This window comes from Salmo salar, chromosome 13 (assembly GCF_965601325.2).
Source record: "Salmo salar chromosome 13, fSalSal1, whole genome shotgun sequence".
Taxonomy (NCBI): Eukaryota; Metazoa; Chordata; class Actinopteri; order Salmoniformes; family Salmonidae; genus Salmo; species Salmo salar.
Window position 1 is genome coordinate 1,768,997 of NC_138303.1, and position 288,358 is coordinate 2,057,354.

Below are 288,358 nucleotides of genomic sequence, written 5' to 3' on the forward strand. Positions count from 1 at the left end.
GAGTCAGTCTGGTGTTACGAACCCCTTTGGCCCTGCAGTCTAGGGGGGGGGCCAAAGATCTGTAGATCTCATTTCAAACACACGGTAATGGGGGGGGGGGGGCTGAGCTGGACCCAAGGAAAGGACTAATAAACACAAGCTAGTCTTACCTGCTTCAAGAACAGTTAGCTAACTAACCAATAAAATACAGTGGCTGGTCCGCCCAGTTCTAACTAGGGTACTTAGACAAAGTTTTCCTAAGGGTAATGTATGCCCATGGGCGACTTGGCTTGGTATCCCCTTTTCCCACCAACAAACAAACAGTCATACACCACAGCAATACATACTCACAAGATAACGGACAAAGTGAGATGAGGGAGAGAGGTGTGTCTTCAGTGGCGACTGACTGCCATCTGTGATTAGGGCAGAAGGAGAGAAAACAAATACACACAGGATACCTGTATCCGTAAGTTGGCAGCAGGCTCTCTGTGTTAGTGATGGCTGTTTAACCTCTAGGGGACCCCTTCCCGTTCTTATCCTGTTAACGGGATTGATTTTGACAACAGCCAGTGGAAAATCAGAGCACCAAATTCAAAACAGCTAAATCTCATAATTCCATTTTCTCAAACAATCAACTATTTTACACCATTTTAACACTCTGATGGCCTTGAGATGCAAGCTGTTTTTCAGTCTCTCGGTCCCCGCTTTGATGCACCTGTACTGACCTCGCCTTCTGGATGATAGTGGGGTGAACAGGCAGTGGCTCGGGTGGTTGCTGTCCTTGATGATCTTTTTGGCCTTCCTGTGACATCGGGTGGTGTAGGTGTCCTGGAGGGCAGGTAGTTTTCCCCCGGTGATGTGTTGTGCAGACCTCACTACCCTCTGGAGAGCCTTACGGTTATGGGCGGAGCAGTTGTCGTACCAGGCAGTGATACAGCCCGACAGGATGCTCTCGATTGTGAATCTGTAAAAGTTTGAGTGTTTTTGGTGACAAACCAAATTTCTTCAGCCTCCTGAGGTTGAAGAGGCACTGCTGCGCCTTCTTCACTACGCTGTCTGTGTGGACCATTTCAGTTTGTCTGTGATGTGTACGCCGATGAACTCAAACTTCCCACCTTCTCCACTACGGTCCCGTCGATGTGGATAGGGGGGCTGCTCCCTCTGCTCTTTCCTGAAGTCCACGATCATCTCCTTTGTTTTGTTGACATTGAGTGTGAGGTTAATTTCCTGACACCACACTCCGAGGGCCCTCACCTCCTCCCTGTAGGCCGTCTCAGCGTTGTGGAGGACTAGGGTTGGGAAACACTGTTCTAGATTATACTGGAGGACCAGGGTTGGGAATCAATCAATCACATGTATTTATAAAGCCCTTCTTACATCAGCTGATGTCAAAGTGCTGTACAGAAATCCAGCCTAAAACCCCAAACAGCAAGCAATGCAGGTGTAGAAGCACAGTGGCTAGGAAAAACTTCCTAGAAAGGCCAAAACCTAGGAAGAAACCTAGAGATGAACCAGGCTATGAGGGGTGGCCAGTCCTCTTCTGGCTGTGCTGGGTGGAGATTATAACAGTACATAGCCAAGATGTTCATAGATGACCAACAGGGTCTAATAATAATAATAATAATAATAATAATAATAATAATCACAGTGGTTGTAGAGGGTGCAACAGGTCAGCACCTCAGGAGTAAATGTCAGTTGGCTTTTCATAGCCGACCATTCAGAGTATCTCTACCACTCCTGCTGTCTCCAGAGAGTTGAAAATAGCAGGTCTGGGACAGGTAGCACGTCCGGTGAATAGGTCAGGGTTCCATAGCCGCAGGCAGAATAGTTGAAACGGGAGCAGCAGCATGACCAGGTGGACTGGGAACAGCAAGGAGTCATCAGGCCAGGTAGTCCTGAGCCATGGTCCCAGGGCTCAGGTCCTCCGAGAGGGAGAATTAGAGAGAGCATACTTAAATTCACACAGGAAAAATACTCCTGACCCTAGCCCCCCGACACAAACTACTGCAGCATAAATACTGGAGGCTGAGACAGGAGGCTGAGACAGGAGGGATTGAAGCACTGATGTAGATTATACTGGAGGACCAGGGTTGGGCTGTTGGGAGTACTGGAGGACCAGGGTTGGGCTGTTGGGAGTACTGGAGGACCAGGGTTGGGCTGTTGGGGGTACTGGAGGACCAGGGTTGGGTTGGGGGGGGGGGGGGGGTACTGGAGGACCAGGGTTGGGGGGTGTACTGGAGGACCAGGGTTGGGGGGGGGGGGGTACTGGAGGACCAGGGTTGGGCTGTTGGGGGGGTACTGGAGGACCAGGGTTGGGGGGGGTACTGGAGGACCAGGGTTGGGGGGGGGGGTACTGGAGGACCACGGTTGGGCTGTTGGGGGGGTACTGGAGGGCCAGGGTTGGGCTGTTGGGGGGGTACTGGAGGACCACGGCTGGGCTGTTGGGGGGGTACTGGAGGGCCAGGGTTGGGCTGTTGGGGGGGTACTGGAGGACCAGGGTTGGGGGGGGTACTGGAGGACCAGGGTTGGGGGGGGGGGGGGTACTGGAGGACCACGGTTGGGCTGTTTGGGGGGGTACTGGAGGGCCAGGGTTGGGCTGTTGGGGGGGTACTGGAGGACCAGGGTTGGGCTGTTGGGGGGGTACTGGAGGACCAGGGTTGGGCTGGTACTGGAGGACCAGGGTTGGGCTGGTACTGGAGGACCAGGGTTGGGCTGTTGGGGGGGGTACTGGAGGACCAGGGTTGGGGGGGTACTGGAGGACCAGGGTTGGGGGTGTACTGGAGGACCAGGGTTGGGGGGGTACTGGAGGACCAGGGTTGGGCCGTTGGGGGTACTGGAGGACCAGGGTTGGGAAACACTCATCTAGATCATACTGTAGTCAGACAGCTGTGCAGCGTCCTAAATGACTCCTTATTCTATATAGTGCACTCCTTTTGACCACTCCTTTTGACCAGGTACAGGTAGCCACTGTAGTTCTTTTCCCCCAAGTTGTGATGACGTTAGAGGTCCCCTTGTCCGTCCCCACTGTTGTGATGACGTTAGAGGTCCTCCTCTTGTCCGTCCCCCCCTGTTGTGATGACATTAGAGGTCCTCCTCTTGTCCCCCCTGTTGTGATGTTAGAGTTGAGCAGCTCCCGCTGGTCTAATGGTGCGTTTTGAATCGTGTTGGTTGGGAAACAGCATCCGGACGCACCATGAGATCTGATTTCATCAGAGGAAGCTGTGGCTACATGGCTGAGACCATGTTCCAGATGGCTCAATGGTGTGTGTTGTCATGTCAGTTTGAGTAGTGATTCCTGTATAAGTTCTTTAATCTGGTCCCCAGACTGCGTAAAGCTCAGAAGGATCCATTTTGTGGTGTTGATTCTTCCTGGTCAGGACACAGACCGGAGACTCCAGACCTCTAAAACTGTTCCTACACTCAGCCCAGTGTTAGGACTGTTAGACGAGACTGAGAAGAGAGGAAACCTTGTTTAGTCTAATAGTGGATCAGATGGAGAAGAGAGGAAACCTTGTTTAGTCTAATAGTGGGTCAGATGGAGAAGAGAGGAAACCTTGTTTAGTCTAATAGTGGGTCAGATGGAGAAGAGAGAACCTTGTTTAGTCTAATAGTGGATCAGATGGAGAAGAGAACCTTGTTTAATCTAATAGTGGGTCAGACGGAGAAGAGAGGAAACCTTGTTTAATCTTTAGAATCAACCTAAACTACTATCAACCCAACATTATTATTTCACCACATAGAGAGACCCAGTCCAGACCCGGTCTAGTGCCCTGCAGTTCACAAGTCCAGACCCGGTCTAGTGCCCTGCAGTTACGAGTCCAGACCCGGTCTGGTGCCCTGCAGTCCAGACCCGGTCTGGTGCCCTGCAGTCCAGACCCGGTCTGGTGCCCTGCAGTCCAGACCCGGTCTGGTGCCCTGCAGTTCACCAGTCTAACGCCAACGGAGTTCTTAAAGAGAGGAAGGCAAGGCAGTGTGTTTGCGTGTTGTAGAAAGTGAGACAGCGGTGTCAGTATTTGTGTGTCAAATCAATTAAAATAAAATTGTAATTTGTCACGTGCTTCGTAAACAACCAGGTGTATACTAATGGTGAAATGCTTACTTACATAGATAACTTGGCTATATACACGGGGTACCAGTACTGAGTCAGTGGTAACTAGGCTATATACATTACATTTCTTGGCTCAGTTGGTAGAGCATGGTGTTTGCAACGCCAGGGTTGTGGGTTCGCATTCACTACCGTAAGTCGCTCTGGATAAGAGCGTCGGCTAAATGACTGAAATGTAAAAATGTAAAATGTTGTAGTCCACGATAAGTTCCTTTGTCTTGCCCACGTTGAGGGAGAGGTTGCTGTCCTGGCACCAAACTGCCAGGTCAAAGACCTCCTACTTGTAGGCTGTCTCGTCGTCGGTGATCAGGTCTACAACCGTCTTGTCGTCAGCAAACTTAATGATGGTGTTGGAGTCATGCGCGGCCACGCAGTCTTAGGTGAAGAGGGTGTACAGGAGGGGACTGAGCTCACACTCACAGGTGTTTATTTTGTATAGTTAGAAAAGGGCAGTGTGGAGTGCAATAGAGATTGCATCATCTGTTGGGGCGGTGTGAGAATAGGAGTGGGTCCAGGATGTCTGGAATGACGACGTTGATGTGAGCCTTGGCCAGCCTTTCATAGCCTTTCATAGCTACAGATGTGAATGCAACGGGCGATGGCCATTTAGACAGGTTACCTTGGCGTTCTTGGGCACAGGGACTATGGTGGTCTGCTTGAAACATGTAGATATTACAGACTAGAGGTCGACCGATTATGATTTTTCAACGTCGATACCGATTATTGGAGGACCAAAAAACCCGATACCGATTTAATCGGCCGATTTATTATTATGCTTTTTTTAAAGTGTGTGTATGTATGTATGTATGTGTATACACACACACACACACACACACACACACACACACACACACACACACACACACACACACACACAGCTCTGAAGTGACAATGATACTGAAGAGACTGTTTGAATAATAAAAATAGAGTTTAAGTTACCTGTGATGAATGCTGAAAACAAAAACTGTAATTTCTATATGCAGGAAATCCTATTTTAATAATGGGCATGGTAAGAATTGACTACCAAAGTGCGAGTCATAATTCCCATGACACTTTCTAGCAAAATCTGAAAAGCGTTTCCTTCATTTATTCCATAGGATATTTTTTGATTAACTTAAAATAAGGTCTGTGTTTGGTTTAGGCTCACACCACCTTGCCAATTTTATAACTGTGTAGATATCCATAGGATATAACTCTGAGCAATATAAGCGAAGATCATTTTTTTTGTAGAGTGGATTTATGAAAATATGTTGACAAACGTTACCTAGTGAGATTTACACGGGTATCAAAACGCCGAGACGGTTTAAGCACAAAACACAGACCTTATTTGAAGTAGATCAAGACATTCTCTATGGAAGACATGAACGGTAAAATAACGAAGGAACCCCTTTCAAGTTCAGCCGCAAGTTATTACAGGAATTATGACGCGTCGACTATTTCTCTCTAAACCAAATACCTTTGACTATTACGAGCCTGCTGCTGCCTACCACCGCTCAGTCAGACTGCGCTATCAAATCATAGACTTAACTATAATATAATAAACCTTAGTTTCCGGATTTGACCATATTAATGACCTATCATCTCAAACATTATTCTTTCAGTGACATACGGAACCGTTCCGTATTTTATCTAACGGGAGGCATCCATAAGTCTAAATATTCCTGTTACATCGCACAACCTACAATGTTATTTCATTGTTCCGTAAAATTCTGGCAAATTAGTTCGCAACGAGACAGATTCTGTATACCCTGATTCTGCGTGCAACGAACGCAAGAGAACTGACACAATTTCACCTGGTTAATATTGCCTGCTAACCTGGATTTCTTTTAGCTAAATATGCAGGTTTAAATATATATACCTCTGTGTATTGATTTTAAGAAAGGCATTGATGTTTATGGTTAGGTACAGTCGTGCAACGATTGTGCTTTTTTTTCGCAAATGCGCTTTTGTTAAATCATCCCCGTTTGGCGAAGTCTGCTGTCTTCGTTAGGAAGAAATTGTCTTCACAGTTCGCAACAAGCCAGGCGGCCCAAACTGCTGCATATACCCTGACTCTGTTTGCAAGAGAAGTGACACATTTTCCCTAGTTAAAATAAATTAATGTTAGCAGGCAATATTAACTAAATATGCAGGTTTAAAAAATATATACTTGTGTATTGATTTTAAGAAAGACATTGCTGTTTATGGTTAGGTACACGTCGGAGCAAAGACAGTCCTTTTTCGCGAATGCGCACCACATCGATTATATGCAAAGCAGGACAGGCTAGATAAACTAGTAATATCATCAACCATGTGTAGTTAACTAGTGTTTATGATTGATTGATTGTTTTTTTTATAAGATAAGTTTAATGCTAGCTAGCAACTTACCTTTGCAACGTAAAGCAGGTGGTTAGAGCGTTGGGCTTGTTAACGTAAGGTTGCATCCCCAAGCTCACAAGGTAAAAATCTGTCGTTCTGCCCCTGAATAAGGCAGTTAACCCACCGTTCCTAGGCCATCATTGAAAATAAGAATGTGTTCTTTAACTGACTTGCCTAGTTAAATAAAGGTACAAAATATCTATATTATTTTATTTTTATTTTTTATTAATCGGCGGCCAAAAATACCGATTTGATATGAAAACTTGAAATCGGCCCTAATTAATCGGCCATTCCGATTAATCGGTCGACCTCTATTACAGACTGGTTGAGGGAGAGGTTAAAAATGTCAGTGAAGACACTTGCCAGATGGTCAGAGTGTGCTCTGAGTACTTGTCCTGGTAATTCGTCTGGGCCTTTGTGTTTTAGATCATGAGGTATTAGTGTATTGTAATGTCGCGTCAGCCTCGAGTGTAGTTAACCAGTTACCAGACTGACAGGGTAATGATTACATAGAGACATGCTGTTTACACCTGGTACTAGTGGTACAGGTTGCAGGGCAGTGTTCATTTTGGCAGGTATTTTAGATTAGTTTTACTAGTTTTAGTCTTAAAATACACTTTTACATTTGAGTCATTTCGTCCTTTAGTTTAGGACAATGTTTGTCCAGTTTTAGTCAGCCATTTGAGTCACATAGACTGTCCATTTTCTCTCTAAATTCCATTTGGTCCAGCCTTGTCCAACCAGGCCGACAATCCCCTTAAATACCTTAGCTGGCAGCATTGATATTGTGGCAGATTGTAACCAGTGCCAGCCATAATTAACCATGTACTATAAAGCCTTGGCTAGAGATTAAACAATTTACTGATCTGATTTTTCTCCCCATCATAACCATCAAGAGGGTAAATAACAGTAGTTACCTTGAAAAAAGGGGAGAATTTTTGACTTTCAAGAAATGCCAGAAGTATTACTGTACCCCTAATATTCAACAATTAGTATGGGGGGGAAATAAATAATTATGAAATGAATTGAAATGTGCGCATTCACTACTGTAAGTCGTTCTGGATAAGAGCGTCTGCTAAATGACTAAAATGTAAATGTAATTAGCATATGTTTTTCCCATTGGAGAAAAGCACTGCAACTCACATGAATTGACTGCAAGAGACCGTAACACAGAATAGCAGCACTAATGGCTAAATGGAGCTTCTCATGAGATCAAAGCAAAATATATCCTACATGAGGTAGGAGAGAGTGAACATTATTGTTACTAGTTAGGGTTAGTGAACATTATTGTTACTAGTTAGGGTTAGTGAACATTGTTGTTTCTAGTTAGGGTTAGTGAACGTTATTGTTGTTTCTAGTTAGGGTTAGTGAACGTTGTTGTTGTTGTTTCTAGTTAGGGTTAGTGAACGTTGTTGTTGTTGTTTCTAGTTGGGGTTAGTGAACGTTGTTGTTGTTGTTTCTAGTTGGGGTTAGTGAACGTTGTTGTTGTTGTTTCTAGTTGAGGGTTAGTGAACGTTGTTGTTGTTGTTTCTAGTTGGGGTTAGTGAACGTTGTTGTTGTTGTTTCTAGTTGGGGTTAGTGAACGTTGTTGTTGTTGTTTCTAGTTGGGGTTAGTGAACGTTGTTGTTGTTGTTTCTAGTTGGGGTTAGTGAACGTTGTTGTTGTTGTTTCTAGTTGGGGTTAGTGAACGTTGTTGTTGTTGTTTCTAGTTGGGGTTAGTGAACGTTGTTGTTGTTGTTTCTAGTTGGGGTTAGTGAACGTTGTTGTTGTTGTTTCTAGTTGGGGTTAGTGAACGTTGTTGTTGTTGTTTCTAGTTGGGGTTAGTGAACGTTGTTGTTGTTGTTTCTAGTTGGGGTTAGTGAACGTTGTTGTTGTTGTTTCTAGTTGGGGTTAGTGAACGTTGTTGTTGTTGTTTCTAGTTGGGGTTAGTGAACGTTGTTGTTGTTGTTTCTAGTTGGGGTTAGTGAACGTTGTTGTTGTTGTTTCTAGTTGGGGTTAGTGAACGTTGTTGTTGTTGTTTCTAGTTGGGGTTAGTGAACGTTGTTGTTGTTGTTTCTAGTTGGGGTTAGTGAACGTTGTTGTTGTTGTTTCTAGTTGGGGTTAGTGAACGTTGTTGTTGTTGTTTCTAGTTGGGGTTAGTGAACGTTGTTGTTGTTGTTTCTAGTTGGGGTTAGTGAACGTTGTTGTTGTTGTTTCTAGTTGGGGTTAGTGAACGTTGTTGTTGTTGTTTCTAGTTGGGGTTAGTGAACGTTGTTGTTGTTGTTTCTAGTTGGGGTTAGTGAACGTTGTTGTTGTTTCTAGTTAGGGTTAGTGAACGTTGTTGTTGTTTCTAGTTGGGGTTAGTGAACGTTGTTGTTGTTGTTTCTAGTTGGGGTTAGTGAACGTTGTTGTTGTTTCTAGTTGGGGTTAGTGAACGTTGTTGTTGTTTCTAGTTGGGGATGCTAATTCTTGAAGTGTTACTGGTGAATCTGCATGCCAATCATTTGGTCTGTTTCATGGGAATAGTTTATGCATTTCCATCTTGTTGAATGACTGTTTCCTGATGTAGAACAGATGGTAATAAACTATTAGCCTGCCTTGGGGAGCGCACAATTGGCCCAGCATTGTCCGGGTTTGGCCACGGTAGGCTGTCATTGTAAATAATAAGAATTTGTTCTTAACTGACTTGCCTAGTTAAATAAAGGTTACAGACACACCACACGGACCAAAAAGCTATTTTGTTGGCATTTACGCATGTCCCCATTACCAGTCAAACATAAACAAAACCTATTTCTTTCACTTACTGTGCCGTTTCGTTGTTCATTTGTTCAGTCGTTTCATTCTCAAGCAGTGTTTCTATGGAACGCCGTTTGGGTCTTTGCATGTAAAAAAAGAGAACACTTTGACCTGTCAAATAAGCTTGTTGACCAATCAGGGCTTGAATATGACTTCACGTCACATAATAATTTAACACATTCATGAATTTTTTCCCCCCATAGTTATTACAAGTTGATTACACTATCACTCCTATTTCATATGTCACAACAATTCATCGACATGTATGCTATGATGCTGGTCAAGTTGTCTTGCGTACCTACAGTGCTGGTCATAAAAAAAAGCTAGCTAGCTCATGGGTGCAAACAATGTTCTTCCCCAAAAACATAGGACGTTGGGAAAAAATGTATTGGGTAGACTGTTACCCCATTTCATTGATCCCCAATCCTTAGGTAAAGCTGTACAGTGCAATATGAATATCAATACACACAATAGGCTGACTGGGGAGGGGATGTCACAGTCCCGCGATAAGAGCTACAACGCTAATATTTGCATAAACTCTTCAGTTGTGTTCTGTGGGTCACCGAGTAGACTGATACCCCATTTCATTGGTTCACATTCCAACCTTGTTTAATATAATCTAGTCTAAATATGGCATGACTCCACCAATTGTAACCTTCTGCATCACTTTCAAAGAGGTACTTTTATTTTGAAGGCAAACCACAAATTCCCTTATTGTGGCTAGCTTCACAACACAACCCAGTCAGGTCGAGCCTCACTAGCCAGATGAAGCCAGCTGGCTGCTTATAACGTTAGCTTTGGGCAACAGGGTTAAGTAGCTCAAAGTTCAATTTCAATAGGCAAACAACAAGTGGCAACCTATCTAATACTTACTCACAAGGATTCCTAAATCATTGCTAAGAATAGTGAAAATGACTGCAGTTTCTACTGGTCATTGTTTTCAGACTGGTTATATTGGTACTAGCTAAGTACCAAGCTGAAGCTAACTACTCCAGAAGTTGCGGTCAAACAAATGATGCTTTATTACCAGCGCGGTATTGTAAACACATCGTTTGTGGCCGGTGTTTACTTGTTTGCAGACTTATTTTGTTCAGCTTTGACAGGTCTACTGATAGTAGTGGTGGCGCTCGGCTGGAACGTGCAAATTCAGAACACACACCATTCTATAGTAGAACTGGGTTATTTGACGTGTCAAATTAAAAGCTCGACCAGTCGGCGAAAGCCAACATCACCCACGACAGAGAACGGTTGATTGTCAAGGGCAATGAATTCCATTATCTTGACGTTTTTAATGGATTTCACCTTTTTCAGTTGTCTCTCTGAACTGTTCTTAAATGTTCATCTTAAGGATGCAAGTCCTATATACATGTACTGTAGTTATTACCACGCATGAGATCCCCACATTGTAGTCTGTACATTGAATATATCCACTGATCATATACTCTTCCTTGGCAAATAAAGGTGTGGTTCAGGTATGAATCTCTGTGAGACATTCTTTTTCAGTCATTATCCAATACCAGGTGTATCAAACTCCAGTCATTGAATGATGCTGTGTCTGCATGTTTGTATTACAATTATACACTTCAACAGTGTTTACCAGTCCTGCTCCTGGGACATCAATGATTACACATTGTAACTATGCAATAGACTAGAAACATGATTTAAGTAAAGGCTGATTTGTAATTCATATATACAGAAAAAACCTGTGCATATCGAACTCCCTTCATCTGCATTCATCTGAGGACACAGGATAGTATTTCAATTAGATACTTAATTTCAACCAGTGGAGAACGTGAAACGCTTTATTGAAAGAAGTTCATTATCTAGGTGTTAAAAATACATAATACATGCATTATAAATACAAGTTCAATCTGTACTTCAATGCACATATGGTGTGCATTATACAATGAGGAAGAAAGATGAGGTGGGGAGAGAGGTGTAGAAGACAGAGGTAAGAACAGCGGCAAACAGCATATGATTAATGAATCACAGTGCTTCCCTAATGTTCTCTGTTCATCACAATTAGTGTGTCTACTAGAGGTCGACCGATTTATGATTTTAACGCCGATGACGATTATATTTGTAATAATGACAATTACAGCAATACTGAATGAACACTTATTTTAACTTATTATAATACATAAATAAAAATCAATTTAGTCTGAAATAAATAATGAAACATGTTCAATTTGGTTTAAATAATGCAAAAACACAGTGTTGGAGAAGAAAGTAAAAGTGCAATATGTGCCATGTAAAAAAGCTAACGTTTAAGTTCCTTGCTCAGAACATATGAAAGCTGGTGGCTCAATATTCCCAGTTAAGAAGTTTTAGGTTGTAGTTATTATAGGAATTATGACTATTTCTCTCAAAACCATTTGTATTTCATATACCTTTGACTATTGGATGTTCTTATAGGCACTATAGTATTGCCAGCCTAATCTAGGGAGTTGATAGGCTTGAAGTCATAAACAGTGCTGTGCTTCAAGCATTGCGAAGAGCTGCTGGCAAACGCAGGAAGGTGCTGTTTAATTGAATGCTTACGAGCCTGCTGCTGCCTACCACCACTCAGACTGCTATATCAAATCATAGACTTAATTATAAAAACACACAGCAATACGAGCCTTAGGTCATTAATATGGTCAAGTCCGGAAACTATCATTTTATCGAATGGGTGGCATCCATAAGTCTAAATATTGCTGTTACATTGCACAGCCTTTAATGTTATGTCATAATTATGTAAAATTATTGCAAATTAATTACGGTCTTTGTTAGGAAGAAATGGTCTTCGCAACGAGCCAGGCGGCCTAAACTGCTCCATATACCCTGACTGCTTGCACTGAATGCAAGAGAAGTGACACATTTTCCCTAGTTAATATTGCCTGCTAACATGAATTTATTTGAACTAAATATGTAGGTTTAAAAAAAATATACTTGTGTATTGATTTTAAGAAAGGCATTGATGTTTATGGTTAGGTACATTGGTGCAACGACAGTGCTTTTTTCGCGAATGCGCTTGTTAACCTCTCCAGGATAGGTGGCACCAAATCGTCCCACCTACGTAACAGCCAGTGTAATCCCGTGGCGCATTATTCAAAAACCTCAAATCCAAAAACTTCAATTTTTCAAACATATGACTATTTTACACCATTTTAAAGACAAGACTCTCGTTAATCTAACCACACTGTCCGATTTCAAAAAGGCTTTACAACGAAAGCAAAACATTAGATTATGTCAGCAGAGTACCCAGCCAGAAATAATCAGACACCCATTTTTCAAGCTAGCATATAATGTCACATAAACCCAAACCACAGCTAAATGCAGCACTAACCTTTGATCTTCATCAGATGACAACCCTAGGACATTATGTTATACAATACATGCATGTTTTGTTCAATCAAGTTCATATTTATATAAAAAAACAGCTTTTTACATTAGCATGTGACTAGCATGTGACTAGCATTCCCACCGAACACTGCTGGTGAATTTACTAAATTACTCACGATAAACGTTCACAAAGCATAACAATTATTTTAAGAATTATAGATACAGAACTCCTCTATGCACTCGATATGTCCGATTTTAAAATAGCTTTTCGGTGAAAGCACATTTTGCAATATTCCTAGTAGATAGCCCAGCATAACAGGGCTAGTCTCTAGTGGTGTCTCCTAACCAGCCTTGGGCCCCCAGTTGGCCATCCTTAAGAGCGGGTGAGGTGGCGATGACGGGACTGGCTTCCCCTCTCACATCAAAACATACCTGAATACGAGAGGCAGATGGATAGAGAGAGAGCATGATTAAGCCTTGTTTTTTATTATTCTAACACGGTCAGTCATCATAATCATCAGGAGGTGAAATACAAAACTGACCTTGGATCATTAACTCTGGGACTACTCCATCTCTATCTGTATTTCAATGTAAAGCATCTCTTTAATAATACTTCCTGTTGACCTGACCTCTCACCTATGATCATGCTGTGCCCTCTGTCAGCCAGTTCAGATGCTGGAGGGGTTCACCAAAACAGTTGATATAACCTAGAGGATTTAGGGAGAAGGGGAGAGGGATGAAGTGAAGGAGAGAGACAGTTATTGTGTGTGTGGTCTCACCTGGTGTCCACACTAAGTGGCTACAGAGTACTCTATGCTGAAAAACAGACACATGAGGACAAACAATAGAAGATAATGTCATTATTAGACATACAGTTGAAGTCGGAAGTTTACATACACTTAGAACCTCTTTTTCAACCACTCCACAAATGTCTTGTTAACAAAGTATCATTTTGGCAAGTCAGTTAGGATATCTACTTTGTGCAGGACACAAGTAATTTTCCCAACAATTGTTTACAGACAGATTATTTCACTTATAATTCACTGTCACAATTCCAGTGTGTCAGAAGTTTACATACACTAAGTTGACTGTGCCTTTTTAAACAGCTTGTAAAATTCCAGAAAATGTCATGGCTGTAGAAGCTTCTGATAGGCAAATTTACATCATTTGAGTCAATTGGAGGTGTACCTGTGGATGTTTTTCAAGGCCTACCTTCAAACTCTGTGCCTCTTTGCTTGACATCATGGGAACATCAAAATAAATCAGCCAAGACCTCTGAAAAAAAATTGTAGACCTTCACAAGTCTGGTTCATCCTTGGGAGCAATTTCCAAACACCTGAAGGTACCACGTTCATCTGTGCAAACAATAGTACGCAAGTATAAACACCATGGGACCACGCAACAGTCATACCGCTCAGGAAGGAGACGTGTTCTGTCTCCTAGAGATGAACGTACTTTGGTGCGAGAAGTGCAAATCAATCCCAGAACAACAGCAAAGGACCTTGAGAAGATGCTGGAGGAAACGGGTATAAAAGTATCTCTATCCACAGTAAAATGAGTCCTATATCGACATAACCTGAAAGGCCACTCAGCAAGGAAGAAGCCACTGCTCCGAAACCGCCATAAAAAAGCCAGACTACGGTTTGCAACTGCACATGGTGACAAAGATCGTACTTCTTGGAGAAATGTCCTCTAGTCTGATGAAACAAAAATGGAACTGTTTGGCCATAATGACCATCATTAAGTTTGGAGGAAAAAGGGGGAGGCTTGCAAGCCGAAGAACACCATCCCAACCGTGAAGCACAGGGGTGACAGCATCATGTTGTGGGGGTGCTTTGCTGCAGGAGGGACTGGTGCACTTCACAAAATAGATTGCATCATGAGGCAGGAAAATGATGTGGATATATTGAAGCAACATCTCAAGACATCAGTCAGGAAGTTAAAGCTTGGTCGCAAATGGGTCTTCCAAATGGACAATGACCCCAAGCATACTCCAAAGTTGTGTCAAAATGGCTTAAGGACAACAAAGTCAAGGTATTGGAGTGGCCATCACAAAGCCCTGACTTCAATCCTATAGAACATTTGTGGGCAGAACTGAAAAAGCTTGTGCGAGCAAGGAGTCCTACAAACCTGACTCAGTTACACCAGCTCTGTCAGGAGGAATGTGCCAAAATCCACCCAACTTATTGTGGGATGCTTGTGGAAGGCTACCTGAAGCGTTTGACCCAAGTTACACAACAATTTTTAAAGGCAATGCTACCAAATACTAATTGAGTGAATGTAAACTTCAGATGACACTCCCAGGACTCAATGTTACACAATACATGTATGTTTTCTTCGATAAAGTTCATATTTGTATCCAAAAACCCCATTTTACATTGGCGTGATGTTCAGAAAATGTTTTGCCTCCAACACCACCGGTGAATGAGCACATCAATTTACAAAAATACTCATAAACGTTGATAAAATTTACAACAGTTATTGAAAGAATTATAGATACACTTCTCCTTAATGCAACCGCTATGTCAGATTTCAAAATAGCTTTACGGCGAAAGCACATTGTTCAATATTCTGAGTACAGAGCTCAGCCATCAAAGCAAGGTATACAGTTACCCGCAAAGTTCTGGAGTCAACAAAACTCAGAAATAGTATTATAAATCTTCACTTACCTTTGCTGATCTTCATCGGAATGCACTCCCAGAACTCCCACAAGAAATGTTCGTTTTGTTCGATAAACACCATATTTATGTCCAAATACCTCCGTTTTGTTCACGCGTTCAGATCACTATTGCAAAGGCACAATGCGCGAGTGCAAAACCCTAGACAAGAAAGTCAAAAAGTTCCATTACCGTTCGTAGAAACATGTCAAACGACGTTTACAATCAATCCATAGCGTCTATTTTAACCTGTTGGGGATAGGGGGCAGTATTGACACTGCTGGATAAAAAACGTACCCGATTTAATCTGGTTACCACTCCTACCCAGTAACTAGAATATGCATATACTTATTACATATGGATAGAAATACCCTAAAGTTTCTAAAACTGTTTGAATGGTGTCTGTGAGTATAACAGAACTCATTTGGCAGGCAAAAATGTGAGAAGGTTTCATTCAGGAAGTGGCCTGTCTGACAAGGTGTCGTTCTTCTTGTCTCTGTTTATTGAAGAGTGAGGATCTTAGCTGTCCCGTGACACTTCCTACGGCTGCCATAGGGTCTCAGAAGGCGGTAAAAAGCTGAATTGTGGCTTTGCAGGCTCTGGCTGAAAAAAAGTAGCGCGTTTGGGTAGTGGCTGGTTACAGTACTGTGAGACTCAGGCTCGTGCCCGCGTCGACCGAAAGCTTTGTTTACTTTCCTCTGTTTAGCTAAATGGACATTCAGAATATTATCGCTTTTTTACGAGAAAAATGGCATAAAAATGGATTTTAAACAGCGGTTGACATGCTTCGAAGTACGGTAATGGAATATTTAGATTTTTTTTGTCACGAATTGCGCCATGCGCACGACCCTGATTTACCATTTCAGATAGTGTCTGGGACGCACAAACAAAACGCCGCAATTTGGATATAACAATGGATTATTTTGGACCAAACCAACATTTGTTATTGAAGTAGCAGTCCTGGGAGTGCATTCTGACGAAGACAACAAAAGGTAATCAAACTTTTATAATAGTAAATATGATTATGGTGAGTGCTAAACTTGCCGGGTGTCTAAATAGCTAGCCCGTGATGCCTGGGCTATGTACTTAGAATATTGCAAAATGTGCTTTCACCAAAAAGCTATTTTAAAATCGGACATATCGAGTGCATAGAGGAGGTCTGTATCTATAATTCTTAAAATAATTGTTATGCTTTTTGTGAACGTTTATCGTGAGTAATTTAGTAAAATGTTAGCGAATTCCCCGGAAGTTTGCGGGGGGTATGCTAGTTCTGAACGTCACATGCTAACTGTAAAAAGCTGGTTTTTGATATAAATATGAACTTGATTGAACAAAATATGCATGTATTGTATAACATAATGTCCTAGGGTTGTCATCTGATGAAGATCATCAAAGGTTAGTGCTGCATTTAGCTGTCTTCTGGGTTTTTGTGACATTATATGCTAGCTTGAAAAATGGGTGTCTGATTATTTCTGGCTTGGTACTCTGCTGACATAATCTAATGTTTTGCTTTCGTTGTAAAGCCTTTTTGAAATCGGACAGTGTGGTTAGATTAACGAGAGTCTTGTCTTTAAATAGCTGTAAAATAGTCATATGTTTGAGAAATTGAAGTAATAGGATTTTTAAGGTTTTGAAAATCGCGCCACAGGCTTCAACTGGCTGTTACGTAGGTGGGACGAATTCGTCCCCCCTAGCCCATAGAGGTTAACATAAATATTCGATAATATTCCAACTGGACAATAGCGTATTCATTACAAAAATCTCTGAAACTGGAAACACTTATCTCCCTCACTAGCTTTAAGCACCAGCTGTCAGAGCAGCTCACAGATCACTGCACCTGTACATAGCCCATCTATAATTTAGCCCAAACAACTACCACTTCCCCTACTGTTATTTATTTATTTTATTTTGCTCCTTTGCACCCCATTATCTCTATTTCTGCTTTGCACTTTCTTCTACTACAAATCTACCATTCCAGTGTTTTACTTGCTATATTGTATTTACTTTGCCACCATGGACTTTTTTGCCTTTACCTCCCTTATCTCACCTCATTTGCTCACATTGTACATAGACTTATTTTTCTACTGTATTATTGACTGTATATTCGTTTTACTCTGTGTTGTTGAATGTTGTCGAACTGCTTTGCTTTATCTTGGCCAGGTCTGCAATTGTAAATGAGAACTTGTTCTCAACTTGCCTACCTGTTTAAATAAAGGTGAAATAAAAAATAAAAAAAATTAATTACAGAGGAAAAAGCAGGAACGGCGTGCCTGCGTGACCGCACAGTAAACAACTCATTGGCATCAGGCAGTCCACTTGTGGAGTCGGCTCTTAATCTCTTCCCAGTAACAGTAGAAGCATGAAACAACGTTCTAAAGACTGTTGACATCTAGTGGAAGCCCTAGGAAGTGCAAAATTAACCCTAAGTCACTGTATAGGCAATCACTTGAAAAACTACAAACCTCAAATCCAACCAGGAAGTGTGGAAATCTTTCTCAAGTTTTTGCCTGCCATATGAGTTCTGTTATACTCACAGACATCATTCAAACAGTTTTAGAAATGTCAGTGTTTTCTATCCAAATCTACTAATAATATCCATATCCTACCTTCTGAGCCTGAGTAGCAGGCAGTTTACTACGGGCGCGCCTTTCATCCGGACGTCAAAATACTGCCCCCTACCCTAGAGAATTTAAGCCAAACGAACAGAGTTGGCTCAGCTTTTATAGAAAAGTCCGACCTCTTTGTCTATGTGGCAGTTAGCAGATGTGTGCAAACGGGTGGGGGAACACAATATATAAAAGGCGTTTAGCTTGTCTGTGCAGATAGCTGATTTTGCCACAATTGTCTGTCCCTTCCTGCAAGTTTCCACAGATGAGTTCCTGCAGATAGTACAAACGGGATGTCACATACTGTGGTCGCACCCAGCTCTTAACTGTACACCCAGACTTATGACTGAGTCACACGAGACAAGCCTGCATCAGCAAAAAAAAAACACTAGCATATAACAATGGACAATTGTCTAAGTAAAACAGCATAGTATGCCTAAATGTAATTTTTCCACCACAACCCCTGCAACTTATCCAGAACGCAGCAGCCCGCCTGGTTTTCAGCTTTCCCAAGTTTGTCATCCCACTCCTCTCCACACTCCACTGGCTTCCAGTCGAAGCTCACATCCACTACAAGACCATGGTGCTTACCTACGGAACAGAAAGAGGAACTGTCCCTCCCTACCTTCAGGCTATGCTTAAATCCTACACCCCAACCTGAGCACGCCGTTCTGCCACCTCGGGTCTCTCGGCCCTCCGACCCCAAGCTCTCCTCTGTCCTGGCACCCAAATGGTGGAACCTGCTTCCCTCTGAAGCTAAGACAGCAGAGTCCCTGTCCATCTTCCCGAAAACATCTGAAACCCCTACCTCTTCAAACGGTATCTTAAATCATCCTCCTCCATCTGCTAAATGACTAACATTCAAATGTCTCTCTGTCTGCAGGTCCAGAGTGATTCCTGATGGTAGCTACAGACTGAGAAGGACTGACTGACTATAACTACAACCTCTACCAGTGTCTTAACCAGCCACTTCAAACGGGTGTGTGTGACCAACCCTTCAGCGTGGGAGGTGTTAGGACTACTGCCCTGACAGCATGGCCCCAGCGGTGGGCGGTCCGGTGGGCTATACTCCTCCAGAGGGTGGCTGGGGCTGGGCGGTGGTGGTGGGAGCCTTCATCTCTATCGGCTTCTCCTATGCCTTCCCCAAATCCATCACTGTCTTCTTCAAGGAGCTGGAGTCCACCTTTGACGCTACACCCTCACAGGTCTCATGGATCTCCTCTATCATGCTGGCCTGCATGTACGGTGGAGGTGAGTAGCGGGGGCTGGTTGGGGAGGAATCTGATCTCCCCGAAGGGGTTTCTGTTATTCCTCACTGAAATACAGATACTGTCTTTATTAAAAACATAAAAAAATACATCAAAATAGGGAGAGATGAGTGTTGGGGGGGGGGGAGTGAGAGAGAGAGGGCGAGATGGGTGGGAGAGAAGGTGAGAAAGGGTGGAGTGAAAGTCCTCTTCATGCCAAAGTGTGTTATTGGTTCACGGGGCTCCTCATAATGTGCTTTACTTATTTCCCTCATTAAAATTTAAATCAATTTATAACATTTTTGACATGTGTTTTTCTGGATTTTTTTTGTTGTTATTCTGTCTCTCACTGTTCAAATAAACTTACCATTAAAATTATAGACTGATAATTTCTTTGTCAGTGGGCAAACGTACAAAATCAGCAGGGGATCAAATACTTTTCCCCCTCACTGTAATTCCAATATAGCCATGACATTCATGATTTCCTTAACTTCTTATGGGTATGTGGGATGCTACCGTCCCACATCCGGTGAAAATGCAGAGCGACAAATTCAAAAACAGAAATACTCATAAGAATTCATAAAACATACAAGTGTTATACATCAGTTTAAAGATTAACTTCTTGTTAATCTAACCTCAGTGTCAGATTTCAAAAAGGCTTTACGGTGAAAGCACACCATGCGATTATCTGAGGACAGCGCCCAGCACACAGAACATTAGTTACCAGCCACAAAAGTAGTCACAAAAGTCAGAAATAGCGATAAAATTTATCACTTACCTTTGATCTTCGTATGGTTGCACTCACAAGACTCCCAGTTACACAATAAATGTTTGTTTTGTTCGATAAAGTCCCTCTTTATATCCAAAAACCTCCGTTTTTGTTGGCCCGTTTTGTTCAGTAATCCATTGGCTCAAAGGCAGTCACAACGGGCAGACGAAAAATCCAAATAGTACCAGTAAAGTTCGTAGAAACATGCCAAATGATGTTTATAATCAATCAGGTTGTTTTTAGCCTAAATAATCAATAATATTTCAACTGTACAATAGCTTCGTCAATATAAAAGAAAAACAAGAAAGGTGCGCTCTAGGACGTGCGCACCAAACAGGTCTGGGGACTTTCCACTTTGACACAATGCCCACTTTCCCCGAAAGCCGCCCACACCAATGTGTCGGAGGAAACACCGTGCACTGCGGCCGGCCCCCACAGGAGTTGCTAGTGCGCGACGGGACAAGGACATCCCTGCCGGCCTAACGCGGAGGGACGCTGGGCTAATTGTGCACAGACCCATGGGTCTCCCGGTCGTGGCCGGCTGCGACAGAGCCTGGACTCGAACCAGGATCTCTAGTGGCACAGCTAGCACTGTGATGCAGTGCCTTAGACCACTGGGCCACTCAGAAGGCCTTAAATAAATACTTTCATTCACTCCTGGACTACTTGTTCCTAATATTATTCTCTTATCTGTCCCTCTCCTCTCCCTTCCCGTCTCTCCCCCCTTCCCTGTCCTCTTTCATTTTTTCACCCCCCTCCCCTGTCTCTCCAGGACCAATTAGCAGTATCCTGGTGAACCGATATGGCAGTCGACCAATCATGATGCTAGGGGGCTGTCTGTCAGGAAGTGGTTTGATAGCAGCTTCCTTCTGCAACACTGTGCAAGAACTCTACTTCTGTGTCGGAGTCATTGGAGGTACCACCAACCCTGTGTTTGTGTCTGTGGACATTTTTCTAATACCGTAGTTTACTCATCATTGCCTCTCTCCCTCCCTTTCCTCCCCTCCCTCTCTCCCTCCCCTCTCTAGGTCTGGGTCTAGCGTTCAACCTGAACCCGGCGTTGACTATGATTGGTAAATACTTCTATAAGCGTCGTCCTATAGCTAATGGCATCGCCATGGCGGGCAGCCCAGTCTTCCTGTCCACGCTGGCTCCTCTTAACTCCTGGTTCTTTGACCAGTTTGGCTGGAGGGGCTCCTTCCTCATCCTCGGCGGTCTACTGCTGAACTGCTGTGTAGCCGGGTCCTTGATGAGACCGATCGGACCCAAACCTGCCGAACCCCAACTGTCGGAGAACGGGGCGGTGAAGAAGGCAGAGTCTAATCTGACGGTGATGCAGCGTGTCAATGCCGTGATCGACCTGTCGCTGTTTAAACACCGCGGCTTCCTGCTGTATCTCCTTGGCAACGTCATCATGTTCTTTGGCCTGTTCTCTCCCCTCGTCTTCCTCTCCAACTACGCTAAGAGTAAGGACATCAGTAAAGAGAAGGCTGCTCTGCTCCTTTCCATCCTCGCCTTTGTTGACATGTTCGCCCGTCCTTCTATGGGGCTGTTAGCCAACACCCGCTGGGTCCGACCCAGGATACAGTACTTCTTCGCTGCATCCGTGCTCTATAACGGGGTGTGTCACGTCTTGGCGCCGCTGTCCATGGACTATGTAGGCTTCGTGGTGTATGCTGTGTTCTTTGGGTTTGCGTTCGGCTGGCTGTCAGCAGTTCTGTTTGAGACTCTGATGGACCTGGTCGGGGCCCAGAGGTTCTCCTCTGCCGTCGGACTGGTCACCATCGTGGAGTGTGGACCGGTACTGCTGGGACCGCCACTACTCAGTAAGTGTGTGTGTTTGTGAGAGAGAGCCATACTCTACCTATATCACAATGAACAAATGTACCTTATTGTCATGATCAACAAGTCTCTTTCTCTCTCTCCTTCCTCTCTCTCTCCTTCCTCTCTCTCTCCTTCCTCTCTCTCTCCTTCCTCTCTCTCTCCTTCCTCTCTCTCTCCTTCCTCTCTCTCTCCTTCCTCTCTCTCTCCTTCCTCTCTCTCTCCTCCCTCTCTCTCTCCTTCCTCTCTCCTTCCTCTCTCTCTCCTTCCTCTCTCCTTCCTCTCTCTCTCCTTCCTCTCTCCTTCCTCTCTCTCTCCTTCCTCTCTCCTTCCTCTCTCTCTTTCTCTCCTTCCTTTCTCCTTCCTCTCTCTCTCCTTCTCTCTCCTTCCTCTCTCTCTCTCTCTCTCCTTCCTCTCTCTCTCCTTCCTCTCTCGTCTCTCTCATTCTCTCTCTCTCTCGTCCCCCTCTCTTTCAATTCAAGGGGCTTTATTGGCATGGGAAACATATATTAACATTGCCAAAGCAAGTGAGGTAGATAATTCAGTTGTGTATATTATCTCTCTCTCTTCTCTCTTTCCCCCCTCCAGGTCGTTTCTATGACTTCTATGGTGACTACCAGTGGACCTACCTGTGTTGTGGTATCATCCTTATCATCTCCTCAGTCTTCCTCTTCGTAGGGATGGGCATCAACTACAAGCTGTTGGAGAGGGAGAAGGAGGAGGAGAGGCGAGAGACGGAGCGACCCAAGGAGGAGTGCACAGCCATGCTGGAGGGAGAGAAGGAAAGGGGGGAGGAGAGTAGTGAAGCCACACCCATGACAGATGTTTCTAAGATGGACGAAGATACTGTTTAGCAGGGTAGGCAACTAAATTTAGCCGCGGTTTAGGGGCCGAAACATAATTAGAATTATTTGAACACTGTAAATTCACCACAACTAAGCCCAAAAATAGATAACATGATCATTTCATACCTTGATTACATTGAGACACAATCACAAATCTTTATTTTTATTCATGGGAATAGTTGGGAGCACATTTCCTAAATTTAAATAATTTTTAGCTGAATTACTGTATCTTATTATTATTGTTTATTATTATTATTATTACTACTACTATTTCGGGGGGGCCCAAAAAAACACTTTTGGGCTGGTTTTGGCCCGTGGGCCGCATGTTGCCAACCCTGCTATATAGAGACTGACCTGATGTGGACACACACCCTCTGGTTTAGGTACGTTTGGTAAACTGAGCCGAGTCCTCTACAGTAGACAAGCTATAACACAGAGGACTACTCTCTCTGAGCTCACATATCCAGCATCTATCCCAGTTCTTCACACTGTCCTCATACATACCTGACCGGTCATGTCACATCAGTCTTTGTGCTTCCCAGATCCAGTGTGCGGTACGATCAATCGCAGTATTATAGGTGATCAGATTGGTTGATTGATTTGACAGTGTTAAGTAATACCAGGTGTTGTTTTTATAATGTTAATGATTAGTTGAATGTGGAGACTATTGTGATTCTGTAATGATGTAGATTCCTAGTTGAGGAGAACAACGATGTGATTTGAACCTCTACGCTTTTCAGTTTAGCTGAGAAGATTTTTTTTAAGCACTTTGAACATCTTTCTGAAGACAGACACAACCTTTCGTGTGTGTGTGTGGGACTGATCCATATTATCTCTATTCAGACAGACAGGAACACAGATCGGCAGACAGACACAACCTTTCTCGTGTGTGTATAACAGGAACACAGATCGGCAGACACACACAGGTGTTTATTTTAGTCCTGTATCATATCAGCAGATACTGTATCAATATGTCCCAAACTGAACCCTATTCCCTATATAGTGCACTACTTTGGACCAGAGCCCTATTCCCTATATAGTGCACTAAGGTAAAGGGTACTATTTGAGAGGCCCTATGTCTGCAGATACAGTACGAGCATTCATTCAGTAAGTTCTTCCATTCAGAAGTCTTGGGTAATACCAGCTGTCACCAGGAGAGGGCAGTAGAGTCTTTAGGACATTCTGTAGTCTGGGGTAGTACCAGCTGTCACCAGGAGAGGGCAGGAGAGTCTTTAGGACATTCTGTAGTCTGGGGTAGTACCAGCTGTCACCAGGAGAGTGCAGTATAATATTTAGAACATTCTGTAGTCTGGGGTAGTACCAGCTGTCACCAGGAGAGGGCAGGAGAGTCTTTAGAACATTCTGTAGTCTGGGGTAATACCAGCTGTCACCAGGAGAGGGCAGTATAATATTTAGAACATTCTGTAGTCTGGGGTAGTACCAGCTGTCACCAGGAGAGGGCAGGAGAGTCTTTAGAACATTCCGAAGTCTGGGGTAGAGAGGGCAGTAAAGTCTTTAGAACATTCTGTAGTCTGGGGTAGTACCAGCTGTCACCAGGAGAGGGCAGTATAATATTTAGAACATTCTGTAGTCTGGGGTAGAGAGGGCAGTAAAGTCTTTAGGACATTCTGTAGTCTGGGGTAGAGAGGGCAGTAAAGTCTTTAGGACATTCTGTAGTCTGGGGTAGTACCAGCTGTCACCAGGAGAGGGCAGTATAATATTTAGAACATTCTGTAGTCTGGGGTAGAGAGGGCAGTAAAGTCTTTAGGACATTCGGTAGTCTGGGGTAGAGAGGGCAATAAAGTCTTTAGGACATTCTGTAGTCTGGGGTAGAGAGGGCAGTGAAGTCTTTAGGACATTCTGTAGTCTGGGGTAGTACCAGCTGTCACCAGGAGAGGGCAGTATAATATTTAGAACAGTGTTCACGTTTTCTGAGTCAATCACTTTCACAGTCAAAAAGTAAGCTGAGATCTACAGCTCAGATTGTTTTTCCATAAATTGCTTTAAAAATGGAACATTAACCTAATAAAAACAGTTCTGTAGGAATGAGGTTTATGCAGTAGGCCTAATACATTATCACAGCATATTAGCTATATGATTGGCCTGCCAATATTGTTAATCAGACCATATATTTCAAAACTCGAGCTTTGATAACAAAATAGATCAGTTGGTGTAGCACTTGAGGCACTGTGGAGCATAAATTAAAATATTTTGCTTTTTTATTTTACTGCACTGATGGTACCTGCATCTTATGGTCAAGGTGCTTTCAAAACAACTGGGAATTCGAGAAAAATAAAACTAGGTAAAAAAAATGACGTCAGTGAACTTCAGGTTGGAAAGTCGGACCTCTAGAAAGATGCCAGAGTTTCCGACTTGGAATTCCGAGTTAGATGTCCTTCAAAACAAATTTTCCCAGTCGGATCTAAAAAAAAAAACATTCGGAGTTCCCAGTAACGCACTGAAGTCGGAGGCAGAGATTTCCGAGTTCCCAGTTGTTTTGAACACTGCATTAGTCTCAATGGAGGGAGAGAGAGGGCAGCAGAGGGTCCACCTCTCACGGTCCCTGTTCTCTCGTTCCTTTCCTCCGGTGAGACTGACCAGAGATAGTCTCACTCAGTCTTCCACCTGATGGCGAAACTTGAGTCGCACCGCATCTGCCTCATGCTCACATTCATGTTGTTCCTTTGACCAGAGAAAGTGAAGTATTCATTGATATTAAAATAGAGACGACGAGCTGCTAATGATAATAAAACGCAGGGCTATCGATACACTTGGCTACTCATTCATTGCAGCTACAGCGTGAGCGGAAGTATGGAGAAGCGCGTTTTATGTTTTGTAATAGTGTTGAATTAAAAACAGTTTTGACAGTGCTGAATAAACAAACTCAGCAGCTCTTTGCTATATTCTATGACGGTCTCTCTGTAGTCATGATTTTAAAATGTTTTACATTGTATGTAGGCTAGTAGCCTATCAAACTGCTATGGCCAGGGAAGATCTGTAGGCACGGTGATTTGAGTTATCCGATTGGCCAGTGCAGTAGGCAAGCTCAATTTAGCTACAGATCTCCCAGTCTGCCGGTGCGCAGGGCTTCTGAATCAATGCACCTACCAACAACCGTGTAACACGAATAAAAAAGGAGAGCGAGCCTTTATCGTCTTTTCTACAGACATGTTTGATGATTGACTAGGAATACCTTGAAGATCGACCAGTCAGCGACCGGTGCTTTAGGACATTCAGAAGTCTGGGGGAGTACCGGCTGTCACCAGGAGAGGGCAGTATAATATTTAGAACATTCTGTAGTCTGGGGGAGTACCGGCTGTCACCAGGAGAGGGCAGTATAATATTTAGAACATTCAGAAGTCTGGGGTAGTACCAGCTGTCACCAGGAGAGGGCAGTATAATATTTAGAACATTCTGTAGTCTGGGGGAGTACCGGCTGTCACCAGGAGAGGGCAGTATAATATTTAGAACATTCTGTAGTCTGGGGTAGAGAGGGCAGTAGAGTCTTTAGAACATTCTGTAATCTGGGGTAGTACCAGCTGTCACCAGGAGAGGGCAGGAGAGTCTTTAGGACATTAGAACCTTCTCTCTGGGTTAGGTTGCTCAGGGGACAAAGATTTATCCTCAATAATTTTTCAGATTTTTGTCATTTCACTCCATCGATCAGCTCTCCACATTGAAATGTTTTTAAAAACAGAATTAAACAATGTTTGTAACACTTGTGACATGATTACTTTAGCATTTCTTGTTCTCAGTCTTCCATGATATTGTGATGCAGCCTTTCTTTACTGTGTGTGTGATGTCATGTTTAAAGGAAGTGTTTCATCATGTTTTTCCTATTTGATTGGTGGTAATGAAGGAACTGTGTTTCTGCTTCAGTTGTAGTATGCAATAGCTAGCTATTATCTGGGGCTTAATGAGGGATTTGGGCCCTGTTCAGATCCACTCAAACACTGCCTTGCTGACTCCCCTCCCTTCCTTCCTGTCACTTTGTGAGGAAGGATGAGGTACATATTTGAACTGAAGGAATATAAAGCTACTGTGGCTTGTGATGTCATGAGGTGAACCCTGATTGTAAAAAGACACCTGGAAGGTTGACAGGATTTAACAAGTCATACTCTTCCAGCAGTGTGGAGGAGTTTTGGTTCTTGTGATCAATGTTCACTTAAATTTGCTCAGCGCCTAAATGATTTTAAGGTCTGCTTAGCACAAACTTGAATGTTGTGAAAATTTTGTGCAACTTCCGGCGCGTTTACTGTGTAAACTGAGGCTCTACCGGCTTTAAGTTACAGTTTCAGACAGTGGTCAAGTAGGCTGTGGCTATTTGATCATAACGTAGGCCTACCAGAGTGGCCTACCATCAAAACAATGGACAAAATGAATGCATCCCATAACATTTGAAAATATCTGTTGTATCATTCAGCCCAGAGTAGCAGCCAATGTGTGGTTTGTGTAGAGTACGGGCTGAGTGGTGTGTAATAGTTCCTATTACGGTGGGTTCTGCCTACAACATCTCTTGCATAGTTAGTTTTGCATACTAAGTCTTGCATAGTTAGTTTTGTTTTGGTACATAGAAAGCGGTTAATATTTCATTGATTCTATCACAATTCCCACAGTAAAGGGAAACTTTGAGTGTTAATTACAGGGAGAAAACTCTAGGAAGTTGAGTGAAGTTCAATCTTCATCTTAGACGGAACATTGCTGGTGATTTTTATAGTTGAACGTCTCCGCAGCACAACAGATTGACCTCTAGAGTTTGGAGAACAGTAGAAAACATGACATTTCACTGGAAAGAAAACATGACTGTGTAAAAATAACAAACAATGCAGTGCTACTTTTTATGGGGAGGAAATGAATAAACCATTTTAAACACAACGCTGTCTCACGGTGTGTGTCAATACAAAACCATGTGTGTTTCTGATTTAATAAAGTCTATCGATATAAAAATACAGCAGACGTGATATAGAACTCAGATTTTATTACAATATAAAGTGGCATCACCGATAGTAAAACGAGCTTCATGTTCTTCTGTTTCAACTACTGGACATAGTGACCTTTCCACTCAGAACATAGAACTGATCTGACACACACACACACACACAGTGCCTTCGGAAAGTATTCAGACCCCTTGACTTTTTCCATATTTTGTTATGTTAGACTTATTCTAAAATGGATTACATTTTTTTAAATCCTCAGCAATCTACACACAATACCCCATAATGACGAAGCGAAAATAGGTATTTAGACATTTTTGCAAATGTATTAATAATAAAGAACAGAAATACCTTATTTACAGAAGTATTCAGACCCTTTGCTATGAGACTTGAAATTGAGCTCGGGTGCATCCTGCTTCCATTGATCATCCTTAAGATGTCTCTACAACTTGATTGGACTCCACCTGTGTTAAATTCAGACAGTTTGCGCTGTTCTGTGAAGGGAGTAGTACACAGCGTTGTACGAGATCTTCAGTTTCTTGGCAATTTCTCACATGGAATAGCCTTAATTTCTCAGAACAAGAATAGACTGATGAGTTTCAGAAGAAAGTTATTTGTTTCTGGTCATTTTGAGCCTGTAATCGAACCCACAAATGCTGATGCTCCAGATACTCAACTAGTCTAAAGAAGGACAGTTTTATTGCTTCGATAATCAGTACAACAGTTTTCAGCTGTGCTAAAATAATTGCAAAAGGGTTTTCTAATGATCAATTAGCCTTTTTAAAATGAGAAACTTGGATTAGCTAACACAACATGCCATTGGAACACAGGAGTGATGGTTGCTGATAATGGGCCTCTGTACACCTAAGTAGATATTCCATTAAAATCAGCCGTTTCCAGCTACAATAGTCATTCACAACATTACCGATGTCTACACTGTATTTCTGATCAATTTGATATCTTAATGGACAAAAAAATTTGCTTTTCTTTCAAAAACAAGGGCATTTCTATGTGACCCCAAACTTTTGAACGGTAGTGTAGACAGGTGTGTGCCTTTTTCCAAATCATGTCCAATTAATTGAATTTAACACCGGTGGAGTCCAAGTTGTAGAAACATCTCAAGGATGATCAATGGAAGCAGGATGCACCTGAGCTCAATTTCGAGTCTCATAGCAAAGGATCTGAATACTTATGTAGATAAGGTATTTCTGTTTATTTTTGATAAATTACCAAAAATGTCTAAACCTGTTTTCACTTTGTTATTATGGGGTATTGTGTGTAGATTGAAGAAATAAATGAATTGAATCCATTTTAGAATAAGGCTGTAACGTGGCAATGTGGATAAAGTCGAGGTGTAGGAATACTTTCCTTTTGAACTGTATACTGTGCAGTGCCCTCTGTAAAAATTGGGACAGTGAACCGTTTTTCTTTTGGTTCTATATTTGGATTTGAAATCAAACAATTATTATGAGGTTAATGTACAGATCGTGTGCTTTAATTTTAGGGTGTTTTCATCCATATCTGGTGAACCAGATAAGCAAACGAGTGATCCGCGTTTGGAGCGGTACTGGCTGCTGTATCCAAGGCTCAGCCAATCACCATTTAGAAATTACAGAACATATTCCTCCCATTTTAGGGGAGCAAAAGTATTGGGATGAATGTACTTGTATGTGTATTAAAGAAGTAAAAAGTTAAGTATTTAGTCACATTCATAACATGCAATGAGTACATCAAGCTTGTGACTATACAAATTTGTTTGCATTTGCTTTTTATTTTGGTTGTGTTTCAGATCATTTTATTCTCAATAGAAATGAATGGTAAACAATGTATTGTCATTTTAGTAATTTTTATTGTAAATAAATAAGAATAGAATGTTTCTAAACACTTCTACATGCTACCATGATTACGGATAATCCTGATAAATCGTGGATGAGTCAGAAAGTTAGATGCACAAATATCATACCCCCAAGACATGCTAACCCCTCACCATTACAATAACAGGGGAGGTTAGCATTTTATGTCATACCACCAAGACATGCTAACCTCTCACCATTACAATAACAGGGGAGGTTAGCATTTTATATCATACTCCCAAGACATGCTAACCTCTCACCATTACAATAACAGGGGAGGTTAGCATTTTATATCACAACCCCAAGACATGCTAACCTCTCACCATTACAATAACAGGGGAGGTTAGCATTTTATATCATACCCCCAAGACATGCTAACCTCTCACCATTACAATAACAGGGGAGGTTAGCATTTTATATCATACCCCCAAGACATGCTAACCTCTCACCATTAAAATAACAAGGCAGGTTAGCATTTTATATCATACCCCCAAGACATGCTAACCTCTCACCATTACAATAACAGGGGAGGTTAGCATTTTGTATCATACCCCCAAGACATGCTAACCTCTCACATTTACAATAATAGCATTTTTAGGGAGTTATGATATTTGTGCATCTAACTTTCTCAGTTGTAAAAATTCGACCAAGTCCAACAAAAAGATGGATAAAAAGATACAGAATAATAACTTTGTGTCGCTCCTCTTTGAACAATCCACCGTCTGCTGAACAGAATAACAGTTTCTCTGTAACAATAAATCCACAGCACTTACAGTACAATGAAACATATCAACATTCATAGTTCTTTGAACTCTGGAAACAGTCCAAATATTACAATTTAATTCACACCGTAACAGTCATTTACAGGGATGCAAACTAGTCACCTTCCGGCGAAATTCACTGTTTTTAATCCAAAATGTGTGACCTTCGTGATTCGTATAGAGCCGATGAGTAAAGCTTGGGAGGGTTGGATCACTACTGGCTGTAAGGGAACGAGTGATCCGCGTTTGGAGCGGTACTGGCTGTAAGGGAACGAGTGATCCGCGTTTGGAGCGGTACTGGCTGTAAGGGGACGAGTGAACCGCGTTTGGAGCGGTACTGGCTGTAAGGGAACGAGTGAACCGCGTTTGGAGCGGTACTGGCTGTAAGGGAACGAGTGAACCGCGTTTGGAGCGGTACTGGCTGTAAGGGAACGAGTGAACCGCGTTTGGAGCGGTACTGGCTGTAAGGGAACGAGTGAACCGCGTTTGGAGCGGTACTGGCTGTAAGGGAACGAGTGATCGGCGTTTGGAGCGGTACTGGCTGTAAGGGAACGAGTGATCGGCGTTTGGAGCGGTTCTGGCTGTAAGGGAACGAGTGATCGGCGTTTGGAGCGGTACTGGCTGTAAGGGAACGAGTGATCGGCGTTTGGAGCGGTACTGGCTGCTGTATCCAAGGCTCAGCCAGAATGCAGCACCCGACTGAAGAGAGAAGAGACCACAAACTGACTAGTTACAGCATCAGGGCGCTCTGGAAAGGCAGAGCAGCGTGTCCCCTGAACGATAACGAAGAGGTAACGTTAGGTGAGAAGCCTGACCACGGAGACGGAGGTGAGAAGGTGATGAAGCGGACTTCATGAGCTGTAACCGAAAAACAACTGACATTTGGAAAGTTTGAGGAGGTGGAACAAGTATCTTGTCAGCTGGATGGAATTCTCCGCTAGCTAGCCTGAGAAATGTTGAGCAACATTAGCCAACTTCAAATGATCAAATAATTGAGTTTATGTTGTGAAAATTAGCTGCTAATAAAGTCAGACAGCTGAGCTGACATTAGTAACTTAAATATATTTTTGGGTTATTTTGTTCTAGGCAGTTTTTAAGGACATGTAAATGGGTCATGTGACCAATATGGCTGGTTTGGTGATGGTTGTGGCAGCGCCTGGCCAGAGGTTTCTTTCTACTTTCAGATCTGAATGGGTCTCTCGGATCCCAACCTTGATCCCAACCTTGCATGGGTCTGTTTTTCCACGGGTCTTTTCGGAACGGGTCGGATCGTCCTCTGGTCCATTCAGAACTGTTTTTTATTTTTTTTTTTTTTTTACGAATTTATGCATATCTGACCGGGTGGAAAACCATGGATCCATTTTGGAACAGGTCCAACTTTTTTAGTCTACTACTTCAGATTCACTGACTATGATTACAGCAAATTCCAAAACATGGGTAGATGTCTGTACCACAATGAACAGTTGGCTGTGAGTAATTCTGAATTGAATGTTGGTGGAGATGGGGCATATCTATCTAATGTGTTGTCTCTGGAGCCAGAGGGGGATGTGGTCTACCCTGGGGGCTCTATGCCAATACTGAATACTACAACAGTTGCAGTGGCTTCCTGCTCTTCCCTGTGTGAGGGGAGCATCATGCTGAAATGCTGATGAGGTTTCTGATATTACACCTTTATCAGGATGCAGCAGTTAGAATAAATACATCACTGTTGGTAAAATGTCAGTAATACAAAAAGAGAGTTTTAGCTTTGTAAAGTGCTTCTTTATTGGTTCTAGAGGAACATTTAGCGACTTTAACTACAGTTCTTGGTTAAGGTTAGAACCACACTTCTGGGTTAGGTTTAGAACCACAGTTCTGGGTTAGGGTTAGGTTTAGAACCACAGTTCTGGGTTAGGTTTAGACCCACAGTTCTGGGTTAGGTTTAGACCCACAGTTCTGGGTTAGAACCACAGTTCTGGGTTAGGGTTAGACCCACAGTTCTGGGTTAGGGTTAGACCCACAGTTCTGGGTTAGGGTTAGAACCACAGTTCTGGGTTAGGGTTAGAACCACAGTTCTGGGTTAGGGTTAGAACCACAGTTCTGGGTTAGGGTTAGACCCACAGTTCTGGGTTAGGGTTAGAACCACAGTTCTGGGTTAAGGGTTAGACCCACAGTTTTGGGTTAAAGCCCCTAAATGTTCCTCTAGATTGATTGAATGTATTAGACCATTTTTTAAATACAGTTGAATTTTAAGAATGTGAAATGTCAGAATAATAGTAGAGTGATTGATTTATTTCAGCTTTTATTTCTTTCATCACATTCCCAGTGGGTCAGAAGTTTACGTACACTCAATTAGTATTTGGAAGCATTGCTTTTAAATTGTTTAACTTGGGTCAAACGTTTCAGGTAGCCTTCCACAAGCTTCCCACAATAAGTTGGCTGAATTTTGGCCCATTCCTCCTGACAGAGCTGGTGTAACTGAGTCAGGTTTGTAGGCCTCCTTGCTCGCACACGTTTTTTCAGTTCTGCCCACAAATTTTCTATAGGATTGAGGTCAGGGCTTTGTCAGGGCTTTGTGATGGCCACTCCAATACCTTGACTTTGTTGTTCTTAAGCCATTTTGCCACAACTTTGGAAGTATGCTTGGGGTCATTGTCCATTTGGAAGACCCAAGCTTTAACTTCCTGACTGATGTCTTGAGATGTTGCTTCAATATATCCACATAATTTTCCTACCTCATAATGCCATCTATTTTGTGAAGTGCACCAGTTCCTCCTGCAGCAAAGCACCCCCACAACATGATGCTGCCACCCCCGTGCTTCACGGTTGGGATGGTGTTCTTCGCCTTGCAAGCGTCCCCCTTTTTCCTCCAAACATAACGATGGTCATTATGGCCAAACAGTTATATTTTTGTTTCATCAGACCAGAGGACATTTCTCCAAAAAGTACAGTGTTTGTCCCCATGTGCAGTTGCAAACCGTAGTCTGGCTTTTTAATGGTGATTTTGGAGCAGTGGCTTCTTCCTTGCTGAGCGGCCTTTCAGGTTATGTCAATATAGGTCTCATTTTACTGTGGATATAGATACTTTTGTACCCGTTTCCTCCAGCATCTTCACAAGGTCCTTTGCTGTTGTTCTGGGATTGATTTGCACTTCTTGCACCAAAGTACGTTCATCTCTAGGAGATCGAACGCGTCTCCTTCCTGAGCGGTATGACGGCTGCGTGGTCCCATGGTGTTTATACTTGTGTACTATTGTTTGTACAGATGAACGTGGTACCTTCAGGCTTTTGGAAATTGCTCCCAAGGATGAACCAGACTTGTGGAGGTCTACAATTTTTTTTCTGAGGTCTTGGCTGATTTTCCCATGATGTCAAGCAAAGAGGCACTGAATTTGAAGGTAGGTCTTGAAATAGATCCACAGGTACACCTCCAATTGACTCAAATTATGTCAATTAGTCTGTCAAGCTTCTAAAGCCATGACATCCATTTTCTGGAATTTTCCAAGCTGTTTAAAGGCACAGTCAACTTTGTGTATGTAAACTTATGACCCACTGGAATTGTGATACAGTGAATTATAAGTGAAATAATCTGTCTGTAAACAATTGTTGGAAAAATGACCTGTGTCATGCACAAAGGAGATGTCCTAACCAACTTGCCAAAACTATAGTTTGTTAACAAGACATTTGTGGAGTGGTTGAAAAACTAGTTTTAATGACTCCAACCTAAGTGTATGTAAACTTCCGACTTCCACTGTACATAAGGATGCTCCAACTGGTGACGCCTCCGCATACAATTTAAGAAAATCAAGGTAAACACAAAGTTTATTTCCATTCTGGTCCTTAACCAATAAAGAAACACTTTACAAAGCTGAACTCTCTTTTTGAATTACTGACATTTTACCAACAGTGATGTATTTATTCTAACCGCTGCATCCTGATAAAGGTGTAACATATAGTTAGAGATTCACGACAGGTCAACGGGGACAAGCAAGGACATGAGTACATAAGAAAAGGGAGGGAGAGGGGGATAAGTGGAGGGGGGCGAGAGCAGAGGGAGAGAGTGATTCCCAAACCTTCCTTAACAACGCCATCACCTACAGAGAGATGAACCTGGAGAAGAGTCCCGTAAGCAAGCTGGTCCTGGGGCTCTGTTCACAAACACACAGACCTCACAGAGACCCAGGACAGCAACACAATTAGACCCAAGCAAATCATGAGAAAACAAAAAGAAAATTACTTGACACATTAGAAGAATTATTTAAAAAAAAAAATAGAATGCTATTTGGCCCTAAACAGAGAGTACACAGTGGCAGAATACCTGACCACTGAGTCTGTACATAATCAAAGCTTTCCTTAAGTTTGGGTCAGACTCAGTGAGCATAGCCTTGCTATTGAGAGAGGCCGCCGTAGGCAGACCTGGCTCTCAAGAGAAGAAAGGCTATGTGCACACTGCCCACAAAATGTGGAAACTGAGCTGCACTTCCTAACCTGCCAAATGTATGACCATATTAGAGACACATATTTCCCTCAGATTACACAGACCCACAAAGAATTAGAAAACAAACCCGATTGTGATAAACTCCCATATCTACTGGGTGAAATACCACAGTGTGACATCACAGCAGCAAGATTTGTGACCTGTTGCCACAAGAAAAGGACAACCAGTGAAGAACAAACACCATTGTAAATACAACCCATATTTATGTTTATTTATTTTCCCTTTTGTACTTTTGTTACAACGCTGTATATATACATAATATGGGCGGCAGGTAGCCTAGTGGTTAGTGTTGGGCCAGTAACTGAAAGGTTGCTAGATCGAAGCCCTGAGCTGACAAGGTAAAAATCTGCCCCTGAACAAGGCAGTTAACCCACTGTTCCTAGGCTGTCATTGTAAATAAGAATTTGTTCTTAACTGACTTGCCTAGTTAAAGGTTAAATAAATAAAAAATATGACATTTGTAATGTCTTTTCTTTTGTAACTTCTGTGAGTGTAATGTTTACTGTTCATTTTACTTTTGTGTATTATCTACTTCACTTGCTTTGGCAATGTTAACATGTGTTTCCCATGCCAATAAAGCCCCTTGAATTGAGTGGAGGATCGAGGGGAGGGAGAGAGAGGACAAGTGGAGGGAGGGGAGGAGGGAGCAGAGGGTGGAGTACGGGAGAGGGCAACACATTTCACAAACTCACTTAGATTGTGGTCAAATTATACTGTAAAAAATGTGAGGCCACAAAATGTGTGTGAGTGTGCGATGATGATGGGCTGGTATTCCGTATCAGTGAGTCACATGAGGCTGCTGAGGGGAGAACGGCTCATAATAATAGCCGTAACGGCGTAAATGGTATGGCATCAAACACCTGGAAACCATGTGTTTGATACCATTCCACCTATTCTGCTCCAGTCTTACAATGAGCCTGTTCTCCCCAGTTAAGGTACCACCAACCAGTGCAGTGGGTGTACTATAGCAGGGTTGTATTTGGGGTGCTAGGGGCAGGAAGTGTGTCTTGGCCTCGGGGGTAAAATGGCTATGGGGAGGTGTCGAGGTTGATTTCTCATGTTCTCATGTTCAAATCCCCAAATACATGATGTACCTGCCGTCCCAAATGTATCCACAAGGGGGCGACATAAAACCTATAGGCACTGGTAATAGGTTGGCCACTTCCCCTGGCTTCGTCACAGCCCTGGTCATGGCTAGAAGTCAAATTAACATCAAAAGTAGACATTTTGGCTAACCCATACTATTTTCCCCAAACTAAACCTAATTATCCTAACCTGCTACGAAAAGTCTTCATCTGACAAAAGCTGTGTCCATCTAGTCCAAAAAGCCATCCGCTCCCCTCCCACTGGTCCGCAAGATGGCTGACATCGCTTGGAAGTCTGCTCCCTTCCTCAACATGAAGTCGTGAGTTGGGAAGTAAGAGAGGGAGGCACTATCAGGCGTTAGTTTTTTTTTTATTAAGTTATTTTATTTCTCCAAACAAGGCCATTTCATTCCGCGTCGTGTCTATCACAGAGTTGTTTATGCGCCGTCAGCCACCCTGCTAGCTAAATTAGCCAGATAGCTACAGCAGTTTAACGTTATCAAAATATGAATTAGCTATCACATTACCTAGCACTTGCAATGTGAACTAGTCTAGCAGAAGTATTTGAAGTGTTAGGATAAGAACTTCGCGGTAGTCATGTTCGTTACTTAGGTAATTCACAGGCTTTCTTCGTGTGAATCAGGATTAAACTTTGCATCGCCCAAATCATAACCTAACTATTAGATGGCTAGTTAGGAGTAGTTAACAAGTTAAACTTTTAGTTGCTTTGTTGGCAGTTTACCACAATACTGCTAGGGATGGACACACACGACCAAATGTAGAAGATTGGCTTGGTACACTAACGTTACAGCTCGCTAGCTACGTTAGTCAAGTTGCTAACCAACTGCTGAACTATTTGCTAGCTAGCTAGCTTGTTAGCTGTTGGAAAGTGACCATCCTGACCTGGCCAGCTGGCTTGTTAGGCTACCTTTTCAGGGTTAGGGGGGGTAACGACAGTCGTGTAGCCAGTCAGTTACACTGTCAGAGAGACTAGTTAGGTAGCCGCCTGGTTCTAGCTAGCTACCGTCTCCACATCCGCTATCACCACGGCGTTCCGGACGAACCCCGAGCCCTCCCCCGGTCAGACCCACCGGCTCAACAACACCGGGATGGGCGTACAGGGCTTCCAGGAGTATCTGGAGAAACGGTGTCCCGGGGCTGCCATTCCCGTGGACCTCCTCAAACTAGGCCGTACTGCGGGACGCCCGCACCATCACCCAGGCTCTCTGCCCCCTCCACCACCGGCCCGGATACTCATCGATGCTGACTCCGGCCTGCAGCGGCTGTACGGCGGCTACCAGACGGACTGGGTGTGCGGCGGGGAGTGGAACGCCATGCTGGGATACCTGGCCGCTCTGTCCCAGGCATGTATGTACCAGGGTGGGCTGGAGCTGGTCGTGGTGTTCAACGGGACCCTGGGGAAGGAGCGGTGGCCGGAGTGGGCACGCCAGGCCCAGGGGCAACGCCAGACGGCCCAGCTCATCATTAACCACGTCGGCAGTAAGGCTACCCCTCCTCCCCGCGCCTGGTTCCTTCCTCCAGCCTGTCTCAGCCACTGTGTCCGCCTCGCCATGTTCCGCTTCAGAGTGCGGGTGAGTAAAGAGCAGTAGCAGGCTAGCTCAGAATGATGATATAGCAGATAAACACTAAGCCACTCTGGTTTCTGGACTGATAATGAGGAGGACAGTGCTTGAATAGGGCTAAACCCCCCATCCCTGTCAAGTTGATGAGCGCTGACTCAGAGGTGATGGGGGGGGGGGGGGGGGGTGGCTAGTGTCTGCATCTCTATGGTTTTATTCATTATCTATGGCTTTATTCAGTATCTATCAGTTGTAGTGATTTAAGAGGGAACAGTCAAGAGGCAGTGCTTGAACCAGTGACTGATAGTTACAGGCAGGTGACATTTTTACAAGGAGCACATGTGCTACAAAGTAAAAAAATGTAGCTGCACACAATGTAGGACCACAATGAAAAATATTTGAGGTATTGATGTCATTTTGACATTTTGTAAAAAAAAAAAATGTCACCTAGAGAGGCCTGCCTCTCTAACTACCACAGTCCCTGGTTCAAGCAGTCTCTTGACTGGTCCCTCTTCAACAGGCCGTCATTGTAAATAAGATTTTGTTCTTAACTGACTTGTCTAGTTAAAGGTTAAATAAAAACACGTATTCAAAGAATTGCCAGTAATAACAAAATACAGGTTTTAAGAATACAAACAATATATTTTTATGATTGAGACCCAACATTGCGCCTATGTGAATCCAAGCTTCTCCGTTGTCCTTTCTGTGCCACCACGTTTGCATACTGCTGAAGCTGTGGGACAGCGAAGAAATTATTACAATTATTACCTGGGTGAATCTTTTTTATTTCTAGGGGCGCTGGTGCTCCCAAATTCCAGGTAGCAAAATATTTAAGAGCGTATGCCCCCAAAATGGTAAAACTGTAGAGCCCTGACAGGGTGAGTGCAGTGATGCAGAGGCTAATGCTAAACTCAATGTGATATTGGTTGAATGTTGACAGTGGACTGACTGAACTCTGGATGAACTACTACTGGACTGGCTGACCTCGGGATGAACTACTACTGGACTGACTGACTGACCTCTGGATGAACTACTACTGGACTGACTGACCTCTGGATGAACTACTACTGGACTGACTGACCTCTGGATGAACTTCTACTGGACTGACTGACCTCTGGATGAACTACTACTGGACTGACTGACCTCTGGATGAACTACTACTGGACTGACTGACCTCTGGATGAACTACTACTGGACTGACTGACCGACCTCTGGATGAACTACCACTGGACTGACTGACTGACCTCTGGATGAACTACTACTGGACTGACTGACTGACCTCTGGATGAACTACTACTGGACTGACTGACTGACCTCTGGATGAACTACTACTGGACTGACTGACTGAGCTCTGGATGAACTACTACTGGACTGACTGACTGACCTCTGGATGAACTACTACTGGACTGACTGACCGACCTCTGGATGAACTACTACTGGACTGACTGACTGACCTCTGGATGAACTACTACTGGACTGACTGACTGACCTCTGGATGAACTACTACTGGACTGACTGACTGACCTCTGGATGAACTAATACTGGACTGACTGACTGACCTCTGGATGAACTACTACTGGACTGACTGACTGACCTCTGGATGAACTACTACTGGACTGACTGACCTCTGGATGAACTACTACTGGACTGACTGACCTCTGGATGAACTACTACTGGACTGACTGACTGACCTCTGGATGAACTACTACTGGACTGGCTGACTGACCTCTGGATGAACTACTACTGGACTGGCTGACTGACCTCTGGATGAACTACTACTGGACTGGCTGACTGACCTCTGGATGAACTACTACTGGACTGGCTGACTGACCTCTGGATGAACTACTACTGGACTGGCTGACTGACCTCTGGATGAACTACTACTGGACTGGCTGACTGACCTCTGGATGAACTACTACTGGACTGGCTGACTGACCTCTGGATGAACTACTACTGGACTGGCTGACTGACCTCTGGATGAACTACTACTGGACTGGCTGACTGACCTCTGGATGAACTACTACTGGACTGGCTGACTGACCTCTGGATGAACTACTACTGGACTGGCTGACCGACCTCTGGATGAACTACTACTGGACTGACTGACCTCTGGATGAACTACTACTGGACTGACTGACCGACCTCTGGATGAACTAGTACTGGACTGACTGACCGACCTCTGGATGAACTACTACTGGACTGACTGACCGACCTCTGGATGAACTACTAATGGACTGACTGACCGACCTCTGGATGAACTAGTACTGGACTGACTGACCGACCTCTGGATGAACTAGTACTGGACTGACTGACCGACCTCTGGATGAACTTCTACTGGACTGACTGACCGACCTCTGGATGAACTACTACTGGACTGACTGACTGACCTCTGGATGAACTACTACTGGACTGACTGACCGACCTCTGGATGAACTACTACTGGACTGGCTGACCTCTGGATGAACTACTACTGGACTGACTGACTGACCTCTGGATGAACTACTACTGGACTGACTGACTGACCTCTGGATGAACTACTACTGGACTGACTGACTGACCTCTGGATGAACTACTACTGGACTGACTGACCGACCTCTGGATGAACTAGTACTGGACTGACTGACCGACCTCTGGATGAACTACTACTGGACTGACTGACCGACCTCTGGATGAACTACTAATGGACTGACTGACCGACCTCTGGATGAACTAGTACTGGACTGACTGACCGACCTCTGGATGAACTAGTACTGGACTGACTGACCGACCTCTGGATGAACTAGTACTGGACTGACTGACCGACCTCTGGATGAACTTCTACTGGACTGACTGACCGACCTCTGGATGAACTACTACTGGACTGACTGACCTCTGGATGAACTTCTACTGGACTGACTGACCTCTGGATGAACTACTACTGGACTGGCTGACTGACCTCTGGATGAACTACTACTGGACTGGCTGACTGACCTCTGGATGAACTACTACTGGACTGGCTGACTGACCTCTGGATGAACTACTACTGGACTGACTGACCTCTGGATGAACTACTACTGGACTGACTGACTGACCTCTGGATGAACTAGTACTGGACTGACTGACCGACCTCTGGATGAACTAGTACTGGATTGACTGACCGACCTCTGGATGAACTTCTACTGGACTGACTGACCGACCTCTGGATGAACTACTACTGGACTGACTGACTGACCTCTGGATGAACTACTACTGGACTGATTGACTGACCTCTGGATGAACTACTACTGGACTGACTGACCTCTGGATGAACTACTACTGGACTGGCTGACCTCTGGATGAACTACTACTGGACTGGCTGACCTCTGGATGAACTACTACTGGACTGGCTGACTGACCTCTGGATGAACTACTACTGGACTGGCTGACTGACCTCTGGATGAACTACTACTGGACTGGCTGACTGACCTCTGGATGAACTACTACTGGACTGGCTGACTGACCTCTGGATGAACTACTACTGGACTGGCTGACTGACCTCTGGATGAACTACTACTGGACTGGCTGACTGACCTCTGGATGAACTACTACTGGACTGGCTGACTGACCTCTGGATGAACTACTACTGGACTGGCTGACTGACCTCTGGATGAACTACTACTGGACTGACTGACCTCTGGATGAACTACTACTGGACTGACTGACCGACCTCTGGATGAACTACTACTGGACTGACTGACCGACCTCTGGATGAACTAGTACTGGACTGACTGACCGACCTCTGGATGAACTACTACTGGACTGACTGACCGACCTCTGGATGAACTACTAATGGACTGACTGACCGACCTCTGGATGAACTAGTACTGGACTGACTGACCGACCTCTGGATGAACTAGTACTGGACTGACTGACCGACCTCTGGATGAACTACTACTGGACTGACTGACCGACCTCTGGATGAACTACTACTGGACTGACTGACTGACCTCTGGATGAACTACTACTGGACTGACTGACCGACCTCTGGATGAACTACTACTGGACTGGCTGACCTCTGGATGAACTACTACTGGACTGACTGACTGACCTCTGGATGAACTACTACTGGACTGACTGACTGACCTCTGGATGAACTACTACTGGACTGACTGACTGACCTCTGGATGAACTACTACTGGACTGACTGACCGACCTCTGGATGAACTAGTACTGGACTGACTGACCGACCTCTGGATGAACTACTACTGGACTGACTGACCGACCTCTGGATGAACTACTAATGGACTGACTGACCGACCTCTGGATGAACTAGTACTGGACTGACTGACCGACCTCTGGATGAACTAGTACTGGACTGACTGACCGACCTCTGGATGAACTAGTACTGGACTGACTGACCGACCTCTGGATGAACTTCTACTGGACTGACTGACCGACCTCTGGATGAACTACTACTGGACTGACTGACCTCTGGATGAACTTCTACTGGACTGACTGACCTCTGGATGAACTACTACTGGACTGGCTGACTGACCTCTGGATGAACTACTACTGGACTGGCTGACTGACCTCTGGATGAACTACTACTGGACTGGCTGACTGACCTCTGGATGAACTACTACTGGACTGACTGACCTCTGGATGAACTACTACTGGACTGACTGACTGACCTCTGGATGAACTAGTACTGGACTGACTGACCGACCTCTGGATGAACTACTACTGGACTGGCTGACTGACCTCTGGATGAACTACTACTGGACTGACTGACCTCTGGATGAACTACTACTGGACTGACTGACTGACCTCTGGATGAACTAGTACTGGACTGACTGACCGACCTCTGGATGAACTAGTACTGGACTGACTGACCGACCTCTGGATGAACTTCTACTGGACTGACTGACCGACCTCTGGATGAACTACTACTGGACTGACTGACTGACCTCTGGATGAACTACTACTGGACTGATTGACTGACCTCTGGATGAACTACTACTGGACTGACTGACCTCTGGATGAACTACTACTGGACTGGCTGACCTCTGGATGAACTACTACTGGACTGGCTGACCTCTGGATGAACTACTACTGGACTGGCTGGCTGACCTCTGGATGAACTACTACTGGAATGGCTGACTGACCTCTGGATGAACTACTACTGGACTGGCTGACTGACCTCTGGATGAACTACTACTGGACTGACTGACTGACCTCTGGATGAACTACTACTGGACTGACTGACCGACCTCTGGATGAACTACTACTGGACTGACTGACCGACCTCTGGATGAACTACTACTGGACTGACTGACCGACCTCTGGATGAACTAGTACTGGACTGACTGACCGACCTCTGGATGAACTACTACTGGACTGACTGACTGACCTCTGGATGAACTACTACTGGACTGACTGACTGACCTCTGGATGAACTACTACTGGACTGACTGACTGACCTCTGGATGAACTACTACTGGACTGACTGACTGACCTCTGGATGAACTACTACTGGACTGACTGACCGACCTCTGGATGAACTAGTACTGGACTGACTGACCGACCTCTGGATGAACTTCTACTGGACTGACTGACCGACCTCTGGATGAACTACTACTGGACTGACTGACTGACCTCTGGATGAACTACTACTGGACTGACTGACTGACCTCTGGATGAACTACTACTGGACTGACTGACTGACCTCTGGATGAACTACTACTGGACTGACTGACTGACCTCTGGATGAACTACTACTGGACTGACTGACTGACCTCTGGATGAGTAGTGCACTATATATGGAATCTGCCCTGTCAAAAGTAGTGCACTATATATGGAATCTGCCCTGGTCAAAACTAGTGCACTCTATATGGAATCTGCCCTGCTCAAAAGTAGTGCACTATATATGGAATCTGCCCTGCTCAAAAGTAGTGCACTAGCCTATACAGGGAATAAGGTGCCATTTGGATGCAGCCAGGGGTTACAGATTGGAATGAAATGTACACAGCTGTGCACGGTATACTGGTAGCGTTGCACGGTATACTGGTAGCGTTGCACGGTATACTGGTAGCGTTGCACGGTATACTGGTAGCGTTGCACTGGTAGCGTTGCACGGTATACTGGTAGCGTTGCACGGTATACTGGTAGCGTTGGGTTGCGTTGCACAGTATACTGGTTGCGTTGCACGGTATACTGGTTGCGTTGCACGGTATACTGGTAGCGTTGCACGGTATACTGGTAGCGTTGCACGGTATACTGGTAGCGTTGCACGGTATACTGGTAGCGTTGCACGGTATACTGGTAGCGTTGCACGGTATACTGAAACTTCAGTCCTTTTTAGATACCAAAAACCCCTGTTCGGAACTAGAATTTGTTACGTTCGGTACTTCTGTCAAATGTCTCGCGTGATTTTAGAGGATTAAAACTGTATCAGCGTAGCTCCTTTTATAGCGCGAAGAGAAAGTACCTGCTCTGCTTAGGCCTACTCATTCATTGCTATAGCTGTCTGGGCTGCATTGTTAGCTCATGAAAAGGGACCATGGCTCTCCTCATGGGTGCTGTGTAAAACCATGGCTCTCTCCTAGAAGCTAGGGTGCTGTGTAAAACCATGGCTCTCTCCTAGAAGCTTGGGTGCTGTGTAAAACCATGGCTCTCTCCCAGAAGCTTGGGTGCTGTGTAAAACCATGGTGTGCTCTCCTAGAAGCTTGGGTGCTGTGTAAAACCATGGCTCTCTCCTAGAAGCTTGGGTGCTGTGTAAAGCCATGGCTCTCTCCTAGAAGCTAGGGTGCTGTGTAAAACCATGGCTCTCTCCCAGAAGCTTGGGTGCTGTGTAAAACCATGGTGGGCTCTCATAGAAGCTAGGGTGCTGTGTAAAACCATGGCTCTCTCCTAGAAGCTTGGGTGCTGTGTAAAACCATGGTGTGCTCTCCTAGAAGCTTGGGTGCTGTGTAAAACCATGGTGTGCTCTCCTAGAAGCTTGGGTGCTGTGTAAAACCATGGCTCTCTCCTAGAAGCTTGGGTGCTGTGTAAAACCATGGTGTGCTCTCCTAGAAGCTTGGGTGCTGTGTAAAACCATGGTGTGCTCTCCTAGAAGCTTGGGTGCTGTGTAAAACCATGGCTCTCTCCTAGAAGCTTGGGTGCTGTGTAAAACCATGGTGTGCTCTCCTAGAAGCTTGGGTGCTGTGTAAAACCATGGCTCTCTCCTAGAAGCTTGGGTGCTGTGTAAAACCTGTGAATTCAGACACGAGGTGTGATGGGTCCGCACTCAAAAAGATGTCGCATAACACGTGCTTCCTTTTATTTGAGTATTTTCACTGCATCAGTGATAGCGTACACAGACGTTTTGGCTTTGCAGCCTTCAGTGTGTAGGTTCAAATCTCTTTTTATTCAAAATGGCACACAGGTGAGCAACCGATGAGCAGCAGGTGCTTCTAATCAGGGTTGCCACTCATCAGCCAATCAGGGATGTGGCTTCTCTGATCTACCTGTATACAAGTTAGTCACAAAGAAATACAGAATTATAGGGTATGGGAGCGGGCACGAAGTGAAATTGAGGGCATCAGGTGTGAACCATTCATGAGTCATTTGCCTTAGGTGTCTGCTCACTTGGATACATATTAAATACATTATATCACTCATGCTGCACAGAAGTTAACACTCTTGAGTAATGCAACACGGCATGTAGAAACTGTTAATTACTGTTCGCAAAACAATGTCCATTCAGGCTAGAACACTTTACAATGCAAGATGATACCGGTAGCTTCCAGCTTTAATTGTAGGATACATTTCCTTGCTAGCTTGCAGCTGAATTTACTACCCTAGTACTTTGTTTCAAATATGCAAACCATAACACACAATATGCTGATTGTGACAAAAAAAAACGTTATTTCACTTGGTCTCCCTCGCCACCAAGAACTCATTCACTTGTTCATCTTCCTCGTCTGGTTTCCACTAGATTCCGTATCCAGTCAGATTCAACAACCACATTCTGCCTTGTGAATGACATCATTACTTATAAAATACTGCCTCTTCTATGCAAATGTTGTTGATCAGTACAATCAAATGTTCTACTAGCAGTTGCCAATAAAATCAGTCATGTGGAAGGGATTGTTTGTCTGTAGCCTGTATATCAGCCAAAACAAGCTGAATACCTCAATGCGTTCACATTCCTATTGAATACGTATTCACCTGCACTGTGAATAGAGCTAGGCTACACCTTCATTTAGCCAGTTGATCAATAGAGATTTACCATTCAAATTATTTCCTTTGTAGTTAGATTTGGAAAAACAAAGTCAAATTGATTTGTATAATTTTATTCGTTAATGACTGTCTTGAAAATATTCATAATGTTCAAATGTAATGATATTGAACTCAAAAGATGCCCAACGATTGAACAGAGCAGTAGCTGAGTTTGTCTGGATCAAGTGCCAGTCAGAGTTCTGGTGTGGTGACAACACTAATAGGTATTGGAGAGTAGCCCAGTAAATCAGCGTATTTAGGCCTGGTCGTGTTCATACATAATACTGTTCTTGCTGGAGTGGTCTGCCAGTCTTCTACCCTCACTTCAACACAGGGACAAGAGGCTGGTCATTGGTCTGCCAGTCTTCTACCCTCACTTCAACACAGGGACAAGAGGCTGGTCTTTGGTCTGCCAGTCTTCTACCCTCACTTCAACACAGGGACAAGAGGCTGGTCTTTGGTCTGCCAGTCTTCAACCTTCAACACAGGGACAAGATGCTGGTGTGCCAGTCTGCCAGTCTTCTACCTTCAACACAGGGACAAGAGGCTGGTGTGCCAGCCTTCTACCTTCAACACAGGGACAAGAGGCTGGTGTGCCAGTCTTCTACCTTCAACACAGGGACAAGAGGCTGGTCTTAGGTCACCCCTGGAACTAATCTTTTATATTTTAACAGCCCTATTTGACCAGAGATACATTTATTTTTACCTTTATTTATCTGGGCAAGTCAGTTAAGAACAAATTCTTATTTTCAATGACAGCCTAGGAACAGTGGGTTAACTGCCTTGTTCAGGGGCAGAACGACAGATTTTTACCTTGCCAGCTCGGGGATTTGATCTTACAACCTTTCGGTTACTAGTCCAATTCTCTAACCACTAGGCTACCTGCCGCCCCAATACATGCATGAATAAGCATGATACCCTTAGCAACAGGTGGAATAGGGGCTAACTACCTGGTTGTTAAGCATCTCAATATGGTCAGATGTTTGGCTGGGACCTGTTATGTTAATGAGTGCTGGGTGGGACCTGTTGTGATAATGAGTGCTGGGTGGGACCTGTTGTGATAATGAGTGCTGGGTGGGACCTGTTGTGTTAATGAGTGCTGTGTGTGATAACGGCTGGGGGGCAGACTACTGGTGTACTTACTGTATCTTTTATACCATGGCACTTTGGTCAACGTTTCAGCCTGGTGGCCTTTCTACAGGGTTAGAGATGAGGGTTTAAGATGTGTAATATTGTATACGGATGTACGATATATCAGTGAACATATCGGAATCGGCCTATATTAGCTAAGAATGCCAACATCGGTATCGGCAGATGTCTAGTTTAACGCCCCGAGGTGCAAAACCGATGTCAACGCTGACGTGCATACCTATATAACATAAGTACATGATGTAATGACGCCACATAACATTTTTCTCTATACGTGCAACACAGCATTCCTAAACTAACCCACAATGTCTGCTGTGTGGATCGAGCAGTCATTTGAAAGAGGAACAAAATTTCAGCGAGACAACTCCAAGGCGAAATCCATTAAAGCCAAGATAATGGAATTCATTGTCCTTGACAATCAACCGTTCTCTGTCGAAGGTGATGTTGGCTTTCGCCGACTGGTCGAGCATCGGTACACACTACCAAGTGCACTATGTTTCAGATGTTGGCCTACTGGAGTTACACAGTAATGACGTCACTGCTATTAGCTTCACGACATACACACTATGGAACGCCATTAGGGTCTTTTGCGTGTCAAAAAAGATAGTAGCACTGTGAAAACTGTACAAAAAAGTAAGCTTCAGCTTGGTACCTTGCTAGCAGCAATACAACCAGTCTGAAAACAATGACCTGTAGAACCTGCAGTCATTTTCACTATTCTTAGCAATGATTTAGGAATCCTTGTAAGTATTGTTGTTCGCCTATTGAAATTGAACTTCAGTTTATGAAAATAAATAGCTAGCCAGCTACTTAACCCTGTTGCCCAAAGCTAACGTTATACGCAGCCAGCTAGCTTCATCTGGCTAGTGAGGCTCGATCTGACTGGGTTATGTTTTGTGAAGCTAGCCACAATAAGGATTAGGTACAATAGTGGAATTTGCGGTTTGCCTTCAAAATAAGTGTCATTGACAGTAATGTAAATTAATACAAATAGTAGAATTATGCCATACTTTTATTTTGAAGGCTAACTGCAAAGTCAACTATTGTGGCTAATCCTTATTGTGGCTAGCTTCACATTGATGGGTCTGACCACCATTAATCAAATAAGAACTGTCTTATAAATTAGTGTTATTTTAGATGATGACACCATATAGTTAGCTATAGCTACTACCTATCTACAGTGAGGGAAAAAAGTATTTGATCCCCTGCTGATTTTGGACGTTTGCCCACTGACAAAGAAATGATCAGTCTATAATTTTAATGGTAAGTTTATTTGAACAGTGAGAGACAGAATAACAACAAAAAAATCCAGAGAAACGCATGTCAAAAATGTTAAATTGATTGGCATTTTAATGAGGGAAATAAGTATTTGACCCCTCTGCAAAACATGACTTAGTACTTGGTGGCAAAACCCTTGTTGGCAATCACAGAGGTCAGACGTTTCTTGTAGTTGGCCACCAGGTTTGCACACATCTCAGGAGGGATTTTGTCCCACTCCTCTTTGCAGATCTTCTCCAAGTCATTAAGGTTTCGAGGCTGACGTTTGGGAACTCGAACCTTAAGCTCCCTCCACAGATTTTCTATGGGATTAAGGTCTGGAGACTGGCTAGGCCACTTCAGGACCTTAATGTGCTTCTTCTTGAGCCACTCCTTTGTTGCCTTGGCTGTGTGTTTTGGGTCATTGTCATGCTGGAATACCCATTTTCAATGCCCTGGTTGAGGGAAGGAGGTTCTCTCCCAAGATTTGACGGTACATGGCCCCGTCCATCGTCCCTTTGATGCGGTGAAGTTGTCCTGTCCTGGATGGTGTTCTTGGGGTAATAGGCAGCATTCCTCTTCCTCCAAACACGGCGAGTTGAGTTGATGCCAAAGAGCTCCATTTTGGTCTCATCTGACCACAACACTTTCACCCAGTTGTCCTCTGAATCATTCAGATGTTCATTGGCAAACTTCAGACGGGCATGTATATGTGCTTTCTTGAGCAGGGGGACCTTGCGGGCGCTGCAGGATTTCAGTCCTTGACGGCGTAGTGTGTTACCAATTGTTTTCTTGGTAACTATGGTCCTAGCTGCCTTGAGATCATTGACAAGATCCTCCTGTGTAGTTCTGGGCTGATTCCTCACCGTTCTCATGATCATTGCAACTCCACGAGGTGAGATTTTGCATGGAGCCCTAGGCAGAGGGATATTGACAGTTCTTTTGTGTTTCTTCCATTTGCGAATAACCGCACCAACTGTTGTCACCTTCTCACCAAGCTGCTTGGCGATGGTCTTGTAGCCCATTCCAGCCTTGTGTAGGTCTACAGTCTTGTCCCTGACATCCTTGGAGAGCTCTTTGGTCTTGGCCATGGTGGAGAGTTTGGAATCTGATTGATTGGTTGCTTCTGTGGACAGGTGTCTTTTATACAGGTAACAAGCTGCGGTTAGGAGCACTCCCTTTAAGAGTGTGCTCCTAATCTCAGCTCGTTAACTGTATAAAAGACAACTGGGAGCCAGAAATCTTTCTGATTGAGAGGGGGTCAAGTACTTATTTCCCTCACTAAAATGCAAATCAATTTATAACATTTTTGACATGCGTTTTTCTGGATTTTTGTTATTCTGTCTCTCACTGTTCAAATAAACCTAGCATTAAAATTATAGACCTATCATTTCTTTGTCAGTGGGCAAACATCCAAAATCATCAGGGGATCAAATACTTTTTCCCCTCACTGTATATAGCTACTCAAACAGATGTCGTGTTATTTGACGTGTCTGTTTTGACATGCAAAGACCCAAACGGCGTTCCATAGAAACCCTGGTTGAGAATGAAACGACTGAACAAATGAACAATGAAACAGCACAGCAAGTAAGTGAAAGAAATGGGTTTTGATTTTGTTTTACTGGTAATGGGGACATACATAAATGCCAACAAAATAACTTTTTGGGGTGTGTGTGTGTGTGTGTAAAACCTTTATTTAACTAGGCAAGTCGGTTAAGAACAAATTCTTATTTACAATGACGGCCCGGGTGATGCTGGGCCAATTGTGCCCCGCACTATGGGACTCCCAATCATGGCCGGATGTGATACAGCCTGGATTCGAACCAGGGACTGTAGTGACGGCTCTTGCAGTGCCTTAGACCGCTGCGTCTGTGTGTGTGTGTGTGTTAACTATTTAAATGTACTAGAATGCTTAAAAGGTCGCTAAAATTGTAAATATCGGTTATTGGCATCGTTTTTTTTTTGACAAGGAAAATATTGGATATCGCTATCGTTCTTTTGTTGTTGACAATATTGGATATAGGTAATCGGTATCGGCCAAAAATGTCATATCGGTGCATCACTAATATTGTATTATCCAGGTTGTCCAGACGTTGGAGGACCACCACCAGGAGGTGCTGTCCCTCTACAGGGACTTTGGTTTCTGCGGCCTGATCGCCCAGGACTCAGAGTTTGCCCTCTGCAACGTGCCCGCCTACTTCTCCTCGCATGCCCTCAAACTGTCCTGGAACGGCAAGAACCTGACCACCCACCAGTACCTGCTCTCTGAAGCTGCCAGACAGCTGGGTCTGAAGACACAACACCTGCCCTGCTTCGCTGCTCTGCTGGGTAGGTACAGTACCTTCAGAAAGTATTCATACCCCTTGACTTATTCCACATTTTGTGTTAAAGCCAGAATTCCAAATGGATTAAGTATTTTTTTTTTCTCTCACCGATCTAAACACAATACCCCACAATAACAAAGTGAAAACATGTTTTTAGAAATGTTAGCAAATTTTTGGAAAATTAAATACATAAATATTGTATTTACATAAATATCCACACCCCTGAGTCAACACTTTGTAGAAGCACCTTTGGCAATAAAAGATCCCAGAAATGTTCCATTACGCACAAAAAGCTTATTTCTCTAAAATGTTCTTAACACATCCATCCGGCTGACTGGTGTGGCATATCAAGAAGCTGATTAAACAGCATGATCATTACACAGGTGCACCTTGTGCTGGGGACAATAAAAGGCCACTCTAAAATGTGTAGTTTTGTCACACAACACAATGCTACAGATGTCTCAAATTTTAAGGAGCATGCAATTGACATGCAGAAATGTCCACCAGAGCTGTTGCCAGAGATTTGAATGTTCATTTCTCTACCAAAAGGGGATACCTAGAAAATGGAATGTGCCCCCTTGAAAGCACCTCGGCTACAGAAGGTTTGTTTGTCTGGTTGTTAGGCTACCCTACGCTACTTTTAAATGCCAACATGAAACCTCTATGAAAATACATTTTATTTGTCTGTAAAGGAATGCCGCTTCTGAAGCAGGAGCTAAAGTCCGCCACTAGGCAACCAGAACTGTCAATCAAATAATCTCTCCTAAAATAGAACTTTAAATTTGTAAAATACTGTGATTTAGTAGAAATAAACCACATCTAGCTACTCTACCATAAAACACCGCAGCAGCACATCAATCAGCCATGTTTGTCAGGGAAACAATACAGAACATTTTACGCCAGAGCAGAATTCTGTCTGAAGGGGTACAGACCTGATGCAGCACTTTAAAAAAAAAAACGTCTGAAAAGTTAACAATTGTCGCTATCGACATGTTTCTGTAGCTGTGTTTTGTAAAGAGTTGTGGTAGAATAACTTAATTACCCGGTCGTAGCCATTATACAACATTCTGCATTGTAAATTGACGTGAAATGTAATTTTTTTTCTTAGTTTTAACAGAAAACTGATAAACAATGGCCGTTTAAAACCTGTTGGGGATAGGGGGCAGTATTTACACGGCCGGATAAAGAACGTACCCGATTTAATCTGGTTACTACTCCTGCCCAGTAACTAGAATATGCATATAATTATTGGCTTTGGATAGAAAACACCCTAAAGTTTCTAAAACTGTTTGAATGGTGTCTGTGAGTATAACAGAACTCATATGGCAGGCAAAAACCTGAGAAGATTTCATGCAGAAGTGACCTGTCTGACAAGTTCTTGTTCTTCTTGGCTCTTTTTATTGAAGACTGAGGATCTTTGCTGTAATGTGACACTTCCTACGGCTCCCATAGGCTCTCAGAACCCGGGAAAAAGCTGAACGATATCGAGGCAGCCTCTGGCTGAAACACATTATCGCCTTTGGTAAGTGGCCGATCAGAGGACAATGGGCTTAGGCGCGTGCACGAGTCGACCCCATGCTTTATTTTCTTTCGTCTTTTTACCTAAACGCAGATTCCCGGTCGGAATATTATCGCTTTTTTATGAGAAAAATGGCATAAATTGATTTTAAACAGCGGTTGACATGCTTCGAAGTACGGTAATGGAATATTTAGAAATTTGTCACGAAATGCGTCGTGCTCGTCACCCTTCTTTACCCTTTCGGATAGTGTCTTGAACGCACGAACAAAACGCCACTATTTGGATATAACAATGGATTATTTGGGACCAAACCAACATTTGTTATTGAAGTAGAAGTCCTGGGAGTGCATTCTGACGAAGAACACCAAAGGTAATAACATTTTTCTTATAGTAAATCTGACTTTGGTGAGTGCTAAACTTGCTGGGTGTCTAAATAGCTAGCCCTGTGATGCCGGGTTATCTACTCAGAATATTGCAAAATGTGCTTTCACCGAAAAGCAATTTTCAAATCGGACATATCGAGTGCATAGAGGAGTTCTGTATCTATAATTCTTAAAATAATTGTTATGCTTTTTGTGAACGTTTATCGTGAGTAATTTAGTAAATGTTTAGTAAATTCACCGGAAGTTTGCGGGGGGTATGCTAGTTCTGAACGTCACATGCTAATGTAAAAAGCTGTTTTTTGATATAAATATGAACTTGATTGAACAAAACATGCATGTATAACATAATGTCCTAGGTGTGTCATCTGATGAAGATCATCAAAGGTTAGTGCTGCATTTAGCTGTGGTTTGGGTTTATGTGACATTATATGCTAACTTGAAAAATGGGTGTCTGATTATTTCTGGCTGGGTAGTCTGCTGACATAATCTAATGTTTTGCTTTCGTTGTAAAGCCTTTTTGAAATCGGACAGTGTGGTTAGATTAACGAGAGTCTTGTCTTTTAAAATGGTGTAAAATAGTCATATGTTTGAGAAATTGAAGTAATAGCATTTCTAAGGTATTTGAATAACGCGCCACAGGATTCCACTGGCTGTTACGTAGGTGGGACGATTTCGTCCCGCCGACCCTAGAGAGGTTAAACATTAAGCAAAATTCTCAATTTGTCACATCCATAGTGTTAGCTGACATTAGCAACCAAACTAGCTAACAGCAGGAAAGGTTAGGAAGTCAACTGCATGGTAATGCTCACAATACACTTTTGCAAGCAGATTGTGTACAACAGGTGTTCCCAAACTGGGGTACGTGCATTGCCGTCGCGGGTACGCCAAATAAAAATGTGATTCACATTTAAAAATGTAAAATATATTTTTTAAATTCCTTCATGGTTTCAAACAGTACATTTATATTTACCAACGGGGCTATACATTGGGGTGAGTTTTCTTCTTGCCGGAGTAGCCTCGTTTCACTGCCAAAAATACAATTAAACCATCTAGTTGACAGCGATATAACACAATGTCAAATACAGGTAGCCTAGTCAAATAATTTACATCCAATCACATTAACCGTTACTCTCTTGCGGGAAACCTTCACTGTTGTGCAGACATTTAGAAACGAAACATGACAATTTGAAAAATAAGCCACAGGAGTTTTTGGAGCGATAATAAAGACGAGTTTCGAGTAGTAAGACGTGTATAAAAGCAACAGATACCATTAATAAGAAGGGGCTAGAAGCATCTTATATGGTGAGCTACCGAGTGGCTAAGACAGGCAAGCCCCATACTATTGTGGAGGACATAATTCTTCCTGCTGCATCGGATATGGCTGGGACAATGCTGGGGGGAAAGGCCCCAAAATCTACAGACAATACCTTCATCAAACAACACTGTTTCACGACGCGTCAGTGACATGGCAGGAGATGTTTTGAAACAATTACCGCTTCCCACACAAGCCAGTGAATTCTATGCGTTACAGCTGGATGAGTCAACAGGCCTGGCCTGCCTGGCACAGCTCCTGGTATATGTCCGTTACGTTTATGGGGGGGGGGTCAATTAAGGAAGACATCCTCTTCTGCAAACCACTGGAAACCAGGACAACAGGAGAGGATATTTTTAAAGTACTGGACAGCTTTGTAACATCAAATGGACTTTGGTGGTCAAGATGTGTTGGTATCTGTACTGATGGAGCAAAAGCCATAACAGGGAGACATAGTGGAGTGGTAACGCACGTGCGAGCAGTTGCTCCCGACGCTACTTGGGTCCACTGCAGCATCCCCCGAGAGGCTCTCGCTGCCAAGGGAATGCCTGACCACTTGAAAGACGTTTTGGACACTACAGTGAAAATGGATAACTTTGTTAAAGCAAAAGGCCCCTGAACTCTCATGTATTTTCTGCACTATGCAATGATATGGGCAGAGACCATGTAACGCTTTTACAACATACAGAAGTGCGCTAGTTATCAAGGGGCAAAGTATTGACACGTTTTTTGGAATTGAGAGACAAGCTTAGTTTTCTTTACTACCCATAATTTTCACTTGTCTGACTGCTTGCATGATGACGAGTTTCTCACACGACTCTCTTACTGTTTTTTTCTTACCTAAATGATCTGAATCTAGGATTACAGGGACTCTCCGCAACTGAGGCTATGATTTAGAAGTTGGAGCTCTTCACTGTCTGCATTAAGGACAACACAGATCTTTCCATCATTGTATGACACATTCTCTTTTGTGTGCAAATGAACTCAAGCTTACGGACATTGTCAAATCTGATATAGCGAAGCACCTGAATTGGGTGCGCAGTTACGCAGGTACTTTCCCGAAATGAATGACACAAACAATTGGATTCGTTATCCCTTTCATGCCCTGCCTCCAGTCCACTTATCGATATCTGAACGAGAGCCTCATCGAAATTGCAACAAGTGGTTCTGTGAAAATACAATTTAATCAGAAGCTACTGCCAGATTTCTGGATTGGGCTGCGCTCAGAGTATCCTGCCTTGGCAGATCGCGCTGTTAAGACTCTGATGCCCTTTGCAACCATGTACCTATGTGAGAGTGGATTCTCGGCCCTCACTGGCATGAAAACTAAATACAGGCACAGGCTGTGTGTGGAAAATGATTTGACTGAGACTCTCCAATACAACCCAACATTGCAGAGTTATGTGCATCCTTTCAAGCACACCCTTCTCATTAACATGTGGTGAGTTATTCACAATTTTTGATGAAGAAATAAAGTTTTATATGTAAGATGGTTAAATAAAGAGGAAAATGATTTATTATTATTTGTGCCCTGGTCCTATAAGAGCACTTAGTCACTTCCCACGAGCCGGGTTGTGACGACTCATTCTTATGTTTAATAAATGTATAGTGCAGTGATCAAATCAAACTTTATTTGTCACATGCGCCGAATACAACAAGTGTAGACTTTACCGTGAAATACTTACTTTCAAGCCCTTAACCAACAGTGCAGTTCAAGAAGAGTTAAGCTCTATGGGCTAGGTTGAACGCTTGCGTCCCACCTACTCAACAGCCAGTTGAATCCTGTGGCGCGTTATTCAAATCCTTAGATATGCTATTACTTCAATTTTTCAAAAATATGACTATTTTACACCATTTTAAAGATGAGACTCTCGTTAATCTAACCACACTGTCCGATTTCAAAAAGGCTTTACAACGAAAGCAAAACATTAGATTATGTCAGCAGACTACCCAGCCAGAATTAATCAGACACCCATTTTTCAAGCTAGCATATAATGTCACATAAACCCAAACCACAGCTAAATGTAGCACTAACCTTTGATGATCTTCATCAGATGACAACCCTAGGACATTATGTTATAGAATACATGCATGTTTTGTTCAATCAAGTTCATATTTATATCAAAAAACAGCTTTTTACATTAGCATGTGACTAGCATTCCCACCGAACACTGCCGGTGAATTTACTAAATTACTCACGATAAACGTTCACAAAAGCATAACAATTATTTTAAGAATTATAGATACAGAACTCCTCTATGCACTCAATATGTCCGATTTTAAAATAGCTTTTCGGTGAAAGCACATTTTGCAATATTCTCAGTAGATAGCCCGGTATCACAGGGCTAGCTATTTAGACACCCAGCAGGTTTAGCACTCATCAAAGTCAGATTTACTATAAGAAAAATGTTCTTACCTTTGTTGTCTTCGTCAGAATGCACTCCCAGGACTTCTACTTCAATAAGAAATGTTGGTTTGGTCCAAAATAATCCATCGTTATATCCAAACAGCGGCGTTTTGTTCGTGCGTTCTAGACACTATCCTAAAGGCTAAATAAGGCTGACGTGCATGGCGCAATTCGTGACAAAAGAATTCTAAATATTCCATTACCGTACTTCGAAGCATGTCAACCGCTGTTTAAAATCAATTTTTATGCCATTTTTCTCAAAGCGATAATATTCCGACCGGGAATCTGCGTTTAGATAAACAGACAAAGGAAAACAAAGCATTCGGTCGAAGCGGGCACACGCCTAAGCCCATAGTACTCTGAGTGGCCACTTGCCAAAAGCGATAAAGTGTTTCAGCCAGAGCCTGCCTCGATATCGTTCAACGTTTTCCCGGGCTCTGAGACCCTATGGAAGACGTAGGAAGTGTCACGTTATTGCACAGATCCTGAGTCTTCAATAAAAAGAGCCAAGATGAAACACTACTTCTCAGACAGGCCACTTCCTGCTTGAAATCTTCTCAGGTTTTGGCCTGCCATAGGAGTTCTGTTATACTCACAGACACCATTCAAACAGTTTTAGAAACTTTAGGGTGTTTTCTATCCAAAGCCAATAATTATATGCATATTCTAGTTACTGGGCAGGTGTAGTAACCAGATTAAGAAAATATTTACCAAGTAGACTAAAATAAAAAGTAATAATAAAAATGTAACACAATAATGAGGTTATATACAGGGGGCTTCGGTATCGAGTCAATGTGGAGGCTATATACAGGGGGTACCGGTACAGAGTCAATGTGGAGGCTATATACAGGGCGTACCAGTACAGAGTCAATGTGGAGGCTATATACAGGGGGTACCGGTACAGAGTCAATGTGGAGGTTATATACAGGGGGTACCGGTACAGAGTCAGTGTGGAGGCTATATACAGCGGGCTCCGGTACCGAGTCAGTGTGCGGGGGTACAGGCTAGTTGAGGTAATCTGTACATGTAGGTGGGAGTGAAGTGACTATGCATAGATAATAAACAGCGAGTAGCAGCAGTGTACAAAAGGGAGGGCGGGGGTGTCAATGTAATAGTCCGGTGGCCATTTTATTAACTGTTCAGCTGTCTTATGGCTTGGGGGCTGAAGCTGTTGAGGAGCCTCTTGGTCCTAGACTTGGTGCTCCGGTACCGCTTGCCGTGCGGTAACAGACAAGTCTATATCTTGGGTGACTGGAGTCTCTGACACTTTTATGGGCTTTCCTCTGACACTGCCTATTATATAGGTCCTGGATGGCAGGAAGCTTGGCCCCAGTGATGTACTGGGCTGTACACTACCCTCGGTAGCGCCTTACGGTCAGATGCTGAGCAGTTGGCCTACCAGGTGGTGATGCAACCGGCCAGGATGCTCTCGATGGTGCAGCTGTAGAACTTGTTGGGGATCCATGCTAAGTCTTTTCAGTCTCCTGAGGGGGAATAGGTTTTGTTGTGCCCTCTTCACGACTGTCTTGTTGTGCTTGGACCATGTTCGTTTGTTGGTGATATGGCCACCAAGGAACTTGAAACTCTCCACTACAGCCCCATCAATGTTAATGGGGGCCTGTTCGGGCCACCTTTTCAGCTCCTTAGTCTTGCTCACATTGAGGGAGAGGTTGTTGTCCTGGCACCACACTGCTAGTTCTCTGACCACCTCCCTATAGGCCGTCTCATCGTTGTCGGTGATCAAGCCTACCACTGTTGTGTAGTCAGCAAACTTAATGTTGGAGTCATGCTTGGTCACACAATCGTGGGTGAATAGGGAATACAGGAGGGGACTAAGTACATACCCCTGAGGAGCCCCAGTGTTAACGGTCAGCGTGGAGGACGTGTCGTTGCCTTTTCATACCACCTGGGTGCGGCCCGTCAGGAAGTTTAGGATCCAGTTGCAGAGGGAGTCCTTAGCTTAGTGATGAGCTTTGTGGGCACTATGGTGTTGAACGCTGAGCTGTAGTCAATGAATAGCATTCTCACATAGGGGTTCCTTTTGTCCAAGTGGGAAAGGGCAGTGTGGAGTGCAATAGATATTGGATCTGTTGGGGTGGTATGCGAATTGGAGTGGGTCTAGGGTGTCCGGGAGGATGCTGTTCATGTGAGCCATGACCAGCCTTTCAAAGCACTTCATGGCTACCGATGTGAGTGCCATGGGGCGGTAATCATTTAGGCAGGTTACCTTCACTTCCTTGGGCACAGAAACTATGGTGGTCTGTTTGAAACATGAAGGTATTACAGTTTTGGTAAGGGAGAGGTTAAAAATGCCAGTGAAGACACTTGCCAGTTGGTCCGCAAATGCTTTGAGTACACGTCTTGGTAATCCGTCTGGCCCAGCTGCTTTGAACGTCGACTTGTATAAAGGTTTTGTTCACATCGGCTACCAATAGCATTATCACAGTCATCCAGAACAGCTGGTTCTCTCGTGCATGCTTCAGTGTTGCTTGCCTTGAAGCGAGCATAAGTTCCTCTGGTAGGCTCACATCACTGGGCAGCTGGCGTCTGGGTTTCCCTTTGTCGTCCGTTATAGTTTTCAAGCCCTGCCACGTCCGACGAGCATCAGAGCCGGTGTAGTAGGATTCAATCTTTAATCCTGTATTGGCGCTTTGCTTGTTTGATGGTTCGTCTGAGGGCATAGTGAGTTTTCTTATAAGCGTCTGGATTAGTCTCGAGCTCCTTAATGTTCCTTAATGTTAAAATTGATACGACGAGCTGCTAATAGTAATAAAACGCAGAGCTATCGATGCTTGGCTGCTCGTTCATTGCAGCTGCAGCCGAGCAGAAGTATGGAAAATCACGATCGACCGTTTGGCGAGCAGTGTGTGTGTGTGGGGCAGGCTTACAATGATGGCAAAAAACAATATTTGAGAGTTCGCTGACCCTGGTGCTTGAGGGGGTACGCAGCTGGAGGTTGACTGTTTGAAGGGGTACGGGACTATAAAAAGTTTGGGAGCCACTGGTGTACAATATGCATAAAACAGTATTCAACGGTTTGTAGTGAGGGACTTCCAATGTGTCAAGCCTACGAGAGGCTAGCTAGCTGAGCTAGAAACAGTTGGCTAGAAAAACAAGTGTTCAGTCAATGCTAGCTAGTTGTCTGTTCTGAAAGAGTTAGCTACAGACGTAGGATTAACAGCTCACCCTGCACTACCAGCTCAAATGTAAATGTTGCTGTCATGTCTACCTCTAAGCCCAGTAAAGCAATAAAAACAATGAAGAATCCCAGAAAAATTGTTTACAAAAAATTGCCCATATTAACATATTTAGCCAAAGAAACAAAGTTCATGAAATGTGTTAATTTGCTAGCAACAGAAAGCAGTCATACTGGTTCTTTGTTACTCACTTAGACAATTCCTTTCAAACAGATGTAGCTATATATGGTAGTAACATCTACAGAAGATACAGGAATGCCAATGGAGGTATTGCTGCTTATATTCCGGTTACTGATGGGCTTTCTCCCATAAAGAAACAGACTTAACTGTCAAATCCCCATGGATAGATGAGGAATTGAAAAACTGTATGGCTGAGAGGGATGAGGCCAATGGAATGGCAAATAAGTCTGGCAACACAGCAGATTGGCAAAGATACAATACGTTGACAAATGACTTGACTTAACCTGTTGGGTCTAGGGGCAGCATTTGCACGTCTGGATAAAAAAAAAAAAAAAATATATATATATATATATATATGTATACACACACTATGGAACAAATATCAATTTAAAGAATGATAGTAAAAAGCTCTTGAGTAACTTAAATGAAATTCTAGGCAGAAAAGTTCCATCCTTCAACTCGGCGCCATCCTTCATTGATGCAGATCACTTTAACTTTCCTAAAATGTCTGTTCATCTTTAATCGATTAATTGTGCCATCCCTGAAACGCAACCAAACACACCTTTTACATGTTGTTGTTTACTACTGTGGGAGAAAGGTAGACTTGCTGAGGGAAAGAAAGATAGAAATACATTAGCTAGCGAAAGAGGAGACTGACAGCAGGCCCTGAGTGGAAATAACAGATGGCCATACATCCCCAAGTAGGAACGGCCAGGCAAGCTGTATGTATGGCCATGACTAAATATATGCCAAGCGTAAGCCTGCAATGCATGCATTATTTTCATATCCATATGAGGAGAGTCTAGCCCCTACTATGTTAGAGCTAAAAGCAGATATGGGCGTTATCCATTTGGTTGAAAGAAAAAGGTGGCAGAACGCATAGGGGGCTTTACGCATAGGGGGTTTTACTTCATTTACATAAAGGATGGACCTATGTATTGTATATGCATAAAAGCAGAGCCGGGGCCTAAGGAAGGCAGTGGTTGTCCGCGGACCGGCTCGGCTTTTTTACTCTGTATTAAAGTCTATGTTGAATTTACGAGTTCTTGTAAGAAGTGTTATTCTTAAGACAATTTTCCACCACACTACCGGTCTCTTCCCCCCCCCCCCCCATAGGGAACCATATTCTCCCTGATGAGGACCTGGCTGCCTTCCACTGGAGCCTTTTAGGACCAGAACACCCCCTGGCCTCACTCAAGGTATAACCTCTGACCTTTAATCCTGACGATATCTTCTATTTACTTCTAAACCATAACATTAAGCTATACCCCTGCTGTCTGACCCATCTATAACCTCTGACCTCTAGGTGCGTGCCCACCAGTTGGTGCTGCCTCCCTGTGAGGTGGTTATCAAGGCGGTGTCTGACCCCTAACCTCTGACCTCTAGGTGCGTGCCCACCAGTTGGTGCTGCCTCCCTGTGAGGTGGTCATCAAGGCGGTGTCTGACCCCTAACCTCTGACCTCTAGGTGCGTGCCCACCAGTTGGTGCTGCCTCCCTGTGAGGTGGTTATCAAGGCGGTGTCTGAGTACGTCTCCTCCATTAAAGACCTGGGGAACCTCGATGCTGTCGCCAGGGACGTCTTCAAACAATCACAGGTACACATTTAAATACTTTGTTTGGATCAAGAAATCACATTACTGTCCAGAAGCATTTAAATGTATAGAGCCTGTGGTCTAGTGCTAATGTCCTTGCTCGAGACAAATGTACTCCTCTCCCCACCGGAGAGCGGGGTTCAATCCCCACTCCACCCTGTCTACCCCTCTGATTTCATAACTGGCTAAATAAGATACATGGATACAGAAAGCACCTTCTCCATACAGCTAGACTGACTATACCAGCACCTTCTCCATACAGCTAGACTGACTATACCAGCACCTTCTCCATACAGCTAGACTGACTATACCAGCACCTTATCCATACAGCAGCTGATACAGAGCAGTACCTTCTCCTCCATACAGCTAGACTGACCATAACAGCTGAAACAGAGCAGTACCTTCTCCTCCATACAGCTAGACTGACCATAACAGCTGAAACAGAGCAGTACCTTCTCCATACAGCTAGACTGACCATAACAGCTGAAACAGAGCAGTACCTTCTCCTCCATACAGCTAGACTGACCATAACAGCTGGAACAGAGCAGTACCTTCTCCATACAGCTAGACTGACCATAACAGCTGAAACAGAGCAGTACCTTCTCCTCCATACAGCTAGACTGACCATAACAGCTGAAACAGAGCAGTACCTTCTCCATACAGCTAGACTGAGCATAACAGCTGAAACAGAGCAGTACCTTCTCCATACAGCTAGACTGACCATAACAGCTGAAACAGAGCAGTACCTTCTCCTCCATACAGCTAGACTGACCATAACAGCTGAAACAGAGCAGTACCTTCTTCTCCATACAGCTAGACTGACCATAACAGCTGAAACAGAGCAGTACCTTCTCCTCCATACAGCTAGACTGACCATAACAGCTGGAACAGAGCAGTACCTTCTCCTCCATACAGCTAGACTGACCATAACAGCTGAAACAGAGCAGTACCTCCTCCTCCATACAGCTAGACTGACCATAACAGCTGAAACAGAGCAGTACCTCCTCCTCCATACAGCTAGACTGACCATAACAGCTGAAACAGAGCAGTACCTTCTCCTCCATACAGCTAGACTGACCATAACAGCTGAAACAGAGCAGCACCTTCTCCATACAGCTAGACTGACTATACCAGCACCTTCTCCATACAGCTAGACTGACTATACCAGCACCTTCTCCATACAGCTAGACTGACCATAACAGCTGAAACAGAGCAGTACCTTCTCCATACAGCTAGACTGACCATAACAGCTGAAACAGAGCAGTACCTTCTCCATACAGCTAGACTGAGCATAACAGCTGAAACAGAGCAGTACCTTCTCCATACAGCTAGACTGACCATAACAGCTGAAACAGAGCAGTACCTTCTCCTCCATACAGCTAGACTGACCATAACAGCTGAAACAGAGCAGTACCTTCTCCTCCATACAGCTAGACTGACCATAACAGCTGAAACAGAGCAGTACCTTCTCCTCCATACAGCTAGACTGACCATAACAGCTGGAACAGAGCAGTACCTTCTCCATACAGCTAGACTGACCATAACAGCTGAAACAGAGCAGTACCTTCTCCTCCATACAGCTAGACTGACCATAACAGCTGAAACAGAGCAGTACCTTCTCCATACAGCTAGACTGAGCATAACAGCTGAAACAGAGCAGTACCTTCTCCATACAGCTAGACTGACCATAACAGCTGAAACAGAGCAGTACCTTCTCCTCCATACAGCTAGACTGACCATAACAGCTGAAACAGAGCAGTACCTTCTCCTCCATACAGCTAGACTGACCATAACAGCTGGAACAGAGCAGCACCTTCTCCATACAGCTAGACTGACTATACCAGCACCTTCTCCATACAGCTAGACTGACTATACCAGCACCTTCTCCATACAGCTAGACTGACCATAACAGCTGAAACAGAGCAGTACCTTCTCCATACAGCTAGACTGACCATAACAGCTGAAACAGAGCAGTACCTTCTCCATACAGCTAGACTGACTATAACAGCTGAAACAGAGCAGTACCTTCTCCTCCATACAGCTAGACTGACCATAACAGCTGAAACAGAGCAGTACCTTCTCCTCCATACAGCTAGACTGACCATAACAGCTGAAACAGAGCAGTACCTTCTCCTCCATACAGCTAGACTGACCATAACAGCTGAAACAGAGCAGTACCTCTCCTCCATACAGCTAGACTGACCATAACAGCTGAAACAGAGCAGTACCTTCTCCTCCATACAGCTAGACTGACCATAACAGCTGAAACAGAGCAGTACCTTCTCCTCCATACAGCTAGACTGACCATAACAGCTGAAACAGAGCAGTACCTTCTCCTCCATACAGCTAGACTGACCATAACAGCTGAAACAGAGCAGTACCTTCTCCTCCATACAGCTAGACTGACCATAACAGCTGAAACAGAGCAGTACCTTCTCCTCCATACAGCTAGACTGACCATAACAGCTGAAACAGAGCAGTACCTTCTCCTCCATACAGCTAGACTGACCATAACAGCTGAAACAGAGCAGTACCTTCTCCATACAGCTAGACTGACCATAACAGCTGAAACAGAGCAGTACCTTCTCCTCCATACAGCTAGACTGACCATAACAGCTGAAACAGAGCAGTACCTTCTCCATACAGCTAGACTGACCATACCAGCTGAAACAGAGCAGTACCCTGCTAGCTGCTTAGCCTTTGTCCTATGCAGGCTTGCAGTCTATAGGCCATGTACCTTAAGTAGAGACTGCCAAATATCAGTACCACTAGCTTTCTGTCACCCCTCCTTTCTCTCACATTCTCTCTAGTCTCGTATGAAGGATAAGGTGGAGCGTTTTAAGAAGGCTGTGGAGTATTTCTCATCTGCCTCTAAACCCCGCCCACTCTCCATGGTACCCTCCCCCTACCTTTGTGAGTAACTCTGCCATTGGCTAAAGCCACCTTACTCAAACCTCTTCTCGGGGACCTCCAGCAGTTCCATGTATTTGGTCTATTCCAGAGATGGCACACCTGATTGAACTAATCTTCTAGCCCCTGACTAGTTGAATCAGGTGAGCTGGTCCCAACAACATTGAGACATCTGTGGGTTCTTGAGTAGAGGACTGAGAAGCACTGGGCTAAGGCACCTGCCAGTCATATCTACTATAGTCTGAAAACAAGTGCTTTTCCTCTGAAATCGTTAGGCTTGCTTAACTGGATGTGTCAATTTGTCTTTCTGTGTGTGGTGCCAGGGTTTGGTCCGGCTTCTTTTGGCAGTCTTCCTGGCCACATGGGGGCGACGCTGCCTGGAAAGAACCAGGTAGGAGTCACGTCTCTGATGTACAGTCCCTTCAGAAAGTATTCATACACCTTTTATTTATTCCTCATTTAGTTGTTACAACTGGAGTTAAACAGTAATTACATTTTCTCACCGATCTACACACAATATCCCATAATGACAAAGTAAAAACAAGTTTATAGAAATGTTTGTTCATCAACAAATAAAATACAGATATCTAATTTACATAAGTATTCACACCCCCTAGTCAATACTTTGTAGAATCACCTTTCGGTGGTGATTACAGCTTTGCGTCATCTTGGGTATATCTATCAGCTTTGAGTCATATTGGGTATATCTATCAGCTTTGTACATCTGGATTTGCGGATTTTCTCAAGCTATGTTAAGTTAGATGGGGAGCGGCGGTGAACAGCAATCTTCAAGTCTTTCCACAGATTTTCAATGGGATTCAAATCTGGGCTTTGGCTGGGCCATTCAAGGGCTTTAACATTATTGTTCTGAAGCTGTTCCAGCATTGCTTTGGCTGTATGCTTGGGGTCATTGTCCTGTTGGAACTTACATCTTCGCCCCAATCTAAGGTCGTTTGCACTCTGAAGCAGGTTGTCATCAAGGATTTGCCTGTATTTGGCTCCATTCATTTTCCCCTCTATCTTTACCAGTCTCCCAGTCCCTGATGCTGAAAAGCATCCCCATAGCATGATGCTGCCACCACCGTTCACGGAGGGATGGTGTTAGACGGGTGATGAGCTGTGTCTGGTTTCCTCCAGAAATAGCGCTTTGCATTGAGGCCGAAGAGTTATTTTTACATTTTATTTTTGTCTTATCAGACCATCATTTTTCGCCTTATGCTTTGTCTTTCACATGCCTTCACATGACAGGCAGGCTGTCATGTGCCTTTTTCTCAGGAGTGTCTTCTATCTGGCCACTCTCCACTTAAATCCCAGAGACTGACGTTTTTTTTTCTCCCATCTCAGCCAAGGAACTCTGTCAGAGTGGTAATTGGGTTCTTAGTCATCTCCCTGACCAAAGTCCTTGCCCGTTTGGTCCGACAGCCAGCTCTAGGCAGTCTGGGTAGGAGCAACAGCGATTCAGCCGTGAAATGGTAGGCCACACTAGCTCACAGAACGGGACCGTGTAGCACGTAAAAATTGTCTGTCCTCGGTTACAACACTCACTGCCGAGTTCCAAACTGCAAAGCAACGTCAGCTTGTCAGTTCTGGAAGCAACGTCAGCACCAGAACTGTTCGTCGGGAGCTTCATTAATTGGTTTTCCATGGCAGAGCAGCTGCACACAAGCCAATGATCACCATGCGCAATTCCAAGTGTCGGCTGGAGTGGTGTAAAGCTCACCGCCATTGGACTCTGAAGCAGTGGAAACGCGTTCTCTGGAGTGAATAATCACGCATCGCTATCTGGCAGTCGGACGGACGAATCTGGATTTGGCGGATGCCAGGAGAACGCTACCTGCCCCAATGCATAGTGACAACTGTAAAGTTTGGAGGAGGAATAATGGTCTGGGGCTGTTTTTCATGGTCTGGGCCCCTTAGTTCCAGTGAAGGGGATTTGATTTGATTTTGATTTGAAATCTTAACGCTACAGCATACAATAACATTGTAGACAATCCTGTGCTTCCAACTTTGTGGCAACAATTTGGGGAAGGCCTTCTCCTGTTTCAGCATGACAATGTCCCCGTGCACAAAGCGAGGTCCATACATAAATGGTTTGTCGATCGTTGTGGAAGAACTTGACTGGCCTGTGCAGAGCCCTGAACTTAACACCATCGAACACCTTTGGGAAGAATTGGAACGCGACCTGCGAGCCAGGCCTAATCGCCCAACATCAGTGCCGATCTCACTAATACTCGTGGCTGAAGGGAAGCAAGTCCCCACAGCAATGTTCCAACATCTAGTGGAAAACCTTCCCAGAAGAGTAGAGGCTGTTATAATAGCAAAGGGGGAACCAACTCCATGTCAATGCCCATGATTTTGGAATGAGATGTTCGATGAGCAGGTGTCCCCACACTTTTGGTCATGTAGTGTATATGCCTCACCACAATTCTGTCTAGGAGATCTATGGACATTTCCTTGGACTTCATGGTATGGTTTCTGCACTGTCAACTGTGGGACCTTAAATAAACCGGTGTTTTCTAAATAATGTTCAAAACATTGGAATTGGCCACAGGTGGACTCCAAGTTGTAGTGACATCTCAAGGATGATCAAAAATAAATTGGATGCACCTGAGCTCAATTTAGGGTGTCATATCAAAGGGGTGTGAATTCTTATGTAAATTAGATTTCTGTACATGGGTTCTAAATTGAAAAATACTTTGTTAATTTACTATTTTCGAGCTCTGTAGAATGGTATCATACACTACAGTTGAGGGAAAGTAATTCAGCTTTGAAAGTTGTTAAACTTGTAACCCCACTTTTGAGAAAATGGCCCTTGAACGTTTGGGTACATGTACTGGAGAGCTCTTCTTTGTCTCCACCCATTCAGCATTGTTCACACCCTCTTAAGCCTTAGCCCCACCCATCTCTTTAAGGATTCACATGTGAGGCCATGTGCTAAACAGAGTGAGTAGTGTAGTAAACAACCAAAGATTTCAAGACTAAAAGTAGTAGCCTACAATAAGGGAAAAGTTCAGGTAAAAATACTCTAATCCTTGGCCTGCATCCTAATCTGACTTTAACTCATTTTCTTCACATTACCATCTCAGATATCTAGATAGAGGTGTGTGTGTGTGTGTATATATATATATATATATATATATATATATATATATATATATATATACATACATACATACATACATACATACATACATACATACACACACACACACACACACACACACACACACACACACACACACACACACACACACACACACACACACACACACACACACACACACACACACACACACACACACACACACTGCTCAAAAAAATTAAGGAAACACTAAAATAACACATCCTAGATCTGAATGAAAGAAATAATCTTAATAAAATCCTTATTTCTTTACATAGTTGAATGTGCTGACAACTAAATCACACACAAATAATCAATGGAAATCCAATTTATCAACCCATGGAGGTCTGGATTTGGAGTCACACTCAAAATTAAAGTGGAAAACCACACTACAGGCTGATCCAACTTTGATGTAATGTCCTTAAAACAAGTCAAAATGAGGCTCAGTAGTGTGTGTGGCCTCCACGTGCCTGTATGACCTCCCTACAACGCCTGGGCATGCTCCTGATGAGGTGGCGGATGGTCTCCTGAGGGATCTCCTCCCAGACCTGGACTAAAGCATCCGCCAACTCCTGGACAGTCTGTGGTGCAACGTGGCATTGGTGGATGGAGCGAGACATGATATCCCAGATGTGCTCAATTGGATTCAGGTCTGGGGAACTGGCTGGCCAGTCCATAGCATCAATGCCTTCCTCTTGCAGGAACTGCTGACACACTCCAGCCACATGAGGTCTAGCATTGTCTTGCATTAGGAGGAACCCAGGGCCAACCGCACCAGCATATGGTCTCACAAGGGGTCTGAGGATCTCATCTCGGTACCTAATGGCAGTCAGGCTACCTCTGGCGAGCACATGGAGGGCTGTGCGGCCCCCCAAAGAAATGCCACCCCACACCATGACTGACCCACCGCCAAACCGGTCATGCTGGAGGATGTTGCAGGCAGCAGAACGTTCTCCACGGCGTCTCCAGACTCTGTCACGCCTGTCACGTGCTCAGTGTGAACCTGCTTCCATCTGTGAAGAGCACAGGGCGCCAGTGGCGAAATTGCCAATCTTGGTGTTCTCTGGCAAATGCCAAACGTCCTGCACGGTGTTGGGCTGTAAGCACCACCCCCACCTGTGGACGTCGGGCCCTCATACCACCCTCATGGAGTCTGTTTCTGACCCTTTGAGCAGACACACATTTGTGGCCTGCTGGAGGTCATTTTGCAGGGCTCTGGCAGTGCTCCTCCTTGCACAAAGGCGGAGGTAGCGGTCCTGCTGCTGGGTTGTTGCCCTCCTACGGCCTCCTCCACGTCTCCTGATGTACTGGCCTGTCTCCTGGTAGCGCCTCCATGCTCTGGACACTACGCTGACAGACACAGCAAACCTTCTTGCCACAGCTCGCATTGATGTGCCATCCTGGATGAGCTGCACTACCTGAGCCACTTGTGTGGGTTGTAGACTTTGTCTCATGCTACCACTAGAGTGAAAGCACCGCCAGCATTCAAAAGTGACCAAAACATCAGCCAGGAAGCATAGGAACTGAGAAGTGGTCTGTGGTCCCCACCTGCAGAACCACTCCTTTATTGGGGGTGTCTTGCTAATTGCCTATAATTTCCACCTGTTGTCTATTCCATTTGCACAACAGCATGGGACATTTATTGTCAATCAGTGTTGCTTCCTAAGTGGACAGTTTGATTTCACAGAAGTGTGATTGACTTGGAGTTACATTGTGTTGTTTAAGTGTTCCCTTTATTTTTTTGAGCAGTGTATTTATATTTTATTCAGCTTTGTTCAATTCTATTCTTCATACTATAAAATAATGCCATGGAATTCTAAGCGATTCTTGTCTACTGATCGGTTCTGACTTCTACTCTTGAAATATTGTTAGTCATCAGGTATCCTATGGAAAGGAGAAGGGCCACAGTCAGGTTTCTACACAACGTTAATGGTTATCTGCAGGAGGAATGTATATTGTCGGGTCAATTAAGGTTGGCTTTCCCTTACTCAGTAACATTCCAAGCCCCTGGCTCATATCCAATCACATGGTTGCGGTCACTGATGTGAGTGGAGAGCTGTAGATTAGTGAGGAATGGGGGGCCGAGGTCAGGTCAGATTAAGGGAGAAGGAACAGTTTATTACCCACATCACTTAACTTCCTACCTTGCAATAAATATATAATCTTTAGAGGGGAGGAGCAGACCTCACCTAAATTGGGGCGTATATACAGTTGAAGTCGGAAGTTTACATTAGAGGTCGACCGACTATGATTTTTCAATGCCGATACCGATTATTGGAGGGCCAAAAAGCCGATACCGATTAATCGGCCACATTTTTTTATATATATTTTTTTTATAATGACAATTACAACAATACTAAATGAACACGGGGGGCCAGCACATGAAAAAAAAAAATATGAAATGTATGCATTCACTACTGTAAGTCGCTCTGGATAAGAGCGTCTGCTAAATGACTAAAATGTAAAAATGTAAATGTAACACTTATTTTAACTTAATATAATACATCAATAAAATCAATTTAGCCTCAAATAAATTATGAAACATGTTCAATTTGGTTTAAATAATGCAAAACAAAGTGTTGGAGAAGAAAGTAAAAGTGCAATATGTGCCATGTAAGAAAGCTAATGTTTAAGTGCCTTGCTCAGAACATGAGAACATATGAAAGCTAGTGGTTCCTTTTAACATGAGTCTTCAATATTCCCAGGTAAGAAGTTTTAGGTTGTAGTTATTATATTATTATAGGACTATTTCTCTCTATACGATTTGTATTTCATATACCTTTGACTATTGGATGTTCTTATAGGCACTTTAGTATTGCCAGTGTAACAGTATAGCTTCCGTCCCTCTCCTCGCTCCTACCTGGGCTCAAACCAGGAACACATCGACAACAGCCACCCTCGAAGCAGCGTTACCCATGTAAAGGAAGGGAAACAACCACTCCCAAGTCTCAGAGCGAGTGACGTTTGAAACGCTATTAGCGCACACCCCGCTAACTCGCTAGCCATTTCACATTGGTTACACCAGCCTAGTCTTGGGAGTTGATAGGCTTGAAGGGGTGGAACGTTCCAACAGGAATCTGTTCCAAAAAACGTAAAGTAAAAGGTTGCCAACCAACAACGCATACAAAGTAGCAACGCATACAAACCTAGCTAACTAGCTGCCGAATAGGCATCAACTCACCACGTAGCTTATTCTTAATGTTTGTCCATAGGCTACCAGAGTGAGGACAGACATTTTTCGGAATAAACGTGATGAGTGAAAAACTCAATGAAATAGACCACTCCCTACCCGGTATCTTATTATGCCGCTATACAACTTTGTATGCGTTGTTTTTTGGAAACCTTGTTATTTATGACGTTTTTGGAATAGATTCCTGTTGGAACGTTCCACAAATTATACCCACCCAGGTTGAAGTCATAAACAGCGCAATGCTTGAAGCACAGCTAAGGGCTGTTTGAATGAATGCTTACGAGCCTGCTGCTGCCTACCACCGCTCAGTCAGACTGCTCTATCAAGTCGTAGACTTAATTATAATATAATAAACACACAGAAATATGAGCCTTGGGTCATTAATATGGTCGAATCTGTAAACTATCATCTCGAAAACAAAAGTTTTTTCTTTCAGTGAAATACGGAACTGTTCCGTATTTTATCTAACGGGTGGCATCCCTAAGTCTAAATATTCCTGTTAGGCATTGATGTTTATGGTTAGGTACATTGGTGCAACGACAGTACTTTTTTCGCAAATGCGCTTGTTAAATCAACACCCGTTTGTCGAAGTAGGCTGTGATTCAATGAAAATTAACAGGCACCGCATCGATCATATGCAACGCAGGACACGTTAGATAAACTAGTAATATCATCAACCATGTGTAGTTAACTAGTGATTATGTTAAGATTGATAGTTTTTTATAAGTCTAATGCTAGCTAGCAACTTACCTTTGCTTCTTGCTGCCCTCGCGTTACAGGTAGTCAGCCTGTTAATCCTTGTGGAGTGCAATGTAAGCAGGTGGTTAGAGCGTTGGACTGGTAACCGAAGGTTGCAAACACGAATCCCCCCTGAACAAGGCCGTTAACCCCCGTTTCTAGGCCGTCATTTTAAATAAGAATGTGTTTTTAATCTGACTTGCCTAGTTAAATAAAGGTGTAAAAAAACAAACAAAAAAATAAAAATCGGCAAATCGGTGGCCAATAATACCGATGACCGATTGTTATGAAAACTTGAAATCGGCCCTAATTAATCGTCCATTCCGATAAATCGGTCGACCTCTAGTTTACATACACCTTAGCCAAAAACATTTAAACTCAGTTTCTCAATTCCTGACATTTAATCCTAGTAAAAATTCCCTGTTTTAGGTTAGTTAGGATCACCACTTTATTTTAAAAATGTGAAATGTCAGAATAATAGTAGAGAATTATTTATTTCAGCTTTTATTTCTTTCATCACTTTCTCAGTGTGTCAAGTTTACATACACTCAATTAGTATTGGGTAGCATTGCCTTTAAATTGTTTAACTTGGGTCAAATGTTTTGGTAGCCTTCCACAAGCTTCCCACAATAAGTTGGGTGAATTTTGGCCCATACCTCCTGACAGAGCTGGTGTAACTGAGTCAGGTTTGTAGGCCTCCTTGCTCGCACACGCTTTTTCAGTTCTGCCCACAAATTTTCTATAGGATTGAGGTCAAGGCTTTGTGATGGCCACTCCGATACCTTGACTTTGTTGTCCTTAAGCCATTTTGCCACAACTTTGGAAGTATGCTTGGGGTCATTGTCCATGTGGAAGACCCATTTGCAACCAAGCTTTAACTTCCTGACTGATGTCTTGAGATGTTGCTTCAATATATCCACATCATTTTCTTACCTCATGATGCCTAGTATTTTGTGAAGTGCACCAGTCCCTCCTGCAGCAAAGCACCCCCACAACATGATGCTGCCACCCCTGTGCTTCACGGTTGGGATGGTGTTCTTCGGCTTGCAAGCCTCCCCCTTTTTCCTCCAATCATAACGATGGTCATTATGGCCAAACAGTTCTATTTTTGTTTCATCAGACCAGAGGACATTTCTCCAAAAAGTACAATCTTTGTCCCCATGTGCAGTTGTAAACTGTAGTCTGGATTTTTTTATGGCGGTTTTGGAGCAGTGGCTTCTTCCTTGCTGAGCGGCCTTTCAGGTTATGTCAATATAGGACTCGTTTTACCTTGGATATAGATACTTTTGTACCGGTTTCCTCCAGCATCTTCACAAGGTCCTTTGCTGCTATTCTGGGATTTGCACTTTTCACACCAAAGTACGTTCATTTCTAGGAGACAGAACAGTCTCCTTCCTGAGCGGTATGACGGCTACGTGGTCCCATGGTGTTTATACTTGCGTACTATTGTTTGTACAGATGAACGTGGTACCTTCAGGCTTTTGGAAATTGCTCCCAAAGATGAACCAGACTTGTGGAGGTCTACACTTCTTTTTCTGAGGTCTTGGCTGATTTCTTTGGATTTTCCCATGATGTCAAGCAAAGAGGCACTGAGTTTGAAGGTAGGCCTTGAAATACATCCACAGGTACACCTCCAATTGACTTAAATGATGTCAATTAGCCTATCAGAAGCTTCTAAAGCCATAGCATCATTTTCTGAAATGTTCCAAGCTGTTTAAAGGCACAGTCAGCTTAGTGTATGTAAACTTCTGACCCACTGGAATTGTGATACAGTGAATTATAAGTGAAATAATCTGTCTGTAAGCAATTGTTGGAAAAATTACTTGTCATGCACAAAGTAGATGTCCTAACCGACTTGCCAAAACTATAGTTTGTTAACAAGAAATGTGTGGAGTGGTTGAAAAACAAGTTTTAATGACTCCAACCTAAGTGTATGTAAACGTCTGACTTCAACTGTATACTTGTGCTGGTGGGAACATGTCTTTGTTCAGCTGTCTGACCCCTTGGGTGAATAAACTTGGTTTGATCTCTTGGTTGTCTGTCAGTTCTTTGCCCTGTAGAACCTAACACTGCTAAATTAACTAGTGTAGGCCCTGGTATGCCAAATGGCTGTGGGCTAACATAAGGATAACTCAGAGTATGCTTTTCTGTTCTTCTGAAATAGACTAAATTTTCTTCATATCATGTTTCTTTAGACCTGTCTAAAATAAATCATTGACTTATTGTGAAGGTGTAAGCTGTATTACATGGGATACTGTAAAGTCCATGGAGAATAAGAACACCTCCTCCCAGCTGCCCACTGCACTGAGGCTAGGAAAAACTGTCACCACCGATAATTCTACGATAATTGAGAATTTCATTAAGAATTTTTCGACGGCTGGCCATTCTTTCCACCTGGCTAACCCTACTCCGGTCAACAGCCCTGCACCCCTCACTGCAACTTGCCCAAGCCTCCCCCATTTCTCCTTCACCCAAATCCAGATAGCTGATGTTCTGAAAGAGCTGCAAAATCTGGACCCCTACAAATCAGCTGGGCTAGACAATCTGGACCGTCTTCCTAAAATTATCCGCCGAAATTGTTGCAACCCCTATTACTAGCCTGTTCAACCTCTCTTTCGTATCGTCTGAGATCCCCGAAGATTGGCTAGCTGTCGCGGTCATCCCCCTCCTCAAAGGGGAGACACTTTAGACCCAAACTGCCACAGACCTATATCTATCCTACCCTGCCTTTCTAAGGTCTTCGAAAGCCAAGTTAACAAACCGATCACCGACCATTTCGAATGCCACCGTACCTTCTCCGCTATGCAATCTGATTTCCGAGCTGGTCATGGGTGCACCTCAGCCACGCTCAAGGTCCTAAATGATATCATAACCGCCATCGATAAGAGACAGTACTGTGCAGCTGTATTGATAGACCTGGCCAAGGCTTTCGACTCTGTCAATCACCACATTCTTATCGGCAGACTCAACAACCTTGGTTTCTCAAATTTGTATTTATTTATTTTATTTTTATTTCACCTTTATTTAACCAGGTAGGCTAGTTGAGAACAAGTTCTCATTTACAACTGCGACCTGGCCAAGATAAAGCAAAGCAGTGTGACACAAACAATAACACAGTTACACATGGAATAAACAAACATAGTCAATAATACAATAGAGAAAGTCAATATACAGTGTGTGCAAATGAGGTAGGATAAGGGAGGTAAGGCAATAAATAGGCCATAGTGGCGAAACAATTACAGTATAGCAATTAAACACTGGAGTGATAGATGTGCAGAAGATGAATGTGCAAGTTGAGATACTGGGGTGCAAAGGAGCAAGAAAAATAAATACATTATGGGGATGAGGTATATTGGATGGGCTATTTACAGGTGCAGTGATCTGTGAGCTGCTCTGACAGCTGGTGCTTAAAGCTAGTGAAGGAGATAAGAGTCTCCAGCTTTAGTGAATTTTGCAGTTCGTTCCAGTCATTGGAAGAAGAGATCTGGAAGGAGAGGCTGCCAAAGGAAGAATTGGCTTTGGGGGTGACCAGTGAGATATACCTGCTGGAGCGCGTGCTACGGGTGGGTGCTGCTATGGTGACCAGTGAGCTAAGGCGGGGCTTTACCTAGCAGAGACTTGTAGATGACCTGGAGCCAGTGGGTTTGGCGACGAGTATGAAGCGAGGGCCAGCCAACGAGATCATATAGGTCGCAGTGGTGGGTAGTATATGGGGCTTTGGTGACAAAACGGATGGCACTCTGATAGACTGCATCCGATTTGTTGAGTGTTGGAGGCTATTTTGTAAATGACATCGCTGAAGTCGAGGATCGGTAGGATGGTCAGTTTTACGAGGGTATGTTTGGCAGCAAGAGTGAAGGATGCTTTGTTGCGAAATAGGAATCCGATTCTAGATTTAATTTTGGATTGGAGATGTTTAATGTGAGTCTGGAAGGAGAGTTTACAGTCTAACCAGACACCTAGGTATTTGTAGTAGTCCACATTTTCTAAGTCAGAACCGTCCAGAGTAGTGATGCTGAACGGGCGGGCAGGTGCGGGCAGCGATCAGTTGAAGAGCATGCATTTAGTTTTACTTGCATTTTAAGAGCAGTTGGAGGCCACGGAAGGAGAGTTGTATGTCATTGAAGCTCGTCTGGAGGTTAGTTAACACAGTGTCCAAGGAAGGGCCAGAGGTATACAAAATGGTGTCGTCTGCGTAGAGGTGGATCAAAGAATCACCAGCAGCGAGAGCGACATCATTGATGTATACAGAGAAGAGAGTCGGCCCGAGAGTTGAACCCTGTGGTACCCCCTTAGACTGCCAGAGTTCCGGACAATAGGCCCTCCGATTTGACATACTGAACTCTATCGGAGAAGTAGTTGGTGAACCAAATGACTGCCTCGCCTGGTTCATCAACTACTTCTCAGACATCCGGTGAAATTGCAGAGCACCAAATTCAAAATACAGAAATACTCATAACAAACATTCATAAAAAATACAAGTTTTATACATCGGCTTAAAGTTTTATACATCGGCTTAAAGATGAACATCTTGTTAATCCAGCCGCTGTGTCAGATTTCAAAAAGGCTTTACGGCGAAAGCATACCATGCGATTAGATGAGGACAGCACCCCGCTGTCCTCATCTAATCGCATGGTATGCTTTCGCCATAAAGCCTTTTTGAAAAAAAGCATACAAACATTTTCAAGCCAAGTAGAGGAGTCACGAAAGTCAGAAATAGCGATAGAATTAATCACTTACCTTTGATCTTCATATGGTTGCAGTCACAAGACTCCAAGTTACACAATAAATGTTTGTTTTGTGTTTATAATTAATCCTCAGATTGTCTATTGTCTAAATAATCAATAATATTTCAACCGGACAATAGCGTATTCAATAGAAAGGAAAAAGAATGAAGGGCGTGCAGTCGGTTACTGCGCGCAAACTATCTCTGGTTCATTCCACAGTCCACTGAGAAAATGGTCTCATTCTTCCTAATTCTTTTCAGAAAACAAGCCTGAAACAATGTCTAAAGACTGTTGACATCTGGTGGAAGCCAGAGGAACTGCAATCTGGGTCCAAACCAAACACATACTGTATAGGCATTCAATAGAAAACTACACACATCAAAAATATCCCACTGCCTGGATGGATTTTCCTCAGGTTTTCGCCTGCCATATCAGTTCTATTATACTCACAGACATTATTTTAATCGTTTTGGAAACTTTAGAGTGTTTCCTATCCAAATCTACCAATTATGCATATCCTAGCTTCTGGGCCTGAGTAACAGGCAGTTTACTTTGGGCACGCTTCTCATCCAGATGTCGAAATACTGTCCCCAAGCCATAACAAGTTAAATAAAGTTTAAATAAAAAAAAAAAATGACAATTTCGTCACCAGCCTAGTTCTGACTGAGCTCAATCGTCATGAAACGCAACTACAGCAATGAGTTTCTCTCTTTGTTATTTCTCAAAGTTTGTATGAAACTATGTGTTTTGTGCGTGAAGTGCTTTAATGAATCTCTCAAAACGAACAAATTAAAACATATCCCGACCAAACATCCACAGGATGATGGTAAATCCAGGGAGTTCTTTCAGAACAGGGCAGAACGCTTCAGGAAGCAGTGCTTTGACAGTGGACAAGTAAGTCAGCTAGCAAGGCATTGTTGTCACTTAATAACAGGTGATGATCAGCAGAAATAAGGGAGTACTATCTCTCGTAGTAGTGTTTCTGTTTCAAACAATCCCCTTGTACACAGCTAATAGCTAGCTAGCTAAGTAACAGTACATATAAAGATGACAATCAGCCCTACAGTACATTTTACTGTATAAACTACTCAACAGCCAGTTGAATCCCGTGGCGCGTTATTCAAATACCTTAGAAATGCTATTACTTCAATTTCTCAAACATATGACTATTTTACAGCATTTTACAGACAAGACTCTCGTTAATCTAACCACACTGTCTGATTTCAAAAAGGCTTTACAACGAAAGCAAAACATTAGATTGTCAGCAGAGTACCCAGCCAGAAATAATCAGACAGCCATTTTTCAAGCTAGCATATAATGTCACATAAACCCAAACCACAGCTAAATGCCGCACTAACCTTTGATGATCTTCATCAGATGACAATCTTAGGACATTATGTTATACAATACATGCCTGTTCAATCAAGTTCATATTTATATCAAAAACCAGCTTTTTACATTAGCAGGTGACTAGCATGTGACTAGCATTCCCACCGAACACTGCCGGTGAATTTACTAAATTACTCACGATAAACGTTCACAAAAAACATAACAATTATTTTAAGAATTATAGATACAGAACTCCTCTATGCACTCAATATGTCCGATTTTAAAATAGCTTTTCGGTGAAAGCACATTTTGCAATATTCTAAGTAGATAGCCCGGCATCACAGTGCTAGCTATTTAGACACCCAGCAAGTTTAGCACTCACCAAAGTCAGATTTACTATAAGAAAAATGTTATTACTTTTGCTGTTCTTCGTCAGAATGCACTCCCAGGACTTCTACTTCAATAACAAATGTTGGTTTGGTCCCAAATAATCCATTGTTATATCCAAATAGCGGCGTTTTGTTTGCGCGTTCAAGACACTATCCGAAATGGTAAATAAGGGTGACGAGCACGACGCGTTTCGTGGCAAAAAAATTCTAAATATTCCATTACCGTACTTCGAAGCATGTCAACCGCTGTTTAAAATCAATTTTTATGCCATTTTTCTCGTAAAAAAGCGATAATATTCCGACCGGGAAATAGTTTTTTAATACAAAGAGAGTGAAAGTAAAAGCATGCTATCCCCTCATGCACGAGCCTCAGTCTGATGGCCCTCTGATAGAGCACTTGCCAAACGCGCTAATGTGTTTCAGCCTGGGGATGGAATTACATCGTTCAGCTTTTTCCCGCCTTCTGAGAGCCCATGGGAGCCGTAGGAAGTGTCACGTCATGCCAGAGATCCCCTGTTTTTGTTAGAGATGATCAAGGAGGGCAAGAAATGGTCAGACAGGGTACTTCCTGTAAGGAATCTTCTCAGGTTTTGGCCTGCCAAATGAGTTCTGTTATACTCACAGACACCATTCAAACAGTTTTAGAAACTTTAGGGTGTTTTCTATCCAAAGCCAATAATTATATGCATATTCTAGTTACTGGGCAGGAGTAGTAACCAGATTAAATCGGGTACGTTTTTTTATCCGGCCGTGCAAATACTGCCCCCTATCCCCAACAGGTTAATACAAGTAGTTTTATTCTGAAATGGAATAAACTAATTGAAGTAAGATGTTTTTTGAGGCAAACACTCTCACACAGTTCTGGGAAGCTCATCTACAGCAGGAAGCTGTCTCCTGCCTGACTGAGCAAGCAGTATATGTTCTGATCCAGGTTGGCACCACATAACCTATGTGAGTCAGTGTTTTCAACTCTGGCATACTTAAAAAACAAGTACAGAAACAGACTCAATACTGAGCATGACCTCAGGGTTGCACTGTCTTAAAACTTCTTGGGGCTATGTGGGACGCTAGCGTGCCACCCGTGGTGCACCCTATCAACAGCAGGTGCATTTCAAGAGCGGCAAATTTGAAACCAAATAAATGTCAAAATTCAAATTTTTCAAACATACAACTATCTTACACCCTTTGAAAGATAAACATCTCCTTAATCTAACCACGTTGTCCGATTTCAAAAAGGTTTTACGGCGAAAGCATAAAGTTAGATTATGTTAGGAGAGTACATTGACAATAGCTGTGTGTAATGTTTTGTCAATTCAAAGACGGGCGTCACCAAACCATAAAACCAGCTAAAATGATGCACTAACCTTTTACAATCTCCATCAGATGACACTCCTAGGACATTATGTTAGACAATGCATGCATTTTTAGTTCTATCAAGTTCATATTTATATCCAAAAACAGCGTTTTACTATGGCATTGATGTTGAGGAAATCATTTCCCTCCAATAACCGGCAGTCAAGTCAGCACCACAAATTAAATAATTAAAATTAGAAAACATTGGTAAAATATTATATTGTCATTTAAAGAATTATAGATTTACATCTCTTGAACGCAATCAACTTGCCAGATTTAAAAATAACCTTACTGGGAAATCACACTTTGCAATAATCTGAGCACTGCGCCCAGAAAAATATGCTTTGCTATACAGACAAACGGCCATGTTGGAGAGATCTAAAATCGAAAATACTATGTAAATAATCCATTACCTTTGATTCTCTTCATCAGATGTCACTTCCAGGAATCCCAGGTCCATAACGAATGTCGTTTTGTTCAAAAAAGCTCATCATTTATATCCAAAAAGCTCTGTGTTGTTAGCACATGATCTAAGCCAGCCGGACTTCTCGTCATGAACGAGGGGAAAAAATATATTTACGTTCGTTCAAACATGTCAAACGTTGTATAGCATAAATCATTAGTGCCTTTTTTAACCAGAACATGAATAATATTCAAGGTGGACGAATGCATCCTCTTTTATAACGTATTGGAACGAGGGTACCCAACATGAACTCGCGCGCCAGAGTCTAATCGGCCATCACCGTTCCATGGCTCTTGTTCGGTCAGATCTCACTGTAAAAGACTCAAAACACTTTGTAAAGGCTGGTGACATCTAGTGGAAGCAATAGGAAGTGCCAAAACATTAATCAACCCCTGTGTGTTTCAATGGCATAGGCTTAAAGGTAATTCAACACATCAGGTATCCACTTCCTGTCAGAAAATGTCTCAGGGTTTTGCCTGACAAATGAGTTTTGTTATACTCACAGACACCATTCAAACAGTTTTAGAAACTTTAGGGTGTTTTCTATCCATATATAATAAGTATATGCATATTCTAGTTACTGGGTAGGATTAGTAACCAGATGAAATCGGGTACGTTTTTTTATCCAGCCGTGAAAATACTGCCCCCTAGCCCCAACAGGTTAAACTGAGCCCAGAATAGACATGCTTGTTGAAAAGTTCAACCAGCCACACACCTCATTAGGACTGTGTGTGTTCTGTTATACATCTGTGTGACGTGATCAATCCGTTTTTTTCTAGTTCAGAATGAAAATTATTTGTGGTATTTTAACAGCAACAATTCGAACCTAGACAGATATGTCAGTGTTTTTAATGGGGAAAAATAAACATGAATTGCTATATACTGTAACGGCTGTCTGAAGGAGTAGACCAAGGTGCAGCGTGGTTAGTGCTCATCATGGATTTATTTTGATCTGAACACTGAAACCAATAACGACAGCCAAACAGTTCTGTCAGGTATGTAATACAAAACAGAAATTAACCACCACAAAACACAATGAGAAAATCCCTACATAAATATGGTCTCTAATCAGAGGCAATGAGATTCAGCTGCCTCCAATTAGAGACCAATTCCAACATAGAAACAGAAAAACTAGATATTTAAACATAGAATAACATAGATCAACCCCAAAACAAACACCCCCTGCCACGCCCTGACCAAACTATCATAACAAAATGACCCCTTACTGGTCAGGACGTGACATATACACTATATGTGTATTACATTGCCCATATGTCAGCCTAAAACAAATAACATTGTAATGTACCATTGATATGTATAGTTGCATGTTTTCATAAGCTTGAGTCCTAGAAAAAACACATTTTTATTTGGGTCTCAAGCTGAAAAGGTTTAAGAATCCCTGAGCTAAGTGGATGGGTCTCTATTATCTAGACATGTTCATGAAATACTATAGATGGCTGTAATCACATCTAGCTAAGTGGGTGGGTCTCTATTATCTAGACATGTTCATGAAATACAATAGATGGCTGTAATCACATCTAGCTAAGTGGATGGGTCTCTATTATCTAGACATGTTCATGAAATACAATAGATGGCTGTAATCACATCCAGCCACATCTAGCTAAGTGGATGGGTCTCTATTATCTAGACATGTTGATGTAATACAATAGATGGCTGTAATCACATCTAGCTAAGTGGATGGGTCTCTATTATCTAGACATGTTCATGAAATACTATAGATGGCTGTAATCACATCTAGCTAAGTGGGTGGGTCTCTATTATCTAGACATGTTCATGAAATACAATAGATGGCTGTAATCACATCTAGCTAAGTGGATGGGTCTCTATTATCTAGACATGTTCATGAAATACAATAGATGGCTGTAATCACATCCAGCCACATCTAGCTAAGTGGATGGGTCTCTATTATCTAGACATGTTGATGTAATACAATAGATGGCTGTAATCACCCTCATCTAGCTAAGTGGATGGGTCTCTATTATCTAGACATGTTCATGAAATACTATAGATGGCTGTAATCACATCTAGCTAAGTGGATGGGTCTCTATTATCTAGACATGTTGATGTAATACTATAGATGGCTGTAATCACATCTAGCTAAGTGGATGGGTCACTATTATCTAGACATGTTGATGTAATACTATAGATGGCTGTGATCACATCTAGCTAAGTGGATGGGTCACTATTATCTAGACATGTTGATGTAATACAATAGATGGCTGTAATCACCCCCCAGCCACATCTAGCTAAGTGGATGGGTCTCTATTATCTAGACATGTTGATGTAATACAATAGATGGCTGTAATCACATCTAGCTAAGTGGATGGGTCACTATTATCTAGACATGTTGATGTAATACAATAGATGGCTGTAATCACATCTAACTAAGTGGATGGGTCTCTATTATCTAGACATGTTGATGTAATACTATAGATGGCTGTAATCACATCTAGCTAAGTGGATGGGTCACTATTATCTAGACATGCTGATGTAATACTATAGATGGCTGTAATCACACCTAGCTAAGTGGATGGGTCTCTATTATCTAGACATGTTGATGTAATACTATAGATGGCTGTAATCACATCTAGCTAAGTGGATGGGTCTCTATTATCTAGACATGTTGATGTAATACTATAGATGGCTGTAATCACATCTAGCTAAGTGGATGGGTCTCTATTATCTAGACATGTTCATGAAATACAATAGATGGCTGTAATCACACCAACACACCTGGCTAACTTGATGGTCATGTAATCATCTGGTGAAGTCTTTTGTTTAAACATGTCGCTAGCTTGGTAGCTAGCTAGCTAAACAATGAACCAGGTATAGCTAAAGGTAGCTAAAGCAAAACCAACTAGGTTCAATGTTAGCTGGCAAATATTTAGGCTATAAATATCAATGCAAATGGATTTCTGATAAGAATAATATTACTACACAGATCGTACATGTAACTTTAGCTAGCGTGCCAGCAAGCTAATGTTCTCCAGCTGGCTAACAGTTTAAGCTTGCAATGAAAATGACTTTCTGACTGAATTAGAAAAATGGATCAACTCTTCGACAGACTGGAACCATTTAACTCCGTTCTGTTTGTAGCTCCGTCTTGTTTGGCCAGCGTTGTCAAGTCACTCTGGTTCACTCTGGTTTCTGCGTGTGCAGAAAGTAGCCCATCACAACTTTTTCCAAATCAAAGTTTATTTGTCACATGCGCCAAATACAACAGGCGTTGTAAAAAGTGTTTACAAAAAATAAACTGAAATAAAAAATACAATGAAAAATAACAAATAATTAAGGACCAACAATAAAATAACAGTAGCGAGGCTATATACAGGGCGTACCGGTACAGAGTCAATGTGGAGGCTATATACAGGGTATTACGGTACAATGTGGAGGCTATATACAGGGGGTACCGGTACAGAGTCAATGTGGAGGCTATATACAGGGGGTACCGGTACAGAGTCAATGTGGAGGCTATATACAGGGGGTACCGGTACAGAGTCAATGTGGAGGCTATATACAGGGGGTACCGGTACAGAGTCAATGTGGAGGCTATATAAAGGGGGTACCGGTACAGAGTCAATGTGGAGACTATATACAGGGGGTACCGGTACAGAGTCAATGTGGAGACTATATACAGGGGGTACCGGTACAGAGTCAATGTGGAGGCTATATACAGGGTATACCGGTACAGAGTCAATGTGGAGACTATATACAGGGGGTACCGGTACAGAGTCAATGTGGAGGCTATATACAGGGTGTACCGGTACAGAGTCAATGTGTGGGGTCACCGGTTAGTCGAGGTAATTGAGGTAATATGTAGGTAGGCATAAAGTGACTATGCATGGATAATAAACAGAGTAGCAGCAGTGTAAAATAAATTGGGGGTGGGGACAATGCAAATAGTCCGGGTAGCCATTTTATTAGCTGTTCAGGAGTCTTATGGCTTGGGGGTAGAAGCTGTTTGGACCTAGACTTGGTTTTCCAGTACCGCTTGCCGTGCGGTAGCAGAGAGCACAATCTATGACAAGGTCGGCTGGAGTCATTGGCAATTTTTAGGGGCTTCCTCTGACACCGCCTGGTATAGAGGTCCTGGTTGGCAGGAAGCTTAGCCCCAGTGATGTACTGGGCAGTACGCACTAGTGCCTTGCGGTCGGAGGCCGAGCAGTTGCCATACCAGGCGGTTTGATACAACCAGTCAGGATGCTCTCGATGGTGCAGCTGTAGAACTTGTTGAGGATCTGAGGACCCATGCCAAATCTTTCCAGTCTCCTGAGGGGGGAAAGGTGTTGTCGTGTCCTCTTCACGACTGTCTTGGTGTGTTTGGACCATGCTAGTTTGATGTGGACACCAAGGAACTTGAAGCTTGGACTGATTTGTCAACAGCACCTGCTAATTTCAGGGCATAAATGTTGTCGATGGCTAACGTTATATCGTTTCAAAACGCTGTAGTAGAAAGGACTATCAACACATACTGAGCAGCTCACGTTATAGACCGAAGCATGTGACATGGCAGACCAATCCAAACTCTTCTCCCAGCATGTCCAGCTCATGCATTAGCTCAGCCAAGGTTCCTGTCTTTTTCCGTGGCTAAACCAACTAGGCTCGTAATTTAACAGTTGTATTTCTTATTTACAGATGGTATACAACTTTGTTATTAAGGCACATGAAAGTTCACATGTTCTAGAAGGCATTTCTGCCAAAAAAAGCTTTTTGATAAAAAAAAATTGCCTGTCCTGTGAAGTAGTGATGTGCAAAATACAACTAGTTTCCTAAAACAGGTCACATTTAGTCTCTCTCTCAGGCTCGCGGTCGCGCTCTCTCTCTGACTCTGTGTCTCTCTCTCTGTGGGTGTTTTTTAAAATGGATACTTGGCAAATCGGAACACGGGAGGGTCGGAGTATGAGTCCAAATCAAAGTATGTGACACGGAGCACGGAGGGCACTTTTCGAATGCGTGCACTGTTTGTACATATGTTTAAGCATGCATTGATGCAAACGTCAACTGAAAGAACGCAAAGAAATATGACGTAAACACGTAAAAAATTATGCTAATTTTCGTGAAATCAATGGTGGCCATTATTTGAGCTGAAGTCAGAGAAAATGCACTCCAACTTGGGAATTAAATGTTGCCTGTTCACATCTCATATGTCACCTCACTACAGTATAGCTTCCCTGTGGCTCAGTTGGTAGAGCATGGTGTTTGCAACGCCAGCATGGTGTGTCCAACGCCAGGGTTGTGGGTTCGATTCCCACCTGGGGCCAGTACAACAACAACAAAAAATGTGTGAAATGAAATGGATGCATTCACTACTGTAAGTCGCTCTGGATAAGAGCGTCTGCTAAATGACTAAAATGTATTTGATCTTGATACGTTAATAAATACATTCTGTGTTAATTTTGGCATGGTTACCTGCCTACAATACCCACTGTAGTGTGCGTAGGTCGTAAGCCCAAGGTAAATCATTAGCGCTAACTGGCTAGCTACTACTGTTAGCGAGCCCGATGGCCATGAAGAATCTACTGTACCTTGCGTAACGTTAGTTTTAGATCATTTTTTCCTGTTTAACTAGCTAGCTGGTTTACGATTACGGTTCATATATCTAGCTGATAATTATTAAGTAAAATGTTTGATTTTTGTATATCTGGTTTTGTCTATTGTTGCCATTGTCCTGGCTGGAAGAAGGGTCAGTGAATGGGGAGGTGCAGCGTGAGGTAATACAGTAGGGGGAGTGCTGCTCAGCGTGAGGTAATACAGTAGGGGGAGACCTGCTCAGCGTGAGGTAATACAGTAGGGGGAGACCTGCTCAGCGTGAGGTAATACAGTAGGGGGAGTGCTGCTCAGCGTGAGGTAATACAGTAGGGGGCGTGCTGCCCGGCGTGAGGTAATACAGTAGGGGGAGTGCTGCTTAGCGTGAGGTAATACAGTATGGGGAGTGCTGCTTAGCGTGAGGTAATACAGTAGGGGGAGTGCTGCTCAGCGTGAGGTAATACAGTAGGGGGGGTGCTGCTCAGCGTGAGGTAATACAGTAGAGGGAGTGCTGCTCAGCGTGAGGTAATACAGTAGGGGGAGTGCTGCTCAGCGTGAGGTAATACAGTAGGGGGAGTGCTGCTCAGCGTGAGGTAATACAGTAGGGGGAGTGCTGCTGAGCGTGAGGTAATACAGTAGGGGGAGTGCTGCTCAGCGTGAGGTAATACAGTAGGGGGAGTGCTGCTCAGCGTGAGGTAATACAGTAGGGGGAGTGCTGCTCAGCGTGAGGTAATACAGTAGGGGGAGTGCTGCTGAGCGTGAGGTAATACAGTAGGGGGAGTGCTGCTCAGCGTGAGGTAATACAGTAGGGGGAGTGCTGCTCAGTGTGAGGTAATACAGTAGGGGGAGGGCTGCTCAGCGTGAGGTAATACAGTAGAGAGAGTGCTGCTCAGCGTGAGGTAATACAGTAGGGGGAGGGCTGCTCAGCGTGAGGTAATACAGTAGGGGGAGTGAGGTAATACAGTAGGGGGAGTGCTGGTCGGCGTGAGGTAATACAGTAGGGGGGTGCTGCTCGGCGTGAGGTAATACAGTAGGGGGAGTGCTGCTCGGCGTGAGGTAATACAGTAGGGGGAGTGCTGCTCGGCGTGAGGTAATACAGTAGGGGAAGTGTTGCTCAGCGTGAGGTAATACAGTAGGGGGAGGTGTAGCGTGAGGTAATACATTAGGGGAGTGCTGCTCAGCGTGAGGTAATACAGTAGGGGAGTGCTGCTCAGCGTGAGGTAATGCAGTAGGGGGAGTGCTGCTCAGCGTGAGGTAATACAGTAGGGGAGTGCTGCTCAGCGTGAGGTAATACAGTAGGGGAGTGCTGCTCAGCGTGAGGTAATACAGTAGGGGGAGTGCTGCTCAGCGTGAGGTAATACAGTAGGGGGAGGGCTGCTCAGCGTGAGGTAATACAGTAGGGGGAGTGAGGTAATACAGTAGGGGGAGTGCTGGTCGGCGTGAGGTAATACAGTAGGGGGGTGCTGCTCGGCGTGAGGTAATACAGTAGGGGGAGTGCTGCTCGGCGTGAGGTAATACAGTAGGGGGAGTGCTGCTCGGCGTGAGGTAATACAGTAGGGGAAGTGTTGCTCAGCGTGAGGTAATACAGTAGGGGGAGGTGTAGCGTGAGGTAATACATTAGGGGAGTGCTGCTCAGCGTGAGGTAATACAGTAGGGGAGTGCTGCTCAGCGTGAGGTAATGCAGTAGGGGGAGTGCTGCTCAGCGTGAGGTAATACAGTAGGGGAGTGCTGCTCAGCGTGAGGTAATACAGTAGGGGAGTGCTGCTCAGCGTGAGGTAATACAGTAGGGGGAGTGCTGCTCAGCGTGAGGTAATACAGTAGGGTGAGTGCTGCTCAGCGTGAGGTAATACAGTAGGGGGAGTGCTGCTCAGCGTGAGGTAATACAGTAGAGGGAGTGCTGCTCGGCTTGAGGTAATACAGTAGGGGGAGTGCTGCTCGGCGTGAGGTAATACAGTAGAGGGAGTGCTGCTCGGCGTGAGGTAATACAGTAGGGGGCGTGCTGCTCAGCGTGAGGTAATACAGTAGGGGGAGTGCTGCTCGGCGTGAGGTAATACAGTAGGGGGAGTGCTGCTCGGCGTGAGGTAATACAGTAGGGGGAGTGCTGCTCGGCGTGAGGTAATACAGTAGGGGGAGTGCTGCTTGGCGTGAGGTAATACAGTAGGGGGAGTGCTGCCCGGCGTGAGGTAATACAGTAGGGGGGAGTGCTGCTCAGCGTGAGGTAATACAGTAGGGGGGAGTGCTGCTCTGCGTGAGGTAATACAGTAGGGGGAGTGCTTCTCAGCGTGAGGTAATACAGTAGGGGGAGTGCTGCTCAGCGTGAGGTAATACAGTAGAGGGAGTGCTGCTCAGTGTGAGTTAATACAGTAGGGGGAGTGCTGCTCAGCGTGAGGTAATACAGTAGAGAGAGTGCTGCTCAGCTTGAGGTAATACAGTAGGGGGAGGTGTAGCGTGAGGTAATACAGTAGGGGGAGTGCTGCTCAGCGTGAGGTAATACAGTAGGGGAGTGCTGCTCAGCGTGAGGTAATACAGTAAGGGGAGTGCTGCTCAGCGTGAGGTAATACAGTAGGGGGGAGTGCTGCTCAGCGTGAGGTAATAAGGTAGGGGGGAGTCCTGCTCAGCGTGAGGTAATACAGTAGGGGGAGTGCTGCTCAGCGTGAGGTAATACAGTAGGGGGAGTGAGGTAATACATTAGGGGGAGTGCTGGTCGGCGTGAGGTAATACAGTAGGGGGAGTGCAGCTCGGCGTGAGGTAATACAGTAGGGGGAGTGCTGCCCAGCGTGAGGTAATACAGTAGGGGGGAGTGCTGCTCAGCGTGAGGTAATACAGTAGGGAGGAGTGCTGCTCTGCGTGAGGTAATACAGTAGGGGGAGTGCTTCTCAGCGTGAGGTAATACAGTAGGGGGAGTGCTGCTCAGCGTGAGGTAATCCAGTAGGGGGAGTGAGGTAATACAGTAGAGGGAGTGCTGCTCAGCGTGAGGTAATACAGTAGGGGAGTGCTGCTCAGCGTGAGGTAATACAGTAGGGGGAGTGCTGCTCAGCGTGAGGTAATACAGTAGAGGGAGTGCTGCTCAGCGTGAGTTAATACAGTAGGGGGAGTGCTGCTCACCGTGAGGTAATACAGTAGAGAGAGTGCTGCTCAGCTTGAGGTAATACAGTAGGGGGAGGTGTAGCGTGAGGTAATACAGTAGGGGGAGTGCTGCTCAGCGTGAGGTAATACAGTAGGGGAGTGCTGCTCAGCGTGAGGTAATACAGTAGGGGGAGTGCTGCTCAGCGTGAGGTAATACAGTAGGGGGAGTGCTGCTCAGCGTGAGGTAATACAGTAGGGGGAGTGCTGCTCAGCGTGAGGTAATACAGTAGAGAGAGTGCTGCTCAGCGTGAGGTAATACAGTAGGGGGAGTGCTGCTCGGCGTGAGGTAATACAGTAGGGGGAGTGCTGCTCGGCGTGAGGTAATACAGTAGGGGGGAGTGCTGCTCAGCGTGAGGTAATACAGTAGGGGGAGTGCTGCTCAGCGTGAGGTAATACAGTAGGGGGGAGTGCTGCTCAGCGTGAGGTAATACAGTAGGGGGGAGTGCTGCTCAGCGTGAGGTAATACAGTAGGGGGAGTGCTGCTCAGCGTGAGGTAATACAGTAAGGGGAGTGCTGCTTAGCGTGAGGTAATACAGTATGGGGAGTGCTGCTTAGCGTGAGGTAATACAGTAGGGGGAGTGCTGCTCAGCGTGAGGTAATACAGTAGGGGGGGTGCTGCTCAGCGTGAGGTAATACAGTAGAGGGAGTGCTGCTCAGCGTGAGGTAATACAGTAGGGGGAGTGCTGCTCAGCGTGAGGTAATACAGTAGGGGGAGTGCTGCTGAGCGTGAGGTAATACAGTAGGGGGAGTGCTGCTCAGCGTGAGGTAATACAGTAGGGGGAGTGCTGCTCAGCGTGAGGTAATACAGTAGGGGGAGGGCTGCTCAGCGTGAGGTAATACAGTAGAGAGAGTGCTGCTCAGCGTGAGGTAATACAGTAGGGGGAGTGAGGTAATACAGTAGGGGGAGTGCTGGTCGGCGTGAGGTAATACAGTAGGGGGGTGCTGCTCGGCGTGAGGTAATACAGTAGGGGGAGTGCTGCTCGGCGTGAGGTAATACAGTAGGGGAAGTGTTGCTCAGCGTGAGGTAATACAGTAGGGGGAGGTGTAGCGTGAGGTAATACATTAGGGGAGTGCTGCTCAGCGTGAGGTAATACAGTAGGGGAGTGCTGCTCAGCGTGAGGTAATGCAGTAGGGGGAGTGCTGCTCAGCGTGAGGTAATACAGTAGGGGAGTGCTGCTCAGCGTGAGGTAATACAGTAGGGGGAGTGCTGCTCACCGTGAGGTAATACAGTAGGGTGAGTGCTGCTCAGCGTGAGGTAATACAGTAGGGGGAGTGCTGCTCAGCGTGAGGTAATACAGTAGAGGGAGTGCTGCTCGGCTTGAGGTAATACAGTAGGGGGAGTGCTGCTCGGCGTGAGGTAATACAGTAGGGGGAGTGCTGCTCGGCGTGAGGTAATACAGTAGGGGGAGTGCTGCTCAGCGTGAGGTAATACAGTAGGGGGAGTGCTGCTCGGCGTGAGGTAATACAGTAGGGGGAGTGCTGCTCGGCGTGAGGTAATACAGTAGGGGGAGTGCTGCTCGGCGTGAGGTAATACAGTAGGGGGAGTGCTGCTCAGCGTGAGGTAATACAGTAGGGGGAGTGCTGCTCGGCGTGAGGTAATACAGTAGGGGGAGTGCTGCTCAGCGTGAGGTAATACAGTAGGGGGGAGTGCTGCTCAGCGTGAGGTAATACAGTAGGGGGAGTGCTGCTCAGCGTGAGGTAATACAGTAGGGGGAGTGCTGCTCAGCGTGAGGTAATCCAGTAGGGGGAGTGAGGTAATACAGTAGGGGGAGTGCTGCTCAGCGTGAGGTAATACAGTAGGGGGAGTGCTGCTCAGCGTGAGGTAATACAGTAGGGGGAGTGCTGCTCAGCGTGAGGTAATACAGTAGGGGGGAGTGCTGCTCGGCGTGAGGTAATACAGTAGGGGGAGTGCTGCTCGGCGTGAGGTAATACAGTAGGGGGAGTGCTGCTCAGCGTGAGGTAATACAGTAGGGGGAGGTGTAGCGTGAGGTAATACAGTAGGGGGAGTGCTGCTCAGCGTGAGGTAATACAGTAGGGGAGTGCTGCTCAGCGTGAGGTAATACAGTAAGGGGAGTGCTGCTCAGGCGTGAGGTAATACAGTAGGGGGGAGTGCTGCTCAGGCGTGAGGTAATACAGGTAGGGGGGAGTCGCTGCTCAGCGTGAGGTAATACAGTATGGGGAGTGCTGCTCGGCGTGAGGTAATACAGTAGGGGGAGGTGTAGCGTGAGGTAAGACCGTAGTGGGAGTGCTGCTCAGCGTGAGGAAATACAGTTTGGGGAGTGCTGCTCAGCGTGAGGTAATACAGTAGGGGGGAGTGCTGCTCAGCGTGAGATAATACAGTAGGGGGAGTGCTGCTCGGCGTGAGGTAATACAGTAGTGGGAGCTCTGCTCGCATGAGGTAATACAGTAGTGGGAGCGCTGCTCGGCGTGAGTTAATACAGTAGGGGGAGCGCTGCTCAGCGTGAGGTAATACAGTAGGGGGGAGTGCTGCTCAGCGTGAGGTAATACAGTAGTGGGAGGTGTAGCGTGATGTAATACAGTAGGGGTGAGTGCTGCTCAGCGTGAGGTAATACAGTAGAGAGTGCTGCTCAGCGTGAGGTAATACAGTAGAGAGTGCTGCTCAGCGTGAGGTAATACAGTGGGGGAGTGCTGCTCGGCATGAGGTAATACAGTAGGGGGAGTGCTGCTCGGCGTGAGGTATTACAGTAGGGGGAGTTGTAGCGTGAGGTAATACAGTAGGGGGAGGTGTAGCGTGAGGTAATACAGTAGGGGGAGGTGTAGCGTGAGGTAATACAGTAGGGGGAGTGCTGCTCAGCGTGAGGTAATACAGTAGGGGGAGTGCTGCTCGGCGTGAGGTAATACAGTAGGGGGAGTGCTGCTCGGCGTGAGGTAATACAGTAGGGGGAGTGCTGCTCAGCGTGAGGTAATACAGTATGGGGAGTGCTGCTCGGCGTGAGGTAATACAGTAGGGGGAGGTGTAGCGTGAGGTAAGACCGTAGTGGGAGTGCTGCTCAGCGTGAGGAAATACAGTTTGGGGAGTGCTGCTCAGCGTGAGGTAATACAGTAGGGGGGAGTGCTGCTCAGCGTGAGATAATACAGTAGGGGGAGTGCTGCTCGGCGTGAGGTAATACAGTAGTGGGAGCGCTGCTCGGCGTGAGTTAATACAGTAGGGGGAGCGCTGCTCAGCGTGAGGTAATACAGTAGGGGGGAGTGCTGCTCAGCGTGAGGTAATACAGTAGTGGGAGGTGTAGCGTGATGTAATACAGTAGGGGTGAGTGCTGCTCAGCGTGAGGTAATACAGTAGGGGGAGTGCTGCTCAGCGTGAGGTAATACAGTAGGGGGAGTGCTGCTCAGCGTGAGGTAATACAGTAGGGGGAGTGCTGCTCAGCGTGAGGTAATACAGTAGGGGGAGTGCTGCTCAGCGTGAGGTAATACAGTAGAGTGCTGCTCAGCGTGAGGTAATACAGTAGGGGGAGTGCTGCTCGGCGTGAGGTAATACAGTAGGGGGAGTGCTGCTCAGCGTGAGGTAATACAGTAGAGTGCTGCTCAGCGTGAGGTAATACAGTAGGGGGAGTGCTGCTCGGCGTGAGGTAATACAGTAGGGGGAGTGCTGCTCGGCGTGAGGTAATACAGTAGGGGGAGTGCTGCTCGGCGTGAGGTAATACAGTAGGGGGAGTGCTGCTCGGCGTGAGGTAATACAGTAGGGGGAGTGCTGCTCGGCGTGAGGTAATACAGTAGGGGGAGTGCTGCTCGGCGTGAGGTAATACAGTAGGGGGAGTGCTGCTCGGCGTGAGGTAATACAGTAGGGGGAGTGCTGCCCGGCGTGAGGTAATACAGTAGGGGGAGTGCTGCCCGGCGTGAGGTAATACAGTAGGGGGGAGTGCTGCTCAGCGTGAGGTAATACAGTAGGGGGGAGTGCTGCTCTGCGTGAGGTAATACAGTAGGGGGAGTGCTGCTCAGCGTGAGGTAATCCAGTAGGGGGAGTGAGGTAATACAGTAGAGGGAGTGCTGCTCAGCGTGAGGTAATACAGTAGGGGAGTGCTGCTCAGCGTGAGGTAATACAGTAGGGGGAGTGCTGCTCAGCGTGAGGTAATACAGTAGAGGGAGTGCTGCTCAGCGTGAGTTAATACAGTAGGGGGAGTGCTGCTCAGCGTGAGGTAATACAGTAGAGAGAGTGCTGCTCAGCTTGAGGTAATACAGTAGGGGGAGGTGTAGCGTGAGGTAATACAGTAGGGGGAGTGCTGCTCAGCGTGAGGTAATACAGTAGGGGAGTGCTGCTCAGCGTGAGGTAATACAGTAAGGGGAGTGCTGCTCAGCGTGAGGTAATACAGTAGGGGGGAGTGCTGCTCAGCGTGAGGTAATAAGGTAGGGGGGAGTCCTGCTCAGCGTGAGGTAATACAGTAGGGGGAGTGCTGCTCAGCGTGAGGTAATACAGTAGGGGGAGTGAGGTAATACATTAGGGGGAGTGCTGGTCGGCGTGAGGTAATACAGTAGGGGGAGTGCAGCTCGGCGTGAGGTAATACAGTAGGGGGAGTGCTGCCCAGCGTGAGGTAATACAGTAGGGGGGAGTGCTGCTCGGCGTGAGGTAATACAGTAGGGGGAGTGCTGCTCGGCGTGAGGTAATACAGTAGGGGGAGTGCTGCTCGGCGTGAGGTAATCCAGTAGGGGGAGGTGTAGCGTGAGGTAATACAGTAGGGGGAGTGCTGCTCAGCGTGAGGTAATACAGTAGAGAGTGCTGCTCAGCGTGAGGTAATACAGTAGAGAGTGCTGCTCAGCGTGAGGTAATACAGTGGGGGAGTGCTGCTCGGCATGAGGTAATACAGTAGGGGGAGTGCTGCTCGGCGTGAGGTATTACAGTAGGGGGAGTTGTAGCGTGAGGTAATACAGTAGGGGGAGGTGTAGCGTGAGGTAATACAGTAGGGGGAGGTGTAGCGTGAGGTAATACAGTAGGGGGAGTGCTGCTCAGCGTGAGGTAATACAGTAGGGGGAGTGCTGCTCGGCGTGAGGTAATACAGTAGGGGGAGTGCTGCTCGGCGTGAGGTAATACAGTAGGGGGAGTGCTGCTCAGCGTGAGGTAATACAGTATGGGGAGTGCTGCTCGGCGTGAGGTAATACAGTAGGGGGAGGTGTAGCGTGAGGTAAGACCGTAGTGGGAGTGCTGCTCAGCGTGAGGAAATACAGTTTGGGGAGTGCTGCTCAGCGTGAGATAATACAGTAGGGGGAGTGCTGCTCGGCGTGAGGTAATACAGTAGTGGGAGCTCTGCTCGGCATGAGGTAATACAGTAGGGGGAGCGTTGCTCAGCGTGAGTTAATACAGTAGGGGGAGCGCTGCTCAGCGTGAGGTAATACAGTAGGGGGGAGTGCTGCTCAGCGTGAGGTAATACAGTAGTGGGAGGTGTAGCGTGATGTAATACAGTAGGGGTGAGTGCTGCTCAGCGTGAGGTAATACAGTAGGGGGAGTGCTGCTCAGCGTGAGGTAATACAGTAGGGGGAGTGCTGCTCAGCGTGAGGTAATACAGTAGGGGGAGTGCTGCTCAGCGTGAGGTAATACAGTAGGGGGAGTGCTGCTCAGCGTGAGGTAATACAGTAGAGTGCTGCTCAGCGTGAGGTAATACAGTAGGGGGAGTGCTGCTCGGCGTGAGGTAATACAGTAGGGGGAGTGCTGCTCAGCGTGAGGTAATACAGTAGAGAGTGCTGCTCAGCGTGAGGTAATACAGTAGGGGGAGTGCTGCTCGGCGTGAGGTAATACAGTAGGGGGAGTGCTGCTCAGCGTGAGGTAATACAGTAGGGGAGTGCTGCTCAGTTTGAGGTAATACAGTAGGGGGAGTGCTGCTCAGCGTGAGGTAATACAGTAGGGGGAGTGCTGCTCAGCGTGAGGTAATACAGTAGGGGGAGTGCTGCTCAGCGTGAGGTAATACAGTAGAGGGAGTGCTGCTCAGCGTGAGGTAATACAGTAGGGGAGTGCTGCTCAGCGTGAGGTAATACAGTAGGGGGAGTGCTGCTCAGTGTGAGGTAATACAGTAGGGGGAGTGCTGCTCAGCGTGAGGTAATACAGTAGGGGGAGTGCTGCTCAGCGTGAGGTAATACAGTAGGGGGAGTGCTGCTCAGCGTGAGGTAATACAGTAGAGGGAGTGCTGCTCAGCGTGAGGTAATACAGTAGGGGAGTGCTGCTCAGCGTGAGGTAATACAGTAGGGGGAGTGCTGCTCAGCGTGAGGTAATACAGTAGGGGGAGTGCTGCTCAGCGTGAGGTAATACAGTAGGGGGAGTGCTGCTCAGCGTGAGGTAATACAGTAGAGAGAGTGCTGCTCAGCTTGAGGTAATACAGTAGGGGGAGTGCTGCTCGGCGTGAGGTAATACAGTAGGGGGAGTGCTGCTCGGCGTGAGGTAATACAGTAGGGGGGAGTGCTGCTCAGCGTGAGGTAATACAGTAGGGGGAGTGCTGCTCAGCGTGAGGTAATACAGTAGGGGGGAGTGCTGCTCAGCGTGAGGTAATACAGTAGGGGGGAGTGCTGCTCAGCGTGAGGTAATACAGTAGGGGGAGTGCTGCTCAGCGTGAGGTAATACAGTAAGGGGAGTGCTGCTCAGCGTGAGGTAATACAGTAGGGGGGAGTGCTGCTCAGCGTGAGGTAATAAGGTAGGGGGGAGTCCTGCTCAGCGTGAGGTAATACAGTAGGGGGAGTGCTGCTCAGCGTGAGGTAATACAGTAGGGGGAGTGCTGCTCAGCGTGAGGTAATACAGTAGGGGGAGTGCTGGTCGGCGTGAGGTAATACAGTAGGGGGAGTGCTGCTCAGCGTGAGGTAATACAGTAGGGGGAGTGCTGCTCGGCGTGAGGTAATACAGTAGGGGGAGTGCTGCCCAGCGTGAGGTAATACAGTAGGGGGGAGTGCTGCTCGGCGTGAGGTAATACAGTAGGGGGAGTGCTGCTCGGCGTGAGGTAATACAGTAGGGGGAGTGCTGCTCGGCGTGAGGTAATCCAGTAGGGGGAGGTGTAGCGTGAGGTAATACAGTAGGGGGAGTGCTGCTCAGCGTGAGGTAATACAGTAGAGAGTGCTGCTCAGCGTGAGGTAATACAGTAGAGAGTGCTGCTCAGCGTGAGGTAATACAGTGGGGGAGTGCTGCTCGGCATGAGGTAATACAGTAAGGGGAGTGCTGCTCGGCGTGAGGTATTACAGTAGGGGGAGTTGTAGCGTGAGGTAATACAGTAGGGGGAGGTGTAGCGTGAGGTAATACAGTAGGGGGAGGTGTAGCGTGAGGTAATACAGTAGGGGGAGTGCTGCTCGGCGTGAGGTAATACAGTATGGGGAGTGCTGCTCGGCGTGAGGTAATACAGTAGGGGGAGGTGTAGCGTGAGGTAAGACCGTAGTGGGAGTGCTGCTCAGCGTGAGGAAATACAGTAGGGGGAGTGCTGCTCGGCGTGAGGTAATACAGTAGGGGGAGTGCTGCTCGGCGTGAGGTAATCCAGTAGGGGGAGGTGTAGCGTGAGGTAATACAGTAGGGGGAGTGCTGCTCAGCGTGAGGTAATACAGTAGAGAGTGCTGCTCAGCGTGAGGTAATACAGTGGGGGAGTGCTGCTCGGCATGAGGTAATACAGTAGGGGGAGTGCTGCTCGGCGTGAGGTCATACAGTAGGGGGAGTGCTGCTCGGCGTGAGGTAATACAGTAGTGGGAGCTCTGCTCGGCATGAGGTAATACAGTAGGGGGAGCGTTGCTCAGCGTGAGTTAATACAGTAGGGGGAGCGCTGCTCAGCGTGAGGTAATACAGTAGGGGGGAGTGCTGCTCAGCGTGAGGTAATACAGTAGTGGGAGGTGTAGCGTGATGTAATACAGTAGGGGGAGTGCTGCTCAGCGTGAGGTAATACAGTAGGGGGAGTGCTGCTCAGCGTGAGGTAATACAGTAGGGGGAGTGCTGCTCAGCGTGAGGTAATACAGTAGGGGGAGTGCTGCTCAGCGTGAGGTAATACAGTAGAGAGTGCTGCTCAGCGTGAGGTAATACAGTAGGGGGAGTGCTGCTCGGCGTGAGGTAATACAGTAGGGGGAGTGCTGCTCGGCGTGAGGTAATACAGTAGAGAGTGCTGCTCAGCGTGAGGTAATACAGTAGGGGGAGTGCTGCTCGGCGTGAGGTAATACAGTAGGGGGAGTGCTGCTCGGCGTGAGGTAATACAGTAGGGGGAGTGCTGCCCAGCGTGAGGTAATACAGTAGGGGGAGTGCTGCCCAGCGTGAGGTAAGACAGTATGGGGAGTGCTGCTCAGCGTGAGGTAATACAGTAGGGGGGAGTGCTGCTCAGCATGAGGTAATCCAGTAGGGGGAGTGCTGCTCAGCGTGAGGTAATCCAGTAGAGGGAGTGCTGCTCAGCTTGAGGTAATACAGTAGGGGAGTGCTGCTCAGTGTGAGGTAATACAGTAGGGGGAGTGCTGCTCAGCGTGAGGTAATACAGTAGGGGGAGTGCTGCTCAGCGTGAGGTAATACAGTAGGGGGAGTGCTGCTCAGCGTGAGGTAATACAGTAGAGGGAGTGCTGCTCAGCGTGAGGTAATACAGTAGGGGAGTGCTGCTCAGCGTGAGGTAATACAGTAGGGGGAGTGCTGCTCAGCGTGAGGTAATACAGTAGAGAGAGTGCTGCTCAGCTTGAGGTAATACAGTAGGGGGAGTGCTGCTCGGCGTGAGGTAATACAGTAGGGGGAGTGCTGCTCGGCATGAGGTAATACAGTAGGGGGAGTGCTGCTCGGCGTGAGGTAATACAGTAGGGGGAGTAATGCCCAGCGTGAGGTAATACAGTAGGGGGAGTGAGGTAATACAGGAGGGGGAGTGCTGGTCGGCATGAGGTAATACAGTAGGGGGGAGTGCTTCTCAGTGTGAGGTAATACAGTAGGGGGAGTGCTGCTCAGCGTGAGGTAATACAGTAGGGGGAGCGTTGCTCAGCGTGAGTTAATACAGTAGGGGGAGCGCTGCTCAGCGTGAGGTAATACAGTAGGGGGGAGCGCTGCTCAGCGTGAGGTAATACAGTAGTGGGAGGTGTAGCGTGATGTAATACAGTAGGGGGAGTGCTGCTCAGCGTGAGGTAATACAGTAGGGGGAGTGCTGCTCAGCGTGAGGTAATACAGTAGGGGGAGTGCTGCTCAGCTTGAGGTAATACAGTAGGGGGAGTGCTGCTCGGCGTGAGGTAATACAGTTGGGGGAGTGCTGCTCAGCGTGAGGTAATACATTAGGGGGAGTGCTGCCCAGCGTGAGGTAAGACAGTATGGGGAGTGCTGCTCAGCGTGAGGTAATACAGTAGGGGGGAGTGCTGCTCAGCGTGAGGTAATCCAGTAGGTGCTGCCCAGCGTGAGGTAAGACAGTATGGGGAGTGCTGCTCAGCGTGAGGTAATACAGTAGGGGGGAGTGCTGCTCAGCGTGAGGTAATCCAGTAGGGGGAGTGCTGCTCAGCGTGAGGTAATCCAGTAGAGGGAGTGCTGCTCAGCTTGAGGTAATACAGTAGGGGAGTGCTGCTCAGTGTGAGGTAATACAGTAGGGGGAGTGCTGCTCAGCGTGAGGTAATACAGTAGGGGGAGTGCTGCTCAGCGTGAGGTAATACAGTAGGGGGAGTGCTGCTCAGCGTGAGGTAATACAGTAGAGGGAGTGCTGCTCAGCGTGAGGTAATACAGTAGGGGAGTGCTGCTCAGCGTGAGGTAATACAGTAGGGGGAGTGCTGCTCAGCGTGAGGTAATACAGTAGAGAGAGTGCTGCTCAGCTTGAGGTAATACAGTAGGGGGAGTGCTGCTCGGCGTGAGGTAATACAGTAGGGGGAGTGCTGCTCGGCGTGAGGTAATACAGTAGGGGGAGTGCTGCTCGGCGTGAGGTAATACAGTAGGGGGAGTAATGCCCAGCGTGAGGTAATACAGTAGGGGGAGTGAGGTAATACAGGAGGGGGAGTGCTGGTCGGCATGAGGTAATACAGTAGGGGGGAGTGCTTCTCAGTGTGAGGTAATACAGTAGGGGGAGCGCTGCTCAGCGTGAGTTAATACAGTAGGGGGAGCGTTGCTCAGCGTGAGTTAATACAGTAGGGGGAGCGCTGCTCAGCGTGAGGTAATACAGTAGGGGGGAGCGCTGCTCAGCGTGAGGTAATACAGTAGTGGGAGGTGTAGCGTGATGTAATACAGTAGGGGGAGTGCTGCTCAGCGTGAGGTAATACAGTAGGGGGAGTGCTGCTCAGCGTGAGGTAATACAGTAGGGGGAGTGCTGCTCAGCTTGAGGTAATACAGTAGGGGGAGTGCTGCTCGGCGTGAGGTAATACAGTTGGGGGAGTGCTGCTCAGCGTGAGGTAATACATTAGGGGGAGTGCTGCCCAGCGTGAGGTAAGACAGTATGGGGAGTGCTGCTCAGCGTGAGGTAATACAGTAGGGGGGAGTGCTGCTCAGCGTGAGGTAATCCAGTAGGGGGAGTGCTGCTCAGCGTGAGGTAATCCAGTAGAGGGAGTGCTGCTCCGCTTGAGGGAATACAGTAGGGGAGTGCTGCTCAGCGTGAGGTAATACATTAGGGGGAGTGCTGCTCAGCGTGAGGTAATACAGTATGGGGAGTGCTGCTCAGCGTGAGGTAATACAGTAGAGGGAGTGCTGCTCAGCGTGAGGTAATACAGTAGGGGGAGTGCTGCTCAGCGTGAGGTAATACAGTAGGGCGAGTGCTGCTCAGCGTGAGGTAATACAGTAGGGGGAGTGCTGCTCAGCGTGAGGTAATACAGTAGGGGGAGTGCTGCTCAGCGTGAGGTAATACAGTAGAGAGAGTGCTGCTCAGCTTGAGGTAATACAGTAGGGGGAGTGCTGCTCGGCGTGAGGTAATACAGTAGGGGGAGTGCTGCTCGGCGTGACGTAATACAGTAGGGGGAGTGCTGCTCAGCGTGAGGTAATACAGTAGGGGGAGTAATGCCCAGCGTGAGGTAATACAGTAGGGGGAGTGAGGTAATACAGGAGGGGGAGTGCTGGTCGGCGTGAGGTAATACAGTAGGGGGGAGTGCTTCTCAGCGTGAGGTAATACAGTAGGGGGAGTGCTGCTCAGCGTGAGGTAATACAGTAGGGGGAGTGCTTCTCAGCGTGAGGTAATACAGTAGGGGGAGTGCTGCTCAGCGTTAGGTAATACAGTAGGGGGAGTGCTGCTCAGCGTGAGGTAATACAGTAGAGAGTGCTGCTCAGCGTGAGGTAATAAAGTAGAGAGTGCTGCTCAGCGTGAGGTAATACAGTAGGGGGAGTGCTGCTCAGCGTGAGGTAATACAGTAGAGGGAGTGCTGCTCAGCGTGAGTTAATACAGTAGGGGAGTGCTGCTCAGCGTGAGGTAATACAGTAGGGGGAGTGCTGCTCAGCGTGAGGTAATACAGTAGGGGGAGTGCTGCTCAGCGTGAGGTAATACAGTAGGGGGAGTGCTGCTCGGCGTGAGGTAATACAGTAGGGGGAGTGCTGCTCGGCGTGAGGTAATACAGTAGGGGGAGTAATGCCCAGCGTGAGGTAATACAGTAGGGGGAGTGAGGTAATACAGGAGGGGGAGTGCTGGTCGGCGTGAGGTAATACAGTAGGGGGGAGTGCTTCTCAGCGTGAGGTAATACAGTAGGGGGAGTGCTGCTCAGCGTGAGGTAATACAGTAGGGGGAGCGTTGCTCAGCGTGAGTTAATACAGTAGGGGGAGCGCTGCTCAGCGTGAGGTAATACAGTAGGGGGGAGCGCTGCTCAGCGTGAGGTAATACAGTAGTGGGAGGTGTAGCGTGATGTAATACAGTAGTGGGAGTGCTGCTCAGCGTGAGGTAATACAGTAGGGGGAGTGCTGCTCAGCTTGAGGTAATACAGTAGGGGGAGTGCTGCTCGGCGTGAGGTAATACAGTAGGGGGAGTGCTGCTCAGCGTGAGGTAATACAGTAGGGGGAGTGCTGCCCAACGTGAGGTAAGACAGTATGGGGAGTGCTGCTCAGCGTGAGGTAATACAGTAGGGGGGAGTGCTGCTCAGCGTGAGGTAATCCAGTAGGGGGAGTGCTGCTCAGCGTGAGGTAATCCAGTAGAGGGAGTGCTGCTCAGCTTGAGGGAATACAGTAGGGGAGTGCTGCTCAGCGTGAGGTAATACAGTAGGGGGATTGCTGCTCAGCGTGAGGTAATACAGTAGGGGGAGTGCTGCTCAGCGTGAGGTAATACAGTAGAGGGAGTGCTGCTCAGCGTGAGGTAATACAGTAGGGGAGTGCTGCTCAGCGTGAGGTAATACAGTAGGGGGAGTGCTGCTCAGCGTGAGGTAATACAGTAGGGGGAGTGCTGCTCAGCGTGAGGTAATACAGTAGGGGGAGTGCTGCTCAGCGTGATGTAATACAGTAGAGAGTGTGCTGCTCAGCTTGAGGTAATACAGTAGGGGGAGTGCTGCTCGGCGTGAGGTAATACAGTAGGGGGAGTGCTGCTCGGCGTGAGGTAATACAGTAGGGGGAGTGCTGCTCAGCGTGAGGTAATACAGTAGGGGGAGTAATGCCCAGCGTGAGGTAATACAGTAGGGGGGAGTGAGGTAATACAGGAGGGGGAGTGCTGGTCGGCGTGAGGTAATACAGTAGGGGGGAGTGCTTCTCAGCGTGAGGTAATACAGTAGGGGGAGTGCTGCTCAGCGTGAGGTAATACAGTAGGGGGAGGTGTAGCGTGAGGTAATACAGTAGGGGGAGTGCTGCTCAGCGTGAGGTAATACAGTAGAGAGAGTGCTGCTCGGCGTGAGGTAATACAGTAGGGGGAGTAATGCCCAGCGTGAGGTAATACAGTAGGGGGAGTGAGGTAATACAGGAGGGGGAGTGCTGGTCGGCGTGAGGTAATACAGTAGGGGGGAGTGCTTCTCAGCGTGAGGTAATACAGTAGGGGGAGTGCTGCTCAGCGTGAGGTAATACAGTAGGGGGAGCGTTGCTCAGCGTGAGTTAATACAGTAGGGGGAGTGCTGCTCAGCGTGAGGTAATACAGTAGGGGGGAGCGCTGCTCAGCGTGAGGTAATACAGTAGTGGGAGGTGTAGCGTGATGTAATACAGTAGGGGGAGTGCTGCTCAGCGTGAGGTAATACAGTAGGGGGAGTGCTGCTCAGCTTGAGGTAATACAGTAGGGGGAGTGCTCCTCGGCGTGAGGTAATACAGTAGGGGGAGTGCTGCTCAGCGTGAGGTAATACAGTAGGGGGAGTGCTGCCCAGCGTGAGGTAAGACAGTATGGGGAGTGCTGCTCAGCGTGAGGTAATACAGTAGGGGGGAGTGCTGCTCAGCGTGAGGTAATCCAGTAGGGGGAGTGCTGCTCAGCGTGAGGTAATCCAGTAGAGGGAGTGCTGCTCAGCTTGAGGGAATACAGTAGGGGAGTGCTGCTCAGCGTGAGGTAATACAGTAGGGGGATTGCTGCTCAGCGTGAGGTAATACAGTAGGGGGAGTGCTGCTCAGCGTGAGGTAATACAGTAGAGGGAGTGCTGCTCAGCGTGAGGTAATACAGTAGGGGAGTGCTGCTCAGCGTGAGGTAATACAGTAGGGGGAGTGCTGCTCAGCGTGAGGTAATACAGTAGGGGGAGTGCTGCTCAGCATGAGGTAATACAGTAGGGGGAGTGCTGCTCAGCGTGATGTAATACAGTAGAGAGTGTGCTGCTCAGCTTGAGGTAATACAGTAGGGGGAGTGCTGCTCGGCGTGAGGTAATACAGTAGGGGGAGTGCTGCTCGGCGTGAGGTAATACAGTAGGGGGAGTGCTGCTCAGCGTGAGGTAATACAGTAGGGGGAGTAATGCCCAGCGTGAGGTAATACAGTAGGGGGAGTGAGGTAATACAGGAGGGGGAGTGCTGGTCGGCGTGAGGTAATACAGTAGGGGGGAGTGCTTCTCAGCGTGAGGTAATACAGTAGGGGGAGTGCTGCTCAGCGTGAGGTAATACAGTAGGGGGAGGTGTAGCGTGAGGTAATACAGTAGGGGGAGTGCTGCTCAGCGTGAGGTAATACAGTAGAGAGAGTGCTGCTCAGCGTGAGGTAATACAGTAGGGGGAGGTGTAGCGTGAGTTAATACAGTAGGGGGAGTGCTGCTCAGCGTGAGGTAATACAGTAGGGGGAGGTGTAGCTTGAGGTAATACAGTAGGGGGAGTGCTGCTCAGCGTGAGGTAACACAGTAAGGGGAGTGCTGCTCAGCGTGAGGTAATACAGTAGGGGGTGTGCTGCCCAGCGTGAGGTAATACAGTAGGGGGAGTGCTGCCCAGCGTGAGGTAATACAGTAGTGGGAGTGGTGCTTAGCGTGAGGTAATACAGTAGATGGAGTGCTGCTCAGCGTGAGGTGATACAGTATGGGGAGTGCTGCTCAGCGTGAGGTAATACAGTAGTGGGAGTGGTGCTTAGCGTGAGGTAATACAGTAGATGGAGTGCTGCTCAGCGTGAGGTGATACAGTAGGGGGGAGTTCTGCTCAGCGTGAGGTAATCCAGTAGGGGGAGTGCTGCTCAGCGTGAGGTAATCCAGTAGGGGGAGTGCTGCTCAGCGTGAGGTAATCCAGTAGAGGGAGTGCTGCTCAGCTTGAGGGAATACAGTAGGGGAGTGCTGCTCAGCGTGAGGTAATACAGTAGGGGGAGTGCTGCTCAGCGTGAGGTAATATAGTAAGGGGAGTGCTGCTCAGCGTGAGGTAATACAGTAGGGGGGAGTGCTGCTCAGCGTGAGGTAATACAGTAGAGGGAGTGCTGCTCAGCGTGAGGTAATACAGTAAGGGGAGTGCTGCTCAGCGTGAGGTAATACAGTAGGGGGGAGTGCTGCTCAGCGTGAGGTAATACAGTAGTGGGAGGTGTAGCGTGATGTAATACAGTAGGGGGAGTGCTGCTCAGCGTGAGGTAATACAGTAGGGGGAGTGCTGCTCAGCGTGAGGTAATACAGTAGGGGGAGTGCTGCTCAGCGTGAGGTAATACAGTAGGGGGAGTGCTGCTCAGCGTGAGGTAATACAGTAGGGGGAGTGCTGCTCAGCGTGAGGTAATACAGTAGAGAGTGCTGCTCAGCGTGAGGTAATACAGTAGGGGGAGTGCTGCTCGGCGTGAGGTAATACAGTAGGGGGAGTGCTGCTCGGCGTGAGGTAATACAGTAGGGGGAGTGCTGCTCAGCGTGAGGTAATACAGTAGGGGGAGTAATGCCCAGCGTGAGGTAATACAGTAGGGGGAGTGAGGTAATACAGGAGGGGGAGTGCTGATCGGCTTGAGGTAATACAGTAGGGGGGAGTGCTTCTCAGCGTGAGGTAATACAGTAGGGGGAGTGCTGCTCAGTGTGAGGTAATACAGTAGGGGGAGGTGTAGCGTGAGGTAATACAGTAGGGGGAGTGCTGCTCAGCGTGAGGTAATACAGTAGAGAGAGTGCTGCTCAGCGTGAGGTAATACAGTAGGGGGAGGTGTAGCGTGAGGTAATACAGTAGGGGGAGTGCTGCTCAGCGTGAGGTAATACAGTAGGGGGAGGTGTAGCTTGAGGTAATACAGTAGGGGGAGTGCTGCTCAGCGTGAGGTAACACAGTAAGGGGAGTGCTGCTCAGCGTGAGGTAATACAGTAGGGGGTGTGCTGCCCAGCGTGAGGTAATACAGTAGGGGGAGTGCTGCCCAGTGTGAGGTAAGACAGTATGGGGAGTGCTGCTCAGCGTGAGGTAATACAGTAGTGGGAGTGGTGCTTAGCGTGAGGTAATACAGTAGATGGAGTGCTGCTCAGCGTGAGGTGATACAGTAGGGGGGAGTTCTGCTCAGCGTGAGGTAATCCAGTAGGGGGAGTGCTGCTCAGCGTGAGGTAATCCAGTAGGGGGAGTGCTGCTCAGCGTGAGGTAATCCAGTAGAGGGAGTGCTGCTCAGCTTGAGGGAATACAGTAGGGGAGTGCTGCTCAGCGTGAGGTAATACAGTAGGGGGAGTGCTGCTCAGCGTGAGGTAATACAGTAAGGGGAGTGCTGCTCAGCGTGAGGTAATACAGTAGGGGGGAGTGCTGCTCAGCGTGAGGTAATACAGTAGGGGGAGTGCTGCTCAGCGTGAGGTAATACAGTAAGGGGAGTGCTGCTCAGCGTGAGGTAATACAGTAGGGGGGAGTGCTGCTCAGCGTGAGGTAATACAGTAGTGGGAGGTGTAGCGTGATGTAATACAGTAGGGGGAGTGCTGCTCAGCGTGAGGTAATACAGTAGGGGGAGTGCTGCTCAGCGTGAGGTAATACAGTAGGGGGGAGTGCTGCTCAGCGTGAGGTAATACAGTAGAGAGTGCTGCTCAGCGTGAGGTAATACAGTAGGGGGAGTGCTGCTCGGCGTGAGGTAATACAGTAGGGGGAGTGCTGCTCAGCTTGAGGTAATACAGTAGGGGGAGTGCTGCTCAGCTTGAGGTAATACAGTAGGGGGAGTGCTGCTCGGCGTGAGGTAATACAGTAGGGGGAGTGCTGCTCGGCGTGAGGTAATACAGTAGGTGTAGTGCTGCCCAGCGTGAGGTAAGACAGTATGGGGAGTGCTGCTCAGCGTGAGGTAATACAGTAGGGGGGAGTGCTGCTCTGCGTGAGGTAATCCAGTAGGGGGAGTGCTGCTCAGCGTGAGGTAATCCAGTAGAGGGAGTGCTGCTCAGCTTGAGGTAATACAGTAGGGGAGTGCTGCTCAGCGTGAGGTAATACAGTAGGGGGAGTGCTGCTCAGCGTGAGGTAATACAGTAGGGGGAGTGCTGCTCAGCGTGAGGTAATACAGTAGGGGGGGAGTGCTGCTCAGCGTGAGGTAATACAGTAGGGGGAGTGCTGCTCAGTGTGAGGTAATACAGTAAGGGGAGTGCTGCTCAGCGTGAGGTAATACAGTAGGGGGGAGTGCTGCTCAGCGTGAGGTAATACAGTAGTGGGAGGTGTAGCGTGATGTAATACAGTAGGGGGAGTGCTGCTCAGCGTGAGGTAATCCAGTAGGGGGAGTGCTGCTCAGCGTGAGGTAATCCAGTAGAGGGAGTGCTGCTCAGCTTGAGGTAATACAGTAGGGGAGTGCTGCTCAGCGTGAGGTAATACAGTAGGGGGAGTGCTGCTCAGCGTGAGGTAATACAGTAGGGGGAGTGCTGCTCAGCGTGAGGTAATACAGTAGGGGGAGTGCTGCTCAGCGTGAGGTAATACAGTAGGGGGAGTGCTGCTCAGCGTGAGGTAATACAGTAGGGGGAGTGCTGCTCAGCGTGAGGTAATACAGTAGAGAGTGCTGCTCAGCGTGAGGTAATACAGTAGGGGGAGTGCTGCTCGGCGTGAGGTAATACAGTAGGGGGAGTGCTGCTCGGCTTGAGGTAATACATTAGGGGGAGTGCTGCTCGGCGTGAGGTAATACAGTAGGGGGAGTGCTGCTCGGCGTGAGGTAATACAGTAGGGGGAGTGCTGCCCAGCGTGAGGTAATACAGTAGGGGGAGTGCTGCCCAGTGTGAGGTAAGACAGTATGGGGAGTGCTGCTCAGCGTGAGGTAATACAGTAGGGGGGAGTGCTGCTCAGCGTGAGGTAATCCAGTAGGGGGAGTGCTGCTCAGCGTGAGGTAATCCAGTAGAGGGAGTGCTGCTCAGCTTGAGGTAATACAGTAGGGGAGTGCTGCTCAGCGTGAGGTAATACAGTAGGGGGAGTGCTGCTCAGCGTGAGGTAATACAGTAGGGGGGAGTGCTGCTCAGCGTGAGGTAATCCAGTAGGGGGAGTGCTGCTCAGCGTGAGGTAATCCAGTAGAGGGAGTGCTGCTCAGCGTGAGGTAATACAGTAGGGGAGTGCTGCTCAGCGTGAGGTAATACAGTAGGGGGAGTGCTGCTCAGCGTGAGGTAATACAGTAGGGGGAGTGCTGCTCAGCGTGAGGTAATACAGTAGGGGGAGTGCTGCTCAGCGTGAGGTAATACAGTAGGGGGAGTGCTGCTCAGCGTGAGGTAATACAGTAGGGGGAGTGCTGCTCAGCGTGAGGTAATACAGTAGGGGGAGTGCTGCTCAGCGTGAGGTAATACAGTAGGGGGAGTGCTGCTCAGCGTGAGGTAATACAGTAGGGGGAGGTGTCGCTGAGGTAATACAGCAGGGGGAGTGCTGCTCGGCGTGAGGTAATACAGTAGGGGGAGTGCTGCTCGGCGTGAGGTAATACAGTAGGGGGAGTGCTGCTCGGCGTGAGGTAATACAGTAGGGGGAGTGCTGCTCGGCGTGAGGTAATACAGTAGGGGGAGTGCTGCTCAGCGTGAGGTAATACAGTAGGGGGAGTGCTGCTCAGCGTGAGGTAATACAGTAGGGGGAGTGCTGCTCAGCGTGAGGTAATACAGTAGGGGGGAGTGCTGCTCAGCGTGAGGTAATACAGTAGGGGGAGTGCTGCTCAGCGTGAGGTAATACAGTAGGGGGAGTGCTGCTCAACGTGAGGTAATCCAGTAGGGGGAGTGAGGTAATACAGTAGGGGGAGTGCTGCTCAGCGTGAGGTAATACAGTAGGGGAGTGCTGCTCAGCGTGAGGTAATACAGTAGGGGAGTGCTGCTCAGCGTGAGGTAATACAGTAGGGGGAGTGCTGCTCGGCGTGAGGTAATACAGTAGGGGGAGTGCTGCTCAGCGTGAGGTAATACAGTAGGGGGAGTGCTGCTCGGCGTGAGGTAATACAGTAGGGGGAGTGCTGCTCAGCGTGAGGTAATACAGTAGGGGGAGTGCTGCTCGGCAAGAGGTAATACAGTAGGGGGAGTGCTGCTCAGCGTGAGGTAATACAGTAGGGGGGAGTGCTGCTCAGCGTGAGGTAATACAGTAGGGGGAGTGCTGCTCAGCGTGAGGTAATACAGTAAGGGGAGTGCTGCTCAGCGTGAGGTAATACAGTAGGGGGGAGTGCTGCTCAGCGTGAGGTAATACAGTAGTGGGAGGTGTAGCGTGATGTAATACAGTAGGGGGAGTGCTGCTCAGCATGAGGTAATACAGTAGGGGGAGTGCTGCTCAGCGTGAGGTAATAGAGTAGGGGGAGTGCTGCTCGGCGTGAGGTAATACAGTAGGGGGAGTGCTGCTCAGCTTGAGGTAATACAGTAGGGGGAGTGCTGCTCGGCGTGAGGTAATACAGTAGGGGGAGTGCTGCTCAGCGTGAGGTAATACAGTAGGGGGAGTGCTGCCCAGCGTGAGGTAATACAGTAGGGGGAGTGCTGCCCAGCGTGAGGTAAGACAGTATGGGGAGTGCTGCTCAGCGTGAGGTAATACAGTAGGGGGGAGTGCTGCTCAGCGTGAGGTAATACAGTAGGGGGAGTGCTGCTCAGCGTGAGGTAATCGAGTAGAGGGAGTGCTGCTCAGCTTGAGGTAATACAGTAGGGGAGTGCTGCTCAGCGTGAGGTAATACAGTAGAGCGAGTGCTGCTCAGCTTGAGGTAATACAGTAGGGGGAGTGCTGCTCGGCGTGAGGTAATACAGTAGGGGGAGTAATGCCCAGCGTGAGGTAATACAGTAGGGGGAGTGAGGTAATACAGCAGGGGGAGTGCTGGTCGGCGTGAGGTAATACAGTAGGGGGGTGCTGCTCGGCGTGAGGTAATACAGTAGGGGGAGTGCTGCTCGGCGTGAGGTAATACAGTAGGGGGAGTGCTGCTGGGCGTGAGGTAATACAGTAGGGGGAGTGCTGCTCAGCGTGAGGTAATACAGTAGGGGGAGGTGTAGCGTGAGGTAATACAGTAGGGGGGAGTGCTGCTCAGCGTGAGGTAATACAGTAGGGGGGAGTGCTGCTCAGCGTGAGGTAATACAGTAGGGGGAGTGCTTCTCAGTGTGAGGTAATACAGTAGGGGGAGTGCTGCTCAACGTGAGGTAATCCAGTAGGGGGAGTGAGGTAATACAGTAGAGGGAGTGCTGCTCAGCGTGAGGTAATACAGTAGGGGAGTGCTGCTCAGCGTGAGGTAATACAGTAGGGGGAGTGCTGCTCAGCGTGAGGTAATACAGTAGGGGGAGTGCTGCTCGGCGTGAGGTAATACAGTAGGGGGAGTGCTGCTCAGCTTGAGGTAATACAGTAGGGGGAGTGCTGCTCGGCGTGAGGTAATACAGTAGGGGGAGTGCTGCTCAGCGTGAGGTAATACAGTAGGGGGTGTGCTGTCCAGCGTGAGGTAATACAGTAGGGGGAGTGCTGCCCAGCGTGAGGTAAGACAGTATGGGGAGTGCTGCTCAGCGTGAGGTAATACAGTAGGGGGGAGTGCTGCTCAGCGTGAGGTAATCCAGTAGGGGGAGTGCTGCTCAGCGTGAGGTAATCCAGTAGAGGGAGTGCTGCTCAGCTTGAGGTAATACAGTAGGGGAGTGCTGCTCAGCGTGAGGTAATACAGTAGGGGGAGTGCTGCTCAGCGTGAGGTAATACAGTAGGGGGAGTGCTGCTCAGCGTGAGGTAATACAGTAGAGGGAGTGCTGCTCAGCGTGAGGTAATACAGTAGGGGAGTGTTGCTCAGCGTGAGGTAATACAGTAGGGGGAGTGCTGCTCAGCGTGAGGTAATACAGTAGGGGGAGTGCTGCTCAGCGTGAGGTAATACAGTAGGGGGAGTGCTGCTCAGCGTGAGGTAATACAGTAGAGAGAGTGCTGCTCAGCTTGAGGTAATACAGGAGGGGGAGTGCTGGTCGGCGTGAGGTAATACAGTAGGGGGGAGTGCTTCTCAGCGTGAGGTAATACAGTAGGGGGAGTGCTGCTCAGCGTGAGGTAATACAGTAGGGGGAGCGTTGCTCAGCGTGAGTTAATACAGTAGGGGGAGCGCTGCTCAGCGTGAGGTAATACAGTAGGGGGGAGCGCTGCTCAGCGTGAGGTAATACAGTAGTGGGAGGTGTAGCGTGATGTAATACAGTAGGGGGAGTGCTGCTCAGCGTTAGGTAATACAGTAGGGGGAGTGCTGCTCAGCGTGAGGTAATACAGTAGGGGGAGTGCTGCTCAGCTTGAGGTAATACAGTAGGGGGAGTGCTGCTCGGCGTGAGGTAATACAGTAGGGGGAGTGCTGCTCAGCGTGAGGTAATACAGTAGAGGGAGTGCTGCTCAGCGTGAGGTAATACAGTAGGGGAGTGCTGCTCAGCGTGAGGTAATACAGTAGGGGGTGTGCTGCCCAGCGTGAGGTAATACAGTAGTGGGAGTGGTGCTTAGCGTGAGGTAATACAGTAGACGGAGTGCTGCTCAGCGTGAGGTGATACAGTATGGGGAGTGCTGCTCAGCGTGAGGTAATACAGTAGGGGGAGTGAGGTAATACAGCAGGGGGAGTGCTGGTCGGCGTGAGGTAATACAGTAGGGGGGGTGCTGCTCGGCGTGAGGTAATACAGTAGGGGGAGTGCTGCTCGGCGTGAGGTAATACAGTAGGGGGAGTGCTGCTCGGCGTGAGGTAATACAGTAGGGGGAGTGCTGCTCAGCGTGAGGTAATACAGTAGGGGGAGGGGTAGCGTGAGGTAATACAGTAGGGGGGAGTGCTGCTCAGCGTGAGGTAATACAGTAGGGGGGAGTGCTGCTCAGCGTGAGGTAATACAGTAGGGGGAGTGCTTCTCAGCGTGAGGTAATACAGTAGGGGGAGTGCTGCTCAGCGTGAGGTAATCCAGTAGGGGGAGTGAGGTAATACAGTAGAGGGAGTGCTGCTCAGCGTGAGGTAATACAGTAGGGGAGTGCTGCTCAGCGTGAGGTAATACAGTAGGGGGAGTGCTGCTCAGCGTGAGGTAATACAGTAGGGGGAGTGCTGCTCGGCGTGAGGTAATACAGTAGGGGGAGTGCTGCTCAGCTTGAGGTAATACAGTAGGGGGAGTGCTGCTCGGCGTGAGGTAATACAGTAGGGGGAGTGCTGCTCAGCGTGAGGTAATACAGTAGGGGGAGTGCTGCCCAGCGTGAGGTAAGACAGTATGGGGAGTGCTGCTCAGCGTGAGGTAATACAGTAGGGGGGAGTGCTGCTCAGCGTGAGGTAATCCAGTAGGGGGAGTGCTGCTCAGCGTGAGGTAATCCAGTAGAGGGAGTGCTGCTCAGCTTGAGGTAATACAGTAGGGGAGTGCTGCTCAGCGTGAGGTAATACAGTAGGGGGAGTGCTGCTCAGCGTGAGGTAATACAGTAGGGGGAGTGCTGCTCAGCGTGAGGTAATACAGTAGAGGGAGTGCTGCTCAGCGTGAGGTAATACAGTAGGGGAGTGCTGCTCAGCGTGAGGTAATACAGTAGGGGGAGTGCTGCTCAGCGTGAGGTAATACAGTAGGGGGAGTGCTGCTCAGCGTGAGGTAATACAGTAGGGGGAGTGCTGCTCAGCGTGAGGTAATACAGTAGAGAGTGTGCTGCTCAGCTTGAGGTAATACAGTAGGGGGAGTGCTGCTCGGCGTGAGGTAATACAGTAGGGGGAGTGCTGCTCGGCGTGAGGTAATACAGTAGGGGGAGTGCTGCTCAGCGTGAGGTAATACAGTAGGGGGAGTAATGCCCAGCGTGAGGTAATACAGTAGGGGGAGTGAGGTAATACAGGAGGGGGAGTGCTGGTCGGCGTGAGGTAATACAGTAGGGGGGAGTGCTTCTCAGCGTGAGGTAATACAGTAGGGGGAGTGCTGCTCAGCGTGAGGTAATACAGTAGGGGGAGGTGTAGCGTGAGGTAATACAGTAGGGGGAGTGCTTCTCAGCGTGAGGTAATACAGTAGAGAGAGTGCTGCTCAGCGTGAGGTAATACAGTAGGGGGAGGTGTAGCGTGAGGTAATACAGTAGGGGGAGTGCTGCTCAGCGTGAGGTAATACAGTAGGGGGAGGTGTAGCTTGAGGTAATACAGTAGGGGGAGTGCTGCTCAGCGTGAGGTAACACAGTAGGGGGAGTGCTGCTCAGCGTGAGGTAATACAGTAGGGGGTGTGCTGCCCAGCGTGAGGTAATACAGTAGGGGGAGTGCTGCCCAGCGTGAGGTAATACAGTAGTGGGAGTGGTGCTTAGCGTGAGGTAATACAGTAGACGGAGTGCTGCTCAGCGTGAGGTGATACAGTATGGGGAGTGCTGCTCAGCGTGAGGTAATACAGTAGTGGGAGTGGTGCTTAGCGTGAGGTAATACAGTAGATGGAATGCTGCTCAGCGTGAGGTAATAGAGTAGGGGGAGTGCTGCTCGGCGTGAGGTAATACAGTAGGGGGAGTGCTGCTCGGCGTGAGGTAATACAGTAGGGGGAGTGCTGCTCGGCGTGAGGTAATACAGTAGGGGGAGTGCTGCTCGGCGTGAGGTAATACAGTATGGGGAGTGCTGCTCGGCGTGAGGTAATACAGTAGGGGGGAGTGCTGCTCAGCGTGAGGTAATACAGTAGGGGGAGTGCTGCTCAGCGTTAGGTAATCCAGTAGGGGGAGGTGTAGCGTGAGGTAAGACCGTAGTGGGAGTGCTGCTCAGCGTGAGGAAATACAGTAGGGGGAGTGCTGCTCGGCGTGAGGTAATACAGTAGGGGGAGTGCTGCTCGGCGTGAGGTAATCCAGTAGGGGGAGTGCTGCTCGGCGTGAGGTAATACAGTAGGGGGAGTGCTGCTCGGCGTGAGGTAATAAAGTAGGGGGAGTGCTGCTCGGCGTGAGGTAATAAAGTAGGGGGTGTGCTGCTCGGCGTGAGGTAATACAGTAGGGGGAGTGCTGCTCGGCGTGAGGTAATACAGTAGGGGGAGTGCTGCCCAGCGTGAGGTAATACAGTAGGGGGAGTGAGGTAATACAGTAGAGGGAGTGCTGCTCAGCGTGAGGTAATACAGTAGGGGAGTGCTGCTCGGCGTGAGGTAATACAGTAGGGGGGAGTGCTGCTCAGCGTGAGGTAATACAGTAGGGGGAGTGCTGCTCAGCGTTAGGTAATCCAGTAGGGGGAGGTGTAGCGTGAGGTAAGACCGTAGTGGGAGTGCTGCTCAGCGTGAGGAAATACAGTAGGGGGAGTGCTGCTCGGCGTGAGGTAATACAGTAGGGGGAGTGCTGCTCGGCGTGAGGTAATCCAGTAGGGGGAGTGCTGCTCGGCGTGAGGTAATACAGTAGGGGGAGTGCTGCTCGGCGTGAGGTAATACAGTAGGGGGAGTGCTGCTCGGCGTGAGGTAATACAGTAGGGGGAGTGCTGCTCGGCGTGAGGTAATAATGTAGGGGGTGTGCTGCTCGGCGTGAGGTAATACAGTAGGGGGAGTGCTGCTCGGCGTGAGGTAATACAGTAGGGGGAGTGCTGCCCAGCGTGAGGTAATACAGTAGGGGGAGTGAGGTAATACAGTAGAGGGAGTGCTGCTCAGCGTGAGGTAATACAGTAGGGGAGTGCTGCTCAGCGTGAGGTAATACAGTAGGGGGAGTGCTGCTCAGCGTGAGGTAATACAGTAGAGGGAGTGCTGCTCAGCGTGAGTTAACCTCTGTGGGCTAGGTGGGATGCTAGCGTGCCACCCGTGGTGCACTCCATCAACAGCAGGTGCATTTCAAGAGCGGCAAATTTGAATCCAAATAAATGTCAAAATTCAAATTTTTCAAACATACAACTATTTTACACCCTTTGAAAGATAAACATCTCCTTAATCTAACCACGTTTTACGATTTCAAAAAGGTTTTACGGCGAAAGCATAAATTTAGAGTATGTTAGGACAGTACATTTACAAGAGTTGTGTGTAATGTTTTGTCAATTCGAAGACAGGGTAACCAAAACCATAAAACCAGCTAAAATGATGCACTAACCTTTTACAATCTCCATCAGATGACACTCCTAGGACATTATGTTAGACAATGCATGCATTTTTAGTTCTATCAAGTTCATATTTATATCCAAAAACAGCGTTTTACTATGGCATTGATGTTGAGGAAATCGTTTCCCTCCAATAACCGGCAGTCAAGTCAGCGTCACAAATTAAATAATTAAAATTAGAAAACATTGGTAAAATATTATATTGTCATTTAAAGAATTATAGATTTACATCTCTTGAACGCAATCAACTTGCCAGATTTAAAAATAACCTTACTGGGAAATCACACTTTGCAATAATCTGAGCACTGCGCCCAGAAAAATACGCGTTGCGATACAGACTAGACGTCATGTTGGGAAGATCTAAAATCGAAAATACTATGTAAATAATCCATTACCTTTGATTCTCTTCATCAGATGTCACTTCCAGGTATCACAGGTCCATAACGAATGTAGTTTTGTTCAAAAAAGCTCATCATTTATGTCCAAAAATCTCCGTCTTGTTAGCACATGATCTAAGCCAGCCGGACTTCTCGTCATGAACGAGGGGAAAAAATATATTTACGTTCGTTCAAACATGTCAAACGTTGTATAGCATAAATCATTAGGGCCTTTTTTAACCAGAACATGAATAATATTCAAGGTGGACGAATGCATACTCTTTTATAACGTATTGGAACGAGGGTACCCAACATGAACTCGCGCGCCAGGTGTCTAATGGGACATCATCGTTCCATGGCTCTTGTTCGGTCAGATCTCCCTCCAGAAGACTCAAAACACTTTGTAAAGGCTGGTGACATCTAGTGGAAGCAATAGGAAGTGCCAAAATATTCCTCAGCCCCTGTGTTTTTCAATGGGATAGGTTTAAAGGTAATACAACACATCAGGTATCCACTTCCTGTCAGAAAATGTCTCAGGGTTTTGCCTGCCAAATGAGTTCTGTTATACTCACAGACACCATTCAAACAGTTTTAGAAACTTTAGAGTGTTTTCTATCCATATATAATAAGTATATGCATATTCTAGTTACTGGGTAGGATTAGTAACCAGATTAAATCGGGTACATTTTTTTTATCCAGACGTGCAAATGCTGCCCCCTAGCCCTAACAGGTTAATACAGTAGGGGGAGTGCTGCTCAGCGTGAGGTAATACAGTAGAGAGAGTGCTGCTCAGCTTGAGGTAATACAGTAGGGGGAGGTGTAGCGTGAGGTAATACAGTAGGGGGAGTGCTGCTCAGCGTGAGGTAATACAGTAGGGGAGTGCTGCTCAGCGTGAGGTAATACAGTAGGGGGAGTGCTGCTCAGCGTGAGGTAATACAGTAGGGGGAGTGCTGCTCAGCGTGAGGTAATACAGTAGGGGGAGTGCTGCTCAGCGTGAGGTAATACAGTAGAGAGAGTGCTGCTCAGCTTGAGGTAATACAGTAGGGGGAGTGCTGCTCGGCGTGAGGTAATACAGTAGGGGGAGTGCTGCTCGGCGTGAGGTAATACAGTAGGGGGGAGTGCTGCTCAGCGTGAGGTAATACAGTAGGGGGAGTGCTGCTCAGCGTGAGGTAATACAGTAGGGGGAGTGAGGTAATACATTAGGGGGAGTGCTGCTCAGCGTGAGGTAATACAGTAGGGGGAGTGAGGTAATACATTAGGGGGAGTGCTGGTCGGCGTGAGGTAATACAGTAGGGGGAGTGCAGCTCGGCGTGAGGTAATACAGTAGGGGGAGTGCTGCTCGGCGTGAGGTAATACAGTATGGGGAGTGCTGCTCGGCGTGAGGTAATACAGTAGGGGGGAGTGCTGCTCAGCGTGAGGTAATACAGTAGGGGGAGTGCTGCTCAGCGTTAGGTAATCCAGTAGGGGGAGGTGTAGCGTGAGGTAAGACCGTAGTGGGAGTGCTGCTCAGCGTGAGGAAATACAGTAGGGGGAGTGCTGCTCGGCGTGAGGTAATACAGTAGGGGGAGTGCTGCTCGGCGTGAGGTAATCCAGTAGGGGGAGTGCTGCTCGGCGTGAGGTAATACAGTAGGGGGAGTGCTGCTCGGCGTGAGGTAATAAAGTAGGGGGAGTGCTGCTCGGCGTGAGGTAATAAAGTAGGGGGTGTGCTGCTCGGCGTGAGGTAATACAGTAGGGGGAGTGCTGCTCGGCGTGAGGTAATACAGTAGGGGGAGTGCTGCCCAGCGTGAGGTAATACAGTAGGGGGAGTGAGGTAATACAGTAGAGGGAGTGCTGCTCAGCGTGAGGTAATACAGTAGGGGAGTGCTGCTCGGCGTGAGGTAATACAGTAGGGGGGAGTGCTGCTCAGCGTGAGGTAATACAGTAGGGGGAGTGCTGCTCAGCGTTAGGTAATCCAGTAGGGGGAGGTGTAGCGTGAGGTAAGACCGTAGTGGGAGTGCTGCTCAGCGTGAGGAAATACAGTAGGGGGAGTGCTGCTCGGCGTGAGGTAATACAGTAGGGGGAGTGCTGCTCGGCGTGAGGTAATCCAGTAGGGGGAGTGCTGCTCGGCGTGAGGTAATACAGTAGGGGGAGTGCTGCTCGGCGTGAGGTAATACAGTAGGGGGAGTGCTGCTCGGCGTGAGGTAATACAGTAGGGGGAGTGCTGCTCGGCGTGAGGTAATAATGTAGGGGGTGTGCTGCTCGGCGTGAGGTAATACAGTAGGGGGAGTGCTGCTCGGCGTGAGGTAATACAGTAGGGGGAGTGCTGCCCAGCGTGAGGTAATACAGTAGGGGGAGTGAGGTAATACAGTAGAGGGAGTGCTGCTCAGCGTGAGGTAATACAGTAGGGGAGTGCTGCTCAGCGTGAGGTAATACAGTAGGGGGAGTGCTGCTCAGCGTGAGGTAATACAGTAGAGGGAGTGCTGCTCAGCGTGAGTTAACCTCTGTGGGCTAGGTGGGATGCTAGCGTGCCACCCGTGGTGCACTCCATCAACAGCAGGTGCATTTCAAGAGCGGCAAATTTGAATCCAAATAAATGTCAAAATTCAAATTTTTCAAACATACAACTATTTTACACCCTTTGAAAGATAAACATCTCCTTAATCTAACCACGTTTTACGATTTCAAAAAGGTTTTACGGCGAAAGCATAAATTTAGAGTATGTTAGGACAGTACATTTACAAGAGTTGTGTGTAATGTTTTGTCAATTCGAAGACAGGGTAACCAAAACCATAAAACCAGCTAAAATGATGCACTAACCTTTTACAATCTCCATCAGATGACACTCCTAGGACATTATGTTAGACAATGCATGCATTTTTAGTTCTATCAAGTTCATATTTATATCCAAAAACAGCGTTTTACTATGGCATTGATGTTGAGGAAATCGTTTCCCTCCAATAACCGGCAGTCAAGTCAGCGTCACAAATTAAATAATTAAAATTAGAAAACATTGGTAAAATATTATATTGTCATTTAAAGAATTATAGATTTACATCTCTTGAACGCAATCAACTTGCCAGATTTAAAAATAACCTTACTGGGAAATCACACTTTGCAATAATCTGAGCACTGCGCCCAGAAAAATACGCGTTGCGATACAGACTAGACGTCATGTTGGGAAGATCTAAAATCGAAAATACTATGTAAATAATCCATTACCTTTGATTCTCTTCATCAGATGTCACTTCCAGGTATCACAGGTCCATAACGAATGTAGTTTTGTTCAAAAAAGCTCATCATTTATGTCCAAAAATCTCCGTCTTGTTAGCACATGATCTAAGCCAGCCGGACTTCTCGTCATGAACGAGGGGAAAAAATATATTTACGTTCGTTCAAACATGTCAAACGTTGTATAGCATAAATCATTAGGGCCTTTTTTAACCAGAACATGAATAATATTCAAGGTGGACGAATGCATACTCTTTTATAACGTATTGGAACGAGGGTACCCAACATGAACTCGCGCGCCAGGTGTCTAATGGGACATCATCGTTCCATGGCTCTTGTTCGGTCAGATCTCCCTCCAGAAGACTCAAAACACTTTGTAAAGGCTGGTGACATCTAGTGGAAGCAATAGGAAGTGCCAAAATATTCCTCAGCCCCTGTGTTTTTCAATGGGATAGGTTTAAAGGTAATACAACACATCAGGTATCCACTTCCTGTCAGAAAATGTCTCAGGGTTTTGCCTGCCAAATGAGTTCTGTTATACTCACAGACACCATTCAAACAGTTTTAGAAACTTTAGAGTGTTTTCTATCCATATATAATAAGTATATGCATATTCTAGTTACTGGGTAGGATTAGTAACCAGATTAAATCGGGTACATTTTTTTTATCCAGACGTGCAAATGCTGCCCCCTAGCCCTAACAGGTTAATACAGTAGGGGGAGTGCTGCTCAGCGTGAGGTAATACAGTAGAGAGAGTGCTGCTCAGCTTGAGGTAATACAGTAGGGGGAGGTGTAGCGTGAGGTAATACAGTAGGGGGAGTGCTGCTCAGCGTGAGGTAATACAGTAGGGGAGTGCTGCTCAGCGTGAGGTAATACAGTAGGGGGAGTGCTGCTCAGCGTGAGGTAATACAGTAGGGGGAGTGCTGCTCAGCGTGAGGTAATACAGTAGGGGGAGTGCTGCTCAGCGTGAGGTAATACAGTAGAGAGAGTGCTGCTCAGCTTGAGGTAATACAGTAGGGGGAGTGCTGCTCGGCGTGAGGTAATACAGTAGGGGGAGTGCTGCTCGGCGTGAGGTAATACAGTAGGGGGGAGTGCTGCTCAGCGTGAGGTAATACAGTAGGGGGAGTGCTGCTCAGCGTGAGGTAATACAGTAGGGGGAGTGAGGTAATACATTAGGGGGAGTGCTGCTCAGCGTGAGGTAATACAGTAGGGGGAGTGAGGTAATACATTAGGGGGAGTGCTGGTCGGCGTGAGGTAATACAGTAGGGGGAGTGCAGCTCGGCGTGAGGTAATACAGTAGGGGGAGTGCTGCTCGGCGTGAGGTAATACAGTATGGGGAGTGCTGCTCGGCGTGAGGTAATACAGTAGGGGGGAGTGCTGCTCAGCGTGAGGTAATACAGTAGGGGGAGTGCTGCTCAGCGTTAGGTAATCCAGTAGGGGGAGGTGTAGCGTGAGGTAAGACCGTAGTGGGAGTGCTGCTCAGCGTGAGGAAATACAGTAGGGGGAGTGCTGCTCGGCGTGAGGTAATACAGTAGGGGGAGTGCTGCTCGGCGTGAGGTAATCCAGTAGGGGGAGTGCTGCTCGGCGTGAGGTAATACAGTAGGGGGAGTGCTGCTCGGCGTGAGGTAATAAAGTAGGGGGAGTGCTGCTCGGCGTGAGGTAATAAAGTAGGGGGTGTGCTGCTCGGCGTGAGGTAATACAGTAGGGGGAGTGCTGCTCGGCGTGAGGTAATACAGTAGGGGGAGTGCTGCCCAGCGTGAGGTAATACAGTAGGGGGAGTGAGGTAATACAGTAGAGGGAGTGCTGCTCAGCGTGAGGTAATACAGTAGGGGAGTGCTGCTCGGCGTGAGGTAATACAGTAGGGGGGAGTGCTGCTCAGCGTGAGGTAATACAGTAGGGGGAGTGCTGCTCAGCGTTAGGTAATCCAGTAGGGGGAGGTGTAGCGTGAGGTAAGACCGTAGTGGGAGTGCTGCTCAGCGTGAGGAAATACAGTAGGGGGAGTGCTGCTCGGCGTGAGGTAATACAGTAGGGGGAGTGCTGCTCGGCGTGAGGTAATCCAGTAGGGGGAGTGCTGCTCGGCGTGAGGTAATACAGTAGGGGGAGTGCTGCTCGGCGTGAGGTAATACAGTAGGGGGAGTGCTGCTCGGCGTGAGGTAATACAGTAGGGGGAGTGCTGCTCGGCGTGAGGTAATAATGTAGGGGGTGTGCTGCTCGGCGTGAGGTAATACAGTAGGGGGAGTGCTGCTCGGCGTGAGGTAATACAGTAGGGGGAGTGCTGCCCAGCGTGAGGTAATACAGTAGGGGGAGTGAGGTAATACAGTAGAGGGAGTGCTGCTCAGCGTGAGGTAATACAGTAGGGGAGTGCTGCTCAGCGTGAGGTAATACAGTAGGGGGAGTGCTGCTCAGCGTGAGGTAATACAGTAGAGGGAGTGCTGCTCAGCGTGAGTTAACCTCTGTGGGCTAGGTGGGATGCTAGCGTGCCACCCGTGGTGCACTCCATCAACAGCAGGTGCATTTCAAGAGCGGCAAATTTGAATCCAAATAAATGTCAAAATTCAAATTTTTCAAACATACAACTATTTTACACCCTTTGAAAGATAAACATCTCCTTAATCTAACCACGTTTTACGATTTCAAAAAGGTTTTACGGCGAAAGCATAAATTTAGAGTATGTTAGGACAGTACATTTACAAGAGTTGTGTGTAATGTTTTGTCAATTCGAAGACAGGGTAACCAAAACCATAAAACCAGCTAAAATGATGCACTAACCTTTTACAATCTCCATCAGATGACACTCCTAGGACATTATGTTAGACAATGCATGCATTTTTAGTTCTATCAAGTTCATATTTATATCCAAAAACAGCGTTTTACTATGGCATTGATGTTGAGGAAATCGTTTCCCTCCAATAACCGGCAGTCAAGTCAGCGTCACAAATTAAATAATTAAAATTAGAAAACATTGGTAAAATATTATATTGTCATTTAAAGAATTATAGATTTACATCTCTTGAACGCAATCAACTTGCCAGATTTAAAAATAACCTTACTGGGAAATCACACTTTGCAATAATCTGAGCACTGCGCCCAGAAAAATACGCGTTGCGATACAGACTAGACGTCATGTTGGGAAGATCTAAAATCGAAAATACTATGTAAATAATCCATTACCTTTGATTCTCTTCATCAGATGTCACTTCCAGGTATCACAGGTCCATAACGAATGTAGTTTTGTTCAAAAAAGCTCATCATTTATGTCCAAAAATCTCCGTCTTGTTAGCACATGATCTAAGCCAGCCGGACTTCTCGTCATGAACGAGGGGAAAAAATATATTTACGTTCGTTCAAACATGTCAAACGTTGTATAGCATAAATCATTAGGGCCTTTTTTAACCAGAACATGAATAATATTCAAGGTGGACGAATGCATACTCTTTTATAACGTATTGGAACGAGGGTACCCAACATGAACTCGCGCGCCAGGTGTCTAATGGGACATCATCGTTCCATGGCTCTTGTTCGGTCAGATCTCCCTCCAGAAGACTCAAAACACTTTGTAAAGGCTGGTGACATCTAGTGGAAGCAATAGGAAGTGCCAAAATATTCCTCAGCCCCTGTGTTTTTCAATGGGATAGGTTTAAAGGTAATACGTCCAGCGTGAGGTAATACAGTAGGGGGAGTGCTGCCCAGCGTGAGGTAAGACAGTAGGGGGAGTGCTGCTCAGCGTGAGGTAATACAGTAGGGGGAGTGCTGCTCAGCGTGAGGTAATACAGTAGGGGGAGTGCTGCTCAGCGTGAGGTAATACAGTAGGGGGAGTGCTGCTCAGCGTGAGGTAATACAGTAGAGAGAGTGCTGCTCAGCTTGAGGTAATACAGTAGGGGGAGTGCTGCTCGGCGTGAGGTAATACAGTAGGGGGAGTGCTGCTCGGCGTGAGGTAATACAGTAGGGGGAGTGCTGCTCAGCGTGAGGTAATACAGTAGGGGGAGTGCTGCTCAGCGTGAGGTAATACAGTAGGGGGAGTGAGGTAATACATTAGGGGGAGTGCTGCTCAGCGTGAGGTAATACAGTAGGGGGAGTGAGGTAATACATTAGGGGGAGTGCTGGTCGGCGTGAGGTAATACAGTAGGGGGAGTGCAGCTCGGCGTGAGGTAATACAGTAGGGGGAGTGCTGCCCAGCGTGAGGTAATACAGTAGGGGGAGTGCTGCTCAGCGTGAGGTAATACAGTAGAGGGAGTGCTGCTCAGCGTCAGTTAATACAGTAGGGGGAGTGCTGCTCAGCGTGAGGTAATACAGTAGGGGGGAGTGCTTCTCAGCGTGAGGTAATACAGTAGCGGGAGTGCTGCTCAGCGTGAGGTAATACAGTAGGGGGAGGTGTAGCGTGAGTTAATACAGTAGGGGGAGTGCTGCTCAGCGTGAGGTAATACAGTAGGGGGAGTTGTAGCGTGAGGTAATACAGTAGGGGGAGGTGTAGCGTGAGGTAATACAGTAGGGGGAGGTGTAGCGTGAGGTAATACAGTAGGGGGAGGTGTAGCGTGAGGTAATACAGTAGGGGGAGTGCTGCTCGGCATGAGGTAATACAGTAGGGGGAGTGCTGCTCAGCGTGAGGTAATACAGTAGGGGGAGTGCTGCTCAGCGTGAGGTAATACAGTAGGGGGAGTGCTGCTCAGCGTGAGGTAATACAGTAGGGGGAGTGCTGCTCAGCGTGAGGTAATACAGTAGAGAGTGCTGCTCAGCGTGAGGTAATAAAGTAGAGAGTGCTGCTCAGCGTGAGGTAATACAGTAGGGGGAGTGCTGCTCAGCGTGAGGTAATACAGTAGAGGGAGTGCTGCTCAGCGTGAGGTAATACAGTAGGGGAGTGCTGCTCAGCGTGAGGTAATACAGTAGGGGGAGTGCTGCTCAGCGTGAGGTAATACAGTAGGGGGAGTGCTGCTCAGCGTGAGGTAATACAGTAGGGGGAGTGCTGCTCAGCGTGAGGTAATACAGTAGAGAGAGTGCTGCTCAGCTTGAGGTAATACAGTAGGGGGAGTGCTGCTCGGCGTGAGGTAATACAGTAGGGGATTGCTGCTCGGCGTGAGGTAATACAGTAGGGGGAGTGCTGCTCGGCGTGAGGTAATACAGTAGGGGAGAGTGCTTCTCAGCGTGAGGTAATACAGTAGGGGGAGTGCTGCTCAGCGTGAGGTAATACAGTAGGGGGAGTGCTGCTCAGTGTGAGGTAATACAGTAGGGGAGTGCTGCTCAGCGTGAGGTAATACAGTAGGGGGAGTGCTGCTCAGCGTGAGGTAATACAGTAGGGGGAGTGCTGCTCAGCGTGAGGTAATACAGTAGAGAGTGTGCTGCTCAGCTTGAGGTAATACAGTAGGGGGAGTGCTGCTCGGCGTGAGGTAATACAGTAGGGGGAGTGCTGCTCGGCGTGAGTTAATACAGTAGGGGGAGTGCTGCTCGGCGTGAGGTAATACAGTAGGGGGAGTAATGCCCAGCGTGAGGTAATACAGTAGGGGGAGTGAGGTAATACAGGAGGGGGAGTGCTGGTCGGCGTGAGGTAATACAGTAGGGGGGAGTGCTTCTCAGCGTGAGGTAATGCAGTAGGGGGAGTGCTGCTCAGCGTGAGGTAATACAGTAGGGGGAGGTGTAGCGTGAGGTAATACAGTAGGGGGAGTGCTGCTCAGCGTGAGGTAATACAGTAGAGAGAGTGCTGCTCAGCGTGAGGTAATACAGTAGGGGGAGGTGTAGCGTGAGGTAATACAGTAGGGGGAGTGCTGCTCAGCGTGAGGTAATACAGTAGGGGGAGGTGTAGCTTGAGGTAATACAGTAGGGGGAGTGCTGCTCAGCGTGAGGTAACACAGTAGGGGGAGTGCTGCTCAGCGTGAGGTAATACAGTAGGGGGTGTGCTGCCCAGCGTGAGGTAATACAGTAGGGGGAGTGGTGCCCAGCGTGAGGTAATACAGTAGTGGGAGTGGTGCTTAGCGTGAGGTAATACAGTAGACGGAGTGCTGCTCAGCGTGAGGTGATACAGTATGGGGAGTGCTGCTCAGCGTGAGCTAATACAGTAGTGGGAGTGGTGCTTAGCGTGAGGTAATACAGTAGATGGAGTGCTGCTCAGCGTGAGGTGATACAGTAGGGGGGAGTTCTGCTCAGCGTGAGGTAATCCAGTAGGGGGAGTGCTGCTCAGCGTGAGGTAATCCAGTAGGGGGAGGTGTAGCGTGAGGTAATACAGTAGGGGGAGTGCTGCTCAGCGTGAGGTAATACAGTAGGGGGAGTTCTGCTTAGCGTGAGGTAATACAGTTGGGGGAGTGCTGCTCAGCGTGATGTAATACAGTAGGGCGGAGTGCTGCTCAGCGTGAGGTAATACAGTAGGGGGAGTGCTGCTCAGCGTGAGGTAATACAGTAGGGGGAGTGAGGTAATACAGCAGGGGGAGTGCTGGTCGGCGTGAGGTAATACAGTAGGGGGGAGTGCTGCTCAGCGTGAGGTAATACAGTAGGGGGAGGTGTAGCGTGAGGTAATACAGTAGGGGGAGTGCTGCTCAGCGTGAGGTAATACAGTAGGGGGAGTGCTGCTCAGCGTGAGGTAATACAGTAGGGGGAGTGCTGCTCAGCGTGAGGTAATACAGTAGGGGGTGTGCTGCTCAGCGTGAGGTAATACAGTAGAGGGAGTGCTGCTCAGCGTGAGGTAATACAGTAGGGGGAGTGCTGCTCGGCGTGAGGTAATACAGTAGGGGGAGTGCTGCTCGGCGTGAGGTAATACAGTAGGGGGCGTGCTTCTCGGCGTGAGGTAATACAGTAGGGGGAGTGCTGCTCGGCGTGAGGTAATACAGTAGGGGGAGTGCTGCTCGGCGTGAGGTAATACAGTAGGGGGAGTGCTGCTCGGCGTGAGGTAATACAGTATGGGGAGTGCTGCTCGGCGTGAGGTAATACAGTAGGGGGGAGTGCTGCTCAGCGTGAGGTAATACAGTAGGGGGAGTGCTGCTCAGCGTTAGGTAATCCAGTAGGGGGAGGTGTAGCGTGAGGTAAGACCGTAGTGGGAGTGCTGCTCAGCGTGAGGAAATACAGTAGAGAGTGCTGCTCAGCGTGAGGTAATACAGTAGAGGGAGTGCTGCTCAGCGTGAGGTAATACAGTAGGGGGAGGTGTAGCGTGAGTTAATACAGTAGGGGGAGTGCTGCTCAGCGTGAGGTAATACAGTAGGGGGAGTTGTAGCGTGAGGTAATACAGTAGGGGGAGGTGTAGCGTGAGGTAATACAGTAGGGGGAGGTGTAGCGTGAGGTAATACAGTAGGGGGAGTGCTGCTCGGCATGAGGTAATACAGTAGGTGGAGTGCTGCTCAGCGTGAGGTAATACAGTAGGGGGAGTGCTGCTCAGCGTGAGGTAATACAGTAGGGGGAGTGCTGCTCAGCGTGAGGTAATACAGTAGGGGGAGTGCTGCTCAGCGTGAGGTAATACAGTAGAGAGTGCTGCTCAGCGTGAGGTAATAAAGTAGAGAGTGCTGCTCAGCGTGTGGTAATACAGTAGGGGGAGTGCTGCTCAGCGTGAGGTAATACAGTAGAGGGAGTGCTGCTCAGCGTGAGGTAATACAGTAGGGGAGTGCTGCTCAGCGTGAGGTAATACAGTAGGGGGAGTGCTGCTCAGCGTGAGGTAATACAGTAGGGGGAGTGCTGCTCAGCGTGAGGTAATACAGTAGGGGGAGTGCTGCTCAGCGTGAGGTAATACAGTAGAGAGAGTGCTGCTCAGCTTGAGGTAATACAGTAGGGGGAGTGCTGCTCGGCGTGAGGTAATACAGTAGGGGATTGCTGCTCGGCGTGAGGTAATACAGTAGGGGGAGTGCTGCTCGGCGTGAGGTAATACAGTAGGGGAGAGTGCTTCTCAGCGTGAGGTAATACAGTAGGGGGAGTGCTGCTCAGCGTGAGGTAATACAGTAGGGGGAGTGCTGCTCAGTGTGAGGTAATACAGTAGGGGAGTGCTGCTCAGCGTGAGGTAATACAGTAGGGGGAGTGCTGCTCAGCGTGAGGTAATACAGTAGGGGGAGTGCTGCTCAGCGTGAGGTAATACAGTAGAGAGTGTGCTGCTCAGCTTGAGGTAATACAGTAGGGGGAGTGCTGCTCGGCGTGAGGTAATACAGTAGGGGGAGTGCTGCTCGGCGTGAGTTAATACAGTAGGGGGAGTGCTGCTCAGCGTGAGGTAATACAGTAGGGGGAGTAATGCCCAGCGTGAGGTAATACAGTAGGGGGAGTGAGGTAATACAGGAGGGGGAGTGCTGGTCGGCGTGAGGTAATACAGTAGGGGGGAGTGCTTCTCAGCGTGAGGTAATGCAGTAGGGGGAGTGCTGCTCAGCGTGAGGTAATACAGTAGGGGGAGGTGTAGCGTGAGGTAATACAGTAGGGGGAGTGCTGCTCAGCGTGAGGTAATACAGTAGAGAGAGTGCTGCTCAGCGTGAGGTAATACAGTAGGGGGAGGTGTAGCGTGAGGTAATACAGTAGGGGGAGTGCTGCTCAGCGTGAGGTAATACAGTAGGGGGAGGTGTAGCTTGAGGTAATACAGTAGGGGGAGTGCTGCTCAGCGTGAGGTAACACAGTAGGGGGAGTGCTGCTCAGCGTGAGGTAATACAGTAGGGGGTGTGCTGCCCAGCGTGAGGTAATACAGTAGGGGGAGTGGTGCCCAGCGTGAGGTAATACAGTAGTGGGAGTGGTGCTTAGCGTGAGGTAATACAGTAGACGGAGTGCTGCTCAGCGTGAGGTGATACAGTATGGGGAGTGCTGCTCAGCGTGAGGTAATACAGTAGTGGGAGTGGTGCTTAGCGTGAGGTAATACAGTAGATGGAGTGCTGCTCAGCGTGAGGTGATACAGTAGGGGGGAGTTCTGCTCAGCGTGAGGTAATCCAGTAGGGGGAGTGCTGCTCAGCGTGAGGTAATCCAGTAGGGGGAGGTGTAGCGTGAGGTAATACAGTAGGGGGAGTGCTGCTCAGCGTGAGGTAATACAGTAGGGGGAGTTCTGATTAGCGTGAGGTAATACAGTTGGGGGAGTGCTGCTCAGCGTGATGTAATACAGTAGGGCGGAGTGCTGCTCAGCGTGAGGTAATACAGTAGGGGGAGTGCTGCTCAGCGTGAGGTAATACAGTAGGGGGAGTGAGGTAATACAGCAGGGGGAGTGCTGGTCGGCGTGAGGTAATACAGTAGGGGGGAGTGCTGCTCAGCGTGAGGTAATACAGTCGGGGGAGGTGTAGCGTGAGGTAATACAGTAGGGGGAGTGCTGCTCAGCGTGAGGTAATACAGTAGGGGAGTGCTGCTCAGCGTGAGGTAATACAGTAGGGGGAGTGCTGCTCAGCGTGAGGTAATACAGTAGGGGGTGTGCTGCTCAGCGTGAGGTAATACAGTAGAGGGAGTGCTGCTCAGCGTGAGGTAATACAGTAGGGGGAGTGCTGCTCGGCGTGAGGTAATACAGTAGGGGGAGTGCTGCTCGGCGTGAGGTAATACAGTAGGGGGCGTGCTTCTCGGCGTGAGGTAATACAGTAGGGGGAGTGCTGCTCGGCGTGAGGTAATACAGTAGGGGGAGTGCTGCTCGGCGTGAGGTAATACAGTAGGGGGAGTGCTGCTCGGCGTGAGGTAATACAGTATGGGGAGTGCTGCTCGGCGTGAGGTAATACAGTAGGGGGGAGTGCTGCTCAGCGTGAGGTAATACAGTAGGGGGAGGTGTAGCGTGAGGTAAGACCGTAGTGGGAGTGCTGCTCAGCGTGAGGAAATACAGTAGAGAGTGCTGCTCAGCGTGAGGTAATACAGTAGAGGGAGTGCTGCTCAGCGTGAGGTAATACAGTAGAGGGAGTGCTGCTCAGCGTGAGGTAATACAGTAGAGAGAGTGCCGGTTCAGCGTGAGGTAATACAGTAGAGGGAGTGCTGCTTAGCGTGAGGTAATACAGTAGGGGGAGTGCTGCTCAGCGTGAGGTAATACAGTAGGGGGAGTGCTGCTCGGCGTGAGGTAATACAGTAGGGGGGGTGCTGCTCAGCGTGAGGTAATACAGTAGAGGGAGTGCTGCTCAGCGTGAGGTAATACAGTAGAGGGAGTGCTGCTCAGCGTGAGGTAATACAGTAGGGGGAGTGCTGCTCAGCGTGAGGTAATACAGTAAGGGGGAGTGCTGCACAGCATGAGGTAATACAGTAGAGGGAGTGCTGCTCAGCGTGAGGTAATACAGTAGGGGGAGTGCTGCTCAGCGTGAGGTAATACAGTAGAGAGTGTGCTGCTCAGCTTGAGGTAATACAGTAGGGGGAGTGCTGCTCGGCGTGAGGTAATACAGTAGGGGGAGTGCTGCTCGGCGTGAGTTAATACAGTAGGGGGAGTGCTGCTCAGCGTGAGGTAATACAGTAGGGGGAGTAATGCCCAGCGTGAGGTAATACAGTAGGGGGAGTGAGGTAATACAGGAGGGGGAGTGCTGGTCGGCGTGAGGTAATACAGTAGGGGGGAGTGCTTCTCAGCGTGAGGTAATACAGTAGGGGGAGTGCTGCTCAGCGTGAGGTAATACAGTAGGGGGAGGTGTAGCGTGAGGTAATACAGTAGGGGGAGTGCTGCTCAGCGTGAGGTAATACAGTAGAGAGAGTGCTGCTCAGCGTGAGGTAATACAGTAGGGGGAGGTGTAGCGTGAGGTAATACAGTAGGGGGAGTGCTGCTCAGCGTGAGGTAATACAGTAGGGGGAGGTGTAGCTTGAGGTAATACAGTAGGGGGAGTGCTGCTCAGCGTGAGGTAACACAGTAGGGGGAGTGCTGCTCAGCGTGAGGTAATACAGTAGGGGGTGTGCTGCCCAGCGTGAGGTAATACAGTAGGGGGAGTGCTGCCCAGCGTGAGGTAATACAGTAGTGGGAGTGGTGCTTAGCGTGAGGTAATACAGTAGACGGAGTGCTGCTCAGCGTGAGGTGATACAGTATGGGGAGTGCTGCTCAGCGTGAGGTAATACAGTAGTGGGAGTGGTGCTTAGCGTGAGGTAATACAGTAGATGGAGTGCTGCTCAGCGTGAGGTGATACAGTAGGGGGGAGTTCTGCTCAGCGTGAGGTAATCCAGTAGGGGGAGTGCTGCTCAGCGTGAGGTAATCCAGTAGGGGGAGGTGTAGCGAGAGGTAATACAGTAGGGGGAGTGCTGCTCAGCGTGAGGTAATACAGTAGGGGGAGTTCTGCTTAGCGTGAGGTAATACAGTTGGGGGAGTGCTGCTCAGCGTGATGTAATACAGTAGGGCGGAGTGCTGCTCAGCGTGAGGTAATACAGTAGGGGGAGTGCTGCTCAGCGTGAGGTAATACAGTAGGGGGAGTGAGGTAATACAGCAGGGGGAGTGCTGGTCGGCGTGAGGTAATACAGTAGGGGGGAGTGCTGCTCAGCGTGAGGTAATACAGTAGGGGGAGGTGTAGCGTGAGGTAATACAGTAGGGGGAGTGCTGCTCAGCGTGAGGTAATACAGTAGGGGGAGTGCTGCTCAGCGTGAGGTAATACAGTAGGGGGAGTGCTGCTCAGCGTGAGGTAATACAGTAGGGGGTGTGCTGCTCAGCGTGAGGTAATACAGTAGAGGGAGTGCTGCTCAGCGTGAGGTAATACAGTAGGGGGAGTGCTGCTCGGCGTGAGGTAATACAGTAGGGGGAGTGCTGCTCGGCGTGAGGTAATACAGTAGGGGGCGTGCTTCTCGGCGTGAGGTAATACAGTAGGGGGAGTGCTGCTCGGCGTGAGGTAATACAGTAGGGGGAGTGCTGCTCGGCGTGAGGTAATACAGTAGGGGGAGTGCTGCTCGGCGTGAGGTAATACAGTATGGGGAGTGCTGCTCGGCGTGAGGTAATACAGTAGGGGGGAGTGCTGCTCGGCGTGAGGTAATACAGTAGGGGGAGTGCTGCTCAGCGTTAGGTAATCCAGTAGGGGGAGGTGTAGCGTGAGGTAAGACCGTAGTGGGAGTGCTGCTCAGCGTGAGGAAATACAGTAGAGAGTGCTGCTCAGCGTGAGGTAATACAGTAGAGGGAGTGCTGCTCAGCGTGAGGTAATACAGTAGAGGGAGTGCTGCTCAGCGTGAGGTAATACAGTAGAGAGAGTGCCGGTTCAGCGTGAGGTAATACAGTAGAGGGAGTGCTGCTTAGCGTGAGGTAATACAGTAGGGGGAGTGCTGCTCAGCGTGAGGTAATACAGTAGGGGGAGTGCTGCTCGGCGTGAGGTAATACAGTAGGGGGGGTGCTGCTCAGCGTGAGGTAATACAGTAGAGGGAATGCTGCTCAGCGTGAGGTAATACAGTAGAGGGAGTGCTGCTCAGCGTGAGGTAATACAGTAGGGGGAGTGCTGCTCAGCGTGAGGTAATACAGTAAGGGGGAGTGCTGCACAGCATGAGGTAATACAGTAGAGGGAGTGCTGCTCAGCGTGAGGTAATACAGTAGGGGGAGTACTGCTCTGTCATGTTTTATGTGTTCTCCACACTCTCGTCCTCACAAGAACGTACTGAAGAGAACGTGGTGGGAGAATGCACTTGGAGCACAATTGTATGCATATTGACAAACACCCTGTGTGTTTTCTCCCCAGGGGGTAAAACCACCCTATCGGAATGCTCTGTGTGGACCAGGCCACGCCTCTCTGTTCCAGAACCTGCCCCCCCTGCCGGACTGCAACGATTCGCTGTCTGGGACAATGGGCTACACGGATTGGTCGGCTCCATATGACCAGGGAGGAAGTAGATTAACGAATCACCACACGTCCGCTCCCTCTGGCCCCTCCCACTCGCCATCATCTTCCTCCGATGGAGACGAACCAAACGACAGCAGCCAGTAAGACACACACACACCTGTTACACTTACACACACACACCTGTTGCTTATGGTAGGTAGTTCATCGTATCCGATGATGACTTCTACTTCTGAGTTAACGGGGAATTCTTTGGTAACTGTAGAGTCCAATCCAAGATCCACAAACTTTATTTCAGGTGGGGTATGTGCAGTCTGTGTTGGTGGGGCCAGGCATGGTCGTATGTCTCCTGAGCTGTTTCTGCTGTCTCTGTGCTCCTCTCCTCCTCCCACCTCTGTACACCGCTCTGACAGAGCTGCTGCCAGGTGGAACGATCGGCAGCAGCATCCTCTAGGTCTGTGGGTTTGATGTTGCACTTCTTCAGCAACGTTTTTAGCTGGCCCCCCCTGCAGACCGTCGGCCAAGATGTAGCTGGCCAAACAGGATCTTCCACGGCAAGCGCTCCTGAGACATTCTAATGACATGTTGGGTGACCATGGCCTCCATACTCTAACAGTTGGTGCTGGGTGACCATGGCCTCCATACTCTAACAGTTGGTGCTGGGTGACCACGGCCTCCATACTCTATCAGTTGGTGCTGGGTGACCATGGCCTCCATACTCTATCAGTTGGTGCTGGGTGACCATGGCCTCCATACTCTAACAGTTGGTCTTAGTATTTCTGTGTGGGGCACACGGTTGCACCAGGTGATTCCCAAGGGACCCAGGCTTCCCAGCTGTAAGGGACCCAGGCTTCCCAGCTGTAAGGGACCCAGGCTTCCCAGCTGTAAGGGACCCATGCTTCCCAGCTGTAAGGGACCCAGGCTTCCCAGCTGTAAGGGACCCAGGCTTCCCAGCTGTAAGGGACCCAGTCTTCCCAGCTGTAAGTGAGACAGTCTTCCCAGCTGTAAGGGACCCAGTCTTCCCAGCTGTAAGGGACCCAGTCTTCCCAGCTGTAAGGGACCCAGGCTTCCCAGCTGTAAGGGACCCAGTCTTCCCAGCTGTAAGGGACCCAGTCTTCCCAGCTGTAAGGGACCCAGGCTTCCCAGCTGTAAGGGACCCAGGCTTCCCAGCTGTAAGGGACCCAGGCTTCCCAGCTGTAAGGGACCCAGTCTTCCCAGCTGTAAGTAACCCAGGCTTCCCAGCTGTAAGTGAGACAGGCTTCCCAGCTGTAAGTGACCCAGGCTTCCCAGCTGTAAAGAAGTGTGGGGATGCAGACGGCTTGATAGACGGAGACGTTGGTGTGGAGGGGGAGATCCCTGTTTTGGAAGACCCTGTGTCTGAGTTTCCCGAAGGCAACTGATGCTTGATCTTATTTTGAATTTCGAGGTCGATGCTGCAGTCCTATGAGAGGATGCTGCCCATGTTTTTGATGGACGGAACTATTGCCAGTGATGTGTTCATTGGTGAAGACCGGCATGGTGGGTGGAGGGCTGGATCGCCATTGGCAGACCCTCTGTCTTGGTGGTGTTGATAGACAATCCCATCCTGCTATAGACCCTCACAGCCGCTACAAGGACAGACTGAAGGTCTTCCGGAGTGTGGGCCATGAGAGCACAGTCCTCAGCATACTGCAGCACAACAACCCGCTCCGTGCTGTCCTCAAGCTCCTTGTGGAGAAGCTGGGTGACACATAGAAGGAAGATGTTAAAGAGTACCGGTGCCAGGAAGTGGTTTTGGTGGGTCAGCCCACCTCATCAGGATTTGGTTTTGGTGCTCAGCCCACCTCATTAGGATCTGGTTTTGGTGCTCAGCTCACCTCATCAGGATCTGGTTTTGGTGGGTCAGCCCACCTCATCAGGATTTGGTTTTGGTGCTCAGCTCACCTCATCAGGATCTGGTTTTGGTGGGTCAGCCCACCTCATCAGGATTTGGTTTTGGTGGGTCAGCCCCCCTCATCAGGATCTGGTTTTGGTGGGTCAGCCCCCCTCATCAGGATCTGGTTTTGGTGCTCCAGCCCACCTCATCAGGGTCTGGTTTTGGTGGTTTAGCCCCCTTCATCAGGATCTGGTTTTGGTGCTCCAGCCCACCTCATTAGGATCTGGTTTTGGTGGTCAGCCCACCTCATTAGGATCTGGTTTTGGTGGTCAGCCCACCTCATCAGGATCTGGTTTTGGTGCTCCAGCCCACCTCATCAGGATCTGGTTTTGGTGGTCAGCCCCCCTCATCAGGATCTGGTTTTGGTGGGTCAAGAGAGTCAGACCATCAGCTGTTTTCATGGGGGTGATGGAGTGACTTCCTGATGAGGTGGGCTCACCACCAAAACCACTTCCTTGCTTTGCCATAGATAGCTTTAGCTGAGTTGTAGAAATTGATGTACGCCATTGCTTGCGGAGGGTAGCAGATGTGGGTCTGTTAAGAGTAGCCCTGTGCCCTTTGTGCATATTGTCCAGTTAGGCTGTGATGGTGTCAGAGTTCGTGTTAGTGACAATGAGATCATGTTCAGCACATGTTCATGCCGATCATGTTCATGCCGTTCTCATTGACCTGGCCAACACCATGCCTTCCCAGCACTCCACTCCACATCCTGTTGTTCTTTCCCACCCTAGCGTTGTAGTCACCCAGCCATTCCTGGGGATGTGGTGAAGGGCCTCATCTAGTGACTGGTAGATCAGTCCTTGGCCTCATTTTCAGATAGTAACGCTGCCCCCCCCCCCAACACACACACACACACACACACACACACACACACACACACACACACACACACACACACACACACACATTCACACTCACACACACTTACAGGTTATTCATGAAGGTCTGTGTGCTGTGACGTTACCACTGTTACTATAACATTGTTTTAGTCTTAGTTAGCACCAACTCTCTCTTCTCCCCCTCACTAACCCTCTCTCCTCATCTCCCTCTCTCCTCCCCACTCACTAACCCTCTCTCCTCCTCTCTCCCTCTCTCCTCCCCACTCACTAACCCTCTCTCCTCCTCTCTCCCTCTCTTCTCCCCACTCACTAACCCTCTCTCCTCTCCCTCTCTTCTCCCCCTCACTAACCCTCTCTCCCTCTCTTCTCCCCCCTCACTAACCCTCTCTCTTCTCCCCCCTCACTAACCCTCTCTCCTCTCTCCCTCTCTTCTCCCCTCACTAACCCTCTCTCCTCCTCTCTCCCTCTGTTCTCCCCCCTCACTAACCCTCTCTCCTCATCTCCCTCTCTCCTCCCCACTCACTAACCCTCTCTCCTACTGTCTCCCTCTCTTCTCCCCCCTCACTAACCCTCTCTCCTCCTTTCTCCCTCTCTTCTCCCCCCTCACTAACCCTGTCTCCTCCTCTCTCCCTCTCTTCTCCCCCCTCACAAACCCTCTCTCTCCTCTCTTCTCCCCCCTCACTAACAATCTCTCCTCTCCCTCTCTTCTCCCCCTCACTAACCCTCTCTCCTACTGTCTCCCTCTCTTCTCCCCCTCACTAACCCTCTCTCCTCCTCTCTCCCTCTCTTCTCCCCCCTCACTAACCCTCTCTCCTCCTTTCTCCCTCTCTTCTCCCCCCTCACTAACCCTCTCTCCTCCTCTCTCCCTCTCTTCTCCCCCCTCACTAACCCTCTCTCCCTCTCTTCTCCCCCTCACTAACCCTCTCCTCCTCTCTCCCTCTCTTCTCCCCACTCACTAACCCTCTCTCCTCCTCTCTCCCTCTCTTCTCCCCACTCACTAACCCTCTCTCCTCCTCTCTCCCTCTGTTCTCCCCCCTCACTAACCCTTTCTCTCCTCTCTCCCTCTCTCCTCCCCCCTCACTAACCCTCTCTCCTCCTCTCTCCCTCTCTTCTCCCCCCTCACTAACCCTCTCTCCTCCTCGCTCCCTCTCTTCTCCCCCTCACTAACCGTCTCTCCTCCTCGCTCCCTCTCTTCTCCCCCTCACTAACCGTCTCTCCTCCTCTCTCCCTCTCTTCTCCCCCTCACTAACCGTCTCTCCTCCTCTCTCCCTCTCTTCTCCCCTCTCACTAACCCTCTCTCCTCTCTCCCTCTCTTCTCCCCCTCACTAACCCTTTCTCTCCTCTCTCCCTCTCTTCTCCCCACTCATTAACCCTCTCTCCTCTCTCCCTCTCTTCTCCCCACTCACTAACCCTTTCTCTCCTCTCTCCCTCTCTTCTCCCCCCTCACTAACCCTTTCTCCCTCTTTTCACTCTTTCAGCCATCTGACAGACAAGTCCTCCGGGTGGGACACTCCGTCCGGTCGGGGGGGTGGAGGGGATGGTTCCCACGGTAACGGGAGCGGGTCCCACGGTAACGGGAGCGGGTCCCACGGTAACGGGAGCGGGTCCAACATTCCATCGCTGTTGTCAATGGCGACGAGGAGTCACATGGACATAACCACGCCCCCTCTGCCTCAAGTCAGCGATGAGGTGTTGAGAGTAGCAGAACACAGACACCGCAGAGGACTGATGTATCCAGAGATATACCACATACTGACCAAGGTAACACAGAGGACTGATGTATCCACAGATATACCACATACTGACCAAGGTAACACAGAGGACTGATGTATCCACAGATATACCACATACTGACCAAGGTAACACAGAGGACTGATGTATCCACAGATATACCACATACTGACCAAGGTAACACAGAGGACTGATGTATCCACAGATATACCACATTCTGACCAAGGTAACACAGAGGACTGATGTATCCACAGATATACCACATACTGACCAAGGCAACACAGAGGACTGATGTATCCACAGATATACCACATACTGACCAAGGTAACACAGAGGACTGATGTATCCACAGATATACCACATACTGACCAAGGTAACAAAGAGGACTGATGTATCCACAGATATACCACATACTGACCAAGGTAACACAGAGGACTGATGTATCCACAGATATACCACATACTGACCAAGGTAACAGACACAGAGGACTGATGTATCCAGAGATATACCACATACTGACCAAGGTAACACAGAGGACTGATGTATCCACAGATATACCACATACTGACCAAGGTAACACAGAGGACTGATGTATCCAGAGATATACCACATACTGACCAAGGTAACACAGAGGACTGATGTATCCACAGATATATCACATACTGACCAAGGTAACACAGAGGACTGATGTATCCACAGATATACCACATACTGACCAAGGTAACACAGAGGACTGATGTATCCACAGATATACCACATACTGACCAAGGTAACACAGAGGACTGATGTATCCACAGAAATACCACATACTGACCAAGGTAACACAGAGGACTGATGTATCCACAGATATACCACATACTGACCAATTTAACACAGAGGACTGATGATCTTTTTCCACATTTTGTTACGTTACAGCTTCCCTCATCAATCTATACACCATTTTTATTTTACCTTTATTTAACTAGGCAAGTCAGTTAAAAACAACTTCTTATTTTCAATGACGGCCTAGGAACAGTGGGTTACCCGCCTTGTTGAGGGGCAGAACGACAGATTTTTACCTTGCCAGCTCGGGGATTCTATCTTGCAACCTTTCAGTTACTAGTCCAACGCTCTAACCACTAGGCTACCCGCCCATCAATACCCCATAACGACAAAGCAAAAACAGGTTTTTAGACATTTTTGCAGATGTATATAAAAAAGAAATTATGAAATATACATTTACATAAGTATTCAGACCCTTTACTCATCTTTGGCAGCGATTTACAGCATTGAGTCTTCTTGGGTATGACTCTACAAGCTTGGCACACCCTTATTTGGGGAATTTCTCCCATTCTTCTCTGCAGATCCTCTCAAGCTCTGTCAGGTTGGATGGGGAGCGTCGCTGCACAGCTATTTTCAGGTCTCTCCAGACATGTTCGATCGGGTTCAAGTCTGGGCTCTTTTCTGTCTGTTCTGTCTGGATTGTGTGGACTAGCTCTGAATTCCACCATGTCTCTTTCCAGGACGATGAATTTATCCCTCATAATTATGGAGGAGCAGTGCAGTTGTGGGACCTGGGTGTGTTCAGTGCTGGGGGGGGGACTATCCTCGTCTGCAGGACAGATTGAAGAGGAGTGTTCAGTGCTGGGGGGGACTAACCTCGTCTGCAGGACAGATTGAAGAGGTGTGATCAGTGCTGGGGGGGGACTATCCTCGTCTGCAGGACAGATTGAAGAGGTGTGATCAGTGCTGGGGGGGACTATCCTCGTCTACAGATTGAAGAGGTGTGATCAGTGCTGGGGGGGGACTATCCTCGTGTGCAGGACAGATTGAAGAGGTGTGTTCAATGCTGGGGGGGGACTATCCTCATCTACAGGACAGATTGAAGATGTGTGATCAGTGCTGGGGGGGACTATCCTCGTCTACAGATTGAAGAGGTGTGTTCAGTGCTGGGGGGACTATCCTCGTCTACAGATTGAAGAGGTGTGATCAGTGCTGGGGGGGGGACTATCCTCGTCTACAGGACAGATTGAAGTGCTGGGGGGGGAATATCCTCGTCTACAGATTGAAGAGGTGTGTTCAGTGCTGGGGGGGGACTATCCCCGTCTACAGATTGAAGAGGTGTGATCAGTGCTGGGGGGGACTATCCTCGTCTGCAGGACAAATTGAAGAGGTGTGTTCAGTGCTGGCGGGGACTATCCTCGTCTGCAGGACAGATTGAAGAGGTGTGATCAGTGCTGGGGGGGGACTATCCTCGTCTACAGATTGAAGAGGTGTGTTCAGTGCTGGGGGGGACTATCCTCGTCTACAGGACAGATTGAAGAGGTGATCAGTGCTGGGGGGGACTATCCTCGTCTACAGATTGAAGAGGTGTGATCAGTGCCTGGGGGGGGACTATCCTCGTCTACAGATTGAAGAGGTGTGTTCAGTGCTGGGGAGGGACTATCCTCGTCTACAGGACAGATTGAAGAGGTGTGTTCAGTGCTGGGGGGGGACTATCCTCGTCTACAGATTGAAGAGGTGTGATCAGTGCTGGGGGGGACTACCCTCGTCTGCAGGACAGATTGAAGAGGTGTGATCAGTGCTGGGGGGGGACTATCCACTTCTGCAGATTGAAGAGGTGTGATCAGTGCTGGAGGGGACTATCCTCGTCTACAGATTGAAGAGGTGTGATCAGTGCTTGGGGGGACTTTCCTCGTCTACAGGACAGATTGAAGAGGTGTGATCAGTGCTGGGGGGGACTATCCTCGTCTGCAGGACAGATTGAAGAGGTGTGATCAGTGCTGGGGGGGACTATCCTTGTCTGCAGGACAGATTGAAGAGGTGTGATCATTGCTGGGGGGGACTACTATAGATTGAAGAGGGGTGTTCAGTGCTGGGGGGGACTATCCTTGTCTACAGGACAGATTGAAGAGGTGTGATCAGTGCTGGGGGGGACTATCCTCGTCTACAGATTGAAGAGGTGTGATCAGTGCTGGGGGGGACTATCCTCGTCTACAGATTGAAGAGGTGTGATCAGTGCTGGAGGGGGACTATCCTCGTCTACAGATTGAAGAGGTGTGTTCAGTGCTGGGGGGGACTATCCTCGTCTACAGGACAGATTGAAGAGGTGTGTTCAGTGCTGGGGGGGACTATCCTCGTCTACAGATTGAAGAGGTGTGATCAGTGCCTGGGGGGGGACTATCCTCGTCTACAGATTGAAGAGGTGTGTTCAGTGCTGGGGAGGGACTATCCTCGTCTACAGGACAGATTGAAGAGGTGTGATCAGTGCTGGGCGGGACTATCCTCGTCTACAGATTGAAGAGGTGTGATCAGTGCTGGGGGGGACTATCCTCGTCTACAGATTGAAGAGGTGTGATCAGTGCTGGGGGGGGACTATCCTCGTCTACAGATTGAAGAGGTGTGATGAGTGCTGGGGGGGACTATCCTCGTCTACAGATTGAAGAGGTGTGATCAGTGCTGGGTGGGGACTATCCTCGTCTACAGATTGAAGAGGTGTGTTCAGTGCTGGGGGGGACTATCCTCGTCTACAGGACAGATTGAAGAGGTGTGTTCAGTGCTGGGGGGGACTATCCTCGTCTACAGATTGAAGAGGTGTGATCAGTGCCTGGGGGGGGACTATCCTCGTCTACAGATTGAAGAGGTGTGTTCAGTGCTGGGGAGGGACTATCCTCGTCTACAGGACAGATTGAAGAGGTGTGATCAGTGCTGGGCGGGACTATCCTCGTCTACAGATTGAAGAGGTGTGATCAGTGCTGGGGGGGGACTACCCTCGTCTGCAGGACAGATTGAAGAGGTGTGATCAGTGCTGGGGGGGACTATCCTCATCTACAGATTGAAGAGGTGTGATCAGTGCTGGGTGGGGACTATCCTCGTCTACAGATTGAAGAGGTGTGTTCAGTGCTGGGGGGGACTATCCTCGTCTACAGGACAGATTGAAGAGGTGTGATCAGTGCTGGGGGGGACTATCCTCGTCTACAGGACAGATTGAAGAGGTGTGATCAGTGCTGGGGGGGACTTTCCTCGTCTACAGGACAGATTGAAGAGGTGTGATCAGTGCTGGGGGGGACTTTCCTCGTCTACAGGACAGATTGAAGAGGTGTGATCAGTGCTGGGGGGGCACTATCCTTGTCTACAGGACAGTTTGAAGAGGTGTGTTCAGTGCTGGGGGGGACTATCCTCGTCTGCAGGACAGATTGAAGAGGTGTGATCAGTGCTGGGGGGGACTATCCTTGTCTGCAGGACAGATTGAAGAGGTGTGATCATTGCTGGGGGGGACTACTATAGATTGAAGAGGTGTGTTCAGTGCTGGGGGGGACTATCCTCGTCTACAGGACAGATTGAAGAGGTGTGATCAGTGCTGGGGGGGACTATCCTCGTATACAGATTGAAGAGGTGTGATCAGTGCTGGGGGGACTATCCTCGTCTACAGATTGAAGAGGTGTGATGAGTGCTGGGGGGGACTATCCTCGTCTACAGATTGAAGAGGTGTGATGAGTGCTGGGTGGGGACTATCCTCGTCTACAGATTGAAGAGGTGTGATCAGTGCTGGGGGGGGACTATCCTCATCTACAGATTGAATAGGTGTGATCAGTGCTGGGGGGGACTATCCTCGTCTACAGATTGAAGGGGTGTGTTCAGTGCTGGGGGGGACTATCCTCGTCTACAGGACAGATTGAAGAGGTGTGATCAGTGCTGGGTGGGGACTATCCTCGTCTACAGATTGAAGAGGTGTGATCAGTGCTGGGGGGGACTATCCTCGTCTACAGGACAGATTGAAGATGTGTGATCAGTGCTGGGGGGGACTATCCTCATCTACAGACTGAAGAGGTGTGATCAGTGCTGGGGGGGACTATCCTCGTCTACAGACTGAAGAGGTGTGATCAGTGCTGGGGGGGGGACTATCCTCGTCTGCAGGACAGATTGAAGAGGTGTGTTCAGTGCTGGGGGGGGGACTATCCTCGTCTATAGATTGAAGAGGTGTGATCAGTGCTGGGGGGGGACTATCCTCGTCTACAGGACAGATTGAAGAGGTGTGATCAGTGCTGGGGGGGACTATCCTCGTCTACAGGACAGATTGAAGAGGTGTGTTCAGTGCTGGGGGGGACTATCCTCGTCTACAGGACAGATTGAAGATGTGTGTTCAGTGCTGGGGGGGACTATCCTCGTCTACAGATTGAAGAGGTGTGATCAGTGCTGGGGGGGGACTATCCTCGTCTACAGATTGAAGAGGTGTGATGAGTGCTGGGGGGGACTATCCTCGTCTACAGATTGAAGAGGTGTGTTCAGTGCTGGGGGGGACTATCCTCGTCAACAGGACAGATTGAAGAGGTGTGATCAGTGCTGGGGGGGACTATCCTCGTCTACAGGACAGATTGAAGAGGTGTGTTCAGTGCTGGGGGGGACTATCCTCGTCTACAGATTGAAGAGGTGTGATCAGTGCTGGGGGGGCCTATCCTCGTCTACAAATTGAAGAGGTGTGATCTGTGCTGGGGGGAATATCCTCGTCTACAGATTGAAGAGGTGTGATCAGTGCTGGTGGGGGACTATCCTCGTCTACAGATTGAAGAGGTGTGTTCAGTGCTGCGGGGGACTATCCTCGTCTACAGGACAGATTGAAGAGGTGATCAGTGCTGGGGGGGACTATCCTCGTCTACAGATTGAAGAGGTGTGATCAGTGCCTGGGGGGGGACTATCCTCGTCTACAGATTGAAGAGGTGTGATCAGTGCTGGGGGGGACTATCCTCGTCTGCAGGACAGATTGAAGAGGTGTGTTCAGTGCTGGGGAGGGACTATCCTCGTCTACAGGACAGATTGAAGAGGTGTGATCAGTGCTGGGCGGGACTATCCTCGTCTACAGATTGAAGAGGTGTGTTCAGTGCTGGGGGGGACTATCCTCGTCTACAGATTGAAGAGGTGTGATCAGTGCTGGGGGGGGACTACCCTCGTCTGCAGGACAGATTGAAGAGGTGTGATCAGTGCTGGGGGGGACTATCCTTGTCTGCAGGACAGATTGAAGAGGTGTGATCATTGCTGGGGGGGACTACTATAGATTGAAGAGGGGTGTTCAGTGCTGGGGGGGACTATCCTCGTCTACAGGACAGATTGAAGAGGTGTGATCAGTGCTGGGGGGGACTATCCTCGTCTACAGATTGAAGAGGTGTGATCAGTGCTGTGGGGGACTATCCTCGTCTACAGATTGAAGAGGTGTGTTCAGTGCTGGGGGGGACTATCCTCGTCTACAGATTGAAGAGGTGTGATCAGTGCCTGGGGGGGGACTATCCTCGTCTACAGATTGAAGAGCTGTGATCAGTGCTGGGGGGGACTATCCTCGTCTACAGATTGAAGAGGTGTGATCAGTGCTGGGGGGGGACTATCCTCGTCTACAGATTGAAGAGGTGTGATGAGTGCTGGGGGGGACTATCCTCGTCTACAGATTGAAGAGGTGTGTTCAGTGCTGGGGGGGACTATCCTCGTCAACAGGACAGATTGAAGAGGTGTGATCAGTGCTGGGGGGGACTATCCTCGTCTACAGGACAGATTGAAGATGTGTGTTCAGTGCTGGGGGGGGACTATCCTCGTCTACAGATTGAAGAGGTGTGATCAGTGCTGGGGGGGACCTATCCTCGTCTACAAATTGAAGAGGTGTGATCTGTGCTGGGGGGAATATCCTCGTCTACAGATTGAAGAGGTGTGATCAGTGCTGGTGGTGGACTATCCTCATCTACAGATTGAAGAGGTGTGTTCAGTGCTGGGGGGGACTATCCTCGTCTACAGGACAGATTGAAGAGGTGATCAGTGCTGGGGGGGACTATCCTCGTCTACAGATTGAAGAGGTGTGATCAGTGCCTGGGGGGGGACTATCCTCGTCTACAGATTGAAGAGCTGTGATCAGTGCTGGGGGGGACTATCCTCGTCTACAGATTGAAGAGGTGTGATCAGTGCTGGGGGGGACTATCCTCGTCTACAGATTGAAGAGGTGTGATCAGTGCTGGGGGGGGACTATCCTCGTCTACAGATTGAAGAGGTGTGATGAGTGCTGGGGGGGACTATCCTCGTCTACAGATTGAAGAGGTGTGTTCAGTGCTGGGGGGGACTATCCTCGTCAACAGGACAGATTGAAGAGGTGTGATCAGTGCTGGGGGGGACTATCCTCGTCTACAGGACAGATTGAAGAGGTGTTTTCTGTGCTGGGGGGGACTATCCTCGTCTACAGATTGAAGAGGTGTGATCAGTGCCTGGGGGGGGACTATCCTCGTCTACAGATTGAAGAGGTGTGATCAGTGCTGGGGGGGACTATCCTCGTCTGCAGGACAGATTGAAGAGGTGTGATCAGTGCTTGGCGGGACTATCCTTGTCTACAGATTGAAGAGGTGTGATCAGTGCTGGAGTGGACTATCCTCGTCTACAGATTGAAGAGGTGTGTTCAGTGCTGGGGGGGACTATCCTCGTCTACAGGCCAGATTGAAGAGGTGTGATCAGTGCTGGGGGGGACTATCCTCGTCTACAGATTGAAGAGGTGTGATCAGTGCCTGGGGGGGGACTATCCTCGTCTACAGATTGAAGAGGTGTGATCAGTGCTGGGGGGGACTATCCTCGTCTGCAGGACAGATTGAAGAGGTGTGTTCAGTGCTGGGGAGGGACTATCCTCGTCTACAGGACAGATTGAAGAGGTGTGATCAGTGCTGGGCGGGACTATCCTCGTCTACAGATTGAAGAGGTGTGTTCAGTGCTGGGGGGGACTATCCTCGTCTACAGATTGAAGAGGTGTGATCAGTGCTGGGGGGGGACTACCCTCGTCTGCAGGACAGATTGAAGAGGTGTGATCAGTGCTGGGGGGGACTATCCTTGTCTGCAGGACAGATTGAAGAGGTGTGATCATTGCTGGGGGGGACTACTATAGATTGAAGAGGGGTGTTCAGTGCTGGGGGGGACTATCCTCGTCTACAGGACAGATTGAAGAGGTGTGATCAGTGCTGGGGGGGACTATCCTCGTCTACAGATTGAAGAGGTGTGATCAGTGCTGTGGGGGACTATCCTCGTCTACAGATTGAAGAGGTGTGTTCAGTGCTGGGGGGGACTATCCTCGTCTACAGATTGAAGAGGTGTGATCAGTGCTGGGGGGGACTATCCTCGTCTACAGATTGAAGAGGTGTGATCAGTGCCTGGGGGGGGACTATCCTCGTCTACAGATTGAAGAGCTGTGATCAGTGCTGGGGGGGACTATCCTCGTCTACAGATTGAAGAGGTGTGATCAGTGCTGGGGGGGGACTATCCTCGTCTACAGATTGAAGAGGTGTGATGAGTGCTGGGGGGGGACTATCCTCGTCTACAGATTGAAGAGGTGTGTTCAGTGCTGGGGGGGACTATCCTCGTCAACAGGACAGATTGAAGAGGTGTGATCAGTGCTGGGGGGGACTATCCTCGTCTACAGGACAGATTGAAGAGGTGTGTTCAGTGCTGGGGGGGGACTATCCTCGTCTACAGATTGAAGAGGTGTGATCAGTGCTGGGGGGGACCTATCCTCGTCTACAAATTGAAGAGGTGTGATCTGTGCTGGGGGGAATATCCTCGTCTACAGATTGAAGAGGTGTGATCAGTGCTGGTGGGGGACTATCCTCATCTACAGATTGAAGAGGTGTGTTCAGTGCTGGGGGGGACTATCCTCGTCTACAGGACAGATTGAAGAGGTGATCAGTGCTGGGGGGGACTATCCTCGTCTACAGATTGAAGAGGTGTGATCAGTGCCTGGGGGGGGACTATCCTCGTCTACAGATTGAAGAGCTGTGATCAGTGCTGGGGGGGACTATCCTCGTCTACAGATTGAAGAGGTGTGATCAGTGCTGGGGGGGACTATCCTCGTCTACAGATTGAAGAGGTGTGATCAGTGCTGGGGGGGGACTATCCTCGTCTACAGATTGAAGAGGTGTGATCAGTGCTGGGGGGGACTATCCTCGTCTACAGATTGAAGAGGTGTGTTCAGTGCTGGGGGGGACTATCCTCGTCAACAGGACAGATTGAAGAGGTGTGATCAGTGCTGGGGGGGACTATCCTCGTCTACAGGACAGATTGAAGAGGTGTGTTCTGTGCTGGGGGGGACTATCCTCGTCTACAGATTGAAGAGGTGTGATCAGTGCCTGGGGGGGGACTATCCTCGTCTACAGATTGAAGAGGTGTGATCAGTGCTGGGGGGGACTATCCTCGTCTGCAGGACAGATTGAAGAGGTGTGATCAGTGCTTGGCGGGACTATCCTCGTCTACAGATTGAAGAGGTGTGATCAGTGCTGGAGTGGACTATCCTCGTCTACAGATTGAAGAGGTGTGATCAGTGCTGGGGGGGACTTTCCTCGTCTACAGGACAGATTGAAGAGGTGTGATCAGTGCTGGGGGGGCACTATCCTTGTCTACAGGACAGTTTGAAGAGGTGTGTTCAGTGCTGGGGGGGACTATCCTCGTCTGCAGGACAGATTGAAGAGGTGTGATCATTGCTGGGGGGGACTACTATAGATTGAAGAGGTGTGTTCAGTGCTGGGGGGGACTATCCTCGTCTACAGGCCAGATTGAAGAGGTGTGATCAGTGCTGGGGGGGACTATCCTCGTCTACAGATTGAAGAGGTGTGATCAGTGCTGGGGGGGACTATCCTCGTCTACAGATTGAAGAGGTGTGATCAGTGCTGGGTGGGACTATCCTCGTCTACAGTTTGAAGAGGTGTGTTCAGTGCTGGGGGGGACTATCCTCGTCTACAGGACAGATTGAACAGGTGTGATCAGTGCTGGGGGGGACTATCCTCGTCTACAGGACAGATTGAAGAGGTGTGTTCAGTGCTGGGGGGGACTATCCTCGTCTACAGATTGAAGAGGTGTGATCAGTGCTGGGGGGGACTATCCTCGTCTGCAGGACAGATTGAAGAGGTGTGTTCAGTGCTGGGGAGAGACTATCCTCGTCTACAGGACAGATTGAAGAGGTGTGATCAGTGCTTGGCGGGACTATCCTCGTCTACAGATTGAAGAGGTGTGTTCAGTGCTGGGGGGGACTATCCTCGTCTACAGATTGAAGAGGTGTGATCAGTGCCTGGGGGGGGACTATCCTCGTCTACAGATTGAAGAGGTGTGATCAGTGCTGGGGGGGACTATCCTCGTCTGCAGGACAGATTGAAGAGGTGTGTTCAGTGCTGGGGAGGGACTATCCTCGTCTACAGGACAGATTGAAGAGGTGTGATCAGTGCTTGGCGGGACTATCCTCGTCTACAGATTGAAGAGGTGTGATCAGTGCTGGAGGGGACTATCCTCGTCTACAGATTGAAGAGGTGTGATCAGTGCTGGGGGGGACTTTCCTCGTCTACAGGACAGATTGAAGAGGTGTGATCAGTGCTGGGGGGGCACTATCCTTGTCTACAGGACAGTTTGAAGAGGTGTGTTCAGTGCTGGGGGGGACTATCCTCGTCTGCAGGACAGATTGAAGAGGTGTGTTCAGTGCTGGGGGGGACTATCCTCGTCTACAGGCCAGATTGAAGAGGTGTGATCAGTGCTGGGGGGGACTATCCTCGTCTACAGATTGAAGAGGTGTGATCAGTGCTGGGGGGGACTATCCTCGTCTACAGATTGAAGAGGTGTGATCAGTGCTGGGTGGGACTATCCTCGTCTACAGTTTGAAGAGGTGTGTTCAGTGCTGGGGGGGACTATCCTCGTCTACAGGACAGATTGAACAGGTGTGATCAGTGCTGGGGGGGACTATCCTCGTCTACAGGACAGATTGAAGAGGTGTGTTCATTGCTGGGGGGGACTATCCTCGTCTACAGATTGAAGAGGTGTGATCAGTGCTGGGGGGACTATCCTCATCTACAGATTGAAGAGGTGTGATCAGTGCTGGGGGGGACTATCCTCATCTACAGATTGAAGAGGTGTGATCAGTGCTGGGGGGGACTATCCTCATCTACAGATTGAAGAGGTGTGATCAGTGCTGGGGGGGGACTATCCTCGTCTACAGATTGAAGAGGTGTGATCAGTCCTGGGGGGGACTATCCTCGTCTACAGGACAGATTGAAGAGGTGTGATCAGTGCTGGGTGGGGACTATCCTCGTCTACAGATTGAAGAGGTGTGATCAGTGCTGGGGGGGACTATCCTCGTCTACAGGACAGATTGAAGAGGTGTGATCAGTGCTGGGGGGGACTATCCTCGTCTACAGATTGAAGAGGTGTGATCAGTGCTGGGGGGGACTATCCTCGTCTACAGATTGAAGAGGTGTGATCAGTGCTGGGGGGGACTATCCTCGTCTACAGATTGAAGAGGTGTGTTCAGTGCTGGGGGGGACTATCCTCGTCTCAGACAGATTGAAGAGGTGTGATCAGTGCTGGGGGGGACTATCCTCGTCTACAGATTGAAGAGGTGTGATCAGTGCTGGGGGGGACTATCCTCGTCTACAGATTGAAGAGGTGTGATCAGTGCTGGGGGGGACTATCCTCGTCTACAGGACAGATTGAAGAGGTGTGATCAGTGCTGGGGGGGACTATCCTCGTCTACAGATTGAAGAGGTGTGATCAGTGCTGGGGGGGACTATCCTCGTCTACAGATTGAAGAGGTGTGATCAGTGCTGGGGGGGACTATCCTCGTCTACAGATTGAAGAGGTGTGATCAGTGCTGGGGGGGGACTATCCTCGTCTACAGATTGAAGAGGTGTGATCAGTGCTGGGGGGGACTATCCTCGTCTACAGGACAGATTGAAGAGGTGTGTTCAGTGCTGGGGGGGACTATCCTCGTCTACAGATTGAAGAGGTGTGATCAGTGCTGGGGGGGACTATCCTCGTCCGGACAGATTGAAGAGGTGTGTTCAGTGCTGGGGGGGACTATCCTCGTCTACAGGACAGATTGAAGAGGTGTGTTCAGTGCTGGGGGGGACTATCCTCGTCTACAGATTGAAGAGGTGTGATCAGTGCTCGGGGGGGACTATCCTCGTCTACAGATTGAAGAGGTGTGATCAGTGCTGGGGGGGACTATCCTCGTCTACAGATTGAAGAGGTGTGTTCAGTGCTGGGGGGGACTATCCTCGTCTACAGGACAGATTGAAGAGGTGTGATCAGTGCTGGGGGGGACTATCCTCGTCTACAGATTGAAGAGGTGTGATCAGTGCTGGGGGGGACTATCCTCGTCTACAGATTGAAGAGGTGTGATCAGTGCTGGGGGGGACTATCCTCGTCTGCAGGACAGATTGAAGAGGTGTGATCAGTGCTGGGGGGGACTATCCTCGTCTACAGGACAGATTGAAGAGGTGTGATCAGTGCTGGGCGGGACTATCCTCGTCTACAGATTGAAGAGGTGTGATCAGTGCTGGGGGGGACTATCCTCGTCTACAGATTGAAGAGGTGTGATCAGTGCTGGGGGGGACTTTCCTCGTCTACAGGACAGATTGAAGAGGTGTGATCAGTGCTGGGGGGGCACTATCCTTGTCTACAGGACAGTTTGAAGAGGTGTGTTCAGTGCTGGGGGGGACTATCCTCGTCTGCAGGACAGATTGAAGAGGTGTGATCATTGCTGGGGGGGACTACTATAGATTGAAGAGGTGTGTTCAGTGCTGGGGGGGACTATCCTCGTCTACAGGACAGATTGAAGAGGTGTGATCAGTGCTGGGGGGGACTATCCTCGTCTACAGATTGAAGAGGTGTGATCAGTGCTGGGGGGGACTATCCTCGTCTACAGATTGAAGAGGTGTGATCAGTGCTGGGGGGGACTATCCTCGTCTACAGATTGAAGAGGTGTGATCAGTGCTGGGGGGGACTATCCTCGTCTACAGATTGAAGAGGTGTGTTCAGTGCTGGGGGGGACTATCCTCGTCTACAGGACAGATTGAAGAGGTGTGTTCAGTGCTGGGGGGGACTATCCTCGTCTACAGGACAGATTGAAGAGGTGTGTTCAGTGCTGGGGGGGACTATCCTCGTCTACAGATTGAAGAGGTGTGATCAGTGCTGGGGGGGACTATCCTCGTCTACAGATTGAAGAGGTGTGATCAGTGCTGGGGGGGACTATCCTCGTCTGCAGGACAGATTGAAGAGGTGTGTTCAGTGCTGGGGGGGACTATCCTCGTCTACAGGACAGATTGAAGAGGTGTGATCAGTGCTGGGGGGGACTATCCTCGTCTACAGATTGAAGAGGTGTGATCAGTGCTGGGGGGGACTATCCTCGTCTACAGATTGAAGAGGTGTGATCAGTGCTGGGGGGGACTATCCTCGTCTACAGATTGAAGAGGTGTGTTCAGTGCTGGGGGGGACTATCCTCGTCTACAGGACAGATTGAAGAGGTGTGATCAGTGCTGGGGGGGACTATCCTCGTCTACAGATTGAAGAGGTGTGATCAGTGCTGGGGGGGACTATCCTCGTCTACAGGACAGATTGAAGAGGTGTGATCAGTGCTGGGGGGGGACTATCCTCGTCTACAGATTGAAGAGGTGTGATCAGTGCTGGGGGGGACTATCCTCGTCTACAGATTGAAGAGGTGTGATCAGTGCTGGGGGGGGACTATCCTCGTCTGCAGGACAGATTGAAGAGGTGTGTTCAGTGCTGGGGGGGGACTATCCTCGTCTACAGATTGAAGAGGTGTGATCAGTGCTGGGGGGGACTATCCTCGTCTGCAGGACAGATTGAAGAGGTGTGATCAGTGCTGGGGGGGACTATCCTCGTCTACAGATTGAAGAGGTGTGATCAGTGCTGGGGGGGACTATCCTCGTCTACAGATTGAAGAGGTGTGATCAGTGCTGGGGGGGACTATCCTCGTCTACAGATTGAAGAGGTGTGATCAGTGCTGGGGGGGGACTATCCTCGTCTACAGATTGAAGAGGTGTGATCAGTGCTGGGGGGGACTATCCTCGTCTACAGGACAGATTGAAGAGGTGTGATCAGTGCTGGGGGGGACTATCCTCGTCTACAGATTGAAGAGGTGTGATCAGTGCTGGGGGGCTATCCTCGTCTACAGGACAGCTTGAAGAGGTGTGATCAGTGCTGGGTGGGACTATCCTCGTCTACAGATTGAAGAGGTGTGATCAGTGCTGGGGGGGACTATCCTCGTCTACAGGACAGATTGAAGAGGTGTGTTCAGTGCTGGGGGGGCTATCCTCGTCTACAGATTGAAGATGTGTGATCAGTGCTGGTGGGGCTATCATCGTCTACAGATTGAAGAGGTGTGATCAGTGTTGGTGGGGCTATCATCGTCTACAGATTGAAGAGGTGTGATCAGTGCTGGGGGGGACTATCCTCGTCTACAGATTGAAGAGGTGTGATCAGTGCTGGGGGGGACTATCCTCGTCTACAGATTGAATAGGTGTGGTCAGTGCTGTGGGGGGGACTATCCTCGTCTGCAGATTGAAGAGGTGTGATCAGTGCTGGGGGGGACTATCCTCGTCTACAGATTGAAGAGGTGTGATCAGTGCTGGGGGGGACTATCCTCGTCTACAGATTGAAGAGGTGTGATCAGTGCTGGGGGGGACTATCCTCGTCTACAGATTGAAGAGGTGTGTTCAGTGCTGGGGGGGACTATCCTCGTCTACAGGACAGATTGAAGAGGTGTGTTCAGTGCTGGGGGGGACTATCCTCGTCTACAGGACAGATTGAAGAGGTGTGATCAGTGCTGGGGGGGACTATCCTCGTCTACAGATTGAAGAGGTGTGATCAGTGCTGGGGGGGACTATCCTCGTCTGCAGGACAGATTGAAGAGGTGTGTTCAGTGCTGGGGAGGGACTATCCTCGTCTACAGGACAGATTGAAGAGGTGTGATCAGTGCTGGGGGGGACTATCCTCGTCTACAGATTGAAGAGGTGTGATCAGTGCTGGGGGGGACTATCCTCGTCTACAGATTGAAGAGGTGTGATCAGTGCTGGGGGGGACTATCCTCGTCTACAGATTGAAGAGGTGTGATCAGTGCTGGGGGGGACTATCCTCGTCTACAGGACAGATTGAAGAGGTGTGATCAGTGCTGGGGGGGACTATCCTCGTCTACAGATTGAAGAGGTGTGTTCAGTGCTGGGGGGGACTATCCTCGTCTACAGGACAGATTGAAGAGGTGTGATCAGTGCTGGGGGGGGACTATCCTCGTCTACAGATTGAAGAGGTGTGATCAGTGCTGGGGGGGACTATCCTCGTCTACAGATTGAAGAGGTGTGATCAGTGCTGGGGGGGACTATCCTCGTCTGCAGGACAGATTGAAGAGGTGTGATCAGTGCTGGGGGGGACTATCCTCGTCTACAGATTGAAGAGGTGTGATCAGTGCTGGGGGGGACTATCCTCGTCTGCAGGACAGATTGAAGAGGTGTGTTCAGTGCTGGGGGGGACTATCCTCGTCTACAGGACAGATTGAAGAGGTGTGATCAGTGCTGGGGGGGACTATCCTCGTCTACAGATTGAAGAGGTGTGATCAGTGCTGGGGGGGACTATCCTCGTCTACAGATTGAAGAGGTGTGATCAGTGCTGGGGGGGACTATCCTCGTCTACAGATTGAAGAGGTGTGATCAGTGCTGGGGGGGACTATCCTCGTCTACAGATTGAAGAGGTGTGATCAGTGCTGGGGGGGACTATCCTCGTCTACAGGACAGATTGAAGAGGTGTGATCAGTGCTGGGGGGGACTATCCTCGTCTACAGATTGAAGAGGTGTGATCAGTGCTGGGGGGGACTATCCTCGTCTACAGATTGAAGAGGTGTGATCAGTGCTGGGGGGGACTATCCTCGTCTACAGATTGAAGAGGTGTGATCAGTGCTGGGGGGGACTATCCTCGTCTACAGGACAGATTGAAGAGGTGTGATCAGTGCTGGGGGGGACTATCCTCGTCTACAGATTGAAGAGGTGTGATCAGTGCTGGGGGGGACTATCCTCGTCTACAGATTGAAGAGGTGTGATCAGTGCTGGGGGGGACTATCCTCGTCTACAGATTGAAGAGGTGTGTTCAGTGCTGGGGGGGACTATCCTCGTCTACAGGACAGATTGAAGAGGTGTGTTCAGTGCTGGGGGGGACTATCCTCGTCTACAGGACAGATTGAAGAGGTGTGATCAGTGCTGGGGGGGACTATCCTCGTCTACAGATTGAAGAGGTGTGATCAGTGCTGGGGGGGACTATCCTCGTCTACAGATTGAAGAGGTGTGATCAGTGCTGGGGGGGACTATCCTCGTCTACAGATTGAAGAGGTGTGATCAGTGCTGGGGGGGACTATCCTCGTCTACAGGACAGATTGAAGAGGTGTGATCAGTGCTGGGGGGGACTATCCTCGTCTACAGATTGAAGAGGTGTGATCAGTGCTGGGGGGGACTATCCTCGTCTACAGATTGAAGAGGTGTGATCAGTGCTGGGGGGGACTATCCTCGTCTACAGATTGAAGAGGTGTGATCAGTGCTGGGGGGGGACTATCCTCGTCTACAGATTGAAGAGGTGTGATCAGTGCTGGGGGGGACTATCCTCGTCTACAGGACAGATTGAAGAGGTGTGATCAGTGCTGGGGGGGACTATCCTCGTCTACAGATTGAAGAGGTGTGATCAGTGCTGGGGGGGACTATCCTCGTCTACAGGACAGATTGAAGAGGTGTGATCAGTGCTGGGGGGGACTATCCTCGTCTACAGATTGAAGAGGTGTGATCAGTGCTGGGGGGGGACTATCCTCGTCTGCAGGACAGATTGAAGAGGTGTGTTCAGTGCTGGGGGGGGACTATCCTCGTCTACAGATTGAAGAGGTGTGATCAGTGCTGGGGGGGACTATCCTCGTCTACAGGACAGATTGAAGAGGTGTGATCAGTGCTGGGGGGGACTATCCTCGTCTACAGGACAGATTGAAGAGGTGTGTTCAGTGCTGGGGGGGACTATCCTCGTCTACAGGACAGATTGAAGAGGTGTGATCAGTGCTGGGGGGGACTATCCTCGTCTACAGATTGAAGAGGTGTGATCAGTGCTGGGGGGGGACTATCCTCGTCTACAGATTGAAGAGGTGTGATCAGTGCTGGGGGGGACTATCCTCGTCTACAGATTGAAGAGGTGTGATCAGTGCTGGGGGGGACTATCCTCGTCTACAGATTGAAGAGGTGTGATCAGTGCTGGGGGGGACTATCCTCGTCTACAGGACAGATTGAAGAGGTGTGATCAGTGCTGGGGGGGACTATCCTCGTCTACAGGACAGATTGAAGAGGTGTGATCAGTGCTGGGGGGGACTATCCTCGTCTGACAGATTGAAGAGGTGTGATCAGTGCTGGGGGGGACTATCCTCGTCTACAGATTGAAGAGGTGTGATCAGTGCTGGGGGGGACTATCCTCGTCTACAGGACAGATTGAAGAGGTGTGATCAGTGCTGGGGGGGACTATCCTCGTCTACAGATTGAAGAGGTGTGATCAGTGCTGGGGGGGACTATCCTCGTCTACAGATTGAAGAGGTGTGATCAGTGCTGGGGGGGACTATCCTCGTCTACAGGACAGATTGAAGAGGTGTGATCAGTGCTGGGGGGGACTATCCTCGTCTACAGATTGAAGAGGTGTGATCAGTGCTGGGGGGGACTATCCTCGTCTACAGATTGAAGAGGTGTGATCAGTGCTGGGGGGGACTATCCTCGTCTACAGATTGAAGAGGTGTGATCAGTGCTGGGGGGGGACTATCCTCGTCTACAGGACAGATTGAAGAGGTGTGATCAGTGCTGGGGGGGACTATCCTCGTCTACAGATTGAAGAGGTGTGATCAGTGCTGGGGGGGACTATCCTCGTCTACAGGACAGATTGAAGAGGTGTGATCAGTGCTGGGGGGGACTATCCTCGTCTACAGATTGAAGAGGTGTGATCAGTGCTGGGGGGGACTATCCTCGTCTCAGGACAGATTGAAGAGGTGTGATCAGTGCTGGGGGGGGACTATCCTCGTCTACAGATTGAAGAGGTGTGATCAGTGCTGGGGGGGACTATCCTCGTCTCAGGACAGATTGAAGAGGTGTGATCAGTGCTGGGGGGGACTATCCTCGTCTACAGGACAGATTGAAGAGGTGTGTTCAGTGCTGGGGGGGACTATCCTCGTCTACAGGACAGATTGAAGAGGTGTGTTCAGTGCTGGGGGGGGACTATCCTCGTCTACAGGACAGATTGAAGAGGTGTGATCAGTGCTGGGGGGGACTATCCTCGTCTACAGATTGAAGAGGTGTGATCAGTGCTGGGGGGGACTATCCTCGTCTACAGATTGAAGAGGTGTGATCAGTGCTGGGGGGGACTATCCTCGTCTACAGATTGAAGAGGTGTGATCAGTGCTGGGGGGGACTATCCTCGTCTACAGGACAGATTGAAGAGGTGTGATCAGTGCTGGGGGGGACTATCCTCGTCTACAGGACAGATTGAAGAGGTGTGATCAGTGCTGGGGGGGACTATCCTCGTCTGCAGGACAGATTGAAGAGGTGTGATCAGTGCTGGGGGGGACTATCCTCGTCTACAGATTGAAGAGGTGTGTTCAGTGCTGGGGGGGACTATCCTCGTCTACAGGACAGATTGAAGAGGTGTGATCAGTGCTGGGGGGGACTATCCTCGTCTACAGATTGAAGAGGTGTGATCAGTGCTGGGGGGGACTATCCTCGTCTACAGATTGAAGAGGTGTGATCAGTGCTGGGGGGGACTATCCTCGTCTACAGGACAGATTGAAGAGGTGTGATCAGTGCTGGGGGGGACTATCCTCGTCTACAGATTGAAGAGGTGTGATCAGTGCTGGGGGGGACTATCCTCGTCTACAGATTGAAGAGGTGTGATCAGTGCTGGGGGGGACTATCCTCGTCTACAGATTGAAGAGGTGTGATCAGTGCTGGGGGGGACTATCCTCGTCTACAGATTGAAGAGGTGTGATCAGTGCTGGGGGGGACTATCCTCGTCTACAGGACAGATTGAAGAGGTGTGATCAGTGCTGGGGGGGACTATCCTCGTCTACAGGACAGATTGAAGAGGTGTGATCAGTGCTGGGGGGGACTATCCTCGTCTACAGATTGAAGAGGTGTGATCAGTGCTGGGGGGGACTATCCTCGTCTACAGGACAGATTGAAGAGGTGTGATCAGTGCTGGGGGGGACTATCCTCGTCTACAGATTGAAGAGGTGTGATCAGTGCTGGGGGGGACTATCCTCGTCTACAGATTGAAGAGGTGTGATCAGTGCTGGGGGGGACTATCCTCGTCTACAGGACAGATTGAAGAGGTGTGATCAGTGCTGGGGGGGACTATCCTCGTCTACAGATTGAAGAGGTGTGATCAGTGCTGGGGGGGACTATCCTCGTCTACAGATTGAAGAGGTGTGATCAGTGCTGGGGGGGACTATCCTCGTCTACAGATTGAAGAGGTGTGATCAGTGCTGGGGGGGACTATCCTCGTCTACAGATTGAAGAGGTGTGATCAGTGCTGGGGGGGACTATCCTCGTCTACAGGACAGATTGAAGAGGTGTGATCAGTGCTGGGGGGGACTATCCTCGTCTACAGGACAGATTGAAGAGGTGTGTTCAGTGCTGGGGGGGGACTATCCTCGTCTACAGATTGAAGAGGTGTGATCAGTGCTGGGGGGGACTATCCTCGTCTACAGGACAGATTGAAGAGGTGTGATCAGTGCTGGGGGGGACTATCCTCGTCTACAGGACAGATTGAAGAGGTGTGTTCAGTGCTGGGGGGGACTATCCTCGTCTACAGGACAGATTGAAGATGTGTGTTCAGTGCTGGGGGGGGACTATCCTCGTCTACAGATTGAAGAGGTGTGATCAGTGCTGGGGGGGGCCTATCCTCGTCTACAAATTGAAGAGGTGTGATCTGTGCTGGGGGGAATATCCTCGTCTACAGATTGAAGAGGTGTGATCAGTGCTGGTGGGGGACTATCCTCGTCTACAGATTGAAGAGGTGTGTTCAGTGCTGGGGGGGACTATCCTCGTCTACAGGACAGATTGAAGAGGTGTGATCAGTGCTGGGGGGGACTATCCTCGTCTACAGATTGAAGAGGTGTGATCAGTGCCTGGGGGGGGACTATCCTCGTCTACAGATTGAAGAGGTGTGATCAGTGCTGGGGGGGACTATCCTCGTCTGCAGGACAGATTGAAGAGGTGTGTTCAGTGCTGGGGAGGGACTATCCTCGTCTACAGGACAGATTGAAGAGGTGTGATCAGTGCTGGGCGGGACTATCCTCGTCTACAGATTGAAGAGGTGTGATCAGTGCTGGGGGGGACTATCCTCGTCTACAGATTGAAGAGGTGTGATCAGTGCTGGGGGGGGACTATCCTCGTCTGCAGGACAGATTGAAGAGGTGTGATCAGTGCTGGGGGGGACTATCCTCGTCTACAGGACAGTTGAAGAGGTGTGATCAGTGCTGGGGGGGACTATCCTCGTCTGCAGGACAGATTGAAGAGGTGTGATCAGTGCTGGGGGGGACTATCCTCGTCTGCAGGACAGATTGAAGAGGTGTGATCAGTGCTGGGGGGGACTATCCTCGTCTACAGATTGAAGAGGTGTGATCAGTGCTGGGGGGGACTATCCTCGTCTACAGGACAGATTGAAGAGGTGTGATCAGTGCTGGGGGGGACTATCCTCGTCTACAGATTGAAGAGGTGTGATCAGTGCTGGGGGGGACTATCCTCGTCTACAGGACAGATTGAAGAGGTGTGTTCAGTGCTGGGGGGGACTATCCTCGTCTACAGGACAGATTGAAGAGGTGTGATCAGTGCTGGGGGGGACTATCCTCGTCTACAGATTGAAGAGGTGTGATCAGTGCTGGGGGGGACTATCCTCGTCTACAGATTGAAGAGGTGTGATCAGTGCTGGGGGGGACTATCCTCGTCTACAGATTGAAGAGGTGTGATCAGTGCTGGGGGGGACTATCCTCGTCTACAGGACAGATTGAAGAGGTGTGATCAGTGCTGGGGGGGACTATCCTCGTCTACAGATTGAAGAGGTGTGTCAGTGCTGGGGGGCTATCCTCGTCTACAGATTGAAGAGGTGTGATCAGTGCTGGGGGGGACTATCCTCGTCTACAGATTGAAGAGGTGTGATCAGTGCTGGGGGGGACTATCCTCGTCTACAGATTGAAGAGGTGTGATCAGTGCTGGGGGGGACTATCCTCGTCTACAGGACAGATTGAAGAGGTGTGATCAGTGCTGGGGGGGACTATCCTCGTCTACAGATTGAAGAGGTGTGATCAGTGCTGGGGGGGACTATCCTCGTCTACAGATTGAAGAGGTGTGATCAGTGCTGGGGGGGACTATCCTCGTCTACAGATTGAAGAGGTGTGATCAGTGCTGGGGGGGACTATCCTCGTCTACAGATTGAAGAGGTGTGATCAGTGCTGGGGGGGACTATCCTCGTCTACAGGACAGATTGAAGAGGTGTGATCAGTGCTGGGGGGGACTATCCTCGTCTACAGATTGAAGAGGTGTGATCAGTGCTGGGGGGGACTATCCTCGTCTACAGGACAGATTGAAGAGGTGTGATCAGTGCTGGGGGGGACTATCCTCGTCTACAGATTGAAGAGGTGTGATCAGTGCTGGGGGGGACTATCCTCGTCTCAGGACAGATTGAAGAGGTGTGATCAGTGCTGGGGGGGACTATCCTCGTCTACAGGACAGATTGAAGAGGTGTGTTCAGTGCTGGGGGGGACTATCCTCGTCTACAGGACAGATTGAAGAGGTGTGATCAGTGCTGGGGGGGACTATCCTCGTCTACAGATTGAAGAGGTGTGATCAGTGCTGGGGGGGACTATCCTCGTCTACAGATTGAAGAGGTGTGATCAGTGCTGGGGGGGACTATCCTCGTCTACAGATTGAAGAGGTGTGATCAGTGCTGGGGGGGACTATCCTCGTCTACAGATTGAAGAGGTGTGTTCAGTGCTGGGGGGGACTATCCTCGTCTACAGGACAGATTGAAGAGGTGTGATCAGTGCTGGGGGGGACTATCCTCGTCTACAGATTGAAGAGGTGTGATCAGTGCTGGGGGGGACTATCCTCGTCTACAGATTGAAGAGGTGTGATCAGTGCTGGGGGGGACTATCCTCGTCTGCAGGACAGATTGAAGAGGTGTGTTCAGTGCTGGGGGGGGACTATCCTCGTCTACAGGACAGATTGAAGAGGTGTGATCAGTGCTGGGGGGGACTATCCTCGTCTACAGATTGAAGAGGTGTGATCAGTGCTGGGGGGGACTATCCTCGTCTACAGATTGAAGAGGTGTGATCAGTGCTGGGGGGGACTATCCTCGTCTGCAGGACAGATTGAAGAGGTGTGATCAGTGCTGGGGGGGGACTATCCTCGTCTACAGGACAGATTGAAGAGGTGTGATCAGTGCTGGGGGGGACTATCCTCGTCTACAGATTGAAGAGGTGTGATCAGTGCTGGGGGGGACTATCCTCGTCTACAGGACAGATTGAAGAGGTGTGATCAGTGCTGGGGGGGACTATCCTCGTCTACAGATTGAAGAGGTGTGATCAGTGCTGGGGGGGACTATCCTCGTCTACAGATTGAAGAGGTGTGATCAGTGCTGGGGGGGACTATCCTCGTCTGCAGGACAGATTGAAGAGGTGTGATCAGTGCTGGGGGGGACTATCCTCGTCTCAGGACAGATTGAAGAGGTGTGATCAGTGCTGGGGGGGACTATCCTCGTCTACAGATTGAAGAGGTGTGATCAGTGCTGGGGGGGACTATCCTCGTCTACAGATTGAAGAGGTGTGATCAGTGCTGGGGGGGACTATCCTCGTCTACAGATTGAAGAGGTGTGATCAGTGCTGGGGGGGACTATCCTCGTCTACAGGACAGATTGAAGAGGTGTGATCAGTGCTGGGGGGGACTATCCTCGTCTACAGATTGAAGAGGTGTGATCAGTGCTGGGGGGGACTATCCTCGTCTACAGGACAGATTGAAGAGGTGTGATCAGTGCTGGGGGGGACTATCCTCGTCTACAGATTGAAGAGGTGTGATCAGTGCTGGGGGGGACTATCCTCGTCTACAGATTGAAGAGGTGTGATCAGTGCTGGGGGGGGACTATCCTCGTCTACAGATTGAAGAGGTGTGATCAGTGCTGGGGGGGACTATCCTCGTCTACAGATTGAAGAGGTGTGATCAGTGCTGGGGGGGACTATCCTCGTCTACAGATTGAAGAGGTGTGATCAGTGCTGGGGGGGACTATCCTCGTCTACAGGACAGATTGAAGAGGTGTGATCAGTGCTGGGGGGGACTATCCTCGTCTCAGGACAGATTGAAGAGGTGTGATCAGTGCTGGGGGGGACTATCCTCGTCTACAGATTGAAGAGGTGTGATCAGTGCTGGGGGGGACTATCCTCGTCTACAGATTGAAGAGGTGTGATCAGTGCTGGGGGGGGACTATCCTCGTCTACAGATTGAAGAGGTGTGATCAGTGCTGGGGGGGACTATCCTCGTCTACAGATTGAAGAGGTGTGATCAGTGCTGGGGGGGACTATCCTCGTCTGCAGGACAGATTGAAGAGGTGTGATCAGTGCTGGGGGGGACTATCCTCGTCTACAGATTGAAGAGGTGTGATCAGTGCTGGGGGGGACTATCCTCGTCTACAGGACAGATTGAAGAGGTGTGATCAGTGCTGGGGGGGACTATCCTCGTCTACAGATTGAAGAGGTGTGATCAGTGCTGGGGGGGACTATCCTCGTCTACAGGACAGATTGAAGAGGTGTGATCAGTGCTGGGGGGGACTATCCTCGTCTACAGATTGAAGAGGTGTGATCAGTGCTGGGGGGGACTATCCTCGTCTACAGATTGAAGAGGTGTGATCAGTGCTGGGGGGGACTATCCTCGTCTACAGATTGAAGAGGTGTGATCAGTGCTGGGGGGGACTATCCTCGTCTACAGATTGAAGAGGTGTGATCAGTGCTGGGGGGGACTATCCTCGTCTACAGATTGAAGAGGTGTGATCAGTGCTGGGGGGGGACTATCCTCGTCTACAGATTGAAGAGGTGTGATCAGTGCTGGGGGGGACTATCCTCGTCTCAGACAGATTGAAGAGGTGTGATCAGTGCTGGGGGGGACTATCCTCGTCTACAGATTGAAGAGGTGTGATCAGTGCTGGGGGGGACTATCCTCGTCTACAGATTGAAGAGGTGTGATCAGTGCTGGGGGGGACTATCCTCGTCTACAGATTGAAGAGGTGTGATCAGTGCTGGGGGGGACTATCCTCGTCTACAGGACAGATTGAAGAGGTGTGTTCAGTGCTGGGGGGGACTATCCTCGTCTACAGGACAGATTGAAGAGGTGTGATCAGTGCTGGGGGGGACTATCCTCGTCTACAGATTGAAGAGGTGTGATCAGTGCTGGGGGGGACTATCCTCGTCTACAGATTGAAGAGGTGTGATCAGTGCTGGGGGGGACTATCCTCGTCTACAGATTGAAGAGGTGTGATCAGTGCTGGGGGGGACTATCCTCGTCTCAGGACAGATTGAAGAGGTGTGATCAGTGCTGGGGGGGACTATCCTCGTCTACAGATTGAAGAGGTGTGATCAGTGCTGGGGGGGACTATCCTCGTCTACAGGACAGATTGAAGAGGTGTGATCAGTGCTGGGGGGGACTATCCTCGTCTACAGATTGAAGAGGTGTGATCAGTGCTGGGGGGGACTATCCTCGTCTACAGATTGAAGAGGTGTGATCAGTGCTGGGGGGGACTATCCTCGTCTACAGATTGAAGAGGTGTGATCAGTGCTGGGGGGGACTATCCTCGTCTACAGATTGAAGAGGTGTGATCAGTGCTGGGGGGGGACTATCCTCGTCTACAGGACAGATTGAAGAGGTGTGATCAGTGCTGGGGGGGACTATCCTCGTCTACAGATTGAAGAGGTGTGATCAGTGCTGGGGGGGACTATCCTCGTCTACAGATTGAAGAGGTGTGATCAGTGCTGGGGGGGACTATCCTCGTCTACAGATTGAAGAGGTGTGATCAGTGCTGGGGGGGACTATCCTCGTCTACAGATTGAAGAGGTGTGATCAGTGCTGGGGGGGGACTATCCTCGTCTACAGATTGAAGAGGTGTGATCAGTGCTGGGGGGGACTATCCTCGTCTACAGGACAGATTGAAGAGGTGTGATCAGTGCTGGGGGGGACTATCCTCGTCTACAGATTGAAGAGGTGTGATCAGTGCTGGGGGGGACTATCCTCGTCTGCAGGACAGATTGAAGAGGTGTGATCAGTGCTGGGGGGGACTATCCTCGTCTCAGCAGATTGAAGAGGTGTGATCAGTGCTGGGGGGGACTATCCTCGTCTACAGATTGAAGAGGTGTGATCAGTGCTGGGGGGGACTATCCTCGTCTACAGATTGAAGAGGTGTGATCAGTGCTGGGGGGGACTATCCTCGTCTCAGGACAGATTGAAGAGGTGTGATCAGTGCTGGGGGGGACTATCCTCGTCTCAGGACAGATTGAAGAGGTGTGATCAGTGCTGGGGGGGACTATCCTCGTCTACAGATTGAAGAGGTGTGATCAGTGCTGGGGGGGACTATCCTCGTCTACAGATTGAAGAGGTGTGATCAGTGCTGGGGGGGACTATCCTCGTCTACAGATTGAAGAGGTGTGATCAGTGCTGGGGGGGACTATCCTCGTCTGCAGGACAGATTGAAGAGGTGTGATCAGTGCTGGGGGGGACTATCCTCGTCTACAGATTGAAGAGGTGTGATCAGTGCTGGGGGGGACTATCCTCGTCTACAGGACAGATTGAAGAGGTGTGATCAGTGCTGGGGGGGGACTATCCTCGTCTGCAGGACAGATTGAAGAGGTGTGATCAGTGCTGGGGGGGACTATCCTCGTCTACAGATTGAAGAGGTGTGATCAGTGCTGGGGGGGACTATCCTCGTCTACAGATTGAAGAGGTGTGATCAGTGCTGGGGGGGACTATCCTCGTCTACAGATTGAAGAGGTGTGATCAGTGCTGGGGGGGACTATCCTCGTCTACAGGACAGATTGAAGAGGTGTGATCAGTGCTGGGGGGGGACTATCCTCGTCTGCAGGACAGATTGAAGAGGTGTGATCAGTGCTGGGGGGGACTATCCTCGTCTACAGATTGAAGAGGTGTGATCAGTGCTGGGGGGGACTATCCTCGTCTACAGATTGAAGAGGTGTGATCAGTGCTGGGGGGGACTATCCTCGTCTACAGATTGAAGAGGTGTGATCAGTGCTGGGGGGGACTATCCTCGTCTACAGGACAGATTGAAGAGGTGTGATCAGTGCTGGGGGGGACTATCCTCGTCTACAGATTGAAGAGGTGTGATCAGTGCTGGGGGGGACTATCCTCGTCTACAGGACAGATTGAAGAGGTGTGATCAGTGCTGGGGGGGACTATCCTCGTCTACAGATTGAAGAGGTGTGATCAGTGCTGGGGGGGACTATCCTCGTCTACAGATTGAAGAGGTGTGATCAGTGCTGGGGGGGACTATCCTCGTCTACAGGACAGATTGAAGAGGTGTGATCAGTGCTGGGGGGGGACTATCCTCGTCTACAGATTGAAGAGGTGTGATCAGTGCTGGGGGGGACTATCCTCGTCTACAGGACAGATTGAAGAGGTGTGATCAGTGCTGGGGGGGGACTATCCTCGTCTACAGATTGAAGAGGTGTGTTCAGTGCTGGGGGGGACTATCCTCGTCTACAGATTGAAGAGGTGTGATCAGTGCTGGGGGGGGACTATCCTCGTCTACAGATTGAAGAGGTGTGTTCAGTGCTGGGGGGGACTATCCTCGTCTACAGATTGAAGAGGTGTGTTCAGTGCTGGGGGGGACTATCCTCGTCTACAGATTGAAGAGGTGTGATCAGTGCTGGGGGGGGATTATCCTCGTCTACAGATTGAAGAGGTGTGATCAGTGCTGTGGGGGGGACTATCCTCGTCTGCAGATTGAAGAGGTGTGATCAGTGCTGGGGGGGACTATCCTCGTCTACAGGACAGATTGAAGAGGTGTGATCAGTGCTGGGGGGGGACTATCCTCGTCTACAGATTGAAGAGGTGTGATCAGTGCTGGGGGGGGACTATCCTCGTCTACAGATTGAAGAGGTGTGTTCAGTGCTGGGGGGGACTATCCTCGTCTACAGATTGAAGAGGTGTGTTCAGTGCTGGGGGGGGCTATCCTCGTCTACAGATTGAAGATGTGTGATCAGTGCTGGGGGGGGATTATCCTCGTCTACAGATTGAAGAGGTGTGATCAGTGCTGTGGGGGGGACTATCCTCGTCTGCAGATTGAAGAGGTGTGATCAGTGCTGGGGGGGACTATCCTCGTCTACAGGACAGATTGAAGAGGTGTGATCAGTGCTGGGGGGGACTATCCTCATCTACAGGACAGATTGAAGAGGTGTGATCAGTGCTGGGGGGGGACTATCCTCGTCTACAGATTGAAGAGGTGTGATCAGACTCACTCCGGATGGGGGAGTCGTCACAGAGATCTTCTTCTGCTGTTCTCTCTCTTTGATCCCGTAAAAGTCCTGCTGGAACTGCATGAGGATGCCCTGCACCATTACTGTCCCAGACTTGTACATGTTGACAGATGTTTCAATTTCCTCAATGTCTAGTTTTCTGAGTTTCCACCCTGGGCCAATACCCTCTCTAATGACATAGGGGTAGTGTACTCTTATAGCACTGTGCCATGCCAGGGGATGGTCTGTGTGGAAAATGAAGTGGTTTACGTTTCCCTCTTCGTAGCAGTCAGCAAATAGTGTCTCTGGATTGTCCTTGAGGAGCATATTTTTGTACTTATTCCATGCAGTGTTGTTTTTAATATCCAAGGTGTACTGTACTGGGATGAGATCTGCACAGTGGACTTGAAAGGCCTCTGCATTTGGATGGGGGAGGGGCTGTGAAACTCTGCTGCCATTGTTAAGCTCAAGAGTTTTCACTTCACACTTAAGTGCTAATGGAAGGTGTAGCCAGGTCTGTTCTGGCCTATCAGCTTGGTAGCTTACTAGGTGTTAATGGAAGGTGCAGCCAGGTCTGTTCTATCAGCTTGGTAGCTTAGTAGGTGTTAATGGAAGGTGCAGCCAGGTCTGTTCTATCAGCTTGGTAGCTTACTAGGTGTTAATGGAAGGTGCAGCCAGGTCTGTTCTATCAGCTTGGTAGCTTAGTAGGTGTTAATGGAAGGTGCAGCCAGGTCTGTTCTATCAGCTTGGTAGCTTAGTAGGTGTTAATGGAAGGTGCAGCCAGGTCTGTTCTATCAGCTTGGTAGCTTAGTAGGTGTTAATGGAAGGTGCAGCCAGGTCTGTTCTATCAGCTTGGTAGCTTAGTAGGTGTTAATGGAAGGTGCAGCCAGGTCTGTTCTATCAGCTTGGTAGCTTAGTAGGTGTTAATGGAAGGTGCAGCCAGGTCTGTTCTGGCCTATCAGCTTGGTAGCTTAGTAGGTGTTAATGGAAGGTGCAGCCAGGTCTGTTCTATCAGCTTGGTAGCTTAGTAGGTGTTAATGGAAGGTGCAGCCAGGTCTGTTCTATCAGCTTGGTAGCTTAGTAGGTGTTAATGGAAGGTGCAGCCAGGTCTGTTCTGGCCTATCAGCTTGGTAGCTTAGTAGGTGTTAATGGAAGGTGCAGTCAGGTCTGTTCTGGCCTATCAGCTTGGTAGCTTAGTAGGTGTTAATGGAAGGTGCAGTCAGGTCTGTTCTGGCCTATCAGCTTGGTAGCTTAGTAGGTGTTAATGGAAGGTGCAGCCAGGTCTGTTCTATCAGCTTGGTAGCTTAGTAGGTGTTAATGGAAGGTGCAGCCAGGTCTGTTCTGTTCTATCAGCTTGGTAGCTTAGTAGGTGTTAATGGAAGGTGCAGCCAGGTCTGTTCTATCAGCTTGGTAGCTTAGTAGGTGTTAATGGAAGGTGCAGTCAGGTCTGTTCTGTTCTATCAGCTTGGTAGCTTAGTAGGTGTTAATGGAAGGTGCAGCCAGGTCTGTTCTATCAGCTTGGTAGCTTAGTAGGTGTTAATGGAAGGTGCAGCCAGGTCTGTTCTGTTCTATCAGCTTGGTAGCTTAGTAGGTGTTAATGGAAGGTGCAGCCAGGTCTGTTCTGTTCTATCAGCTTGGTAGCTTAGTAGGTGTTAACCTGTTGGGTCTAGGGGGCAGCATTTGCACGTCTGGATAAAAAAAATGTACCCGATTTAATCTGGTTACTAATCCTACCCAGTAACTAGAATATGCATATACTTATTATATATGGATAGAAAACACTCTAAAGTTTCCAAAACTGTTTGAATGGTGTCTGTGAGTATAACAGAACTCATTTGGCAGGCAAAACCCTGAGACATTTTCTGACAGGAAGTGGATACCTGATGTGTTGTATTGACTTTAAAGCTATCCCATTGAAAGACACAGGGGTTTAGGAATATTTTGGCACTTCCTATTGCTTCCACTAGATGTCACCAGCCTTTACAAAGTGTTTTGAGTCTTCTGGAGGGAGATCTGACCGAACAAGAGCCATGGAACGGTGATGTCCCATTAGACACCTGGCGCGCTACTTCATGTTGGGTACCCTCGTTCCAATACGTTATAAAAGGCTATGCATTCGTCCACCTTGAATATTATTCATGTTCTGGTTAAAAAAGGCCCTAATGATTTATGCTATACAACGTTTGACATGTTTGAACGAACGGAAATATATTTTTTCCCCTCGTTCATGACGAGAAGTCCGGCTGGCTTACATCATGTGCTAACGAGACGGAGATTTTTGGACATAAATGATGAGCTTTTTTGAACAAAACTACATTCGTTATGGACCTGTGATACCTGGAAGTGACATCTGATGAAGAGAATCAAAGGTAATGGATTATTTACATAGTATTTTCGATTTTAGATCTCCCCAACATGACGTCTAGTCTGTATCGCAACGCGTATTTTTCTGGGCACAGTGCTCAGATTATTGCAAAGTGTGATTTCCCAGTAAGGTTATTTTTAAATCTGGCAAGTTGATTGCGTTCAAAAGATGTAAATCTATAATTCTTTAAATGACAATATAATATTTTAACAATGTTTTCTAATTTTAATTATTTAATTTCTGACGCTGACTTGACTGCCGGTTATTGGAGGGAAACGATTTCCTCAACATCAATGCCATAGTAAAACGCTGTTTTTGTATATAAATATGAACTTGATAGAACTAAAAATGCATGCATTGTCTAACATAATGTCCTAGGAGTGTCATCTGATGGAGATTGTAAAAGGTTAGTGTATCATTTTAGCTGGTTTTATGGTTTTGGTGACCCTGTCTTTGACTTGACAAAACATTACACACAACTCTTGTAAATGTACTGTCCTAACATACTCTAAATTTATGCTTTCGCCGTAAAACCTTTTTGAAATCGTAAAACGTGGTTAGATTAAGGAGATGTTTATCTTTCAAATGGTGTAACATAGTTGTATTTTTGAAAAATTTGAATTTTGACATTTATTTGGATTCAAATTTGCCGCTCTTGAAATGCACCTGCTGTTGATGGAGTGCACCACAGGTGGCACGCTAGCGTCCCACCTAGCCCCAAGAGGTTAATGGAAGGTGCAGCCAGGTCTGTTCTGTTCTATCAGCTTGGTAGCTTAGTAGGTGTTAATGGAAGGTGCAGCCAGGTCTGTTCTGTTCTATCAGCTTGGTAGCTTAGTAGGTGTTAATGGAAGGTGCAGCCAGGTCTGTTCTGTTCTATCAGCTTGGTAGCTTAGTAGGTGTTAATGGAAGGTGCAGCCAGGTCTGTTCTGGCCTATCAGCTTGGTAGCTTAGTTGCCGTATTTAATAAAATGACTTCGAGATTATTATCTTTTATGTTTTGGCTTCAGAAGCAGGTTCAGACTGAACATCACTCACTCAGTGTTGGATTCAGACTGAACATCAGTGAGTGTTGGGTTCAGACTGAACATCACTCACTCAGTGTTGGGTTCAGACTGAACATCACTCAGTGTTGGGTTCAGACTGAACATCACTCACTCAGTGTTGGGTTCAGACTGAACATCACTCACTCAGTGTTGGGTTCAGACTGAACATCACTCACTCAGTGTTGGATTCAGACTGAACATCACTCACTCAGTGTTGGGTTCAGGCTGAACATCACTCACTCAGTGTTGGATTCAGACTGAACATCACTCACTCAGTGTTGGATTCAGACTGAACATCACTCACTCAGTGTTGGATTCAGACTGAACATCACTCACTCAGTGTTGGGTTCAGACTGAACATCACTCACTCAGTGTTGGGTTCAGACTGAACATCATTCACTCAGTGTTGGGTTCAGACTGAACATCACTCACTCAGTGTTGGATTCAGACTGAACATCACTCAGTGTTGGGTTCAGACTGAACATCACCCAGTGTTGTGTTGGATGTTTTTTCCAGGTTTCAGCTGTGTATGTTCTGCAGGTTTTGGTTTGTTAGAAGTTTTTTGTTAATAGATCTTGGGAAAAAGAATCCACTCAGGTAATTTTGTCCAAAATCAAGGTTTTAGGTATAGAATTTTGATTTGGTTTGAAGGTTTTGATGTAAAGGGTAGTGTCCTGTATAAGACCTTGCGAGAGAAAAAATCCAAGTTTATCTACATTTATCCAAGTATAATGATATTTTTTGCGAAAGAACTCAGGAGCTCATGATCTCTCTCTCTGTATCTCAATTACATTTCAATGTAAGGGTTTTATTGGCATGGGAAACATGTTTACATTGCCAAAGCAAGTGAAATAGATAAACAATAAAAAATGTACTGTAAACATTACACTTACAAAAGTTCCAAAATAATAAAGACATGTCATATGTCTATTAAATACAGTGTTGTAATGATGTGCAAATAGTTAAAGTACAAAAGGGAAAATAAATATGGGTTGTATTTACAATGGTGTTTGTTCTTCACTGGTTGACCTTTTCTTGTGGCAACAGGTCACACATCTTGCTGCTGTGATGGAACACTGTAGTATTTCACCCAGTAGATATGGAAGTTTATCAAAATCGGGTTTGTTTTCTAAATCTTTGTGGATCTGTGTAATCTGAGGGAAATATGTGTCTCTAATATGGTCATACATTTGGCAGGAGGTTAGGAAGTGCAGCTCAGTTTCTACCTCATTGTGTGGGCAGTGTGCACATAGCCTGTCTTCTCTTGAGTGCCAGGTCTGCCTATGGCGGCCTCTCTCAATAGCAAGGCTATGCTCACTGAGTCTCTACATAGTCAAAGCTTTTCTTGGATTTGGGTCAGTCACAGTGGTCAGGTATTCTGCCACTGTGTACTCTCTGTTTAGGGCCAAATAGCATCCTAGTTTGCTATGTTTTTTGGTTGACACATTGGAAAGCATTTCTTTTTGTTTTCTCATGATTTGGTTGGGTCTCATTGTGTTGCTGTCCTGGGGCTCTGTGGGGTCTGTTTGTGTTTGTGAACAGAGCCCCAGGACCAGCTTGCTTAGGGGACTCTTCTCCAGGTTCATCTCTCTGTAGGTGATGGCGTTGTTATGGAAGGTTTGGGAATCGCTTCCTTTTAGGTGGTTGTAGTTTAGGTGGTTGTAATTTAACGTCTCTTTTCTGGATTTGGATAATTAGTGGGTATCAGCCTAATTCTGCTCTGTATGCATTATTTGGTGTTTTACGTTGTACCCAGAGGATATTTTTGCACAATTCTGCATGCAGAGTCTCAATTTGGTGTTTGTCCCATAAAGGGCAATGGATTCTATAACTGATTCAAGTATTTTTAGCCAGATCCTAATTGGTATGTCGACTTTTATTTTCCTTTTGATGGAATAGAAGGCCCTTCTTGCCTTGTCTCTCAGATGGTTCACAGCTTTGTGGAAGTTACCTTCTCTGGGAGTCTCTACAGTCTGTTCTCTGTGCTGCAGAACCCTCTTGATGACAGACAACTCCTTTACCATCTCCTCCTTTACCTGCACTAGCTCTCTCCTCATGGTGGCCTTTACCTCCTCCAGAGCTGTGGTAAGACTCTCTCCTCATGGTGGCCTTTACCTCATCAAGAGCTGTGGTAAGGCTCTCTCCTCATGGTGGCCTTTACCTCCTCCAGAGCTGTGGTAAGACTCTCTCCTCATGGTGGCCTTTACATCTCCTCCTTTACCTGCACTAGCTCTCTCCTCATGGTGGCCTTTACCTCCTCAAGAGCTGTGGTAAGGCTCTCTCCTCATGGTTGCCTTTACCTCCTCAAGAGCTGTGGTAAGGCTCTCTCCTCATGGTGGCCTTTACCTCCTCAAGAGCTGTGGTAAGACTCTCTCCTCATGGTGGCCTTTACCTCCTCAAGAGCTGTGGTAAGGCTCTCTCCTCATGGTGGCCTTTACCTCCTCAAGAGCTGTGGTAAGACTCTCTCCTCATGGTGGCCTTTACCTCCTCAAGAGCTGTGGTAAGACTCTCTCCTCATGGTGGCCTTTACCTCCTCAAGAGCTGTGGTAAGGCTCTCTCCTCATGGTGGCCTTTACCTCCTCAAGAGCTGTGGTAAGGCTCTCTCCTCATGGTGGCCTTTACCTCCTCCAGAGCTGTGGTAAGGCTCTCTCCTCATGGTGGCCTTTACCTCCTCAAGAGCTGTGGTAAGGCTCTCTCCTCATGGTGGCCTTTACCTCCTCCAGAGCTGTGGTAAGACTCTCTCCTCATGGTGGCCTTTACATCTCCTCCTTTACCTGCACTAGCTCTCTCCTCATGGTGGCCTTTACCTCCTCCAGAGCTGTGGTAAGACTCTCTCCTCATGGTGGCCTTTACATCTCCTCCTTTACCTGCACTAGCTCTCTCCTCATGGTGGCCTTTACCTCCTCAAGAGCTGTGGTAAGGCTCTCTCCTCATGGTGGCCTTTACCTCCTCCAGAGCTGTGGTAAGACTCTCTCCTCATGGTGACCTTTACCTCCTCAAGAGCTGTGGTAAGACTCTCTCCTCATGGTGGCCTTTACCTCCTCAAGAGCTGTGGTAAGGCTCTCTCCTCATGGTTGCCTTTACCTCCTCAAGAGCTGTGGTAAGGCTCTCTCCTCATGGTGGCCTTTACCTCCTCAAGAGCTGTGGTAAGACTCTCTCCTCATGGTGGCCTTTACCTCCTCAAGAGCTGTGGTAAGGCTCTCTCCTCATGGTGGCCTTTACCTCCTCAAGAGCTGTGGTAAGACTCTCTCCTCATGGTGGCCTTTACCTCCTCAAGAGCTGTGGTAAGACTCTCTCCTCATGGTGGCCTTTACCTCCTCAAGAGCTGTGGTAAGGCTCTCTCCTCATGGTGGCCTTTACCTCCTCAAGAGCTGTGGTAAGACTCTCTCCTCATGGTGGCCTTTACCTCCTCAAGAGCTGTGGTTAGGCTCTCTCTCAGCTCCTGGACAGAGTTCTTCAGCTGGGTCCTGTACTGGTTGATCTGGTCCTGTAGAAGCTCTGTGTCTGGGCTGGTGGTGGTGTAGCTGGGGGGCTGCTCCTTCAGCTCAGTAACCCATACCTCTAACAGAGCCAGCCTGTCTCTCAGCAGTCTGGAGGTGGTGTAGCTGGAGGGCTGCTCCTTCAGCTCAGTAACCCATACCTCTAACAGAGCCAGCCTGTCTCTCAGCAGTCTGGAGGTGGTGTGGTCTTGGCTCTGGTGGTTGTAGGCAGGCAGGGGGAGGATAGCCCTGTTGTGTGGATCTGGGCCTGGGCTCCTGTTGTTAGAGTGCCTGAGGTGAGGGGAAGTCCTGTACAGAAGAGCTGAGTGCAGCCTCACTGCCCTGGGCCATGATAGTGTCCCGTTCCGGTACACGTTTACCGGCAGAAACCTGTTTTCCTGGTCCTTTTCCATGTCCTCAAAAATGTGGATTTGGAAACAGTTGGAGCTAGCCAGTAAACTAGCCTCCCTCAGTGGCCATGTGGCTCTGGTTACCACCAGGAAACAGTTGGAGCTAGCCAGTAAACTAGCCTCCCTCAGTGGCCATGTGGCTCTGGTTACCACCAGGAAACATTTGGAGCTAGCCAGTAAACTAGCCTCCCTCAGTGGCCATGTGGCTCTGGTTACCACCAGGAAACAGTTGGAGCTAGCCAGGAAACAAGCTTCCCTCAGTGGCCATGTGGCTCTGGTTACCACCAGGAAACAGTTGGAGCTAGCCAGTAAACTAGCCTCCCTCAGTGGCCATGTGGCTCTGGTTACCACCAGGAAACAGTTGGAGCTAGCCAGTAAACTAGCCTCCCTCAGTGGCCATGTGGCTCTGGTTGCCACCAGGAAACAGTTGGAGCTAGCCAGTAAACTAGCCTCCCTCAGTGGCCATGTGGCTCTGGTTACCACCAGGAAACAGTTGGAGCTAGCCAGTAAACTAGCCTCCCTCAGTGGCCATGTGGCTCTGGTTACCACCAGGAAACAGTTGGAGCTAGCCAGTAAACTAGCTGATAATTTTACATTTGGCTAGCTAGCACGATTAAGATTGACAGTATGAGTTAAAAGACTAATCGTTTTCTCCTGTGTACAATTGAATTACCTATATTTTTTGCTAATTTAATCTTGTTAATCTCACTCTTAACAACCAGAAAGTTATAACAAGTCAGGATGTTCGTCTGCATGACTGCGTCTCTCTCTCTCTCTCAGGGAGAGATGAAGATGGCGGTGTGTATAGAAGATGATTGTAACAGTGATCTGCCTCCAGCCTCTCTGCTGTTCAGAGCAGCCAGACAGTACAGCTATGGAGTCCTCTTCAGCCTAGCCGAAACACACCGACGCCTCGAGAGACTCGCCATGCGCAACAGAGGACCCCTAGACGGTGAGGGAAGGAGGGAGGGAAAGAGTTGGGCTAGTGAAAGATGAATGATTTTTAATTCCAATTGAAGCATTACGTTTTTAATTGTCTTCTTTGTCTAGCCTGGTCACCTGTCTGCTCTGTCTAGCCCGGTCACCTGTCTGCTCTGTCTAGCCCGGTTACCTGTCTGCTCTGTCTAGCCCGGTCACCTGTCTGCTCTGTCTAGCCCGGTCACCTGTCTGCTCTGTCTAGCCCGGTCACCTGTCTGCTCTGTCTAGCCCGGTCACCTGTCTGCTCTGTCTAGCCCGGTCACCTGTCTGCTCTGTCTAGCCCGGTCACCTGTCTGCTCTGTCTAGCCCGGTCACCTGTCTGCTCTGTCTAGCCCGGTCACCTGTCTGCTCTGTCTAGCCCGGTCACCTGTCTGCTCTGTCTAGCCCGGTCACCTGTCTGCTCTGTCTAGCCCGGTCACATGTCTGCTCTGTCTAGCCCGGTCACCTGTCTAGCCTGGTCACCTGTCTGCTCTGTCTAGCCCGGTCAGCTGTCTGCTCTGTCTAGCCCGGTCACCTGTCTGCTCTGTCTAGCCTGGTCACCTGTCTAGCCCGGTCAGCTGTCTGCTCTGTCTAGCCCGGTCACCTGTCTGCTCTGTCTAGCCCGGTCACTTGTCTGCTCTGTCTAGCCCGGTCACTTGTCTGCTCTGTCTAGCCCGGTCACCTGTCTGCTCTTTTTAGCCTGGTCACCTGTCTAGCCCGGTCAGCTGTCTACTCTGGTCACCTGTCTGCTCTGTCTAGCCTGGTCACCTGTCTGCTCTGTCTAGCCCGGTCACCTGTCTGCTCTTTTTAGCCTGGTCACCTGTCTAGCCCAGTCACCTGTCTGCTCTGTCTAGCCCGGTCACCTGTCTGCTCTGTCTAGCCCGGTCACCTGTCTGCTCTGTCTAGCCCGGTCACTTGTCTGCTCTGTCTAGCCCGGTCACTTGTCTGCTCTGTCTAGCCTGGTCACCTGTCTGCTCTGTCTAGCCTGGTCACCTGTCTAGCCCGGTCACCTGTCTGCTCTGTCTAGCCCGGTCACCTGTCTGCTCTGTCTAGCCTGGTCACCTGTCTAGCCCGGTCACCTGTCTGCTCTGTCTAGCCTGGTCACCTGTCTAGCCCGGTCACCTGTCTGCTCTGTCTAGCCCGGTCACCTGTCTGCTCTGTCTAGCCCAGTCACCTGTCTGCTCTGTCTAGCCCGGTTACCTGTCTGCTCTGTCTAGCCCGGTCACCTGTCTGCTCTGTCTAGCCCGGTCACCTGTCTGCTCTGTCTAGCCCGGTCACCTGTCTGCTCTGTCTAGCCCGGTCACCTGTCTGCTCTGTCTAGCCCGGTCACCTGTCTGCTCTGTCTAGCCCGGTCACCTGTCTGCTCTGTCTAGCCCGGTCACCTGTCTGCTCTGTCTAGCCCGGTCACCTGTCTGCTCTGTCTAGCCCGGTCACCTGTCTTGCCTGGTCACCTGTCTTGCCTGGTCACCTGTCTGCTCTGTCTAGCCCGGTCAGCTGTCTGCTCTGTCTAGCCCGGTCAGCTGTCTGCTCTGTCTAGCCCGGTCAGCTGTCTGCTCTGTCTAGCCCGGTCAGCTGTCTGCTCTGTCTAGCCCGGTCAGCTGTCTGCTCTGTCTAGCCCGGTCACCTGTCTGCTCTGTCTAGCCCGGTCACCTGTCTGCTCTTTTTAGCCTGGTCACCTGTCTAGCCCGGTCAACTGTCTACTCTGGTCACCTGTCTGCTCTGTCTAGCCTGGTCACCTGTCTGCTCTGTCTAGCCCGGTCACCTGTCTGCTCTTTTTAGCCTGGTCACCTGTCTAGCCCGGTCACCTGTCTGCTCTGTCTAGCCCGGTCACCTGTCTGCTCTGTCTAGCCCGGTCACCTGTCTGCTCTGTCTAGCCCGGTCACCTGTCTGCTCTGTCTAGCCCGGTCACTTGTCTGCTCTGTCTAGCCCGGTCACCTGTCTGCTCTGTCTAGCCCGGTCACCGGTCTGCTCTGTCTAGCCCGGTCACCTGTCTGCTCTGTCTAGCCCGGTCACCTGTCTGCTCTGTCTAGCCCGGTCACCTGTCTGCTCTGTCTAGCCCGGTCACCTGTCTGCTCTGTCTAGCCCGGTCACCTGTCTGCTCTGTCTAGCCCGGTCACCTGTCTGCTCTGTCTAGCCCGGTCACCTGTCTGCTCTGTCTAGCCCGGTCACCGGTCTAGCCCGGTCACCTGTCTGCTCTGTCTAGCCCGGTCACCTGTCTGCTCTGTCTAGCCCGGTCACCTGTCTGCTCTGTCTAGCCCGGTCACCTGTCTAGCCCGGTCACCTGTCTGCTCTGTCTAGCCCGGTCACCTGTCTGCTCTGTCTAGCCCGGTCACCTGTCTGCTCTGTCTAGCCCGGTCACCTGTCTAGCCTGGTCACCTGTCTGCTCTGTCTAGCCCGGTCACCTGTCTGCTCTGTCTAGCCTGGTCACCTGTCTAGCCCGGTCACCTGTCTGCTCTGTCTAGCCCGGTCACCTGTCTGCTCTGTCTAGCCCGGTCACATGTCTGCTCTGTCTAGCCCGGTCACCTGTCTGCTCTGTCTAGCCCGGTCACCTGTCTGCTCTGTCTAGCCCGGTCACCTGTCTGCTCTGTCTAGCCCGGTCACCTGTCTGCTCTGTCTAGCCCGGTCACCTGTCTGCTCTGTCTAGCCCGGTCACCTGTCTGCTCTGTCTAGCCCGGTCACCTGTCTGCTCTGTCTAGCCCGGTCACCTGTCTGCTCTGTCTAGCCCGGTCACCTGTCTGCTCTGTCTAGCCCGGTCACCTGTCTGCTCTGTCTAGCCCGGTCACCTGTCTGCTCTGTCTAGCCCGGTCACCTGTCTGCTCTGTCTAGCCCGGTCACCTGTCTGCTCTGTCTAGCCCGGTCACCTGTCTGCTCTGTCTAGCCCGGTCAGCTGTCTGCTCTGTCTAGCCCGGTCACCTGTCTGCTCTGTCTAGCCCGGTCAGCTGTCTGCTCTGTCTAGCCCGGTCAGCTGTCTGCTCTGTCTAGCCCGGTCACCTGTCTGCTCTGTCTAGCCCGGTCACCTGTCTGCTCTGTCTAGCCCGGTCACCTGTCTGCTCTGTCTAGCCCGGTCACCTGTCTGCTCTGTCTAGCCCGGTCACCTGTCTGCTCTGTCTAGCCTGGTCACCTGTCTGCTCTGTCTAGCCTGGTCACCTGTCTAGCCTGGTCACCTGTCTGCTCTGTCTAGCCCGGCCACCTGTCTGCTCTGTCTAGCCTGGTCACCTGTCTGCTCTGTCTAGCCCGGTCATCTGTCTGCTCTGTCTAGCCTGGTCACCTGTCTAGCCTGGTCACCTGTCTGCTCTGTCTAGCCCGGTCATCTGTCCGCTCTGTCTAGCCTGGTCACCTGTCTAGCCCGGTCACCTGTCTGCTCTGTCTAGCCCGGTCACCTGTCTGCTCTGTCTAGCCCGGTCACGTGTCTGCTCTGTCTAGCCCGGTCACCTGTCTAGCCCGGTCAGCTGTCTGCTCTGTCTAGCCCGGTCAGCTGTCTGCTCTGTCTAGCCCGGTCAGCTGTCTGCTCTGTCTAGCCCGGTCAGCTGTCTGCTCTGTCTAGCCCGGTCACCTGTCTGCTCTTTTTAGCCTGGTCACTTGTCTAGCCCGGTCAGCTGTCTGCTCTGTCTAGCCCGGTCACCTGTCTGCTCTGTCTTGCCCGGTCACCTGTCTGCTCTTTTTAGCCTGGTCACCTGTCTAGCCCGGTCAACTGTCTACTCTGGTCACCTGTCTGCTCTGTCTAGCCTGGTCACCTGTCTGCTCTGTCTAGCCCGGTCACCTGTCTGCTCTTTTTAGCCTGGTCACCTGTCTAGCCCGGTCACCTGTCTGCTCTGTCTAGCCCGGTCACCTGTCTGCTCTGTCTAGCCCGGTCACCTGTCTGCTCTGTCTAGCCCGGTCACCTGTCTGCTCTGTCTAGCCCGGTCACTTGTCTGCTCTGTCTAGCCCGGTCACCTGTCTGCTCTGTCTAGCCCGGTCACCTGTCTGCTCTGTCTAGCCCGGTCACCTGTCTGCTCTGTCTAGCCCGGTCACCTGTCTGCTCTGTCTAGCCCGGTCACCTGTCTGCTCTGTCTAGCCCGGTCACCTGTCTGCTCTGTCTAGCCCGGTCACCTGTCTGCTCTGTCTAGCCCGGTCACCTGTCTGCTCTGTCTAGCCCGGTCACCTGTCTAGCCCGGTCACCTGTCTGCTCTGTCTAGCCCGGTCACCTGTCTGCTCTGTCTAGCCCGGTCACCTGTCTGCTCTGTCTAGCCCGGTCACCTGTCTGCTCTGTCTAGCCCGGTCACCTGTCTGCTCTGTCTAGCCCGGTCACCTGTCTGCTCTGTCTAGCCCGGTCACCTGTCTGCTCTGTCTAGCCCGGTCACCTGTCTAGCCCGGTCACCTGTCTAGCCCGGTCACCTGTCTGCTCTGTCTAGCCCGGTCACCTGTCTGCTCTGTCTAGCCTGGTCACCTGTCTAGCCTGGTCACCTGTCTGCTCTGTCTAGCCCGGTCACCTGTCTGCTCTGTCTAGCCTGGTCACCTGTCTAGCCCGGTCACCTGTCTGCTCTGTCTAGCCCGGTCACCTGTCTGCTCTGTCTAGCCCGGTCACCTGTCTGCTCTGTCTAGCCCGGTCACCTGTCTGCTCTGTCTAGCCCGGTCACCTGTCTGCTCTGTCTAGCCCGGTCACCTGTCTGCTCTGTCTAGCCCGGTCACCTGTCTGCTCTGTCTAGCCCGGTCACCTGTCTGCTCTGTCTAGCCCGGTCACCTGTCTGCTCTGTCTAGCCCGGTCACATGTCTGCTCTGTCTAGCCCGGTCACCTGTCTAGCCCGGTCACCTGTCTGCTCTGTCTAGCCCGGTCAGCTGTCTGCTCTGTCTAGCCCGGTCACCTGTCTAGCCCGGTCACCTGTCTGCTTTGTTTAGCCCGGTCAGCTGTCTGCTCTGTCTAGCCCGGTCACCTGTCTGCTCTGTCTAGCCCGGTCACCTGTCTGCTCTGTCTAGCCTGGTCACCTGTCTAGCCCGGTCACCTGTCTGCTCTGTCTAGCCCGGTCACCTGTCTGCTCTGTCTAGCCCGGTCACCTGTCTGCTCTGTCTAGCCCGGTCACCTGTCTGCTCTGTCTAGCCCGGTCACCTGTCTGCTCTGTCTAGCCCGGTCACCTGTCTGCTCTGTCTAGCCCGGTCACCTGTCTGCTCTGTCTAGCCCGGTCACCTGTCTGCTCTGTCTAGCCCGGTCACCTGTCTGCTCTGTCTAGCCCGGTCACCTGTCTAGCCCGGTCACCTGTCTGCTCTGTCTAGCCCGGTCACCTGTCTGCTCTGTCTAGCCTGGTCACCTGTCTAGCCCGGTCACCTGTCTGCTCTGTCTAGCCCGGTCACCTGTCTGCTCTGTCTAGCCTGGTCACCTGTCTAGCCTGGTCACCTGTCTGCTCTGTCTAGCCCGGTCACCTGTCTGCTCTGTCTAGCCCGGTCACCTGTCTAGCCCGGTCACCTGTCTGCTCTGTCTAGCCCGGTCACCTGTCTGCTCTGTCTAGCCCGGTCACCTGTCTGCTCTGTCTAGCCCGGTCACCTGTCTGCTCTGTCTAGCCCGGTCACCTGTCTAGCCCGGTCACCTGTCTGCTCTGTCTAGCCCGGTCACCTGTCTGCTCTGTCTAGCCTGGTCACCTGTCTAGCCTGGTCACCTGTCTGCTCTGTCTAGCCCGGTCACCTGTCTGCTCTGTCTAGCCTGGTCACCTGTCTAGCCCGGTCACCTGTCTGCTCTGTCTAGCCCGGTCACCTGTCTGCTCTGTCTAGCCCGGTCACCTGTCTGCTCTGTCTAGCCCGGTCACCTGTCTGCTCTGTCTAGCCCGGTCACCTGTCTGCTCTGTCTAGCCCGGTCACCTGTCTGCTCTGTCTAGCCCGGTCACCTGTCTGCTCTGTCTAGCCCGGTCACATGTCTGCTCTGTCTAGCCCGGTCACCTGTCTAGCCTGGTCACCTGTCTGCTCTGTCTAGCCCGGTCAGCTGTCTGCTCTGTCTAGCCCGGTCAGCTGTCTGCTCTGTCTAGCCCGGTCAGCTGTCTGCTCTGTCTAGCCCGGTCACCTGTCTGCTCTGTCTAGCCCGGTCACCTGTCTGCTCTGTCTAGCCCGGTCACCTGTCTGCTCTGTCTAGCCCGGTCACCTGTCTGCTCTGTCTAGCCTGGTCACTTGTCTAGCCCGGTCACCTGTCTGCTCTGTCTAGCCCGGTCACCTGTCTGCTCTGTCTAGCCCGGTCACCTGTCTGCTCTGTCTAGCCCGGTCACCTGTCTGCTCTGTCTAGCCCGGTCACCTGTCTGCTCTGTCTAGCCCGGTCACCTGTCTGCTCTGTCTAGCCCGGTCACCTGTCTGCTCTGTCTAGCCCGGTCACCTGTCTGCTCTGTCTAGCCCGGTCACCTGTCTAGCCTGGTCACCTGTCTGCTCTGTCTAGCCCGGTCACCTGTCTGCTCTGTCTAGCCTGGTCACCTGTCTAGCCCGGTCACCTGTCTGCTCTGTCTAGCCCGGTCACCTGTCTGCTCTGTCTAGCCCGGTCACCTGTCTGCTCTGTCTAGCCCGGTCACCTGTCTGCTCTGTCTAGCCCGGTCACCTGTCTGCTCTGTCTAGCCCGGTCACATGTCTGCTCTGTCTAGCCCGGTCACCTGTCTAGCCTGGTCACCTGTCTGCTCTGTCTAGCCCGGTCAGCTGTCTGCTCTGTCTAGCCCGGTCAGCTGTCTGCTCTGTCTAGCCCGGTCAGCTGTCTGCTCTGTCTAGCCCGGTCACCTATCTGCTCTGTCTAGCCCGGTCACCTGTCTGCTCTGTCTAGCCCGGTCACCTGTCTGCTCTGTCTAGCCCGGTCACCTGTCTGCTCTGTCTAGCCCGGTCACCTGTCTGCTTTGCTGCACAGCTCATTTGTTTATCTTGTTGGTTAGGTTGTTATTGTAAAAGAGGAGAATGTGTTCTTCTCATTGTGTCTCTCTCTCCCTGGTTGTTTGTCTTGTGTCTCTCTCTCTCTCCCTGGTTGTTTGTCTTGTGTCTATCTCTCTCTCCCTGGTTGTTTGTCTTGTGTCTCTCTCTCTCTCCCTGGTTGTTTGTCTTGTGTGTATCTCTCTCTCCCTGGTTGTTTGTCTTGTATCTCTCTCTCCCTGGTTGTTTGTCTTGTGTCTCTCCCTCTCTCCCTGGTTGTTTGTCTTGTGTCTATCTCTCTCTCCCTGGTTGTTTGTCTTGTCTATCTCTCTCTCCCTGGTTGTTTGTCTTGTGTCTCTCTCTCCCTGGTTGTTTCTCTTGTATCTCCCTGGTTGTTTGTCTTGTCTATCTCTCTCTCCCTGGTTGTTTGTCTTGTGTCTCTCTCTCCCTGGTTGTTTCTCTTGTATCTCCCTGGTTGTTTGTCTTGTCTATCTCTCTCTCCCTGGTTGTTTGTCTTGTGTCTCTCTCTCCCTGGTTGTTTCTCTTGTATCTCCCTGGTTGTTTGTCTTGTCTATCTATCTCTCCCTGGTTGTTTGTCTTGTGTCTATCTCTCTCTCCCTGGTTGTTTGTCTTATGTCTCTCTCTCTCTCTCCCTGGTTGTTTGTCTTGTGTCTATCTCTCTCTCCCTGGTTGTTTGTCTTGTCTCTATCTCTCTCTCCCTGGTTGTTTGTCTTGTCTCTATCTCTCTCTCCCTGGTTGTTTGTCTTCTGTCTATCTCTCTCTCCCTGGTTGTTTGTCTTGTATCTCTCTCTCCCTGGTTGTTTGTCTTGTGTCTCTCTCTCTCTCCCTGGTTGTTTGTCTTGTGTCTCTCTCTCTCTCCCTGGTTGTTTGTCTTGTGTCTCTCTCTCCCTGGTTGTTTCTCTTGTATCTCCCTGGTTGTTTGTCTTGTATCTCTCTCTCCCTGGTTGTTTGTCTTGTGTCTATCTCTCTCTCCCTTGTTGTTTGTCTTGTGTCTATCTCTCTCTCCCTGGTTGTTTGTCTTGTGTCTGTCTCTCTCTCCCTGGTTGTTTGTCTTGTGTCTCTCTCTCTCTCCCTGGTTGTTTGTCTTGTCTCTATCTCTCTCTCCCTGGTTGTTTGTCTTGTCTCTATCTCTCTCTCCCTGGTTGTTTGTCTTGTCTCTATCTCTCTCTCCCTGGTTGTTTGTCTTGTGTCTCTCTCTCTCTCCCTGGTTGTTTGTCTTGTGTCTCTCTCTCTCTCCCTGGTTGTTTGTCTTGTGTCTATCTCTCTCTCCCTGGTTGTTTGTCTTGTATCTCTCTCTACCTGGTTGTTTGTCTTGTGTCTCTCTCTCTCTCCCTGGTTGTTTGTCTTGTGTCTCTCTCTCTCTCCCTGGTTGTTTGTCTTGTGTCTCTCTCTCTCTCCCTGGTTGTTTGTCTTGTATCTCTCTCTCCCTGGTTGTTTGTCTTGTATCTCTCTCTCCCTGGTTGTTTGTCTTGTGTCTCTCTCTCTCTCTCCCTGGTTGTTTGTCTTGTATCTCCCTGGTTGTTTGTCTTGTGTCTATCTCTCTCTCCCTGGTTGTTTGTCTTGTGTCTCTCTCTCTCTCCCTGGTTGTTTGTCTTGTATCTCTCTCTCCCTGGTTGTTTGTCTTGTATCTCTCTCTCCCTGGTTGTTTGTCTTGTATCTCTCTCTCCCTGGTTGTTTGTCTTGTGTCTCTCTCTCCCTCCCTGGTTGTTTGTCTTGTGTCTCTCTCTCTCTCCCTGGTTGTTTGTCTTGTGTCTCTCTCTCTCTCCCTGGTTGTTTGTCTTGTATCTCTCTCTCCCTGGTTGTTTGTCTTGTGTCTCTCTCTCTCTCTCCCTGGTTGTTTGTCTTGTGTCTCTCTCTCTCTCCCTGGTTGTTTGTCTTGTATCTCTCTCTCCCTGGTTGTTTGTCTTGTGTCTATCTCTCTCTCCCTGGTTGTTTGTCTTGTGTCTATCTCTCTCTCCCTGGTTGTTTGTCTTGTGTGTATCTCTCTTTCCCTGGTTGTTTGTCTTGTATCTCTCTCTCCCTGGTTGTTTGTCTTGTGTCTCTCTCTCTCTCCCTGGTTGTTTGTCTTGTGTCTCTCTCTCTCTCCCTGGTTGTTTGTCTTGTGTCTATCTCTCTCTCCCTGGTTGTTTGTCTTGTGTCTCTCCCTCTCTCCCTGGTTGTTTGTCTTGTGTCTATCTCTCTCTCCCTGGTTGTTTGTCTTGTCTATCTCTCTCTCCCTGGTTGTTTGTCTTGTGTCTCTCTCTCCCTGGTTGTTTCTCTTGTATCTCCCTGGTTGTTTGTCTTGTCTATCTCTCTCTCCCTGGTTGTTTGTCTTGTGTCTCTCTCTCCCTGGTTGTTTGTCTTGTGTCTCCCTGGTTGTTTGTCTTGTGTCTATCTCTCTCTCCCTGGTTGTTTGTCTTGTATCTCTCTCTACCTGGTTGTTTGTCTTGTGTCTCTCTCTCCCTGGTTGTTTGTCTTGTGTCTCTCTCTCTCTCCCTGGTTGTTTGTCTTGTATCTCTCTCTCCCTGGTTGTTTGTCTTGTGTCTCTCTCTCTCTCCCTGGTTGTTTGTCTTGTATCTCCCTGGTTGTTTGTCTTGTGTCTATCTCTCTCTCCCTGGTTGTTTGTCTTGTGTCTATCTCTCTCTCCCTGGTTGTTTGTCTTGTGTCTATCTCTCTCTCCCTGGTTGTTTGTCTTGTGTCTATCTCTCTCTCCCTGGTTGTTTGTCTTGTCTCTCTCTCTCTCCCTGGTTGTTTGTCTTGTGTCTCTCTCTCTCTCCCTGGTTGTTTGTCTTGTGTCTCTCTCTCTCTCCCTGGTTGTTTGTCTTGTATCTCTCTCTCCCTGGTTGTTTGTCTTGTATCTCTCTCTCCCTGGTTGTTTGTCTTGTGTCTATCTCTCTCTCCCTGGTTGTTTGTCTTGTGTCTCCCTGGTTGTTTGTCTTGTGTGTATCTCGCTTTCCCTGGTTGTTTGTCTTGTGTCTCCCTGGTTGTTTGTCTTGTGTGTATCTCTCTCTCCCTGGTTGTTTGTCTTGTGTCTCTCTCTCTCTCCCTGGTTGTTTGTCTTGTATCTCCCTGGTTGTTTGTCTTGTGTCTATCTCTCTCTCCCTGGTTGTTTGTCTTGTGTCTATCTCTCTCTCCCTGGTTGTTTGTCTTGTGTCTATCTCTCTCTCCCTGGTTGTTTGTCTTGTGTCTCTCTCTCTCTCCCTGGTTGTTTGTCTTGTATCTCTCTCTCCCTGGTTGTTTGTCTTGTGTCTCTCTCTCTCTCCCTGGTTGTTTGTCTTGTATCTCTCTCTCCCTGGTTGTTTGTCTTGTGTCTCTCTCTCTCTCCCTGGTTGTTTGTCTTGTGTCTCTCTCTCTCTCCCTGGTTGTTTGTCTTGTATCTCTCTCTCCCTGGTTGTTTGTCTTGTATCTCTCTCTCCCTGGTTGTTTGTCTTGTGTCTATCTCTCTCTCCCTGGTTGTTTGTCTTGTGTCTCCCTGGTTGTTTGTCTTGTGTGTATCTCTCTTTCCCTGGTTGTTTGTCTTGTGTGTATCTCTCTTTCCCTGGTTGTTTGTCTTGTGTCTCTCTCTCTCTCCCTGGTTGTTTGTCTTGTGTCTCTCTCTCCCTGGTTGTTTGTCTTGTGTCTATCTCTCTCTCCCTGGTTGTTTGTCTTGTGTCTATCTCTCTCTCCCTGGTTGTTTGTCTTGTCTCTATCTCTCCCTGTCTGTCTCCTCCTGCAGTTCCTCCAGTGATAGTGAAGGAGTGGTCCAGTGGGAAGTCAAAGTCGGCCCTGACCCCGGAGCTGGTTCCAGCGCTGTGCTTCAGAGAGTGGACCTGTCCTAACCTGCGGAGGCTGTGGCTTGGTAGAGCCAGTGAAGATCGCTCCCGGAGGACCAGAGCTTTCCTAGCCTGTCTCCGCTCTGACTGTCCTGCCCTACTCAACCCTGCTCAGATCCCACAACACCTTCTGCTCATGTGCTGCGTGCTCAGGTGAGACTGTGTCTTTCTGTACCGGTATATGATTCAGTGGACAGGTGGTAGGATTCCACAGAGACGTGTTAGACGTGTTAGACGGTGTGTGTGTGTGTGTGTGTGTGTGTGTGTGTGTGTGTGTGTGTGTGTGTGTGTGTGTGTGTGTGTGTGTGTGTGTGTGTGTGTGTGTGTGTGTGTGTGTGTGTGTGTGTGTGTTAACAGGAGTATGTGTGTTAACAGGAGTATGTGTGTGTGTGTGTGTGTGTTAACAGGTGTGTGTGTGATAACTTCTTACGGATACGTGGGACGGTAACGTCCCACCAGGCCAACATCCGGTGAAATTGCAGAGCACGAAATTCAAAAATACTCAACTCAAATATTTAACATTCTTGAAAATATGTGTTATACATCAAAATAAAGCTTAACTTCTTGTTAATGCAGCCAAGGTGTCAGATTTCAAAAAGGCTTTACGGCGAAAGCAAACCATGCGATTATCTGAGGACAGTGCCCAGCGCACAAATGCATAACAAATCATTTTTAACCAGGGAGTTGCGACACGAAAGTCAGAAATAGCGATATAATATATGCCTTACTTTTGAAGATCTTCTGTTGGCACTCCAAAATGTCCCAGTTACATTACAAATGGTCCTTTTGTTCGATAAAGTCCTTCTTTATATCCATAAAAACTCAGTTTAGCTGGCGCGTTTCAAACAATAATCCACTCGGTTTCCCTCCTTCAAAATGCATACAAAATGAATCCCAAACGTTACCAATAAACTTATCCAAACAAGTCAATCAATCAACGTTTATAATCAAACCTTTGGTACCCTAATACGCAAATAAACAATACAATTTAAGACGAAGAATCGTTATTGTCTTTACCGGAGATAGACAAAAAGAACGCGCTCTCTCGGCCATGCGCTTGGAAACACTACAGCCAAAATTGGAGCCACTAAGAAGAACTACAACTTCTCCCTCATTTTTCCAAAAACCAGCCTGAAACTCTTTCTGAAGACTGTTGACATCTAGTGGAAGCCCTAGGAACTGCAATCGGGGACGATTTCGCCCAATTATAAAAGTGCCCAAAAAATGTTTTTTGATGGTTTGTCCTCGTGGTTTCGCCTGCAATTTCAGTTCTGTTAAACTCACACACATTATTTTAACAGTTTTAGAAACTTTAGTGTTTTCTATCCAAATCTACCAATTATATGCATATCCTAGCTTCTGGGCCTGAGTAGCAGGCAGTTTACTTTGGGCCCGCTTTTCATCCGGATGTCAAAATACCTCCCCCTATCCCAAAGAAGTTGTGTGTGTGTGTGTGTGTGTGTGTGTGTGTGTGTGTGTGTGTGTGTGTGTGTGTGTGTGTGTGTGTGTGTGATGTTAATCTCTCTGGGGTATGTGGGACGGTAGCGTCCCACCTCGCCAACAGCCAGTGAAATAGCAGAGCGCCAAATTCAAAACAACAAAAATCTCATAATTCAAATTTATCACACATACAAGTATTTTACACAATTTTAAAGATAATCTTCTCGTTAATCCAACCACAATGTCCGATCTCAAAAAGGCTTTACGGCGAAAGCATACCATTAGATTATGTTAGGACAGCACCTAGACAAGAAAAACCACACAGCCATTTTCCAAGCAAGGAGAGGCGTCACAAAAACCAGAAATGCAGCTAAAATGTTTCACTAATGTCGTGGAAAATTGTCTTAAGAATAACACTCTTACAAGAACTTGTAAATTCAATATAGACTTTAATACAAAGTAGTAAAGCCGAGCCGGTCCGCGGAAACAACTGCCTTCCTCAGGCCCCGGTTCTGCTTTTATACACATACAATACATAGGTCCATCCTTTATGTAAATGTAGTAATTTCTCTTATGTTTTCCGCCACCATTGTCTTTCAACCCTATGGATAACGCCCATATTTGAGGATAACGCCCACATCCGCTTCCAATTCTAACACAATGGTGGCTGAAATCTCCTTATGTTGGTACAAAAATAATGCATGCATTACATGCTTATGTTTGGTTATGTTACAGCCATCCTTTCCCGTGTGACCCTCTCTTTGGCCATTCTAAATGTATTCGGGGCCTTGTTTACTCAACTTGGGTTCGTCTGTCCGGCCATACATCAGCTTGTCCGGCCATTATGTGGCCCCTAATGGCCTGTTGCCTTACTTAGAACCAGCTGTCAATCTTCTCTTCCCATAGCTAATGTATTTATGTCTTTCCTTCCTTCAGCACGGCTACTTTTCTCCCACACTAACCTTTGATGATCTTCATCAGATGGCACTCATAGGACTTCATGTTACACAATACATGTATGTTTTGCTCGATAAAGTTCATATTTATATCCAAAAACCCCATTTTACATTGGCGTGTAATGTTCAGAAATGTTTTGCCTCCAAAACCTGCGGTGAATGAGCACATCAATTTACAGAAATACTCATCATAAACTTTGATAAAAGATACAAGTGTTAAGCACAGAATTATAGATAAACTTCTCCTTAATCCAACCGCTGTGTCAGATTTCAAAAAAGCTTTACAGCGAAAGCACACTTTGCAATAATCTGAGTACAGCGCTCAGACAACAACAAGCAATACAGATACCCGCCATGTTGAAGTCAACAAAATTCAGAAATAGCATTATAAATATTCACTTACCTTTGATGATCTTCATCGGAATGCACTCCCAGGAATCCCAGTTCCACAATAAATGTTTGTTTTGTTTGATAAAGTTCATCTTTATGTCCAAATAACTCCATTTTGTTCGCGCGTTAGTCCAGACGAAAAGTCAAAATAGTTACATTACAGTTCGTAGAAACAGTTCGTCAAACAATGTATAGAATCAATCTTTAGGATGTTTTTATCATACATCTTCAATAAAATTCCAACCGGACAATTCCTTTCTCTTTAGGAATGAAGAGGAACTCAGCTCGCTCCCAAGGCTGCGCGTGTCACTGAGCTCATGCCTTATTTTGGGACACCTGATACAAACAGCTCTTATTCTCTCCCCATTCACAGTAGAAGCATGAAACAATGTTCTAAAGACTGTTGACATCTAGTGGAAGCCTTAGGAAGTGCAAAAAGACCCCAAAGACACTTGAAAAACTACAAACCTCAGATTTCTACATTCCTGGTTGGATTTTTTTCTCAGGTTTTTGCCTGCCATATGAGTTCTGTTATACTCTCAGACATCATTCAAACAGTTTTAGAAACTTCAGAGTGTTTTCTATCCATATCTACTAATAATATGCATATCCTACCTTCTGGGCCTGAGTAGCAGGCAGTTTACTACGGGCACGCTTTTCATCCGGACGTCAAAACACTGCCCCCTACCCAAGAGAGGTTAAAGATTAACTTATTGTTAATCTAACCTCGGTGTCAGATTTCAAAAAGGCTTTATGGTGAAAGCATACCATACGATTATCTGAGAACAGCGCCCAGCAGACAAATCATTACAAACAGTTACCAGCCAAGTAGAGGAGTTACACAAGTCAGAAATAGTGATAAAATTAATCACTTACCTTTGATGAACTTCATATGGTTGCACTCACAAGACTCCCATTTACTCAATAAATGTTTGTTTTGTTCGATAAAGTCCCTCTTTATATCCAAAGACCTCCGTTTTGTTCAGTAATCCACAGGCTCAAAGGCAGTCACAACAGACGAAAAATCCAAATAGTATCCGTAAAGTTCATAGAAACATGTCAAACGATGTTTATAATCAATCCTCAGGTTGTTTTTAGTCATAATAATCAATAACATTTCAACCGGACAAAAGCTTTGTCAATATAAAAGGAAAACAAGAAAGGCGCGCTCTCGGTCGTGCGCATGAAAAACCTCTGGGACACTGCAGGGTCCAACTCATTCAGACTGGTCTTACTCCCTCATTTTTCAGAATACAACCCTGAAACAATTTCTAAAGACTGTTGACATCTAGTGGAAGCCATAGGAAGTGCAATTTGAGTCCTAAGTCAATGGATACTGTAATGGCATTCAATAGAAAACAACAACAACAACAACAAAAAAGCCCACTTCCTGGATGGATTGTCCTCAGGTTTTCGCCTGCCATATCAGTTCTGTTATACTCACAGACATTATTTTAACAGTTTTGGAAACTTTAGAGTATTTTCTATCAAAATCTACTAATTATATGCATATCCTAGCTTCTGGGCCTGAGTAGCAGGAAGTTTACTTTGGGCACGCTTTTCATCCGGAGGTGAAAATAGTGCCCCCTACCCTAGTTAGGTTAACTGGTGTGTGTGTGGGTGTGTTAACAGGTGTGTGTGATGTTAACAGTTGTGTGTGTGTGATGTTCTTCAGGTATATGATGCAGTGGCCAGGTGGTGGTATTCTACAGAGACATGAGTTAGATGCCTTCCTGGCCCAGGCAGTCTCTAACCAGCTCTACGAACCAGACCAGCTACAGGAACTCAAGGTAACAACACCATATTACCATACAGTCAGATATCCATGGTGACGACATCGTGATGTGACAGGCGATGTAAAGCCTATTTCAACTTGACTGGCACCACGCAAATCAAGTCAAATCAAATGTTATTTGTCACATGCCCCAAATACAACGGTGTAGACTTGACTGTAAAATGCTTACGAGCCCTTTCCCAAAAATGCAGAGTCAATGTGCAGGGGTACCAGGTAGTTGAGGTAATATGTAGGTAGGGGTAAAGTTACATTATAAACAGAGTAGCAGCAGTGTTGGTAGTGGAGGTAATATGTAGGTAGGGGTAAAGTGACATTATAAACAGAGTAGCTGCAGTGTTGGTGGTGCAGGTAATATGTAGGTATGGGTAAAGTGACATTATAAACAGAGTAGCAGCAGTGTTGGTAGTGGAGGTAATATGTACATGTACAGTTGAATTGTGAAATTTACATACACTTAGGTTGGAGTCATTAAAACTTGTTTTTCAACCACTCCACAAATTTCTTGTTAACTTCTTACATCTAGACGTTCCGCTAGCGGAACACCGCTCCAATATCCAATGATAGGGCGTGGCGCGAAATACAAACTCCTCGAAAATCCGAAAACTTCCATTTTTCAAACATATGACTATTTTACACCATTTTAAAGACAAGACTCTCCTTTATCGAACCACACTGTCCGATTTCAAAAAGGCTTTACAACGAAAGCGAAACATTAGATTATGTCAGGAGAGTACCCAGCCAGAAATAATCAGACACCCATTTTTCAAGGTAGCATATAATGTCACAAAAACCAAAACCACAGCTAAATGCAGCACTAACCTTTGATGATCTTCATCAGATGACACTCCTAGGACATTATGTTATACAATACATGCATGTTTTGTTCAATCAAGTTCATATTTATATCAAAAACCAACTTTTTACATTAGCATGTGACGTTCAGAACTAGCATTCCCACCGAACACTTCCGGTGAATTTACTAAATTACTCACGATAAACGTTCACAAAAAAACATAACAATTATTTTAAGAATTATAGATACGGAACTCCTTTATGCAATCGCGGTGTCCAATTTTAAAATAGCTTTTCAGTGAAAGCACATTTTGCAATATTCTGAGTAGATAGCCCGGCCATCACAGGCTAGCTATTTTGACACCCACCAAGTTTGGTGCTCACTAAACTCAGATTTACTATAAGAAAAATTGGATTACCTTTGCTGTTCTTCATCAGAATGCACTCCCAGGACTTCTACTTCAACAAAAAATGTTGGTTTGGTTCCAAATAATCCATAGTTATATCCAAATAGCGGCGTTTTGTTTGTGCGTTCAAGACACTATCCGCGCATATCGTGACAAAAAAATTCAAAATATTCCATTACCGTACTTCGAAGCATGTTAAACGCTGTTTAAAATCAATTTTTATGCGATTTTTCTCGTAAAATAGCGATAATATTCCGACCGGGAGTCGTTGAAAATGTAAAATGGACTCTTAACGTGCCTGCGCGCGCCCGTCTCATTGTTCTCAGATCGACCACTATCCAAATGCGCTACTGTTTTTCAGCCATGGACTGCAAAGTCATCATTCAACATTCTGGCGCCTTCTGAGAGCCTATGGGAGCCTTAGAAAGTGTCACGTTACAGCAGAGATCCTCTGTTTTCAATAAAAAGGCTAAAGAAGGCCAAGAAATGGTCAGAGAGGGCACTTCCTGTTTGGAATCTTCTCAGGTTTTGGCCTGCCATATGAGTTCTGTTATACTTACAGACACCATTCAAACAGTTTTAGAAACTTTAGGATGTTTTCTATCCAAATCAAACAATTATATGCATATTCTAGTTTCTGGGCAGGAGTAATAAACAGATTAAATCGGGTACGTTTTTATCCGGCCGTGAAAATACTGCCCCCTATCCATAACAGGTTAACAAACTATAGTTTTGGCAAGTCGGTTAGGACATCTACTTTGTGCATGACACAAGTCATTTTTCCAACAATTATTTACAGACAGATTATTTCACTTACCATTCACTGTATCACAATTCCAGTGGGTCAGAAGTTTACATACACTAAGTTGACTGTGCCTTTAAACAGCTTGGAAAATTCCAGAGAATGATGTCATGGCTTTAGAAGCTTCTGATAGGCTAATTAACATCATTTGAATCAATTGGAGGTGTACCTGTGGATGTATTTCAAGGCCTACCTTCACACTCTGTGCCTTTTTGCTTGACATCATGGGAAAATCATAAGAAATCAGCCAAGACCTCAGAAAAAGAATTGTAGACCTCCACAAGTCTGGTTCATCCTTGGGAGCAGTTTCCAAATGCCTGAAGGTACCACGTTCATCTGTACAAACAACAGTATGTAAGTATAAACACCATGGGACCACGCAATAGTCATACCGCTCAGGAAGGAGACGTATTCTGTCTCCTAGAGATGAACGTACTTTGGTGCGAGAAGTGCAAATCAATCCCAGAACAACAGCAAAGGACCTTGTGAAGATGCTGGAGGAAACAGGTACAAAAGTATCTATATCCACAGTAAAATGAGTCCTATATCGACATAACCTGAAAGGCCGCTCAGCAAGGAAGCAGCCACTGCTCCGAAACCGCCAGCCAGACTACGGTTTGCAACTGCACATGGGGACGAAGACTGTACTTTTTGGAGAAATGTCCTCTGGTCTGATGATACAAAAATAGAACTGTTTGGCCATAGTGACCATCGTAAAGTTTGGAGGAAAAAGGGGGAGGCTTGCAAGCCGAAGAACACCATCCCAACCGTGAAGCACAGGGGTGACAGCATCATGTTGTGGGGGTGCTTTGCTGCAGGAGGGACTGGTGCACTTCACAAAATAGATGGCATCATGAGGCAGGAAAATTATGTGGATATATTGAAGCAACATCTCAAGACATCAGTCAGGAAGTTAAAGCTTGGTTGCAAATGGATCTTCCAAATGGAGAATGACCCCAAGCATACTTCCAAAGTTGTGTCAAAATGGCTTAAGGACAACAAAGTCAAGGTATTGGAGTGGCCATCACAAAGCCCTGACCTCAATCCTATAGAACATTTGTGGGCAGAACTGAAAAAGCGTGTGCAAGCAAGGAGGCCTACAAACCTGACTCAGTTACACCAGCTCTGTCAGGAGGAATGGGCCAACATTTATTGTGGGAAGCTTGTGGACTTATTGTGGGAAGCTTTTGGAAGGCTACCTGAAATGTTTGACCCAAGTTAAACAATTTAAAGGCTATGCTACCAAATACTAATTGAGTGTATGTAACTTCTGACCCACTGGGAATGTGATGAAAGAAATAAAAGCTGAAATAAATCATTCTCTCTACTATTATTCTGACATTTCACATTCTTAAAATAAAGTGGTGATCCTAACTGACCTAAGAGAGGCAATTTTTACTAGGATTAAATGTCGGGAATTGTGAAAAACTGAGTTTAAATGTATTTGGCTAAGGTGTATGTTAGCTTCCGACTTCAACTGTAGGTAGGAGTAAAGTGATATATTATAAACAGAGTAGCAACAGCATGTGTGAAGAGTGAAAGTGTTTGTCATCGGTAATCCACCATCAGCTCCTTTTTCTTTCTGACATTGAGGGAGAGGTTGTTGTCCTGGCACCACACTGCCAGGTCACTGACCTTCACTGTAGGCTGTCTCGTCGTCGGTTATCAGGCCTACCACTGGCGTGTCGTCAGCAAACTTGACGATGGTGTTGGAGTCATGCTTGGCCACGCAGTCGTGGGTGAACAAGGAGTACAGGAGGAGACTGAGCACGCACCCCTGAGGGGCCCCAGTGTTGAGGATCAGCGCGGCAAATGTGGAGTCATGCAGTGCCCCTGACCCTGTGTTGAGGCAGCGTTGGTAATGTGGAGTCATGCAGTGCCCCTGACCCCGTGTTTAGGCAGCGTTGGTAATGTGGAGTCATGCAGTGCCCCTGACCCCGTGTTGAGGCAGCGTTGGTAATGTGGAGTCATGCAGTGCCCCTGACCCCGTGTTGAGGCAGCGTTGGTAATGTGGAGTCATGCAGTGCCCCTGACCCCGTGTTGAGGCAGCGTTGGTGCTGTGGAGTCATGCTGTGCCCCTGACCCCGTGTTGAGGCAGCGTTGGTAATGTGGAGTCATGGAGTGCCCCTGACCCCGTGTTGAGGCAGCGTTGGTGCTGTGGAGTCATGCAGTGCCCCTGACCTCGTGTTGAGGCAGCGTTGGTAATGTGGAGTCATGCAGTGCCCCTGACCCCGTGTTGAGGCAGCGTTGGTAATGTGGAGTCATGCAGTGCCCCTGACCCCGTGTTGAGGCAGCGTTGGTAATGTGGAGTCATGCAGTGCCCCTGACCCCGTGTTGAGGCAGCGTTGGTAATGTGGAGTCATGCAGTGCCCCTGACCCCGTGTTGAGGCAGCGTTGGTAATGTGGAGTCATGCAGTGCCCCTGACCCCGTGTTGAGGCAGCGTTGGTAATGTGGAGTCATGCAGTGACCCTGACCCCGTGTTGAGGCAGCGTTGGTAATGTGGAGTCATGCAGTGCCCCTGACCCCGTGTTGAGGCAGCGTTGGTAATGTGGAGTCATGCAGTGCCCCTGACCCCGTGTTGAGGCAGCGTTGGTAATGTGGAGTCATGCAGTGCCCCTGACCCCGTGTTGAGGCAGTGTTGGTAATGTGGAGTCATGCAGTGTCCCTGACCCCGTGCTGCAGCTGTCATTCCAACCTGGTCCTGGTCCAAGCTGTCCATCTGCTGCAGCTGTCATTCCAACCTGGTCCTGGTCCAAGCTGTCCATCTGCTGCAGCTGTCATTCCAACCTGGTCCTGGTCCAAGCTGTCCATCTGCTGCAGCTGTCATTCCAACCTGGTCCTAGTCCAAGCCCTCCATCTGCTAAGGCAGAGGCGTTTGGTAGGATTGGTGATAATTTAAAACCCTTTCTGAAGTCTGAACTAATTGTGATTGGGTATTTTAACTTAAATTGGATATCCCATGTTTCAGATCAATTTGACACTAATTTCAATTTGACACTAAAGATAATGAAACCCACCAAGCTTATGTTAAAATACGTGTTCATTGTTCATTCAGTATTGTTGTAATTGTCATTATTACAAATATGTATATATATATATATATATATATATACATACATAAAAATCGGCCGATTTATCGGTATCAGATTTTTTTGGTCTTCCAATAATCGGTATCGACGTTGAAAAATCATAATCGGTTGACCTCTACTCTGTAGTGCCTTGCGATTGGAGGCCGACCAGTTGCCAGGCAGTCATGCAACCAGGTTCTATAGCAACCAGCTATAGAACCTTTTGAGGATCTCAGGACCCATGCCAAGTCTTTTCAGTCTCCTGAGGGGGAAAAGGTTTTGTTGTGCCCTCTTCACGACTGTCTTAGTGTGTTTGGACCATTGTAGTTTGTTGGGGATGTGGACACCAAGGAACTTGAAGCTCTCAACCTGCTCCACTACAGCCCCGTCGATGAGAATGGGGGCCTGCTCGGTCCTCCTTTTCCTGTAGTGCACATTCACCTCCTTTGGCTTGATTACATTGAGGGATAGGTTGTTATTCTGGCATCACCCGGCCAGGTCTCGTTGTTGTCGGTGATCAGGCCTACCACTGTTATCATCGGCAAACTTAATGATGGTGTTGGAGTCATGCCTGGCCATGCAGTCATGAGTGAACAGGGAGTACAGGAGGGGACTGAAAACACCCCCCTGAGGGGCCCCTGTGTTGAGGATCAGTGTGACGGATGTGTTGTTACCTACCCTTACCACCTGGGGGCGGCCCGTCAGGAAGTCCAGTATCCAGTTGCAGAGGGAGGTGTTTAGTCCCAGGGTCCTTAGCTTATTGATGAGCTTTGAGGGCACTATGATGTTGAACGCTGAGCTGTAGTCAATGAATAGCATTCTCACGTAGGTGTTCCTTTTGTCCAGGTGGGAAAGTGCAGTGTGGAGTGCAATAGAGATTGCGTCATCTGTGGATCTGTTAGGGCGGTATGCAAAGTGGAATGGGTCTAGGGTTTCTGGGATAATGGTGTTGATGTGAGCCATGACCAGCCTTTCAAAGCACTTCATGTCTGCAGACGTGAGTGCTACAGGTCGGAAGTCATTTAGGCAGGTTACCTTAGTGTTCTTGGGCACAGGGACTATGGTGGTATTACAGACTCAGACAGGGAGAGGGGAGAGGTTGAACATGTCCCATGCTCGCTGTACACATCCTGGTAATCCGTCTGGCCCTGCGGCCTTGTGAATGTTGACCTGTTTAAAGGTCTTACTCACATCGGCTGTGGAGAGCGTGATCACACAGTCGTCCGGAACAGCTGGTGCGCTCATGCATGTTTCAGTGCTATTTGCCTCGAAGCGAGCATAGACGTAGTTTAGCTCGTCTGGTAGGCTTGTGTCACTGGGCAGCTCTCGGCTGTGCTTCCCTTTGTAGTCTGTAATGGTTTGCAAGCCCTGCCACATCCGACGAGTGTCGGCACCGGTGTTGTACGATTCGATCTTAGTCCTGTATTGATGCTTTGCCTGTTTGATGGTTCGTTGGAGGGCATAGCGGGATTTCTTATAAGCTTCCGGGTTAGAGTCCCGCTCCTTGAAAGCAGCAGTTCTAGCCTTTAGCTCAGTGCGGATGTTGCCTGTAATCCATGGCTTCTGGTTGGAGTATGTACGTACAGTCACTGTGGGGACGACGTCATCGACGCACTTATTGATGAAACCAATGACTGATGTGGTGTACTCCTTAACATCATAGGAGGAATCCCGGAACATATTCCAGTCTGTGCTAGTAAAACAGTCCTGTAGTTTAGCATCTGCTTCATCTGACCACTTTTTTATAGACCTAGTCACTGGTGCTTCCTGCTATAATTTTTGCTTGTAAGCAGGAATCAGGAGGATAGAATTATACGATTTGCCAAATGGAGGGTGAGGGAGAGCTTTGTATGCGTCTCTGTGTGTGGAGTAAAGGTGGTCTAGAATTTTTGCACATTTAACATGCTGATAGAAATTTGGTAAAAACAGATTTAAGTTTCCCTGCATTTAAGTCCGTGGCCACGATGAGTGCCGCCTCTGGGTGAGCGTTTTCCTGTTTGCTTATGGCGGAATACAGCTCATTGAGTGCGGTCTTAGTGCCAGCATCGGTCTGTGGAGGTATGTAGACAGCTACGAAAAATACAGATGAAAACTCTCTGGGTAGTATCATGAGATACTCTACCTCAGGCGAGCAAAATCAAAACACTTCCTTAGATATCGTGCACTAGCTGTTGTTTACATATATGCATAGTCCACCACCCCTTGTCTTACCAGACGGTGCGCTGCTGTTCTACCCTGCCGATACAGCGTATGATAATGTCGTTGTTCAGCTACGACTCCGTGACGCATAAGATATTACAGTTTTTAATGTCCCGTTGGTAGTTTAATCTTCCTCGTAGGTCGTCGATTTTATTTTCCAATGATTGCACGTTAGCTAGTAGAACGGAAGGCGGGGGGGGGGTTTATTCGATCGCCTACGAATCCTCAGAAGGCAGCCCGACCTCCGTCCTCTTTTTCGCTGTTGTCTCTTCACGCAAATGACGGGGATTTGGGCCTGTTCCCGGGAAAGCAGTATGTCCTTCACGTAGGACTCGTTAAAGGAAAAAAAAGCTTCTGCCAGTTCGTGGTAAGTAATCGCTGTTCTGATGTCCAGAAGTTATTTACGATCATAGGAGACTGTAGCAGCAACATTATGTACAAAATAAGTAAAAAAATAAATTACCAACAACTCAAAAAAATGAACAGAAAAACACAATCGGTTAGGAGCATGTAAAACATCAGCCATCTTCTCCAGCGCCGTCTAGGGTATTCAGAGCATAGTCCGAGGTATCGGCCCAATGGTTCAGTTCTAGACAATCTTGTATATATAGTGGTTCAAGCTAGCCCTATGGTATTTTCAAATAAGGGCTTACCAGCTGAGCATAGTTCCAGACATCGGCCCAATGGTTCAGTTCTAGACAATCTTGTATTTATTCCAATTCAAGCCAAACCCATGGTATTTTCTAGTAGGGTGTTACCTGTTGAACATAACAATCATGTAAATGCCAGAAGTTAGATTTTGAAAATAGAGTCCATATTATGATAAGGTAGCGGTTGTATACAGAAGATGGCCCTATGTAAAAGACCAAGCCCATAATAGGGCAAGAACAGCTCAAAACAGCAAAGAGAAATGACTGTCCATTACTTTAACACATGAAGGTCAAGAACTTTGAAAGTTTCTTCAAGAGCAGTCGCAAGTAACAGACACTTCTCAACATCACCTGTTCAGAGGAGACTGCATGAATCAGGCCTTCGTGGTTGAAGTGCTGCAAAGAAACCACTACTAAAGGACACCAATAAGAAGAAGAGACTTGCTTGGGCCAAGAAACACGAGCAGTGGGCATTAGACCAGTGGTTCCATCCGCCATGTCTTTTGTGAGATGCAGAGTAGGTGAACGGGTGATCTCCGCATGTGTGGTTCTCACCGTGAAGCATGGAGGAGGTGATGTGATGGTGCTTTGCTGGTGACACGGTCAGTGATTTACTTAGAATTCAAGACACACTTAACCAGCATGGCTACCACAGCATTCTGCAGCGATACGCCATCCCATCTGGTTTGCACTTAGTGGGACTATCACAGGACAATGACCCAAAACACACCTCCAGGCTGTGTAAGGGCTATTTGACCAAGAAGGAGAGTGATGGAGTGCTGCATCAGATGACCTGGCCTCCACAATCACCTGACCTCAACCTAATTGAGATGGTTTGGGTTGAGTTGGAAGCAGAGTGAAGGAAAGCAGCCAACAAGTGCTCAGCATATGTGGGAACTCCTTCAAGACTGTTGGAAAAGCATTCCAGGTGAAGCTGGTTAAGAGAATGCCAAGAGTGTGCAAAGCTGTCATCAAGGCAAACGGTGGATACTTTGGAGAATCTCAAATATATTTTGACTTGTTTAACACTTTTTTTGGTTACGTCATGATTCCATATGTGTTATTTCATAGTTTTGATGTCTTCACTATTATTCTACAATGTAGAAAATAGTCAAAATAAAGAAAAAACCTTGAATGAGTAGGTGTGTCCAAACTTTTGACTGGTAGTGTACATGAAGTAGTCTATCCTCTGATGGGTATCTGTTCTGTTTCTAGATCTGATAGAGTTGGTCTAGGAGGGGATGTGGTCATATACTGAACAAATAATATAAACGCAACATGCAACAATTTAAAAGATTTTACTGAGTTACAGTCAATATAAGGAAATCAGTCAATTGAAATAAATTCATTAGGCCCTAATCTATTGATTTCACGTGACTGGGCAGGGGTGCAGCCATAGGTGGGCCTGGGAGGGCATAGGCCCACCCACTGGGGAGCCAGGTGCAGAATACGTTATTCCACACAAAAGGGCTTTATTACAGACAGAAATACTCTTCAGCACCCCCCAGCACATTATATTCTCTGGCAACAGCTCTGGTGGACATTCCTGCAGTCAGCATGCCAATTGCACGCTCCCTCAACTTGACACATCTTAATGTGCCATTTTATTGTCCCCAGCACAAGGTGCACCTGTGTAACGATCATGTTCTTTAATCAGCTTCTTGATATGCCACACCTGTCAGGTGGATGGATTATCTTGGCATGCTCACTAACATGGATGTAAACAAATTTGTGCAAAACATTGGAGAGAAATAAGCTTCTTGTGCGTGTGGAAAATGTCTTCGATCTTTTATTTTGGCTCATGAAACCAACAGTTTACATGTTGTGTTTTATTTTACATTTTAGTCATTTAGCAGACGCTCTTATCCAGAGCGACTTACAGTAGTGAATGCCTACCGTTTTATATTTTTGTTCAGTGTACATAAAGAGCAATTGACATGTTTCTGTGTCCATCACCACCTCTGTCCCTAAATGTCTAGTCCTAAATGTTTGTGTCCATCACCACCTCTGTCCCTAAATGTCTAGTCCTAAATGTTTCTGTATCCATCACCACCTCTGTCCCTAAATGTCTAGTCCTAAATGTTTCTGTATCCATCACCACCTCTGTCCCTAAATGTCTAGTCCTAAATGTTTCTGTATCCATCACCACCTCTGTCCCTAAATGTCTAGTCCTAAATGTTTCTGTATCCATCACCACCTCTGTCCCTAAATGTCTAGTCCTAAATGTTTCTGTGTCCATCACCACCTCTGTCCCTAAATGTCTAGTCCTAAATGTTTCTGTATCCATGTTACGCACACCTCTAGAAAGAGGGAACGCAACACCCTGCTACAACTCAACTCTCCTTGTTGTGAATAAGGTAGGGAAGTGTAGGTGTGAACAAGTATGACGAATAGGCAGAGAATACCGTTAACAGGGAATTTATTCCTTCACGTGGTAAGGTTTGGGAAAAAGGGGCTGGACGGAACCAAAGCAAAGAAAGTAAATATCAAAGCCCCCTCTCCTACCTTACCTGACTACCCACTACTTACCTATCTAGCACCACCTGGTGCACTAACCAAAATACAGGGGATGGTCCGCCCAGGTCTTTCCTAGTGTGCATAGACAGCAAACTACTACGGGTATATGTATGCCCGCGGGCCTCTTGCCTAAACACTCCCTAGGTGCCTTCCCCTTCCCCCCTGGGAACAAATGAAACAGAATTACACAAATGTAAGTCAATAATCAAAACACTGCATCCTATTGACACACACAACCAATCAGCTCCCTCAGCAACAACGGACACAGTACATACCAAAATTCTTGGAAACAACCAACATGCTATAACCCTCAGCCATTAGCCTTGTCTCTCAGCAATCATCTCCCTTCTGAGCAACAGAACTGGGGCTTATATAGCTTCAGAAGAAGTTAGTAATTGGAGACAGCTGCGTCCTGATGAGGGGGCGGGGTCAGCTCTCCAAACAATCAATGTTGATTGCCCAATCAGCTGCTCGTTGAGAACTTCAGGAATCCATCTCCTGAAATACATACATGATAATACACAAACCACAACAGAAACTGGGGAACGTAACAATCCATCACCACCTCTGTCCCTAAATGTCTAGTCCTAAATGTTTCTGTGTCCATCACCACCTCTGTCCCTAAATGTCTAGTCCTAAATGTTTCTGTGTCCATCACCAACTCTGTCCCTAAATGTCTAGTCCTAAATGTTTCTGTATCCATCACCACCTCTGTCCCTAAATGTCTAGTCCTAAATGTTTCTGTGTCCATCACCACCTCTGTCCCTAAATGTCTAGTCCTAAATGTTTCTGTGTCCATCACCACCTCTGTCCCTAAATGTCTAGTCCTAAATGTTTCTGTGTCCATCACCACCTCTGTCCCTAAAGGTCTAGTCCTAAATGTTTCTGTATCCATCACCACCTCTGTCCCTAAATGTCTAGTCCTAAATGTTTCTGTATCCATCATCACCTCTGTCCCTAAATGTCTAGTCCTAAATGTTTCTGTATCCATCACCACCTCTGTCCCTAAATGTCTAGTCCTAAATGTTTCTGTGTCCATCACCACCCCTGTCCCTAAATGTCTAGTCCTAAATGTTTCTGTATCCATCACCACCTCTGTCCCTAAATGTCTAGTCCTAAATGTTTCTGTGTCCATCACCACCTCTGTCCCTAAATGTCTAGTCCTAAATGTTTCTGTATCCATCACCACCTCTGTCCCTAAATGTCTAGTCCTAAATGATTCGGTATCCATCACCACCTCTGTCCCTAAATGTCTAGTCCTAAATGTCTAGTCCCAGCAGGTTCTGACAGCCTCTGGACCCATCCTACCCAGCAGGTTCTGACAGCCTCTGGACCCATCCACCCCCTCGTTGTCCCAGCAGGTTCTGACAGCCTCTGGACCCATCCTACCCAGCAGCCTCTGGACCCATCCACCCCCTCGTTGTCCCAGCTGGTTCTGACAGCCTCTGGACCCATCCTACCCAGCAGGTTCTGACAGCCTCTGGACCCATCCTACCCAGTAGGTTCTGACAGCCTCTGGACCCATCCACCCCCTCGTTGTCCCAGCTGGTTCTGACAGCCTCTGGACCCATCCTACCCAGCTAGTTCTGACAGCCTCTGGACCCATCCTACCCAGTAGGTTCTGACAGCCTCTGGACCCATCCTACCCAGCTGGTTCTGACAGCCTCTGGACCCATCCTACCCAGCTGGTTCTGACAGCCTCTGGACCCATCCACCCTCTCGTTGTCCCAGCAGGTTCTGACAGCCTCTGGACCCATCCTACCCAGCTGGTTCTGACAGCCTCTGGACCCATCCACTCTCTCGTTGTCCCAGCTGGTTCTGACAGCCTCTGGACCCATCCTACCCAGCTGGTTCTGACAGCCTCTGGTTCCATTCTAGACCAAATTGACATTAGTGATGCTTTTAATATCTGTCTATCTTTGAACTTGTAATATTGATCTGTATGCAGACAACACTTGTGTGCCGTTGCCTCGACTGTTGACCAGGCTGTTAGAGCTGTAATCTGACCTTGTTACCAAAAACTTTATGCAGGCAAGACTGAATACATGTTGTTCTGTAGTTCTAGCGAGAATGTTTCAGATGGACTACATATTTATGAGCTTGTTCAAAAACAAAAATTTAAAGTGGGCTTCTTTTTTAGAAATAGATATTGCCTCTCCCTAAATAGCAGGAAGCAGATTGTACAGTCAACTTTCCTGCCAGTTCTTGATTATGGTTAATTTCTCTACCATAAGCCACCTCAACGTTGTTTTAGAGAGTTTGGCAGTACGTCCAACCGGCCTCACAACCGCAGACCATGTGTAACCATGCCAACCCAGGATCGTCTGAGATCAGCCACCCGGAAAGCTGACGAAACTGCGAAGTAGTTCTGTCTGTAATTAAAACCCTTTTTGTTGGGAAAAACTCAGTCTGATTGGCTGGACCTGGCTCCCAGTGGGTGGGCCTATGCCCTTCCAGGCCGATCCATGGCTGTGCCCCTGCCCAGTCTTGTAAAATCCATAGATTAGGGCCTAATTAATGTATTTTTACTGATTTCCTTATGAACTGGAAACTCAGTAAAATCATTGAAATTGTTGCATGTATTTTTGTTTATTGTGTGTATCTCTGTAGGTAGAGAAGGTAAACAGCTATATTTTATTGTGTGTATCTCTGTAGGTAGAGAAGGTAAACAGTTATATTTTATTGTGTGTATCTCTGTAGGTAGAGAAGGTAGACAGTCGGGGGGTCCAGCTGGCGTCTCTCTTCATGGCGGGCGTGGACACTGCTCTGTTGGTCAACGACGTGTGTGGTCAGCCGTTACCATGGGAACACTGCTGCCCCTGGGGCTTCTTCGACGGGAAACTATTCCAGACCAAACTGGCCCGTGCCGCCCAAGACCGACTGGCCCTGTTCGACATGTGTGAAGGACAGGTAGGTGTGTGTGTGAGCCCTCTCGGGGGCGACGGTTCGAGGTTAGGGAGCCGGACAGAAACATGGCAACGTATAGGGCGTTCACTACCTGCTCTAGAACGCAGGGTAATTCAAGACGGTGCTACTAACTTCATCTTAAAACATTGTTTTCTTTGCCTTAAATAACATTAATTTTATTATGCTCTACAATATTATAACCTTAATATTCTTGTACTTAACAGTGATGACATTAGCTAGTTTAAACCTTAATATTCTTGTACTTAACAGTGTTGACTAGGGGGCGTTTCTATGGCAATTTTAAAGGGGAATACTTTGGAATACACCATGAAACCAGGAACAGATCGCTTTTGCACATGGTAGATGTTGAAATTCACTCTGTTAGCTTTGTAAATGGGCCCAAATGTATTTTGAATTCTGGGGATTTCATTTAACGTTCAAAGTTAGCGCCATTCTCCCCCCTGAGCAGTGACACTTCTATTTTAGTGATAATGCCCGAGAAGCTGTGGTTTGGAGGATGTAATGGTACGGGTGTTGTTTTGTCTCTGGCTGTAATGGTACGGGTGTTGTTTTGTCTCTGGATGTAATGGTACGGGTGTTGTTTTGTCTCTGGATGTAATGGTACGGGTGTTGTTTTGTCTCTGGCTGTAATGGTACGGGTGTTGTTTTGTCTCTGGATGTAATGGTACGGGTGTTGTTTTGTCTCTGGCTGTAATGGTACGGGTGTTGTTTTGTCTCTGGATGTAATGGTACGGGTGTTGTTTTGTCTCTGGATGTAATGGTACGGGTGTTGTTTTGTCTCTGGCTGTAATGGTACGGATATTGTTTTGTCTCTGGCCGGCAAACTGTGACAATATATCCTCCAAACCACGTTTTGAGGCCATTATCACTTTTATACAACGGCTAGCAGCATATTAAAATGATTAACATTCATTTATTCCTACTATCTCATCCCTTCCAGAGGAGATAGTCCTGAGGCCCAAGCCGTCTAGGCGTTCGTTCCATTGCATTGTTTCCAGCCAAGGTTCACTGGTCATTTGTTGACTGGCGACAGGCCCTTTCCCCCTTGCCACCTGACCTTTTCCCCCTTGCTCCTGACCTTTTCCCCCTTGCCACCTGACCTTTTCCCCCTTGCCACCTGACCTTTTCCCCCTTGCCACCTGACCTTTTCCCCCTTGCTCCTGACCTTTTCCCCCTTGCCACCTGACCTTTTCCCCCTTGCCACCTGACCTTTTCCCCCTTGCCACCTGACCTTTTCCCCCTTGCCACCTGACCTTTTCCCCCTTGCCACCTGACCTTTTCCCCCTTGCCACCTGACCTTTTCCCCCTTGCTACCTGACCTTTTCCCCCTTGCTACCTGACCTTTTCCCCCTTGCTACCTGACCTTTTCCCCCTTGCTACCTGACCTTTTCCCCCTTGCTACCTGGCCCTTTTCCCCCTTGTTACCTGGCCCTTTTCCCCCTTGTTACCTGGCCCTTTTCCCCCTTGTTACCTCACCCTTTCCCCCTTGCTACCTGACCTTTTTCCCCTTGCTACCTGGCCCTTTTCCCCCTTGCTACCTGGCCCTTTCCCCCTTGCTACCTGGCCCTTTCCCCCTTGCTACCTGGCCCTTTCCCCCTTGCAACCTGGCCTTTTCCCCTTGCTACCTGACCCTTTTCCCCCTTGCTACCTGACCCTTTTCCCCCTTGCTACCTCACCTTTTCCCCCTTGCTACCTGGCCCTTTTCCCCCTTGCTACCTCACCTTTTCCCCCTTGCTACCTGGCCCTTTTCCCCCTTGCTACCTGGCCCTTTTCCCCCTTGCTACCTGGCCCTTTTCCCCCTTGCTACCTGGCCCTTTTCCCCCTTGCTACCTGGCCCTTTTCCCCCTTGCTACCTGGCCCTTTTCCCCCTTGCTACCTGGCCCTTTTCCCCCTTGCTACCTGGCCCTTTTCCCCCTTGCTACCTGGCCCTTTTCCCCCTTGCTACCTGGCCCTTTTCCCCCTTGCTACCTGGCCCTTTTCCCCCTTGCTACCTGGCCCTTTTCTCCCTTGCTACCTGACCTTTTCCCCCTTGCTACCTGACCTTTTCCCCCTTGCTACCTGACCTTTTCCCCCTTGCTACCTGACCTTTTCCCCCTTGCTACCTGACCTTTTCCCCCTTTCTACCTGACCTTTTCCCCCTTGCTACCTCACCTTTTCCCCCTTGCTACCTGACCTTTTCCCCCCTTGCTACCTCACCTTTTCCCCCTTGCTACCTGACCTTTTCCCCCCTTGCTACCTGACCTTTTCCCCCTTGCTACCTATGCAACGACACAGCTAACACAATCATTTCAGACTGACGCTGGAAAGACAGCAAACTACCTGCATGTAGTTTTTCCTGTTTTTATATTGGCATTTCTTTGTGCAGTGCATTTGGAAAGTAATCAGACCCCTTGACTTTATTCACAATTTGTTACATTACAGCCTTATTCTAAAATTGATTCCCCTCCATCAATCTACATACAATACCCCATAATGACAAAGTAAAAACAGGTTTTTAGAATTTTTTGCAAATGTATTAAAAATAAAAAACTGAAATGACATTTACATAGGTATTCAGACCCTTTACTCAGTACTTTGTTGAAGCACCTTTGGCAGAGATTACAGCCTCGAGTCTTCTTGGGTATGACCCTACAAGCTTGGCACACCTGTATTTGGTGAGTTTCTCCCATTCTTCTCTGCAGATCCTCTCAAGCTCAGTCAGGTTGGATGGGGAGCGTCGCTGCACAGCTAGTTTCAGGTCTCTCCATAGATGTTCAATAGGGTTCAAGTCCAGGCTCTGGCTGGACCACTCAAGGACATTCAGAGACTTGTCCCAAAGCCACTCCTGCATTTTCTTGGCTGTGTGCTTAGGGTCATTGTCCTGTTGGAAGGTGAACCTTCACCCCAGTCTGAGGTCCTGAGCGCTCTAGAGCAGGTTTTCATCAAGGATCTCTCTGTACTTTGCTCTGTTCAGCTTTCCCTCTGTCCTGACTAGTCTCCCAGTCCCTGCTGCTGAAAGACATCCCCACAGCATGATGCTGCCACCACCATGCATCACCGTAGGGATGGTGCCAGGTTTCCTCCGGATGTGACGCTTGGCATTCAGGCCAAAGAGTTCAATCTTGGTTTCATCAGACCAGAGAATCTTGTTTCTCATGGTCTGAGAGTCCTTTAGGTGCCTTTTGACAAACTCCAAGCGGGCTGTCATGTGCCTTTTACTGAGTAGTGGCTTCCGTCTGGTCACTTTATCATAAAGGCCTGATTGGTGGAGTGATGCAGAGATGGTTGTCCTTCTGGAAGGTTCTCCCATCTCCACAGAGGAACTCTACAACTCTGTCAGAGTGACCATCAGGTTCTTGGTCACCTCCCTGACCAAGGCCCTTTTCCCCCCGATTGCTCAGTTTGGCCGGGCAGCCAGCTCTAGGAAGAATGTTGGTGGTTCCAAACTTCTTCCATTTAAGAATGATGGAGGCCACTGTGTTCTTGGGGACCTTCAATGCTGCAGAAATGTTTTGGTACCCTTCCCCAGATCTGTTCCTCGACACAATCCTGTCTCTGAGCTCTACGGACAATTCCTTCAACCTCATGGCTTGGTTTTTGCTCTGACATTCACTGTCAACTGTGGGACCTTATATAGACAGGTGTGTGCCTTTCCAAATCATGTCCAATCAATTTAATTTACCACTAGTGGACTCCAATCAAGTTGTAGAAACATCTCAAGGATGATCAATGGAAACAGGATGCACCTGAGCTCAATTTTTAGTCTCATAGCAAAGCGTCTGAATACTTATGTAAATAAGGTGTTTCTGTTTTTATTTTTCATAAATTTGCACAAAAAAAAGCCTGTTTTTGCTTAGTCGTTATGGGGTATTGTGTGTAGATTGAGGACATGTTTTTATTAAATCATTTCTCTACTCGCCATCCTGGGGGTCTCAACGTGTCTGTCTTTTCTCCTTGTCCTCTCCTTCAGGAGGAGCTGGTGTCTCGTGTGAAGATGATGCGTCAGGCCATTCTAGATGGCATCAACTTCACTCGTCCTCCTCCCCCTCTCCCCCCTCTTTCCTTCTACCCCCTACCCCCCCTCTACCCCCCCCGGCCCATGGGTAACATGCCCCCCCACCACCACCCTCATCATCCTCACCACCACCCAGCCCAGCATAGACCCAGAGGCTTCCCAGGTAAGCAACACACACACACACATACACACGTATACACGCAGTTCACATATGTATAGACAAGCCTTGGTGTTTGTTTGACAGAAACACCCAGATCATCAGTGTACTGATTGTTGTTCCAACTATACAATTTTCAACAGTTATGAAACACATTGTCATCCTGTCTGTCTCCCCAGGTCTGCAGTCGATCCCCCCCCAGGGAGGGAAGTTGGAGATAGCCGGTATGGTGGTGGGACAGTGGGCCGGGAACAAACCACTGCGTGGCAGAGGGGGGTTCAACATGCAGGTGGTGTCGGTCGGAGCTGGGAGAGGGTGAGACTCTGGCTGCGCTTTAAATTAAACTGTCTATATAATATAACCTTTTACTGATCTCTCCACCTCTCTCTTTCTCTCCCCGTCACTCTGTCTCTCCCCGTCTCTCTGTCTCTCTCCGTCTCTCTCCCTCCCCATCTCTGTCTCCCCGTCTCTCTCTCTCTGTCCCTCTCTCCAGAAGGGGTGAGGACATCCCAGTGAAAGCAGGACGAGGAGTTAAAAAGGTGACTGCCAAGTCATTAAGGTTTGGCCATTTTATGATTGCATCGTCTATCGACGAGGTTTGACTGCCATCGTTGATTGTGACGATATCATGATGTCACAAAATATGTTTTGGCATATTTGAGTCTGGCAGCACACAGCAGGGCTGTGCAGTGAGCACACAGCAGGGCTGTGCAGTGAGCACACAGCAGGGCTGTGCAGTGAGCACACAGCAGGGCTGTGCAGTGAGCACACAGCAGGGCTGTGCAGTGAGCACACAACAGGGCTGTGCAGTGAGCACACAGCAGGGCTGTGCAGTGAGCACACAGCAGGGCTGTGCAGTGAGCACACAGCAGGGCTGTGCAGTGAGCACACAGCAGGGCTGTGCAGTGAGCACACAGCAGGGCAACATGCCTAATGGCGTATTCCCTATTGGCCTTCACCTCAATGGTCGATACATATGTGGTAGGTAGTCTATTAACTTAATGCAAGAGAACAACGTAACTTGTAGAAGAGAGCAGAGCAAAATGCAGCCAGCTCCTGAGGTGATTTTTGTCTCCTCCAATGTGGGATAAAAAGGGACCTTTTGCAGCTCATTTTGTCTTATTGTTTCAAAATCTTCATTTCCCTTTTTCCATTTGAATGGGATTTGTTAGACTAGGCATAGCCTACTCTTTGATGATCAACCATGGAATGAGTCTATAGGCCTGAGTTCCATCTCAGTTTGAGAATAGCCTAAATAAAAACATAGTATGGAGATTCTCACCAACACTATGGTGGGCTCCGTTTTGCTCTACCACCCCCACAAGCGTCGGGGACTCGTCTGAAGGTAATCGGTACCGGTTTTAAAAATGAATGGAAGTATGAAGGTACTTTTGTGCCTACTCAAATTAAAGGGTTTAATATGTGTAACAAAAATATAAATATATATATATACACACACGCTACCGTTCAAACATTTGGAGTCACTTAGAAATGTCCTTCTTTTGAATAAAAAATGTTGGTCCATTAAAATAACATCATTGATCAGAAATACAGTCTAGACATTGTTAATGTTGTAAATGACTATTGTAGCTGGAAACGGATGATTTTAATGGAATATCTACAGTTGAAGTTGGAAGTTTACATACACTTAGGTTGGCGTCATTAAAACTCATTTTTCAACCACTCCACAAATTTCTTGTTAACAAACTATAGTTTTGGCAAGTCGGTTAGGACATCTACTTTGTGCATGACACAAGTAATTTTTCCAACAATTGTTGACAGACAGATTATTTCACTTATAATTCACTGTATCACAATTCCAGTGGGTCAGAAGTGTCACGCCCTGATCGTAGAGAGCCCTCTGGGTTCTCTGGTGTTTTAGGTCAGGCCCTGATCGTAGAGAGCCCTCAGGGTTCTATGGTGTTTTAGGTCAGGCCCTGATCGTAGAGAGCCCTCGGGGTTCTATGGTGTTTTAGGTCAGGCCCTGATCGTAGAGAGCCCTCGGGGTTCTATGGTGTTTTAGGTCAGGCCCTGATTGTAGAGAGCCCTCGGGGTTCTATGGTGTTTTAGGTCAGGCCCTGATCGTAGAGAGCCCTCGGGGTTCTATGGTGTTTTAGGTCAGGCCCTGATCGTAGAGAGCCCTCGGGGTTCTATGGTGTTTTAGGTCAGGCCCTGATCGTAGAGAGCCCTCGGGGTTCTATGGTGTTTTAGGTCAGGCCCTGATTGTAGAGAGCCCTCGGGGTTCTCTGGGGTTTTAGGTCAGGCCCTGATCGTAGAGAGCCCTCGGGGTTCTCTGGTGTTTTAGGTCAGGCCCTGATCGTAGAGAACCCTCGGGGTTCTATGGTGTTTTAGGTCAGGCCCTGATCGTAGAGAGCCCTCGGGGTTCTATGGTGTTTTAGGTCAGGCCCTGATCGTAGAGAGCCCTCAGGGTTCTATGGTGTTTTAGGTCAGGCCCTGATCGTAGAGAGCCCTCGGGGTTCTATGGTGTTTTAGGTCAGGCCCTGATCGTAGAGAGCCCTCGGGGTTCTATGGTGTTTTAGGTCAGGCCCTGATCGTAGAGAGCCCTCGGGGTTCTCTGGTGTTTTAGGTCAGGCCCTGATCGTAGAGAGCCCTCGGGGTTCTATGGTGTTTTAGGTCAGGCCCTGACCTCGGGGTGACTTCTAGGTATTATATTTCTATGTTGGTGTGTGTGTATGGTTCCCAATTAGAGGCAGCTGATAATCGTTACCTCTAATTGGGGATCATACTTAGTGTGTCCTTTTTCCACACCTGCGATGTGGGATATTGTTTTGTATGAGTGCCTATGTGCGCTACGTATTTCACGATCGTTATATCTTTGTTGTTTTGGGAAGTTTCACTATCATTAAAATGTGGAACTCTACTCACGCTGCACCTTGGTCCAATTATTCATACGACGGTCGTGACAAGAAGTTTACATACACTAAGTTGACTGTACCTTTAAACAGCTTGGAAAATTCCAGAAAAAGATGTCATGGCTTTAGAAGCTTCTGATAGGCTAATTAACATAATTTGAGTCAATTGGAGTTGTACCTGTGGATGTATTTCAAGGCCTACCTTCAAACTCAGTGCCTCTTTGCTTGACATCATGGGAAAATCATACAAGCATACTTCCAAAGGCAAAATGGCTTAAGGACAACAAAGTCAAGGTATTGGAGTGGCCATCACAAAGCCCTGACCTCAATCCTATAGAACATTTGTGGGCAGAACTGAAAAAGCTTGTGCGAGCAAGGAGGCCTACAAACCTGACTCAGTTACACCAGCTCTGGCAGGAGGAATGGGCTAAAATTCACCCAACTTATTGTGGGAAGCCTGTGGAAGGCTACCTGAAATGTTTGACCCAAGTTAAACAATTTAAAGGCAATGCTACCAAATACTAATTGAGTGTATGTAAACTTCTGACCCACTGGGAATGTGATGAAAGAAATAAAAGCTGAAATAAATAATTCTCTACTATTATTCTGATATTTCACATTCTTAAAATAAAGTGGTGATCCTAACTGACCTAAAACTGGGAATTTTCACTGGGATTAAATGTCAGGAATTGTGAAAAACTGAGTTTAAATGTATTTGGCTAAGGTGTATGTAAACTTCCGACTTCAACTGTACAGAGGCCCATTATCAGCAACCATCACTCCTGTGTTCCAATGGTACATTGTGTTAGCTAATCTGAGCTAATCCGAGCAGGGCTCGTACTTCACCGGTGCCGACGCTCGTCGGATGTGGCAGGGCTTGCAAACTATTACAGACTACAAAGGGAAGCACAGCCTAGAGCTGCCCAGTGACACGAGCCTACCAGACGAGCTAAACTACTTCTATGCTCGCTTCGAGGCAAGTAACACTGAAACATGCATGACGGTATCAGCTGTTCCGGATGACTGTGTGTTCACGCTCTTCGCACCCAATGTGAGTAAGACCTTTAAAAAGGTCATCATTCACAAGGCCGCGGGGCCAGACGCATTTCCAGGACGTATACTCCGAGCATGCGCTGACAAACTGGCAAGTGTCTTCACTGACATTTTCAACCTCTCCCTGACTGAGTTTGTAATACCAACATGTTTCAAGCAGACCACCATAGTCCCTGTGCCCAAGAACACTAAGGTAACCTGCCTAAATGACTACCGACCCGTAGCACTCACGTCTGTAGCCATGAAGTGCTTTGAAAGGCTGGTCATGGCTCACATCAACACCATCATCCCAGAAACCCTAGACCAACTCTAATTTGCATACCGCACCAACAGATCCACAGATGATGCAATCTCCATTGCACTCCACACTGCCCTTTCACACCTGGACAAAAGGAACACCTATGTGAGAATGCTGTTCATTAACTACAGCTCAGCGTTCAACACCATAGTGCCCTCAAAGCTCATCACTAAGCTAAGGACCCTGGGTCTAAACACCTCCCTCTGCAACTGGATCCTGGACTTGCTGACGGGCCGCCCCCAGGTGGTAAGGGTAGGTAACAACACATCCGCCATGCTGATCCTCAACACAGGGGCACCTCAGGGGTGCGTGCTCAGTCCCCTCCTGTACTCCCTGTTCACTCATGACTGCATGGCCAGGCACGACTCCAACACCCTCATTAAGTTTGCCGATGACATAACAGTTGTAGGCCTGATCACCAATAACGATGAGACAGACTATAGGGAGGTCAGAGACCTGGCTGTGTGGTGCCACGACAACAACCTCTCCCTCAACGTGAGCAAGACAAAGGAGCTGATCGTGGACTACAGAAAAAGGAGGACCGAGCACGCCCCTATTAACATCGACGGGGCTGTAGTGGAGCGGGTTAAGAGTTTTTCAAGTTTCTTGGTGTCCACATCAGCAACGAACTATTATGGTCCAAACACACCAAGACAGTTGTGAAGAGGGCACGACAACACCTTTTCCCCCTCAGGAGACTGAAAAGATTTGGCATGTGTCCCCAGATCCTCAAAACGTTATACAGCTGCACCATCGAGATCATCCTGACCGGTTGCATCACCGCCTGGTATGGCAACTGCTCGGCATCTGACCGTAAGGCGCTACAGAGGGTAGTGCGTACGGCCCAGTACATCACTGGGGCCAGGCTTCCTGCCATCCAGGACCTATATAATAGGCAGTGTCAGAGGAAGGTTCCAAAATGTTTTAGAAACTCCAGTCACCCAAGTGATAGACTGTTTTCTCTGCTACGGCACGGCAAGCCATACCTGAGTGCCAAGTCTAGGACCAAAAGGCTCCTTAACTTCTCTGGGATAGGTGGGACGGTAGCGTCCCACCTCGACAACATCCGGTGAAATTGCAGAGCGCCAAATTCTAATTAAATTACTATAAATATTTTACTTTAATACAATCACAAGTGCAATACACCAAAATTAAGCTTTAACTTCTTGTTAATCCAGGCACCGTGTCAGATTTCAAAAAGGCTTTACGGCAAAAGCAAAGTATGCTATTATCTGAGGACAGCACCCCATCAAACAAACACATGACAATCATAATTCAACCCGCCAGGCGTGACACAAAACTCAGAAATAACGATATAATTCATGCCTTACCTTTGAAGATCTTCTTCTGTTGGCACTCCAATATGTCCCATAAACATCACAAATGGTCCTTTTGTTCGATTAATTCCGTCGTTATATCCCCAAAATGTCAATTTATTTGGCGCGTTTGATTCAGAAAAACACCGGTTCCAACTCGCCCAACATGACTACAAAATATCTAATAAGTTACCTGTAATCTTGGTCCAAACATTTCATACAACTTTCCTAATAATTTATAACGTAAATAATCAATAAAATTTAAGACGGGATAAACTGTTCAATAGAGGATAAAATGAAAGTGGAGCGGGCGCCAGTTCACGCGCCCCAAACACAACAGTCCACTAGACTCGACTCCCAGAAAGGAAAGGGCTACTTCTTCACTTCTCAAAGGAAAAACACCAACCAATTTCTAAAGACTGTTGACATCTAGTGGAAGCAATAGGAACTGCAAGCATATTTCTAATAAAACGCGCTTGCCACAGAAAACTAATCGAAAACAGATTGACCTCCAATTTTTTTTTCCCTGGATGGATTGTGCTCGGGGTTTCGCCTGCCAAATCAGTTCTGTTATACTCACAGACATTGTTCAAACAGTAATAATAATAATATGCATATCCTAGCTTCTGGGCTTGAGTAGCAGGCAGTTTACTTTGGGCCCGCTTTTCATCCGTACGTGAAAATACTGCCTCTATCCCAATGAAGTTAACAGCTTCTACCCCCAAGCCATAAGACTGCTGAACAATTAATCAAATGGCCACCGGACTATTTACATTGACTCCCCCCCCCCCTCCATTTGTTTTGTACACTGCTGCTACTCGCTGTTTATTATCTATGCATAGTCACTTCACCCCTACCTACATGTACAAATTACCTCTACTAACCGGCCTCATTATTGTTATTTTGTTACATTTTATTATTTTTTACTTTAGTCTATTTGGTAAATATTTTCTTAACCAACAATGCAGTTCAAAAATTAGACTTAAGGGCTTGTAAGTAAGCATTTTACGGTAAGGTCTACACCTGTTGTATTCGGCGCATGTGACAAATAAAGTTTTATTTGATATAGCCATCACTTTGTGGCTGTGGTAACTAGTGGAAACTGAATGTAACCTAATGGAATAATGTCGCAGATAATAAGATAAAACAACAGTAGTCTACACTTGATATATATTTTTCAAGGTCGGCTAATATAACTGATCTATATAATCTGATTATTTTTGACAAGACAAACATAGACCTACCAGTTAGAAAATCATTTGTAGACTAGATCAAAAAAATATCTAGGCCTAATACTGTTTTCAACAATGATTTAATGAGATTGATTTTGGCTTTACTAACAATTTAAATAAAAAATAATGACATTACCAACAAATCACAGTTCTGGTATAACCAATGTTTATATGTAAAGACGGCTCTTTACTAAAGAGAGGTAGCTGTAGCTAACTAACTAACTCTAAGTAAGCATGAACTCTCTCTTCTCTCTCCTCCCTTCTCTCTCCTCTCTTCTCTCCTCTCCTCCCCCAGACACATTCCCCCTCCTCCACCAGCCCCACCAAACCTGAGGAGGAGGAGGAGCCTAACTCAGGGGCCGTGACCCAGCAGCTGAATGGCAGCCCTGCAGCCTCCGCTATTGGCCAGCCTCTGGATCTGCCCCCACTGGCCCATCCAATCCCGTGTGCCTTAGCAAGCAGAGACAACCAAACAGAGGAGGCCCCCTGTTGCCTTGACGACTGTCCGTCAGACGGAACGCTAACGAAGGAGGCGTGATGAGGCTATCCCAGAATGCACCAGGGTGTTCTGAAAAAAGCTGTCTGTGTTTCACTGCCGTCTGCCCTGCCCCTTGATTTTTGTCACGTGGTTTTATTTTATCTTAACGATCAGAGGTTTTTCTCCATGAAGTCCGTATGTATGTAAGCCCCTGCCTCCCTAAAGCCCCGGCCCCATGGCCCGTCGCTATAGTAACCCCTGATGTTCTGATGGTCCCTCCCCACTGTTAATATTCCTACCGGGATCCTTACAGTTAGACTTGAACTACGGTGTTCAGTAGTAGTAGTGTGTTTAGATACACTAACGTCGACACTACCACACACTGTTTGCTAGGTGCCTGGGTTTGGTTGCCATGCTTAGTGTGTAATGGTTTGGTTGCCGGGTGTGTCGGTTGTTGCCATAGGGACCTCATGGTGAGCTCAGAGTTCTAGAGGTGTCAGAGGAGGAATAGCGAAAGAAGAAGCTGACGAACGAATGAGTGCAGTGTTTGTGTGCTAAATAAGCGTGGTTTACCCCCAATAATGATTTATTAGTGTTAGCCGCGCTGCTAACCACCCAGAGCGCGTGTTTGCATTGCTCTGACCCTTCAGTAGCATTTGCACCGCTAATACATTAGCATGCTAACGTAGCCAACACCTTGAATAACATTAGCACTTGCCCTAATATGTTAGCGTGCTAAGTTAGCCTAGCCCAGCCGTGTTGAGACCCCCTGACCACAGATGTATGTACGCACCTTAACCTGACGCTCCAACGTATGGAAGCTCATCCCCTATATTAGATTATATCCCCTATGCTCTGATTGTATATCCCAACGGGAAGCACTTGCTAATGTTGGATTCATTGATTTAATATTGATTATTGATGACCAGACCTCCAGACTGTTTGTCTGAGAGAGTTCCCTTGCGACCTAGGAAATCACTTTGATCATTGACCTCAAGGTCTATTTTAACATGGCCGTTATGTAAACGAGACCTGTTTGAATGGGATCAGAGTAGGGCTGCACAATTCATCCAAATCGCAATGTTGACATGTGCAATATCCATATCGCAATATTTTGCAACCCCACTCAGCCACGTGAACGGTCCGTTTTTATAGTTGACTCTGTCGTCCCTCTCCTCTTGCGGCTGCTTCCCACAACGAAGCTCCAAACCCTGTCAGTCAAGCAGCACAGTTCCTCTTCTGTTAGATTCACTAGAAGTTTGCATGCTGTTCTGTTAGGTCAAATGCCGTCAACACATTGTTCCAAACAAGAATGATGCTGCTTCCCACTTTGCTTCTTAATATAAATCATTATATTTCTCTGATTCCAACTGTGTTTTGATCGATCAAAAGTCAAATTGTAATATTTGTTTAAAGAAATAATAATGTGCCAATATGGTGCAGCTCTAGAACGGAGTGGTCTTCAGAGGAAGCGGTTTTAAAAGGAATCCTCTAGCAGGTCAAAACATTCAGACGATCAGAGATAGAGGACGTCTTTGTATCTGTGCCGTTATTGCATCTATGACAGTATGGGCAGCGCTATTGAGGCTAGCTCCATTTTAAAGTAGTCCATTTTCTTCACAGTTAGCTAATCCCTCCCAGTTTGATATGACTTCAACAGGGTCACCAGGAGGGATCAGCCAATGAAGTTGGGAGGCCCACCCAGTTGACTACATTAAAATGGTGGAAGCCTTAAATGGCGCTGCCCATACTAATACAGCCTGTTGGCCACTAGAGGCCTCTATCATTCTCTATGGGCCAAGTATGGTGCCACGTCAGGGGACGGGAGCGCCTGACGCTGCCAAGCTCCTCTTCTGACTGGCACCGTGTCGAAATGAACCCAAGGCTGCATCTCAAAGGGCATTCCCTGCACTACTACTTCTGTTCATCAGAAGCACTGCATTATGGGGGGTTAGGTTGCCTTTAGAGACCAGACCTGATGAAGTCCCAAAGCATACACCCACACCAGCCCTGTCAGCTGGCTGGCCAATCAGGACAGGCCTGGTAGCACCGCCTCCCCAACCCGGCCTGGTGATTGGTTAGCAGTTTCCACGGCGATAGCCCAGCATTCTAAGCTCTTTATGTAACAGGAAGCACTTCCCCCAAACCACTTAGCCAATCAGCAGGGGTTTGAGGTGAGAACACTTGAATGTTCTGCCCACAATCTAAAGATCCTAAATAGTTTTAATGTTTAAACTCTTTATGTTATCATTATAGTAGAGGATAAAGTACCCTTTAGCAGGTCTGCTCTGAGACCAATCAGAGTGTTGACTTGTTTTAATGTCAGTAGTAGACTGCAGAGAGATAGCAGAGAGGAATCAGTTTTAATGTTGGTAGTAGACTGCAGAGAGATAGCAGAGAGGAATCAGTTTTAATGTTGGTAGTAGACTACAGAGAGATAGCAGAGAGGAATCAGTTTTAATGTTGGTAGTAGACTACAGAGAGATAGCAGAGAGGAATCAGTTTTAATGTTGGTAGTAGACTACAGAGAGATAGCAGAGAGGAATCAGCTTTAATGTTGGCAGTAGACTACAGAGAGATAGCAGAGAGGAATCAGTTGTAATGTTGGTAGTAGACTACAGAGAGATAGCAGAGAGGAATCTGTTTTAATGTTGGTAGTAGACTACAGAGAGAGAGCAGAGAGGAATCAGTTTTAATGTTGGTAGTAGACTACAGAGAGATAGCAGAGAGGAATCAGTTTTAATGTTGGTAGTAGTCTACAGAGAGATAGCAGAGACCAATCAGAGTATTGACTTGTTTTAATGTCAGTAGTAGACTACAGAGAGTACCTGTTCCCTACATACTGTTGGTCAGGGCCCAAAGAGCATCCTGTTCCCTACATACTGTTGGTGAGGGCCCAAAGAGAATCCTGTTCCCTTCATACTGTTGGGCAGGGCCCAAAGAGCATCCTGTTCCCTACATACTGTTGGTCAGGGCCCAAAGAGCATCCTGTTCCCTACATACTGTTGGTCAGGGCCCAAAGAGCATCCTGTTCCCTACATACTGTTGGTATTGTCGTGGAATATTGCTTCAAAAATATAACACTCTTACAAGAACCTTTGAATTCAATATAGACTTTAATACAGAGTAGCAAAGCCGAGCCCTTCCATGGAAGGACCCTATTCCACACGCAACAGAGCCGAGCCCTTCCATGGAAGGTCCCTATTCCACACGCAACAGAGACCAGCCCTTCCATGGAAGGACCCTATTCCACACGCAACAGAGCCGAGCCCTTCCATGGAAGGTCCCTATTCCACACGCAACAGAGACCAGCCCTTCCATGGAAGGACCCTATTCCACACGCAACAGAGACCAGCCCTTCCATGGAAGGACCCTATTCCACACGCAACAGAGACCAGCCCTTCCATGGAAGCACCCTATTCCACACGCAACAGAGACCAGCCCTTCCATGGAAGGACCCTATTCCACACGCAACAGAGCCGAGCCCTTCCATGGAAGGTCCCTATTCCACACGCAACAGAGACCAGCCCTTCCATGGAAGGACCCTATTCCACACGCAACAGAGACCAGCCCTTCCATGGAAGGACCCTATTCCACACGCAACAGAGACCAGCCCTTCCATGGAAGGACCCTATTCCACACGCAACAGAGACCAGCCCTTCCATGGAAGGACCCTATTCCACACGCAACAGAGACCAGCCCTTCCATGGAAGAACCCTATTCCACACGCAACAGAGCCGAGTCCTTCCATGGAAGGACCCTATTCCACACGCAACAGAGCCGAGCCCTTCCATGGAAGGACCCTATTCCACACGCAACAGAGACCAGCCCTTCCATGGAAGGACCCTATTCCACACGCAACAGAGACCAGCCCTTCCATGGAAGGACCCTATTCCACACGCAACAGAGACCAGCCCTTCCATGAAAAAGACTAAATTCTCATATTACGGAGTCCCATCTTTATAGTATTCTGTCTTTGCATAACGTATAGAGTCCCCTCCCTCTAAATAAAAATAGCTTCCCTTGTTCTTCACCATTATCTCTCCATCTCAGTTCTCTCTTGTTAACGCCCACATCTGACAGCTGTATAGGTTATAATGGTAGCAGGGCCCTGGTCCTATATGTTCCATTCCTTATATAGCCATTCTGTCTCAGCTCTTCAAAGTGGACAACCTAAATGCTGCTAATAATGGAAATGGAATCAGTCATGAGTTTTGCTCCCACAGTATTTCCTACAGAATTACATTTACATTTAAGTCATTTAGCAGACACTCTTATCCAGAGCGACTTACAAAATGGTGCATTCACCTTATGATATCCAGTGGAACAACCACTTTACAATAGTGCATCTAAATCTTTTAAGGGGGGGGGGGGGTTAGAAGGATTACTTTATCCTATCCTAGGTATTCCTTAAAGAGGTGGGGTTTCAGGTGTCTCCGGAAGGTGGTGATTGACTCCGCTGTCCTGGCGTCGTGAGGGAGCTTGTTCCACCATTGGGGTGCCAGAGCAGCGAACAGTTTTGACTGGGCTGAGCGGGAACTGTGCTTCCTCAGAGGTAGGGGGGCCAGCAGGCCAGTGGTGGATGAACGCAGTGCCCTTGTTTGGGTGTAGGGCCTGATCAGAGCCTGAAGGTATGGAGGTGCCGTTCCCTTCACAGCTCCGTAGGCAATCACCATGGTCTTGTAGCGGATGCGAGCTTCAACTGGAAGCCAGTGGAGAGAGCGGAGGAGCGGGGTGACGTGAGAGAACTTGGGAAGGTTGAACACCAGACGGGCTGCGGCGTTCTGGATGAGTTGTAGGGGTTTAATGGCACAGGCAGGGAGCCCAGCCAACAGCGAGTTGCAGTAATCCAGACGGGAGATGACAAGTGCCTGGATTAGGACCTGCGCCGCTTCCTGTGTGAGGCAGGGTCGTACTCTGCAAATGTTGTAGAGCATGAACCTACAGGATCGGGTCACCGCCTTGATGTTAGTGGAGAACGACAGGGTGTTGTCCAGGATCACGCCAAGGTTCTTAGCACTCTGGGAGGAGGACACAAGGGAGTTGTCAACCGTGATGGCGAGATCATGGAAGGGGCAGTCCTTCCCCGGGAGGAAGAGCAGCTCCGTCTTGCCGAGGTTCAGCTTGAGCTGGTGATCCGTCATCCACACTGATATGTCTGACAGACATGCAGAGATGCGATTCGCCGCCTGGTTATCAGAAGGGGGAAAGGAGAAGATTAATTGTGTGTCGTCTGCATAGCAATGATAGGAGAGACCATGTGAGGATATGACAGAGCCAAGTGACTTGGTGTATAGCGAGAATAGGAGAGGGCCTAGAACAGAGCCCTGGGGGACACCAGTGGTGAGAGCGCATGGTGCGGAGACAGATTCTCGCCACGCCACCTGGTAGGAGCGACCTGTCAGGTAGGATGCAATCCAAGCGTGGGCCGCGCCGGAGATGCCCAACTCGGAGAGGGTGGAGAGGAGGATCTGATGGTTCACAGTATCAAAGGCAGCAGATAGGTCTAGAAGGATGAGAGCAGAGGAGAGAGAGTTAGCTTTAGCAGTGCGGAGAGCCTCCGTGACACAGAGAAGAGCAGTCTCAGTTGAATGCCCAGTCTTGAAACCTGACTGATTAGGATCAAGAAGGTCATTCTGAGAGAGATAGCAGGAGAGCTGGCCAAGGACGGCACGTTCAAGAGTTTTGGAGAGAAAAGAAAGAAGGGATACTGGTCTGTAGTTGTTGACATCGGAGGGATCGAGTGTAGGTTTTTTCAGAAGGGGTGCAACTCTCGCTCTCTTGAAGACGGAAGGGACGTAGCCAGCGGTCAAGGATGAGTTGATGAGCGAGGTGAGGAAGGGGAGAAGGTCTCCGGAAATGGTCTGGAGAAGAGAGGAGGGGATAGGGTCAAGTGGGCAGGTTGTTGGGCGGCCGGCCGTCACAAGACGCGAGATTTCATCTGGAGAGAGAGGGGAGAAAGAGACATAGCACAGGGTAGGGCAGTGTGAGCAGGACCAGCGGTGTCGTTTGACTTAGCAAACGAGGATCGGATATCGTCAACCTTCTTTTCAAAATGGTTGACGAAGTCATCCGCAGAGAGGGAGGAGGGGGGGGGGAGGGGGAGGAGGATTCAGGAGGGAGGAGAAGGTAGCAAAGAGCTTCCTAGGGTTAGAGGCAGATGCTTGGAATTTAGAGTGGTAGAAAGTGGCTTTAGCAGCAGAGACAGAAGAGGAGAATGTAGAGAGGAGTGAGTGAAAGGATGCCAGGTCCGCAGGGAGGCGAGTTTTCCTCCATTTCCGCTCGGCTGCCCGGAGCCTTGTTCTGTGAGCTCGTAGTGAGTCGTCGAGCCACGGAGCAGGAGGGGAGGACCGAGCCGGCCTGGAGGATAGGGGACAGAGAAAATCAAAGGATGCAGAAAGGGAGGAGAGGAGGGTTGAGGAGGCAGAATCAGGAGATAGGTTGGAGAAGGTTTGAGCAGAGGGAAGAGATGATAGGATGGAAGAGGAGAGAGTAGCGGGAGAGAGAGAGCGAAGGTTGGGACGGCGCAATACCATCCGAGTAGGGGCAGAGTGAGAAGTGTTGGATGAGAGCAAGAGGGAAAAGGATACAAGGTAGTGGTCGGAGATTTGGAGGGGAGTTGCAATGAGGTTAGTGGAAGAACAGCATCTAGTAAAGATGAGGTCAAGCGTATTGCCTGCCTTGTGAGTAGGGGGGGAAGGTGAGAGGGTGAGGTCAAAAGAGGAGAGGAGTGGAAAGAAGGAGGCAGAGAGGAATGAGTCAAAGGTAGACGTGGGGAGGTTAAAGTCACCCAGAACTGTGAGAGGTGAGCCATCCTCAGGAAAGGAACTTATCAAGGCGTCAAGCTCATTGATGAACTCTCCAAGGGAACCTGGAGGGCGATAAATGATAAGGATGTTAAGCTTGAAAGGGCTGGTAACTGTGACAGCATGGAATTGAAATGAGGAGATAGACAGATGGGTCAGGGGAGAAAGCGAGAATGTCCACTTGGGAGAGATGAGGATTCCAGTGCCACCACCCCGCTGGCTCGATGCTCTAGGGGTATGCGAGAACACGTGGGCAGACGAAGAGAGAGCAGTAGGAGTAGCAGTGTTATCTGTGGTAATCCATGTTTCTGTCAGCGCCAGGAAGTCTAGGGACTGGAGGGTAGCATAGGCTGAGATGAACTCAGCCTTGTTGGCTGCAGACCGGCAGTTCCAGAGGCTGCCGGAGACCTGGAACTCCAGTATGACTGAGTTCATCGTTTTGTTCCTGTGAAGATCGTCTTCAGAATGAAATCCAGGGTTTGATTGATCAGACGTAAGATCGTAATGGTTACACGAGAGAGTGGACCTGCTGCTGATCTTCAGCCTTATTGGGGACGGTTTTCCACAACAGGGCTCATAGGGTCTGGTCAAAAGTAGTGCACTTTGTAAGGAATAGGGTGCCATTTGGGCCACTGTGTTAATGTTTAAATGATTAATAGCCTACCGATTCCATCCGTTCCACTGAGACAAAACAAACAGGCCTTTTAACTTGTCATCAACATGAACACCAGGGTTTGATAGATGGATGATTATTGGTTATTCACAGGACTGGAGCCGAAGCATACAGAACAGAGTGTTGCTAGGAGTGTTGGACTAACCTCTACAGGACAATAGTAACAGTATTGGACTAACCTCTACAGGACTGTAGGACAATAGTAACAGTATTGGACTAACCTCTATAGGACTGTAGGACATTAGAAACAGTATTGGACTAACCTCTACAGGACAATAGTAACAGTATTGGACTAACCTCTACAGGACAATAGTAACAGTATTGGACTAACCTCTATAGGTCAATAGTAACAGCATTGGACTAACCTCTACAGGACTGTAGGACAATAGTAACAGTGTTGGACTAACCTCTATAGGACTGTAGGACAATAGTAACAGTGTTGGACTAACCTCTACAGGACAATAGTAACAGTATTGGACTAACCTCTACATGACTGTCGGACAATAGTAACAGTATTGGACTAAACTCTACAGGACTGTAGGACAATAGTAACAGTATTGGACTAACCTCTACAGGACTGTAGGACAATAGTAACAGTGTTAGACTAACCTCTACAGGACTGTAGGATAATAGTAACAGTATTGGACTAACCTCTACAGGACAATAGTAACAGTATTGGACTAACCTCTATAGGACTGTAGGACAATAGTAACAGTGTTGGACTAACCTCTATAGGACAATAGTAACAGTGTTGGACTAACCTCTACAGGACAACAGTAACAGTATTGGACTAACCTCTACAGGACTATAGGACAATAGTAACAGTGTTGGACTAACCTCTACAGGACTGTAGGACAATAGTAACAGTATTGGACTAACCTCTACAGGACAATAGTAACAGTATTGGACTAACCTCTACAGGACTGTAGGACAATAGTAACAGTATTGGACTAACCTCTACAGGACAATAGTAACAGTATTGGACTAACCTCTACAGGACTGTAGGACAATAGTAACAGTGTTAGACTAACCTCTACAGGACTGTAGGATAATAGTAACAGTATTGGACTAACCTCTACAGGACAATAGTAACAGTATTGGACTAACCTCTATAGGACTGTAGGACAATAGTAACAGTGTTGGACTAACCTCTATAGGACAATAGTAACAGTGTTGGACTAACCTCTACAGGACAACAGTAACAGTATTGGACTAACCTCTACAGGACTGTAGGACAATAGTAACAGTGTTGGACTAACCTCTATAGGACTGTAGTAACAGTATTGGACTAACCTCTACAGGACTGTAGGACAATAGTAACAGTGTTGGACTAACCTCTATAGGACTGTAGTAACAGTATTGGACTAACCTCTACAGGACTGTAGGACAATAGTAACAGTGTTGGACTAACCTCTATAGGACAATAGTAACAGTGTTGGACTAACCTCTACAGGACAATAGTAACAGTATTGGACTAACCTCTACAGGACTGTAGGACAATAGTAACAGTATTGGACTAACCTCTACAGGACAATAGTAACAGTATTGGACTAACCTCTATAGGACAATAGTAACAGTATTGGACTAACCTCTACAGGACTGTAGGACAATAGTAACAGTGTTGGACTAACCTCTATAGGACTGTAGGACAATAGTAACAGTGTTGGACTAACCTCTACAGGACAATAGTAACAGTATTGGACTAACCTCTACATGACTGTCGGACAATAGTAACAGTATTGGACTAACCTCTACAGGACTGTAGGACAATAGTAACAGTATTGGACTAACCTCTACAGGACTGTAGGACAATAGTAACAGTGTTAGACTAACCTCTACAGGACTGTAGGATAATAGTAACAGTATTGGACTAACCTCTACAGGACAATAGTAACAGTATTGGACTAACCTCTATAGGACTGTAGGACAATAGTAACAGTGTTGGACTAACCTCTATAGGACAATAGTAACAGTGTTGGACTAACCTCTACAGGACAACAGTAACAGTATTGGACTAACCTCTACAGGACTATAGGACAATAGTAACAGTGTTGGACTAACCTCTACAGGACTGTAGGACAATAGTAACAGTATTGGACTAACCTCTACAGGACAATAGTAACAGTATTGGACTAACCTCTACAGGACTGTAGGACAATAGTAACAGTATTGGACTAACCTCTACAGGACAATAGTAACAGTATTGGACTAACCTCTACAGGACTGTAGGACAATAGTAACAGTGTTAGACTAACCTCTACAGGACTGTAGGATAATAGTAACAGTATTGGACTAACCTCTACAGGACAATAGTAACAGTATTGGACTAACCTCTATAGGACTGTAGGACAATAGTAACAGTGTTGGACTAACCTCTATAGGACAATAGTAACAGTGTTGGACTAACCTCTACAGGACAACAGTAACAGTATTGGACTAACCTCTACAGGACTGTAGGACAATATTAACAGTGTTGGACTAACCTCTATAGGACTGTAGTAACAGTATTGGACTAACCTCTACAGGACTGTAGGACAATAGTAACAGTGTTGGACTAACCTCTATAGGACTGTAGTAACAGTATTGGACTAACCTCTACAGGACTGTAGGACAATAGTAACAGTGTTGGACTAACCTCTATAGGACAATAGTAACAGTGTTGGACTAACCTCTACAGGACAATAGTAACAGTATTGGACTAACCTCTACAGGACTGTAGGACAATAGTAACAGTATTGGACTAACCTCTACAGGACAATAGTAACAGTATTGGACTAACCTCTATAGGACAATAGTAACAGTATTGGACTAACCTCTACAGGACTGTAGGACAATAGTAACAGTATTGGACTAACCTCTACAGGACAATAGTAACAGTATTGGACCAACCTCTACAGGACTGTAGGACAATAGTAACAGTATTGGACTAACCACTACAGGACAATAGTAACAGTATTGGACTAACCTCTATAGGACAATAGTAACAGTATTGGACTAACCTCTACAGGACTGTAGGACAATAGTAACAGTATTGGACTAACCTCTGTAGGACAATAGTAACAGTATTGGACTAACCTCTATAGGACAATAGTAACAGTATTGGACTAACCTCTATAGGACAATAGTAACAGTATTGGACTAACCTCTATTGGACTGTAGGACAATAGTAACAGTATTGGACTAACCTCTATAGGACTGTAGGACAATAGTAACAGTATTGGACGAACCTCTACAGGACAATAGTAACAGTACTGGACTAACCTCTACAGGACAATAGTAACAGTGCTGGACTAACCTCTACAGGACAGTAGTAACATTGTTGGACTAACCTCTACAGGACAATAGTAACAGTGTTCGACTAACCTCTACAGGACAATAATAACAGTATTGGACTAACCTCTATAGGACTGTAGGACAATAGTAACAGTATTGGACTAACCTCTACAGGACAATAGTAACAGTATTGGACTAACCTCTACAGGACAATAGTAACAGTATTGGACTAACCTCTATAGGACTGTAGGACAATAGTAACAGTATTGGACTAACCTCTATAGGACAATAGTAACAGTGTTGGACTAACCTCTACAGGACAATAATAACAGTATTGGACTAACCTCTATAGGACTGTAGGACAATAGTAACAGTATTGGACTAACCTCTATAGGACAATAGTAACAGTATTGGACTAACCTCTACAGGACTGTAGGACAATAGTAACAGTGTTGGACTAACCTCTACAGGACTGTAGGACAATAGTAACAGTGTTGGACTAACCTCTACAGGACTGTAGGACAATAGTAACAGTGTTGGACTAATCTCTACAGGATAATAGTAACAGTATTGGACTAACCTCTGTAGGACCATAGTAACAGTATTGGACTAACCTCTACAGGACAATAGTAACAGTATTGGACTAACCTCTACAGGACTGTAGGACAATAGTAACAGTGTTGGACTAACCTCTACAGGACAATAGTAACAGTGTTGGACTAACCTCTACAGGATAATAGTAACAGTATTGGACTAACCTCTATAGGACTGTCGGACAATAGTAACAGTATTGGACTAACCTCTACAGGACAATAGTAACAGTATTGGACTAACCTCTACAGGACTGTAGGACAATAGTAACAGTGTTGGACTAACCTCTACAGGACAATAGTAACAGTATTGGACTAACCTCTACAGGACAATAGTAACAGCATTGGACTAACCTCTACAGGACTTTAGGACAATAGTAACAGTATTGGACTAACCTCTATAGGACAATAGTAACAGTATTGGACTAACCTCTACAGGACTGTAGGACAATAGTAACAGTGTTGGACTAACCTCTACAGGACAATAGTAACAGTATTGGACTAACCTCTACAGGACAATAGTAACAGCATTGGACTAACCTCTACAGGACTGTAGGACAATAGTAACAGTATTGGACTAACCTCTATAGGACAATAGTAACAGTATTGGACTAACCTCTATAGGACTGTAGGACAATAGTAACAGTATTGGACTAACCTCTATAGGACTGTAGGACAATAGTAACAGTATTGGACTAACCTCTACAGGACAATAGTAACAGTACTGGACTAACCTCTACAGGACAATAGTAACAGTGCTGGACTAACCTCTACAGGACAGTAGTAACATTGTTGGACTAACCTCTACAGGACAATAGTAACAGTGTTCGACTAACCTCTACAGGACAATAATAACAGTATTGGACTAACCTCTATAGGACTGTAGGACAATAGTAACAGTATTGGACTAACCTCTACAGGACAATAGTAACAGTATTGGACTAACCTCTATAGGACTGTAGGACAATAGTAACAGTATTGGACTAACCTCTACAGGACAATAGTAACAGTATTGGACTAACCTCTATAGGACTGTAGGACAATAGTAACAGTATTGGACTAACCTCTATAGGACAATAGTAACAGTGTTGGACTAACCTCTACAGGACAATAATAACAGTATTGGACTAACCTCTATAGGACTGTAGGACAATAGTAACAGTATTGGACTAACCTCTATAGGACAATAGTAACAGTATTGGACTAACCTCTACAGGACTGTAGGACAATAGTAACAGTGTTGGACTAACCTCTACAGGACTGTAGGACAATAGTAACAGTATTGGACTAACCTCTACAGGACTGTAGGACAATAGTAACAGTGTTGGACTAACCTCTACAGGATAATAGTAACAGTATTGGACTAACCTCTGTAGGACCATAGTAACAGTATTGGACTAACCTCTACAGGACAATAGTAACAGTATTGGACTAACCTCTACAGGACTGTAGGACAATAGTAACAGTGTTGGACTAACCTCTACAGGACAATAGTAACAGTGTTGGACTAACCTCTACAGGATAATAGTAACCGTATTGGACTAACCTCTATAGGACTGTCGGACAATAGTAACAGTATTGGACTAACCTCTACAGGACAATAGTAACAGTATTGGACTAACCTCTACAGGACTGTAGGACAATAGTAACAGTGTTGGACTAACCTCTACAGGACAATAGTAACAGTATTGGACTAACCTCTACAGGACAATAGTAACAGCATTGGACTAACCTCTACAGGACTGTAGGACAATAGTAACAGTATTGGACTAACCTCTATAGGACAATAGTAACAGTGTTAGACTAACCTCTATAGGACTGTAGGACAATAGTAACAGTATTGGACTAAACTCTATAGGACAATAGTAACAGTGTTAGACTAACCTCTATAGGACTGTAGGACAATAGTAACAGTATTGGACTAACCTCTATAGGACTGTAGGACAATAGTAACAGTATTGGACTAACCTCTACATGACAATAGTAACAGTATTGGACTAACCTCTACATGACAATAGTAACAGTATTGGACTAACCTCTACAGGACTGAAGGACAATAGTAACAGTATTGGACTAACCTCTACAGGACTGTAGGACAATAGTAACAGTATTGGACTAACCTCTACAGGACTGTAGGACAATAGTAACAGTATTGGACTAACCTCTATAGGACAATAGTAACAGTATTGGACTAACCTCTACAGGACTGTAGGACAATAGTAACAGTATTGGACTAACCTCTACAGGACAATAGTAACAGTATTGGACTAACATCTTCAGGACTGTAGGACAATAGTAACAGTATTGGACTAACCTCTATAGGACAATAGTAACAGTGTTAGACTAACCTCTATAGGACTGTAGGACAATAGTAACAGTATTGGACTAACCTCTACAGGACAATAGTAACAGTATTGGACTAACCTCTACAGGACTGTAGGACAATAGTAACAGTATTGGACTAACCTCTATAGGACAATAGTAACAGTATTGGACTAACCTCTACAGGACAATAGTAACAGTATTGGACTAACCTCTACAGGACTGTAGGACAATAGTAACAGTATTGGACTAACCTCTACAGGACAATAGTAACAGTATTGGACTAACCTCTATAGGACAATAGTAACAGTATTGGACTAACCTCTACAGGACTGTAGGACAATAGTAACAGTATTGGACTAACCTCTATAGGACAATAGTAACAGTATTGGACTAACCTCTACAGGACTGTAGGACAATAGTAACAGTGTTGGACTAACCTCTACAGGACAATAGTAACAGTATTGGACTATTCTCTACAGGACTGTAGGACAATAGTAACAGTGTTGGACTAACCTCTACAGGACAATAGTAACAGTATTGGACTAACCTCTACAGGACAATAGTAACAGCATTGGACTAACCTCTACAGGACTGTAGGACAATAGTAACAGTATTGGACTAACCTCTATAGGACAATAGTAACAGTGTTAGACTAACCTCTATAGGACTGTAGGACAATAGTAACAGTATTGGACTAACCTCTACATGACAATAGTAACAGTATTGGACTAACCTCTACAGGACTGTAGGACAATAGTAACAGTATTGGACTAACCTCTACAGGACAATAGTAACAGTATTGGACTAACCTCTATAGGACAATAGTAACAGTATTGGACTAACCTCTACAGGACTGTAGGACAATAGTAACAGTATTGGACTAACCTCTACAGGACAATAGTAACAGTATTGGACTAACATCTTCAGGACTGTAGGACAATAGTAACAGTATTGGACTAACCTCTATAGGACAATAGTAACAGTGTTAGACTAACCTCTATAGGACTGTAGGACAATAGTAACAGTATTGGACTAACCTCTACAGGACAATAGTAACAGTACTGGACTAACCTCTACAGGACTGTAGGACAATAGTAACAGTATTGGACTAACCTCTATAGGACAATAGTAACAGTATTGGACTAACCTCTACAGGACAATAGTAACAGTATTGGACTAACCTCTACAGGACTGTAGGACAATAGTAACAGTATTGGACTAACCTCTATAGGACAATAGTAACAGTATTGGACTAACCTCTACAGGACTGTAGGACAATAGTAACAGTATTGGACTAACCTCTATAGGACAATAGTAACAGTATTGGACTAACCTCTATTGGACTGTAGGACAATAGTAACAGTATTGGACTAACCTCTATAGGACTGTAGGACAATAGTAACAGTATTGGACGAACCTCTACAGGACAATAGTAACAGTACTGAACTAACCTCTACAGGACAATAGTAACAGTGCTGGACTAACCTCTACAGGACAGTAGTAACATTGTTGGACTAACCTCTACAGGACAATAGTAACAGTGTTCGACTAACCTCTACAGGACAATAATAACAGTATTGGACTAACCTCTATAGGACTGTAGGACAATAGTAACAGTATTGGACTAACCTCTACAGGACAATAGTAACAGTATTGGACTAACCTCTATAGGACTGTAGGACAATAGTAACAGTATTGGACTAACCTCTACAGGACAATAGTAACAGTATTGGACTAACCTCTATAGGACTGTAGGACAATAGTAACAGTATTGGACTAACCTCTATAGGACAATAGTAACAGTGTTGGACTAACCTCTACAGGACAATAATAACAGTATTGGACTAACCTCTATAGGACTGTAGGACAATAGTAACAGTATTGGACTAACCTCTATAGGACAATAGTAACAGTATTGGACTAACCTCTACAGGACTGTAGGACAATAGTAACAGTGTTGGACTAACCTCTACAGGACTGTAGGACAATAGTAACAGTATTGGACTAACCTCTACAGGACAATAGTAACAGTATTGGACTAACCTCTATAGGACTGTAGGACAATAGTAACAGTATTGGACTAACCTCTATAGGACTGACACACAGCTCTCTCCACTCTCGTAAGAATACTTTAACGCGCACGCTGTCATACCCTTGATAAAGTAAACAACATGATGTCCCATCGTTCACGGCCACGCTGTCATACCCTGAGTTAGACAGGAGCTGGATAAAGTAAACAACATGATGTCCCATCGTTCACGGCCACGCTGTCATACCCTGAGTTAGACAGGAGCTGGATAAAGTAAACAACATGATGTCCCATCGTTCACGGCCACGCTGTCATACCCTGAGTTAGACAGGAGCTGGATAAAGTAAACAACATGATGTCCCATCGTTCACGGCCACGCTGTCATACCCTGAGTTAGACAGGAGCTGGATAAAGTAAACAACATGATGTCCCATCGTTCACGGCCATGTTGTCATACCCTGAGTTAGACAGGAGCTGGATAAAGTAAACAACATGATGTCCCATCGTTCACGGCCACGCTGTCATACCCTGAGTTAGACAGGAGCTGGATAAAGTAAACAACATGATGTCCCATCGTTCACGGCCACGCTGTCATACCCTGTGTTAGACAGGAGCTGGATAAAGTAAACAACATGATGTCCCATCGTTCACGGCCACGCTGTCATACCCTGTGTTAGACAGGAGCTGGATAAAGTAAACAACATGATGTCCCATCGTTCACGGCCACGCTGTCATACCCTGTGTTAGACAGGAGCTGGATAAAGTAAACAACATGATGTCCCATCGTTCACGGCCACGCTGTCATACCCTGTGTTAGACAGGAGCTGGATAAAGTAAACAACATGATGTCCCATCGTTCACGGCCACGCTGTCATACCCTGAGTTAGACAGGAGCTGGATAAAGTAAACAACATGATGTCCCATCGTTCACGGCCATGTTGTCATACCCTGAGTTAGACAGGAGCTGGATAAAGTAAACAACATGATGTCCCATCGTTCACGGCCATGTTGTCATACCCTGAGTTAGACAGGAGCTGGATAAAGTAAACAACATGATGTCCCATCGTTCACGGCCATGTTGTCATACCCTGAGTTAGACAGGAGCTGGATAAAGTAAACAACATGATGTCCCATCGTTATCCATGTCTGATTTAGTTTGATTAGATTTGATTGATCAGTGATTTTAATGCTTATCTTAATATCTCTCTACACCAACATGCCCTCTTATCTCTCTCCTCCCATCTCTCTGTCTCTCCTCCCATCTCTCTCTCTCCTCCCATCTCTCTCTCTCCTCCCATCTCTCTCCTCCCACCTCTCCTCTCTCTCCTCCTCTCCTCCCCATCTCTCTCTCTCTCTCTCCTCCCATCTCTCTCTCTCTCCCTCCCACCCCCCTCCTCCCTCTCTCTCTCTCCTCCTCCCATCTGTTCTCCCTCCTCCCATCTGTTCTCCCTCCTCCCATCTCTCTCTCTCTCCTCCCATCTCTCTCTCTCTCCTCCCATCTATCTCGCTCTCCTCCCATCTCTCTCTCTCTCCTCCCATCTCTCTCTCTCTCCTCCCATCTATCTCGCTCTCCTCCCATCTCTCTCGCTCTCCTCCCCTACCGCCTCCTCCCATCTCTCTCTCTCCTCCCATCTCTCTCTCTCTCCTCCCATCTCTCTCTCTCTCTCTCCTCCCATCTCTCTCTCTCCTCCCATCTCTCTCTCTCTCTCCTCCCATCTGTTCTCTTCTCCTCCCATCTCTCTCTCTCTCCTCCCATCTCTCTCTCTCTCCTCCCGTCTCTCTCTCTCTCTCCTCCCATCTGTTCTCTCTCCTCCCATCTCTCTCTCTCTCCTCCCATCACTCTCTCTCTCCTCCCATCTCTCTCTCTCTCCTCCCATCTCTCTCTCTCTCCTCCCATCTCTCTCTCTCCTCCCATCTCTCTCGCTCTCCTCCCATCTATCTCTCTCCTCCCATCTGTTCTCTATCCTCCCATCTCTCTCTCTCTCTCCTCCCATCTCTCTCTCTCTCTCTACTCCCATCTCTCTCTCTCTCTCTACTCCCATCTCTCTCTCTCTCTCCTCAGTAAATATCTCCAACCACACAGTATCAATATACACAGTAAATATCTCCAACCACACAGTACACATCTCTTGCTCACCCCTCTGTGCTCTCTGTTCCCTCTAGGACCGTTTTTATTGGCTGTTTTCTGACCCCGCCCCTAACCACCCCCACTAACAGGCTAGGTTGTGATTATCTGTTCCCTCTAGGACCGTTTCTATTGGCTGTTTTCTGACCCCGCCCCTAACCACCCCCACTAATATTCTGTGGTGATGAACTTTTCTTAGTGATGATCAGTTTTTCTGTAAACTAGCCAGAATCTGGAAGGAAAATAGTAAACAACATAAAGAAATCAAAATGTTTTATTCAATTGTACTTTAAACTGTGTTTTTTCTTACTCTTTTGAATGTCTCTTCTAATCCTTCTATCAAAGCAACCGTTAGTTTTGAGAGGCTTTAGCCGACCGTAGAGATGTAAACTGCAACCATTTAATATATGATCCTTCTCCGTATCTGATATTACGCCATCGATCATCTTAAAGACCACTTCGCCGTTGTTACTATGTCAGTTAAGTATCGCCCGTCAAAACATTTTAAAATAATCATCGTCTCTGCACTACGTTCATATATTCTGTTTATCGTCCCTTTATAAAGATGTAATGGTCAACTCGTCATGTGAAGCTGAACGGTGCACAGAGTTAGTCTCACATTACCACCCTGAGAACCAAAGTTCACCCCCCCCGTTTCCCTGCCATGATGGTTTGCCCCAAACCAATGACCTATCAAGAGATTCTATGATGACGCCACAACACGTGTGATTGGTTTACCCCTGTGGAGTTTTGTGATGAGTAGAACAGAGCTGGATACTGTAGGACTGTTATGTGTCAGTACATTGGAGGGATGAGTAGCGACGCTGACTGACTGAGTGGTCCAGACAAGATGAGCCTGCAGGGAAAAGAGACAATGAGACATTCCAAATGGCACCCTGTTCCCTAGTGCACTACTTTAAATGTTGTGCTGCAGGAAGGTTTCAGTCATGTTTAGTTTCTGAGACCCGATGGTCCTCGAGTTCTAGAAAGGGAATAGGATGACATTTGGGATGTTGCCAGGGAGATGGGAGTCACTTCAGGTCACATGACCAGGTCACATTTGGGATGTTGCCAGGGAGATGGGAGTCACTTCAGGTCACATGGCCAGGTCACATGGCCAAGTCACATGGCCAGGTCACATGGCCTGGTCACATGATTATTTTATGACATCATCCAGGTGTCAGTCTAAATCACCTTCTGAACCAACTAACATGTATACCGCAGTACATCATATACTGTGAACTGTAAACTAGCAGTAATGTGTGTACTACATGTACTGTAAGCCACACCCCCCTAAACAACAACATCCGTAAAGAAATCTTCTTCATTATTATAATTATTGCTGTTATGATTATTATCGGTATAATTTGTCATTGTCAGCTAAATGAAAGCACCAGAATGTTGTTGTGGAGAGAGCTTTTATATTCTTATGGCTGTGGAGGAAGTGATGTCAGAGGACAGGAACAGGAAGGAAGGAGAGGCGTGATGATGTAAAGATGGTCATGTTTGTTGGGAAACGACATCCAGTGCTGAAATAAAATTTATTCTTTTAGGAAAAAAATGAACTTACCGCTCGCTGTCTGTGTGTTCTTTTGATCTTTTCTGTTTGGGCCCAGTTAGTAAGTGGTCCTTGTTATCTGGGATCCTTGGGACGTCCAACTCTGACGTCACCCAATTGAAGTTTAAATGGTTAGGGTTATTTTGTTGGTCGGTGGAGCACGCAGGCAGGCAGAAGTGAGGAGCTATGGACAGCAGAACAAAACGCGACTTTGGGCGGATAGACTGACATTTCAAAGTCGCCCACGAATTTAAGTCTGGTACTATCGAATGGAGGCACACTATGCTTGCGACCCTGCTTTCAACTGACAGACAGCAGCCCGAACCAGATCAGTGGAACGATGGTGGTGGAACGTTGCTGGAGCCCAGGGAGAGCACTGGGACTTTGCCGGGGGGGTGAGTGTGAGCCGTCGGCGGTGACGGCGCAGCCAACCAGTCAGAGCGGTGGTGGAACACGGTCGGAGCCGAGGGAGCAAGGCTGCATCGGGGGGACTTCGACGGGCTGTGAGAGTGGTGAGGTTGACGCTGTCTCATCCACTAGTTAAGCTCAAGGGCCTGCCAGGAAGCGAGGTGAAAAACATGACATTTTGACAGAATATGAAGGCTTTATTCTGGGTAAAAATCCTTCAGAAAAACGCATTGACAATTCTCGCTCCAGCTTATCCCGAGTGTGGGAATTCCTCCAGGTAATGTCAGAGGGCAATTCCGAGGAAGGACTGTGTTCCACAGCTAATTACAAGTGTGTGTCTGGTGGTATAGCCAGTGTGAAGCCCGGGGTTTGGCACCATCCACATTAAAAATCTATTGGGCAGAAATATTAGAAGTTTTCTGCAGTTCCAACCGAAGACTGCAGGCCAAATTCCGAATGAATTAGGAAGTTGTTACTCTGCTTGGCAAAGATGGATCGCGATTTGCGGCAGACCCAGGCAATGCACAATATCACAAGCGCAGTAAAGACGAGGTGCTCAGCGTTGAGGAGTTAGGCCAGTTCGTTGAGCTGAGTTCGCAGGCTTTTCCTTCAGTTCTCAGAAGACTGGAAGTCCGAGCCACCTGCTCTGACAGGGGTAGGTTTGTGGCTCTCATTACCAGCCGATTAGCAATATATAACGGGACGAGGCAAAACCCAGTCACCATGTTCAGTGAATGTTGGCTGCGGTGGAGAGCCCGCAGGTTTTGGTAGCGGACCGTGTCGGTGGCACTGTATTGTCCTCAAAGCGAGCACTGAAGTTGTTTATTTTGTCTATGAGCAAGACATCGGGGTCTGCGACGGGGCTGGTTTTCTTTTTGTAGTCCGTGATTGACTGTAGACCCTGCCACATACCTCTCGTGTCTGAGCCGTTGAATTGCGACTCTACTTTGTCTCTATACTGACGCTTAGCTTGTTTGATTGCCTTGCGGAGGGAATAGGTTCACTGTTTGTATTCGGTCATGTTTCCAGTCGCCTTTCCCTGATTAAAAGCAGTGGTTCTACACCTGCATTGCTTCCTGTTCGAGGTTTTATGCTGGGTTTCTGTACAGCACTTTGAGATATCAGCTGATGTAAGAAGGGCTTTATAAATAAATGTGATTTGGTTCGCGCTTTCAGTTTTGCGCAAATGCTGCCATCAATCAACTGTTTCTGGTTGGGGAAGGTTTTAATAGTCGCCATGCGTACAACATCACCGATGCACTCACCGAATCAGCGTATACATCAAAGTTGTTCGACGCTATGCGGAACATGTCCCAGTCCACGTGATCGAAGCAATCTTAAAGCGTGGAATCAGATTGGTCGGGCCAGCGTTGAACAGACCTGAGCGTGGGTGTTTTCCGTTTCAGTTTCTGTCTATAGGCTGGGAGCAACAAAATGGAGTCGTGGTCAGATTTGCCGAAAGGAGAGCAGGGGAGGGCTTTGTATGCGTCGCGGAAGTTAGAGTAACAATGATCCAGAATTTTGCTACCCCTTGGTAGCACATTCGATATGCTGATAGAATTTGGGGAGCCTTGTTTTCAGATTAGCCTTGTTAAAATCCCCATCTACAATAAATGCAGCCTCAGGATATGTGGTTTCCAGTTTACATAGTCCAATGAAGTTCTTTCAGGGCCGTCGAGGTGTCTGCTTGGGGGGGATATACACGGCTGTGATTATAATCGAAGAGAATTCTCTTGGTAGATAATGCGGTCGGCATTTGATTGTAAGGAATTCTAAGTCAGGTGAACAAAAGGACTTGAGTTCCTGTTATGATCACACCACAACTCGTTAATCATAAGGCCCCGCCCTTCTTCTTACCAGAGAGATGTTTGTTTCTGTCGGCGTGTGAAGAAACCGGGTGGCTGTACCGACTCTGATAACGTATCCTGAGTGAGCCATGTTTCCGCGAAACAGAGAATGTTACAATCTCTGATGTCTCTCTGGAAGGCAACCTTTGCTCGGATTTCGTCTACCTTGTTGTCAAGAGACTGGACATTGGCGAGTAGTATACTCGGGAGCGGTGGGCGATGTGCCCGTCTATGGCGCCTGACCAGAAGATCCGTCTGCCCCTTCTGCGGCGCCGTTGTTTTGGGTCGCCTACTGGGATCAGATCCATTGTCCTGGGTGGTGGGACAAACAGATGATCCGCTTCGGGAAAGTCGTATTCCTGGTCGTAATGTTGGTAAGTTGACGTTGCTCTTATATCCAATAGTTCCTCCCGGCTGTATGTAATAAGACTTAATATTTCCAGGGTAACAGTGTAAGAAATAATAATACATAACCTAAATACTGCATGGCACCCCCCTGTGATTTCACAATCTGGTTGCCCATGGCGGGAAAACTGGACTTTTCAGCGTGTGATGACCGTGTCAGCTGACATGTCTGGCAGTGGCTCCACCTCACAGTAATCTTAGTAATAATCAACCATAATCAGGAAATCCTTCCCTGCAAAAGGTCCATGCTCACGATTTACCATATGCGCTCTGGGATGTCATGTGACATCATTGATTCCTTTTGCTGTGCTCATTTCATTACAGGCTGAGCAGTTGGACACACAGTCCTTGATTGTCCCCTCATGTTCGGACAGAAAAGTGTTCCCTTTGCCTTGTCTATAGCATGTCTCCCCATCAATGCGGCTTAGCATTTCCGCCCTCAGTGCCCTTGGAATAAGAACACATTGTCCTCTGTACCCCGTTCTGGATGTTGATTTCATCACGAAAGGACCAACAATCTCTTCTACGGAGGAGAGCTGTCCTCTTTCACAGCAGGCCATCCTGAGAGAACAACTGACTTTAAGTCCTGTAAGTCTTCATCGACCTCATTGTCAAATCTGACGGAACCTGGGGTTTGTAACATTGAGTTGCTGTGGTCAGTGTGTGACTGCAGCCGGCTCTCTGTGTTGTTGCTCAGCTCAAAGTGTCGCTGATGGTGAAGGTAGGAAACAACATCTCCACTTCGCTGATCCTCAACACTGATGCCCCACAAGGGTGCGTTCTCAGCCCTCTCCTGTACTCCCTGTTCACCCACGACTGCATGGCCATGCACGCCTCCAACTCAATCATCAAGTTTGCAGACGACACAACTAATAGGCTTGATTACCAACAACGACGAGACGGCCTACAGGCAGGAGGTGAGGGCACTCAGTGTGGTGTCCGGAAAATAACCTCTCACTCAACCTCAACAAAACAAAGGAGATGATCGTGGACTTCAGGAAACAGCAGAGGGAGCAGCCCCCTATCTACATCGACGGGACCGTAGTGGAGAAGGTGGAGCGTTTTAAGTTCCTCGGCGTACACATCACGGACAAACTGAAATGGTCCACCCACACAGACAGTGTGGTGAAGAAGGCGCAGCAGCGCCTCTACAATCTCAGGAGGCTGGCGAAATTTGTCTTGTCACCTAAAACTCTCATAAACTTTTACAGATGCACAATCGAGAGCATCCTGTCGGGCTGTATCACCGCCTGGTACGGCAGCTGCACTGCCCACAACCGCAGGGCTCTCCAGAGGGTAGTGAGGTCTGCACAACGCATCACCGAGGGCAAACTACCTGCCCTCCAGGACACCTACAGCACCCGATGTCACAGGAAGGCCAAAAAGATCATCAAGGACAACATCCACCCGAGCCACTGCCTGTTCACCCCGCTATCATCCAGAAGGCGAGGTCAGTACAGGTGCATCAAAGCTGGAACCGAGAGACTGAAAAACAACTTCTATCTCAAGGCCATCAGACTGTTAAACAGCCATCACTAACTCAGAGAGGCTGCTGCCTCATACAGACTTGAAATCATTGGCCACTTTAATAAATGGATCACTGGTCACTTTATTAATGCAACTTTAATAACGTTTACATATCTTGCATTACTCATCTCATATGTATTGTCATGACACTGGCCCGTTCATTTAATTGCCTAGCAGAGACTCTTGTCTCCCTGACCATGTAGTATGGATGAGAGAGGGTCACAGTAGAACAAAGGAACTCTCCTGCAAATATCCATGTTTTGGAGAATGTGGAAACGGTCGGTGGAGAAACCAGCTACGACCCGGTCCATTTTGTTCCATGTTTGTGACCTCATGAAAGACAAGACAGCCACATTGCCCTAACTCTGTTTATACAGGTTCCTCAGTTATGAGGTTTGCATCTGAATGTGGGATAAAATGTCTAACGAAGTACAAGAATACTTTTGAAAAGATAATGTGATTTAGTCTTCTAAAATGAAAATCTTTGTTTTATGGTAACGTGTGCCCAGTCAGTAGCCACGCCCCAGTGAATAGACATTGGTTGGAAATGATGAACCAACCCCTTTTCCACTCACAAAAGCCCCGTGATGACAGGTCACCATCCTCACGTTTAAAAGGGCTAATTCTAATTCCAACTCTACAGACCAGGAAACATGAGAGCCTTCCCCAGACGTGAAATGGTATGAACTCTGAACTATTGAGCACCTAAAGAAGTACATACTAAACTAGCATATATCAGACTGCCTCTGAACATATGCGCAAACACTAACTGACGAGGAAGCATCTCCAGAGTGAGATGAACCTCTCAGACCGCGTGAACCTCTCACACGGCGACCCGGAAGATTCCACAAAGGACGATGCCGACATCGACTGGGCAAATCAGAGCCTCACATCACCAGCTCAACTCTCGAAGCCAGCTTCACGTAAATACAATGCATTGCTTTTCCGAATGAGCGATCGTTAGTGGCATATGTATTTATGTGAGAATAGCTTCCCAGGTCGGATAGAGACCCATGCTCCTTAGTCTTCCTTCCAAAACCCCTTTCTCTTCTCTCTGAATCTATCGTGTTCTAACCAAACTGTTTTTGTTTAGTCCACTAGGGACCGTATTTACTGTATAATGTTATTATGTATTGTATATTCTGTAATTGTTTAATTAGTTAGTAAATAAATTATTGAGCCAATTTGTGTATGGATGATTCATAAGTAAAGGCTGGGCTCGTGCAGATAACCAAGTATTTTACGACGTTCAGATGAGACTGATATTAGGTAAAGAATAATTCATGACTGATTGATTGCTATTGATATAAAAGATCTTCAGAACTATAAGAGAGTAGATTCGGGAGATAGCCGCTCTATATAAACTAACTCTTCTGTGGTGCCCCGGGTTATTAATGGTTTAATTGTTGCATGGTTTAATTCAATCACGCAATCAATTAAACGTTAGTTAAACGTTAGGGAATCGATTTGAAAATAGCATGTCATCTCATTTAACCATCGAGACACGACAGTATATAATGTATTCTATACCATCTATACTATCTATTGCATCTTAGCCTATGCCACTCTGACATTGCTCATCAGTATATTTATATATTCTTATTTCATTCCTTTACTTAGATTTGTGTGTATTAGGTAGTAGTTGTGGAATTGTTAGATTACATGTTAGATATTGTTTCACTGTTGGAACTAGAAGCACAAGCATTTCGCTACACTCGCAATAACATCAGCTAACCATGTGTATGTGACCTATAAAATTTGATTTGATTCAATAAAGAAATAAATGATGAAGTGCAACACTGGAGATGAGTTGCAGGCTCATGTCTATCAGAGCAGAGAGAGGGAGATCATAAAGCGAATCTCATTCTAGTTCTGTGAGAGATACTGGTGAGCTTCTCTCTCTCACCACAGCAATGGCCAGGTGTAGGTCTTTATAGGCTACAATGTTGGGCAAACAGGCTAAACCCAGGCCGGCCCAACACAAATTAATTCCTACTATATCAGGCACGTTTTCACGTTACATTTTTTAGGGGGCAGGAGAATTACAAAGTCCATTTGAATGAACTCGAATTGCTTCTATTCTAATTTTGACATTACAAACAGTGAAAATAATTTTGACATGACAGTGAAAACAATTGTGACAAACAGTGAAAATAATTTTGACATGACAAACAGTGAAAATAATTTTGACATGACAAACAGTGAAAATAATTTCGATATGACAAACAGTGAAAATAATTTTGATATGACAAACAGTGAAAATAATTTTGACATTACAAACAGTGAAAATAATTTTAATATGCCAAACAGTGAAAATAATTTTGATATGACAAATATTGAAAATAATTTTGATATTACAGTGAAAATAATTTTGATATGACAGTGAAAATAATTTTGATATGACAGTGAAAATAATTTTGATATGACAAACAGTGAAAATAATTGTTCACGCCAGAAGAGGTACAGGACCCTGGGTTCCGGAACGAAACAGTCCAACACAGAGGAGCCGGATGCTGTTCCGGCAGGTTCCGGCTCAAATTCAGCCCTGCTTTATGTCATGACTTGGCTTTTACAGATATGCCAAAGAAGAGAATTACTTAGATACAAGACTTGGGAGAGATAGTGGTGCTGAGGCCCAGAGAATGTTGTGTGATGTCAAGAGTCATTTGGACGGGTGGTTTCAGAATGTTTTGGACACCAGTAACTTTCCCAGTAAACTTTCCTTGTTACTTTAGTATTGAACTACACCCCCTATTGTGTACGTACACCATAAACTTGTATAACATATGTACATTCATTATGAGGATACTCCCGCATTCCTAAGTGAATAAAATGTGTCCGACCTGCTGGATCAAAATTTGACCGACCATGCCTGCTGGATCAAAATTTGACCGACCTGCTGGATCCAAGTGAGTAATAACACCTGGGCAGAGTGAAGTCAGGAAAAAACACTTTATTTTTTAGAAGGACCTGGGACAGCGAGACTAATTAAAGAAATCCCCTGTGAAGGTTTCTCACACTCCAACTCTCTAGGCACAACCTTGATACCGTACGTATTCCAGTTAACTTTCCTAGTTTCTCCAACTCATACACTTCACCTCTCCCTTAAAACAGAATTATATATACCATACTATATGTCCTCTCACTGTCAACTGCATTTATTTTCAGCAAACTTAACATGTGTAAATATTTGTATGAACATAAAATTCAACAACTGAGACATAAACTGAACAAGTTCCATGTGACTAACAGAAATGGAATAATGTTTCCCTGAACAAAGGGGGGGGTCAAAATCAAAAGTAACAGTCAGTATCTGGTGTGGCCACCAGCTGCATTAAGTACTGCAGTGCATCTCCTCCTCATGGACTGCACCAGATATGCCAGTTCTTGCTGTGAGATGTTACCCCACTCTTCCACCAAGGCATCTGCAAGTTCCCAGACATTTCTGGGGGGAATGGCCCTAGCCCTCACCCTCCGATCCAACAGGTCCCAGACGTGCTCAATGGGATTGAGATCCAGGCTCTTTGCTGGCCATGGCAGAACACTGACATTCCTATCTTGCAGGAAATCACACACAGAACGAGCAGTATAGCTGGTGGCATTGTCATGCTGGAGGGTCATGTCAGGATGAGCCTGCAGGAAGGGTACCACATGAGGGAGGAGGATGTCTTCCCTGTAACGCACAGCGTTGAGATTGCCTGCAATGACAACAAGCTCAGTCCGATGATGCTGTGACACACCGCCCCAGACCATGACGGACCCTCCACCTCCAAATCGATCCCGCTCCAGAGTACAGGCCTCGGTGTAATGCTCATTCCTTCGACGATAAACGTGAATCCGAACATCACCCCTGGTGAGACAAAACCGTGACTCGTCAGTGAAGAGCACTTTTTGCCAGTCCTGTCTGGTCCAGTGACGGTGGGTTTGTGCCCATAGGCGATGTTGTTGCCGGTGATGTCTGGTGAGGACCTGCCTTACTACAGGCCTACAAGCCCTCAGTCCAGCCTCTATCAGCCTATTGTGGACAGTCTGAGCACTGATGGAGGGATTGTGTGTTCCTGGTGTAACTCGGGCAGTTCTTGTTGCCATCCTGTACCTGTCCCGCAGGTGTGATGTTCAGATGTACCGATCCTGTGCAGGTGGTGTTACACATGGTGTTTAATTAATTGTTTATGGTTCATTGTACAAGCATGGGAAACAGTGTTTAAACCCTTTACAATGAAGATCTGTGAAGTTATTTGGATTTTTACGAATTATCTTTGAAAGACAGGGTCCTGAAAAAGGGACGTTTCTTTTTTTGCTGAGTTTATTTGTATTTATTATGGATCCCCATTACTCTTCCTGGGGTCCAGCAAAATGAAGGCAGTTTATACAATTTTAAAAACATTACAATACATTCCCAGATTTCACAGCACACAGGCCCCTACTCCACCACTACCACATATCTACAGTACTAAATCTATGTGTATTTATAGTGTGTATGTTACCGTGTGTGTATAGTGCGTATGTTATTGTGTGTGTGTGTGTGTGTGTGTGTGTGTGTGTGTGTGTGTGTGTGTGTGTGTGTGTGTGTGTGTGTGTGTGTGTGTGTGTGTGTGTGTGTGTATAGTGCGTATGTTATCGTGTGTGTGTGCGTGCATGTGTCTGTGCCAATGTTTGTGTTGCTTCACAGTCCCCGCTGTTCCATAAGGTGTATTTTTACCTACTTTTTAAATCTGATTCTCCTGCTGCATCAGTTACCTGATGTGGAATAGAGTTCCATGTCGTCATGGCTCTATGTAGTACTGTGCTCCTCCCATAGTCTGTTCTGGACTTGGGGACTGTGAAGAGACCTCTGGTGGCATGTCTTGTGGGGTATGGATGGGTGTCTGAGCTGTGTGCCAGTAGTTTAAACAGACCTCTGGTGGCATGTCTTGTGGGGTATGGATGGGTCTCTGAGCTGTGTGCCAGTAGTTTAAACAGACCTCTGGTGGCATGTCTTGTGGGGTATGTATGGGTGTCTGAGCTGTGTGCCAGTAGTTTAAACAGACACCTTGGTGCATTCAACATGTCAATACCTCTCATAAATACAAATAGTGATGAAGTCAATCTCTCCTTCACTTTGAGCCAGGAGAGACTGACATGTATATTATTAATATTAGCTCTCTGTGTCCATCCAAGGGCCAGCCGTGCTGCCCTGTTCTGAGCCAGTCGTGCTGCCCTGTTCTGAGACAAATGCAATTTTCCTAAGTCCTATTTTGTGGCACCTGACCACATGGCTGAACAGTAGTCCAGGTGCGACAAAACTAGGGCCTGTAGGACCTGCCTTGTTGATAGTGTTGTTAAGAAGGTAGAAACTAGGGCCTGTAGGACCTGCCTTGTTGATAGTGCTGTTAAGAAGGTAGAAACTAGGGCCTGTAGGACCTGCCTTGTTGATAGTGCTGTTAAGAAGGTAGAAACTAGGGCCTGTAGGACCTGCCTTGTTGATAGTGCTGTTAAGAAGGTAGAAACTAGGGCCTGTAGGACCTGCCTTGTTGATAGTGCTGTTAAGAAGGTAGAAACTAGGGCCTGTAGGACCTGCCTTGTTGATAGTGCTGTTAAGAAGGTAGAAACTAGGGCCTGTAGGACCTGCCTTGTTGATAGTGCTGTTAAGAAGGTAGAAACTAGGGCCTGTAGGACCTGCCTTGTTGATAGTGTTGTTAAGAAGGTAGAAACTAGGGCCTGTAGGACCTGCCTTGTTGATAAGAAGGTAGAAACTAGGGCCTGTAGGACCTGTCTTGTTGATAGTGTTGTTTAGAAGGTAGAAACTAGGGCCTGTAGGACCTGTCTTGTTGATAGTGCTGTTAAGAAGGTAGAAACTAGGGCCTGTAGGACCTGTCTTGTTGATAGTGTTGTTAAGAAGGTAGAAACTAGGGCCTGTAGGACCTGTCTTGTTGATAGTGTTGTTAACCTCTATGGGCTAGGTGGGACGCTAGCGTGCCACCCGTGGTGCACTCCATCAACAGCAGGTGCATTTCAAGAGCGGCAAATTTGAATCCAAATAAATGTCAAAATTCAAATTTTTCAAAAATACAACTATTTTACACCCTTTGAAAGATAAACATCTCCTTAATCTAACCACGTTTTACGATTTCAAAAAGGTTTTACGGCGAAAGCATAAATTTAGAGTATGTTAGGACAGTACATTTACAAGAGTTGTGTGTAATGTTTTGTCAAGTCAAAGACAGGGTAACCAAAACCATAAAACCAGCTAAAATGATGCACTAACCTTTTACAATCTCCATCAGATGACACTCCTAGGACATTATGTTAGACAATGCATGCATTTTTAGTTCTATCAAGTTCATATTTATATCCAAAAACAGCATTTTACTATGGCATTGATGTTGAGGAAATCGTTTCCCTCCAATAACCGGCAGTCAAGTCAGCGTCACAAATTAAATAATTAAAATTAGAAAACATTGGTAAAATATTATATTGTCATTTAAAGAATTATAGATTTACATCTCTTGAACGCAATCAACTTGCCAGATTTAAAAATAACCTTACTGGGAAATCACACTTTGCAATAATCTGAGCACTGCGCCCAGAAAAATACGCGTTGCGATACAGACTAGACGTCATGTTGGGAAGATCTAAAATCGAAAATACTATGTAAATAATCCATTACCTTTGATTCTCTTCATCAGATGTCACTTCCAGGTATCACAGGTCCATAACGAATGTAGTTTTGTTCAAAAAAGCTCATCATTTATGTCCAAAAATCTCCGTCTTGTTAGCACATGATCTAAGCCAGCCGGACTTCTCGTCATGAACGAGGGGAAAAAATATATTTACGTTCGTTCAAACATGTCAAACGTTGTATAGCATAAATCATTAGGGCCTTTTTTAACCAGAACATGAATAATATTCAAGGTGGACGAATGCATACTCTTTTATAACGTATTGGAACGAGGGTACCCAACATGAACTCGCGCGCCAGGTGTCTAATGGGACATCATCGTTCCATGGCTCTTGTTCGGTCAGATCTCCCTCCAGAAGACTCAAAACACTTTGTAAAGGCTGGTGACATCTAGTGGAAGCAATAGGAAGTGCCAAAATATTCCTCAGCCCCTGTGTTTTTCAATGGGATAGGTTTAAAGTCAATACAACACATCAGGTATCCACTTCCTGTCAGAAAATGTCTCAGGGTTTTGCCTGCCAAATGAGTTCTGTTATACTCACAGACACCATTCAAACAGTTTTAGAAACTTTAGAGTGTTTTCTATCCATATATAATAAGTATATGCATATTCTAGTTACTGGGTAGGATTAGTAACCAGATTAAATCGGGTACATTTTTTTTATCCAGACGTGCAAATGCTGCCCCCTAGCCCTAACAGGTTTTAAGAAGGTAGAGACTAGGGCCTGTAGGACCTGTCTTGTTGATAGTGTTGTTTAGAAGGTAGAAACTAGGGTCTGTAGGATCTGTCTTGTTGATAGTGTTGTTAAGAAGGTAGAAACTAGGGCCTGTAGGACCTGCCTTGTTGATAGTGTTGTTAAGAAGGTAGAAACTAGGGCCTGTAGGACCTGCCTTGTTGATAGTGTTGTTAAGAAGGTAGAAACTAGGGTCTGTAGGATCTGCCTTGTTGATAGTGCTGTTAAGAAGGTAGAAACTAGGGTCTGTAGGACCTGCCTTGTTGATAGTGTTGTTAAGAAGGTAGAGCAGTGCTTTATTATGGACAGACTTCTCCCCATCTTAGCTACTGTTGTATCAATATGTTTTGACCATGACAGTTCACAATCCAGGGTTACTCCAAGCAGTTTAGTAATCTAAATGTGCTTTATTTCCACATTATTTATTACAAAATGTAGTTGAGGTTTAGGGTTTAGTGAGTGTTTTGTTCCAAATACAAAGCTTTTAGTTTTAGAAATATTTAGGACTAACGTATTCCTTGCCACCCACTCTGAAACTAACTGCAGCTCTTTGTTAAGTGTTGCCGTCATTTCAGTCGCTGTAGTAGCTGACATGTATAGTGTTGAGTCATCCGTATCCATGGACACTCTGGCTGTACTCATTTACATTTACATTTACATAATTTAGCAGACGCACTTATCCAGAGCGACTTACAAATTGGTGCATTCACCAAAAGTCATTGCTGTGGTGAGAGAGAGAAGCGCACCACTATCTCTCACAGAACTAGAATGAGATTCACTTTATGATCTCCCTCTCTCTGCTCTGATAGACATGAGCCTGCACCTCATCTCCAGCGTTGCACTTCATTTATGTCCTTATTGTCGGGTGCTGGAGGAGCTGCAGCACCCATGATGAATAAAAATACATTTGCCAAAGTTCTAGAATTACTGCCGTCTGTTCAGAAAGAAATGAAATAATTCCAGAAACTACACCAGGAGTAGGCCTATAATTTAACCACAGAGGATCAATAGTTTATTTGTAAAAAAATAGCCTATCTGTGTATTGTGTGTAGCTCAATCACAAGGCATGCCTACAATCGGGAACGCACAGCAAATCTGTTAGTGAACAGCATGCAGCCAAAACAGGCCTTTAGCAATATTTCAAATACTATCACTGGAAAACACAGGTTGGAAAGCAAATGTATCCTGCCAATTGTGCGCCGCCCTATGGGACTCCCAATCACAGACGGATGTGATACAGCCTGGATTCAAAACAGGTACTGTAGTGACGGCTCTTGCACTGAGATGCAGTGCCTTAGACTGCTGCGCCACTCGGCACTGCCAAGGTGGAAAGAAGGTCCAGGAAAATAGATATCATTGTGGAAGCGGCTGAAAGATTTATTGGCGAAGGACTTGCATGGAGTATTGTCACAGGCTGTACCACTCTCTCAGGCCCTAGAGCCTGAGAAGGGAGATATAGAGATTTGAAGGAAGGAATAAGTGGGAGTTTTGATTATGTCAATGTACTATTTTTATTTGGCTGGATTAATTAAGTTAGTTTTCCCTATCACTGTTGATTTTCTTTTTACCTTGTTTTTTTCAACCTGTCCAGTTGGTGGCGGCAATACACTTTTTGGGGTTGTAGTCCGCCATAAAACCCACAGAAGAACAGAACAGATAGAAGAACAGATAGAACAATGAGACAGATTTCACCAGGATGTAAAAACGTGAAGCATCCGCTTGGCGTTTCCACTCACTGCCAAATATGGAAGTGAGAGGAAGCCCACTGGTCGGTATTGGGAGAAGATGGAACGAAATGGATTTTTTTTTTTGTTTAATATTTTATTTTTGCATTTTCCAATTAAGAACATTCAAAACAAAAGAGAAAATATGTTAGACAACAAAGGACAAAGTGACGGTAACAGACGAGCGTAATAAAAAATAAAAATTATATATACGGGCATACATAATACATAAAAAATATACATGATACATAAATCATAATAAAATAAATATTAATAATAATAATGAGACATTGATTCATATGGTCACCTGCTGTAAGCTACATATTATACATTACGTGTGAAACATTATATAAGAATTATATAGAGATTCAATCAATGTGGTGTGCGGGGAGATTCTCCATATAGTCAATAAAAGGTTGCCAAATTCTGTAAAATGTCTTTAACTTATTCCTCAAGCAGTAAGTGATTTTCTCCAGTGGGATACAACTATTAACTTCCGATAGCCACATTGCCACTGGTAGGGGGGAATCCGATTTCCATTTCAAGGCAATACATTTCTTGGCAATCGCTAGCAATATTTCTGTTAGCTTTATAGTATGACTTTGCCTAAGATTGGTGTTAGTATAGTTACCCAGTAGGCAGACCTCGGGGTCTAAAGGGAATGCAACCCCGTGGATTGAGGATATGGTATCGCATACCCCCTGCCAGAAACCATGTAGTTTTGAACACTGCCAAGTGGAATGGAGGAATGTTCCTTCATCTGAGCCACATCTAAAACATAGGGAGGAGATATCAGGATTGAACTTGTGCAGTCTAGATGGGGTGATATAGAGCTGATGGAGGAAATTAAACTGGATCAATCTGTATCTGGAGTTCAATGTGGATGTAACACCATCCCTGCATAGGTCACTCCATAGGCCCTCATCAAGATCAATACCCAGATCTTTTTCCCATCTAAGAACGAAATGGATTTTGGCCGAAATTCTAGACATTTTCTTATCGATTAAACATTTGATTTCAATACAGTTTTCTATTCCCAAAAACTAAAATATGTTATGAACAGAGTGGACTAACTTTTGTAGAAGGAGTGCAAAAGCAAATTGAGTTATTGCACACGCGCACTTCACAGACTAGGCGTTTCCTAACGAAAATATGCAGACGAGGCCCTGCCCACTAGGACTCATTTCCTGTTGGAAACGAGAGGTGGTGGTCTATCTGGCTTTAGTTAGAGAATCTTTGGAAGAAGAAGAACAGGCGGAAGATTGTACGTCATCAACACGCGTCTCGCGAGCGGGAGTTTGGGAAGCGGAAGAAGTTTTGTAAACAGTCTTTACGTGAGTGAATAGCTACTTTAACGTTACTAGCATTAATTACTTTTCTCGGTTTAAATACATTTTAGATTGCTTTTGATATAATCTTTTTTTACATTAATGTTGCCCAGTTTGCTTCGGTAGCTAGCTTGCTGGCTTTGCTGTGTCTATCACTAGCTAGCTAGCTAACAGCCAGAACGCTAATAGCTAACGGTAGTTGAAAGATGAAGGGCTACACTTTGTGTTGTTGATATTGTTCCTCCTCCTCCAGTCAGAGCCGTGATGTCTCAGAGGAAGAGAGCATCCAACACACAGAGCTCCCAGAACAAAGGAGTACGGGTAATTAACCCCTACTACATCTCTATACCTCCATCACCTCTCTATAACTCCATCATCCCCTCTCTCCAGCACACCTACTACATCTCTATACCTCCATCACCCCTCTCTCTCCAGCACACCTACTACATCTCTATACCTCCATCATCCCCCTCTCTCCAGCACACCTACTACATCTCTATACCTCCATCATCCCCCCCTCTCCAGCACACCTACTACATCTCTATACCTCCATCATCCCCCCTCTCTCCAGCACACCTATTACTTCTCTCTATACCTCCATCATCCCCCCTCTCCAGCACACCTATTACTTCTCTCTATACCTCCATCATCCCCCCTCTCTCCAGCACACCTACTACTTCTCTCTATACCTCCATCATCCCCCTCTCTCCAGCACACCTACTACTTCTCTCTATACCTCCATCATCCCCCCTCTCTCCAGCACACCTACTACATCTCTATACCTCCATCATCCCCCCCTCTCCAGCACACCTACTACATCTCTCTATACCTCCATCATACCCCCTCTCTCCAGCACACCTACTACATCTCTATACCTCCATCATCCCCCTCTCCAGCATCTATTAAAAAAAAAATCCATGCCTTTCTGATGATGATGCTGGTGTCTTTTGTCTCTGTTAGTCCCAGCGTTGGGAGGCAGTGCTAGGTGATGATGAGGATGACCCGTCCTTCACCCAGCCCAGTACGTCACAGGTACAGAAGGGTCTGGACAGACTGACACCTGCTCAGGTCGACCTGAAGGTAATACACACACATATATACACACACACACTCTCTCTCATATCTATCTCTCTCTCATATCTATCTCTCTCTTTCCCTAGACAGCTGAGGTTGTCCAGTTCATCTTCGTTAAGGACCAGAAAAAGTTCCCCATCCGCAGAGCAGGTAGGAGCTGATGAATCACTACAGCTACCTTCATGGTCCCATATATATATACCCCCCCCCCCCCCCCCCCTCTCTCTCTCTCTCTCTCTCTCTCTCTCTCTCTCTCTCTCTCTCTCTCTCTCTCTCTCCTCTCTCTCTCTCTCTCTCTCTCTCTCTCTCTCTCTCTCTCTGTTTAGGAAAAACATTCCCTCAACTCTCTCTTTACGTGACAGATGTATGCATCGCATGCATGTCACCAATAGGGCCTGACCTATAGCATATCATGTCATTTACAAAATAGCTTCCAATACCCTACTCAACAAGCTGGATGCAGTCTATCACAGTGCCATCCGTTTTGTCACCAAAGCCCCATATACTACCCACCACTGCGACCTGTACGCTCTCGTTGGCTGGCCTTCGCTTCATAATCGTCGCCAAACACGTTGGCTCCAGGTCATCTACAAGACTCTGCTAGGTAAAGTCCCCCCTTATCTCCGCTCACTGGTCACCATAGCAGCACCCACCTGTAGCACGCGCTCCAGCAGGTATATCTCTCTGGTCACCCCTAAAGCCAACTCCTCCTTTGGTCGTCTCTCCTTCCAGTTCTCTGCTGCCAATGACTGGAACGAACTACAAAAATCTCTGAATCTGGAAACACTTATCTCCCTCACTAGCTTTAAGCACCAGCTGTCAGAGCAGCTCACAGATCACTGCACCTGTACATAGCCCATCTATAATTTAGCCCAAACTACTACCTCTTCCCCTACTGTATTTATTTATTTTATTTATTTTGCTCCTTTGCACCATATTATTTATATTTTATCTTTGAACTTTCTTCAAACTACAAATCTACCATTCCAGTGTTTTTCTTGCTATACTTTATTTACTTTGCCACCATGGCATTTTTTTTGCCTTTACCTCCCTTATCTCACATCATTTGCTCACATTGTATATAGTCTTATTTTTTTATTTTTTTATTCTACTGCATCATTGATTGTATGTTGTTTTACTCCATGTGTAACTCTGTGTTTTTGTATGTTGTCGAACTGCTTTGCTTTATCTTGGCCAGGTCGCAATTGTAAATGAGAACTTGTTCTCAACTTGCCTACCTGGTTAAATAAAGGTGAAATAAATAAATAAAATAAAAAAATATAGCATACCGTAACGCGTGACAGCAAAATGTATGCAGAGGACGTGACAAACTCCAAACGGGGGAATGTTAGCTTGCTCAGGAGGGGGAGGTAGGATGTGTAGAAGAAATGTGACTAAATGTGACTAGTTGAAATGTGACTAAATGTGACTAGTTGAAATGTGACTAAATGTGACTAGTTGAAATGTGACTAAATGTGACTACATTTACATTTTTTTACATTTACGTCATTTAGCAGACGCTCTTATCCAGAGCGACTTACAAATTGGTGCATTCACCTTATGATATCCAGTGGAACAACCACTTTACAATAGTGCATCTATATCTTTTAGGGGGGGTTAGAAGGATTACTTTATCCTATCCTAGGTATTCCTTAAAGAGGTGGGGTTTCAGGTGTCTCCGGAAGGTGGTGATTGACTCCGCTGTCCTGGCGTCGTGAGGGAGCTTGTTCCACCATTGGGGTGCCAGAGCAGCGAACAGTTTTGACTGGGCTGAGCGGGAACTGTGCTTCCGCAGAGGTAGGGGGGCCAGCAGGCCAGTGGTGGATGAACGCAGTGCCCTCGTTTGGGTGTAGGGACTGATCAGAGCCTGAAGGTACGGAGGTGCCGTTCCCCTCACAGCTCCGTAGGCAAGCACCATGGTCTTGTAGCAGATGCGAGCTTCAACTGGAAGCCAGTGGAGAGAGCGGAGGAGCGGGGTGACGTGAGAGAACTTGGGAAGGTTGAACACCAGACGGGCTGCGGCGTTCTGGATGAGTTGTAGGGGTTTAATGGCACAGGCAGGGAGCCCCGCCAACAGCGAGTTGCAGTAATCCAGACGGGAGATGACAAGTGCCTGGATTAGGACCTGCGCCGCTTCCTGTGTAAGGCAGGGTCGTACTCTGCGAATGTTGTAGAGCATGAACCTACAGGATCGGGTCACCGCCTTGATGTTAGCGGAGAACGACAGGGTGTTGTCCAGGGTCACGCCGAGACTCTTAGCACTCTGGGAGGAGGATACAATGGAGTTGTCCACCGTGATTGCGAGATCATGGAAAGGGCAGTTCTTCCCCGGGAGGAAGAGCAGCTCCGTCTTGCCGAGGTTCAGCTTGAGGTGGTGATCCGTCATCCACACTGATATGTCTGCCAGACATGCAGAGATGCGATTCGCCACCTGGTTATCAGAAGGGGGAAAGGAGAAGATTAATTGTGTGTCGTCTGTGTCGCAATGATAGGAGAGACCATGTGAGGATATGACAGAGCCAAGTGACTTGGTGTATAGCGAGAATAGGAGAGGGCCTAGAACTGAGCCCTGGGGGACACCAGTGGTGAGAGCACGTGGTGCGGAGACGGATTCTCGCCACGCCACCTGGTAGGAGCGACCTGTCAGGTAGGACGCAATCCAAGAGTGAGCCGCGCCGGAGATGCCCAACTCGGAGAGGGTGGAGAGGAGGATCTGATGGTTCACAGTATCAAAGGCAGCAGATAGGTCTAGAAGGATGAGAGCAGAGGAGAGGGAGTTAGCTTTAGCAGTGCAGAGAGCCTCCGTGACATAGAGAAGAGCAGTCTCAGTTGAATGACCAGCCTTGAAACCTGACTGATTTGGATCAAGAAGGTAATTCTGAGAGAGATAGCAGGAGAGCTGGCCAAGGACGGCACGTTCAAGAGTTTTGGAGAGAAAAGAAAGAAGGGATACTGGTCTGTAGTTGTTGACATCGGAGGGATCGAGTGTAGGTTTTTTCAGAAGGGGTGCAACTCTCGCTCTCTTGAAGACGGAAGGGACATAGCCAGCGGTCAAGGATGAGTTGATGAGCGAGGTGAGGTAAGGGAGAAGGTCTCCGGAAATGGCCTGTGAGAAGAGAGGAGGGGATAGGGTCAAGCGGGCAGGTTGTTGGGCGGCCGGCCGTCACAAGACGCGAGATTTCATCTGGAGAGAGAGGGGAGAAAGAGGTCAAAGCATAGGGTAGGGCAATGTGAGCAGGACCAGCGGTGTCGTTTGACTTAACAAACGAGGATCGGATGTCATCAACCTTCTTTTCAAAATGGTTGACAAAGTCATCCACAGAGAGGGAGGAGGGGGGGGAGAAGGATTCAGGAGGGAGGAGAAGGTGGCAAAGAGCTTCCTAGGGTTAGAGGCAGATGCTTGGAATTTAGAGTGGTAGAAAGTGGCTTTAGCAGCAGAAACAGAGGAAGAAAATGTGGAGAGGAGGGAGTGAAAAGATGCCAGGTCCGCAGGGAGCCCTGTTCTGTGAGCTCGCAATGATTCGTCAAGCCACAGAGCAGTAGGGGAGGACCGAGCTGGCCGGGAGGATAGGGGACATAGAGAGTCAAAGGATGCAGAAAGGGAGGAGGGGAGGGTTGAGGAGGCAGAATCAGGAGATTGGTTGGAGAAGGATTGAGCAGAGGGAAGAGATGATAGGATGGAAGAAGAGAGAGTAGCAGGAGAGAGAGAGCGAAGGTTGCGACGGCGCAATACCATCCGAGTAGGGGCAGAGTGAGTAGTGTTGGAGGAGAGCGAGAGGGAAAAGGATACAAGGTAGTGGTCGGAGACTTGGAGGGGAGTTGCAATGAGATTAGTGGAAGAACAGCATCTAGTGAAGATGAGGTCAAGCGTATTGCCTGCCTTGTGAGTAGGGGGGGACGGTGAGAGGGTGAGGTCAAAAGAGGAGAGGAGTGGAAAGGAGGAGGCAGAGAGAAATGAGTCAAAGGTAGACGTAGGGAGGTTAGTCACCCAGAACTGTGAGGGGTGAGCCTTCCTCAGGAAAGGAACTTATCAAGGCGTCAAGCTCATTGATGAACTCTCCAAGGGAACCTGGAGGGCGATAAATGATAAGGATGTTAAGCTTGAATGGGCTAGTGATTGTGACAGCATGGAATTCAAATGAGGAGATAGACAGATGGGTCAGGGGAGAAAGAGAGAATGTCCACTTGGGAGAGATGAGGATCCCAGTGCCACCACCCCGCTGACCAGATGCTCTCGGGGTATGCGAGAACATGTGGTCAGACGAGGAGAGAGCAGTAGGAGTAGCAGTGTTTTCTGTGGTAATCCATGTTTCCGTCAGCTCCAAGAAGTCGAGGGACTGGAGGGTAGCATAGGCTGAGATGAACTCTGCCTTGTTGGCCGCAGACCGGCAGTTCCAGAGGCTGGCGGAGACCTGGAACTCCACGTGGGTCGTGCGCGCTGGGACCACCAGGTTAGAGTGGCAGCGGCCATGCGGTGTGAAGTTTAAATGTGACGACTTGAAATGTGACTAGTTGAAATGTGACTAAATGTGACTAGTTGAAATGTGACTAGTTGAAATGTGACTAAATGTTTAAATAATAAAATACTGGAGATGAAGAAAAAGGTCAGGAGCAAGCTCTGGGTCCATGTTACTGTACCAAGGCTCTGGGTCCATGTTGCTGTACCAAGGCTCTGGGTCCATGTTACTGTACCAAGGCTCTGGGTCCATGTTGCTGTACCAAGGCTCTGGGACCATGTTACTGTACCAAGGCTCTGGGTCCATGTTGCTGTACCAAGGCTCTGGGTCCATGTTACTGTACCAAGGCTCTGGGTCCATGTTACTGTACCAAGGCTCTGGGTCCATGTTACTGTACCAAGGCTCTGGGTCCATGTTACTGTACCAAGGCTCTGGGTCCATGTTACTGTACCAAGGCTCTGGGTCCATGTTACTGTACCAAGGCTCTGGGTCCATGTTACTGTACCAAGGCTCTGGGTCCATGTTGCTGTACCAAGGCTCTGGGTCCATGTTGCTGTACCAAGGCTCTGGGTCCATGTTACTGTACCAAGGCTCTGGGTCCATGTTGTGTGTGTCAAACAGGTGCTGTTAGATTACAATATCATTTATCTGACCGTTTTGAACAATATAAACACCACTAAATAAATGAAGTACCAGAGAGTCTAAAAAATTTTTGTATACCTTTATTACAGCAAAGTCTGTTCTTAGTCTCATTTGTTTGTGAATGCAATTTCCAAAATGGAACGTTTTAGGCCTATTTATTGTTTGTGCTAATTATTCAATGGTCACTTTCTTTTAAAACTAAAATGTTTTATTGAATTTCACATCATGAATGACTCGTGTGCTGTGTGATGACATGAACTAATGAATGATTGATTGAGACAGTAGCCTATAGAAGTATTGAAATACAGGGCTATGCAAGTTATGATATCAAGACTAAACAGCATGTGTTCTAAGGTCTACAGATCCATGGAGGTTAAACAAGGCTGTTAAACTAAGTCTACTAATGATAATGACATGGTGGTTCTGTACTAAGTCTACTAATGATAATGACATGGTGGTTCTACATTAAGTCTACTAATGATAATGACATGGTGGTTCTATACTAAGTCTACTAATGATAATGACATGGTGGTTCTATACTAAGTCTACTAATGATAATGACATGGTGGTTCTACATTAAGTCTACTAATGATAATGACATGGTGGTTCTATACTAAGTCTACTAATGATAATGACATGGTGGTTCTACACTAAGTCTACTAATGATAATGACATGGTGGTTCTACATTAAGTCTACTAATGATAATGACATGGTGGTTCTATACTAAGTCTACTAATGATAATGACATGGTGGTTCTACACTAAGTCTACTAATGATAATGACATGGTGGTTCTATACTAAGTCTACTAATGATAATGACATGGTGGTTCTGTACTAAGTCTACTAATGATAATGACATGGTGGGTCTATACTAAGTCTACTAATGATAATGACATGGTGGTTCTGTACTAAGTCTACTAATGATAATGACATGGAGGTTAAACAAGGCTGTTAAACTAAGTCTACTAATGATAATGACATGGTGGTTCTATACTAAGTCTACTAATGATAATGACATGGTGGTTCTGTACTAAGTCTACTAATGATAATGACATGGTCGGTCTATACTAAGTCTACTAATGATAATGACATTGTGGGTCTATACTAAGTCTACTAATGATAATGACATGGTGGTTCTATACTAAGTCTACTAATGATAATGACATGGTGGTTCTATACTAAGTCTACTAATGATAATGACATGGTGGTTCTACACTAAGTCTACTAATGATAATGACATGGTGGTTCTACACTAAGTCTACTAATGATAATGACATGGTGGTTCTACACTAAGTCTACTAATGATAATGACATGGTGGTTCTACACTAAGTCTACTAATGATAATGACATGGTGGTTCTATACTAAGTCTACTAATGATAATGACATGGTGGTTCTATACTAAGTCTACTAATGATAATGACATGGTGGTTCTATACTAAGTCTACTAATGATAATGACATGGTGGTTCTATACTAAGTCTACTAATGATAATGACATGGTGGTTCTATACTAAGTCTACTAATGATAATGACATGGTGGTTCTATACTAAGTCTACTAATGATAATGACATGGTGGTTCTATACCTAAGTCTACTAATGATAATGACATGGTGGTTCTATACTAAGTCTACTAATGATAATGACATGGTGGTTCTATACTAAGTCTACTAATGATAATGACATGGTGGTTCTGTACTAAGTCTACTAATGATAATGACATGGTGGTTCTATACTAAGTCTACTAATGATAATGACATGGTGGTGCTATACTAAGTCTACTAATGATAATGACATGGTGGTTCTGTACTAAGTCTACTAATGATAATGACATGGTGGTTCTGTACTAAGTCTACTAATGATAATGACATGGTGGTGCTATACTAAGTCTACTAATGATAATGACATGGTGGTTCTGTACTAAGTCTACTAATGATAATGACATGGTGGTTCTGTACTAAGTCTACTAATGATAATGACATGGTGGTTCTATACTAAGTCTACTAATGATAATGACATGGTGGTTCTATACTAAGTCTACTAATGATAATGACATGGTGGTTCTATACTAAGTCTACTAATGATAATGACATGGTGGTTCTGTACTAAGTCTACTAATGATAATGACATGGTGGTTCTGTACTAAGTCTACTAATGATAATGACATGGTGGTTCTATACTAAGTCTACTAATGATAATGACATGGTGGTTCTAGTCTAAGCCTACTAATGATAATGACATTACTGATTTATAATGATAATCATAATAATAATAACAATAAGAAGGTGATCAAGGAAGATGTTATTATAAATATATTTTTTCCATTTGTAACAGTGTAGACAACACGAAATCAATTAGTAATAATACCAGAGAGGCTGGTTTTAGTCATTCAGTTTTTGTTATTCTTTTGTGTTTGTGTAATGAATATTTCAGTTTTTATTTTTGTAGTTTTTATTAGTTTTTGACCTGTGAAACACATTGTTGCATTCCATGTCTGAAATGTGCTGTATAAATAAAGCTTGATTTGATCTTCTCTCTCTCTCTTCCCGCACCCTCTCTCTTTTCCCCTCAATTCTCCCCACCTCACTCTCTCTCTCCCTCTTTCCCCCTCTCTTTTCCTCTCTCTCTCTTTCCCCCTCTTCCCCCCTCTCTCTCCAGACATCGTGAAACATGTTGTGAAGGAGTACAGGAACATCTACCCTGAGATAATAAAGAGGGTGGGACGTGTGTTTGAGACAGTGTTTGGTCTGAAGCTGGTGGAGATCGACTCTAAGAACCACGTCTACATCCTCATCAACAAACTGGAGCAGCTAGAGGGAGAATCTCTCAACATGTAGGTCACTGTGTGGAAAGACTAGAGGGAGAATCTCTCAACATGTAGGTCACTGTGTGAAAAGACTAGAGGGAGAATCTCTCAAGATGGAGGTCACTGTGTGGAAAGACTAGAGGGAGAATCCCTCAAGATGGAGGTCACTGTGCTGAAAGACTAGAGGGAGAATCTCTCAAGATGGAGGTCACTGTGTGGAAAGACTAGAGGGAGAATCTCTCAACATGTAGGTCACTGTGTGGAAAGACTAGAGGGAGAATCTCTCAACATGTAGGTCACTGTGTGGAAAGACTAGAGGGAGAATCTCTCAAGATGTAGGTCACTGTGTGGAAAGACTAGAGGGAGAATCTCTCAAGATGTAGGTCACTGTATGGAAAGACTAGAGGGAGAATCTCTCAAGATGGAGGTCACTGTATGGAAAGAATAGAGGGAGAATCTCTCAACGTGTAGGTCACTGTGTGGAAAGACTAGAGGGAGAATCTCTCAAGATGGAGGTCACTGTATGGAAAGAATAGAGGGAGAATCTCTCAACGTGTAGGTCACTGTGTGGAAAGACTAGAGGGAGAATCTCTCAACATGGAGGTCACTGTGGAAAGACAAGAGGGAGAATCTCTCAAGATGTAGGTCACTGTGTGGAAAGACTAGAGGGAGAATCTCTCAACATGGAGGTCACTGTGGGGGGAAATATTGATTAAATGTAACCTTTTATTTAACGAGGCAAGTCAGTTAAGAACAAATTCTTATTTACAATGACGGCCTACACCGGCCAAACCCGGACGACGCTGGGCCAATTGTGCGCTGCCCTATGGGACTCCCAATCACAGCTGGTTGTATACAGCCTGGATTCGAACCAGGGTGGCCGTAGTGACGCCTCTAGCACTGAGATGCAGTGCCTTAGACCGCTGCACCACTGTTTCCCCTATATGCATTTAGTGGCTGCCACTGTATGCCCCAGCAAGACACCCCCTCCCCCGGCAAGAAGACCCCAGGAAGAGACTCCCTCCCCAACAGGAAGACACCCCCTGCCCTACAGGAAGAACCACCTCCCCAACAGGAAGAGACTCCCTCCCCAATAGGAAGACCCCAGGAAAAGACTCCCTCCCTAACATGAAGACCTCAGGAAGAACCACCTCCCCTGTCCAGGGGGTGTCCTGCACATCAAGCTGTCTCACTATAGAAACAGGAAATAGACTAGTGTCCTGTCCAGGGGGTGTCCTGGTACATCAAGCTGTCTCACTACAGAAACAGGAAATAGACTGGAGTCCTGTCCAGGGGGTGTCCTGGTACATCAAGCTGTCTCACTATAGAAACAGGAAATAGACTAGTGTCCTGTCCAGGGGGTGTCCTGGTACATCAAGCTGTCTCACTACAGAAACAGGAAATAGACTGGAGTCCTGTCCAGGGGGTGTCCTGGTACATCAAGCTGTCTCACTATAGAAACAGGAAATAGACTAGTGTCCTGTCCAGGGGGTGTCCTGGTACATCAAGCTGTCTCACTACAGAAACAGGATATAGACTAGTGTCCTGTCCAGGGGGTGTCCTGGTACATCAAGCTGTCTCACTATAGAAACAGGAAATAGACTAGTGTCCTGTCCAGGGGGTGTCCTGGTACATCAAGCTGTCTCACTACAGAAACAGGATATAGACTAGTGTCCTGACCAGGGGGCGTCCTGGTACATCAAGCTGTCTCACTATAGAAACAGGAAATAGACTAGTGTCCGTCCAGGGGGTGTCCTGGTACATCAAGCTGCCTCACTACAGAAACAGGAAGTAGACTAGTGTCCTGTCCAGGGGGTGTACTGGTACATCAAGCTGCCTCACTACAGAAACAGGAAGTAGACTAGTGTCCTGTCCAGGGTGTGCACTGGCACACCAAGCTGTCTCACTACAGAAACAGGATATAGACTAGTGTCCTGTCCAGAGGGTGTCCTGGTACATCAAGCTGCCTCACTACAGAAACAGGAAGTAGACTAGTGTCCTGTCCAGGGTGTGTACTGGCACACCAAGCTGTCTCACTACAGAAACAGGATATAGACTAGTGTCCTGTCCAGGGGGTGTCCTGGTACATCAAGCTGTCTCACTACAGAAACAGGATATAGACTAGTGTCCTGTCCAGGGTGTGTACTGGCACACCAAGCTGTCTCACTATAGAAACAGGAGATCTCTTGTACAAGGCTACATATATGGATGTTTACCGGGGGGGGGGGGGGGGGGGGTGTGTGTGTGTGTGGTGTGTGTGTGTGTGTGTGTGTGTGTGTGTGTGTGTGTGTGTGTGTGTGTGTGTGTGTGTGTGTGTGTGTGTTTGTGTGTTTGTTTGTTTACAGGAGTCCCAGTAATCCAAAAACAGGTCTACTCTTCGTAATCCTCAGCATCGTCTTCATGAAGGGGGGTGTGGTCAAGGAGAGTGAGTGTCCCGTTGGCTTTGTCCCACTTCTGACACCAGTGTAGCCAATGGGGGGCCACAGCTCTATTTTTTGTAAAAAAATACCAATATTTGCCAATTTCTGTCTGCCCCCCCCACTTATTGATGACATCAGTGCCGTGTGTATGCCCCTTCTCCTCACTGAGATGTCCCATCATGCTTTGTGTTTGTAGGTATGGTGTGGAACACACTGAAGAAGCTGAGAGTTGATCAAGGGTAAGTCTGATGGTCCGAGGTTCCTCCGCGGTCCCGTCACTGGGTTAGATCTCCTTTACTGAGGCTTGGACATCTACTAGCCAGACGTGGAGGGAGGTTGAAGTATGATCTGTGTGTTGACTGTTTTGACCCCCCCGCTCCCAGGGAGAGACACGAGATCTTTGGAGACGTGAAGAAGGTCGTTACTGACGAGTTTGTCCGTCAGAGGTGAGTCTCGCTCCACCCTGAATGGGTAATTATATGGTAATAGTATGGTGATATATGGCAATAGCATGGTGATATATGGCAATAGCATGGTGATATGTGGCGATAGCATGGTGATATATGGCGATAGCATGGTGATATATGGCGATAGCATGGTGATATATGGCGATAGCATGGTGATATATGGCGATAGCATGGTGATATATGGCGATAGCATGGTGATATATGGCGATAGCATGGTGATATATGGCGATAGCATGGTGATATATGGCGATAGCATGGTGATATATGGTGATAGCATGGTGATATGTGGCAATAGCATGGTGATATATGGCAATAGCATGGTGATATGTGGCAATAGCATGGTAATGTATGAGTTGTGAACTCATATACCAGTTCACCTTCAGTGAAACAACTAGGAGGTCTGTTGTATCGTCTGAGTGTGATGGTCTATACCACACCATAGGGCAGATGAGAACCTGTCTATACCACACCATAGGGCAGATGAGAACCTGTCTATACCACACCATAGGGCAGATGAGAACCTGTCTATACCACACCATAGGGCAGATGAGAACCTGTCTATACCTCACCATAGGGCAGATGAGAACCTGTCTATACCACACCATAGGGCAGATGAGAACCTGTCTATACCACACCATAGGGCAGATGAGAACCTGTCTATACCACACCATAGGGCAGATGAGAACCTGTCTATACCACACCATAGGGCAGATGAGAACCTGTCTATACCTCACCATAGGGCAGATGAGAACCTGTCTATACCACACCATAGGGCAGATGAGAACCTGTCTATACCACACCATAGGGCAGATGAGAACCTGTCTATACCACACCATAGGGCAGATGAGAACCTGTCTATACCACACCATAGGGCAGATGAGAACCTGTCTATACCACACCATAGGGCAGATGAGAACCTGTCTATACCACACCATAGGGCAGATGAGAACCTGTCTATACCACACCATAGGGCAGATGAGAACCTGTCTATACCACACCATAGGGCAGATGAGAACCTGTCTATACCACACCATAGGGCAGATGAGAACCTGTCTATACCACACCATAGGGCAGATGAGAACCTGTCTATACCACACCATAGGGCAGATGAGAACCTGTCTATACCTCACCATAGGGCAGATGAGAACCTGTCTATAGCTCACCATAGGACAGATGAGAACCTGTCTATACCTCACCATAGCGCAGATGAGAACCTGTCTATACCACACCATAGGGCAGATGAGAACCTGTCTATACCTCACCATAGGGCAGATGAGAACCTGTCTATAGCTCACCATAGGGCAGATGAGAACCTGTCTATACCTCACCATAGGGCAGATGAGAACCTGTCTATACCACACCATAGGGCAGATGAGAACCTGTCTATACCACACCATAGGGCAGATGAGAACCTGTCTATACCACACCATAGGGCAGATGAGAACCTGTCTATACCACACCATAGGGCAGATGAGAACCTGTCTATACCACACCATAGGGCAGATGAGAACCTGTCTATACCACACCATAGGGCAGATGAGAACCTGTCTATACCACACCATAGGGCAGATGAGAACCTGTCTATACCACACCATAGGGCAGATGAGAACCTGTCTATACCACACCATAGGGCAGATGAGAACCTGTCTATACCACACCATAGGGCAGATGAGAACCTGTCTATACCACACCATAGGGCAGATGAGAACCTGTCTATACCACACCATAGGGCAGATGAGAACCTGTCTATACCACACCATAGGGCAGATGAGAACCTGTCTATACCACACCATAGGGCAGATGAGAACCTGTCTATACCACACCATAGGGCAGATGAGAACCTGTCTATACCACACCATAGGGCAGATGAGAACCTGTCTATACCTCACCATAGGGCAGATGAGAACCTGTCTATACCTCACCATAGGGCAGATGAGAACCTGTCTATACCACACCATAGGGCAGATGAGAACCTGTCTATACCACACCATAGGGCAGATGAGAACCTGTCTATACCACACCATAGGGCAGATGAGAACCTGTCTATACCTCACCATAGGGCAGATGAGAACCTGTCTATACCACACCATAGGGCAGATGAGAACCTGTCTATACCACACCATAGGGCAGATGAGAACCTGTCTATACCACACCATAGGGCAGATGAGAACCTGTCTATACCACACCATAGGGCAGATGAGAACCTGTCTATACCACACCATAGGGCAGATGAGAACCTGTCTATACCACACCATAGGGCAGATGAGAACCTGTCTATACCACACCATAGGGCAGATGAGAACCTGTCTATACCACACCATAGGGCAGATGAGAACCTGTCTATACCACACCATAGGGCAGATGAGAACCTGTCTATACCACACCATAGGGCAGATGAGAACCTGTCTATACCACACCATAGGGCAGATGAGAACCTGTCTATACCACACCATAGGGCAGATGAGAACCTGTCTATACCACACCATAGGGCAGATGAGAACCTGTCTATACCTCACCATAGGGCAGATGAGAACCTGTCTATACCTCACCATAGGGCAGATGAGAACCTGTCTATACCTCACCATAGGGCAGATGAGAACCTGTCTATACCACACCATAGGGCAGATGAGAACCTGTCTATACCTCACCATAGGGCAGATGAGAACCTGTCTATACCACACCATAGGGCAGATGAGAACCTGTCTATACCACACCATAGGGCAGATGAGAACCTGTCTATACCACACCATAGGGCAGATGAGAACCTGTCTATACCACACCATAGGGCAGATGAGAACCTGTCTATACCACACCATAGGGCAGATGAGAACCTGTCTATACCACACCATAGGGCAGATGAGAACCTGTCTATACCACACCATAGGGCAGATGAGAACCTGTCTATACCACACCATAGGGCAGATGAGAACCTGTCTATACCACACCATAGGGCAGATGAGAACCTGTCTATACCACACCATAGGGCAGATGAGAACCTGTCTATACCACACCATAGGGCAGATGAGAACCTGTCTATACCACACCATAGGGCAGATGAGAACCTGTCTATACCACACCATAGGGCAGATGAGAACCTGTCTATACCACACCATAGGGCAGATGAGAACCTGTCTATACCTCACCATAGGGCAGATGAGAACCTGTCTATACCTCACCATAGGGCAGATGAGAACCTGTCTATACCACACCATAGGGCAGATGAGAACCTGTCTATACCACACCATAGGGCAGATGAGAACCTGTCTATACCACACCATAGGGCAGATGAGAACCTGTCTATACCACACCATAGGGCAGATGAGAACCTGTCTATACCTCACCATAGGGCAGATGAGAACCTGTCTATACCTCACCATAGGGCAGATGAGAACCTGTCTATACCTCACCATAGGGCAGATGAGAACCTGTCTATACCTCACCATAGGGCAGATGAGAACCTGTCTATACCACACCATAGGGCAGATGAGAACCTGTCTATACCACACCATAGGGCAGATGAGAACCTGTCTATACCACACCATAGGGCAGATGGGAACCTGTCTATACCACACCATAGGGCAGATGGGAACCTGTCTATACCACACCATAGGGCAGATAGGAACCTGTCTATACCTCACCATAGGGCAGATGAGAACCTGTCTATACCACACCATAGGGCAGATGAGAACCTGTCTATACCTCACCATAGGGCAGATGAGAACCTGTCTATACCACACCATAGGGCAGATGAGAACCTGTCTATACCACACCATAGGGCAGATGAGAACCTGTCTATACCACACCATAGGGCAGATGAGAACCTGTCTATACCTCACCATAGGGCAGATGAGAACCTGTCTATACCACACCATAGGGCAGATGAGAACCTGTCTATACCTCACCATAGGGCAGATGAGAACCTGTCTATACCACACCATAGGGCAGATGAGAACCTGTCTATACCACACCATAGGGCAGATGAGAACCTGTCTATACCACACCATAGGGCAGATGAGAACCTGTCTATACCACACCATAGGGCAGATGAGAACCTGTCTATACCACACCATAGGGCAGATGAGAACCTGTCTATACCACACCATAGGGCAGATGAGAACCTGTCTATACCACACCATAGGGCAGATGAGAACCTGTCTATACCACACCATAGGGCAGATGAGAACCTGTCTATACCACACCATAGGGCAGATGAGAACCTGTCTATACCACACCATAGGGCAGATGAGAACCTGTCTATACCACACCATAGGGCAGATGAGAACCTGTCTATACCACACCATAGGGCAGATGAGAACCTGTCTATACCACACCATAGGGCAGATGAGAACCTGTCTATACCACACCATAGGGCAGATGAGAACCTGTCTATACCACACCATAGGGCAGATGAGAACCTGTCTATACCACACCATAGGGCAGATGAGAACCTGTCTATACCACACCATAGGGCAGATGAGAACCTGTCTATACCACACCATAGGGCAGATGAGAACCTGTCTATACCACACCATAGGGCAGATGAGAACCTGTCTATACCACACCATAGGGCAGATGAGAACCTGTCTATACCTCACCATAGGGCAGATGAGAACCTGTCTATACCACACCATAGGGCAGATGAGAACCTGTCTATACCTCACCATAGGGCAGATGAGAACCTGTCTATACCACACCATAGGGCAGATGAGAACCTGTCTATACCACACCATAGGGCAGATGAGAACCTGTCTATACCACACCATAGGGCAGATGAGAACCTGTCTATACCACACCATAGGGCAGATGAGAACCTGTCTATACCTCACCATAGGGCAGATGAGAACCTGTCTATACCTCACCATAGGGCAGATGAGAACCTGTCTATACCACACCATAGGGCAGATGAGAACCTGTCTATACCTCACCATAGGGCAGATGAGAACCTGTCTATACCACACCATAGGGCAGATGAGAACCTGTCTATACCACACCATAGGGCAGATGAGAACCTGTCTATACCACACCATAGGGCAGATGGGAACCTGTCTATACCACACCATAGGGCAGATGGGAACCTGTCTATACCACACCATAGGGCAGATGGGAACCTGTCTATACCTCACCATAGGGCAGATGAGAACCTGTCTATACCACACCATAGGGCAGATGAGGAACCTGTCTATACCTCACCATAGGGCAGATGAGAACCTGTCTATACCACACCATAGGGCAGATGAGAACCTGTCTATACCACACCATAGGGCAGATGAGAACCTGTCTATACCACACCATAGGGCAGATGAGAACCTGTCTATACCACACCATAGGGCAGATGAGGAACCTGTCTATACCACACCATAGGGCAGATGAGAACCTGTCTATACCTCACCATAGGGCAGATGAGAACCTGTCTATACCACACCATAGGGCAGATGAGAACCTGTCTATACCACACCATAGGGCAGATGAGAACCTGTCTATACCTCACCATAGGGCAGATGAGAACCTGTCTATACCACACCATAGGGCAGATGAGAACCTGTCTATACCACACCATAGGGCAGATGAGAACCTGTCTATACCACACCATAGGGCAGATGAGAACCTGTCTATACCACACCATAGGGCAGATGAGAACCTGTCTATACCACACCATAGGGCAGATGAGAACCTGTCTATACCACACCATAGGGCAGATGAGAACCTGTCTATACCACACCATAGGGCAGATGAGAACCTGTCTATACCTCACCATAGGGCAGATGAGAACCTGTCTATACCACACCATAGGGCAGATGAGAACCTGTCTATACCACACCATAGGGCAGATGAGAACCTGTCTATACCACACCATAGGGCAGATGAGAACCTGTCTATACCACACCATAGGGCAGATGAGAACCTGTCTATACCACACCATAGGGCAGATGAGAACCTGTCTATACCACACCATAGGGCAGATGAGAACCTGTCTATACCACACCATAGGGCAGATGAGAACCTGTCTATACCACACCATAGGGCAGATGAGAACCTGTCTATACCACACCATAGGGCAGATGAGAACCTGTCTATACCACACCATAGGGCAGATGAGAACCTGTCTATACCTCACCATAGGGCAGATGAGAACCTGTCTATACCACACCATAGGGCAGATGAGAACCTGTCTATACCTCACCATAGGGCAGATGAGAACCTGTCTATACCACACCATAGGGCAGATGAGAACCTGTCTATACCACACCATAGGGCAGATGAGAACCTGTCTATACCACACCATAGGGCAGATGAGAACCTGTCTATACCACACCATAGGGCAGATGAGAACCTGTCTATACCACACCATAGGGCAGATGAGAACCTGTCTATACCTCACCATAGGGCAGATGAGAACCTGTCTATACCACACCATAGGGCAGATGAGAACCTGTCTATACCTCACCATAGGGCAGATGAGAACCTGTCTATACCACACCATAGGGCAGATGAGAACCTGTCTATACCACACCATAGGGCAGATGAGAACCTGTCTATACCACACCATAGGGCAGATGAGAACCTGTCTATACCACACCATAGGGCAGATGAGAACCTGTCTATACCACACCATAGGGCAGATGAGAACCTGTCTATACCACACCATAGGGCAGATGAGAACCTGTCTATACCACACCATAGGGCAGATGAGAACCTGTCTATACCACACCATAGGGCAGATGAGAACCTGTCTATACCACACCATAGGGCAGATGAGAACCTGTCTATACCACACCATAGGGCAGATGAGAACCTGTCTATACCACACCATAGGGCAGATGAGAACCTGTCTATACCACACCATAGGGCAGATGAGAACCTGTCTATACCACACCATAGGGCAGATGAGAACCTGTCTATACCACACCATAGGGCAGATGAGAACCTGTCTATACCACACCATAGGGCAGATGAGAACCTGTCTATACCACACCATAGGGCAGATGAGAACCTGTCTATACCACACCATAGGGCAGATGAGAACCTGTCTATACCTCACCATAGGGCAGATGAGAACCTGTCTATACCACACCATAGGGCAGATGAGAACCTGTCTATACCACACCATAGGGCAGATGAGAACCTGTCTATACCTCACCATAGGGCAGATGAGAACCTGTCTATACCACACCATAGGGCAGATGAGAACCTGTCTATACCTCACCATAGGGCAGATGAGAACCTGTCTATACCACACCATAGGGCAGATGAGAACCTGTCTATACCACACCATAGGGCAGATGAGAACCTGTCTATACCACACCATAGGGCAGATGAGAACCTGTCTATACCTCACCATAGGGCAGATGAGAACCTGTCTATACCACACCATAGGGCAGATGAGAACCTGTCTATACCACACCATAGGGCAGATGAGAACCTGTCTATACCACACCATAGGGCAGATGAGAACCTGTCTATACCACACCATAGGGCAGATGAGAACCTGTCTATACCACACCATAGGGCAGATGAGAACCTGTCTATACCACACCATAGGGCAGATGAGAACCTGTCTATACCACACCATAGGGCAGATGAGAACCTGTCTATACCACACCATAGGGCAGATGAGAACCTGTCTATACCACACCATAGGGCAGATGAGAACCTGTCTATACCACACCATAGGGCAGATGAGAACCTGTCTATACCACACCATAGGGCAGATGAGAACCTGTCTATACCACACCATAGGGCAGATGAGAACCTGTCTATACCACACCATAGGGCAGATGAGAACCTGTCTATACCACACCATAGGGCAGATGAGAACCTGTCTATACCTCACCATAGGGCAGATGAGAACCTGTCTATACCACACCATAGGGCAGATGAGAACCTGTCTATACCTCACCATAGGGCAGATGAGAACCTGTCTATACCACACCATAGGGCAGATGAGAACCTGTCTATACCACACCATAGGGCAGATGAGAACCTGTCTATACCACACCATAGGGCAGATGAGAACCTGTCTATACCACACCATAGGGCAGATGAGAACCTGTCTATACCACACCATAGGGCAGATGAGAACCTGTCTATACCACACCATAGGGCAGATGAGAACCTGTCTATACCACACCATAGGGCAGATGAGAACCTGTCTATACCACACCATAGGGCAGATGAGAACCTGTCTATACCACACCATAGGGCAGATGAGAACCTGTCTATACCACACCATAGGGCAGATGAGAACCTGTCTATACCACACCATAGGGCAGATGAGAACCTGTCTATACCACACCATAGGGCAGATGAGAACCTGTCTATACCACACCATAGGGCAGATGAGAACCTGTCTATACCACACCATAGGGCAGATGAGAACCTGTCTATACCTCACCATAGGGCAGATGAGAACCTGTCTATACCACACCATAGGGCAGATGAGAACCTGTCTATACCACACCATAGGGCAGATGAGAACCTGTCTATACCACACCATAGGGCAGATGAGAACCTGTCTATACCACACCATAGGGCAGATGAGAACCTGTCTATACCACACCATAGGGCAGATGAGAACCTGTCTATACCTCACCATAGGGCAGATGAGAACCTGTCTATACCTCACCATAGGGCAGATGAGAACCTGTCTATACCACACCATAGGGCAGATGAGAACCTGTCTATACCTCACCATAGGGCAGATGAGAACCTGTTTATACCACACCATAGGGCAGATGAGAACCTGTCTATACCACACCATAGGGCAGATGAGAACCTGTCTATACCACACCATAGGGCAGATGGGAACCTGTCTATACCACACCATAGGGCAGATGGGAACCTGTCTATACCACACCATAGGGCAGATAGGAACCTGTCTATACCTCACCATAGGGCAGATGAGAACCTGTCTATACCACACCATAGGGCAGATAGGAACCTGTCTATACCTCACCATAGGGCAGATGAGAACCTGTCTATACCACACCATAGGGCAGATGAGAACCTGTCTATACCACACCATAGGGCAGATGAGAACCTGTCTATACCACACCATAGGGCAGATGAGAACCTGTCTATACCACACCATAGGGCAGATAGGAACCTGTCTATACCACACCATAGGGCAGATGGGAACCTGTCTATACCTCACCATAGGGCAGATGAGAACCTGTCTATACCACACCATAGGGCAGATGAGAACCTGTCTATACCACACCATAGGGCAGATGAGAACCTGTCTATACCACACCATAGGGCAGATGAGAACCTGTCTATACCACACCATAGGGCAGATGAGAACCTGTCTATACCACACCATAGGGCAGATGAGAACCTGTCTATACCACACCATAGGGCAGATGAGAACCTGTCTATACCACACCATAGGGCAGATGAGAACCTGTCTATACCACACCATAGGGCAGATGAGAACCTGTCTATACCACACCATAGGGCAGATGAGAACCTGTCTATACCTCACCATAGGGCAGATGAGAACCTGTCTATACCTCACCATAGGGCAGATGAGAACCTGTCTATACCACACCATAGGGCAGATGAGAACCTGTCTATACCACACCATAGGGCAGATGAGAACCTGTCTATACCACACCATAGGGCAGATGAGAACCTGTCTATACCACACCATAGGGCAGATGAGAACCTGTCTATACCACACCATAGGGCAGATGAGAACCTGTCTATACCACACCATAGGGCAGATGAGAACCTGTCTATACCACACCATAGGGCAGATGAGGAACCTGTCTATACCTCACCATAGGGCAGATGAGAACCTGTCTATACCACACCATAGGGCAGATGAGAACCTGTCTATACCTCACCATAGGGCAGATGAGAACCTGTCTATACCACACCATAGGGCAGATGAGAACCTGTCTATACCACACCATAGGGCAGATGAGAACCTGTCTATACCACACCATAGGGCAGATGAGAACCTGTCTATACCACACCATAGGGCAGATGAGAACCTGTCTATACCACACCATAGGGCAGATGAGAACCTGTCTATACCACACCATAGGGCAGATGAGAACCTGTCTATACCACACCATAGGGCAGATGAGAACCTGTCTATACCACACCATAGGGCAGATGAGGAACCTGTCTATACCTCACCATAGGGCAGATGAGAACCTGTCTATACCACACCATAGGGCAGATGAGAACCTGTCTATACCTCACCATAGGGCAGATGAGAACCTGTCTATACCACACCATAGGGCAGATGAGAACCTGTCTATACCACACCATAGGGCAGATGAGAACCTGTCTATACCACACCATAGGGCAGATGAGAACCTGTCTATACCTCACCATAGGGCAGATGAGAACCTGTCTATACCTCACCATAGGGCAGATGAGAACCTGTCTATACCTCACCATAGGGCAGATGAGAACCTGTCTATACCACACCATAGGGCAGATGAGAACCTGTCTATACCACACCATAGGGCAGATGAGAACCTGTCTATACCACACCATAGGGCAGATGAGAACCTGTCTATACCACACCATAGGGCAGATGAGAACCTGTCTATACCACACCATAGGGCAGATGAGAACCTGTCTATACCACACCATAGGGCAGATAGGAACCTGTCTATACCACACCATAGGGCAGATGAGAACCTGTCTATACCACACCATAGGGCAGATGAGAACCTGTCTATACCTCACCATAGGGCAGATGAGAACCTGTCTATACCACACCATAGGGCAGATGAGAACCTGTCTATACCACACCATAGGGCAGATGAGAACCTGTCTATACCACACCATAGGGCAGATGAGAACCTGTCTATACCACACCATAGGGCAGATGAGAACCTGTCTATACCACACCATAGGGCAGATGAGAACCTGTCTATACCTCACCATAGGGCAGATGAGAACCTGTCTATACCACACCATAGGGCAGATGAGAACCTGTCTATACCACACCATAGGGCAGATGAGAACCTGTCTATACCACACCATAGGGCAGATGAGAACCTGTCTATACCACACCATAGGGCAGATGAGAACCTGTCTATACCACACCATAGGGCAGATGAGAACCTGTCTATACCACACCATAGGGCAGATGAGAACCTGTCTATACCACACCATAGGGCAGATGAGAACCTGTCTATACCTCACCATAGGGCAGATGAGAACCTGTCTATACCTCACCATAGGGCAGATGAGAACCTGTCTATACCTCACCATAGGGCAGATGAGAACCTGTCTATACCACACCATAGGGCAGTAGTAGGAAGATGAGAACCTGTCTATACCACACCATAGGGCAGATGAGAACCTGTCTATACCACACCATAGGGCAGATGAGAACCTGTCTATACCACACCATAGGGCAGATAGGAACCTGTCTATACCACACCATAGGGCAGATGAGAACCTGTCTATACCTCATCATAGGGCAGATGAGAACCTGTCTATACCACACCATAGGGCAGATGAGAACCTGTCTATACCACACCATAGGGCAGATAGGAACCTGTCTATACCTCACCATAGGGCAGATGAGAACCTGTCTATACCACACCATAGGGCAGATGAGAACCTGTCTATACCTCACCATAGGGCAGATGAGAACCTGTCTATACCACACCATAGGGCAGATGAGAACCTGTCTATACCACACCATAGGGCAGATGAGAACCTGTCTATACCTCACCATAGGGCAGATGAGAACCTGTCTATACCTCACCATAGGGCAGATGAGAACCTGTCTATACCTCACCATAGGGCAGATGAGAACCTGTCTATACCTCACCATAGGGCAGATGAGAACCTGTCTATACCACACCATAGGGCAGATGAGAACCTGTCTATACCTCACCATAGGGCAGATGAGAACCTGTTTATACCACACCATAGGGCAGATGAGAACCTGTCTATACCACACCATAGGGCAGATGAGAACCTGTTTATACCACACCATAGGGCAGATGGGAACCTGTCTATACCACACCATAGGGCAGATGGGAACCTGTCTATACCACACCATAGGGCAGATAGGAACCTGTCTATACCTCACCATAGGGCAGATGAGAACCTGTCTATACCACACCATAGGGCAGATAGGAACCTGTCTATACCTCACCATAGGGCAGATGAGAACCTGTCTATACCACACCATAGGGCAGATGAGAACCTGTCTATACCACACCATAGGGCAGATGAGAACCTGTCTATACCACACCATAGGGCAGATGAGAACCTGTCTATACCACACCATAGGGCAGATAGGAACCTGTCTATACCACACCATAGGGCAGATGAGAACCTGTCTATACCACACCATAGGGCAGATGAGAACCTTTCTATACCTCACCATAGGGCAGATGAGAACCTGTCTATACCACACCATAGGGCAGATGAGAACCTGTCTATACCACACCATAGGGCAGATGAGAACCTGTCTATACCACACCATAGGGCAGATGAGAACCTGTCTATACCACACCATAGGGCAGATGAGAACCTGTCTATACCTCACCATAGGGCAGATGAGAACCTGTCTATACCACACCATAGGGCAGATGAGAACCTGTCTATACCACACCATAGGGCAGATGAGAACCTGTCTATACCTCACCATAGGGCAGATGAGAACCTGTCTATACCACACCATAGGGCAGATGAGAACCTGTCTATACCACACCATAGGGCAGATGAGAACCTGTCTATACCACACCATAGGGCAGATGAGAACCTGTCTATACCACACCATAGGGCAGATGAGAACCTGTCTATACCTCACCATAGGGCAGATGAGAACCTGTCTATACCACACCATAGGGCAGATGAGAACCTGTCTATACCACACCATAGGGCAGATAGGAACCTGTCTATACCACACCATAGGGCAGATGAGAACCTGTCTATACCTCACCATAGGGCAGATGAGAACCTGTCTATACCACACCATAGGGCAGTAGTAGGAAGATGAGAACCTGTCTATACCACACCATAGGGCAGATGAGAACCTGTCTATACCACACCATAGGGCATATGAACCTGTCTATACCACACCATAGGGCAGATGAGAACCTGTCTATACCACACCATAGGGCAGATAGGAACCTGTCTATACCACACCATAGGGCAGATGAGAACCTGTCTATACCACACCATAGGGCAGATGAGAACCTGTCTATACCACACCATAGGGCAGATGAGAACCTGTCTATACCACACCATAGGGCAGATGAGAACCTGTCTATACCACACCATAGGGCAGATGAAAACCTGTCTATACCACACCATAGGGCAGATGAGAACCTGTCTATACCTCACCATAGGGCAGATGAGAACCTGTCTATACCACACCATAGGGCAGATGAGAACCTGTCTATACCACACCATAGGGCAGATGAGAACCTGTCTATACCACACCATAGGGCAGATGAGAACCTGTCTATACCACACCATAGGGCAGATGAGAACCTGTCTATACCACACCATAGGGCAGATGAGAACCTGTCTATACCACACCATAGGGCAGATGAGAACCTGTCTATACCACACCATAGGGCAGATGAGAACCTGTCTATACCTCACCATAGGGCAGATGAGAACCTGTCTATACCACACCATAGGGCAGATGAGAACCTGTCTATACCACACCATAGGGCAGATGAGAACCTGTCTATACCACACCATAGGGCAGATGAGAACCTGTCTATACCTCAAAATAGGGCAGATAGGAACCTGTCTATACCTCACCATAGGGCAGATGAGAACCTGTCTATACCACACCATAGGGCAGATGAGAACCTGTCTATACCTCACCATAGGGCAGATGAGAACCTGTCTATACCACACCATAGGGCAGATGAGAACCTGTCTATACCACACCATAGGGCAGATGAGAACCTGTCTATACCTCACCATAGGGCAGATGAGAACCTGTCTATACCACACCATAGGGCAGATGAGAACCTGTCTATACCTCACCATAGGGCAGATGAGAACCTGTCTATACCACACCATAGGGCAGATGAGAACCTGTCTATACCACACCATAGGGCAGATGAGAACCTGTCTATACCACACCATAGGGCAGATGAGAACCTGTCTATACCACACCATAGGGCAGATGAGAACCTGTCTATACCTCACCATAGGGCAGATGAGAACCTGTCTATACCTCACCATAGGGCAGATGAGAACTTGTCTATACCTCACCATACGGCAGATGAGAACCTGTCTATACCACACCATAGGGCAGTAGTAGGAAGATGAGAACCTGTCTATACCACACCATAGGGCAGATGAGAACCTGTCTATACCACACCATAGGACAGATGAGAACCTGTCTATACCACACCATAGGGCAGATGAGAACCTGTCTATACCACACCATAGGGCAGATGAGAACCTGTCTATACCACACCATAGGGCAGATGAGAACCTGTCTATACCACACCATAGGGCAGATGAGAACCTGTCTATACCTCACCATAGGGCAGATGAGAACCTGTCTATACCTCACCATAGGGCAGATGAGAACCTGTCTATACCTCACCATAGGGCAGATGAGAACCTGTCTATACCACACCATAGGGCAGTAGTAGGAAGATGAGAACCTGTCTATACCACACCATAGGGCAGATGAGAACCTGTCTATACCACACCATAGGGCAGATGAGAACCTGTCTATACCACACCATAGGGCAGATAGGAACCTGTCTATACCACACCATAGGGCAGATGAGAACCTGTCTATACCTCATCATAGGGCAGATGAGAACCTGTCTATACCACACCATAGGGCAGATGAGAACCTGTCTATACCACACCATAGGGCAGATAGGAACCTGTCTATACCTCACCATAGGGCAGATGAGAACCTGTCTATACCACACCATAGGGCAGATGAGAACCTGTCTATACCTCACCATAGGGCAGATGAGAACCTGTCTATACCACACCATAGGGCAGATGTTAACCTGTCTATACCACACCATAGGGCAGATGAGAACCTGTCCATACCTCACCATAGGGCAGATGAGAACCTGTCTATACCTCACCATAGGGCAGATGAGAACCTGTCTATACCTCACCATAGGGCAGATGAGAACCTGTCTATACCTCACCATAGGGCAGATGAGAACCTGTCTATACCACACCATAGGGCAGATGAGAACCTGTCTATACCTCACCATAGGGCAGATGAGAACCTGTTTATACCACACCATAGGGCAGATGAGAACCTGTCTATACCACACCATAGGGCAGATGAGAACCTGTTTATACCACACCATAGGGCAGATGGGAACCTGTCTATACCACACCATAGGGCAGATGGGAACCTGTCTATACCACACCATAGGGCAGATAGGAACCTGTCTATACCTCACCATAGGGCAGATGAGAACCTGTCTATACCACACCATAGGGCAGATAGGAACCTGTCTATACCTCACCATAGGGCAGATGAGAACCTGTCTATACCACACCATAGGGCAGATGAGAACCTGTCTATACCACACCATAGGGCAGATGAGAACCTGTCTATACCACACCATAGGGCAGATGAGAACCTGTCTATACCACACCATAGGGCAGATAGGAACCTGTCTATACCACACCATAGGGCAGATGGGAACCTGTCTATACCTCATCATAGGGCAGATGAGAACCTGTCTATACCACACCATAGGGCAGATGAGAACCTGTCTATACCACACCATAGGGCAGATAGGAACCTGTCTATACCTCACCATAGGGCAGATGAGAACCTGTCTATACCACACCATAGGGCAGATGAGAACCTGTCTATACCTCACCATAGGGCAGATGAGAACCTGTCTATACCACACCATAGGGCAGATGAGAACCTGTCTATACCACACCATAGGGCAGATGAGAACCTGTCTATACCACACCATAGGGCAGATGAGAACCTGTCTATACCTCACCATAGGGCAGATGAGAACCTGTCTATACCTCACCATAGGGCAGATGAGAACCTGTCTATACCTCACCATAGGGCAGATGAGAACCTGTCTATACCACACCATAGGGCAGATGAGAACCTGTCTATACCACACCATAGGGCAGATGAGAACCTGTCTATACCACACCATAGGGCAGATGAGAACCTGTCTATACCACACCATAGGGCAGATGAGAACCTGTCTATACCACACCATAGGGCAGATGAGAACCTGTCTATACCACACCATAGGGCAGATGAGAACCTGTCTATACCACACCATAGGGCAGATGAGAACCTGTCTATACCACACCATAGGGCAGATGAGAACCTGTCTATACCTCACCATAGGGCAGATGAGAACCTGTCTATACCACACCATAGGGCAGATGAGAACCTGTCTATACCACACCATAGGGCAGATGAGAACCTGTCTATACCACACCATAGGGCAGATGAGAACCTGTCTATACCACACCATAGGGCAGATGAGAACCTGTCTATACCACACCATAGGGCAGATGAGAACCTGTCTATACCACACCATAGGGCAGATGAGAACCTGTCTATACCACACCATAGGGCAGATGAGAACCTGTCTATACCACACCATAGGGCAGATGAGAACCTGTCTATACCACACCATAGGGCAGATGAGAACCTGTCTATACCACACCATAGGGCAGATGAGAACCTGTCTATACCACACCATAGGGCAGATGAGAACCTGTCTATACCACACCATAGGGCAGATGAGAACCTGTCTATACCTCACCATAGGGCAGATGAGAACCTGTCTATACCACACCATAGGGCAGATGAGAACCTGTCTATACCACACCATAGGGCAGATGAGAACCTGTCTATACCACACCATAGGGCAGATGAGAACCTGTCTATACCTCACCATAGGGCAGATGAGAACCTGTCTATACCACACCATAGGGCAGTAGTAGGAAGATGAGAACCTGTCTATACCACACCATAGGGCAGATGAGAACCTGTCTATACCACACCATAGGGCATATGGAACCTGTCTATACCACACCATAGGGCAGATGAGAACCTGTCTATACCACACCATAGGGCAGATGAGGAACCTGTCTATACCACACCATAGGGCAGATGAGAACCTGTCTATACCACACCATAGGGCAGATGAGAACCTGTCTATACCACACCATAGGGCAGATGAGAACCTGTCTATACCACACCATAGGGCAGATGAGAACCTGTCTATACCACACCATAGGGCAGATGAAAACCTGTCTATACCACACCATAGGGCAGATGAGAACCTGTCTATACCTCACCATAGGGCAGATGAGAACCTGTCTATACCACACCATAGGGCAGATGAGAACCTGTCTATACCACACCATAGGGCAGATGAGAACCTGTCTATACCACACCATAGGGCAGATGAGAACCTGTCTATACCACACCATAGGGCAGATGAGAACCTGTCTATACCACACCATAGGGCAGATGAGAACCTGTCTATACCACACCATAGGGCAGATGAGAACCTGTCTATACCACACCATAGGGCAGATGAGAACCTGTCTATACCTCACCATAGGGCAGATGAGAACCTGTCTATACCACACCATAGGGCAGATGAGAACCTGTCTATACCACACCATAGGGCAGATGAGAACCTGTCTATACCACACCATAGGGCAGATGAGAACCTGTCTATACCACACCATAGGGCAGATGAGGAACCTGTCTATACCTCACCATAGGGCAGATGAGAACCTGTCTATACCACACCATAGGGCAGATGAGAACCTGTCTATACCTCACCATAGGGCAGATGAGAACCTGTCTATACCACACCATAGGGCAGATGAGAACCTGTCTATACCACACCATAGGGCAGATGAGAACCTGTCTATACCTCACCATAGGGCAGATGAGAACCTGTCTATACCACACCATAGGGCAGATGAGAACCTGTCTATACCTCACCATAGGGCAGATGAGAACCTGTCTATACCACACCATAGGGCAGATGAGAACCTGTCTATACCACACCATAGGGCAGATGAGAACCTGTCTATACCACACCATAGGGCAGATGAGAACCTGTCTATACCACACCATAGGGCAGATGAGAACCTGTCTATACCTCACCATAGGGCAGATGAGAACCTGTCTATACCTCACCATAGGGCAGATGAGAACTTGTCTATACCTCACCATACGGCAGATGAGAACCTGTCTATACCACACCATAGGGCAGTAGTAGGAAGATGAGAACCTGTCTATACCACACCATAGGGCAGATGAGAACCTGTCTATACCACACCATAGGGCAGATGAGAACCTGTCTATACCACACCATAGGGCAGATGAGAACCTGTCTATACCACACCATAGGGCAGATGAGAACCTGTCTATACCACACCATAGGGCAGATGAGAACTTGTCTATACCACACCATAGGGCAGATGAGAACCTGTCTATACCTCACCATAGGGCAGATGAGAACCTGTCTATACCACACCATAGGGCAGATGAGAACCTGTCTATACCACACCATAGGGCAGATGAGAACCTGTCTATACCACACCATAGGGCAGATGAGAACCTGTCTATACCTCAAAATAGGGCAGATAGGAACCTGTCTATACCTCACCATAGGGCAGATGAGAACCTGTCTATACCACACCATAGGGCAGATGAGAACCTGTCTATACCTCACCATAGGGCAGATGAGAACCTGTCTATACCACACCATAGGGCAGATGAGAACCTGTCTATACCACACCATAGGGCAGATGAGAACCTGTCTATACCTCACCATAGGGCAGATGAGAACCTGTCTATACCACACCATAGGGCAGATGAGAACCTGTCTATACCTCACCATAGGGCAGATGAGAACCTGTCTATACCACAGCATAGGGCAGATGAGAACCTGTCTATACCACACCATAGGGCAGATGAGAACCTGTCTATACCACACCATAGGGCAGATGAGAACCTGTCTATACCACACCATAGGGCAGATGAGAACCTGTCTATACCACACCATAGGGCAGATAGAACCTGTCTATACCTCACCATAGGGCAGATGAGAACCTGTCTATACCACACCATAGGGCAGATGAGAACCTGTCTATACCACACCATAGGGCAGATGAGAACCTGTCTATACCACACCATAGGGCAGATGAGAACCTGTCTATACCACACCATAGGGCAGATGAGAACCTGTCTATACCACACCATAGGGCAGATGAGAACCTGTCTATACCACACCATAGGGCAGATGAGAACCTGTCTATACCTCACCATAGGGCAGATGAGAACCTGTCTATACCACACCATAGGGCAGATGAGAACCTGTCTATACCACACCATAGGGCAGATGAGAACCTGTCTATACCACACCATAGGGCAGATGAGAACCTGTCTATACCACACCATAGGGCAGATGAGAACCTGTCTATACCACACCATAGGGCAGATGAGAACCTGTCTATACCTCACCATAGGGCAGATGAGAACCTGTCTATACCACACCATAGGGCAGATGAGAACCTGTCTATACCACACCATAGGGCAGATGAGAACCTGTCTATACCACACCATAGGGCAGATGAGAACCTGTCTATACCACACCATAGGGCAGATGAGAACCTGTCTATACCACACCATAGGGCAGATGAGAACCTGTCTATACCACACCATAGGGCAGATGAGAACCTGTCTATACCACACCATAGGGCAGATGAGAACCTGTCTATACCACACCATAGGGCAGATGAGAACCTGTCTATAGCACACCATAGGGCAGATGAGAACCTGTCTATACCACACCATAGGGCAGATGAGAACCTGTCTATACCACACCATAGGGCAGATAGGAACCTGTCTATACCTCACCATAGGGCAGATGAGAACCTGTCTATACCTCACCATAGGGCAGATGAGAACCTGTCTATACCTCACCATAGGGCAGATGAGAACCTGTCTATACCTCACCATAGGGCAGATGTGAACCTGTCTATACCACACCATAGGGCAGTAGTAGGAAGATGAGAACCTGTCTATACCACACCATAGGGCAGATGAGAACCTGTCTATACCTCACCATAGGGCAGTAGTAGGAAGATGAGAGCCGAGACCACACCACTGTCGGGACCTCCTTACACGCCACACATTTTAAACGTTATACTATGTGTGTTTGTACGTGTGTGAGAACAGGGTGGCGTGAGAACAGGGTGGCGTGAGAACAGGGTGGCGTGAGAACAGGGTGGCGTGAGAACAGGGTGGCGTGAGAACAGGGTGGCGTGAGAACAGGGTGGCGTGAGAACAGGGTGACGTGAGTATGATAACCAGAGACTATGAGTAGTCGATTCAACTCTCCGTAAAGTGACCTGTGTGTTTGTAGGTACCTGGAGTACGTCCGTATCCCTCACACAGAGCCGTTGGAATGACCTGTGTGTTTGTAGGTACCTGGAGTACGTCTGTATCCCTCACACAGAGCCGTTGGAATGACCTGTGTGTTTGTAGGTACCTGGAGTACGTCCGTATCCCTCACACAGAGCCGTTGGAGTTTGAGTTCCGTTGGGGTCAGAGGGCAGACATGGAGGTGTCAAAGGTCAAACTACTGGAGTTCATTGGACAGGTGAGACACTACTATACCATTACTATAACTATAACCAGTCACTACCATTACTACTGTAGACACTACCACTACTGTAACCAGTCACTACCACTACTGTAACCAGTCACTACCACTACTATAACTATAACCAGTCACTACCATTACTACTGTAGACACTACCACTACTGTAATCAGTCACTACCATTACTATAACCAGTCACTACCACTACTATAACTATAACCAGTCACTACCACTACTATAACCAGTCACTACCACTACTATAACCAGTCACTACCACTACTACTGTAGACACTACCACTACCACTACTATAACCAGTCACTACCACTACTATAACCAGTCACTACCACTACTATAACCAGTCACTACCATTACTATAACCAGACACTACTACCACTACTATAACCAGTCACTACCACTACTATAACCAGTCACTACCACTACTATAACCAGACACTACCATTACTACTGTAGACACTACCACTACTATAACCAGTCACTACCATTACTATAACCAGACACTACCACTACTATAACTATAACCAGTCACTACCACTACTATAACCAGTCACTACCACTACTATAACCAGTCACTACCACTACTATAACCAGTCACTACCACTACTATAACCAGACACTACCACTACTATAACCAGTCAATACCACTACTATAACCAGTCAATACCATTACTACTGTAGACACTACCACTACTATAACCAGTCACTACCATTACTATAACCAGTCACTACCACTAGTATAACCAGTCACTACCACTACTATAACCAGACACTACCACTACTATAACCAGACACTACCACTACTATAACCAGTCACTACCACTACTATAACCAGTCACTACCATTACTATAACCAGTCACTACCACTACTATAACTATAACCAGACACTACCACTACTATAACCAGTCACTACCACTACTATAACCAGTCACTACCATTACTACTGTAGACACTACCACTACTATAACCAGTCACTACCACTACTATAACCAGTCACTACCACTACTATAACCAGTCACTACCACTACTATAACTATAACCAGTCACTACCAATACTATAACTATAACCTGTCACTACCACCACTGTAACTATAACCAGTCACTACCACTACTATAACCAGTCACGACCACTACTATAACCAGTCACGACCACTACTATAACCAGTCACGACCACTACTATAACCAGTCACGACCACTACTATTACCAGTCACGACCACTACTATAACCAGTCACTACCACTACTATAACCAGTCACTACCACTACTATAACCAGTCACTACCACTACTATAACCAGACACTACCACTACTATAACCAGTCACTACCACTACTATAACCAGTCACTACCACTACTATAACCAGTCACTACCATTACTATAACCAGTCACTACCATTACTATAACCAGTCACTACCATTACTATAACCAGTCACTACCACTACTATAACCAGTCACTACCATAACTATAACCAGTCACTACCACTACTATAACCAGACACTACCACTACTATAACCAGTCACTACCACTACTATAACCAGTCACTACCACTACTATAACCAGTCACTACCATTACTATAACCAGTCACTACCACTACTATAACCAGTCACTACCACTACTATAACCAGTCACTACCACTACTATAACCAGTCACTACCACTACTATAACCAGTCACTACCACTACTATAACCAGTCACTACCACTACTATAACCAGTCACTACCACTACTATAACCAGTCACTACCATTACTATAACCAGTCACTACCACTACTATAACCAGTCACTACCATTACTATAACCAGACACTACCACTACTATAACTATAACCAGTCACTACCACTACTATAACCAGTCAATACCACTACTATAACCAGTCAATACCATTACTATTGTAGACACTACCACTACCACTACTATAACCAGACACTACCACTACTATAACCAGACACTACCACTACTATAACCAGACACGACCACTACTATAACCAGTCACGACCATTACTATAACCAGTCACTACCACTACTATAACCATACACTACCACTACTATAACCAGTCACTACCACTACTATAACCAGTCACTACCATTACTACTGTAGACACTACCACTACTATAACCAGTCACTACCACTACTATAACCAGTCACTACTATAACCAGTCACTACCACTACTATAACTATAACCAGTCACTACCACTACTATAACTATAACCTGTCACTACCACCACTGTAACTATAACCAGTCACTACCACTACTATAACCAGTCACTACCACTATTATAACCAGTCACTACCACTACTATAACCAGTCATTACTATAACTATAACCAGTCACTACCACTACTATAACCAGACACTACCATTACTATAAACAGTCACTACCACTACTATAATCAGTCACTACCACTACTATAACCAGTCACTACCACTACTATAACCAGTCACTACCACTAATATAACCAGTCACTACCACTACTATAACCAGACACTACCACTACTATAACCAGACACTACCACTACTATAACCAGTCACTACCACTACTATAACCAGTCACGACCATTACTACTGTAGACACTACCACTACTATAACCAGTCACTACCACTACTATAACCAGTCGCTAACACTAATATAACCAGTCACTACCATTACTACTGTAGACACTACCACTACTATAACCAGTCACTACCACTACTATAACCAGTCACTACTATAGCCAGTCACTACCACTACTATAACTATAACCTGTCACTACCACCACTGTAACTATAACCTGTCACTACCACCACTGTAACTATAACCAGTCACTACCACTACTATAACCAGTCACTACCATTACTACTGTAGACACTACCACTACTATAACCAGTCACTACCACTACTATAACCAGTCACTACCACTACTATAACCAGTCACTACCACTACTATAACCAGTCACTACCACTACTATAACCAGACACTACCACTACTATAACCAGTCACTACCACTACTATAACCAGTCACTACCACTACTATAACCAGTCACTACCACTACTATAACCAGTCACTACCACTACTATAACCAGTCACTACCACTACTATAACCAGTCACTACCACTACTATAACCAGTCACTACCACAACCAGTCACTACCACTACTATAACCAGTCACTACCACTACTATAACCAGTCAATACCATTACTACTGTAGACACTACCACTACTATAACCAGTCACTACCACTACTATAACCAGACACTACCACTACTATAACCAGTCACTACCACTACTAGCCTTCCCTGTAGCTCAGTTGGTAGAGCATGGTGTTTGCAACGCCAGGGTTGTGGGTTCGATTCCCACGGGGGGCCAGCACAGGAAGAAAAAAAAAAATAATGTATGAAATGTATGCATTTACTACTGTAAGTCGCTCTGGATAAGAGCATCTGCTAAATGACCAAAAAATGTCAATGTAAAAAATGTAAAATGTACTATAACTATAACCTGTCACTACCACCACTGTAACTATAACCTGTCACTACCACCACTGTAACTATAACCAGTCACTACCACTACTATAACCAGTCACTACCACTACTATAACCAGTCACTACCACTACTATAACCAGTCACTACCACTACTATAACCAGTCACTACCACTACTATAACCAGTCACTACCATTACTACTGTAGACACTACCACTACTATAACCAGTCACTACCACTACTATAACCAGACACTACCACTACTATAACCAGTCACTACCACTACTATAACCAGTCACTACCACTACTATAACCAGACACTACCACTACTATAACCAGTCACTACCACTACTATAACCAGTCACTACCATTACTACTGTAGACACTTCCACTACTATAACCAGTCACTACCACTACTATAACCAGTCACTACCACTACTATAACCAGTCACTACCATTACTACTGTAGACACTACCACTACTATAACCAGTCACTACTATAACCAGTCACTACCACTACTATAACCAGTCACTACCATTACTACTGTAGACACTTCCACTACTATAACCAGTCACTACCACTACTATAACCAGTCACTACCACTACTATAACCAGTCACTACCATTACTACTGTAGACACTACCACTACTATAACCAGTCACTTCTATAACCAGTCACTACCACTACTATAACCAGTCACTACCATTACTACTGTAGACACTACCACTACTATAACCAGTCACTACCACTACTATAACCAGTCACTACCACTACTATAACTATAACCAGTCACTATTAAACAGCTAGCTTTCACACTATAACTATAACCAGTCACTATTAAACAGCTAGCTTTCACACTATAACTATAACCAGTCACTATTAAACAGCTAGCTACCACACTATAACTATAACCAGTCACTATTAAACAGCTAGCTACCACACTATAACTATAACCAGTCACTATTAAACAGCTAGCTACCACACTATAACCAGTCACTATTAAACAGCTAGCTACCACACTATAACTATAACCAGTCACTATTAAACAGCTAGCTACCACACTATAACTATAACCAGTCACTATTAAACAGCTAGCTACCACACTATAACCAGTCACTATTAAACAGCTAGCTACCACACTATAACTATAACCAGTCACTATAAAACAGGTAGCTACCACACTATAACTATAACCAGTCACTATTAAACAGCTAGCTACCACACTATAACCAGTCACTATTAAACAGCTAGCTACCACACTATAACTATAACCAGTCACTATTAAACAGCTAGCTACCACACCACATTTTCTTCATGAAATGTACTTTTCTAATTTATACAAATTTTCGGAAATTAATTTCTTTCACTTTGAACATGTGGAGTAGATTGTGGGGATTTTTTTTATTTTATTTAATCCCTTTTTAGATTAGATTAGACATTTTGAAGCAACAGAATGTAAACCTTGCAAAGATGTGTGGACTTTCAGTAGGTGCTGTAGCTGTGTAACTGAGGTGGTCCTCTGTCCCGTCTGTTAGCTCCATGAACAGGATCCTCAGAGCTGGACTCAGCAGTACAGAGACGCCACCGCCCCTCCCGCCGCCCCGGCCGTCGTCACCTCTGCTAACACGAGCGCCAGTGTTAGCCAGAGATAGAGTGGGGGGTTGTGGGAAATCATTCTGTGTGTGTTCTACTCCAGTCTGTTTCTGTTGGACTGTTCTGTTAGTGAAACAATAACACTGGTGAATCACACAACGGTTCATTCAGTCATTGTTATATTCATTTAAGGTGACATTATCATTTGTCAAGTTCAACAATAAAATGATTTTATACAAATTTGATTTACTCTCAATGTCTCCATGTGTCTTACAGACGCTCCCTTACTACCTGCTTCTACCTATCCAGACCATTCAGACATGGAAGGGTTAAGGGGATCGGATTGGGTCAGACATGGAAGGGTTAAGGCCAAGGGCATCGGATTGGGTCAGACATGGAAGGTTTAAGGCCAAGGGGATCGGATTGGGTCAGACATGGAAGGGTTAAGGCCAAGGGGATCGGATTGGGTCAGACATGGAAGGGTTAAGGTCAAGGGGATCGGATTGGGTCAGACATGGAAGGGTTAAGGCCAAGGGGATCGGATTGGGTCAGACATGGAAGGGTTAAGGCCAAGGGGATCGGATTGGGTCAGACATGGAAGAGTGAAACCAAGTGTCTGGACTACTAGCCAATACAGGAAGACTGAAACCAAGTGTCTGGACTACTAGCCAATACAGGAAGAGTGAAACCAAGTGTCTGGACTACTAGCCAATACAGAAAGACTGAAACCAAGTGTCTGGACTACTAGCCAATACAGAAAGAGTGAAACCAAGTGTCTGGACTACTAGCCAATACAGAAAGACTGAAACCAAGTGTCTGGACTACTAGCCAATACAGAAAGACTGAAACCAAGTGTCTGGACTACTAGCCAATACAGAAAGAGTGAAACCAAGTGTCTGGACTACTAGCCAATACAGAAAGAGTGAAACCAAGTGTCTGGACTACTAGCCAATACAGAAAGACTGAAACCAAGTGTCTGGACTACCAGCCAATACAGAAAGAGTGAAACCAAGTGTCTGGACTACTAGCCAATACAGGAAGACTGAAACCAAGTGTCTGGACTACTAGCCAATACAGGAAGAGTGAAACCAAGTGTCTGGACTACTAGCCAATACAGGTAGGCTGAAACCAAGTGTCTGGACTACTAGCCAATACAGACAGAGTGAAACCAAGTGTCTGGACTACTAGCCAATACAGACAGAGTGAAACCAAGTGTCTGGACTACTAGCCAATACAAAAAGACTGAAACCAAGTGTCTGGACTACTAGCCAATACAGAAAGACTGAAACCAAGTGTCTGGACTACTAGCCAATACAGAAAGACTGAAACCAAGTGTCTGGACTACTAGCCAATACAGAAAGACTGAAACCAAGTGTCTGGACTACTAGCCAATACAGAAAGACTGAAACCAAGTGTCTGGACTACTAGCCAATACAGAAAGACTGAAACCAAGTGTCTGGACTACTAGCCAATACAGAAAGACTGAAACCAAGTGTCTGGACTACCAGCCAATACAGGAAGACTGAAACCAAGTGTCTGGACTACTAGCCAATACAGAAAGACTGAAACCATATAGATTGTAATGATTATTATGATAGATGACACACAGGAACAGCAGTCTATATTCAATGAGATGAAACGTTTACCGGCGATAGCTGACATCCGCAGAGCTGATGTTTCGGCGGCGTCGGAGGTGGAAATCCGTTGGAGCTGACAAATCGGTGAGCAGCTTCTCATGATCATTGTCACGAAGCCACACCCCCCACTCACGTTAGAAGTTCAGAAGGAGGAAGTGTAGCTATATAGAAAAATTACGCTAAAATTAAACAGACTAAATAAAAAAGATTATTATCATCCTAATGGAGGAGGAGATTACATCTGTCATCCTGTAGATTACATCTATCATCCTAATGGAGGTGTAGATTACATCTATCATCCTAATGGAGGAGTAGATTACATCTATCATCCTAATGGAGGTGTAGATTACATCTGTCATCCTGTAGATTACATCTATCATCCTAATGGAGGAGTAGATTACATCTATCATCCTGTAGATTACATCTATCATCCTAATGGAAGTGTAGATTACATCTATCATCCTAATGGAGGAGTAGATTACATCTGTTATCCTAATGGAGGAGTAGATTACATCTGTCATCCTAATGGAAGAGTAGATTACATCTATCATCTTGTAGATTACATCTATCATCCTAATGGAGGAGTAGATTACATCTGTTATCCTAATGGAGGAGTAGATTACATCTGTCATCCTAATGGAGGAGTAGATTACATCTGTCATCCTAATGGAGGAGTAGATTACATCTGTCATCCTAATGGAGGAGTAGATTACATCTGTCATCCTAATGGAGGAGTAGATTACTGTACATCTATCATCCTGTAGATTACATCTATCATCCTAATGGAGGAGTAGATTACATCTATCATCCTGTAGATTACATCTATCATCCTAATGGAGGAGTAGATTACATCTATCATCCTAATGGAGGTGTAGATTACTGTACATCTATCATCCTGTAGATTACATCTATCATCCTAATGGAGGTGTAGATTACATCTATCATCCTGTAGATTACATCTATCATCCTAATGGAGGTGTAGATTACATCTATTATCCTAATGGAGGTGTAGATTACATCTATCATCCTAATGGAGGAGTAGATTACATCTATCATCCTAATGGAGGAGTAGATTACATCTGTCATCCTGTAGATTACATCTATCATCCTAATGGAGGAGTAGATTACATCTATCATCCTAATGGAGGTGTAGATTACATCTATCATCCTAATGGAGGTGTAGATTACATCTATCATCCTAATGAAGGAGTAGATTACATCTATCATCCTAATGGAGGAGTAGATTACATCCTAATGGAGGAGTAGATTACATCTATCATCCTAATGGAGGAGTAGATTACATCTATCATCCTAATGGAGGAGTAGATTACATCTATCATCCTGTAGATTACATCTATCATCCTAATGGAGGAGTAGATTACATCTATCCTCCTGTAGATTACATCTATCATCCTAATGGAGGAGTAGATTACATCCTAATGGAGGAGTAGATTACATCTATCATCCTGTAGATTACATCTATCATCCTAATGGAGGAGTAGATTACATCTATCATCCTAATTGAGGAGTAGATTACATCTATCATCCTAATGGAGGAGTAGATTACTTCTATCATCCTTATGGAGGTGTAGATTACATCTATCATCCTAATGGAGGAGTAGATTACATCTATCATCCTAATGGAGGAGTAGATTACATCCTAATGGAGGAGTAGATTACATCTATCATCCTAATGGAGGAGTAGATTACATCTATCATCCTAATGGAGGAGTAGATTACATCTATCATCCTGTAGATTACATCTATCATCCTAATGGAGGAGTAGATTACATCTATCATCCTGTAGATTACATCTATCATCCTAATGGAGGAGTAGATTACATCTATCATCCTAATGGAGGAGTAGATTACTTCTATCATCCTAATGGAGGAGTAGATTACATCTGTCATCCTGTAGATTACATCTATCATCCTAATGGAGGAGTAGATTACATCTATCCTCCTGTAGATTACATCTATCATCCTAATGGAGGTGTAGATTACATCTATCATCCTAATGGAGGTGTAGATTACATCTATCATCCTAATGGAGGTGTAGATTTGGAGGAGTAGATTACATCTATCATCCTAATGGAGGAGTAGATTACATCTATCATCCTAATGGAGGAGTAGATTACATCTGTCATCCTGTAGATTACATCTATCATCCTAATGGAGGAGTAGATTACATCCTAATGGAGGAGTAGATTTCATCTATCATCCTAATGGAGGTGTAGATTACATCTGTCATCCTAATGGAGGAGTAGATTACATCTGTCATCCTAATGGCGGAGTAGATTACATCTGTCATCCTAATGGAGGAGTAGATTACATCTATCATCCTAATGGAGGAGTCGATTACATCTGTCATCCTAATGGAGGAGTAGATTACATCTATCATCCTGTAGATTACATCTATTATCCTAATGGAGGAGTAGATTACATCTGTCATCCTAATGGAGGTGTAGATTACATCTATCATCCTAATGGAGGAGTAGATTACATCTATCATCCTAATGGAATGTGGGAAATAGCTTAGCATGTGGAACATTCAGGGTCTAAACTCATCAACCTATCAGTTAGCATGTGGAACATTCAGGGTCTAAACTCATCAACCTATCAGTTAGCATGTGGAACATTCAGGGTCTAAACTCATCAACCTATCAGTTAGCATGTGGAACATTCAGGGTCTAAACTCATCAACCTATCAGTTAGCATGTGGAACATTCAGGGCCTAAACTCATCAACCTATCAGTTAGCATGTGGAACATTCAGGGTCTAAACTCATCAACCTATCAGTTAGCATGCGGAACATTCAGGGTCTAAACCTATCAGTTAGCATGTGGAACATTCAGGGCCTAAACTCATCAACCTATCAGTTAGCATGTGGAACATTCAGGGTCTAAACCTATCAGTTAGCGTGTGGAACATTCAGGGCCTAAACTCATCAACCTATCAGTTAGCATGTGGAACATTCAGGGTCTAAACTCATCAACCTATCAGTTAGCATGTGGAACATTCAGGGCCTAAACTCATCAACCTATCAGTTAGCATGTGGAACATTCAGGGTCTAAACTCATCAACCTATCAGTTAGCATGCGGAACATTCAGGGTCTAAACCTATCAGTTAGCATGTGGAACATTCAGGGCCTAAACTCATCAACCTATCAGTTAGCATGTGGAACATTCAGGGTCTAAACCTATCAGTTAGCGTGTGGAACATTCAGGGCCTAAACTCATCAACCTATCAGTTAGCATGTGGAACATTCAGGGTCTAAACTCATCAACCTTCAGACTGAAGAGTTTAACACTGGAGTTCAACAAACATCTGAAAGATGTTGACGTCATCATTCTGCAGGAGACATGGTATAAGGCAGACGCTGTCACTCACTGTCCCACAGGCTACAGAGAGGTAATCGTGCTGTCACTGTCACTGTCCCACAGGCTACAGAGAGGTAATCGTGCTGTCACTGTCCCACAGGCTACAGAGAGGTAATCGTGCTGTCACTGTCCCACAGGCTACAGAGAGGTAATCGTGCTGTCACTGTCCCACAGGCTACAGAGAGGTAATCGTGCTGTCACTGTCCCACAGGCTACAGAGAGGTAATTGTGCCGTCACAGAAACACAGCTCTGTCAATAGAGGCAGAGACTCTGGAGGATTGATCATTTGGTACAAATCCGAACTACAAAATCGAATTGATCCCCTCAAAATGGGTAAATATCACATTTAAATATATAGATTACTGTTGACACTACAATTACCGAGGTTTAAATATATAGATTACTGCACACAATACAATTACTGAGGTTTAAATATATAGATTACTGTAGACGCTACAATTACCGAGGTTTAGATATATAGAGTACTGTACATACTACAATTACCTAGGTTTAAATATATAGATTACTGTACACACTACAATTACTGAGGATTAAATATGTAGAGTACTGTACACACTACAATTACCTAGGTTTAAATATATAGAGTACTGTTGACACTACAATTACCGAGGTTTAAATATATAGATTACTGTAGACACTACAATTACTGAGGATTAAATATATAGATTACTGTTGACACTACAATTACCTAGGATTAAATATATAGATTACTGTAGACACTACAATTACTGAGGATTAGAATATATAGATTACTGTAGACACTACAATTACCTAGGTTTAAATACACTGTTCAAAAAAATAAAGGGACCACTTAAACAACACAATGTAACTCCAAGTCAATCACACTTCTGTGAAATCAAACTGTCCACTTAGGAAGCAACACTGATTGGCAATACATTTCACATGCTGTTGTGCAAATGGAATAGACAACAGGTGGAAATTATAGGCAATAAGCAAGACACCCCCAATAAAGGAGTGGTTCTGCAGGAGGGGACCACAGACCACTTCTCAGTTCCTATGCTTCCTGGCTGATGTTTTGGTCACTTTTGAATGCTGGCGGTGCTTTCACTCTAGTGGTAGCATGAGACGGAGTCTACAACCCACACAAGTGGCTCAGGTAGTGCAGCTCATCCAGGATGGCACATCAATGTGAGCTGTGGCAAGAAGGTTTGCTGTGTCTGCCAGCGTAGTGTCCAGAGCATGGAGGCGCTACCAGGAGACAGGCCAGTACATCAGGAGACGTGGAGGAGGCCGTAGGAGGGCAACAACCCAGCAGCAGGACCGCTACCTCCGCCTTTGTGCAAGGAGGAGCAGGAGGAGCACTGCCAGAGCCCTGCAAAATGACCTCCAGCAGGCCACAAATGTGCATGTGTCTGCTCAAACAGTCAGAAACAGACTCCATGAGGGTGGTATGAGGGCCCGACGTCCACAGGTGGGGGTTGTGCTTACAGCCCAATACCGTGCAGGACGTTTGGCATTTGCCAGAGAACACCAAGATTGGCAAATTCGCAACTGGCGCCCTGTGCTCTTCACAGATGGAAGCAGGTTCACACTAGGCACATGTGACAGACGTGACAGAGTCTGGAGACGCCGTGGAGAACGTTCTGCTGCCTGCAACATCCTCCAGCATGACCGGTTTGGCGGTGGGTCAGTCATGGTGTGGGGTGGCATTTCTTTGGGGGGCCGCACAGCCCTCCATGTGCTCGCCAGAGGTAGCCTGACTGCCATTAGGTACCGAGATGAGATCCTCAGACCCCTTGTGAGACCATATGCTGGTGCGGTTGGCCCTGGGTTCCTCCTAATACAAGACAATGCTAGACCTCATGTGGCTGGAGTGTGTCAGCAGTTCCTGCAAGAGGAAGGCATTGATGCTATGGACTGGCCCGCCCGTTCCCCAGACCTGAATCCAATTGAGCACATCTGGGACATCATGTCTCGCTCCATCCACCAACGCCACGTTGCACCACAGACTGTCCAGGAGTTGGCGGATGCTTTAGTCCAGGTCTGGGAGGAGATCCCTCAGGAGACCATCCGCCACCTCATCAAGAGCATGCCCAGGCGTTGTAGGGAGGTCATACAGGCACGTGGAGGCCACACACACACTACTGAGCCTCATTTTGACTTGTTTTAAGGACATTACATCAAAGTTGGATCAGCCTGTAGTGTGGTTTTCCACTTTAATTTTGAGTATGACTCCAAATCCAGACCTCCATGGGTTGATAAATTGGATTTCCATTGATTATTTTTGTGTGATTTTGTTGTCAGCACATTCAACTATGTAAAGAAAAAAGTATTTAATAAGATTATTTCATTCATTCAGATCTAGGATGTGTTATTTTAGTGTTCCCTTTATTTTTTTGAGCACTGTATATAGAGTACTGTACACACTACAATTACCTAGGTTTAAATACAGTTGAAGTTGGAAGTTTACATACACTTAGGTTGGAGTCATTAAAACTCGTTTTTCAACCACTCCACAAATTTCTTGTTAACAAACTATAGTTTTGGCAAGTCGGTTAGGACATCTACTTTCTGCATGTGTTACGGCTTGGTAATCGTGGAGGAGGAATGAGGCGCAGGAAGCAGCGAACACAGGGTAGTGGTGTTTTTAATATACACTCACACAAAAAACAAATGTTCCCACACACAGGGGAGAAAATACATACGGCGTCCAACAACGTCGACACGAACATAAGCCGTCTGACAAGAAACAATCATTAATCCCGCACGAACAGGAGCGGGCCAGCTAAACTAAATAGCCCCTCTAATGGCTAATTGACCACAGGTGTCACAAAATAAAAAAAGGGAAAAGCAAAAGGGAATCGGTGGCAGCTAATAGGCCGGTGACGACGACCGCCGAGCGCCACCCGAGCAGGAGGGGGCGCCACCGTCGGTGGGAATCGTGACAGCATGACACAAGTAATTTTTCCAACAATTGTTTACAGACAGATTATTTCACTTATAATTCACTGTATCACAATTCCAGTGTGTCAGAAGTTTACATACACTAAGTTGACTGTGCCTTTAAACAGCTTGGAAAATTCCAGAAAATGATGTCATGGCTTTAGAAGCTTCTGATAGGCTAATTAACATAATTTGAGTCAATTGGAGGTGTTCCTGTGGATGTATTTCAAGGCCTACCTTCAAACTCGGTGCCTTTGCTTGACATCATGGAAAATCAAAAGAAATCAGCCAAGACCTCAGGTTCATCGTTGGGAGCAATTTCCAAACGCCTGAAGGTACCACGTTCATCTGTGCAAACAATAGTACGCAAGTATAAACACCATGAGACCACGCAGCCGTCATACCACTCAGGAAGGAGACGTTTTCTGTCTCCTAGAGATGAACGTACTTTGGTG

The 288,358-nt window shown here is 47.1% G+C and overlaps 3 protein-coding genes and 1 long non-coding RNA gene across 10 annotated transcripts in view; all 4 read left to right on the plus strand.

Annotated features, from left to right (window-relative positions):
• The window catches only part of LOC106566331 (monocarboxylate transporter 1), a 40,275-nt gene extending 12,914 nt beyond the window's left edge, over positions 1–27,361 (plus strand). For all 3 annotated transcript variants that reach the window (XM_045692803.2, XM_082959765.1, XM_045692804.2), the window contains 4 exons: positions 18,688–19,055; positions 20,593–20,736; positions 20,849–21,646; positions 22,230–27,361. In XM_045692803.2, the coding sequence (XP_045548759.1) occupies positions 18,839–19,055; positions 20,593–20,736; positions 20,849–21,646; positions 22,230–22,495 (1,425 nt within the window). In that variant the 5' untranslated portion in view covers positions 18,688–18,838 and the 3' untranslated portion in view covers positions 22,496–27,361. The remainder of the gene's footprint in view (positions 1–18,687; positions 19,056–20,592; positions 20,737–20,848; positions 21,647–22,229) is intronic.
• An 8,281-nt stretch (positions 27,362–35,642) lies between these two features.
• LOC106566332 (constitutive coactivator of PPAR-gamma-like protein 2) lies at positions 35,643–209,753 on the plus strand. 2 transcript variants are annotated; one of them, XM_045692805.2, is made up of 16 exons: positions 35,643–37,187; positions 49,880–50,126; positions 60,237–60,319; positions 60,587–60,715; positions 63,523–63,625; positions 63,946–64,013; positions 128,229–128,470; positions 132,560–132,842; positions 168,215–168,386; positions 178,947–179,196; positions 183,505–183,619; positions 196,761–196,970; positions 200,938–201,145; positions 201,319–201,454; positions 201,633–201,678; positions 208,207–209,753. In XM_045692805.2, the coding sequence occupies exons 1-16, from the start codon at positions 36,705–36,707 to the stop codon at positions 208,447–208,449; spliced, it is 3,018 nt and encodes a 1,005-aa protein (XP_045548761.2). In that variant the 5' UTR covers positions 35,643–36,704; the 3' UTR covers positions 208,450–209,753. The 2 variants fall into 2 exon arrangements, with proteins under 2 accessions (XP_045548761.2, XP_045548762.2); XM_045692806.2 differs by having other exon boundaries at positions 201,636–201,678.
• LOC145860018 (uncharacterized) lies at positions 137,239–148,219 on the plus strand. Of its 4 annotated transcripts, XR_014379955.1 has the most exons (5): positions 137,239–138,070; positions 138,175–138,362; positions 138,561–139,865; positions 140,412–144,080; positions 144,614–148,219. It is a non-coding gene; the product is annotated as an uncharacterized LOC145860018 (long non-coding RNA). The 4 variants fall into 4 exon arrangements; XR_014379954.1 differs by lacking the exon at positions 137,239–138,070 and having other exon boundaries at positions 138,077–138,362; XR_014379956.1 differs by lacking the exons at positions 137,239–138,070; positions 138,175–138,362 and adding an exon at positions 138,369–138,508.
• A 32,500-nt stretch (positions 209,754–242,253) lies between the features above and the next one.
• On the plus strand, positions 242,254–280,204 carry ndnl2 (necdin-like 2). Its single transcript, XM_045692807.2, has 10 exons — positions 242,254–242,408; positions 242,656–242,723; positions 243,363–243,482; positions 243,563–243,626; positions 251,234–251,408; positions 253,727–253,806; positions 253,998–254,040; positions 254,185–254,247; positions 274,769–274,883; positions 279,902–280,204. The coding sequence occupies exons 2-10, from the start codon at positions 242,667–242,669 to the stop codon at positions 280,016–280,018; spliced, it is 834 nt and encodes a 277-aa protein (XP_045548763.1). The 5' UTR covers positions 242,254–242,408; positions 242,656–242,666; the 3' UTR covers positions 280,019–280,204.
• The last annotated feature ends 8,154 nt before the right edge of the window (positions 280,205–288,358 follow it).

Bases quoted from the DNA above. Each gene is read 5' to 3' on its own strand.
- LOC106566332 (XM_045692805.2), top strand. From the start codon at position 36,705: ATGGGCGTACAGGGCTTCCAGGAGTATCTGGAGAAACGGTGTCCCGGG. The intron at 179,197-183,504 runs GTGAGACTGTGT...GATGTTCTTCAG, and splicing joins CTCATGTGCTGCGTGCTCAG to GTATATGATGCAGTGGCCAG. The intron at 196,971-200,937 runs GTAGGTGTGTGT...CCTCTCCTTCAG, and splicing joins TCGACATGTGTGAAGGACAG to GAGGAGCTGGTGTCTCGTGT.
- ndnl2 (XM_045692807.2), top strand. From the start codon at position 242,667: ATGTCTCAGAGGAAGAGAGCATCCAACACACAGAGCTCCCAGAACAAA. The intron at 254,041-254,184 runs GTAAGTCTGATG...CCCCGCTCCCAG, and splicing joins AAGCTGAGAGTTGATCAAGG to GGAGAGACACGAGATCTTTG. The intron at 254,248-274,768 runs GTGAGTCTCGCT...GTGTGTTTGTAG, and splicing joins GACGAGTTTGTCCGTCAGAG to GTACCTGGAGTACGTCCGTA.